At 40.9% G+C, this 243793-nt stretch overlaps 1 protein-coding gene and 1 long non-coding RNA gene across 7 annotated transcripts; one reads left to right on the forward strand and one right to left on the reverse strand.

The window, feature by feature from the left end:
* Positions 1 to 99758: 99758 nt before the first annotated feature.
* Positions 99759 to 234723, reverse strand: NR5A2 (nuclear receptor subfamily 5 group A member 2). Of its 6 annotated transcripts, XM_027074632.2 has the most exons (8): positions 234456 to 234723; positions 222830 to 222967; positions 218580 to 218698; positions 216896 to 217037; positions 213986 to 214632; positions 161715 to 161834; positions 151760 to 151907; positions 99759 to 101938 (listed from the first exon to the last, which is right to left on the reverse strand). In XM_027074632.2, the coding sequence occupies exons 1-8, from the start codon at positions 234517 to 234519 to the stop codon at positions 101691 to 101693; spliced, it is 1626 nt and encodes a 541-aa protein (XP_026930433.1). In that variant the 5' UTR covers positions 234520 to 234723; the 3' UTR covers positions 99759 to 101690. The 6 variants fall into 6 exon arrangements, with proteins under 6 accessions (XP_026930433.1, XP_014926992.2, XP_053065796.1 ...); XM_015071506.3 differs by lacking the exon at positions 222830 to 222967 and having other exon boundaries at positions 234456 to 234721; XM_053209821.1 differs by lacking the exons at positions 222830 to 222967; positions 234456 to 234723 and adding an exon at positions 226088 to 226821.
* LOC128313126 (uncharacterized) lies at positions 232579 to 241903 on the forward strand. The gene is made up of 3 exons (XR_008293387.1): positions 232579 to 232892; positions 239992 to 240068; positions 241553 to 241903. It is a non-coding gene; the product is annotated as an uncharacterized LOC128313126 (long non-coding RNA).
* The last annotated feature ends 1890 nt before the right edge of the window (positions 241904 to 243793 follow it).

A 243793-nucleotide genomic window follows, 5' to 3' on the forward strand; every position in this document is an offset into this window, starting at 1 on the left:
ATACTTTAGCAAATCCTGTCTTTGTTTACGTGCACACCGGTGTATGTTCTTTATTTTTAATGTTTATTTACTTATTTTGAGAGAGAGCGAGCATGAGTGGGGGCAGAGAGAGAGAGAGATTGAGAGACAGAGAGAGAGATTGAGAGACGGAGAGAGAGAGTATCCCAAGCAGACTGTGCTGTCAGAGAGGAGTCCGACTTGGGGCTTGAGCTCATGAACTGTGAGACCATGACCGGATCCAAAATCGAGAGCCGGATGCTTAACCAACTGAGCCACCAGACACCCCCACCAGTATATATTCTTAAGGGGAACAGCCAGGATTAATTTATTTAGTATGCAAAGAGTGATTTTATTAGATGATAATGTTTATCTCATGAAACAAAACAAAGGTCAATCAGGTCCGTTCCTAGATTCACTGGGAAGGATTACAACATTGCATCGCACCTCACTCTTTTTATCTGTAGCTTTAAGACATAATATTATCGCACTAGGAATTCTTGTGTGCTGTGACAGGCACAGTGCCTAGGGAATAAGCCTTCCCGTGATCTGCTTTGGCACCTACTTTTAGGATCTAGAAGTGTGGGACCTATTGGCCTATGGTACATTATCAAACTTTCTGATTGTGAACATTAATAATAAACATCTTAGATTTTTATTGGATAATTAAAAAATAAATAAGTACTTGAATATTGAATCTTTATCTTGGCTGTTTCTTGAGAATACTTATCTTATTGTTGGTGATTCATGTTTATTATTAACTGAGTAATAAAAAATTAAAAGCATTTATAATAATGAATACATTATTTTTAATGAATGTATAAAAGGGAATGATGTTTTCAGCAGACAGTGAATTATGGCTTGGTGTGGTGTGCAGGTGAGGGAAAATGGTCCCAGGATGAATGAAGTTAGGATGCTGGGGTGTATTCTATTTCTGTTGGGGGTTTCTTGGTGCCATTATCAAAATGGTCCTCTTCTAGCCTCTGGTCTGTCAATCACAAAACAGATTTTGAACAACTTTGGTGGATAAATAAAGCATTTACTAGCTCAGGGAGGCATGTATAAGAAACTTCATGAAAATGGTACTAAGATTCCTCGTTTAAAGCCAAGAAAAGGGTGGGGCGCCTGGGAGGCTCAGTCGGCTAAGTGTCTGACTTTGGCTCAGCTCATGATCTCATGGTTCATGAGTTCAAGCCCCACGTTTGGCTCTGTGCTGACAGCCCAGAGCCTGGAGCCTGCTTCAGAGTCTGTGTCTCCCTCTCTCTCTGCCCCTCCCCCGATCATGCTCTGTCTCTCTCTGTCTCAAAAATAAATACAAATATTTTAAAAAGTTTTTAAAGCCAAGAAAAGGGCAAGCAAGCTGGAAGTCTGCTACAAATATGGTGCCTCTGAGTGATGTAGACAAGGAGGTTCTAGGTACACACAGCTCCTCATGCCTAGGTTGGTGGACAGGCTCAGACTTTGTGCTAATTAGGAATAGAAGCCCTTTCCTCTTGACTGGCCTGACTCCCATCACGTGACACAAGAGCTCACAGAGAGCTCTGGCTGCGTTTCAGCTGCCACTCTCCTCCTGCCCAATGTACTTTGCATTTTTAGACACAGTCAAGTTGCTGAACTATTTTATAACCAAGGCTCACTATCCACAGTGAGACCTGGGCAGGGAGTGTTAAAGGTGTGCAAACCTATCGTTTTTCCTGGTAAACACACATGGCTGCTACTATAGACCTTAAATGAGAAAGCTTAGAATAATAAGGGGAAATTATGCAAAAGCTTGGACTAATTGCAATTCTTTTTCTAAACAATTAGGTGGTTATCCAAATGTCTACTCAATGCTTGAAATCACTTTTTTTTTTTTTTTTTTTTTTTTTTTAGTATAGCTGACACACAATATTACATTAGTTTCAGGTGTACAACTCAGAGATTTGACAAGTTTATACATATGTTCACTACAAGTTTTGCTACCACCTGTCCTGGTGCATTGCTATTATAATATCATTGACATTCCTTATGCTCTGCTTTTATTCCCCTGACGTAGTCATTCCATAACTGGAAGCTTCTATCTCCCTCTCCCCTTCTGTTTGGCCTCACGGAAAGCACCTTCTTGACATTAGTGGTTTATAAAGTTGTTTTAAAGCAGACATCCAGCATGGTTTCACGTATACACTTTGCCGTTAATTAAAACCCACATTTCTTAACCTGATATTCAGGTACCTTTTTCCTTTGGTCTTAACTTACCTTCCTAACCTTTTTCTCAGCTACTCCTTCATGCGATGTGTGCCACACTCCCACCAAAAGGCACTTGTTGAAGTTCTCTACATCCTGTGGTTTATGTTCAAACAGTGCGAAGTGTTTCCTCTCCGTACCTTCCTTTCCAAATGGCCCAGTGCAAGCACTACTTTCTTTCCAAAACCTCTTATGCCTTCAACCCTCTGTAATTTCTCCCCACTGAATTCAGGTAGTATTTGGCCTGTATAATATACTCTTAAAGTTATCTATATTATTTCTCTTTTTTAATGCTCAATGAGGACAATAATTTTTTCTTACTCATCTTTCTATTTCCCACAATGCTGTTTCTTTAAATTTAGGAGACAAACAATGTGTGTTGTTTAGATGAATGAGTTCATTGGATTTATCCATGTAGGAAGTAGACTTGCAATATATCTCTAGTTTCCTTCTCTCTTGGAAAAGTAATATGTTTCCAATTCCATGATTACATTAGAAATTTATAGTTTTAAGTGTATAATGGTATATATGATCATATATTTCCTTTGTTAAAATAATGTTACATTAAATAATGTATTTAAGGTAAAATAAGGGATTGAGAAATGACATGGTATAAAAATACTAGTATTTCTCATTTTAAGTTGACTATTCAATACCTGACTAACCATTCTCTGCTTCAAATTTTCTTAGCTAGAAAATCAGGAACTTGAAAAAGCTTAAAGCTCTGTTTGTCTTATGGATAAAAGATTTGCTATGGAATTTTACTTTTGTATAAAAGTATATAAAAAAGATATGCCCCTTCCCTCCCTAAGCTCCCATAAGTTGTGGCTATATGATTACTCTTTTGCAATGGAATGTAAGCAGAAATCTGTTACAAAAGACACTCTCCTCCCTTTCTTGGTCTCTTCCTTCATTCTTGACTTGAAACAGCCCTTGCTGTCATTGTGGAGCATGAGGATATAGGCCACACCACAGGCATACAGAGTGGGGATTTTGAAGAAGCCTGGGTCATGAGGACTCCATGGAGTCGAGTTGCCTTACCAGCCATGACTACCCATGAAATAGAATTTAACTTGCCTCAAATCACTATTTTGTGATCACTTTTCATTTATTTATCTTTTACTTTCAGTAGGCTCTGAGCTCCTTGAAGGGAGGTACTATACTTTACCCATGTTTCAATTCCTAGCACCTAGCACCTAGCACCGAGTGGAGACACATGCATTTCAGGGATTTCATTGGAGTTTTTAAATAAGTTGTTTTAAAAATATTTCACTTTATTGCTATGCTATAAAATTTCAGGCGGGAGGGGATTTGTCAAATGGCAAGAAATCTATACTGTGAAAAAAGTTTTTTCATTAAAATTTTTTTTCAATGTTTCTTTACTTTTGAGAGACACAGAGAGACAGAGCACGAGTAGGGGGAGGGCAGAGGGAGAGGGAGGCACAGAATCCAAAGTTGTTTGCACAGAGCCCGACATGGGGCTCGAACCCACAAACTGTGAGATCATGACCTGAGCTGAGGTCTGACACGTAATCAACTGAGCCAGCCAGGCGCCCCTGTTGTAAAAATTTTATAATGAAATTATTCATCACTATCGAGATTGCCTCTCTTTTTTTTTTCGGTCTTTCCCTGATACTGTGCCTGTGAGTCTCTCACGCTGCCCGTCTGTAGGCTCTCACGTTAATTTTCCTTTTTCCATTCTACTCTACTCTGAGGATTTCTAAGTTCTAGCCGCTGAATGTAAGTTTTGATATGTGGTGGGATTTCACAAAAGGAGACGTGCTTACTATGATACTTGGCCAATTCCTTGCCATTCCTTGTCCTAACAGAAATGGTTATGTGGATGCTATACCTATAAACTAGGTTCTACTTATTTGTAAGAATATCATTTCTAACTCTTTTTTTCTATTTCGATGGTCTGTAATTTGTCTGGGCATGCTTTTTCTCTTCCAGTTAGGATCATTTCTGTCTCTTAGCCTATATAAATAAATTGTGTCTGTTATCATTTGTTCAAATGCTAGATTTTATTCTAGAGGCACCTGTCTCTGCTTCTTTACCATCGTGTGCTTCTCATATGGATTGGCTTCTTATATTCTCTTTCTCTCTTTTAAATAGACTCTTTTAAATAGCCCCATGTGGGGCTTGAACTCACAACCCTGAGATCAAGAGTTGCATGCTTTACCGACTGAGTCAGCCAGGTGCTCCTTCTTATATTCTCTTAAATCCAAACATACTCAGTTTAAATAGGGGCAAGCATCTGACTAATTACATCTTCTAATGTAGGTGTGCTGCTCAGCATTTTAATGTTAAAATATATTTTATTTTGTTATAAACCCTTCATGATACAATTGGAACATTATATTTTTTTCTGAAATGATGTGCCTAGGTTGGTCATTTTATCTGTGAGTTACATTTATAACGGTACGGAGGCCTAAAAATGTTTGTTATCTTAAGAGATTAGGTTTGAAATGGTTGAGGATCACTGGGGAAATAATGAACAGATATCTTTTGATAAGCGTATAGCTAGCTTATCCATAGATAAAAAGAAGGAAAATGATAGCTATCACTTTTCTAGCACTTGCTCTGAACCAGGCACTGTTTTGAGCATTTTATGTGTATTAACTCATTTATATATTGTAACAACCCTATGAAGTGGGTACTATTATCATCCACATTATACAGAGGAGAAAATTGAGGCACAGAGAAATTTAACTTGCCCAGGATCACAGCTGGTAAGTGGCAGAGATAAGATGTATTGAGGGATTATTATTGATCACAGTATGATCAAGCAACTTGCCCAAAGTTACACAGTTTGGCAGATCCTGGATTCAGACCCAGGCTCTTGGCCCCAGAGTTTATGCTCCCAATTATCACACTGCCTGTTCTCTGGCCAAGCTCTGCTTTATACTTATTGTCGTCAAGGTACACTAACCCTGCAATAATAATAACAACAACAAATAATTTTAAAAAATGCTCTGGATAGATAACCAAAGAGGTATCTTTTAGAGATATCATATGATGTCATAAGAAATCTTTAACTTCCTTTTTAAACTATTGCTGCCATTGACCTATTTTTGGAGTTTCTAGACTGAGCACTTACAATAACATAAAAACTGTAGGGTCAGCTTAAAGGATCTTGCAGTAAGTTTTGAAATTTTGCAGCAAAGTTCAGAGAGAGAGAGAGAGTAAAGAAGGGATGAGACAAGAGTTCCCATGAGTAACTTGAAGCCGGGGGACCTGGACCACGGTCCCTTTGTCACTGTACTTCTGTTGGGCTGGCAGTGACATGCAGGTGGCTGGGAGCAATAGTAGAGACGGTGAGAAGCAAGGAGGAAGGGTAAGTTGCCATTTATGCCAATTCCTCCCCTTCGTTGTCATCAGTGGTACCTAATATTAAGAGGCCCATGACATTGACCTCACTCTCAGACATACGTCCCTGACATGGCAAAAAGGATGCTTTGACATTTTTCCTTCTAATTTTGAACTTAGGAAACTTCATCTTCCCACATTTTCCTTCTCCATCTTTGAAGCCATCTGGAAAGGGACCCTCTACCTCTCGTTCTCATGTGAGCTTGTGCACCTGGGCTCGGTCACGTGCCCTGTGACTCTGGGCGTTCTCATGCCCCCAGTCTGGCACCCTTCCCACCCTCCACCGCAGCCCTTCCTCACTGGCGCTCCTCTCCTCGAGTCCACAGTGCTGCTCCGCCCTCCCCACATGGCCTCACCTGGGGCTGAGCTGGTAAAAGAGCGTCAGGTGAGAAGTTCCTCAGTTTCCCTTCCTTCCACCGGCAAGTGTGTCCGTGTTCATCTGTTCATCCATCTCTGCTTCCCCTCCTGTTGCTGAGAAAGCAGTGGCCCTGGACCCTCCCGAGACCCATCACTCCTTTCTGCAGTACGTCTGTTGGCCTTGCTGTTGTAACAAACAGCCTGCAATCCCAGTGCCTACAGTCACAACCTTCGTTTCTCTTTCAAGGTCCTGGGCTTGGCTGGGCTTGGCTGGGCTTGGCTCCAGGCGGCAGGTCTGGTTGGGTCTGTGCCACTATTTTCTTTGAGGTCCCAGGCTGACGAGGCACCACCTGTCTGGCCCGCTGAGGGCAGAAGTGCAAGAGGGGAGCAGGTCCACCAGGCCTCTTAAGGCCTCTGTTTGAAGCTGGCACATATTGTCTCCACATTCCACCAGTCAGAGCAAATCATGCCCCAGAGTCACTGGGCAAGAAAATAAAGTCCACCTGTGGGAGTTTTGCTGAACAATAACACGATCTACCAGCTGCCTTCTCTAAAATCTTAACATGCCCTCCCCCCCCCATTATATTTATCCTTGTTCATTCATTGTGTTTCTTCTCATTCTGCTTGCCTGCCTTTCTATCTGTTTCTTCATTGGCTTTCCCAACCTACAAGCAAATAAATCCTTCCTTGTCCCCTAGGAAAGGTTCCTTTCTTTTAATTATGACTTGCCTCCTCCAGCCATTCTTCACTTCCTCCCCTCCACCTCCTCATAGAGTATTTCCTGTCACCTCAGTGTCTCCTACTTGTCCTTAGCAATGTCCTTGTCCCCAGTGCCCATGCTGAGCCCGCGGCAGTCTTCCATCCCCAGGAACCCACGCCTGCCTTGTTAACGTCCACGGACCACCTAATTCCCACTCGAGTGCCCCTTCCTGTTCCACTTTTGTTGCAGCATTTTATATGGCTCATTCCTCTTCCTTGGAATTTTCTCCTTTGGAATTCCCCCAAACTGCTGATTCTCTTCCTTCTTCTGACACCTCCTTCTCTGTCTTCTTCACGGACTTTTCATTCATTCATTCATTTGTTTGGCCGATAGTTATACTGTGCCTCGTATGTGCGGCACAGAGGTAATGGACACATCCCTGACCTCATACTCAATAGGATCACGCGTCGTTACAGAATTGCAGTGTGTTGTGGCCACAATTGTGCTTAGGAACCTATGGAGAATGTAACTCAGGTTGAGGGTTAGCAAACTGTCCAGGAAGAGGTGTCCTGTGAGTTGGATTTTCAGAGATCCAGGCTGAGAGAACAGGAACAGCATTGTAGGAGGAGTAGACAGTGCTTGCGATGGTCCAGAAGCTGCTCTTCCCTCAGATGGCTTCCCCAGCATTTCAGCCCCCGCTCTTACTCTGCACACCTTTTTCTCCTGGGCGGTCTCAGCCCAGAACACTCTTCTGGGTGGGTTTCTGAGTGCCTACAGGATATCTAGCTGAATGGCCAGAAGTACTTCAAGTTCAATCCTAAATTCATTTTCCTTTCTTTTTCATTTTCTTTTCTTTCTTTCTTTCTTTTTAGTAATCTCTGCACCTGACATGGGGCTCGAACTCATGACTCCGAGATCAAGAACAGGATGCTCGACCGACTGGACCAGCCAGACGCCCTCCTAAAGTCACTTTCTAAACTTCAGCTTTGTTCTTCCTCACTCTGTGGCTTCCTCATCACATCACAGGCAAAGGGAGAAACCTTAGAGTCCTCTTGGATGCCTCCCTCTTTCCTCCCTGCTGTCTGCTCACCACCAGCCCACTTTGCCAAGCACATCCTGCCGATTCTACTTCAACTGACGTCTAGCTGGCATACACTATTCTCTTAGTTTAAGGTGTACAGTGTAGTGATTTAACACCTACATAAATTGCACAGTGATCACCATGATAAATCCAGTGACCATTTTTTCCCACACAAAGTCACTACAGTATTATTGGGTATATTCCCTACGCAGTACTTTACATCTGCCAATTCTACTTTTTTTTTTTTTTTTAGTTTATTTATTTTGGGGCAGGAGGGGCGCAGAGAGAGAGAGAGAGAGAGAGAGAGAGAGAGATTGAGAGACAGAATCCCAAGCAGGCTCTGTGTTGTCAGTGAGGAGCCCAATGTGGGCCTTGACCTCACGAACCGTGAGATCATGACCTGAGCTGAAATCAAGAGTTTGACACTCAACCAACTGAGCCACCCAGGTGCACCTGCCAATTCTACTTCTAAACTGTTTCTCAAATCCTTCCCCTTGCTCAAGTCTTATTACAAGTCTTATTGTACAAGGGGTGCCTGGGGGCTCAGTCGGTTAAGCATCTGACTTCAGCTCGGGTCCTGATCTCTCGGTCCATGAGTTCGAGCCCCACATCAGGCTCTGTGCTGACAGCTCAGAGCCTGGAGCCTGCCTCCTCTCTTTCCGCCCCTCCCCTGCTCACACTCTGTGTCTTTCTCTCTCCAAAGCAAATAAACATTGGGAAAAAAAAGGAATTATCACGAAGTCTATATTGCTGGTACTAGATATTGGTATCCAATTTGATCTCATTCACTCTTCTAATCCTTTCCTGTTTTTCTCAAACACACATCAGCTTACAAACTGCTATGGCACACACAAGGGTTCATAGACACTCTGTTCCTAATAGTCAAAACGTAGAAACATCCTGATGTCCACTAACAGGTGAATGGATAAATAAATTGTGGTATATCCATACAATGGAATATTATTCAGCCTTAAAGAGGATCGAAGTGTTGATATGAGCTACAACATGAACCTTGAAAACATACTAAGTGAAAGGAGCCAGACACCAGGAGCCAGGCCATATATTGTATGAGTCTGTGATGTGGAATGTCCAGACTTCAGAAATCCATAGAAACAGAATGTGGATTGATGGTTGCCAAGGGCTGGAGGTAGGGAGGAAAAGAGAGTGACTGCTCAATAAGTAGGGCATTTTATTTGGGGATGATAGAAACGACTTGGAACTAGATAGAGGTAATGGTCACACAACATTGTGAAGGTACTAACTGCCACTGAACTGTTCACTTCATGAATTTCACCTCAATTGAGAAAAACCACCTTATGAAGACTCTTAAAGAAGAAAGATCACACTTCGGAGCTTGGCTCGCATACTCTCTATGCTTGTCTACAGTCTCTTGTTTCAGGCTTTCTGCTCCCTTCTCTCCTTACATCCCATCCAGGTGCCCTTTCTTCTTCCCCTTCTCTACTGCCCCCTAGCGGCCTTTATAGAAAGTCCAGGCAGCATTTCAAAGTCATTTTCTCTGAGTCCTCTCCCCTCACCCTTTATTTTGTAGGAAATCTGAAGGAGTGTTGGACATAGGGAAATAGAGGGAACCCAGGATTTTTGGACTAAAAAGTACGGGATTCACTTTCCTGTTCTACTACACACTTGTGACTGAGAGTGAGTTGATTAGCCTCTTTGAGCCTCATTTTTTTCATCCATAACATCTATAATATAATAACACCTATAACTGTAAGAGAATTGTGAACAGTAAATGGGACAATACACACTAAGCTGTTAGAACAGCACTGGCCACCTAGTAAGCTCATAATAGATGTTGGCTATTAGGATGACGTCTATGGGTTTCCACTCATCCTTTGAGGCCCAGATTGAACGCCGTCTCTTCTGTGAGGCCTGCCTTTACTTCCCCAGGCCCAATCAATCCCGTATTTAGTTTTGTTGTACAGCTTGGACACATCTCCACACATTGTGCAGTTTGTCATACTTGTGTTTTTCTATGGGGAACTGCGAGCTCTTTAAGACAGTTCTCCAACATGTATCAAATGATTTGAATTTCTTTTTCTTTTTCTTTTTTTGTTTATTTATTTTGAGAGAGAACAAGCTGGGGAGGGCCAGAGAGAGAGCAGCACAAAGTGGGCTATGTGGTGACAGCAGCAAGCCTGATGGAGGGCTCCAACTTACAAACCATGAGATCATGACCTGAGCCAAAGTCAAACGCTTAACTGACTGAGCCACCCAGGTGCCCCAAATGATTTGAATTTCTTGTCCCCTCTCTCCTTTAGGACTCCTCCCCAGGAACTGAAGCTGGTTTGGAGCCCCCATAGTGGTGTGGAAGGGAGCCAATCATTTCACCTGCTGCTCAATGCAGCTGATGCATGCATCTTGCTAAAGATGATGACCCAGCAACCTGAGCTGATGAGGTGGTGGGTCTCAGTCCACTCTAAACAAGTTAAGTGGTCTCAGAGCCTCTGTTTTGATTTCGGATCCCGTGATAGAGAGTTACGCAAGCAGTCAACATTCTTTCCTTCCCTTTCTGTAATCATTTCATCCTCTCGTTTTGTGCTCCATTGCCCGGGGTGCGTGCCAGTAGAGTTGACCGACTGGATTATGACAATTTCTAGATTTTTTACACACACTGACCGCAGTATGTTTCCAATTTGGTCCCATGTATTTAGGAAGAGAAAGTTCGGTGTCAGACAAGAAACCCCATGTCAGTCTCAGGATTCAGGGCGTAAATCTGCTCATTCTGGAGCACTTTACATTCCTCCATGCCCTGCAATATCCTGACAGTTTGACCCAGTTTCACACCACTCCCTGATACCTTCTCTTTGGTTAGTTAGGCCTGCCTCTTGCCTGATCCAGGAAAAGTCTGAGTTCAGCCCCAGCCATATCATTCCTACTACCCCTAGTACCTTCCCATAAAAGCTCTGTACATGTGTTAGACTTTCAGGGTTTCTTGGAAGATTATTTTTAAAACCATTAATTTTTGTTGGGAAAATGTCAATTTTCAATGTTCTTAGAATCCTTGGATCAAACTGCAGATGGAAAACGTTATGATACTTTACGTGCCTGCTCCCACTGTCCTCCATTCACTATGAGTCTAAAAAGTGAGAAAGGGGGCACCTGGGTGGCTCAGTCGGTTAAGCAGCCAACTTCAGCTCAGGTCACGATCTCGCAGTTTGTGAGTTCGAGCCCTGCATTGGGCTCTGTGCTGACAGCTCTGAGCCTGGAGCCTGCCTCAGATTCTGGGTCTCCCCCTCTCTCTGCCCTTGCCCCACTTGTGCTCTGTCTCTCTCTCAAAAAATAAACATTAAAAAAAATTTTTTTAAAGCAAACCTCAGAGAGATGAATTTTGAATCTATTTTCATTAAAGTAGATCTCTCTCTCTCTCTCTTTCTCTCTCAGACACACACACACACACACAAACAGATATATGTGTGTCCAGGAGTTTAAGGGTTTGAATGACCCTGGAGAAATGTGTGGGGATAGACCATGCCCATGCTGTTAGCAGTGATCACCTGCTGGGGGTGCAGGGAGATAAGAAAAAAAAAAAAAAGACTATCAAAGCCTAGAAAAAAAAAAGTCCCATGATAGAAATGTTAAATAAAAAATTAGAACACAAAGAATCTATCTCTGAGATCACTTCAAATGTGTAAACAGTGAAAATGCAAATGGACAAAGCCTAGACTATAACATGATAAAAGAAAATCTGGGTAAAAGGGTGATGAGCAAAACGGAAAATATATGGACACAAAACAGCAATATCCCAACATCCAAGCAAACAAAATAAACATTAAGCGCCTTAGGCTATCTGCCTGTGGGTTGGAGGACAAGAGGATAGAGGTGAGTAGGGAGATCAAAAGAGAATTTACAAAAATTAAAGAGAGGGAACAGGTGTGGACCAGGGAAAATGATGTGCCATAAACTGAGGCATAAGATGAATTCAACACTCTGCACCTAAGGTTAAAAACTCAAATAAGAACTTTCCCCTAGAGTAGCTGACGAAAAGAACAATTTTAATAGAACCTACAAGATTAGGTTCTAGTCTTGGACCTTAGGGCCAACTTTTCCACGGAGCATAATTCAAAGGTGGCTTCAGTAAGCCAAATCCCCAGAGTAACTGAAGTTCAGGAGGAGTCTGAGAAAAACCTACTAAGTGTCATTACTATTCCGGGCACGGGAAATCCCAGTCCTGTGCTCCAAGGACTCAGTCTGGTGTTACCTGTATTGACCACTGGGGGACGGAACAGTCAGCCCCTCCGTGCACTGGTTCTTGTAAACCTTCTAGGAGATCACTCTGGGGAGAATATTAGCTATTAATTAGTTCCCTTAAATAGTGGCTTTGAACTTTTGGAATTCAAATTAATTGATGGTCTAAAAGAATGCCATGTAATTTTTACGGCATTGAGTCTTTTTTCCTGGGATTAATCTAACTTTGTTCTTTCCCCCTTGCTTTCCCAGGCTTGCATCGTTTTAGCAGCCGACTGCACTTATCTTTTGAGCTTTGAACCATGCCCCAGTGGGTAAGTAATTTCATTTAGGTAAACAGTTTCCAGAAATAGATTCAAACCGCGAGCAAACAGCTTGTTTGTGATAACAGGCGCTGCCTGCAGTCCGATGTCTGAGGCTAATGATCTCACGTCTGCTCGTGCTGGTAGCTGGCTTCCCCTCTTTGTCAACTGTCCCCCAGATGTGTTGCCTTCTCTCAAGGTACAAATCAGGCCGTGGAAATAGGTTTTGCTAGGCCCGACTGGGCACCGGGAGGAGTTCCACACAACTACAGAGTGGTTGGTCCCAACATGAAGTACCTTACTTGCCTGGCATATGAGCTCTTCCGGTTGCTAAAAGACCAGTTAACACAGTTGCCAACCCTGTGCCGGAACGCGTCCTTTGCAATGGCACTCATTATAGTTAATGAGCTGTTAGCATTTCCATTATGGGATTTTTTTTAGGGTTTATAACCTGGGAATAACAATAATTTGCCTCAGCCCGAAACTCCAGTAACAGGCTATAGCCCAACCATTGCGTTTGCTCTTACTAAAGTTGCTGGGGTGGGACAAGGCAGTTCTGCCCCATGTTTGTAGCATATAGAGAGGAACACGCTTAGGAACTGTAAGTGTTTTCCTTTTCCTTTCCTTTTTTTAAAAAAAAAATCAAATTAGGGGCGCCTGGCCGGCTCAGTCAGGAGAGCATGCAACTCTCGATCTCAGGGTTGTGAGTTCCAGCCCTATGTAGGGTATAGAGATGACTTAAATAAACTTTAAAAAAATGAAATTGGGTAGTAGCTCAATTTGGTATCAATAAAATGTTAGGGCGCCGGGGTGGCTCAGTTGGTTAAGCATCTGAAATCAGCTCAGCTCAGGTCCTCATCTCACAGCTGGTGAGTTCAAGCCCCACACTGGGCTCTCTGCTGTCAGTGCAGAGCCTGCTTCAGAGCCTCTGTCCCCCTCTCTGCCCCTCCCCAGCACTCTCTCTGTCTCAAATAAAAATAAAACATTAAAAAAAAAAAAGTAAAATGTTGCCAGAGAGGATAAGATCACCAAGAACCACAGATGGGGTGGGGACAGCTGCAATGGTGAGAAGTCTGGGAATATTGGGATTGGCCGTTCTGACAAGTCAGATGTAGAGGAGACAACTAGGAAGGCCTAGAACTCATATTAACTCTGCCGTCCATTAGCCTAGCTACTGGGGGGCAAAGAGAACTCTAGACCTTCTTAACCACAGAACTCACAAAGGCCAGCTAGCTGGGCAGCTCCACAAGTTTCCAGTGGGGTCCATGAAGGACTGGAGTTCACCCAAATACATAAGAGGTCTGGGCTCTGAGAAAGGCTATCAGCATCCTACAGGCCCCAGGCAATGTTCTGTTGTCTTCCTGATTCGAAGGACTCAGCCTGAGAGGTCTCCAAACGTAGGCCAGTGCTTTCTGCTTTAAACTTTTTTTTTTAATTTTAATTTTTTTTTTTATTTGAGAAAGAGAGCATGAGCAGGGGAGAGGGGCAGAGGAAGAGAGAGAGAGAATATTAAACAGTCTCCATACTTAGAGTGGAGCCCAATGAGAGGCTCGATCCCACACTTTCTGCTTTAAAAGAATGTTACAGGGGGACTCCTGGGTGGCTCAGTCGGTTAAGCATTCAGCTCAGATCATGAATTCAGGGTTTGTAAGATCGAGCCCTGCACTGGGCTCTGCACTGACAGTGTAGAGCCTGCTTGGGATTCTCTCTCTTTCTGTCTGTCTGTCTCTCTCTCTCTGTCTCTCTGCCCCTTCCCTGCTCATGCAAGTGCACCCCCCCACCCGCCCACCCCCCCCCCCACACACTCTATGTCTTATATAAATAGATAGATAGATAGGTAGATTACAGGAGCTCCTGGCCGGCTTAGTTGGTACAGCATGTGACTCTTGATCTTGGATTGTGAATTCAACCCCACATTGGGCGTAGAGTTTGCTTCAAAGAAAACAAATAAATAAAGGGGTATCTAAAAATAAATAAATAAATAAATAAATAAATAAATAAAGGTTACAAAGCATCAGGAGAACCTTTTTGCCTAGGGCTATGAAGAATCCCTAAACTGAGTGGAAGAAGTGGTTTAAGAAGGCAGGGAGGGAGGGAACCAGACTGGGTAAGAGGATGGCAGCATCAGGGATGTGAGGAACTCTATGGAGTTCTTCTCTGAGGTTCTATAGCGGGTGAGTGGCCCGGTGTCCCATGGCGCACAGAACAATACGGGGGTGCCAACAGCACTCGCGGGGTGAGGGATCTCGGTGCCAGCCTGGGTAGGAGGGCCTGACAACGAAGTGGTGACTTCATGTGTATGCTGTGTAGACATTAAGTTACCTGCTGTGCGAGCTTCTGAGACTGTGTTCAGAAACGGAAAGGTGGTGGTGTGAAGACCTGGCAAATCCAGTGACACCTCACACCTTCTGCTGGCTCTGGGGTAAGAGCTGCTGGAGCCAAAAAGAAATTGGGAATGTCTGAGGACCCAAATTCCAGCCACAGGTGTGGAAGGACTGGTAGGTTAGATTGTTCTTTTGCCTATTCACCTGTCTTTCTGAGGAAGAGCCGGTCTGCCTCCAGGAAGACTGGCTCCTGGACCCCTGGGCTGACGATGGCATAGAAGTTGTGCTTAGCCGGCGAGTCTCAACCTGAGCAAGGGTTTACATTTTAAATCTGAACGCTGACCAATTTAGTACGGAAGAAGCATTCTAATATAGAAAGAAGAGGTACACAGTCACTTTTCAGGAGAAAAGGCTGCTATTCAGAGCCACTGTAGAGGAAATGCTTATGTTCTCAGATGTCTATTGTTATCTATGGTCTTGGTCAGTTCAGGGGGCTGTAACAAAATACCACAGACCTGTTAACAGCAAACACTTATTTCTCACAGCTCTGGAGGCTGACAAGTCCCAGATCAAGGTATTGGCAGATTCAGTGTTTGGGGAGACTCTTCTTGGTTTGCAGATGGCTCCCTTCTTATGGGCTCCTCACATGGGGAAGGGAAGGGGGATTCTGGCCTCTTCAAATAAGGCCATTAATTCCATCATGGGTGCCCCATCCTCATGACTTCAGCTTCCCCAAGGCCTCACTCCAAATACCATTACACTGGGGATTAAGGGCTTCGACATATGGCTTTCGGGAGAACACAAACATTCAGTCCATAACATGTATGTATTAATTAAATTTTTAAATAGGTTCGACTTCCCAGTTAAAAAATACATGATTTCCTATAGGAAATTTAGGAAAATACAGGTAACAATAAGAAGGAAGCAAAAAGAGCTCATTCTCTCCCCTTTCCTCTCCTTTAGCTGTAACTACTGTTAATCACTTGTTATATTCTTTTCCATATTAGGTGTCTTTTTAAATGACATTTTTTTAAATTTCTTTTTTTTCCATTTATTTATTTTTGAGAAACAGAGTGAGACAAAGTGTGAGCAGGGAAGGGGCAGAGAGAGAAGGAGACACAGAATCTGAAGCAGGCTCCAGGCTCTGAGCAAGTGGTCAGCACAGAGCCTGATGTGGGGCTCGAACCCACGAACTGTGAGATCGTGACCTGAGCCGAAGTCGGACGCTCAACCGACTGAGCCACCCAGGCGCCCCTTAAATGACATTTGATACCATTTTTTTATGGCAGTTACTTTAGGTAATTAGGAAAGTACAAAGAAAATTATCCTCACTCATAAAACCAGTGCCACTTTTAACATAGTTTTTCATTTTTTCTTGTGGAAAACTTCAAACGTATACAACCTGTTAGCATTTTGGTGTATTTCATTTCTGTCTTGTCTCTCATATGTGGGTATGTGTGTGTGTGTGTGTGTGTGTGTGTGCATATATCTACGCATATACAGACACATATAGACACACATACATATCGGCAAAACTGGGATCATATTACATATTGAAGAGTTTTGTTTATTGCTTTTGCTGCTTGATATGACCTTAAGACATATTCCTCTCTCAAAATATTCTTTGAAACATTTGAAGAAGGAAGCAGAACAGCTTCCTAGGTTGCCATCAGCTATTATGTCTCTGGCACATAAGAGACACTCAATACATATTGTTGAGTGAATGAATTATTTGTTCAAGAGAAGTAGACCTAATATGAGGGGTGAGGAATTATAAACCTTATATCTCATGAGACTTGAACTTTTAGGCAATGGGGTTTATAATTTTAAACCTAAAAAGGGGAACAGAGGAAAAAATCCCACTTTTTGGTTGGAATGTAAGTTTCTGGTGGTCAGATGCGTTCTCTTTCTAGTGTGAGAACTTTCCTCAGGGTCTGTCACTCCTATTTGTTTGTCCAAAAGGCTGCCTTTGGTCCACTGCTAAAGCAGATCATTTTGGACTCTTGGAATCCTTGGAGAATCCATTCCAGGAATGCAGGAAGGATTGCTTAGTTATCTTGGGAAGGGTGTTCTGGAGGGAGGAGTATAAAATGTTGGCATAAGGAAATTTTCTTTTGAGCAGATGTGGCCCAATAAGTGTGTTGATGGGTGGAGTGGAGCTGTCACTTTGTTGTTTCATTTTCTCATCAACATGTATTGAGCACTTACTGTGTTCTAAGGCCAAGGGCTATCAGATGGAAAAACCAAATTTCTTCCTCAAGGGTAAAAAATAAAATAAAGGTGATACAAGTAAAAACCAGTAATTGCAAAAACACTACAAGTATGTAAATGTGCATCGGGGCAGAGAGGAGAGAATGGTAAACGCTGCCTGCATCAGGCAAGCAGAGGCGACCTTGAGCTGTTGCAGGGGTTGTGCGGAGGAAGTGTATGTATCGTAGTAGCTGAGGAAATACCAAGGAAACAGCCTAGAGCTTGGTTGGTGTTGGAGATCATGAATCAATCAGAGGGGGTCAGTATCAGTCTATATCCTGAAGATTCATTTTATATCCAGGCAACCATGTCAGAAATCTGGGCATCATGCTGGATTCCCACTCCTTATCTGTGTCTGCATCCAATGAGGTATCATATCGAGTCCTGTTACTCCGGCCTTTGGAGTCCTGTTGAAGGAGATTCAGCCTCTTCCCTCCACTGCCTTTGTCCTAGTCCAGACCCTTTATCCTTTAGAACTGGAATACTGCAGTAGACTCTAAATTGGCTGTCCTGCCTCCTCTTATCCCTTTCATTAGTTACCTATTGCTGTGTAACAAATTGCCCCCAAATTTAGCAACTTAAGACAGTAGACATTTATGATCTCACATATTTGCAGAGGGTCAGGCATCTGGCAGTGACTTTGCTAAGTGGAATGCTTTTAGCTGAGCGAGTCTAGCTCAAGGTCTCTGGAGACTGCAGTCAAGCGGTTGGTGGGAACAGTTACCTGAAGACTTACTGGGCTCAAAGAATCCATTTCCAAGCTTACATGGTAGACAGCAAGAGGCTTTAGTTCCTCACCTTGTGGCCTTTCCACAGAACGATTTGTAAAACAGCAGCTGACTTTCCCTACAATGAGTAATAAAGTTGGAAGCTGTAGTCTGTTATAACCTAATCTCAGAGATGAAGGACCATCACTTCTGCCATATTCTATTGGTCACACAGACTATCCTGGTAGAGTATGGGGATGGGGTAGGAGCTCATTGGAAACCATCTTGAGGTCTTTAAAAATTAATTATTATATTTTATTGTGGTAAAGTATACATAACATGAAATTTACCACTTTGACCATTTTTAAATGTACAGAGGCATTAAGTGCATTTACATTGTTGTGCACCTGTCACCATCATCCATCTCCAGAACTTTTTTCATCTACCTAAACTGAAACTCTATACCCATTAAATAAGAATTCCCTATTCCCTCTCCCCCCAGCCCCTGACAACAGCCCCTTCTACTCTCTGTCTCTGTGAACTGGACTACTCTAGATAATCCATATAGGTGGAATCACATAGTATTTGTCCTTTTGTGACTGGCTTCTTTCACTTAGCATGTCTTCAAGGTTAATCCATGTAGCATGTGTCAGAATACAATTCCTTTTTAAGGTTGAATAATACTCCATTGTATGTATATGCCCCATTTTGTTTATCCACCCATCTGTTGATGGATACTTGGGTTGTTTCTTGGGCTATTGTGAATAATGCTGCTATGAATATAGGTGAACAAATATCTGTTCAACACCCTGCTTTCACTTCTTTTGGGTATATACCCAGAAGTAGAATTGCTGGATCCTGTGGTAATTCTCTTTCATTTTTTTGAGGAAACACCAGACTCTTTTCCACAGTGGCTGTACCATTTTACGTTCCCACCGGCAGTGCACAAGGATTCTGTTTTTCAACATGCTTGCTAAAACTTACAATTTTCTGTTTTTGTTTTTGTTTTAATAACAGCCATCCTAATGGGTGTGAGGTGGTATGTTATTTTAGTTTTGATTTACATTTCCCAAATGACCAGTGATTTTTCATGGGCTTATTGGTCATTTGTATGTCAGCTTTGGGGAAATGACTATTCAAGGCCTTTGCCCAATTTTAAATCAGATTGTTTTTTTTGTCATTTTTGAATTGTAGGCAATCCTTGTGTATTCTGGATCTCAATCCATTATCAGAGATATGATTTCCAAATATTTTCTTCTGTGTGCAAATATTTTCTTCTATTTCTCCTATTTTCTTTTCACTGTTGATAGTGTCTTTTGACGCACAAAAGTTTTAAATTTTGATGTAGCCTAATTTATCTGTTTTTTTTCCCTTAGCTGTCTTTTTTGTCCAAGGAATCATTGCCAAATCCAATGTCAGGAAACTTTCCCCCTATTGGAGGTTTTTAAATTTATCTTTTTCGTCATTTGCCCTTGCCCTCAGGATCAAGTTTAGACTCATCATGGCACCTAGGGCTCTTCATGCCTGACTGTTGATGAAAATGTACCCTCTCATTTATTCATTCAGAAACTCAGCACGTATTTATTGAATATAGCCATGTTTTAGACACTGGAAACAAAAGAGATGAAAATCTTTGTTCTTGTAGGTCTTACAATCTAGCAAGAGAACAAAGAAAGCAAAATATGTAAATTAATTATACTTTTATGTAAAGCTATGTAATAGAATAGATATTAACATTCTTGGCCATCAGTAGGTGGTAACTGCCATGTGGGAGAAAACAAGATCAAAGTGAGAATGATCAGTGGGCTGGTTTGCAATTTTGAAAAGGTAGTTAGGGTAGGCCTCTGAGTGGGAGACATTTAAAGAAAAACTTGAAGTGGTGAGGGCGTGAGTCACACGGGTGTTTGAGGAAGAGCCTCTGCAAAGGCCCTGAGGTGGAAATGTGCCCAGTGCATAGTCTGGCGGAGAGGCTGGTGCAGCTGGAGTGGAATGAGTGGGTGATGGATGGAGAAGTGGGATGTGAAATCAGAGCAGTCGTGGGGAGGGGAGAATCACACCCCGTGGGACCTCAAAGGCCACTTGAAGACAGAGTGAGGTGTGGGGCACAGCAGTGTCACGATCTGACTTGACATTTATAAAGGCTCAGTCTGGGCCCATGTTAGGAATTCTGTGTAGGGGAGCAGGGGTGGGAGCAGAGCAATCTGCGAGGTGATTAGTGCAAGAAGCGAGGACAGAGACCGCAGTGGTTGGGTCAGAAGGCTAACCAAGGAGGTGTGAGAAGGGGAAGGCGGCCTTGGTGCTAAAACCATAACGCTAAAGTCCTATTTCTTCTTAAAGTTGTGGTACTAGCTGGTGGCTTAGTGTGGCACACATGTTGTCGAGTGTCACAGCCTTAGGAAGAAAATCCATTTCTTTCTCTCTCTCTCTCTTTTTAATGTTTATTTATTTTTGAGAGAGAGAGAGGGAGAGAGAGAGAGAGAGACAGTGTGAGCAGGCAAGGGGTAGAGAGAGAGGGAGACAGAATCTGAAGCAGGCCCCAGGCTCCGAGCTATCAGCACAGAGCCCGAAGTGAGGTTGGAACTCACGAACCGCGAGATCACGACCTGAGCCGAAGTCGGACGCTTAACCTACTGAGCCACCCAGGCACCCCAAGAAAATCCATTTCTCTGTCACTAATTGATTAATAAGGTATCTCTTACACCCCAGGGTTAAATGATTTGTTAACTAAAATCTCTGCAGCCACAGGTCCCCTCTACGAAAAGTGTTAGTTACCTGAGGATGTTAAACTGCACTGTTTTGACCCCTCTCGTCCCTCCAAAACAAGAGGGAAATACAAGTGCAGTTACTTGTGTATGCGGCTGTGGTACCAGCTCTTGGAAGATGGGATGGGGGAGGCTGGGAGTGTCGATCGTAACTCATTGGCTTTGTAATTAAACTCTCTTGTTATTAAAGCAGAACTTCTTAAAGTCTCCTGCCTGTGTGGGACTGAGAATTATTTATCACAGGAATTCAGTCTGCTTTGCTATAAAAATGTTGCATGGATGGAACTAGAATATATTATGCTAAGTGAAATAAGTCAGTCAGAGAAAGACAGATATCCTATGATTTCACTCATATGTGGAATTTAAGAAACTTAACAGATGAACATAGGGGAAGGGAAGGAAAAATAAAATACAAACAGGGAGGCAAACCATAAGAGATTCTTAAATACAGAGAACAAACTGAGGGTTGCAGGAGGGGAGGTAGGTCAGGGGGTGGACTAAATGGGTAATGGGTTAAGGAATGCACTTTTCGGGATGAGCACTGGTTGTTGTATGTGAGAGATGAATTGCTGATCCTACTCCTGAAGCCAAGACTACTCTGTATGTTAACTAACTTGAATTAAAAAAAAAAAAATTAGTAAAGGTGAGAGTCTCAGACCAAAAAAAAAATGAAATACGAAAATGTTGCTATATTATTGTGTTCATGAGATCCAGAAACTGATTTTGAAACCTCTATAGGCATGGATATGCAGACATCATATCACCTTTCTTCCTAATATCAAATTTATTGAGATTTTTCTGCACTTGTGTGTGTGACTAACATCTTGACCTTTCTTTATTTAATCTTACTTTTTTGAGGCACCAAGTAGGTGTCTCAGACTCATGAGAGTAGTTAGTATGGGGGATAGAAAGAGTGTACAAGCATAGCATATCTCTTCGCTATGTTCTGTGCACATCTTTCTAGGTCCCTAGCACCCTGATGAAGGCAGCAGCCATCAGTTAAATAAAACAATCATTTCTCTTGATGGCAGCAGCCCTCATTGTGGGTGCACCTGCCATGTTACTCAAAACTGAGGGATTTTGCTGATGGAGCTGTCTGTAGATGAGTTATCCAGTGACTTTTCCTTCTATGTGGGGTTGATGATCAAGTAACACATGGGAAACTGAGACAAACACACACTAAAATATATTAACAATGATCTATTTTAAATAAAAATGCATTAGGGGCCCCTGGCTGGCTTAGTCGGAAGAGCACACGACTCTTGATCTTGGGGTCATGGGCTCGAGCCCCACGTTGAGTGGAGGGATTGCTTATATAAATAAATAAATAAACTTAGAAAAATAAATAGAAACATGTTCATGTGTCATTGTTACTTATACCTTTCTCACAAATTTTCTATCATCACCTTCATTGGAGCTTTTAATATGGTTGGATTCAAGTCTGCTCTCTTTGTTCTGTAATTGTCCCAACTGTTCTTCGTTCCTTTCTTCTCCTTTCTTGCCTTCTTTTGGCTAAGTTGAGTATTGTTTAGTATGCCATTTTATCTCCTCTATTGACTTTTAGCTATACCTAAGTGTGTGTGTGTTTGTGTGTGTGTGTGTGTGTGTTTGTGTGTGTTTGTTTTAGTGGTCGCTTTAGAAATTATAATATGCAACTTTAACTTATCATGGTCTACCTTTGAATAATATTATGCTACTTTTTACCATCACTTCAGTTAATTTTTCATATGATCATGAGGGAAAAAAATCAATGCAATACCTATTATATTTATGTGAAGATTAGCTGTATTCAGATTTGCATTTGAAAATCAATGTGGGTGCAAAGCTCTCCTCTGCCTAATCACAGAATTGATTATGCAGTTCACAGATGGGTGTCGTTGTTGGTCGCTGGCTTACCTGGCCATTTCATTTCTTCAGAGACAAATAGCTCTTTGTTTTTCTCTTTTGAAATAACCAATGTAAATTAGGAAAACAAAAGGAAACATTTAGCAGAAACCTTTCTTTAAAGAGAAGATGAAGCAGGGCTTCTGGAATCCAGGTCATGGGGTAATGACCTTCCTTTTACATTGAAATTATCATTACTTTTTTTGCTCTCAGACTCTGGAACCATTTTATTGGGGTTGAGCTGACTAACTCATAGTTTCAGAATGTGAGTGGACTTGAGAGACTCAGCTTAGGAGACAAAACTCCGTGGCATTTATCTTCATATCTTTCACAGATGAAACCCTTCCTGCCTCCCTGCATGACATGTGTGCCCCATTCCATTTGGCACTTCTGTGTCACAGAAGTTAGTGTCTTATGGACCCGGGGAATGAGTCAGCTCCTGGCACAGCGACATATGTATGGTAACTGCTTAGTATGTATTAATAATCAAAGATGGACCTTAATGAGTCCACAATTTCAGCTAGATTGATTGAGATACTCTCTGTGCAGACTAGCCATCTCTGGAAATTAGTTTTCTTGACTACCAAAGGAACATTTTTTTTTAAATGTCTTATTTATTTTTGAGAGACGGAGAGAGAAAGAGAGAGAGTGCATGTATGGGAGCGGGGGAGGGGCAGAGAGAGGGAGACAGGATCTGAAGTGGGCTCTCAGCGTAGAGCCCACTTCAGGTCTTGAACTCACGAACTGTGAGATCGTGGCCTGAGCCGAAACCAAGAGTTGGATGCTTAACCAGCTGAGGCACCCAAGTGCCCCCCCAAAGGAACAATTTTAAAAAACATTGGATGCCTTTACAAATAGTATGGTAAAATATTGCCCTTGCTTATAAAATGATTGAACTTCCAATGTTGAATCCTGTAGAATTCCATCTGTTATTATTTTACAATGAACAGGAGCTCATGTTACATGTCAGCATGTGCATTTGATTTTCAAAATTGCGTGTCATACCTTATAGTAGGTTATGCATGAGTGGTTATTTTAGCCTGATTAGCAATATTAATAAATAGAAAGAGGTGCGATTGTGATGGCTAAGAAAGGAAAAGAAGGTGTGCTTTATCACTCAGAATTACTTTCCAAAGTACTTTTACTTGTTTAATATACGCATTCAGATAACCCTCATCTGAAAATTCCTTTGCTTTTAACTGGCTACCTGAATAGCTGCTTTCCAGGTTCTTATCAGGAAATATAATCGCAGACTCACTGCCATTAATACCTTTCGAAAGCTCTGCAGAGAGAAACAATATTTATGGAGGACTGTCTGAAGTATTTGCTGTCCATCCATTTTTTAGATAAGTCATCACCAACCTGTTGTCTTACAGACCCCTGGGGGAACATGGAGTTATTGCAAGGTTGCCTGCAAATCCTCTATTGAAGGTATTATGATTGCTGTCATTGTTATCTATAAGGACACAACACTGACATTGAATAGTTTGTTTGAAAGAATAGAGCCTCTTCCAACATCCAGGTCTTTACTTAGAAGAAAATCATGTGATAAATGAAGTCAGTAATGGGATACAGAGCTAGAGTTTCTAGGCTTTGAACTTAACTACTTGTGTTTCACACGCGACTTTAGCTTCCTGGGATCCAGGACATTAGCATCGCAAAGGACCTAACCCAATCCTTGGTTTAGGTCAGTCACGCACTTCTGCGTGGCTAGTCCTAGGCAGCAGGTGACACGGGGAGGGGGTGGCATGTCCACAGCTGCTGGTGCATTTCCTGGGATGCTCTAAGCTGTTCTTTGTGGCTGACAACCTTACAGGCGGCAGAGGCATCCTCTTTCAATACCGGTTTTTTCACTTTGAGTAAAGAAAATGAGTTTTCAAAACGTCTCCCTTTGAAACGGGACAGTAAGAGGAGCGGCATCCCAGGATGGCCAGTGACCGGGGGCGGCCAGGTGAGCCCTTGCTACCTGGGCTGTCACCCACAGAGCTGACCTGCAATGGTTTCCACGGCCCCTTGCTTGTGGTCCCATATTGCATAGTGGATGCCCCGGTGTGTGTGCGCTAAGGGAGGGAAGCATCAGGAGCACTGAATTCGAAAAAAGGAAGATAACAGGAAGCACAAAAATGATAGCAATGCTGCTGAGTTACCTCTAAATGCTCTTCATTGAACCCGTAGATTGCGTTAATCTGATCTGAATTCATTAGAATTCACATCAAGATGCCTCTAGCTTTCAAAAGCCAGTGGCAAAAGAGGGAAGACGATGATATCCAGTTCAGCTCTTCATTTATAAGGAATGACGACTACCCCGTGTGGGCAATACTTGCAAATAGTAACGTGAAAACCACTGTTTTCATCTGGTCATTCAGAAGGAAAACAGATGATAAAAAATAACTATTTTTAGTGCAAAATATAAGAATTCCAAACACCCCGCCTTGGAGGCAGTTTTTAACCTATATTAGGTGTGGTCACATTTTTTAGCTATATTTAATGTACATTTTGTCCCCAAACTAAACATAAATTGATAGTTTAAAACTTGTCATCCAATCATGTTTTTTGTTATAAGTTCCTTAAAGTAAGTTAAACATGTTACTCATTAATGGGAAAATGTCAAATTTTATAGTTTTGTAATGCATATCTTTACATATAATGGTTAAATACGCTTTAATAATTCCTAACTAAAATAAAATATTTTTTTCTTACTTAAAAATTCTCCTTAATGGTATTTCTCACTAAAATGACACAATTAAAAAATTCCAGAGGGGATGTGTAAAACAGGGAAAGGGATTTGACAGTTAAGAGGTTTGAGAAATACTAATGGACATTAAATTTTAAGAAAACAAGAACAAAAGGAAAAGCAGGTAATAAAACAGTATGTATTATTTTATTTTCATTTGTTTTTTTTTTAATGTGTTTTTATTTTTGAGAGAGAGGCAGAGAGAGAGAGACAGAGAGGGAGACAGAGGGAGACACAGAATCCCAAGCCGGCTCCCTGTTGTCAGCGCAGAGCCCGATGTGGGGCTCAAACCCACAAACCGTGAGATCATGACCTGAACCAAAATCAAGAGTCAGACACTTAACCGACTGAGCCACCCAGGCACCCCAATATGTATTATTTTATAAAAGGCAAACAAACAAAAGAAATCATCCTTAATATGCAATCTTTCTGTACATATACGTTTAAATATACAAAGTATTAAAAAAAGGTGTGAAAGAATACACACCAGACTGTTAATAGTGCCAATTTTTGAGGAAGAAAACAGCTTCAGGCCAGGTGCGGAGAGATAAAGGAGATATGTGTTTATGTGCTGTGTATTACTTTTGTAATAATAATGATAATAGTAATAGTAATAATGGAAAACAAAAAGCTAAGGGGTTGCGGTGGCCAACAGAATGTGTCTGTTAGATCTCCTATTGCAGAGAGTGTTAACGGATCCAGGATCCCAGCTGCTACCCCCTGAATCCATCACTGTGAATTCTGTCTGGGCTGCACTTCCCACAGGCTGCTCCCAGCCAACGATTATGTTGGGGGCATTGGGGGTTGGGAAGGAGATACTAAGGCAGGGCTGTTCCTCTGACAGACAAAACTCTTAAAACTGCAGTTTATGATCTGCCTTCCTTCCCTCCATCCTTCCCACCCTTCCAACATCCTCCCCTCCCTCCCTCCTTTCTGTCTCCCTCCCCAACCCCCACCCAGTGCTCAGCATCTCTGTTTGACAGCAAACTTTTCCAAGTCTTTTCCTTTTCCGACTCCCTCCCCATCTTCCCTTACTGGTATCCCGGCTCCCAAACCTCTTGCACCTCTAACCCCATCTTTAGGTTTACCTTTTAGAGGACCCAGGCTCACATAAAGCTTCAAAAGAGAAAGTTAATTGCAGACAATGCCTAGCACTGTGCTGTCGGAGCACTAAACATTGCTGGGGTTCTGGTGGCAGCCGCCGTGAGGGATGGGCCTAAGCTCTCTCACGGCAGTGTGGAGGTTTATGGTATTTCTAATTATACCTAATATTTAGTCCCTTGGGGATGATTTATCAATCAAGATTCTTAATATAAATAGAAAATATTAAATGTATAAATGCAATTAAAAATTTTCTTTAAAAAAATTTTTTTAACTTTTATTTTTTGAGAGAGAGAGTGAGCACGAGCGAGGGGAGGGGAGAGAGAGGGGAACTGAGAATCTGAAGCAGGCTCTGTGCTGACAGCAAAGAGCCCGATTTGGGGCTCGAACCCACAAACCATGAGATCATGACCTGAGTCAAAGTCAGACGCTTTGACTGACTGAGCCACCCAGGTGCCCCCCAATTTTTTGTAATGTTTATTTATTTTTGAGAGAGAGTGTGTGCATGCATGAGCAGGGGAGGGGCAGAGAGAGACAGAGAGAGAGAGAGGGAGACCTGGAATCCAAAGCAGGCTCTGTGCTGACAGGAGAGAGCCTGACGTGGGGGTCCAACTCACCAACTACGAGATCATGACCTGAGCTGAATCGGATGCTTAACTGACTGAACCGCCCAGGCACACCCAATTTAAAATTTTCAAAGAAGTTTAACACCCAAAGTTTGTGAAGGGAAAGAAATATTAATCCTCACCCTTAAAGGTAATTGTAAATATTTGTAATTTTATAAGTAAAATACCAAGATATGAGGCGGTTCTTAAAACTTCAGGAAAAAAGAGCCTTTTGAATTTGAAAACTTAATCCACATTCTGTACCGATTAGGAAACAAAAAGTCAACTCAGTTGAATGGTATTTAGTTGAATTTACATTTAGGAAAGATTAAACCAGGGTGTTCACCTGGATGGTGTGCAGTAATGTGTTGGTAATATTTAATAACATGTTCTGTTGGTGGGGGCCAGGGGGCAAGGTATGCAATCGTATATTTACATCGATTTATTATAAATTTTACTGGTACAAAGGATGTGTAGCTCACAACTTACCACTAATAATATCAGTCCTCTTTTTTTGTAAATTCCAGGCAACCAGTTGATTTTCATAGAGTGCTAATCAATTAATTTTTGCAAAATTCCTGTATCGGTAGCCGGCCTATGGTTTAACAATTGGAATTATATCCCAATCCATTTACTCTTTTCCCAAAAAACTTGTCATTAAATCTGTGTGAGCTACCATAAAATATTTCTCACCATTGTGCAGATTATACTCATTAAGCTGAAACGTCTCTGTTTTTGCACTACTTTTGAGCTGAATCTGCGTTACTAACATTTTCCTCACTTTCTTAAGTCTGGACGTTCAACACAGCAATCAATAAAGCCCTGAACAGTTTCCATAGTGTGACTGCTCCCGCAGTTTCAAGCTGCTACCTTGATGTCACTGAACGCAAGGCAGGAAGACAGGAGCAGAAGCCCGCCATTACATGAGGCTGCCAAGGGGTAGATACCATAGGCCCGGAATAACCTTCAGACCAGAGACAACAGAAGATAACAGCAAAGTGTAGTAAGATAATTAAGGGCTGATGCATTTTGAATTATTATTACCTTTGCTTTATATATAATCGATTGAACGGTAAGTCTCTGTAATTTTATTTGAGTAAATAGCCAGATCTAACAGCCGGCTTACGAAATGCTTGAAAATCTATCAGCTGGTCTTCATGAGCTGGAGCAAGCCTGCTCCAACACACCGCTGAAGGTAGGGGACAGTAGGGCTTAAGTTTCAAACAAATACCAGGAGCCAAAGGCTCGCTTTGGTGAATGAGGAGTGTCCCAGAGGTCTCTTGATGAGAGAAGGGGGAGGCAGGGAGGGAGGTGTAGCCAAATGACAGGACTGAAGGAAGCAGGGTTTATCCGGTTGTCACTTCCTCCTTTTCAATATTGCTCACGTTGGCTCCTTTTGATCCTCATTGCCACCAGCCTGACCTAGATCTCAGTACACAAGTCTGGATTCCTGCCCTGCTTCCCAGTTAGTCTTCCTGCCTGCACATTCTCCCCCGACTGTCTACCCTACAGTTAGCTTCCAGAATCGTCTTCCCAAACACGTCTTTGCATGTTTTACTACCCATTGAGCACCTCCCCCAAGTATAAATTCTAAACTAAGAATGTTTCAAAATTTTTCAAAATCCCGCCCTCGCCTTTCCACTTTACCCCTACACTTCTGCTATTCATTCCCCCAGTAGGAAGAACTGGCCTCTGACCTATCTATCTGACCTTGTTGAATATGCCAGTCACATTTAGGTTTCTGAGGCTTTGTGGACACCACTGTTGTGTTCAAAATGTCTCATTCCACACAACTGTATTTGCAACCTGTTCTTTTTTTTTTAATTTTTTTAAATTTTTTTATTTATTTTTGAGACAGAGAAAGACAGAGCATGAGCAGGGGAGGGGCAGAGAGAGAGGGAGACACAGAATCTGAAGCAGGCTCCAGGCTCTGAGCTGTCAGCACAGAGCCGGGTGCGGGGCTCGAACTCACGGACTGTGAGATCATGACCTGAGCTGAAGTCGGACGCTCAACCGACTGAGCCACCCAGGCGCCCTCCTCTTTTTTTTTTTAATGAAGTACCTCAAATCCTAAATACTTCAAAAATTGTTGTGTCATGAACCTTCCTCCTCTGAACACTTACAGCACTTAAAGTTTGTACCACTTGTTACATATATGTTGTTTTGCAGTCTTACGTATTTCTCACACTCCCATTTAGGTAAATCCATGCCATGGTGTCCTAACTAGACCACAGACTTCTTGGGGGCAGAATTGATAGATACTTGGCAGATACTTCTTGTTGATGTCAAGAAATTGATGTATTCCAGGATAGAGTATTCCCCGATGGAATTCTTTGGTTTGACCCAAGTCATTTCTGATACTTTTTTTTTTTTAACTCTTTATTGCTTAATCCTTTGCTTGTTGGAAATACAGTTGGAAATGTGAAGCTTATTTGCACATGGCTTTTTTTAACTAGTCTACTTGAGCATCAGAGGGATTTAAACAATGGATATTTATTTTCTCACAGTTCTGGAGGCTGGAGGCCCAACAGGGACCTGGTGAGGTCTCTTCTTCCTAGCTTGTGATAGCTGTCCTCTCACTGTGTCCTCTGTGTGAGGAGAGGGAGAGAGATCTCTGGTGTCACCTCCTCTTCTTTTAAGGACACCAGACTTACCAGATTAAAGCCTCACACTTATGACCTCAGCCTTAATTACCTCTTTTTTTTTTTAAATGTTTATTGATTTTATGAGAGAGACAGAGAGAGAGTTGGGGAGGGACAGAGAGAGAGGCAAACAGAGAATACCAAGCAGGCTCTGCACTGTTAGCACAGAGCCCGACACTGGGCTCCAACACATGAACCCGTGAGATCATGACTTGAGCTGAAGTCAAGAGTCAGATGCTCAACTGACTGAGCCACCCAGGCGCCCCAACCTTCATAACCTCCTTAAAGCCTCATCTCCAAATAGAGTCACGTTGGGGGTAAGGGCTTCAACGTATGAATTTTAGGGTGACACAATTCAGTCCATCACACCTTTTAAATTGAATTTGTATTTTTAAAAATGGCGTTTTATTTCTCTTTGATTGTACAGTGATACTCCCTTTACACCCTTTACCCCCATGATTAAGTGAACATATTATTCAAATCAAGAGCTGAAAAGTCCTGAATGTTGAAGCTGATGCACCATGACAGTAGGAGCACGGAGGCAATGGCACAGTGGTGTAGAGCACAGACTCTAAGCCAGACTGTTATGGTTTCAACCTGACTCTGCCGTTCAGTAGCTGTATAATTTGGGTCACGTTCCTCAACCTCTCTTTGCCTCAGTTTCCTTATGTGCAACATGAGAATGATAGTAATGGTTCTACTTTATAGGAGAGTGATGATTGTGGTAGTGGAGGTTAAATGAGTTAATGTGTGAAAAACACCTGGCATATTAACTATTATGTTTATCTTGGAAATCTCATTTTAAATGCCTGTAGCAGTATATTGTGTCTCCATAGCACCCCCGTGAGGCAGGTAGTGGTATGGGAACATTGTTTAATGCTTACGTCAAGTAGAGAAGACCATATTGTCCCCCAAAAAGAGTTAGCCATAAGTCAATAGAAGCACTGGCAAAAAGGATTCTGGCAAAAGTCACACATGTATCACTTACCACTTATGTTCAATTCCCCTGAATTCAACAAATATTTACTGAGAACTTAACATGCAAAATTATGATCAGTGCTGAGATAAAGGTGTATATAGATACCACTCTGGGCACAAAAGAGGGCTCCAAGGCTTAGCTTGAAGGGGATGGTGACAACTGGGAGGACTTCTTGGAAGTGATGATGTCTGAGCCAAATTTCGAAGAATGAGTAAAGGCTGAAGGCAAAGTGCCAGTTACCAATGATATACTGAGTGATTTTATTTTTAAAAAAGATTCAACAGTATTTCTTCGGCAGTGAAAATTCTCTGGTATTAGAGTCAGCAGTTATTGAGAAGTGGAAAACTATTCCAGCAAAAATAGTGGAAATCGTGACTTCTTAGGATATCTCAGGGAATGGGTCAGGTGAGTGGGCCTTGCCTTCGTGTGTTAATGGGAACTCGAGGCACACAGAACAACAACCACAAAAGTGTGAGGACTGTTATGACAGTGGAAGTCTAGGGTACTCTGGGAGCACACAGCAGGGGGAAGTCATGGAGGCCTTCCTTGAGGAAGCAGCATTTAAACCTAAGTGATACTTAGGGATTATTCAGAGAAGAGAAGGGGAAGAATTTCTCAGGAAGAGGAACAACATGTGCAAGGGCCTAGGGATGAGACTGTGACAGTTTCTTTAAAAAAACAAGTCTCTAGTGGCTGAGAGTGGCTGAGATGAGGCTGCATAGGTAGGCTGGGGCCAGCTGAGAAGGTTGTAGGAAACCATCTCAACGGAGATTAGATTTTAACCCGAGGGCAACTGGAAGCCTTTGAAACGTTTTTAGTGGGGTGGGGACATGCTCAGATTTACATATTCAAATAATCACCACTGTGGCTGTGGGCAGAATTGATAGGATAGTTTCTGTGCAGTCGGGTGAAACTTAAAAAGAAAAAATAACCCAATGCACTAACCTTTGTCATTTGACTTGAGACACCACAAAACCATAATGAGGAAAATTTCAAAACATGATGATGAAAAAAACTACCCATAGTTCTCTTGCTTTGACTATACTTGACTTCTTCTCTGTCCCTTCTTTTTTGCACTCTTTTTCCCCCTGCTTATTCATTTCTCACACAGTCCCAGTGTGGTGTGAGACTTCCTTGGCATTCGTTAATCATGGTTAAATAAATCCCAGCTGTTACTCAACCTCCAGGTTGAGGAGTTGCCAGAATGCTAAGGAGTTGCCAGAATGAGAAGCATCTCAACTGTAAATCAATTTTCAGTGGTGGCTCTTACTTGTGACTTTGAATTGGGGGGTCATGTTTGATACCATGGTTGGCTTTCTCTGTTCACAGTAGCTTCCTCATTGCAAGTCTCCTCAAGCTGGGTGGCACTGGCTTCTCACTTTACCTTAGACCCAACTGCTCTAAAGCACGACCATCTGTCATGGTTTAAATTATCGTGGTTAGCATCTATTCCGCTCCTCTCCTACCACTTGCAGGGCATGCTTCTTGATCTCATTGATACTGGAGTTGGCCATGTGATTTGCTTCGGCCAAAAGGTTGATAGATGTGTCATGAAATGGAGCCTTCCATGCGTCTGCACACTGGACTTGTGTTCAGAGCTCCACTCTGAGAAGTACATATGCCAGGTGACCATGGATCTGGGGAGGATCAGAGACATGTGGAACAGGTATGTGACCAACCAACAGCCCAGTGCAGGTGATCTGTGCCTACAGAAGAGTCACTTGGTTGTGGCCCACCTACACCCCTCAAACTCAGTTGTCATAGGGCACTGGGGTTGTTCTATAGCATTATGGTGACAAGAGCTGACTACATTAACTGTGTCTGATGGTCTTCTCCCAGGGCTCCTTGGAGAGAATTTTGTATATGCCACAGACTCTGCATAAGAAGACTAAATTTCAAGTTAGTCTGGCCACTTTTCACAATGTAGTACTATGCATTTATATATCACATATCATTAAACCTTCATTAGGACCGGACAGCATGGAAGTAAGAGTAAGAACACAGCTCCTGAGCTTTTAAACTTTAAAGCCTGATGGACTTAGGTAACCATATAAATAAATGGCATAATTACAAGTGGAGGTAAAATCCCTTGAACACAGTTCTGTGGGCGCATAAACAAGAAAACCTGAGCTAAAGTGAGGAGTCTGAAGGTCTGCTATGAAATCATGGAACTGAGATCTAAAGAATAAGTGATAATAGTAATACTTCTGGAAATACCAATAATAAATATTTCAATAGACCTCACTTGTTACTGGATCGGGCTGTGAGGGCTTTAAAAATACGGACTTGTTTATGGGATATCTTGGTAGCTTAATTGGTTGGGCGTCTGACTTCAGGTCACATCATGATCTCACTGTTCATGGGATCCAGCCCCTCATCGGGCTCTGCACTGACAGTGCGGAGTCTGCTTGGGATTCTCTGCTCCCTCTTTCTCTGACCCTCCTCTACTCATGCACGCATACTCTCTCTCTCTCTCTCTCTCTCTCTCAAAAATAAATAAAAATAGGGACTTGTTTAGGGAGCGTCTGGGTGGCTCAGTTGGTTGAGCGTCTGACTCTCGATCTCACCTCAAGTCTTGATCTCAGGGCTGTGAGTTCAAGCCATCGAGCCTACTTAAAATATATATAATTTGTTTAGTCCTCACAGTTCCTCTCGTTAGCAATTATCCCAGCGAAAAGTGGGAGTGGTGGCTGAGGCCACATCCTCAGTCTGAGGGAACAGCATGAGGAAGGGCCTTGGAATGGGTGCAGGCACAGCACGTCGGGGCAACTGAAAAGTGTCCATGGGCAGAGAGCCCCTGGGATGAGAGGAAATGGTGAGGTGAAGGGGCAGCTGTGGAGTACAGCTATGGACCTTACTAAGGATTTTGATCTTACCATTGAGAACAATAAGTCACTGAAGGGTTTTAAGTAGGACGTGGAACAGGTGATATGATCAGGTTAGCCTTAGTATAGAGAGTTCAGGCTGTTGAAAGGAGAATGGACTGACAGGGCCCAAGGTGGAGGGTGGTGAAAGGAAAGCAGTAAGGGGGATCTTGCAATAAACCAGGTGTGAAATAATGGTAACTTAGGCTAGAGTGATGAGCATGGAAATGGAGAGAAGGGGGCATAGTTGAGTGATATTTGGAGACAAAATCTGCAGTTTAATGATTTAATGGAGACCTGTGTATTATTTCTTAGCTTCTCTGTTGAATATCAACGTGTCACACATATCTCTGCAATCCCCACGTGGGCTTCCCAGTGGAGCCACCGAGCTTGGAGGAAGGAGTGGTTTTCTGGTTCAGCAACTGCTCTTCGGAAGATGTGAGGGGCCCGCCGCCGATTAGTGAAGCATGGCACCAGAGGCATTGAAAGAAATAAATGCCTGGGTGGACCACGTTCTGGGTTTGCACCAGTGGTCACCCCCTGGAAATACGAACTTGACAAATATGAGTGCATAACAATTTACGGTTCAGGTATCGAAAGCTTTAACTGTCCTTGAAATATCATCATTTAAAATTTCCATGAAGGAATCGGTGACTCACATGGAGAATACTGAGTAGACTTGAAGCATGTCTTCGGTGCTGGGGCTTCCCACGGTGATTAAAGATGGATTTCCTATTGCTTTTCCAAGGTTTGGGAGGGCACTGGGCCCTTCTGGGAACTGAACTTCTGTTCACTTAATGTTTCCTAGTCTCAGAAGCTGATTCTCACCCAAGTGCATGTTCAACCTAGGATGGATGCAAATTTAAGAGAGCTTAACTATATTCTGTTCACCTCCTCCACTTAAAGAAAATCTGATTTGGGTTTTAAATGCCTTTTGGGATATATTAGAATATTTTAGGTGATAAACAGGTTAGGAAGAGTTCGCTTCTGGTAGGTTTTTCCTGAGCATTTCAAATATCGAATTTTCAAGTAGAATTATTTGATTGTAATTCGGGGATACCAATACTATTTAATATAGTACCTTTAAAAAAGATTTCTGGGGCGCCTGGGTGGCGCAGTCGGTTAAGCGTCCGACTTCAGCCAGGTCACGATCTCGCGGTCCGTGAGTTCGAGCCCTGCGTCAGGCTCTGGGCTGACGGCTCAGAGCCTGGAGCCTGTTTCCGATTCTGTGTCTCCCTCTCTCTCTGCCCCTCCCCCGTTCATGCTCTGTCTCTCTCTGTCCCAGAAATAAATAAACGTTGAAAAAAAAAATTTAAAAAAGATTTCTAAGATAAAAAAAAAGGGAATGTGCTTAATGTATAAGGCATTTTGTGTCAAAAATATAGCTTTACTCTTAAAATAGGTTATTAAAATGTGGGGTACAACCTTCCAGGTATAAAGGAAATAAGTCATCAGTAATGTACAGTATGGTGACAATAATAATGCTGTGTTGCCAAAAAGACATTTATTATGTAAATATATGGGCATCATACATGTACTAATTTCCTATGGCTATTATAACAAAGTACTACAAAGTTGGTGTTTTAAAAACAATGCATATTTATTCTCTTACAGTGCTGGAGATCACTGTAAGTCTAAATCAGTTTTACTGGTCCCAAACCAAGGTGCTAACAGAGCTCTGCTTTCTCCAAGACTCCAAGGCAGAGTCCATTTCCCTGCCTTTTCCAACTTCTAGAACTGCGTTCCTTGGCTCGTGTCCCCTCCTCCATCTTCAAAACCAGCAGGATAGCAGCCATTCTCTCTGACTTTGCTTCCTTCTTCTCTAGTCACATGGCTTTCTTCTCTTCTGTGTCAAATCTCCCCTTACCTCCCTCTTATAAGAATACTTGTTGGTAACACATTTTGAGCCCACACAGGCAATCCAAGACTGTCTCCCCATCTCAACATCTTTAATTTAGTCACATCTGCAAAGTCCATTTTGCCAATATACAGTCACATTCACAAGCTCCAAGGATGGGGACCTGGGTGTCTATTTCGGGTGACTATCCAGTATCCAGTACTCTAAAGGCAGTACTGTCTAATTCCGCTGAGTAGTACATTTGTGTACTGGGACACACTCAGTAACTACCCTCTCTTTTATTGTGATAAAATAGGTCTAAAATAAGATTTACCATTACAAAAAAGAGATTTACCATTTTTACCATGTTTAGGTGTGAGTTCAGTGGCATTACGTACATTCACATTGTTATGCAGTCATCACTGCCATCCATCTCCAGAACGTTTCATCATCGCAAACTGAAGCTCTGTACCCATTAAACATTAACTTCTATTCTCTCTTCCCCCCAGCCCCTGACAACCACCATTCTACTTTCTGTCTCTTTAATTTGACTCTTCTAGGAATCTCATATGAGTGAAATCATACAATATTTTAAATGCTTTTATTTTTATTTTTTTATTTGAGAGAGAGAGAGAGTGTGCATGAGCTGGGGGAGGCACAGGGAGAGGACGAGAGAGAATCTTAAGCAGGCTCCATGATCAGTGCAGAGCCCAATGTGGGACTCAGTCTCATGACCCTGGCCTCATGACCTGAGCCGAAATTGACTGTTAGATACTCTACAGACTGAGCCACCATGGTGCCCCTAAATGCTGTTATAGATGCATTTTTAAGTGACTTTTTTAAACTTGCTGATCTTAATACAAATATTTCAGATTGTTTATTTTGTGGCATACACATGGCTCTCAGGGCAGCATCTAATGTGAAAGTTAGCTACAATTAAAAACAGGCACTAACCTTCTTGGGATAATTGCTGGAAACTTTCAGAGACCTTGACTTCTATCATTCCAATAAAGAAAAGGAATATTAAAATTTCCTTAAAAAAAAAAGGATTGGGGCACCTGGGTGGCTCAATCGCTAGGGTGTCTGGCTTTGGCTCAGGTCATGATCTCACAGTTCCCCACATGATCTCTCAGAGCCCCACACCCGGCTCTGTGCTGTCAGTGCGGAGCCTGCTTTGGATCCTCTGTACCCCCTTTCTCTCTGCCCCTTCCCCACTCATTCTCCCTCTCTCTCTCTCTCTCAAATAAACATTAAAAAAAAAAAAGGATTGATGTGAATGGCAAACATTATTTGTGAAGTATTTCCAGGTTCTTCATACTCTTCTTTTGATTTCTCTGTTAAAAAAATTGGATGGGGATGGAATTGGCCTACAGTACAGGTTAGGAACCGTAGCTCTAGAATAACCCCCTAATAAACACAGTATTCTTCACACAGTAGAAGAATGGAATACAGGTATAAACATACATGTTCACAAAAACCCTGACAACTCTCCTTCTGGTGAGAGTAGTATGGAAAACTATTTGCCTAAACTATTTAAAAAAAAATTTTTTTTAACGTTTATTTATTTTTGAGACAGAGAGAGACAGAACATGAATGGGGGAGGGGCAGAGAGAGAGGGAGACACAGAATCGGAAGCAAGCTCCGAGCCATCAGCCCAGAGCCCGACGCAGGGATCGTGACCTGAGCTGAAGTCGGATGCTCAGCCGACTGAGCCACCCAGGCGCCCCAGCCTAAACTATTTTAAACAGTAAAATAGACTTGGGGCACCTGGCTGACTCAGTCGGTAAAGCATGTGACTCTCAACCTGGGAGTTGTGAGTTCAAGCCCCACATTGGGTGTAGAGATTACTTAAAGATCAGATTGTAAAAAAGTAAGATAGACTGAACATGGTCCTCCCCCCGCCTCCCAATACCCACCCTCCCCCTTCTTAAAAAACTCCTTTTAAAAAAATTATTAGTGGTAAGTTATTTGAGATGGAACATCACGTTATAGGTTATTTTAAAATAAAAAGTGCATATCTATGTATTAATTGACCAGTTGCTTATTCATTCATTAATTTGTTCATCGCATAGGTATTGAGAACCAAGATTGTGCTAATTCTGGGGAGGCAGCAGTAAACAAGACAGGCAAGGTTCCTGCTCTCAGGGAGTTTCCATCCTTTACAGGTGGGAGAGATAAATAAACAAGTAGGCAATAATTGAAGGTGTCATTCAGATTGCTTAAGAGGTGGGAAGGAATCAGCATAATACAACAGAGAGGAACCCATGCAGGGGAGAGGGGGGAGGGGCTCCATTTTTAGGCACAGCAGGCCTGAAGTAACCAAGGGAATCAGTCATGCTTGCAGGAGAGGGAGCTCCAGCAGTCATGAAGTGGGAGGAGGTCAGTGAGTTCAAGGGACAAGGTCAGTCTAGCTGGAGCAGTGAGAGAAGAGGAGAGTTAAGACAAGATCGGCTGCGGTCAGGTCCACGCATTCATCTGTCCGTCTGTCTATACCTATCCACCCGCCCATTTATTTATATACTTTCCCCATCAAAAATCATTTAGGACAGCTTACACAAATACACATCACAGTATGAAACAAATAAACGAAAGAGGGCACAACTAGGAAAATAAAATAAAGCTGGGAGATTAGCATGCAAAATGCGTGTGTCATGACACCCACACACTTGTGAGAAGTAGTTTGCAAATCTAGCTCGGAGCTTCCTAGCAGTAAGAGAGAGAAAAGTAATCACTTAAGTGATTCGTGGTGTGCATGGGATAAAAGCAAACTATTTCCTTAGAAGAAAAATACTTTAGGGGCGCCTGGGTGGCTCAGTTGGTTAAGCGTCCAGCTTCGGCTCAGGTCATGATTTCACAGTCCGTGAGTTCAAGCCCCGCGTCGGGCTCTGTGCTGACAGCACAGAGCCTGGAGCCTGCTTCGGATTCTGTGTCTCCCTCTCTCTCTGCCCCTTCCCTGCTCATGCTCTGCCTCTGTCTCAAAAATAAAATAAAAACATTAAAAAAAAAAAGAAGAAGAAAAATACTTTAATCTGTCTTGAGAGCAGAGAAAAACCTCATGGTGTCTGTGATGATTTTGTGCTGTATCATCTTGGCTAAGCTGGACCTTGGATTCCCAGAGTCCCCTTCCCTATGTGGCTCTGGGGAGAACTGGCTGAAAGAAAGTGGTGCATGTTACAAGGTGAAAACGAACCAACAGCTTTTTTGCTCAGTAGGTTGGCAGAGCTGGACGCAGTGAGGGGCAGCGGGAGCTGCCAGCAGGTTCCAGCTCGTCCTGTCCTCCCCTCCACATCTAGCTCTTATGTCCTCTGGCCGGCTGTGAAGACAAGAGCAGGCCCAGGCCCACCACAGGTGCAGTGGCAGTGGTCTTCTGGGATTCTCACCGATTCCCCTTTACTCCTGACTCTAGCCCCTAGAGGTGTCTGGCTTTCTAGAGTGCCCCGTGAGCCCCGACTGCTCACCGATGCCAGTGCATCAGGAAGGCTGGTTAGTGACACTTCCTCAATCTTTCACGCTCACCCCAGCTGTGTAATGCTTATGTCCTATAAGAAATCCCTCCATCGATAATACTCATTGTGGTTCTGCTTCCTGCTCGAACCCTGCCCGAGGCAGATACTGCTAAGGGGATGTTGTGTGGCCCATTTGGAAGTACTCCCCATAAATATCCCCACAGTAAACATGATCGCTGGGAGTTTCTTTCAGAGAGTGGAGGACATGAGCAAACCTGGATTGGATGTTAGGCTCGAAGAGCCCTAAGGTGAAGGAGAGGATTGATGTCACTGGCCTGCCAGTCTATCCCATAGTCCCCTGGAACTGCCATGTTCAGTTCAGAACCCGCTAGCCACATGGGGTCATTCAATGCTTAAAAAATAGCTGTTGTGGGGAGTCTGGTGGCTCAGTTGGTTAAGCCTCCGACTTTGGCTCAAGTCACCATCTCCCGGTTTGTGAGTTCAAGTCTCCCTTCGGGCTCTGTGCTGACAGCTCAGAGCCTGGAGCCTGCTTCAGATTCTGTGTCTCCTCTCTCTGCTCCTCTCCCTCTCTCTCTCTCTCTCTCTCTCTCACACACACACACAAATAAATAAACATTAAAAAGAAAATAAAAAATTTAAAGTAGCTGTTGTGACTAGAATACTGAATTTTTAAGTTTTAATTAATTAAAATTAAAGTTAAAATTAAAATCTGGTAACTTGAATGTGTTACTGGAAAACTTTCAAGTATGGTTCAGAACAACTTGAGTATGTGAATCTACATTTTCAACTCTAAATTTTATGAAACCTGAATACATATTCATTATTTCTGCTGAACGTTTATAGTTCAAAATCAAACTAGGCTGTGAGTGTAAAACACACAATAGATTTTTCAAGGCTTAGCACAAAAAAAATCGTAAAATACTTCTTGAAAAAAATTTTAGTAGAAATCCCATGTTGGAGTACTATTTTGGATTAAATAAAATACATTGGTAAAATTTCATCTGTTTCTTCTTAACCTTTTTTTAAATGTGGCTATAAGAAAATTTAAAATGATGTATGCAGATTATATATTTCTGTTGGACAGTGCTGCTCTAGAACTCAAGGCACCCCCATGACTGAGATGACTTATCTGTTATTTGTACATCGATTTGTTAGGGAAAGGGACTGAATTACTCCCTGGAAATGTGGCTGGAATTCATCTGATGTTTTAAAGAGGCCCGGTAACTCTGATTCTCCTGGGCCATCCAGTTTAAATCAGACATTGTCTTTACACCGTGAGGAATTAAAAAAAAATGTTTAACATTTATTCATTTTGAGAGAACGACAGAGTGCGAGAAGGGTTAGGGTCAGAGAGAGAGGGAGACACGGAATCCGAAGCAGGCTCCAGGATCTGAGCTTTCAGCACAGAGCCTGACGCAAGGCTTGAACTCATGAACTACAAGATCATTCAACCTGAGCCGAAGTCAGACACGTAACTGACTCAGCCACTGAGGGTCCCCTACGCTATGAGGAATTTTTTTGCTGAATCCATGACACGAATGAGAGACAAAAATATAAGCTAAGAAATATATTTCACAATGGAGGCAAAGATGGTTATCAGTCGGTCTCACTGTTTCCTAGGAGAAATTTTGTTGGGAGAATTTAGATCTCCATCTTCATTGCTATTTAGGACAGATTGTGTTTCGGGCAGTTTTGTAGTGGGGCCTGAGATTGATCAGGCCTCTAGGGAGTCTCAAAATTCTGGGTGTAAAAAGCCTTTCTTTGTTGAAAAGACAAAGAGGCTCAGGACATTTTTATAAATGCTGACATTAAGTAACCACAAATTATATGCAAGTAGAATTCCTCCGGGCATGCAATATTGACTAGAGTTAAAACAGCTTTGGTAATATCACTACCTTAATTGGTACTTGCGAGGGTCAAACTGAGGTACTTATGAATAAGAACACAGCTGGGGTGAACTTCTAAAACTTTCTGCAGTAATCAACAAAAATTCTTGTTTTGTCCCATCTGGCACAGAGCCCTACATGGGGTGGGAACTGGAGGGATAAGGGGTAAGGGGTGACTGGCCAGGGGTAGGCTCTACTCTCTGCTTGAGTTTTTAATACTGTCACTGGCAAATCAGTCATGAATGGGAAAAGCTCTGTTCTTATGGTCTAAGTGGAAGCACAATAAATATAAGCCAGAGGGAAAATTTAGAGGAAAGGAAATTATCACACTTAGGAGTAGGCTAGGTGTTCCCTGACATCACTAATCATCCATTTGGCCTCCTTATTCTTTTCATGAAAAGAAACTGTGAATAAGAGCGAACTAGGACTTGACCATCAGACTGAGGGAAGAGCCACTTATGATGAATGGTAGCTCTCTGCGGAAAGTGCTTTATGTTACAATTTTAAACTTACTTCGCTGAGGATTTCTAGCACACAACATACGTTTTATCCGTGTGCTTCAGCCTTTTTTGCTCCTCAATTCACCTGGCCCTTTGGGGGTAACAGAGGTCACTCTGGGAAATAGATTATTGACTCGTACTAAAATATTACTACCAGAAATGGGCAGACTGGGTCGGTTCCAGTGAGATAAAATTGGTGTGAATCCTCGTCACTAGGAAGAGTTTTCACAAACACAAAATTTAAACCATGTTAATGGGTTCCCCCATCGCTAACAAACAAATGCATTCAGCAAAGCAATTGTTTTCTTCGATCCACCATACTTCTTTGCAAGCTATGACCTTTCTTTCTTCTGGATAATAGGTAAGTCTACCAACAAAGGCACTGTGTATCCTTCAGGAGTCAGAGGCCTGGAAAGGCTGGCCGGGGCATTGGCTTTTAGCTGTAGACAATGCAAAGTTTTGGCAGAGGAAGAAGAACAGGGAACTGATTCTGTGGCCCCATGTCCTGACGCTTAGCTCCTTCCGCGTGGGGTAGTTTTCAACTGTGCACATACCTTTGTAGCCTCACTCAGCAACAGTGGGTCTGCGAACATCTCCTGGTCTCCAAAATGAAGTGTGTGCAACTCTGGGCATACAAGAGGAAAATGTGGGTTTCCTTTCTATTTTTATCTCATCCCTTTTTATCTATTTTTTTTCATATGTCTTATACCATACCTAACATAGTAGTAAAGATTTACAAGCCCTTCTCCATGCTTATGATGTCCTAAAAGCTCTGAAATCCAGAAGTTATTTTGTAATTCATTTGGTGACTCAGCCTGAACCGACCTGAATTGATATGTGGCTATTTATAGCTTTTATTTAGCACAATGAGTGTGAGTCATCTGAAAAATCAGGCATTCTCTGCTGAAGTCTTGATGTGCTCTCTTGTGGGGTGTGCCCTAGACCCTCCATCGGGAGCGTTGCATAACGTATGGTGTGTGTACTTTGTTACCTTGCCAAGATCGCAACAGTTCAGAGTCACAGTTGGTTCTGAGGATTTTGGGTGAGGATTTGGGACCCATAGTTGTGCATAATCTATAGGTGAATAAATATACTTAAGTTGAGGGTTTAGGCTCAAAAGTTTTTTCTACTTGTGATCAAAGGATCTTAGGGTCCACCGCACCAGGCCATAGTCACTCTGACATTGACCTCGTCAGGATGTGGGCCTCCTAACTTCTGGGGCAAGTCAGGACAGGTTCCACATGTGGAGATTTTTTACTGAACTCTCTTGATTGCCACCTTAGGTTAAAGACAGGTAGGGAGAAGGACAGATGTGAGGTGCAAACCAAAGACAAAAAGAGTGAAAGGTTCTATGTACCTTTGTGAGAAAAGTGTCATGGCCTGGAACCTGATTAGACATTTCTTAGGTTGGGCAACTCATGGTGCAATTCTAGAAATTAATATTTATTTTTTAGCCATGTAAAATGTTTTTTTTTTTGATAATAAAAATTTTTTAAATCATGTTTTAGGGTGCCTGGCTGGCTCAGTCGGTAGAGTATGTGACTGTTGATCTCAGGGTCCTGAGTTCGAGCCAAGTTGGGGATAGAGCTTACTTAAAGAAATTTTTTTTAAATTCTTTTTCCTTAAATTTTCTTAATGTTTATTTATTTTTGAGAGAGAGAGAGAGGGAGGGAGAGAGGGGAAGGGCCAGAGAGAGGGAGACACAGAATCTGAAGCAGGCTCCAGGCTCCGAGCTGTCAGCACAGAACCTGATGCAGGGCTCGAACTCACGAACCGTGACATCATGACCTGAGCCGAAGTCGGAGGCTTAACGGACTGAGCCACCCAGGCACCCCTAAAGAAATTTTTTTTTTTATGGGGCACCTGGGTGGCTCAGTCGGTTAAGTGTTGGCTCTTGGTTTCGGCTCAGGTCCCAATCTCATGGTTCGTGAGTTTGAGCTCCGCGTGGCTTAGGATTCCCTCTCTTTCTTTCTGTCTCTCCCCTGCTTGCATTCTCTCTCTCTCTCTCTCTCTCTCTCTCTCTCTCTCCCTCTCTCTCACAAAATAAATAAATAAACTTAAAACAAATTTTTTAATAAATAAAAATAATGTTTTAAATAATGGTTTTTGACAATTAATGGAGTTATTCATATATTGGATATGAGAAAGATGGAGACAGAAATGTAGGTCTGAAAATTATGAATTAAGGAAAGACTTCCAGTTTTTTAACTGACGTGATGTAATGATAAGATCACAATAACGAGAAGAATCAAATGATTGGAAACAGTGTGAGCAAGTGGTGCAGCATCTCCCAAACATTCTAGATTAGCTTCCCTCAGCTTTTTCATGACTCATCACAATATTTCTTTTAGACTCAGCACCCCCAAAATTAACTTGGCACAATTCAGAAGAGTTTTGCCAGGAAACTTTTGCCTTTGCCATTATACCAAAGGTGCAAAGGTATAGCGTCGTCTCTGCTACGAGTCTTGGACGCCTGTCTGCGTATTTACTCCATCGTAGCAGAACGGCAAGTGCAGCGTTTGCTCCTCGAGTTTTTCGGTCGCCTCTAGGGACACCAAGTGTCACTCTGACTCCAGTAAGTAATGCCAGTGGCACAGGTAGATGGATCTGACAGGCGCGAGGACTAACAACGTCTCGGCCGCCTTTCTCCAATGAAGGCTATACATCAGTGCTCAGAATCTGCCGGAGCCGAAGAGGGTGACAGGGGAATAACATCCCTTTCTCTTCCATCGACAGGGGTAATAACTCCTCACTCCCTAGGGACAGATTGTAAAAGCCAATAGCCAGGAGCTGTGAAGCAGGGAGGGTGGAAGAATTGAAAATTAAAGAGGGAGTGGAAATTTTGCGTAAGGCTTTAGCGAGATGGAATAAACCATCAAACGTCAGTCTTTTAATTGCCTCGCTGTTGACACGGGGGGTTGTGAATGTTCGTTTGGGTTGCTTAATTATTTTAAGGTGATGATTAAACTCATGTCCGTTACATAAATGTGGGTTTATGCTTTATGTATATATTTTACTAGCGAGGGTTATAATATGCTGATACTTTTTAATATCTGGGTATTTTGAAGTCATTGTGGAAAGCCCGTGATAATACATTTTTAAAAGTCTATTGACGATATATTTTTAAATATCTCTATGAAGAAGGATGCCCAGTGCATCAGTGCTCAAAATGTTTAATCTGATGTCTTTATTTCCACCTGCATACCTGGGTATTTATTGCAGCGGAACATGAGGGTATTCAGTTTATGGGTATCACATACAATATTTTTCAACAGTTAAGAATTTCTATTTTCGAGTAGCCTTCAAAATGACTTCAATGCCGTGTGGGCATATTCTTCTAAAGGCAACCAGTGATAAACAGATAGCTTGTAAGGTCTGTAGTTTTGACGAGAGCTTCACATTCACAGCCCCACACAAATAAATGAGTTTTGGGGGGCCCAAATGTTGCTCTGAATGAAATGTAGCACAAGAAAAGATGTAACTTTTTAGAAAATTATGCCACCTGGAAACAGATGCCTTTGAATGTCCCCTGCTTTAGAGGAAACTCCCTTATTTAGTTTTTAAACTAGGACTGGTGTTTAGTTAAATCTCCTGCGGACTCAGTTCACTGAAGGTGACAGAAGTACTCACTCGAGCTCAATGAGAACTAGACGCGACAGTAAATTTTTCAGGCAGCGACAGGAGATCTTGTTATAGGAGTCAGAACGGGGGTCAGGGCAGAGCCTGTTGATGATTGAGGAAAAGAGAAGTAAATTCATTCTGCTTCAGGCACTTTGTCAAGTGCCAGTAGCTTACCATTGAGAACTAGTCACCCGTTCTAGTCTTATGGCCCTAGAGGTCACTCATTTGATATAAATCATAGCACCGCATAGGCGCAGCAACCTATTGCCACTGGGGATGGAATAAAACAGAGGAACGCTGCTTTCGGAATGAAAATGACTGTGAATATCCCACCACATGTTGCTGTTTAATGCAATATGTGGTTAGATATTGATCTGCCGGATCAAGTCATTAAAATGTGCAGTTTTTGTTTATTGGAATGAAGCAATTAAATGGTTCAGTTATGCCAGACCTTACCTTTTCTGATGAAAACTATTGATTTCTTGCCACAGCTTTATAAGCGACAATGTTTTTGATTACTCTTGACAAACCTCCTTGGAGTGTTAATTAAAATTGTACCAGATGAGCAGGTGTGGGAGATCATTAGATCGCCCGGATCACACGTCTACACTTCATATTCTGCAGCCTTGCATAATGAATAGGGCACAAGAGGGGAAAAACAATATCTTCATCAGCAGAATTAGCATCTTCACTTTTTAAAAAACTAGGTGACATTCCATGTTATCGTACAGATGCTTTGGAATTATTGGCTCCCTCCTACCACTACATTTGATCAAAATTTGCTTTTTATGTTTTGCTTTAATTTTTTCAGTATCTAATGAGTTGCTGTTTTTGTTTCCGAGGTAGCAAATACTTACACACATATTTATACAGAAAATCGAGGAATCAAATAAGGCTCTTCCACTGCTTATGCAGATGAAGTCATGAATATTAATATGATTCTATTTAACACTTTAAAAATCCCCTCAGTAAGATATCTTCAGCATGATTTTAAGAAATATTTTACTCTTTGTTTTGGGGACCTGTATGAAATATGATTATTTAGGATAGGCTCTCTTGAAGACTACATTTTATTAATTTATAATCGTGATTTCTCTTGAAGCTATTATAAGATTGTTACATTTTAAAAATTAAAAATACTCAGTGATGATTTATAAAACAGAGGCAAATGATATGCATGTGTTTTAGAAACGAATGATCTTCACATTAAAGCTATTTGTTACAAAGCTTGATTTAATTATTATTTCATCAATTCTAGGCATTGACGTGGAGTTTTTCATTTTTGCTATAATGCACAGAATTTAAGTCATTGAAATTAGACTTAAAATACGCTGTGATCTGGTGTCTATATATAGCAAGGCAGCTTGTATGTCTCAGATTCATAGGCCCTGAAAAGAACTTTAAGAGGTCATCTAATCCAATCCCCTGCTGCCAAAGTAGCTGTTTAAAAATGCACTATTTTTCATTAGTCTGGAATTTTAAAAAGGATTAATGAATTTATAAATGTATTATTTAAAATGTTCTGATCATGTATATCTAACTGGAGCTAACTGTTAGAATTTGAAATGATGTGGGTTTTTTTTTTTTCCCTTTTCAATCTCAACTTCTATTAGTAGAATGTTTCAGGGTTTACAAAGTGCTTTGCTGTTTATATTTTTTTCATTTGATCAACAATGAAGTCTTATATCTCAGGAAAATGTTTTATATTTTTTTTCCATAAACCTTTGGCTCAGTTGGCTCAACTAATATAATAATATTTATATGCTCTAATTATTGGAAGCTAGGTTGGTATTTTACAGCCTCTGTTATGGATAGATTCTGGGAAGAATAAATAAGCCCTAAGAATTCTGGGAAGAATAATAAACCCTAAGCTATTCCTTGTATTTTATAGATGGAGGGAAATATGAAGTTCAGATAAGAGCTTCAATATAGTTTGTTAATACTAAAAATTAATCCGCTATTTCTAACAAGTCCCACAAATAGTAACTGTATTCTACCAAGCATTTAAGCAAAATATTGTAAATAATAAGCATCGAATAACTTTGAAGACTCTTGGAATTCTAATATTAGAACATATATCTGTTTATCTGCATGATAAACCACCCCCAAACTTAGTGGTCTGAAACAAAGAAATTATTTATTTTGTCCACAGATTTTCAACTTGGGTGGAGTTGGTTCAGCATTTGGGGCAACTGGCCAGAGAGTTAGAGGATCTGCTTTCAAGATGGCTTGCTCAGATGGTCTGTGAGTTGGCACTAGCTGTCATCTAGGAACTCAACTGGGACTCCATGGGCTTCTCCACGTGGGCTTCCCCATAGCCTGTTTAGATTACCTTCCAGCATGGTAGCTGGGTTCCAGGAGCAAGTGTCCTGACAGAATAAGGCAGAAGTACATTGCATTTAACAATTCTGGCCTTAGAAATCACACAGCATCACTTCTGCCGTGCTCTTGGTCATGACCAGTCATGAAGGTCTGCTTAGGTTCCAGCAGTTTGCTTTCGTTCCCTTGAAGGGAGCATCAGGGTCCGAGTGTCAAAAGGGCTTGTGGAATGAGAGATACAGTCGGTCATCTTTGGATGATACAATTTGCCACAGAAATCACTGGCTCAGTCTCTTTGTATAACATATATTGTTTTGAATGTGATTTAATTTGAGAGATAGAAGTGAATGGAAAATCAAATAAGATTCTGATAATTCATCTGTAGTTATTCTTTTGAAAAAAATGTTTTTAATTTATTTTATTTTAGAGAGAGGGAGTGCACACAAGTGGGGAAGGGGCAGAGAGAGGGAGAGAGAGACTTTTAAGCAGGCTACATGCTCGACACAGAGCCTGACACGGAGCTCAATCCCATCACCCTGGAATCATGACGTGAGCTGAAATCAAGGGTCTGATGCTCAACTAACTAAGCCACCCAGGAGCCCCTGTAGTCATTCTTTAAATATGCTTAAAGTTGCATTTTATTTCAGAAGGATATAAAGAAAGATCGTTTTTACTGAGATAATGAGCACGAAAGCACTTTGAAATCTATAAACCTGTAACATAAGACACAATGGGAAATAAAAACCATGGATTAAAAAATAATAATAATAACAAATCATAATTATTTAGTCAATATCTGACTCACCATTCTTTGAAAATCAGTTAAGTTCTGATGAAAAGGGGCCTCCTTGTTTCAGAAAATTCTGCCTATTTGGTCGGTCGTTGCTGCTGTTGGATATTGTTTCAGTAGAAACAGTGTCATTTGTTGTGGTAATCATGTTCGATGTTTGCTGAAAGCTGAGGTTGTTGTGTTGTGGAATTATGTATATGGGAACCTTTAAGTCTTTCCTGCATTCAGTGACTACTTGAAGATTTTTTCTCAGAGTTACTTTCACTATACACAATTATGCAAGTATACACTTCATTTAATGGAAGTAAGACACTTCTCTGGGATCTTTTCTTTTGAACTATGGAATAGGGTTCCTTTGTTTAATTGGTAATCATGAAAAGAATTAGGAGGTAGAGGCAATTTTTAGAAGCTATTGGAAGGTTTATCTTGCTCTTGGTGCATAATTAATCCATAAGTGGAACTTAGAATGTTTGGTATAAATTGTTCAATAGAACATAGCGATGTCTGTCCAAAAAAGAACATATTTAGCCATTTATTAATGTATTTTTAACAACACTGTTGTGGGTTCTTATTTGCAAATATAACAACCTCACGTAATCAACTATTCAGAATAGATATTTTTAAAATTTTTCCAGTGTTTATTTATTTTTGAGAGACAGACAGAGTATAAGTGGGGGAGGGGCAGAGAGAGAGAGAGAGAGAGAGAGAGAGAGAGAGACAGAATCTGAAGCAGGCTCCTGTGAGTTGGTACCAGCTCTTCAGCAAAGAGCCTGACTCAGGGCTCGAACTCAGGAACCCAAGATCAAGACCTGAGCTGAAGTCAGACGCTTAACCGACTGAGCCACCCAGGTGTCCCAGAATAGGTATTTTAATGATAATTTTCCAACCACCATGTGTTGAAACGCATTACATTGTGGTAAGTAACTTTGCATGCATTTTGTCCTTTAATTGTCCTATAATGATGTATTGTATCCCCATTTTACAGATTAGTCTATCTTGCGCCCAGCACCTCTTCTTTTCCTGCAGGCTTTTCCCTACCTATATCACACCACCCAAGATAAAGAAGGAAAGGGCAACCTCTGTGGCACTTGCTAGAACCACATGTTATCTAGATCGTGTGTCCAGGGTTATATAAATCATATACATTTCACTTATGCATAAAGCTTCTGCCCCTCATTTCTACTGTTCCTCGAGATTTGGCAGTACTCCAACATGAGAGGGCATCGTTACGTTTCCAACACGAACAATCAGAGATCAAGTCATTACAGATACATTATCTAGTTTCTATGTCATCTGCAGTGAAGTGAAATTCCACTCATTAAACCAGTTTCAAACGGACGCAGTAAAAACAACAACAAAGACGAAACAGAATTTTTATCACTAGCACCCCCAGCTCCATTGCCCCGGCACCCTCTGGTTTCACCCAGGCGGCGGTGACAGCCGTGGGAGCTCTGGGCTCCAGAAGTGCAAATTTAGCATCTCACAGATGTTCCAATAAAGCCAAACTGGCTGGTAAGTGAGCCACGGCAGATTTCTAAGCCCTTTCTTTGCTCTGCAGGGCACCAACTGTGCTTGTGTAAATTTTATACGTAGTCATGTTGACTTGTTTAGCTCTCTCTTTTCATAGTGGTGTTTCTCACTCCAGACTATTTCACCTTCCTGCAACATCAGGATGGGCGGGAGGAGGCCGCTTCGTCTGAGAAGGTAATACACGGACCGCACAGTTGCATATCACACAGTGGTTTGTGCAGGTGGAGGAGAATATGCTTTTAAGCGGTAATCTCCCCTTTTCAGAACACCAGCCGCTCTGTGTTTATTGGGGAGCTTTTCTTTGGTGGTGTTTTAATGGCTTGTTTGTCAGACATATTGCATATTAAACAAGCAAAGCCTGCATTCTCTTAGGATCGCGGTGCTCTTTATTCTCTCCTCCATATTGAAAATCATTCCTGTCAGCCTGTGGTCTCCAAGCTGCCTGGAAGAACTTTGGCATAGTTTTCCTAACCTTTCAAACAGTAAAAGCAAAACTCTCCTTTGATAAAAAAAGCCGGAGGACTTTGGCATGGAGCCATTAAGGATGCAGGCGACCCGGCTGCGATCTGACAGAATATTCCACAAAACACTCAAAAGTTCTCTTTCAGGTCCCCAGAGTGGGCCGAGGCACTTTGCTTGTACTTAACATATATCAACTGTCACCCGGCGGCAGTCAGTGTTGAACCGAACACAATGGAACATCCAGATGGTCTAAACAAAGCGAACAAATGTTCACCGCTATTAAAAGCTGTTTACATCAACTTCCAGGATTTCATGTAGTGAAGTTTATATTGTGTCACTGCAGAGGTGCTCGGCTCTGTCCTCAGCGAACACCAGCCTTTTATAAACGCCTGTTGCTTGTGCTGTCTGCATCTAGTGGAAAGTGAAGCCGGAGAGTATGATAGGAAATTGAATATTGTCAAATTAGTCATGCAATTTCAGACATTTTCAGTGACTTGCCCCCACTTCTGTTTTATTAATCTGTTGCAGCCTCGGCCCCAGACCCAATAAACACAAAGCAGACCCTCTTCTCTGGTGGGTGTGTGTCATGGGTGGACGGACGGGTGCCTGCTATCTGCCTCTGCAGACAGGGCCTCTGAGCCTTGTTGGCTTCTCAGTGGGGATGTTTACGCAGTGAATGGTTTTGTTTTCTTCCTCTGAGATGCTGTGATATCAGGTCCTGTCTTATTGGGGATTAATATACATGAGTGATAAACCTACGTTTTTCTGTCTTCTTCCTGTGACCTCTTTATGGCATCCCCTTTACAAATTCCAGACACACTGCGCACGTTGTTAACGATTTGTTGTGTTGCCGTTAATAACAGTACTAATGTGAAGCACATCCAGTTTATTTCTTGTGAAAGAAGAATCTAGAAAAAGTGTCCCTGCATTTAGGTTTGGTAATCACTACCAATTTCTGTCATAGCATGCCTAAAAAAAATGAGCAAATGCTAAAAAAAAACAGTTTATTAATTTGCCTTAAAACTCAAAGCATAGCAACAACAGAAAAGACCTTCACGAGGGGAAGCTCCATGATTAATTTACATCATTAGTTTTATAGAAGTAGATCATTTTTACCACAATTTTATATCATGTTTGGGTTCAACTTTATACATTTAGAAAATAATTAAACATCATTTGTTGTGTCATCTCTAAATCACCATGCGTTAAGTGTTCTGATGTATTTTCAAAGATGGGTGAACTCATAAATGATTAAACTCAAGTGTTTAAGAAAATATGACTTGTTGGCCTATTTCCTTCAGAAATGAAGAGCAAGATGGGTCTCCAACGATGTCATATGCCATGACACAGAACAGAATTTTACTGATGGCCTGTAACATCCTCAAAGAAGGGTTGATATGGGGCCATTATAAACACAAGAAAGATGGGTTCATCCCTGTTGTACGGCAACACTTTCATCTTCACAATTGTCCTGGTAAATCGGATCATTTCAATAAATTCGATAAGGAACAGGTTTTGATCTCTTATATTTTTACAGGGTTGTAGACCTCCTTTACACTACCCCGTGAAAGTCAAAGTTTTTGTTCCCATGTCTAAGTGGAAACAAAATACTGCCCATAAAAAAGTTAATGTGGGGCGCCTGAGTGGCTCAGTCAGTTGAGCGTCGGACATCGGCTCAGGTCACGATCTTGCAGTCTGTGAGTTCGAGCCCCCTGTCGGGCTCTGTGCTGACAGCTCAGAGCCTGGAGCCTGCTTTGGATTCTGTGTCTCCCTCTCTCTCTCTGCCCCTTCCCCGCTCATGCTCTGTCTCTCTCTCTCTCTCTCTCTCTCTGTCAAAAATAAATAAACATAAAAAAAAAATTTTTTTTTAAAGTTAATGTGGAGCAGTATATTTCACATACAAGATGACGCAAATACACAAGACACATGAAGGCCCTCCCTAGAGAGCTTGAAGAGTTTGAAACTTCTCAGGGATAACAGTTTCGTTAAATGCTATGTCAAGAAGGCAGCATGAAAACAATGAAAAACGTCATCTGGGCCTCTATAATTTGGATTATGAAGATAATTTCCTTGGCTCTGGGTATGTAATGGTATTTCTCGTAGACGTCTGGGAGGGACTGGATAGGATTTTGAAAAATATGGATCCTACAGACGTGAAAATGAAATAACAAAACAGGCGCTTCAGCTTCGCCAAGGGTCAAACACTATGCCCATGTTCAACAGGCCATTCCAGGCCTGCCTGTCCGCGCAAAGGCAAGTGGCTTCGTTTCCTGTTTATGCCTGTGCAGAGTTCCACATCCGGGAGCTCGCCTCCAGCGGCAGGTTTTTCCGCACACCCCAGGAGATCTTTTCCTTAAAATGGCTCATTATTTATCATTTAAGTAAGCCATTGGAATTCTGTTAATTCCTGTTTTACTTAGCACATGCCAAATGCTATCATTATCCAGGAGAAGGTAATGTTAACTTATAACTGTTACCAGAGTACTAATTAAGTGACCTTTGCAAAACAAACCTGGTCAGGGAGTCTATGGAACAGAGAAGAGGGATGCCAAGTTTATTACCTTCCAGGCCTTTGGGTATAAAGCCCGAGGTTAACAACACCTAGAACCTGCCTAGTTATTTGAAGACGTTCTAGCACTTCATCTTTACTAAATTGGTAAAAATTTGGAGATCTCTTTAGCTGAATTAGCTGAAGCTTAGCTCATATCATCCTCCTTGTTTTTGCTTCCTTCTACCTCCTACAAATCCAGATTCTTTACCATCCCGCCCCCCGCCCTTCTCTTATCAGCATTTCTAGTGTTTGGATAAACTAGTTCACACTCTGGTATAAACAACAGTTTGCTTAATCGCAGTCCTTTCCTAAGGCTATTTGTATTTTAAAATAAGATAAAATTCTAAGCTAAAGAATAAGACTCTGGAATTTTAGGTTTCAGGTAACTTGGTGAGAGAGATCTTTCTGGAGGCACCCAGAAACTTCCCAGTGCCCCTATAATCATATCAGTTAAAACATTGTTTCTCCAAAGCCAGATCTATATTGTATTCGCTTGTATTTATTAGATAGTGTGGTATACTTTTTAAAAAAATTCAAATTTACATACAAAGTTTAGACTTACGTACTAAGAAGTCTATTTTTTTCCTCCATAAATCTGGTGACCTTATTTCCTAATTCTGTCGCAACAAAAAGGACATCTTATTTTCATTTTCTTCTTATTCCTACTAAAATATACTATCCTTTCCAACATTTTTGAATGTCATAAAACCTTTTTTATGAATGTTGTATTGTTTTAAATTTTATTGACTTTTGAAAAAGTCCTTGTTATTAAACAAAAACCTTAAATGCCATCGAGTTTCCAATTTTCCCCTGTTCATTTATGCCTATCTGCAAGCCATAGGTATCCTGAACATCAAATGTCACTCAAATATTTGGGGAATAAAAGTGATAGCTCTCACTGAAAAGCTGACAAAAATGAACATTCTGGTTGAAGATTGTCACTTATTATTGCTTATTGTTGCTTATTTTGATTTTGTAACATTTGCAATATTTATTTGTAGCTTCGGCCTTAATTATTACACTAAGAGGAATAATTTTGCGTTATAGTAATGGATGGAGAAATCTTTCAACACATTGCACTCTGATTTATAAAAGAGCACAAGATTAAAGTTGGGAAGATTGGATTAATCTGACACTAGGTTTCCCTATAACATACCTGATATATGATGTGATAACAGTAAACATGTAATAAAAAGTCAAGGGAGTATATCCAGATGTAATTTCAAAAAAAAAAAAAAATACCAAAGACTTCGTGACTTTGTAAAGAATTAAAAATACAACACTTACTTATCTGATTTGGATGAAAACATCCAAATCTAAATACAAGATTCTATAGGATTGGGAAGCTTTTAGTTGTAATATTATCGTACTTTATCGTTGATTTTACTGGGCCTTGGGAACATAGTAATCAAAATCTTAAGATCTGGAAGGGGTCTTCTAGTTCTGACATTGTATGATTTGGTTACTTTCTCAAATTTCTTTCATCTTATCTTTACAAATACATCGTCTTTTTTCATGTGTCCTTATTGTACCAAGGTTTCCTCACTATCTGCAGCTTGGAACTTTTTATATTTAGAATACTGAACAATACTGCCTACCTATGCTCCTCTTTTTTTTTTTTTTTTTTTTGTCTTAACAAAAATTTTCATGAATTATTTTAGTTCTGTGTTATATGGCTAATTGATTAAAAGGCAGTAAAAATTCAGTCTCTAAGCAAGCACTTCACAATCAGCCATATTTATAAACATAGCTTCATAAAAATAGGGCAGGATATTCTGTTGGCCATAGAATGACTAAACACTTAAATCCTTGGAGAATCATGTTCATGTTGTGTGACGCATCAGCACACATGTTTGATCTATCACTGGAAGAACATCCCATTTAAGACTTTTCCCCATGGTAATCAAGGTTAAAGTCAGAGAAAAATTATATTCCCTTCAGTGGGTACATCAAGATGAGCCGAATAGTTTTAGAAGACTAGCCTACTGGATCAATTCTTTTCTATGATAATATCATTTTAACTAAATTTGACTTTCCTGATTCACTGCCAAGATGTTTGTTGACTCTTTTCTTGAGAAAATCTTGACTTCTAATAACTTTTGCATGGAGCCAGGAGTCTACTATTTCTTTTATCATACATTCCCTTTTTTCAAATGCTTGTGATGAAGATTGTTATAAGATTTAGTTGGTTCAGTACTCACAGTTTCAACAGACTTTTAGTAAGTTACTAATGTGTTAGAAGCCGTAACATAATTTTAGTATTCAGAGGTCAATTCTTAAGGATGGTCAATTCTCCTATTCTTGCTGATAACATTGGGCACTCTTTGTCCTTTAACAGCTACAAATATAATAAATTCATTCAGTCTACAAATGTTCATTAGACCTACAAAGTGCTATTCACTAGGGACGTGGTGGAGTAAGTCACACTGTAGGAAACTTAGTGTTTAATAGGGGAGGCAACAAACATTTACATTATAGTGTGAAAAGCAAGATGAGCAAGGAAGGGCTGGTTTTTAATATCTGGAAAAGTCGGGGAGAAAGTGAAACTTGGCTGAGTCGTAGGGTATGAAGAGGAGTTAGTCATCTGAATGTGCACAATATGGAATGAAAGCTGTGGAGGCAACAGCTTATAAAATGCTATAAAGATAAGAGGACAATTTAAGGAACTAACCACAGTGCATATGGGAGAGGAGGGAGAAAGGGGTTCAGTCAGCATGGCAGGGGTTGGACTGCGAAGGCTGTTGAGGCAAAATGCATAGTTTCTAAAGGGTTTTAGGTGATCATGTGACAAGATTAGAAAGGGGCAGTTTGACAGTTAAGGACTACACTATGTGGGTTTTAATCCTTTCCTCATCCCTTTGAATGCCTCAGTTTTCCTGTCCAGGAGTAACTCTGACTCAAAAGGTTGTCATAAGGATTAAATGAATTAATACATGTAAAGTGCTTTAATAGTTCCTAGCACACATGCTCAATAAATGTTCAGTATTTGTTATTGTGATAACTCTGGATTGGATGGTAACAATCTAGGGCAGGGAAATTAACCACTCTTTGGTGTTAGTCCAGGGAATAAAGGACAAAAGTATGAATTAAGACAGTGACAACAGGGAGGGAAGAGGTGTACATTATGGAGATCTGGAAGGTACAAGCAACAGGATATGGTGACCCACTGGCCAAAGTAGGAATAGGGCAAAAATCTACTGGAAGAGAAGGGTGGGGACAAGGATGGCCTCAGGATTCTGGATAGGTTGTTTGGATTGACAGTGGTGTTAGTCAACTGAGATAGAGAATATAGAAGGAGGAGCCGGTGTTTGCGAGAAGACTGTGAGTTCAATTTATCTTTGAAATGTTGGTGGTATAGCATGAAGTATCTAGAAATATGGGTCTAAACTTAGGAAGAAGTTTCTTGTTAAAGATATCAGTTTGAGCTTATCAGCTTATAGGTAGTAATTGAAGCCACATGCATCAATTGAAATACTTTGGGCTGCAAGTAACTCAGAAATCCAACTCAAAGTGACTCAAAAATCAAAGGAGATTTATTAACTTGGAAAAATGGAAAAGCCCAGAGGAAGGGTGGTGATCAGGCTCATATGGTGACAGGCTCCAGTCTTATTTCTCTGGCATACTCCAAACTCTGCCTGCTTCCTCATAGTCTTCTCCCCTGACTCATGGCCCATGGCTCCATCAGCTCCAGGCCTCATTCATGGGCACATCCAATGATGTCCAAAAAAAAAAGACAGAACATACTGGAAGTGTCTCTCTTAAAAGGAGAAGGCACAGAAGCCTTCCCCAGAACTCTGCAGTCCATTCACTTGAAGAGTTTGGGCCCACGCATGGAGCTTGGGGTGGAGCTGTCGCTCTAGAAGCACAGGAGGGAGGGATGGGTACTTGAATGAGAACTGGCATTCTGTTAGAAAACGAACATGACAGGGGCGCCTGGGTGGCTCAGTCGATTAAGCGTCCGACTTCAGCTCAGGTCACGATCTCACAGTCTGTGAGTTTGAGCCCCGCGTCGGGCTCTGTGCTGACAGCTCAGAGCCTGGAGCCTGCTTTGGATTCTGTGTCTCCCTCTCTCTCTGCCCTTCTCCCGCTCATGCTCTGTCTCTCCGTTGCTCTGTCTCTCTGTCTCTCTCAAAAATAAACATTATAAAAAAAAAAAAAGAAAACGACCTTGACAGTCAACAAGGCTCACTATGCTATAGAAATAGATGAGCTTCTTCAAAGAGACTAAGAAGGGCTAGGACAAAATCCTGGGGAACAGCTAGTGTTTAGAGAAAGAAGAATCTTGGATTATTTTGAAATGCATCTTAACTTCCGTTTGGCTCTGGTTAAACTGAGCAGAATAGTCTTACATGTGACAGAGTAGGTGGAGAAAATTAATCTAGGAAGTAGATCATTGAGAAAAAAGGAATATCACTGTGTACAGAGAATCATGATAACTGGCAGGAAGTCTTTTTAGGTCATGTGCTGATAATAATTAGCATTTACAAAAAAAAAAAGTGATAATTAGCATTTACTGAGCTCTTACTCTATGCTGGATTCCATGTCAAGTTCTCATGTAGTCTTTCCAGTGACCTCTGGGAGTCACGTACTCTGATGAGTATCACCATTTACAGGTAAGGAGGCTAAGCTCACTGAGATTAAGTATGTAGCAAGGCTTCATACTCAGTAAGTGGCAGAGGGGGACTTGAACCTAAGTCTGTATGCCATTAATACATGCTCCTAAGCACCACTCCTGAGGTAGGAACGAGCCCATTACTTAGTATCTCTTGCATCTTATTAACTCTGAATTCTTCAGAGATTTTGCCTTCAGCCAACTTTAGATCATTTAGTTTGATGACTACCTGTTGGTGGACTTTAGGCATTCTTTTCAGTGCAGCTGTTTCCTCCTCAGAAAGGTTGTGGCCACTCTTAAAATCAAAGGGGAGAGAGAAGCCATTGGCAAAAGAAGGACGGTGTGTGAGTTTCAGAGTCTCTTGTCACTTGTTATATTTTCAAATATAACAGAAACCAAACTCAAGTCACCAGATACCAGAATTCTTGAGGGAGACATTTTTGTAAGAGGTCTGTGAATCCATGTTTGGCCAGCATTTATTTGGAAAATAAACAAAACCCGTGGCCTTGCATATACAGAGAGCTCAAAAAATGGCAGCTGAATAAGGCCATGACTGAAGAGAAGGTTAGAGTCCTGTCATATAGAGTAGCTGGGCTTTATTCTGAAGGTGACTCATGGTGACCCAGAAGGACTTTAGTGGAGAGGACCATGTGGTCAGAGTTTTTTTTAAGGGGAGTGGGAGTAGATCATCATGTCATGAATTCCTATGGCCAAGATGGAAGGCTGAGAGAACAGTTAGGAAGCTATTTGTGATGGTCCAGAAGAGAGATTTTATGGGCTCCTGTGTTGGCTGTAAAGATGGAGCTGGGAGCTGAGGGGTGCAGATAGGGGGAGAAGTGATGAATTAAGAGGTAAGAGGATTCTAGGCTGAATCTCGGGTTTTTGGACTGAGTGACTGGGTCACTAGTGGTACACATCACCGAGACAGCTGTAGAGCAAGAGGATGGTAAGGTCAAGTTTGGGCAAACTGAGTTTGAGGACCCATAGGGCAGCCAGATGGAGGTGTCTTGTAGGTGACTGGATATACAGGCCCAGGGCTCAGGGGAGAGGGCAGGAAAAAAGCACTGTGCATGGTGATTTCTATACAGTGAGTCAGAGTGGGATGAGGAGATCTTTGCCACCAGTTCTGACTCAGTTCCTGAACTGGACTTGAGTTTTTCATTTCAACGTTTCTGGAACCAGGGCGTCTGGGTGGCTCCATGGGTTAAGGGTCCAACTCTGGATTTCGGGTCAGGTCACGATCTCACAGTTTGTGAGGTCGAGCCCTGCATTGAGCTTTGCACTGCGAGTGCTTTGGATTCTCTCTCTCCCTCTCTCTCTCTGCCCCTCCCACGCTCATGCTGACTCTGTCTCTCACAAAATAAATAAATAAACTTTACCAAAAAAAAAAAAAAATCTGGAATCTAATGTGGTGCCGTTTGCAGAGTAAGCAGAGGACAGATTGCATTGCCGGTTGGCAACGTGAAGAAAGACAAACTGGCATTTCTTCAAAACCGTGTATCATGATAACATGGTTATCATGCCCCGTGTAGGAGGTGGTGGCTGAGGACGTTAGGGACATGAGTACCTGAACTCCTAAGCAGGGCATGTCACTGCACCTGGATAGCTTCTATCTCTTCTTGTCTCTTATCTCTCAAGCTGTTCAGCTGCTTAGTCCTGTTGCCTCCCGGGCTCTCTGTGGTCCAGGGACTGATGCATCATTCTGTGGCAAAGCCAATGAGAACAACAACAAAAAAAGATAAATGATTAAAAACTCACTCTTTTGTGTTCCTTCCAGGCTTCTTTTCAAATGGTTGCAATTCTTAAAATGCCATATTTTGGAAAAATATAAGAATCTCCTATTTATTGCACCTTAGCTTATAAAATGAGAACTTGTAGCTCAAATCTCTCTCATCAGATTTGGGGATAAAGAGACTTCTCCACTCACCACTGACAGCTGTGTGAGGAACAGCCCCATGATATGATGGAGCTCCATTGATTTTTCATAAAAGTTTAATAAGATGATACAGGTCAAAAGCTTTGCAAAGTTTGCTATAAATTTTAGTGAGGAACTGAGCAAGATGTAATTGGATAAGAAAATAGGAATGAAACTTGTATCGTGCAGCAGGGGTAATGGGAGAATAATGAGAATGAGGTCCCTCTTTACTGTCACTGAGGAGTGAGTATATTCTGTTACCAGTCAGTTATTTAAATGTCATTTAAGTTGATCAGGTACATTTGCAGGAATGCAGGTAAGATAGGACAATCAGTACGCTTTGCATAGGCCTCCATTTCCAGGTAGTGTTTTGGGTTAGGTTGTTTAATACCAAAATAAAAGAGAGTGTAGATTATCTTTTTTTGAAAACCAGCTGCTCAGTTTCCCGTAATTTATGTGTTATTGATTTACTTTAAATTTTCTAAATGAATGCAAATTTATTTCATTTTTATGTGAGACAGTATCTTTTTCTTAAAAGATGACTCTGCTTTTCACTTTCATAATATATTTTAATTTAAGATTTTCAAGGTCTATTTTCTTTCAGTAGCATTGGAAATGATACCAAGTCTAACACTGCTTTATTATTATTATTATTATTATTATTATTATTAAGTGATGATCTCTTTAAAGACCTTTGGAGAGTATCCGTCATTGATTTAAATTTTCTTGCTCAACAGTGCACACTCCATGTAATCAATCTGTTTATAATCAATTGAACATCATGGAATATCACACACAAACTAATGATGTTCTTTACAACTGTGTTTCTGAAGAGGTACAGAAACAATAGACTTTAACGTTACAGTTAATTCCATGTGACTTCATTTGCCTTATTAATATCTCAATTGCCAGATGAATTTTCTCTTTCCCTTGTTGATGAAATTTAGGATATAGTTAAATGGATGGCTTTAGAATCTTTTCTCTGATATGCACAAAGCAGCTAGTTCCCATTCTGGTTTAAGAGACCCAAACCCAAATGAGACCGAGAGGGAAAAATGATGTAGGGAAAAATATTTTCAAAAAGCAGCCTTATAATTTAGGATACCAGTAAATTACTAGGAAGTTGTGCAACCGCTATTTAATGGACATGAACTAATTATAGCCCAAGAGTGGTGAGTTTCATCCTGCGGATATACAGTATAATTCCTTTTAGAGAAGCAATGACATGTTGTTAATACCATGCCATATTAGCTTATACACCCAAAATTTCAAAGAGATTTCTTAAAAGGGGGCATTGCAAAGAACCAGCATGTAGCAATCTGAGCCTTGGACTTTGAACTATTCTTTGATAGCTCTTTTGTAAATGAATCCACATAACAAAAAATCCTGAGCCGCAATTCCCTATTCTCTGACATTTGTATCTCTGTAACAACCACTTTTGTTTATTAGTGACAGTAAAAATGACAATAGCCAACAATTCTTGAACCTTCACTTGTTGCCAAGTGCTTTCTCCTTAGTTCATTTAGCCCTGCCAATAATTCTGAGATAACACGTGGAAAAAACGGTAGCTCAGAGAGGTTAAGGAACTTGCCCAAGGTCACACAGTTAATAAGTGGAGGAACCTGGTTTCAAACCTAGGGTGGCCTGTGCAGCATCACTCATCTTAGTTTGGGATGGCTAATTGTGCCATTATTAGTTTGGGGGCTCAGAGCGATGGTGATTTTCCCAGTACCTGGTAGCTCTCAAGGGTGTTGTATGCTTTTGGAAGGATAGAGGCAGCCTGCCTGTTAAGCTCTAAAGGAAATGTGTTTTGTACTTTTGATCAAAGCTTGTCCTTAGAGCAGGGGTTTTATACCAAAGGGTCTGCCGAGTGCCTCTCCCGGGGCTTAGAACCTGCAGATGGTCCTAGGGTTCCTCAAGTCTCCCGAGTGGGAGACATATTTATTCAGATGTTGGGTTTCTGCCTCATTAGATCCAGGAAATGCTTGGGCGGGGGGGGGGCGGGGGGGGAGGGGGTGCGGGCAGTGTCTGAACTTGCTTGTTGATTCTAGACGTGGTGGTAAGACTAAAATCCCTTCGGGTCTTCCAAGAACTCAGCTTCTTGTCTGTAGCCCTTTGTCTCCAGGACCTTCTTGCCTATTCTAGACACTGGTCCTCTTTAGAAGTTGGAATTTATTTCTGAATGCCAACTGGGGCAGACTGTCAGGTGTTTATGTGCTCAGGTACAGGCATGAGATCGTTTCTATAAGGAGCGCTGCCCTGAACTGTCACCTGCACCTGTGCTCAGTATCACTTAGAATTGATTTCCTCCTTTCAGAATGTGACACCCTCGTGTCCTCCACGGTGATTCAGGTGTGTAAGGAATACAAAGCGAAAGATGTTAACACCAGTAAGTAGTATATAAACCTACTGTTTTTTCTAGCTGGTTTTGAAGCATTTTCTGAATATGTACATGGTGATTTTTGACTAAAAGATAGAACTTTTAGATCTTTTAAACATTTGTTCATTCACCAATTCATTCATTTAAGCATCTACCATGTGTCATGAAGTTTTAGGCTCTGAGGTTAAGACAGATAAGGTCTCCGCTCTCACTGGGCTTATATTCTGATCCTGGTGGGGTGGCAAAATAAATATAGAAATAAAATATCAGGCTAATAATATGAGCCATGCAGAGAAATGTAACAGGTGAAATGATATTAAATGCTAGGTAGTTCATTTAGCCCGGATGACTCGGGGAGGCCACTCTGAAGGGACGACCTTCAGGCCGAGATATGAATGGCAAGTAGCATCTAACCACATGATCTAGGGAGGGAATTTTAGGCAGGAAAGAGCCAACCCTGTTCAAGGAATGGGGAGAGGGCAGTGGACGGGAATGTGGTGGACAAGAGGAAGCAAGTTTGTTTGTTTGTTTGTTTGTTTTAACTTATTTATTTGAGAGAGACAGACACAGTATGAGCAGGAGAGGGGCAGAGGGAGAGGAAGACAGAGAGAATCCCAAGCCAGCTCTGAGCTGCCATCACAGGGCCCGACATGGGGCTCAAACTCATGAAACTGTGAGATCATGACCTTAGACAAAACCAAGAGCCCGATGCTCAACCGACTGAGCCACCCAGGTGCACCAGCAAATTTTTTTTTTTAATGCTTATTTTATTTTGAGGGAGAGAGAGAGTGTGTGAGAGACGGAGAGCCAGAGAGAGAAGAGGGAGAGAGAATCCCAAGCAGGCTTCCCGCTGTCATCACAGAGCCCAACACGGGGCTCTATCCCACAGACTGTGAGATCATGACCTGAGCTGAAATCAAGCGTCTGACACTTAACCTACTAAGCCACCCAGGTGCCCTGAGAGGAAGCAGGTTTTAATCGACATTTAGTTTTCTGTGCAGGACTATAGCCTCACCACTCTTCCTTGTTAGACACTTAACGTCACTTTCACTTACTCCTTCCACAAGGATGTAGTGAGTACGTCTGCTGTGTGCCAAGCACTGTTAGTACTAGGTGTCTAATGATGAAGAAGATGGAGTCCCTGTCCCCTGGGAACCTCGGTCTTGGGAGGGGGCTTGAGAAGGAAGCGGACATTTACAACGCAGTGTGATCGGTGATGGGATCAGGAGAAGTACAGTGGGCTGCGGAGACAGACAGGAAAAGCATCTATCCTAATAAAGGGCTAGGCCATCAGAGGAGCTTCATGGGGTAAATGAAGCCTAGTGTGGGACTCCGGGCACAAGGAGTGACTGGCCAGGCAAAGGGTGGAAAGAGGGTGTTGTAGGTGGAGGGATTCACTAAGTAAGGGTTCAGAGTCGCAGGAGAACGGGGCTCATTTGGGGATTGCACAGTACAGTCTGGATAGAGCAAATGACGAGGGCGGGGAGTGAGTTTTGCAAGACCTGCCAATTGTACCCGATAAAGCAATGCATGGATACATCTTTAAAAATTGAGGTATAACTGACATATAACGTATTAGCTTCAACGGCCTGACATTTGTATATATCACAAAATGATCAATGCCGAAAGTCTAGTTACCATACATGAATGCACAAATACGTTTTTTAATTTCAGAAACACGATAATATAATGAGATGAAAGATCAAAGAACATAAAGAGGAAAGAAACAAAGTATTTGTGGTTTTCAGGGAAGAACTTTATAAAAAAAATTTTTAATGTTTATTTTTGAGAGAGAGAGAGAAAGAGAGAGAGAGAGCATGTGAACAGGGGAGGGGCAGAGAGAGGGAGACACAGAATCCAAAGCAGACTCCAGGGTCTGAGCTGTCAACGCAGAGCCCAACACAGGGCTTGAACCCACAAATTGTGAGATTATGACCTGAGCCAAAGTCAGACGCTCAACCGACTGAGCCACCCAGGCACCCCCAGAGCAAGACTTTTATTCTGAGGGCACTCTTGTATCCAAAAAACAATTTTTAGAAGTTCAAATTCTGTTTACAGTAGAACTCAAGATTCAGAAAGGAGGGTCTGCTTTAGTCTCTTGCTTGATCCTGGCATTTACTTTTGCAGACACCCCAGGTAAAGCATGTGTCACTTGTTTTCAGTAACTGATACAAGCACTTTTATAAACAAGTTATCTTGGTAACAAAGGATATAACAGCAGCAGGAAGGAAGGTCAAGAAGAGACTAGCATTACTGGGGGAAACATATAATGCCTGACCACTTTTTTTTTTTTTCCTGGGGAGAAGTGTTTTGCCTCAGAAAATTGTCACGTGGCTATTACTTTGTTCTAGCATACGCACTGAAGCTGGGATTTCGGAAGTACAGAGTTCCATTGTTTGTATCTGTCCAACACACGATCATTGGAAAGTGAGAAAGGAAAGGAATCTGTTCCTTGTATGTGAAGCAGAAATGCTACATCCTGACCCTGACGGGAAGCTTAGTTTCTGTGTTGTTCTTGTCAAGCATTTGAATGCATTTGAAAACTCCAGAGCAAGAAGGCATGCGTTCAGTGTGCTTAATAGAATTGGATTCAGGGAAACCACTTCATTGTGTGGTCCTCCTAGACTGGTAGACCATAACCTTCTAGTAATCTATGAAATATTGTCGTTGAGTAACAGGCAGAATCTTTTCCAAGGTGACATCTCATAAGGACGTGCTTTAAGCTTTTGAAAGATGAATGCTTTGAATCAAATGTGCCTTTCCTTATATCACGAAAATTTGGTAGATTCTCAAGAGCTCTCTGGAAGGTTTGGGGAAAAGTTTGAAGAATTAAGGAAGAGTATTCTTTGGATGAGCGTGAGCAAGTTGTGTATGTATGTGTTAATACATACATAATTATTAATGAGCAACTTTTGCTTACCTGAGACAATTATTAATTTGTGTATGTATGAAAAGACAAGACTTCTCAGGAGGCTGTATAATAATATCTCTTTCTTTTTTTTTTAATTTTTTGAGTGTTTATTTATTTTTGAGAGAAAGAGAGACAGAGTGTGAGTGGGTGAAGGGCAGAGAGGGAGACACAGAATCTGAAGCAGGCTCCAGGTTCTGAATTGTCAGCACAGAGCCCTATGTGAGGCTCAAGCTCACGGATTGTGAGAGAGAGAGAGAAAGAAAGAGAGAGAGACAGAAAAAGCACAAGCGGGGGGAAGGTCAGTGAGAGAGAGAGAGACACAATCCGAAGCAGGCTCCAGGCTCCAAGCTGTCAGCACAGAGCCCGACACGGGGCTCGAACTCATGAACTGTGAGATTATAACATGAGCTAAGTCGGACGCTTAACCAACTGAGCCACGCAGGCACCCCGATATCTGTTTCTCAATAAGAATTCTGATAAGGTCATCGATTTCTATATATTTTTTTGAAGAATCCAGACAAAAATTACCAAGTATTTTGTGGCTGTTATTTGTGTGTGTGTTTCAAACTATTCTTTATGGCAGAGAAACTGCATCTCTCTCTCTCTGTATATATATCTTCATATCTCTGACTATATGTAAAAATAATACTGTGCCAATTCAACTTAAAATGATTATTGCGTTATGGTGAAAGGAGGAGAGACACTAAAGTTTTATTTTGTACCCTGATTAAAGGACTTGCAACAGGGCTTCCTTCCTCTTTGCAAATAACCGACATAGATTGTCCCTAAAGTCAGGGAACAGGCAAATACTCATAATGGCATGAAAATATTTTTAATCTTTACAAAGGATCGCATAATACCATTTCCACCTTTCTGGAACTTTGTATCAGTAAGCTGCTTTGTGGAAGGTGCTTTGCAAGAGAAGCCCATAGCATGTGGCAAGGCTGATCCTCTGTCCCAAAAGCTCTGCTCTCACACCCTCCCCACCACTCCCAACCCCCCCTCCCCTCCCCCCCCAACCCCGGCCCTGCCCTGCCCAGAGCAGATTCACACATCCTCAAAGGGCACTCTTTCTGAAGTTGAAGTTATTTCCTATCTTCAAAAGGGCAAGCGACAATACAAAGTAGCAAATGACAAAAGCTCAAAAGGATAGTCAGTATCGGGAGAAATCACCACAGGCTGGGGGAAGTCAGGAAGGCTTCCTGGAGGAGGTGGGCCGTGGACTTAGCTTTTAAAGGAGCAGCAGGACTTGGGCCAAATGCACAAGATGAAGGTGGGACCTTTCTGGGCAGAAGAAGACTTCTACCCCTACCTGAGTGCCACAGAATGCAATAACAAAACTCTCCCAAAGTGCCCTGGGAAGTGCAGGCACCACTCAGCACTTCATGTGCCTGATTTGTAAAACCGGGGATCAGACTCTAACCTCGGAGGCCTCCAGTGGCTCTGTGGTTAATTGTGGTTTATAAGCATCCAGGCTCCCTTTCTCTAGAACAAACTACAAAAACATTTGTTCTAATATTTGTTCAGCACAATCTTATCACAAATCTCACATTTCTGAGTGGCGGATCTCAGTCATTCTTCCCTTTTCCGGTGTGAATCTTCTTGTCTCTCCTCCGGGCTTTTTCTTTCTCTATCTGCTGATTGAGACTAAACTGATCATTTAGCACATGGCAGGAAGCGGCGGGTGCTGAATCATCATTTCTTGCCTAATCTATTCTCACGCAGCTGGCTCCCTCGCAGTCCTTCAGCCTAGATGAAGAGAGAAAGAGGGAGAGAGAATTCAATTCCCAAGTCAGGCACTTGAAACGAGAAAAGGCCTTCCTGCCCTAAGAGGTGTTCAGAGGGGTCCAGCATGACAGATTTCAGCCAATGCTGTGAAAAAAGCAAGAGCCACCCCTGTACAGAAATGGGCACCGTGGCAGATGCTTGACTGGATGCTTCTAGATTTCACAACATGCCAAACACTGAGAGTATAGGAGTATATTCGAGAAATTTCAGAAATACGTGGCCACATCTGCCCAGAGCTGTGTTACCCTTCCCTGAATGACATTGATTCTGGAATTTCTTACAAACTGAATTTTAAAAGTTGAATTCAAAGGGCTGTGGTTATTGGAACATCAAGGTCTACTTAGGAAAGTCTGCTTTGGGGTCAGCTCTTTGGTTCCAATGTCTTGTTCTCCCACTGTGTGTGTGTGTGTGTGTGTGTGTGTGTGTGTTCACATACTAAATTCGTGTTTACTTTTCAGACCAATCCCAAGTGAGCGGAACTCTTGTTAATAACTGAGATCTGCCATGGGGCTCTGGATTAAGATTTTGTTGCCATTGTTGGGATTGTTGTGATTGTTGCAATTGGCATACTTATACGACTGTGGTTTCTTTGCCAATCTCATTGTACTAAAAACAGTGAAGACTGGTGAGGCTGCCAGGTGGAAGATTTGAGATTTAGATTTCAATCCCTCTGACATGTTGTAGCTCTACACCTTATACACACACACACACACACACACACACACACACACCCCGAGAAGGAGAAGGCAGAGACGCGGGCAGATCAGACATCGTGTTAAATAAAGGGGACTTGCCCGTAAGTTTCCTGAAGGACAACAAAGTGCCCAGGGCCGCCCAGATCCAGTCTAGGATTCTTTCGAAAATTGGGTAGAAAATGCTTGAACGACCATTGGAAAAACAACCACCCTACCAGTGTGCAATTGTAACATTAAACTGGAGCTTCTTGGAAAACTTACAGAATCATACGTTCAGCAATGACATTATTTTTCGTGAGATTTGGATAAGGCGTTTTAAAATTAACTTAGAAGCAAGGCATATAGTAAGTAGGGGAAGAAGGGTGACCCAGGAAACATCTCGAGGTTTATCAGGAGAACCTGCATCCTTGTGTTTCCTTTGAACACTTATTTTATTGTGGAAACTTAAAAAATCGTATTTACTGAGAATAAGTTTAAAAAATACAAAACTTATCTTGATCTTTCTAGCTGTTGCTATGGTTTTGAGTAATACATCATTAAAGCCATGGCACTCCAATGATGTATTAAAGTAATATATCATAACAATGCCACGGCTTTGATGATATATTAATGTAATACATCGTTAAGGCGCCATTGGCCCCATGATGTATTACTCAAAACACTACCAATTGGTTAGATCAACACACAGGGACCTGTGTGTTAGGGACAGGAGAATGGCAAATGATTTTGGACCAAAACACAATTGAACTTCTCAGAGATGTCTCACCTACAAAGGCAGTTCTGTAAGATTGGATAGGCTTCAAAGGCTCACTCAAGAGAGGTGGGGTTGAATTGCAAGTGAAGGGCAACAAAGACATCTGCTCTGACTACATAAGAAACCTGTGCCTGGGGCCAAGTTTTCACGTGGGGCAAGAGGCACATGCCTATGTTTTGCCTAGCAACAAGCCGTGTGCTTTAGTTGCATAATCTCATTTCATCCCCACCGAAATGCTATAAGATACTATTAACTTGATTTTAGAGATCAGGAAACTGAGGTTAGAGAAGTAAAGTGAGGTCACATAGCTGGTGGGTGGTTGAGCCAGGATATCTGCTTAACTCTAGGGCTGAGCTGGGTGGGTTCTTTCTCATTTTGTGCCCTCAGTTCAAGGCAGTTATTTTTTTTTTTCTATTTCTAAAGGTAAATTGGAGAATGAGCTCTCTTCCCTTCTTCCCCTTTCACCATCCTCACCTCCTCACCTCCCTCCTGCCCCCCACCAGTCTATACAATTTCAAGAGAAGGCATTTGGAAAGCAGATCTGGAAAGCTTGGGCAATGCTAGATATGCATTTGGCAGCTATCTTTATTCTCAAGGTCCTGCCAAATGTCTGATCCATGGTTGAGGGAGGAATGGCCCCTGGGAGGGCGGTGCCAGTGACCGAAAGCTTGACTGTGCCCCTTCGTTCTTCTCAACAGCTTCCTCCCAGCTTCCAGGCTTCCACTCTTGCTCCCACTACAGATCCGTCCTTTACACAGTAGCCAGAGCGATCATTTAAAAACGCAATCCTATCATGTCACCATTTTCCTTAGCTCTCTTCAGAGTCTTTCCACTACTCCTAGAATAAAATCTGACCTCATGACGCTGATCCCCAAAGCCCTGACTCTTGTGGGGCTGCACTGATTTCTCTCCTTGAATGGGGTTGGTGCTACCTTAGAGTTTGGCATGAATTGATGACCTTAACTAGCTTCTGGTTGCTGCTTCTTCCTTGTCAGGTGCCACTTTAGATGCTACCTTCTCAGAGACCCTGTCCCAGATCGCTTGGTCACCCTTTACCACATTTCCCTGCTGTTCATGTCTTATCAAACCCCAATGTTTGATTGTTTACTTATCTGTTTATTGTCTCCCTCCTAGAGACCCCCAGTGGAGAAAGTCTGGACCTTGTCTCTTGTGTTCCTGGCTGTATCCCCAGAGCTTCGGACAGAGCTTGGCACACAAGTAGTGTTCAATAACAATGACTAAAACCAAAGACTGTATGATTATTGATTGACTGACCAATAGTGAAGGCAACTATTGGGTGAGAAAGTTCAAAGATGAGTTTGCTTGCAGTGGGCAATTTTGTGAGTAGTAAGGAGTCCAGGGTGGGGATGGCTCAGGGTCTTCTAGATTTTTTCTTTTCTTTGAGACGATAAGGAACTGTTTAAATAATAAGAACATATATGCTCTTCTTGTGTTCTCACCACCTCTGCCCATCATTCTCAGCACATATTTTATCTTTTAAGGAAAATAATGCAATTGAATTTCGGCCTGCCTGATTCTAAATCCCCTGTATTCAGGTGGGTGATTGCTCAGGTAGAGGTGATGTAAGGAAAAACCGACAGCAGAGAGCAAGGGCCACTCTGCCAGTGAGGGAAAGAGCAGTGGGTTCAAGAGAAGGTATGTAGAGACTCCAGGGAAGCATGCCTTTGAACTATTGTAGCACTTTTTCAATAACCTGAATACGAAATCAAGACACAATTGCCAACAGTTCTTCCTTGCAGTCCGCCACAGACAGCATTTCATCATTACCCTTGGTTGCAAAGTTTTTCCAGCAATTATTGGTAATATACGACCAGAGTCCACGGGGTTGCCAGCAAGGCCAAGTCTGGCCTTGCATAAAGGTCATGGCGCAATAGGAACAGCTAGGTAAGGTAAGCCAGTGATATTTTTCTTTCGGGTTTTCCAATTCCTTCCTTGTGCACCTGCCTTTGAATGTATTCAGACCAAAAAGTCTAACACTGAACCACAACGCCTGCAGCTTCTGTGGTCCCCAGGAGCCCTGCAAGTCTTGACAGCCAGACACAGTCAGGGGCGTTGCTATAAGCCGTAGTTGCTACGGGTCACAGCAGCCTGTCACTCTGCGGGTGAAGTGATGGGAGGAGTGTTCAGAACTCGCAGATGCCTCTTTGCCATTCTCTTTGATCTGTGTACACTGCCTGCAAGATGCCTCGTCGTCACTGTCACTTTCTGTTTCAGGCCTTGTTGATGGGTCTGAGTCTGCGGTAGGTGGGGGCAAAGGAGAGCGGGGTCTCCTTAAGGTGGGCCCCAGGCAGAGCCCCCAAATTTCCCAAGACTTATGAGTGCTTGGAGGATTGGGGCTGGCAGAGGAAGTGCAGAGTGAGAGAGGGAATAGCTAGCGCAGGGCGCCCCGAGCCACGCTGATTCTGGTCTCCATGAACTAATGTGGTGGGCAGCATGTCACCGGGCTCCTGGCCACAAAGCCAGGCGTGTGATCTGACACCTGTAAGGAGACAAATGTGGACATCTTCCACATTGTGCACCTGCCTTTGAATGGTTAGAAAAGTCTAACCAAAAGTTAGACTGTTTGGTCTGATATTTCCTCCTCCAGCTGCGTTTCCGGCATGGCTACGTTTGCCAATGGGTTAGAAATTCACATTGAGTGATGGATATACTGAATATGCTGTTTCAGATGTGATGGGAGTGATGTGCACCTAGTTACAGAATTTCCATGTCTTGCACAGCAGACTCCTTTCTCGTAAGAGACGGGTTCGTGAGTGGTGACCACCAAAATGTATACTTGGAACCACATTTGCCGCATGTCTAAAAAAAAGATGTTAGGGGCACTTGGGTAGCTCAGTTGGTCAAGCATCTAACTTCGGCTCAGGTCATGATCTCGCGGTTCATGAGTTTGAACCCCAAATCGGGCTCTGTGCTGACAGCTCAGAGCCTGGAGCTCTGTGTCTCCCTCTCTCTTTGCCCCTCTCTTGCTCGTGCTCTGTCTCTGTCTCTCTCTCAAGAATAAATAAAACATTTAAAAAAATAAGTAAATAATTAAAAAAAGATGTTGAACAGCTCTTAGAACTAAGGGGGAAAAAAAAGAAACCTTGGGACGACAAGCCATTTTTACCTATTTAAGTTTCTGAAAATTACTGCTGACGCCATTTAAGAATTTCTTAACAATTTTTTAAAATGAAGAACATGAGAAACGAAAGGAAAAAAATAAATGGGACTGATCACTTAGAAGATTTCTTTCATCCTTAGAATGGTTGCCCTATTCTAGTAAATATAAAAAAATCAAGTGTTAGAATAACAGATTTTAGTAAGACTAAATTGATAGAGCTCAAATCAGCGCAAGGAAGAATGGAATTTCTCAGCACATGGAAAGTCTAAGATAACAGAAAAGTAATTGAAAAGGCTTCTGAATGGTTGGCCCAGGTGCTCGATGCTCACGGGAACTTGTCTCTCATCATGTAAGTTCTGATTTCCTCTGTTTTTGTTTCATTTTCAGGCAAATCTCTACCCAGGTGGTGGCAGCAATGGCCACAGCAGTTATAGACATTTGTTCCAGTATCTCTGCACTCAGACAGGGAAGGGGCACCTCTCCAGGAAATCTACCAGAAGTTCTGGCAGCTGCTGTCATTGCCCATCCTTGGCCCACTGAAGCAATCATGACAGTTCTGTGTGCTTTCGCCAGGCCAAGGTCAATGCCCACACTTGGAACTGGAGAAGAAGATTCGGTTCCCCAACGTGAAACCTGTGAACTGAGGGGTGGAGGAGAGTGGTACCCCCTCTACACCCTGCCAAATTAAGTCCTGTTACTGAAAGAAGGGGGGAAAGGATACTGGGCAGGCAAAAACAATTGTGCACCAGAGTCCTTGTGTCCATAAAGTCCTGTAATCTCTACACCTGCAGTCAAGGTCCAGATGGGACACTGGGCACCATTCCCCAGCCATCAGGCTACATACTGTCCTGTGACATTCCTTCCCCACAGTTTCTCAAGGCTGTTTCTTATTTTAGGTAGTTTTTTTTTTTTTAATGTTTATTTGTTTTGAGAGAGAGAAAAACGGAATACATGCACACAAGTGGGGATGGGACAGAGGGAGAGGGAGAGAGAGAATTACAAGCAGCCTCTATGCTGTCAGCACAGAGCCTCATGTGGGCCTTGATCTCACAAACCGTGAGATCATGATCTGAGCCAGAATCAAGAGTCGGTGGCTTAACCGACTGAGCCACCGTGGCAACCAGGTTTGTTTGTTTTTTAATTATAAATGTAAATTATCATGGTAAAAAAAATTTTAATAATAATATTATAAAATGGAAGGAAATACCTGTCCCTCACCCACTAACCACCTATCACTAGTCCCTAAGGTGATCAAAATTGTATAGCATTCTAGAAAATTTCTCTATTATACAGATACCTAATTTTCCTTTTCTTTATCTTTATTTTGTTGTTTATTTATTTATTTTAGGAGGCGAGGGAGGGGCAGAAATAGAGGGAGAGAGAGAATCCCAAGCAGGCTCTGCACTGTCAGGGCAGAGCTCTAAGCAGAGCTCAAACCCATGAACCGTGACATCATGACCTGAGCCAAAATGAAGAGTCAGACACTTAACAAACTGAGCCACCCAGGCACCCCTTCTTTTCTTTATTTTTAAAGAATTGATATATTACACATATTGTCCCCCAACTTACTTTTTTACTTAATAATATTCTTAGCATCTTTCCATTTCAGCACAGACATTTTTTTAGCAGCTGCATAATAGCCCATAAAATGGATGCACTATGATTTATTTAACCATTTTCCTGCTAATGGACATTTATGTTACATTCATGGCTGTATTTCGGCTTTGTCATGAACATTCCTGAGCACATAGTTTAGTATACTTTTGCGAGTACATCTGTAAGCTAAATTCTTAGAAGTGAAATTGTTTGCTCAACGAGTATATGCACGTAACTTTGGATGGATACTGACGAAGTGACCTCTGGGAAGGCTGTACCAATTTACACTCATATCAACAGCACCGAGAATGCCAGTTTCTCGGACACTTGGTCACCAATGGTTATTGAGACATTACATCTTGGCTCATCTGACAAATGAAAATGGTATGCCATTGTTTTTATTTGCATCTTAAAATTAAAATTGACACTGAGCATCTTTTAATATTTAGCCATTTCTATTTAATTTCTGTGAATTTAAAATCTGTTCTTTCTATACACATGAAAATATGAGTGGTTAGATTACTTCATGCCGTATTTTCCCATTTTGCGCAGCTAACATTGGTCCTGTAATATGATACAAGTAGATTTATTATTCATTGAATCCCAGAATGTTAGAGCTGACAAAACTCTTGAGATCACTCCATGATACGTTCTCATTTACAGATGGAGAAACTGACTTCTAGGGAAGCAAAATTAATGGTCCAAGATTGGAGGGCGGGTCAGCACCAGAACACATGCTGTCTGAGGTATTACTTAGGGTTTGTATTCTGCTGTGTACTATATCAAGAGGTCGATCATAGAGATTTAAACCACTCATTGTAATCTATTAATATCCTGAAGAGTTTCTTATGACTGTAACCACCAACCCAATGAGCCAGCATCTCCATCCAATTTTTCACTTAATGGTGTATTTTGCCACTGTTCAGCAATCCGGAGACTGGCTCTCTGTGCATTGTGCTAAACCTGTTTAAGCGCAGCAGTAAAACTTTCTGCATGTCAGTGGCCAGCTCACGGAATGGGAGCTCCTTATGCTCAGTCAAAGCCAACTCAAGATAAATCGAGTGAGAAAAATCAATAGTCTCACTGCCATTTCTTACAGTTTTCATGAATTGTTTAACATAATGAAATAGTCACAGGAACAAAACATTCTAACACTCCCTGATGTGTTCTTCTCATTGTAGAGCTATCCCAAATTCTTCATAAAATTATACCCACTTAATTTCCATCTTGGATTTAGAAATTCATTTTTTTTTGTATCCCTCATGAGACTTTTAAATAATGACCAAAAGCTGAGTTTATCATTAGGAGAATTTTAAGAATAAATTTGTTCTGTCACAGACTTTAACCCAAGGAACCCTAAGGACATGGGTCCCAGCCTTCATGTTCCCACTATACCACCGTAGGGTTTTTCCCAGGCTGAAGAAATAAAAATTTTGATTATCCTTATAATTTAGATACATCTTGGTCTTCTCTTCTTAAACTAAATTTAAAAAAATGTAAAGAACCTATAATCTATCAGCTATGAAGTTATTGCTATAATTTTCAAATTGATGGAAAAGACATGATCTTGAAGAAAAGAATGGAACAAGACAAAAACAACAGGCAATTTGATACTTAAGCTACATATTACCAAGTCATCCTTATCAGGAAGCAAAAAAAGTGAGGTTTTAATATAGAAAAAAGAAATAAAATATGTGTGCACTTTAAATAGTGTAATTAATAGAAAATGCTTCAGTATGTGGTCTCACTTTTTTTTTTCCAGTCAAATGTGTGCAGCTTAACCACAGTTTGGCTGGGAATCTGTGGTAAGGGGCCTACGTGCACTATTTCTGTTTTTGAGAGAGTTGTTTTATTTTTTCTCCCTTTTTCATTTCCAGGTTATGTTCAGTTAATTATTGAAATGCTGAACATTCTGTCCTAATACTTGAGATTGCTTGACTTGTGTGGGGCAAAGGGAAGCATAATGGATACAAGGGATTTTCTCCCAGTCCTGTTTTATTGACCTTCTCTCCAAGTACATTCATAAGAAATTGTGCTAAATAAATTGAAGTGTGCCTTTGGTTTCAGCTAAATGCATTTTGGAGCTAGCTTTTTAAATACTAATAAAAAGAGTCTGGCTTTCAGAAGTTAACTTTCTATGAAAATAATGGCAAATACGGGATATTTTTGAACACATATGCGAGAGAGCTGATGTCTCATGAAAAAGCTAAGGCTGATGCTGGATGAAGCAAGGGGGTCAGGCACCACTATCCAGGGGTTCTTCTTATGGATAGAACAACAAAGATTCAAGAATTGACCGGGGAGCTGTGGTGATGAAGAGTGGTTCCAACTACTAAAATATTTAAGAAAAAGTTGAAGAAATATTCCTTTTAGTTGCCCCCCCCCAAACAAACATGGGACGCTGACAACTGAAACCTATCACTGATTGAAGACAATGGGGATACTCAAAATAGTGGTAGCTTTGAACACTAAACCATGAATAAGGGGAAAGCCAGAAGGGAATTATTTACTGTCAGGTAAGTCAAGGCGAGTGAGGGGTCAAGTAGGACTGCCAGCGGAAACTCACTAAAGGAAATGTGTGTTCTTCTTGCTGTTGTAAGCTTTCTTTTCTTTTTTAAAGACAGGGACAGGGGAAGAGTACTATTATTTAGGGGGAATTGTATACAAGTTTGTTCTTAAATTTTTTTTTTTGATCAATAATTATCCACTTAAAAAGTATACTGTTGTCAAATTAAAAAACAGTGTGCTGCACATGGTGATGGTGAAATCAACCAGGCTGAGACCGACTATGGGTTGCATCACAGTGGCCCCAACTGGCAAGGTGTGGACTGGTGGGGACAGTTAAGGATGGATCAAAAGTGACAGTCAAGGGATGCTTGGTGGCTTAGTCGGTTAAGCATCTGACTCTTGATTCTTGGCTCAGGTCATGATTCCATAGTTTGTGAGGTGGATCCCTGCACTATCAGTGCAGAGTCTGCTTGGGGTTCTGTCTCTCTCTCTACCCCTCCCTTGCTTGTGTTTGCTCTCTTTCTTTCTAAAAATAAATAAACTTAAAAAAAGAAGTGACAGCCAAAAGTGATTTTTGCATTGAGAAAGCATTTGACAAAATACAGCATCCTTTCTTGGTAAAAACACTTAAGAAAGTAGGGATAGAAGGATCATACCTCGAGTTCATAAAAGCCATATATGATCCACCCAACGCTCATATCATCCTCAATGGGGAAAAACAGAGCTTTCCCCCTAAGGTCAGGAACAAGACAGGGATGTCCACTCTCGCCACTGTTATTCAACATAGTATTGGAAGTCTTACCCTCAGCAATCAGACAACACAAAGAAATAAAAGACATCCAAATTGTCCAGGAGGAGGCCAAACTTTCACTCTTCACAGATGACACGATACTCTATATGTAAAACCCAAAAGTTTCCACCAAAAAACTGCTAAAACTGATCCATGAATTCAGCAAAGTTGCAGCATGTAAAAATCAGTGCACAGAAATCGGTTGTATTCCTATACACCAACAATGAAGTGACAGAAAGAGAAATCGAGGAATTGATCCCATTTACAATTGCACCAAAACCCATGAAATACCTAGGAATAAATCTAACCAAAGAGGTGAAAAATCTATACACTGAAAACCATAGAAAGCTTATGAAAGAAACTGAAGAAGACACAAAAAAATGGAAAGATTCCATGCTCCTGGATGGGAAGAACAAATATTGTTAAAATGTCAATACTACCCAAAGCAATCTACATATTCATTTCAGTCCCTATCAAAATAACACCAACATTCTTCACAGAGCTAGAAAAAACAATCCTAAAATTTGTATGGAACCAGAAAAGACCCCAAATAGTCAAAGAAATCTTGAAAAAGAAAACCAAAGCAGGAGGCATCACAATCCCAGACTTCAAGCTGGATTACAAAGCTGTAATCATCAAGACAGTATGGTACTGGCACAAAAACAAACACTCAGATCAATGGAACAGAATAGAGAACCCAGAAATGGACCCACAAATGTATGACCAACTAATCTTTGACAAAGCAGGAAAGAATATCCACTGGAATCAAGACAGTCTCTTCGGCAAGTGGCGCTGGGAAAACTGGACAGAGACATGCAGAAGAATGAACCTGGACCACTTTCTCACACCATACACAAAAATAAACTCAAAATGGATAAAGACCTAAATGTAAGACAGAAAGTCATCAAAATCCTCAAGGAGAAAGCAGGCAAAAACCTCTTTGACCTTGCCCGCAGCAACTTCTTACTCAACACATCTCTGGAGGCAAGGGAAACAAAAGCAAAAATGAACCATTGGGACCTCATCAAAATAAAAACTTTCTGCACAGTGAAGGAAATACTAAGAAAAATTAAAAGGCAAACGATGGAATGGGAGAAGATGTTTGCAAATGACATATCAGATAAAGGGTTAGTATCCAAAATCTATAAAGAACTTATCAAATTCAACATCCAAAACCAAATAATCCAGTGAAGAAATAGGCAAAAGACATGAATAGACACTTCTCCAAAGACGATATCCAGATGGCCAATCAACACATGAAAAAATGCTTAACATCACTCATCATCAAGGAAATACAAATCAAAAAGACATTGAGATACCACCTCACGTCTGTCAGAATGGCTAACATTAACAACTCAGGCAACAACAGATGTTGACGAGGATGTGGAGAAAGAGGATCTCTTTTACTGCTGGTGAGAATGCAAACTGGTGCAGCCGCTGTGGAAAACAGTATGGAGGTTCCTCAAAAAATTAAAAATGGAGCTAACCCCACAACCCAGCAATTGCACTACTAGGTATTTATCCAAGGGATACAGGTGTGCTGTTTTGAAGGGACACATGCACCCTAATGCTTATAACAGCACTATAAACAATAGCCAAAGTATGGAAAGAGCCCAGATTTCCATCGATGGATGAACGGATAAAGAAGATGTGGTATATATATACAATGGAGTATTACTCGGCCATCAAAAAGAATGAAATCTTGCCATTTGCAACTACATGGATGGAACAGGAGGGTATTATGCTAAGTGAAATTTAGTCATAGAAAGACAAATATCATAAGACTTCATTCATATGAGAACTTTAAGAGACAAAACAGATGAACATAAGGGAAAGGAAGCAAAAATAATATAAAAACAAGGAGGGGGACAAAACACAAGAGACTCTTAAATATGGAGAACAGAGGGTTACTGGAGGGGTTGTGGGAGGGGGGATGGGCTAAGTGGGTAAGGGGCATTAAGGAATCTACTCCTGAAATCATTGTTGTACTATATGCTAACTAACTTGGATGTAAATTAAAAAAATAAATAACATCTTTTTAAAAAGTGATTTTGCATTTTTTTTTCTGATTTCAAAGCTTATGCTCTTTCTTAACCATATGACTCTGTGTGGAGGAGTGGGTGGGAGTGGGTGTATGTGTGTATGTGCAAATATACTTAGGAAGTTGAAGCAAGGGAAGTTTATATGCATTTTTTTTTTAACATTTTATCTATTTTTGAGAGACAGAATGCAAGCAGGGGAGGGGCAGAGAGAGAGGGAGAGACACACAATTCGAAGCAGGCTCCAGGCTCCGAGCTGTCAGCACAGAACCCAATCCAGGGCTCAAACCCACCGTGAGATCATGACCTGAGCCAAAGCTGGACACTTAACCGACTGAACCACCCAGGTGCCCCATGTACACACCTTTAATCATGAAGGAAAGTTTAGTAAAGAGGTTAGGTGTGAGAAGAGGCTTGAAGTATAGACAGGCTTTTTTTTTTTTTAATTAAAAAAATATTTTTTAATGTTTACTTATTTTTGAGAGTGAGCAAACGGGAAGGGGCAGAAAGAGGGAGACACAGAATCCAAAGCAGACTCCAGGCTCTGAGCTGTCAGCACAGAACCCACTGCAGAGTCAAACTCACAATCCGCAACAGCCGAAGTCAGATGCTTAACCGACTAAGCCACCCTGGCGCCCCCCTTCCTGTTTTTTTTTTTCAATTTAAATTTTAATTATTGTTTTAAAACAATTATTTTTCTTATAAAAATAGTACATGTTCTTTGCAGAAAAAAAATGGACATAATTTAATAATAAAAAGAAAAAAACCCAACCAGAACTGTGTCACTAAGAGAAATCTCCTTTTAACAACTTGGTGTATATCTTTTAAAACCTAATTTCCTTTTTCTAGATAGGTTGATGGGTAAATAAATGGAGAGAGAGAGAAAGAGAAAGACACAGAGAGAGAGAGAGAGAGAGAGAGAGAGAGACACGAATGAGCATGATTATATCAATGTACTGATGTATTCTTATTTGTTTGTTTGCTCAGCCAACATTACATTATGGAAGTAGTTCACAGATTTTATGGGTGGACAGGGCAGAGATATTTTCAGCAAAGTAATAGTTTAACAGGATCATGGATTCAGAAAAGATTGTGAGGTATAACAACTACTTGTTGTGCACTTTGGGTTCACGTTTAAGGTGAGGGAGACTTTGGAGCTAGATTTGCAGGACCTGAGAGTATCAGACTGGAGAGTATGGACTTTATTTGGTAGAAAAGGTGAAACCATTTAACCATTTTTGAACATTCTGACACTCTGCTTTAGAAAGGTTAATTTGGGGATCATATACTGGACGGGCAGGAATATGAGATGCGAAGATTAAAGCTTGTTAGAGGACTCTGTTCCAGGAGAGAAGAACTGAGAACTAAAACCTGGAGGTGACAGTAAGAAGACAAAAGAGCCACAGAAAAGGAAGAATTAATGGGGTAGCGGAGTAACCTACCTGTGTGTGTGGTGGGGACGGAAAAAAGCAAAGATGGATGAGGGCTGCCAGTGGTGAGCCGTCAATAGTCATGGGGTCATGGGAGAAAGAGCTCACTCCAGGAGCAAGATGACTACGTGTCAGCTTTGGGAGGTCAGTGAGACATCCAAAGTAGAAGTGTCTATCAGGCAATCACACACATGAATGTGGGGTAAAACGGCACATGTCTTTCAGTTACCCATTAAAAGCTCCTCAAAACCAAGGGTGGGCAATGCATTAAAACTTTAGTTGGATTCTTCCATTTTTGTTGAGCTTCTAAAAAGCCATCTCTTGAACGGTGTCGCCACCATCCGTATAATCTGCTTAATGTAGTGACCATTGGTCCTATTTAACTTAGCTCTGCAATCACACATGATTTTGGACTATAATTTCTAGATCATAATTTCATTCTGAGTTTCCTTTTTTGGAATAAGTTGATTAATTTTGTTCTTTTTGTAAATAGTGAAGTGACTGAATCCCAATTGTATACGTAAATGAGAAGGAACTGACATCTTTTGAACAAAAAAGGAGTATGAGGAATCACTTTGTCTGGTTTGAGAGCCAGATGGTCCACTTTTGGCACTGATCATGTCCACTTCTCACTCTTCCTATTATAACATACCTCAGCTGTTTATGAAAATGATAAGAATCTTATTCCAAGTTACTGAAAAGATTTCATGCTATGAACCCAATGCTCAATGAACCATTGTAAGATTTGAGACTATATTGGTATCAATCAGGAAGATTGCATTAACTCTTTGAAGGCCTTCAAATTTGAATTAGCAGATGACAAGCTGTAAAATGCATTCATGGTATCTCTGAAACATGATTCTTCTTAAAGGTCTTGTTTTCAGGGCCATTGGCTGTGTGTACTCCACTGAAAGACTGAGCCCCTAAATCTAGAGGCCAGACTTAGACCTTCTGATAATTCTTAAGACCCAACTTTATACCCCCAAAGTTTCTTGATTCTGTCCATCTTCACATTGCTACTGCTCTGAGATTCAATTCAATCCTCTTGACGCTGCTTGACCTAGACTATTGCAATAGCTCAACTGGCCTGTCTGCCTCTAGTCTCATCTCCAATCCATCCTTCTTGCTGTCAGCATGGTCTTTCTAAAACACAGCTCTGAATATGACACTTCCCTACTCAGAAATCTTTCAACATTTTTTACAATAGCTAATATATGGAAGCAACCTAAGTGTCCAGTGATAGACAGACGAATGGATAAGGAAGATGTAGTGTATCTACATAAAGGAATATGACACAGCCAAAAAAAGTCAATGAAATTTTGCCCTTCGTGACAACTGGATGGACCTAGAGTGTATTATGCTAAGTGAGATAAGTCAGAGAAAGGCAAGTACCATATGACTTATTATTGTAATAATTTTGTATGATGACACATGATAACTACACATATTATGATGAACATTTTGTAAAGTATATAATTGTTGAATCACTGTTATATACCTGAAACTAATAGAATATTGTATGGCAACTATATTTCAATTAAAGACAAACAAAAAACCCCAAAACTTGTCAACACTTGCATTGTTTATAGAGGAGAATGCAAAGTCCTTAGTATACCAGAGCAAAACCTGATACACCCCGTCTTTAGTTACCTTTGCACAACCTCATCTGTAATCACTCTCTTTAACATTGCCCACACTTGTCATACCTCCATGCCTTTGCATGCATGAATTCTGTATTGGTGTCTTCTGCTTGGTGAACTCCTATTCATTCCTCAAAGTCCAGTTTGTATGTCAGTTCTTTGAATCTCTGTTTCTTCTTTCTCTCTTTATCTCTCCATGTTGGCTGAATAAATTCCTCTCTCATTTCTATTCACTTCATTCTAATGTACATCATGTTGTGGTATACGGTTAGTTATTACATGTTTTCTTCTCTGGCTAGGATATGAACTCCCTCAAGGGTAGCAACTGTGTTATATTTACCTCTCCACCTTTTCAGGAAACATAAAATAAGGACTGTTTAAGAAAAAGTGTTCTGGGGCGCCTGGGTGGCTCAGTTGGTTAAGCGTCCAACTTTGGCTCAGCTCACGATCTCACAGTTTGTGGGTCCAAGCCCTGCGTCAGACTCTGTGCTGACAGCTCAGAGCCTGGAGTCTGCTTCAGATTCTGTGTCTCCCTGTCTCTCTGCCCCTCCCCCACTCATACTATTTCTCTTTCATGAATAAATAAATACAAATATTTTTAAAAATTAAAAAAAATTTTTTTAAAGTGTTCTGAGTCCATCTCAATCTCCAGTTTGGAGTTTGTTATTTATAAGGCAAATTGAACGGAAAAGAGAGGAGTTCTGTTTAACAGCAAGCACACATATTTATAACTCTCGCCCTTCTGTAATAAAAGTGATATTTTATAGAATTTTTAGAAAATGGGATGAAGGGAGTCCTGGGTGGCTCAGTCAGTTAAGCATCTGACTCTTGATTTCAGCTCAGTTTCATCTCATGGTTCATGAGTTTGAGCCCCTCGTCAGGCTCCACACTAACAGTACAAAGCCTACTTGGAATTCTCTCTCTCTCCCTCTCTCTCTGTCCCTTCCCTGCTTGCACGCACTTTTCTCTCACTCAAAAAAAAAAAAAAAAAAAACTTTATTTTTTTTAATTTTTATTTTTTTTTAATTTTTTAATGTTTATTTCTTTATTTTTGAGAGAGAGAGAGAGAGAGAGAGAGAGAGAGCAGGGCAGGGGCCGAGAGAGAGGGAGACATAGAATCCGAAGCAGGCTCCAGGCTCTGAGCTGTCAGCACAGAGCCTGATGTGGGTGGGGCTCGAACTCATGAACTGAGATCATGACCAGAGCAGAAGTCAGAGGCTCAACCAACTGAGCCACCCAGGCGCCCCTAAGGAATCAACTTGAAATACATGAAACATTTTTGTATTTTTGCTGAAACACGTGCAGAGTTCAAGGTGAGATCTGTGGCCGTCCTGGAGGTATGTCACATGGCTGTCCAGTCAGCTGACAGCCTCCAGCTGCTGCACCTTTGGGACCCAACACAACGTTCACGCCAAAGCCACTGTCTCCATGGACTGTTCATCCTCATGGACCCGGCTCAGGCTTCCTCAGAGCAGATGTCGGACTGCAGTTTGAGGGTACTCTCACCCGGTTTTTCCTTCCTTCTGGTCTTCCACAGTGTCGCACCCTTGTTTGTTGCTCAAAAGGCTTTTCCAGCTTATGCCTGCTTCCCTTCCCTTTATTCCTCATGGAAGTCCCCCCTGGTAAATCTCCTGTACTCCTGAATCCATCTTGGCATCTGCCTCCCAGAGGACATAAACCGGCAGACCTACAGGATGAAAGAGGTTACCTAAGCTAAGAAGGAAGACAGAGAAATTCGGGTAGAGTGGGCAGCATGGTGAGTTCAAGGGACTGGGGCAGAGTGAGTGGAGGGGAAGCATGGTGTGGCGTGACCTGGAGGCGGTGGGGGCGGGGGGGGGGGTCGGGGCTTTTCCTTGTAACAAAACCCATTAAAGGGGTTTAACCAGAGACGATGAGCAGATTTGCATTTTGAAAAGATTATTCTGGCTCCTTTGTAGCAAAAGCAACAGTTTGGAACAGTCTAAATGAGAGTTAATGGTAGGCCAAACTAAGGTGGTGGTGGGGGGGGGGGCAGGGCGATGAAAAGGTACAGCACATTTGAGAAATATTTATGGAAGACTTGGTCATGAGTCGGAAATACAGAGATGAGGGAGAAGGGGCATATGTGCTTTTTCAGTTTGGGCTGGCATGACTAGTTGGGCGGGAGAGCCATACATTGAACTTGGGAACTCGTGAAGGGAACTGAGTGTAGAGGGAGGAGTGTGTCCATTGGATGTGGACACACTGAGTGTGAGATGCTCGGGGGCTAACGCTCAAGAAGGGAGGCGGGTAGGCATTTGACATGGGGACTGGGACGGGTGAGAGACAAGCGTGCAGGTAGAGGTGATCGCAGCTGAGGCTGTCGATGCAGAGGCCTGTGATCTAGGGGCCAGAGTCGGTCTCCGTGAAGGCCACGGAGAGACTAAGACATCAGTAGTGGCCCCCAGCCCCTCTGCTAGGGGGCTGTGGCGGAGCTGGAGGACGAGTCTCAGAGGAACGGAGGTTTCGTCCTGATACCTCCCTCGTGCCTTTTCATAGTTTGACAAAGCATGGACGAGTAGAGGTCTGAACACAGCAAGGAGAAACAGCAGGATCTCCTTCCTCCCGACACTGAGGTACGCGGAGTGCGGGAAACATGAACACGCATGTGCGCGTGCACACACGCAAAGACTTATTTTAAGAAATTGTTTCAATTGTAGGGGCTTTGAGCCTGAAATTTGTCGGGCAGGGATCTCAGGCAGTAGTTGATACAACAGCCTTGAGGCAGAATTTCTTCTTTGCCCAGGAACCTTAGTTTTGGCTCTTAAGATCTTTCAATGGAGTGAATGAAGCCCACCCGTATTATTAAGGATAATCTCTTTACTTCAAGTCAACCGATTGTAGATGTTCACCACGTCTACCTCGACAGCAACACCTAGATCAGTGTTTAGTTAAGTAACTGGCGCTACAGCTGAGCCAAGTTGACACAGAAAACTGACCACCGCAAAGACTGGAAACCATGGGCAGGGTGGGGTCCTGGGACCTTGAGGTTTCCATGAAGACCAATGGAAGGAAGTAACATCCTGCTCCGCGTGAAGACTCAGGGAGCCTGCTGGTTTTGGACTGGCCTTTCCAGAAGGTCTAGAGGAAGTATTTGTGAACTCAGAGAAAACTGGGCTGAGAATGAAAAGGAGCTGCAAGAGTGGCCTATGGCTGTGAACGAACAAGGCTCCCTCTTCTTCCTCATACCTGCAGGTGAGCCAGAGTCCAGCTTGGCCCCTCCTCTGGATGTAGGAGGTCAAGTACGTGGGACATGGCGGGTGCATAAGGCCCAGTTCTGGGCCATCCTCAGCTCCCACTGTCCTGGCCATTTCCATTAGGTTGTGCTCTTATAATTCTGCAATCCTTAGTTCCCAGCACAGATGGCTGTGTTTTAATAGTGGCTTTCTAAACAGTTTAACTATTGCCAACTCTGCTATGATTCAGAAAGGAAATGGCTTTCAGGAGTGTGGAAACCAATCAGTCTAAGCAGGAACTGCCACCTGTGGGAAAACATAAGTGAAACTTTCCAATATTCTTGGCAATATGAATATGTTTATACTTTGAAAGCACAAACTGGTGTAGAAGGAGTAGCTACTTGCCCTGTGATTTCTCAAGTACTAAGTGTCACACAGAGCCACGAAGAGGGAATAAAATAGTACTACTATTGTGTGACTTGGTACATGTTTCTTGTCTTTGGACCTCAGTTTTCTTCTCTGTAAACTGGGTGGAAGATAATTCCTGCCTGCCTTATTCCGGATTGTTACGAGGAGCAGGTCAAACGAACCGATACAATTAATTTATTAGGAGGGGTTAAGATGTCTGACTGATGCAAACTGTTGTTGTGTGATTTTTTTAATTATCATTCTCCTTATTTACAGAGAATCTAAATATGCAAGTTGGAATTTTAATGTGGCCTCCACACAAGGGCAAACAGTACAGTCGGGGGCAGTGCTTGGGTCTTTCCGTATTACATTTAATATTAAATAATTAAATATTAAAAATTGCTCATTATTGACTTGCCCGTGTCTGATTACTTAATCAGTGTAATGTTTATTTAGACTTTCTCCCCACAGTCTGAGTCTCACCCGTTGGATTAAAGCCCAGGGTGGCCAGGCTCTTTGACAGAGGGCCACGCAGTGGTTTCTGATTGAGCCTCTGGGCCTCCCCCGCGCAAGCCTGCTCCTGTCTGCTGCAGACAAATTGCACTGCCTCGGGATATTGACCCTTTGCCTGCCGGCTCATTTTCTTCTCCCCTCTGCCAACAGAGGCCGAATTTGTCTCTCTTTCACTTCCAATTTGGGAGGCAGATTGCAGTCTTGGAAATTGGAATGATTTGCCCTCGTATACATGCATCCCACCGAACATTCACAGGAATTCAAACTGTGACGTGTTAATACAGTTTACGGTTTCATCAAAGCGCAGTTGGTTGAATTGTTGGCCAGCTTTAACTGGAGTTGCTAGTGCTCACACAACAGCAAAGCCCCGTGGGGCCCTCCCTGCTGGTACCTGGTGACCTGCATTGTCACATTGTGGCTACACAGTGTTATGAATCAGGTGGGCAAAAAGCTAGCATTTTACATCAGCCTGAATTTGTTTTCTCTTCTTATTGCTACTTATTTTATTTTATTTTTTCCTTTATTTATTGATTTTTTTAGCCCTGAATTTTATTTATCCATGGGGAAGTTGTGATTTTTAGGGCAGAGATTATTTTGAATTTTACCCTCCCAGTTTTGCAGGGAAAATTGATTGTGTTAGGTCAAAAATTTTTTGTCTTTGGAAATTAAGCTTTCTGCAAGCCCTAGGTAGATGACTATACTATTTGCAAGTCACTGATATGTTAATTATATTCCATAGCCTTTACTGTGTGTAGTATTCAGGCTATCAGGTTCACATAACTGTTTGCTTTAAAATGTGTATATTTCAAGTCCCGCATTAGAAAGAAGCTGCCTGGGTTTCATTGGTTCTTACGGCACCTGCTGTCCTTTCTCCCCACATCCCAAGGCTTGCGGCTAGAGGCTAGCATGGTCTCTTCAATATGCAAACCTGATTCTCTTTAAAAACCCTTCATCACCTTCAGGCTCCTCCAGCCTTCTGGTCCTCCTTGTTGCCCACCCTCTGCTTCATTTTCCACCCTCCCCCACAGGCACTTGTGTTCCAGTCACGCCGAACAACTTGCAATTACAGAGGGATTTATGAGCTATCAGGGGCTATATCTGTGCCCCTGCACTTCCCTGCATCAGAAATGTCTTTCCCTCTGTGTTCTCTTCCTTATGTGTATTTCAAGATGAAACTCACATGTCTCATTACCCACCCTGTCCTGCCCCACCCTTCCTCCGGGCCCCCAAAGATCCTATCTATCACTGCACCCATGGCTGTTGTAATTGTTTATTTATCTAGTTTCTCCCTTTCAGACTGGAAGATTCCTCACACCTGGGACCGGCTTCCATCTCTGAACCCCGGCATCTGATACACTTTGTGATCGTTTATAAGCACTCAATAAATATTTCTTGAATAAATTGTTCCTATCTATTTTCTATATTTGTTCTAAAAGAGACATCTTTAGTTAATTTACGCTTAGCCTAGTTTCTTAGTTTATAGGTCTCAGCTCCTTGAAGTGTGGTCCCAGGACAGTAGCATCTGTATCAGCTGGCAGCTTGTTAGAAATGCAGTGTCCCACCCATCCCAGACCTGCGAATCAGAATCTGCATTCTAGTGAGATCTCCAGGTGACTGTGTGCACCTTCAGGTTTGACATGCACTGCCATAGGTAACTGAAGGTAATGCAATCTTGTTTCTTTTAAAATACTTCTAGAATTTAACCATTTTTTCCCTGAAATAATAGTATACTATTCTAAGCAATTTTGTAAAAAGTTTTTAGTAAAACTCTAGTATGCTAAATTTAGGAGTAATTTTTTTATGAAAAATATAAATTATCATTGGCATTTGATACGATTGCAGATATAGGAAATTTCTGTCTGTAAAAAGGACATGAGACCACATGGATGAGTAAAGTATGACTCATAATCTGTTTCCTCGTAGGAGGGGCTTAAGGATGTCCCCTGGTTGGAAAAGGAGGCTAGACAATTAGTTTTGAAATTTTATCTGTATGACAATATACTCTTTAGATTATGTTTCCAGGTTTTGCTTAGATCAAATTACCAAGTTAATTTGTCTAATGATACATGTATCCACATTTTATATAGGTTCGAGGAAATGTCAGTTGTTCATAAAAGGAATGAGTTAACTTCCTTGCCAATCTTTTTCTGTAAGACCTCACATCCAATCCACCAGCAAATCCTCTAGGCATCACCTCTGGAAGGTACCCAGGACCTGACTGCATCTCACCACTTTTGTCAATACTGCTCTTTCTTTTTTTTTTTTTAAGTGAATTCTACAACCTATGTGGGGCTTGAACACATGAACCCCAAGATATCAAGAGTCACGGGCTCTCCCGACTAAACCAGTCAGGCACCCCTTCCCAATACTGTTCTAATCTAAGCCACCTTCATCTCTTACCGTAACTGTTCCAAGGGCCTCCTATCCATTTTCCTATTTCCACCTACCACCCAACAGTCTATTCTCCACTCAGTTGTCAGATAATGCGTCCTCTGCCCCAGATCCTCTGAAGGCTGCTAATCTCAATCTGCAGGACATTCAAGTCCTCGTTATGCCCTGCAAGAACCACCCCCCCCCCCCCATCCTCTCTAACTTCATCTTTTCTTGCTTACTTGTTCCATTTCACTTTTGTGCTCCTGCACATAGGCCCAGTCACCAAGGCTTCTGCCTCAGGGCTTTTGCACATATCCTTTCCACTGCTGAGAAACTTTCCAAATGGCTTTGTGTCTGCTTTCTTTGGGTTTTTTCTCAAATGGTAGAGTCCTTCCCTGACCACATAACCCTTCCATCTTTCCCACCCACTATCACTTTCTATCTCCTTATCCTACTTAGTTTCTTCTTGGTACTTTTCGCCATTCCTTACTATAGTACATATTTATCATTTTACCTATTTTCGTTTCTTCCCACTAAAATTCAAACTCTGTAAGGTAGAGGATTTGTTTTGTTCACTGCTACATCCTAGTCACCAGAACAGGCTAGCATATAGTAATTGCATAGAAAATACTGGTTCTATGATGGAATGAATGACAGCACAAAAAGCAGGCATCGAGGGGTGCCATTGATAAAGATTATTGGAGAGTGGCTCAAGTCCATTGTCATTACATCTGATGTTACCTACACATGCTCAACTCTTTCTTTGTAAAATTGAGTGCCAGACTTGCTAATAAACTGCAACATTGTCAGATTAATAGATCTTTCTTTCCTTACCAATGTTGGTATAATACTCAGAAGACAACATGTTAGAAGCAAGAAGAAGAGAGAGCAGAAAGTTCTTAGTCATTATTGTTTATTCTCTATTATGATTATATCCTCTTTGTTTATTCCCTTTCTCCTTTTCCTTTTTAGACTTTGAAGTCTGTGCCACTTTAAACTGATGGAATAATTGTTTCCAATGTGAAGGTTTTTTTTTTAATTTTTATTTATTTTGAGAGAGAGAGAGCATGATCAGGGTACAGGCAGAGAGAGAGAACCCTAAGCAGCCTCTGAGCTGTCAGCACAGAGCCCAACACAGGGCTCAGTACCACGAACCATGAGATCATGACACGAGCTGAAATCAAGAGTTGGACGTTTAACTGACTGAGCCACTCAGGTGCCCCAAAGTGAAGGCTTTTTAAGTGACCCAGCTATAACTCCAAGCCCTTAGCCTAAACCAGGGGGCAGCAAAGACTTTCTGAAAAAGACCAGTTGGTAAATATTTCAGGCTTTGCAGGCAATGTGTGGTCCTTGTTGTAACTGTCCAGCCATTGTCGTGTGGAAGCAGACGATATCTAAATGTGTGTGGCTGTGTTGTGACAAAAGTTTACAAAAGCAGGCCTGCTGCATATGGCACATGGGCCATGGTTAGCTGACCCCTGGCCTAACCTAAAGTCATATACTTCTAGACTGTAAGTCCTTGAGGGCAGGAATGGTGTCTAACACATGTACTAGGTACAGAAGACTATCTGTTGAATATGGAAATGAATATATAAAGCCTAAGACAAATCCATCGGTAATTTTATATGGATGCTAATCACAGGTAGAGTGCTTGGTGCTTTATCCTTCCACGGTCCAAGGATCTGGGCTTCTGACCGTGAGGAACCTGTAGCAAGGGACACTTTATACCATCACTTCTAAGACATACCTGTTTACAGTTAAGGTTCTTTCAAGTCAGGGTATGTCTTACAGAGATAGCAGAAGCACGTTTCCTTTTTAATGGTAAATAAAATAATAGTGGGTCTCGCAACTTATGTGTGATGAGCTGATATGAAATTTGAAGCCACAAGGTATTTCTCACTTGGATTCTCAGGTCAAAGAGTGGCCAAAGAACATATTCACCCAAGTAAGAATGTAAACTTATGTTGTTTCTGATGTAACACGTGCAAGGGCTCATGAAGCTAATAGTACCTGTATTTTAAGTGCAAGGCTATTGTTGGCTTTAACTTTCAAACAATGTGAACATTCATGGTGAATTAATAGACAATAAAAAACCAAGTAGCTTTTCATGTTTGGGATGATAATGGCTTTCAGAATTGTTTTCTAAGTCATATTTTCTTTATCCTGGATAATTAAGAATCTGATGATACTGAAATTATCAGTGATAGTGCAATTTTTGATGGTTAGATTCTTTTCGATGCTTTGAAAGCAGTTATATGAAAAGCAAAGAGGAAGATTTTCATACAAATCAGAGCATGTATTCCTTTTTCAAGGGGAAAGATAGACCATTAGTACTGCTTTTCAAATTATTTATGTTTTCAACTATATGTCGGTCATAAGAAAAGCAATTAAATATTTTGTTCAATCCAAGAAACATTTACTGACTATCTATTTTGAGTAGATATTGAGTTAAAAGAAGCTAAAGCGATGAGCAGGCTTAGGTCCCTGGTGGCGAGCTTGGCCACCCAAAACTTCATGGCAGAAGAAACAGGCATTCGGTAGACTTTCCATTCCTTTTTAATGCACTAGAGCCATGTGATGGCACAGTACTCCCGATGTGTGTTTTGTTTATGCTGGGAGATTTGTGACTGAAATTTTGTAAGTCCTGTTTTCTCTCTGAGAGCACAGCAATTCACTACAAAGGAAGTAAGGAGAGAGAACGGAAAGGAAAGATCACTGCCTTTGGGCATCTGGGCCGGGACCTGGATCACAGCTCCCTAAAGCTCCTGACCATGGGTGGATAAGTAGCCAATTTACTTTACTGTGATCAAGGAAGTACATGTCTGAAATTGTCCAGGCAAAGATGTAGAGCAAGATTCAGCAACCTGGAGACCAAGTACTAGCTGGTTTGGGGAGCACAGTAACCTGATTGAAGGGTAGTTGGCAACACAGTGGGGAATGTGAAGATGGGCAGTGAGGAAAAGTGAGAGCCTTCCTTGCTGCCTTCTCTCTCCTGTGACCTTCCATCTCTAGGAGCCTCAGGGTTTCTCTGGATGTACTCAGATATACAAGTGGCAGAGGTGCCCCTCACCACGTTTTGCAAAGCCACTGTCCTTTCCTTCTGCCACATCCACACTCCTAACCAAGAGCTGAAGGAAGCCCTGACCACCTGTGCCACTGAAGTCATAGACTCCTGTGTAGGCATGGATGGGATGACAGGACCTGCTTGCCATCCCCGACCTCTTGAGAAATCCCCAATGGAGAGACCGTAGGGAGACCACGTGTCTTTATTTTGCTTGGAGAGCTCTGAAGCAAACGTACATGATTAATAACAAGTATTTTACTAACTGAATACAAAAGAAGCAGGCTTTGAGTTTCCCTATTCCCCTGTAATTATAACAAATTGTGTTCAAACACATAAAAATATCTGTAGTCCCAATTTTCCCTGAAGTCCCTTCCTTAAGATTAAAACAGTGCTTACCCACCGTTGTGCTTTGGATCCTTTCTCGTATCTTCACATCTGTTAGGAGGCTTTGTTGCATATCAGATTATATTTGGGAAAGTTTTCCGCACTGCTTCAAAAACAGGAAATTGGCATCTCTGTGGATCATAAATCAAAGTTGGATGGAAACCCCCTTCTTTTGACTTGCCTAGTGCCAGCTAAGCTCTTGCTGCACCTCGTGAAAATAAACGCAGGAAGTTCTGTGGATGCTTCTGTAGAGCCAAAAAAAAAAAAAAAAATTACATATATATAAAATCACTTGATTTCAACTCCCAACACATTGATACCTTATTTGGCCATAGTTTTGCACAGAATGAGGTAATACAATGACAGCTTTAACATTAGGAAAAAGAATTACACTTCTTATTGTTACCTGGTGGGTCCTACATGACATGATTTTTCTTTTTTCAGTGTGATAGCCTAATCACACTTCCTTTTCTCTCTCTCTCTCTCTCTCTCTCTCTCTCTCTCTCTCTCTTTCTCTCTCTTTGTTTCCAAATCCCTCCGTGTTTTGAGCTCATCTGTTTGTCCCTTCTAGGCCCTTGTCTTCTCGCTGATCAGCCCTGGGAATCTCCCTTGGCTGACTAGTTCCCAGTTCTCATCTGTCAGTAGTCTCCTATTGCTCAGCCTTTTACACCTTTGTAAGCGGTATCCGCATTTAAATATTGCACCTTCCATAAAATTCTCTTCGACTAGTAACGTTTCAGGCACCAATATGGCTGGGTAAGGTGCCTGCATTTCAGGGTGGAAAATAAATCAGGTCCTCCTTTGACTTCTTTTTACATGAAAATGGAATGAAGCGAGAGTAAATGAAGAGAAAACAAGGATAAGAAGCAGAAATCACTGAGCCACTTTTATTTTGTGCTTAGTTATGCCAAAGTGATTATTTAAAAACATTTTTTAAAGTTTATTTATTTATTTATTTATTTATTTTCTGGTTTCACTATTTTCTTTATTTATTCAAGGACTTAGAGCATTTTTTTTTTCTTTTTTACAAATACAATAAATATTCATTACAGGAGTTATAGAAAATAAAAAGCTACCAAGAAAAAAAATTATGTAAATCTCACTATCTAAAGATAACTACTATTAATATTTTGGCATCTCTTTCTTTTTAATCTTTCCAGTCTTTCTTCTAAATATATCTCCCTACAAAATGTTACCTGGGGTCATGCTACACCCATTATTTCACAATCTGCGTTTTGCACTTAATAACATTTAGGAATCAACTTATAAATAGATGTCATATTTCATCTTCAAATTTTAAATATTGAAAAAAAGGTAAGGTGGGGCTTAGAGTAGTAGTTTTTCTTAACAATGCTGGTAGGAGTATAGATCCAAACATTTTGGAGAGCAAGATGACAATTTGTACCCTAAGTCTTAAAGAGGGAAGTACTTTTGAACCAGCAATTTAACTTCTAAGGAAATAATTAGGACATGCACAAAGACTAAGCAATAAAGATTGTTGTCATATGTTATTTATATAACAGACAAAAATTAATATTCATAAATAGCAAATTATTTAAATGAATCCATAGGATGTACTACTATGCAACAGTTTACAGCTAGTGTTAGAGTGAATAATGATATGTTTATTTATTTTTGAGAGAGACAGCATGAGCAGGGGAGGGGCAGAGAGAGAAGGAGATACAGAATCCAAAGCAGTCTCCAGGCTCTCAGCTGTCAGCACACAGCCCCATATGGGGCTCAAACCCACAAACTCCGAGATCATGACCTGAGCCGAAGTTGGATGCTCAACCAACTGAGCCACCCAGGCGCCCCAATAAAGGGATTATTTTTAAAGATGTGAAATAATCATGTGGCAATGGTGTGTTTCCTGCCTTTTCTGTATATATGTACTTCAACTGCAGTTGAGAAAAGGGAGATTTGTCTCAAGGGGTCAGGCAGCGTGGTGATGGAATGAAGATACAGATGTGGAGATTGACATCCTTCTCTTCCACGTGTTTTTCATAGATTCTGTAGGAATCCAAAATGAAATTCGTGGCTCCACGGTGAAAGGCCGGGGCTTTGTGTTCAGCTGGAGCTGGGTTTGAGTCACGGCCTCACCACTTACCAGCTGTGTGACCTCAGGAGATGCGCAGTATTTAACCCACAACACAACTACAATAACATCCGTGTTGTAGAGTTGTTGTGTGACTAAAAGGAGATGATTTAACTAAATAGGGGCTTGGCACTTTTAAGGATGAGATCTTTGTTCGTCCTCCTTGTCCCTGTTTTCGTGAACAACACTGGGTGCCGGGTGGGTGGAATAGTCTGGCATGTGTGTCTGGCAGCCCATGTCAAGAGACGTGAGGACTCCTCTTTCTCCCCCAGGCGGTCACCCCACTTTCAGGCTCCTTTAAGGGAGGTGGGAGGATGAGCGAGCACTGGCCGGGCATTGCCCAGGGAGCTTGGCTGCAATCCAGGCCGCACAATGGTCATAGGAACGTTTGACACTCAAATAACACAAGGCCACAAGGCAGGGGCAGAGGGGAAATAAAACCTGTTACGGCAACACTCAGGGGCAATGTAACACGTGTTTCCACACTTATTTATAGAAGCTCATTCCACCTCTATAGCAGGGAGCTTTGGCCAGTCCTAATTTGTTTCTGGGGGAAAATCCTTGGGACAAGATTTTTTTTTTTTAAATGGTGAATACTTTCATAACTGGGCCCATGGCAGTGGAGTATGAGTGGAAATGACAAGCACAAAATGTTTTCTCTTCGTAAACACAATTGCTTTGGATTCACACAGTCCTCCACAATTAATGCATATAGGATGTTTTTCAAATACTTTTGTGATAAAATAAATAGGGAAACTACTAGTCAAACCGGGGTGTAAGAGAATTAGGGTAGCTCTTAAAGTTACAACATGGTCAGCACGAATATTTGGGTGAAGGGTAGTGGTTAGGATGCTGCTTTCTGTTAAGACGGGGCAGAAATAAATGTTCACCCCAAATTCTCATTTATGCGAGACTCAAAGAATTTTTGCATTGAGGATGTTCCCATGGCATTGAGCAATTGACAACTATTTTTTTTTTTAATGTTTAGTTTTGAGAGAGAAGGAGGGAGAGACAGAGTGTGAGTGGGGGAGGGCAGAGAGAGAGGGAGACACAGAATCTGAAGCAAGCTCCAAGCTCTGAACTGTCAGCACAGAGCCCAAAGTGGGGCTTGAACCCATGAACCATGAGATCATGACCTGCACTGAAGTCGGATGCTTAACCAACCAGCCACCCAGGGTAAGTCAGACGCTTACCCAACTGATACCTATTATAGATGTCAGCGGTTATAAGTGAGCTCATTCAGGCTCTTGTTGAGGCAAAGAAAAAAATTGTGTTTTGGTGCCATAACTTTAAAAAATGTGTTGTCACCATTATGCGTTTTGAATTCTAGAGAAAATGTTCATTTAATGAAATAAATGTTGGTCTTGCAGGGTGCCTTGGTTTGTGCTTTCAGGAAGGTGCTATAGCCAAGTGGTTAAAAGTATGGGGTTTGGAATCAAACAGAAGTGTTTGAACCCTTGCTCTAACACTTACTAGCTTTAGGACTTTGGGCAAGTCATTTAACTTCTATAAGCTTCAGTTTCTTTAGTCATAAATAGGGTTTTCTTGAGGATTGAATGAAATCATTTTTGTATATTAGGGTAAATGACAAGCTTTTGAAACAAAGAGAGCCTTAAATACAGTGGCTTAAATAAGAACAGTTTGCTTCTCTCTTACCTAAGTCTGGCCAGTGGACACTATTCACCAGGTCACTGAGGGACCCAGGTACCTCCATCTTTTTGCTCCTCAGTCCCCCAGTCATCTGGATTGCTGCCACACCTGGGGTTCAACCAGGGAAGGGGATAGGAGCCAAAGCCCAGGTAAGGTGGACTGTCTCTAAAGTTGGAGAAAACTGAGAAGTTGTTCTTATCATTTCTGTTCACATTCCATTGTCATGGACCCATCTTGCTCACATGGTCACACCTACCTGTAAAAAAGGGTGGAAAATGTAGTCTTTAACTGGTAGCCCTGTGTCCAGGGAAAAAGGGGAGGGTGGATTTGGGGGAGACAATGGTCAAGTCTGTCATACTGTATAGCACATAAATAGATGCTGCTGTTTTCATGAATTATTTCCAGTATGCCTTCTACATATGCATTTCCTTAACTAGATCATTACCTAGAACACAGTAGAGGCTCAATTAATATTTTCCAGGTGAGAAAGACTGGATTAATAAACACATTGTTTTTCTTTCAGTTAAGACATTTTTTAGGGATATCCTGGGTTTCTCTAGTGAAACCTCTTTAATTTGCTCTCTTTTGTCAGATGGTAGGGAAGGCTGTAAGTACAAGATGGGACAAGGACCAGCAACCAGATGAGGATAACTCCTCTAGCCCCAGAGCATCTTGCCCCTCACAGAGGAGGTATATGTAGGGCAACCAGCTTCTCCACCACCATGAGCCACCTCCCAACACAGGCCAGATGTTGGAGAAGCAGTTGTGGATGTGTGGATAGAATTTTTCAAAAAGTAGACCCTTTCTTTCTCAGAACATTAACTACTGCCTGATGTAAGGATGCGCTGGTCTAACATGTTTGGCAGAATGTGATTTCTCTCTTGCGTCCTACATAAACACTGAAATGAGCTTTGTAAATTCATCTCTTATACATTTAAGTCTCTGGAGTTGGCTGGATCTTGCCTGTCAGTGTCTCATCATGCTAGTAGACTTCAAAGACACAAGCAAATTTTTCCTGGAGGGAAAAGATCCTTCCTGAAGTTTTGGACCAGTCTGTTTGGATGGCCATGCTGGGATCTTGGACTGTCACTCCTGGAAGGTCATTAAAGGTGACCCAGCCCTCTGCGGGGGGAATCACATGCCCAACCTTCAGCTTTAGGTGGAATAGTTTTTGGAAAATCACTAGCCTCTAATAGCATTGGTTTCATTTTTGGAAAGCTTTGATTCTATTTTTTTTTTTTTTCATATTATGCCAAACTCTCCCTGTCCATGATATCTACCTATTTTACTACCATTTTTTTACCCCCTGATGCTGCAAAGCACATTTCCTCTCCCTTTTGCAGTTCTTTCTTCAGATGGTGCACGGAGATGCTGAGAGCCTCGTATCCGTGAAATACAATGCCATTCTCACAGCCTCGGTCTTTGGATTAACAAAAGATGGGAGCTCAAATCTCAAGATGGGAGCTGAGATGCAGTCACACGTATGCACCATCCCTGAAGGAAACATGAAATTCATTTGTGGTACTACGTTTGGAGTTGGATGAGCTTGTTGGATGAGCACTAGATTATCTTGGTTTTGGCCCCCCTAAAATGTCCCACTTCAAGGAGACAAATGGGGAGCAACGTCCTTAATTATTCTGTGAAGATCACGTGTGGTGCTTGCTCTATGCCCAGCACTGGGCCAGTGGCTTAGAGCTGTTCCAAGCACTGCCCTTGCCCCATGCTTACAGTTTAGAAGGGCAGCCTTAGGAGAGAAACACAATGAGACTAGACTATGATTCACATCAGAGGTCTAGGGCCTAGAAATGGGATCTTTTGACTTTGATGGGGAGGCTTGTATGGGATGCGGCAGCTAGGAAGATTTGTCCAAGTCTTGTCTGAGTTTGCTAGGCCATTGGGGAACATGCCTGGAAGTGCAGAGGCAGGAAAGAGCAGGTGATGCTCAGGGTGGTGAGTAGCTCAGTGTGTTGGTATGTGTCGGGAGTGGACTCTGGGAAGGCCCGCAGATACTGTGCGCTAACAGGTCTGAGGTGCCATCCTAGGGGAAGGTGTGGGCTGAAACTTTTTCTTGCAGATATTAGGTACCAGAGGGCTGGAAGTGAAGGAGTGACATGGTTAGCTCTGGGGTAGGAAGTGGCACTGGCACCTGTAGGAAGGGAGGTTTGGAGCGGGTTGAGATTGATGGCAAGAGACCAGCCCAGAGGCTATTGTGTAATTTTAGTCAAGAAACGCCAAGGGCCATATCTACAGCCGCAGGGAAGAGGAAAGGGTTGATTTGAGACAGTTACGGAAAGTAACTGGTAGGACCTGGATACAGGGGCAATGTAGAAGGCAGGAGAGGTGCATGAAGAAAAGCTGGCAAGGAGCCTGAAGCAGGCGTGGCCCCAGGTCAAGGGGAATCTGGAAGGGCTTCAATTCTTGTCACTAAAAGTGCTGGAGGCCAGGGCCCTGTCAGAGGTCACTGGGCTGGGCTTCCTCCTTAGAGGTGGGGTTGACAGAGCCAGCCAAGGACAGGGGGCTGCTGTTGGATCAAGTGAAACAAGAGGGCTGTGGTCTGTGGTTCACAAAGTTCAAGAGTTAGATGCAAATCAGGTATCAACATATTGTCTCCATGGGAGGGCAACTCCAGTCTCATCTGTTGATGAGATGGTCCTGATATTGACATGGTCCTGAGAACAGTTTCAGATCTAGTGGCCCAGGGAATCTGGTCTGGGATCCATAATGCCTCCTGGGGCAACCTGGGGTGTGGAAGACACTGGCCAGAGCTCAGGTGTGGTGTGGAGGGTCCAACATGCTCAAGTCTACTGGTTTCTTGGTTTCTTAGGTGTTTAGTGTCAAATTCATATTGGGGACACTCGGTGATCAGTCTAATTACACCTCCTTTTGCCCCTTTCCCAACAATCAAATATGCAACGCTTCATAGATTGGTTCTTAAGTTTTTCTGCAAACAAGTCACAATTACTGCCTGATATCAGTCACTGAATTATTAATTCCCAACTTAAAATAAAACAAATGCTTATGTGAAACAGTTAAAGTATTTCAAGAATATATATTTTGAGTGACTAAACTATACATTTCCTGTTCAGTGTTAAGGAAAATTGGTCTTCATTATTCCAGGGAAATGTCAAGATCACTAAGTATTGTAGCATTTTGACCTGTGTTATGTTGAGCAAACTCTCCACATGTTTCTCATAAAAAATATACATCAGAGATGGTTTCAAACTGAACGTCAAACTTAGTTAAAGGTACAAACCTCTTCAAAGTTATCGTGAATATCAAATATAACAATCACATGCACGTCAACGTGAGCCACTTTTTTCTTGGGGCTCCCTCATGCTGATGGACTTAGCAACTTCGTGAGTGTTATTCTGCGGGGAGTGAGGCCTCTGCTCTCATCAGAATGACCTCTGCCGGCTGCCGGGTTGGGCTTTGTAGAAACTCCCTCTCTGCCAAATTAAAAAACAAATGTGCATAACCACTTATAAACACATTGTTTTAAAAGTTTATGTTCTATACTTTGCTGTACCTATGTGATGATTACCTGGGTGTATACATATGTAAGAATGTATCAAGCTGTACACTCTTCGGTATGCAAATTATAATTCAGTTAAATATGAATATACATTTTCAAATTCCATGGGATGTCAGCAAGGATAATTTTTTTTTATTAAGTTCTTCCTGGTAAGAGGTTGACCAGGGAGGTGTTTTATAGGCCACTATCTAGGTGCTTAAAAATCTTAGTTCTGTAATCTACCTGGCCCTACATATGGTGTAGAATCTGAGTCCTTGGTAGCTTTTAGCAGGAACCTAAGAAAAATCAGTGTCTGCTTGGCGAAGGGATGGTGACTTGTGCCAATCTCGACAGGGGTAGGGAAGGCAAAGGCAGGGCAAAAGGAGGTGGCTTTCCCTGGGTCACAATGTTTCATAAGCGTATGGCTTTGTGGCCCTTGCATTACTTTGTAGCAGGGGTAATTATTAATTACCAAAATGGATTTTGTAAACATCTCCAAAGGCTCCATGGTCCTGAAGGGGGCTACTTTCTAGGAGATAGACATGTTACTTTTCAGGGTTAAACTCCAGAAAGTGTTAAAGGCTTTTAGATTTCCAAGTTATTGATATTTGTATTCTCGGCAGTGATTTGATTTTATTTCATATCTTTTCCTTTTGAGACAAATCCTAAGTGTCACCCTGGTTTAGAGACAGTGTGGTGTAGCATTTAAGAACATGAATCCTGGAGCCAAACTGCTTGGGTTCAAATCTCTGCTCCTTCACTGGCTAGTTTCTCAGTCTGTGCAAGAAGCTTTAAGAGGTACATAATAATACCAAATGGAGCTGTTCTGAAGATCACTTGAATTAACAAGGCACTTGGTAAAGTTCTTACAGCACAGGGTAGACAAAAAATATAGACACTATGAGATTTTTCTGCCCATCAGTTATGACAGTGAATAATATGAAATGCTTTATTTCATGTGTAGAGATGTGATGAACAGATTGACTTTAATGCTTCAAGTATCCAACCAAGGACAAGACTTCTCCAGATAACATCTACAGAGGGAAAAGGATCTATTCATGTGGAATTCTTTTGACTCCATTCCTACTCAAGTATCTAAATTACTGGACGCTTTAGTATGTAATAGAAAGAGGACAGCATAAAAACTTTTAAAAATTATCAGGCTGGGCATATCAATATTTATTGAAATACTGAAAAAAAATTCCATTTTGTTGAGAAATTCCTGGCAAGAACTGACATGACAATATGTATTTCACTGATACAGTAAGAAAACGTCAACAAGTAACTGACTTCACACTCTAAACATTGCATGGATTCAGGTCCAAGGTAGCTGCAGAAGATCTGTAATACAAATATTCAGACATTACAGATTGTCTGTTTACACACATAGACCAACTATAATAAACCAGGCTAAGCCAAAAACATTTATATTTGAGTCTGCTTTTACTGATAAATCTTGTAATTGATAAGGCAGTTGCTAAGGAAATGTCTGGTTACAAAGTGGTCACTAATGAACACTAGAGAAATTTCATTTGCCAACTTTGGATGGGCCACAGACGTTGACTGGGGCGCATTCTTATTTATCAACTTCTGTTCTTCATGATATCAGAAGTGTGGATGTAACTGTCCGTGTTGCCCGTCTTTCTAAGTGTACTTAGGATGTAATTTACTAGGTTAACAACATACCAATATTTGACATTTTTTTAGGTTTAATATTCAGTGGGGAGTACTCCATTATTTAAAATAAGAAAACATGGACTTTCAGAATTAATATATTTGGGTGGGTTTTTGTTTTGTTTTGTTTTGTTTTTTGCAATGTTAAAGACCCTCCAAATAACTATCCCACAAATCTCCTAACTGCCACCACCCAAGATGCACATACATGATGGAACCATTTCAGTAACGGTTAACAGCACCCATTCCTCTCCGCATGTCTTCTAAACAACCCGGTTTTTAACTGGAGAGAATAATGATGCTGTTAATCCATTTCATGCTTTGCATATTGACTCTGGTCGGCTATTTTTCATTGCCCTTTGAGCCATGATTACAGGTGACTGAGATTTTGCATGAGGAGCTGTGGACACTCTGCTTAGTGAATGTGTACCCTTCATGTGGACGAATATTAGAGGAGATTAAGAAAAATAATAAAATAACCCTTTTTGTACACACAGAAGTAGTAACTAATATCTTTGGTATACAACTTACAATGCTTGTAAAGGAAACCAGGTAAGACTCCACCCCTGTTAAATTTACTTGAAATCAGAGGAAACTACAAGTCACATAATTTACAATAGATATTAAATAAACTACAGGAAGAATTATGAAGATTTACAGACATTTAATCAAGTGAATGATTTTAATTCATTAAGACCCTTTTCTGTCCCTGAACTATGTTCCACTAACTTGAAGACATGCTACAGTAAACACATATATTTGGTTTCTTCAGTCTTGGCTATATCTTATACAAAGGTGAAACCAAGGAACAATAAATTAGCATCATAATTGTCTACAGTTGAAACTATGATATACAATATAAATAAACTATTCAAAAGCCTGAAACATTTATGAAAAAATTAAGGGACTAGGAGATATTTATTTTTTACAGTTTCTACAAGTGATTGTGCCGCTGATAATCTCAAAAAAATTAAAGTCTAAATGAGATTCCCGTTTTTGATTTTAGTGTCTCACGACATACAATAATTAGGTACTGTGAAAAGTAATTACCAATCAGAAAAATAACATTAAGGAAATTACTGCTTTAGCTAGTTTGTGATATCATAGTTCCCTCCCCTCCCCCCACAGGACCTAAAGAATGTAAACACTATCTTTTATTTGACTTTAAAGTATTAATACTTTATTTTAAACAAATGTTGATCCACGTCTGCACAGCTACCTCTCGGAATTGTGAAATAAGGCAAGACTTCCATACCTGTGGCATCAGACGTTAATAATACTGCTATTGTCGTTGGGAGATATTGTTTTGCAATTCTTTGTACTTCAATATTTGTTCTAGAGCAGACTTTGGTCTATGACTTTGAAAGGTCAGCATCACCCTCTTCCTTTCCCTTTCGGGGAAGATTTTGAATTACTTTATCATCTTTTCCATCCACATGTAAAAATCACTGTTTCCATTCTATGTTTAGGGGATGTTCAATTGCAACAAGCATGAGACTTGAGGCCATTTATTAGCCAACCCTTTTCTTTCTTTTTGCATAGCTTAACATGCTTCGGTTTTATTTTAAACTACTTAGCACTGTGACTATTTGACATCCCAGCAAAATACGCTTCAGGTTTTATTTTTAAATGAACTACAAACTTTGATGGTTAAAAAGACGGATGTACCCTAAGAAGCCTTTTGGTGAGAAATCGTTACGAAATCCAACAACGCCAAAGCCACGGTTCAGTAACAGTAGCAGAAATAAGGGCTAGCTTGCTTTAGCTATGGAGCATTTGCTTTAAAAGTTTGTAGTCCTTTCCCTTAATATTAATGCTTATATAAGATCAGAAGAGGGATACTGCCTGCTTCTTCTTTTTTTTTTTTTTTAACATTATGAACACATGACAAAACAAACCCGAACATATTTAAAATGGCAAGCTAACATATTAATAGACTGTTCTTATTAGCTGTTTGCAGGTCTATGACACAGACATTCAAAATTATGCTTTTCATGATTTGGTGGAGCTATGAGTGGGTGTGGCTGAGCACAAGTCCGTAAGGACAGATTCCGTGATCACAGGATAGAAGGTGCTGGGTCCTTGAAGGAAGAGGGAAGGGCTATTACAGGTGTAGCTGATGGGTTTTTGAGTTGTTTTAGTTCAGCTTTAGCATGAAGGAATTCTGTAAGCTCAAATCCCCTGCTGTATAAGCCTAATTAACAACACAGATCAGTTCCTCAATTTCTTCACAGCGGAGATCAGTTTAAATATACAAGAATTGTTCTGTCCGTTTTTATTCTGATATGGTGTTGGTATCCATCCGTGAGTTCAATTCACTCCATTATAATGTCTTTTACATGGAATCCTTTGGGGATGTGAAGCCTTTGATTCACAGTTTGCAATACAAATACCCTGATACATCATTTATTTGCTATTAAGTATTTGATTATTATGCCTTTTTAAATTCAATATCTTTAAACCAAGTTTTTAATTAGTGTTGCTTGGAGCAGTTCAGAGTATTTTTTTTTTTTTTTTTTTTTTTTTACTTCTGTTCTTCTTTTCCCCCCACCAATCTCTTTTTGTTTTGAAAGCAGAGCTTCTCAGGGTTGTAACCTAAGCTCTTTTTGCATGCAACATTTCAATGAGGAGGTTATTATAGGGGACATCCCCATTCAGGTGCTTATAGTAGAGGTATTCTTCAGCCTGCATACTGATGGCCCGGATTTCGGGTAGTCGAAGAAGTAGCTGCCCAAATTTCTCTGTTTGCTGCGGGTAGTTGCACATTGTATAGTCCAGCAGGGCGGCATTGACTTGTTCCTGGACACCTTCTACCAGCTGGAAGTTCTCAAGGTTTTTGACGTCTGGATTTAAAAAAAAAAAAAAAAAAAAACCACAATATTTTAATGGCTTTTTAATTCCTATTTACTACAGCGGTGTGTTCAATTAATGGATGTATTTTCCTCCTGACATAAAGCATACTTTATATGCTGCTGAATATTCAGTAAGCCCCACTCACCAAGCTTCCTGGGAAAATGATCACAAAAGAGCTTTAGAAGAATGTCTTGTTGAAATTCTGCATATACCTCAAATCAATTAGACACCAATGGATTTTGAGCAAGGTCAACTCTTTTCATATCTTACAAAAGGAAAGGTTTGAGGATTCCTAAAGTAGAGGGATCATAATATATTGCCAGCAAATGAGTCCCTGGAGAAAGACCTATCTTAACCCAGTATATTACACAATTCATATAATTCTGTATTAATTTTTCTGACCCAAGGTGAAATCTGTGTCCAGGGTATGATGTAGTTAATTCTAATAAAAAGTGACAGGGTTCTTGTTTCTGTTTGACATTTTCTAAATGATTCTGAAAGCCTTTGACTTGTCTAGCCTATGCTAATGAACCATCTGGTACACCCCAGTGACTGCCAACAGAATATTCGCTACTGGGAACTCTCTAAAATATATATCTCAGTGACTAATGATCTTTATCAAATGAAAGCCTTGTCCTTTAGGCAGAATATGTGCCAGGATGGCCGGTGCCCTTTAACCTGAATGTGGCTTCAAAGTCTGATAAGTCTGATAACTTTTCTTTTCTTTTTTTTTTTCTTCTGGTCCTGGGTCACTCAGACACAGAACATGGACACAGGCAATTCATTCAACCTAACTCCTGGTGATGATCCAGTTGTTTTAAGGCATCTGCCCTAGAGGTCCTTATAAATATTGAATAAGGGAGAAACACAGAGTCCAAAAAAGACAGACCAACATACAAATGCATACACAGACAATGAGCACGGGAAAAATGGTTATGTTGGAATTTCTCTTCTGGAGTTTATTTACGTTAACTGCAACTTTTATACAATGTGTATATAGAAGCCTCTGGAAAAAAAATATAGATACGTGTGTTTACATACATCCATGCTAAGAAAGTAAACAGATGCGGACCCCTCCAGCCCTGTTTTATGTTCTAATTGGACAAAAATAAATAAGGATGGTTCTGAAGAAAACCACATAACACTATGATTAAAAGGTTAAATGTACTAAACTCAGTTAATAGTTACCATAGTAACTCATACCCAATATTTTTGCCACTAAACTTGGCTGTTAAACTTAGCCTGTACACGTGTGCATGTCCACTTTGGTATCTCCAAATGCTTTTTTTTTTTTAATTTTTCTAATTTTTTTAATGTTTATTCTTGAGAGAGAGAGAGACAGAGACAAAGACAGACAGAGTGTGAATGGGGGAGAGGTAGAGGGAGTGGGAGACACAAAATCTGAAACAGGCTCCAGGCTCTGAGCTGTCAGCAGAGTCCGACATGGGGCTCAAACTCACGGACCATGAGATCATGACCTGAGCTGAAGTCGAACGCTTAACCGACTGAGCCACTCGGGTGCCCCGGTATCTCTAAATGCTTTTAGAAGAAGGTTACTTACTTGCCAGAAGGAAGGGAGTGGGAGATGGGCAAAATGGGTGAAGGGGTGTGGGAGATATAGGCTGCCAGTTATGGAATGACTAAGTCATGGGAATAAAGAGCACAGGATAGGAAATATAGTCAGTGATACTGTGCTAGCACTCTATGATGACAGAGGGTAGCTACCCTTACGCAGGGCATGGCGTAATGTATAGAGAAGTTGAATCACTATGTTGTCTACCTGAATCTAATGAAACATGGTGTGTCAACTATACTCAAATAAAAAAGTTAAACAAAATCAAAAATAAACAAAAAACATTGCCTTACATTTGCTGTTTAAATAGGTCTGGGATGATTTTAGTGTTTATATTTTGAGCCATAACTTTGCATTAAACATGCTTTCCCCCTCCCTATCCCCCAAGTCTCTGTCCCAAATTAAAAATAGCGAGGAATTAGTAGCGAAACAGATACACAGTGGGAGCATTGGATACCACATCTATTTCAAAGTGAGATGGGAGAATAAAAAATATTTGCTTATTTATTAATGAGATGTACAAACAGACAAATGTTACACTTTTAGGAGCTCTGCCTCCTCTGTGGCATTTAAACTGGCAGGCAAGTTGTTGTCCACTTGACATTTAAAAAAATTTGTCTTTTAATGTTTGTTTATTTTTGCGAGAGAGACACAGAGTGTGAGTGGAGGAGGGGCAGAGAGAGAGCAAGACACAGAATCCAAAGCAGGCTCCAGGCTCCGAGCTGTCAGCACAGAGTCCGACTCGGGGCTCGAACCCACACTCCCACTGGGAGATCACGACTTGAGCAGAAGTCAGACACTTAACCAACTGCACCACCCAGGCACCCTTTTTTTTTTTTTAATGTTTATTTTTGAGAGAGAGAGAGAGAGAGGGAGAGAGAGTCAGTGGGGGAGGGGCAGAGAGACAGAGAGAGGGGGAGACACAGAATCTGAAACAGGGTCTAGGCTCTGAGCTGTCAGCACAGAGCCCGATGCGGGGCTGGAACACAGGAACAGTGAGATCATGACCTAGGCTGAAGTCGGACGTTTAACCGACTGAACCACCCAGGCAACCCCCCGACTTGACGTTTTATATCTGTAGCGCTTTACAGTTAATAAAGTATTTTCCATCTATTTTATTTAAAGTATTTTAAACATTATTTTTAAATTATTTAAAATATTTATAAATTTTCTAAATTATTTGAAAATATTTATAAATTTAGTTACATTTGGTTCAAAATTACAAAATGTCAATAATTGGAAATACCGTTGGTATGCTATAGCTGGGTCTGCCACAGAAGAATTTACATTCGTGTTAGCTTTTCCCCTGCTGCGAACCTTATGCTTTCACAGGCTCACATTCTGGTTACGGGTATAGGTCCTTCGATAAAGGATCGTGGCAGAAAGAGAACATAATTTCAAAATAGCTCATTTGAATTTTGACAAATTTCTCAGCATTTTTTTCTTTTTGCCCTTCATCCAACTTCGAAGAGACAGAATTTAGCATCCTCCTTTACATCCGACCAGAAAGTTGAAAAAGAAAACAAGCAACGTTCAGGGTTATGGTGATCTAAACACAATGATAGAAAAACAACTGAAATGGAGTATTATTTTATACTATAATGAAAGATGTTCTCACAAGCAAGGAAAACTAACAATAGTCCTAGAGATTAATAGGGAGGATGTAGGAATTTGCACAGTATAAAAATGTAAGATAAATGAATAATAGTCTTTTAAGAAAGTTGTTTTGAAACTTTCTTTTTTTGATAAATGTATTTTTTGAGAGCTAGGTTCTACCTTCTGTGATAAATAATGCCAGTCTGTTAATAATAATAATAAAAAAAAACTATTAAAAAACATAAAACAAAGGATAGATCCTAAGTCCTGGTTTATTTGTGTACTATTATCACCGAATGATCATGTAAAGTCTTCAAATCAGCATGTGCTGGATAATTTCTAGAAATACTGGTCCAAACTGGTACCTTTCTCTCAAGTCTAAAAATATGTCCAATTTTCCTTCTGAAGGAAAATATACACGTTTCCCATACTTTGGCCATATATATAATTTTTTTCTAAAAGACATTAGAGTTGAATTGGCACGACTGAGGGGCCCCTGGGTGGCTCGATCCGTTAAGCGTCCGACTTCGGCTCAGGTCATGATCTCACAGTCCGTGAGTTCGAGCCCCGCGTCGGGCTCTGCGCTGACAGCTCGGAGCCTGGAGCCTGTTTCAGATTCTGTGTCTCCCTCTCTCTCTCTGCCCCTCCCCTGTTCATGCTCTGCCTCTCTCTGTCTCAAAAATAAATAAACCTTAAAAAAAAAAAAAATTAAAAAAAAAAAGAATTGGCACGACTGAATTCATTATCTCATTAAGCTATTTCTAAGAATGTCTCATTAAATCTCACAAAAGTTCTGCTGCTAACTGTCCCAAAGGTACTTACTTATTTTGTTTCTAGGTCTATGGAGGCAATTTGCAATTTGGTATCAACGATCCTGATATTTAAACTACATAAGGTTAAAAAAAAGAAGGAAAAATATTTTTATTGAATGATTCTCATTTACTGACCCAGTAGTTCCGGGATCATTGCTCTGCTAGTGGACTCTACTTTTAGCTCTATATGCCTCTCACTTCATTTTGCACTGCTTTGTTAACTGTCCATTTCCCTAGCAGACTGACTGTAAGCATCTTGGCATGAGGACTGTATTAGTCAAAGCATCCCCAGAGAATTCTCCATTAATGTTTGCTTTATATCATTGGTGCATGTGTCCAAGGCTGATATCATTGTGACATTACCTACTACGTTAAACTGTTATCTTATAATAAGCCAATTTCCTTTCTTTTTCTAATTCGAAACTGGCTTTCAAAACTTAATTTATATGATAGATTTCTCCCTGAAATAAAATATTTGCAATGTGGTCTTGTTTTCTATCCAAAGAATCCTGGGTGAATCCTTTCGTGGTCTGAATAATCAAGTCTTAATGCTGAATAATCAGGTCTTAATTTACATGTTTTGCCAAAGAGGATTTTCACTGGTCAGTTCTGCTTTAAGGGAAACGTGCCCATATCCTCATTTGGACTTGGAATAGGGTCCCTGCGCTCCCACATTTCTTGCATCTCTGGCTTGAGGCAGACCTTGGTTTCTCTACCGTGGTTGAGATGCTTCACAAGGACCTAAAAGCAAGGGAGGACATGAATGACAGAATACAGATGACATCACCTCTCGGAAGACTTGGAATTTTCTCTTTTCTGTATTTACTTTTTAAGAGGAGTCCAGAAATTTAAGTGTGCTCCCACAACACGCATGGAATTAGTTTTTATGCTAATTCATGTCCTTTTGTGAAAATTCACACATGAAATACATTTAAAACCTGAAGCATTTTCTCTGACATATTTCTCCTACAAATCAAGCCCTATTCCACATTAAGTAATGAATGGGAGCTGGCATACTAGGGAGTCTAAATTCATCTATAGCAGGGGTCTGTAACACCAAACTTCATGAATGGATATTAAATTACATGAGAAAACAAAATCTGGAAAAATTATTACATGTTCTGGAGTCCTCAGAAATAATATGTTTCTGTGATTTGTTTATTTCCCCTATTAAATACCACTGTAGCATATTTGGGATTTTAGAAAGAGACTCAGCTGGAAGAAGAGAGATTGATAGGAGACCAGAATTCCCACCAGTTCTTCTGTGAGATCTTATGCTAGATCTCACAAGTCTCCTGCATTTGGCCCTCCATGTTCTCCTTTGAAAGTGATATAGGCTTCATTGTAATACAATTTAAAAATACAAGTTAATGAACTCTATCATTGCAAATTCGGAGTTGGAAATTGTATGTAAACAGTCAGAGGCATCCCCAACCCTTCCTCTCTAGCCTTTAAATTTTGATAACTGGCAAAAGCATTTTGGCTTCTCCTCTAAGTATCAATCTCTTATCATCTATTCTACTTTATTCACTCAGGGACTAATTACCAACTTTTTATATGAAGCAGCATTACGATAAGCTCACAGTGGCATGCTCAGATTTTTTCCATCCTTATTGGAAAGTAAACCCTTAGGTCTTCTTGAATATATTACAGTACTGGCTTCTCAGTCATACACAGCACTCAGATTCTCTCTGAAGATGAAGATCCTGATTTCTGCCTCCCTGGTTCCTGCCGCGTGGCACAGCCTGTGAATCTTCCTGTTCAGCAGTTTTTTCAGTGATGGGTCCTTTCGCTAAGCAAGGGGGCTGGGGGGCTGGGAGGCTGGAGGCTCAAAAAGAGTCTCCTATCTTTTGCTGAGAAGATAATTACCTTTGCTAATTTCTCACAGGTGGGGAGAAAATTTTATCTGGCCCTTTAAAAAATATGAAAATGGGAAAAAGAGGTAGAACGCTTCTTTTTCCTTGAGGCATCTGGAGAGATGACAATCTATAAATTGGTACACAATTTGTCCTCAGAAGACCCTTTCCTTTACTAAACCAGAAAAGGAGAAAGGAAATGAATTTTCCGTAAGGAATTAATTTTTACAATGATTTTTTAAAGGGCTATATTTAAATAATTTATGTAAATAATTTTAAGAATTTTTGGAGAGATACCTGTTATATTCTTTTCCTACGAACAAAGTTCACTTAATAAAGAGTGAAGGCTATTTAGGGGTTGGAGATGGGAGGGTAAGAGATTTTTAGTGGGGATGTCTAAAGTTAAATCATCATGTCTCCAGCAAAACTTCAAACCCAAGATTTTAAATTCATCACTGTTAAGTCCCCCACAAAAATGTGTTTGTATGCGTATGCTTATTAACCCAAGAGCTATTTTTAGCAACTAGAATATACAAGTGGGTGCCTTCCTATGCAAATTACTACCAAGAAAATGTAACTCTTTGGCAGGAGCTGTGTGTAGAAATGTGGACAAATAGCATATGCATTATTTATGTACATGGAAATAACAAGCCCTTACAAATGATTGACGCTTTGTAGCTTACAAAGCACTCTAACATGCATTATTTATTACTTCACACCTTTATGTATATGCAATATACGAATTCATTCATTCATTCATCCATCCATTCATCTGTTCATTCATTCATCCATCCATTCATTCTGACAGCCCTGTACCAGGTCACGAAGACACGGGAATAAAACAAAAGTCTCTGTGTTAAGTAGTTTATTTGATGTAATAGAGAGAAGCAGTGGGTGCCTGGGGCACACACAGGAAGAGCACCCCTGGGGAAGGTCCCATCTGAAGGGTTTTGAAAAATGGGTCGTAGTGAGTTGTGCTACCCATGGAAGGAAAGGCCGGGGACGCCCCGCAGACAGTATTCGATATACAAAGACTCAGCGACCGGGAGAAAAAAAGAGGTCCTGGGAACACCGTAAAGCAGCTTAACTTTCATGCAGAAGGAGAGCAGAGGGGCAAGATAAGGATGGACCATAAGGTTTAAGACTGAAGGACACTGAGCATCAGAAGGGGTCTGGATTCTGTTCTGAAAGCAATACAGAAGCACCAAAAGATTTTAAGAAGGAAATGGTCAGCTCTCTGACTTAGAAAGAGCACGCTACCAGAAGTATGGAGAAGGGATTGGTCTCATGAAGGGAGGACCACCCAGGAGGCTGTCACAGGAATAAAGGTGAGACGTATGGTGGGCCATGGGCTGGGATGGATTTGAAAGGCATCAAAATGGTTGACTCGACAGGGATTCTCGGCCCTGAACAGAGAGTAGGAGAGAGTGAAGGTCCTGGGTGACTTCTGGGTGTCTGACAAGGGAGGAAGGTGGTGGCTGTCCTACTGGCAAGAGGCAGAAGAGCATATTTGAGGAAGCAATATTTAATGAGTCTAGGTATAGCCACGTTGAACTTAAGGAGCATGTGGAACACTCAGTAGCTATGAAGGAAATGGCTGGAAATAAAGGTCCAGACCTCAGCAAAAAGGCCTAGATGGTGGTATAGACTGGGGACTCATCAATGGGCAGGTGATGGATGAAACCCCAGGGGTCTATGAGGATGTTTAGAGAGAGAAGAGGCCTAGTTGCAGGGTTCTGGAGAAGGCTAACTTTTAAAGGATTCTTTCTTGAGAAGGTATTATAGGTATTTTGAAATTAAGACCGAGAGATTAAATAGCTTTTCTAAGATCTCAAAGGATGCCAGACCCAGCGGGGGAGGAGCTAACATTTCCAAGCACTAGTCAATATGCGAAGGATTTTTTATATGTCCTCATTTAATACTGCTAAGGTATTATTCTCTTCATTCTCTAGATAAAGAAACAGATTTACAGGGGTTGCGTAACTCTACTTCCTCAGCTAGTAAGACACAGACCCTGCTACCTGGGTCTAGAGTTCTTGGATCCTGCCCACAAGATGTTCCACCCGCAGAGCTGGGAAATGGACCTTGCAGGGCTTGTGACTTTCAGGTGCTGGAGCCTGTTTATCCCTACTGTCACAGCCTGCAAGTTTCTGCCACCTGCTGGGGTTGGAGAAAGGGATGTCCTGGCTAATCAAATAGTTCATCTTCTAAAGGGTCTCCTAACACATGGACAGTTTTCCAAGAATTTGAGTGAAATAATATACTTTTGACATTTATACTGATATGTAGCAAACCTTAATTCATCTTTGATGAATTTAACATCTTAAATGCCACAGAGCATTATTATAAAAAGCAGTCACAATTGAGACTGAGTACAATCTAGAGTCATAGAGTGCCTTCTTGGGGACCTTTTCTGGGCAGTCCCCACCCCGGCCCTTTCCACTGCGACTCTAAGGGCTAAAAAATAAGAGTTTCTGTCTGCTTCATATATGGAGTTTAGGCAAAAGGATTCCACTGATTTAAAAAAAAAGTTTGAAGGGCACCTGGGTGGCTCAGTCAGTTGAGCATCTGACTTCAGCTCAGGTCATGATCTCACGGTCCGTGAGTTCGAGCCCCACATCAGGCTCTGTGCTGACAGCTCAGAACCTGGAGCCTGCTTTGGATTCTGTGTCTCCCTCTGTCTCTGTACCTCCCCCACTTGCACTGTCTCTCTCTCTCTCTCTCTCTCACTCTCAACAATAAAATAAACATTAAAAAAATTTTTAAAAAAAAGTTTGAAAAGCACTTGGTTTTGTGGTTACAATAACATCGTGCAAAGGGAATGTGGTCTAATATAATCTCATTGACCAGGCCGATCAAGCAAGTCATTTAATCCTCCCGAGCCTGTTTTTCTATCTGCAAAATATAGGAAATAACTCTCCTAGTCTCTTAGGATCATGGGAAAGTAAAATATATTTGAATTAAATATGAATAAACTTTAAAGATGTACAGGTATTATATACACACAGGGCACTATTTCTTAAAATTTGAATGATAAAATCTGAAAATATTACCAATAAAATATTAAAGTTTGCAGGTTAATTTGTTTGCTTCCAACACACATCCTACACAGCAGTCTGATCGTTTCCCTGCCATGAAGTTTCATGGACAAAATAGGATCTCTCATGTTACAGTTTTCCAAAATTAATGGAAGGCACCGTGAGTGCCTGAAAGTTTATCCCATCCTCAATCACCAAGAATATTCAAGAACATGAGACCAATTCTTAAGGTCGGTTAAAGACTTTTCATTCTATGATACTAATCTTGAAACCCAATTTTCCCAACTATCAATGCAGTCTGCACAAAATGCTTCTACTAAGCCAGTGCCCAGCATAGGTCCAGGAGAAACCCAGGCTCAGGAAATGTCATTGCATAGAGGATGTCACCTGGAGCAGTGTCTGCTCTTTGGTCAATCTTTTTGATCATAATATGTCATCCTCAAGAGGCAGCAGACATTGGGGGCACTTGGGTGGCTCAGTCTGTTAAGCGCCCGATTTCAGCTCAGGTCATGATCTCATGGCTCATGAGTTCGAGCCCCACATCAGGCTCTGTGCTGACAGTTAAGAGCCTGGAGCCTGCTTCAGTTTCTGTGTCTCCTTCTCTCTCTCTCTCTCAAAAATAAACAAACATTAACAACAACAACAACAACAACAACAACAAGGCAGCAGACATTTAATTCCTCACTAATTAAATGTCTTTATTTTTAGTCTTAATTCTGTTTCTAACTGTGAGATCATAAGCACGTTATCATTGTTGTCATTTTGGCCCTCAAGTTTTCCTCATCTGTGAGCTTCAAGGTTGGACTTGGTCTCTACTGTCACCCACAGCCCTAAGAGTCTACGACTATATGATTAGGAATTGAAGTATCAAAGGGAAGATTCTGGATTGTCAACAAACGGGAACAAGCATGACTCTGCAATCACTCCATTAGACTATCACCTGTTTCTCTGCTTAACTGTCTGGAAAGTACTTCAATTCTCCAAGATGGTTTTTGACCTGGATGACAAATTATTTCAAACTTTGTTTAGTATATAGCTATGATAGAACACAATGTGCCAGAGGAAAAATGGCATTAAATTCATTTAAAGTAGCTCCCTTCTTTATAGGGAACAATGTAGCTTTTGCATGCACAGAAACAAAGCTCACAGAAGTTTCAAAGCTAGCTCCTGTGTGCTGACACATATCAGGCATCTTTTCCCGGTGGGCACAGAATACAGAAATGAATACAAATGGCATCACTTAAATACTTTGAGCAAAACAATATTCCATGAGTTTGCATACATTTCTTTCTCAGAAGAAAACTGAAATCCTTTCTCATAGTCTAACCCTGAAACCACATCTGTTTGCCTCACTCCCCTCCAGACACTGGTCTTCCTGCTCTTCTTTAATACACCAAGTTTCCTTTGGCCTCAGGACCTTTGCACTTGCACCTATCCCTCATTCTGGATAGTTCTTCCCCTATTGTGTAGGACTCACTCCCTCACTTTGCTTCAGCCTCTGCTTGAATAACATCTACTCAAAAAAGCCTTTATTGACCACCTCTTCTAAAAGAGCTCTGCTTCACTATCAAATCACTCTCTGGGCCTTTACTCTGCCTTATTTTTCTTTAAAAACGTATGTACTACATTGAAGATATATTTGTACACCCATAGTTGTTCATAGCAGCATTGTTCATAATAGGCAAAAGGTAGAAGCAACCTAAGGGGCCATCGACCAATAAACGGATAAACAAAATGTGGTATCTACATACAACAGAATAGTCAACAGCTTCAAACAGGAGGGAAATTCTGACACCTACAAGGAGGGCATTGTGCTAAGTGAAACAAGCCAGTCACGAAAAGACAAATACCCTCTGATTCGACTTATATGAGGTACCTAAGAATAGTAAGTTCATAGACAGAAAATAGGATGGTGATTGCCAGGGCCTGGGACAGGAGGAAATGGGGGTTGTTTTCGATTAAGTATAGAGTTTTAGTTTTGCAAGACGAAAAGAGTTCCGGAGATTGGCTGGACAAGAATGTAAATGTACTTAACACTCCTGAACTGTCAACTTAAAAGTGGTTAAGATGATAAATTATATGTTATGTGTATTTTACCACAATTAAAAATTTAAAGATGTAATGTATGTGTAGGTTTTTAAACATAATATAACGAACACTTGTGAATCCACCACTCTGGAGCAACAAACAGCACATCAAACAGAACAACACCCTTCAGGCTACTTGTGTGTCCCTTTCGGGAACTAATTCCTGATGCCCCAGAGTGACCACTACCCGGTTTGTGTTTACTCTTTCCTTATATCCCTAAACTACATATTCTTATTGTTGCTTGTTTGACTGATCTTATGTTACACATTTATTTGTCTAATTTTTAAAATTGCCCGCCACCCTCCCAAGAAGGAAAGCCGGGATGGGAGGGACTTGGTCTAACTTGCAGCTGCACCCTTAGCACCCAGGCCAGTGCTCAGCACAGAGAAGATCTTCAGTGTGGCAGCTCCCCTTACCGTGGCTTTGCCTTCCACGGTTTCAGCTACCTGCATGCAGTCAACTGTGGTCTGGAAGCAGATGGTCCCACATCTGATGTGTCATCAGAAGCTCGGGAGCTGCTTAATGCTACATCACACCGTCCGCATCCTTCACCTCACTTCACTTCATCATGTAGGCATTTTATCACCTCACATCATCACAAAGAAGATGGGTGAGTACAATAACGTATTTTAAGAGAGAAAGACCACATTCACATAACTTTTCTTACAGTATATTGCTCGATTTCTTCCATTTCATTATTAGTTATTGCTGTTTATCTCTTACTGTGCCTAATTTAGAAATTAAACATCATCATAAGTATGCATTTATAAAAAAAACATAGTATGTACAAGGGTTCGGTATTATCCACAGTTTCAGGCATCCACTGGGGGTCTTGGAACATTTCCCCCACAGATAAGGGGTCGGAGGGGGAGGGGGACACCACAAATATGCCAGGAATGAACAAAGAAATTTCTTGATTAAATAAATGCTGCTCTGCCCCAAACCAAAACCTTTTTCTTCTTCCTTTTTTTTTCTTTTTTTGCCTTGACATACTACTATTCTTCCATATCAAATTCACGGCAGACTTTATTTTTGTTTCACGCAGAATTATTTCATAACAGTAAGCAAAAAGCATGAAGTCCATTATGTATTGTGCTTTCTTGGGAAAGAGTCAAAAGGGAATGTTGGCTGTGTGCTTTGACTGTAGTGCCAACCTTGCCTGTTCTTCTTGAATCATTTGGACTCTCCTATGTGTAGAACATTTTATTTTGCCATGTTTCACACATTTACCAGCTCACTCAGTGACCCATGCTGAAGGCTACAGAATACGACTTAAGGTTCTGCAGATACACCTCCTTATTGGACATCTCTTCCCGAATGGCTGGTGGGTATCTCAAACTCACAGTGTCCAAAACTGAGCTCAGTCTCTCCATTGTTTCTGAGCCTGTTCCTTTTCTTGTTTCCCCTGTATCAATTATTGGGCCACTATCTCCCAGGACTCAGAACAGACATCACTGCTTCAGGAAGCCTCCATCGAGCGATCTCTGTTGAATCTACAGCACCTTCCATTTGCCTATCACATAGGTCAATGGGTATCACATGGCTATCTGACTGTCAATTTTGAGAACAGGGATGTATCTACCTTCTTAATGGTTACACTTCCTTCCCCAGGCCTCGCACAATGCCTGGACAGAGCAGGAGACAACTTCACGCTGGTCGAATGAAAGAATAACATTCACGTTAACTCATCCATCATCAATCTTCCCCTTGCTTGTGTCTCAAAGATCTTCCAAATATTTCCAATCATATCTTCCCTGTCACACTTTTCTTGATCTTCCAGGCACTGAACTGTACCTTGCCTCCTCTACTAGGCTGTGTTCTCTTGGAAGGCGGGGATCCTGTCTTATGTTTATTTCCCACAGAGCACAAGCAAAGCACCACCCAATACATGTACACGCAATACATGTACCATTAAGCATGCTAATTTGAATTAAGGTCCCACGAATATAAGGCATATGCAAATCAACCCCCCTAAGAATATACTGAGCACCTTTTATGTGCCAATAGTCCTAACTATTAAACTCTTAAATAGTTTTAAAGTTCCTCACCTTGTTAAATTCATAACCAATTTCAAATACAACAGTAGAACACATTTCCTGTCATTTGTCTCTAGGTAAAGTATAGTTTGATTTAAAATTGAAGGAATTGAGTTCAGAGAATTAGGGGAAGGGAAAACATTTGGTTTGTCTGATGTTGTCAATTGGTAACCTGATATTGAGGAAAATCTATTTTGGGGCTCTACTGGGTTAAGGGGCCTCATGAGCTGACACGGGACATCCAGTTTTCCTTCTATGTATAAATTTACAATTTGTTTTCCAAAAGCCTTGGGGATAAAAATGAGGAAGGAAGGCTATCCTAAAGAGTTATTTTAAAATCATGAATTAAAATAGATCTTATGTTTCATCAACCTCTACATACCAGATGATAGCAAAAACCACATTAAAATGCTTGGAGAATGAAAGGCAAAAACAAGGTCTCTGGCTGGGATTTGACTGAATATTCTGAGCCAGGAGAACAAAATTTGAAGGGGCATGCGATGGGGCAGTTTTCTGGTTTCCCCCTCAATTTCAAATAAAGTAAAGCTGTGTGTCAAAACAGACCCAGCACTAAGGGCAAATACACACAATGCTTCTTAACAGGTAACTTCTCAAGTGCACATAACGTTTGCAGCTGCCCGGGCTGGCCAGCCTTGGAAGTCACAGTCCTTATCTTGTGTAAAGACCGTCTGTCCCCTCAGAATATGAAATGTCCACATTCATAAACAAGCAGCCCTTCCTGAGAGGAAAGCTCTTCACTCCATTCTGGTAGTCACGTCCTAAAACAGTTTTTGATTCATAAGTTTGCATTTGATTTCCATTCAGGAACTTTTGTGATTTTGTAAAGTTTTCTTATTCTCTCGGAATAAGATATGAGGTTCAGTTTGTTCAGGTGGTAAGTCAAGACTATGAATAAACCAACGTTATCATATGAAAGAGAATTAAACAGGCAGATCCAAGTGGGGATATATTAAGCCAAATTTAAGCTCCAGTTGTTGAATTTAGCCTGTACTAGATGTCTGGTTTGCCTCGGGATAAATTCAGCTTTCCAGCTAATCGAATGAGGAAAACTGCCTCAGGTATGATAAAATTTACAAGAGAACGCTGTCCAACAGTTCTTGTTAAAAATATTAGCTTAAAGGCATTCTTATCGTCTTTGGGATGAAGACTGTGTTTGCATTTAATTATTTGATTTCAAACTTTTATGAACTTGGATCAAATATTAGCTTAGCCAATTAAAATATTATTTTGTGTGAGTGTGGCTGAGAGCCCAATTCAGTTCGACTTACTCAGCTTGGGTAGTGATCTACAACTTTCTTACTGACTCTCTATGAGAGAGGATTTCCAAGAGGTAACAAAGGCAACATTTAAGAATTTACATGGACGATTGGTAAACAAGGCACTGTATTGGAAATGAAGAGTTGAAACATTTCCCCACATTATAGCATTAGTCCAGAAGAAAAAAGATGTGGTCGTCTAGATATTTCCACTCATACAATCAATCAATACTCCTTCATAATTCAGCATTTGAAATAAATCCCTTTCTTTACAACTACTCATGTTAGCCCATCGGCCACATTGCAGGTGCACTGCCAGGAGCAGCTTCCTGTGCAGCTTTGCTTCCCCACAGAAGCCCAGGTAGGGCTTGTTGTTTCTATCCTCCGGGTCTCCCAGGGTGGCGAGGGATGTAGCTCATGCAGAAATGGGACAGGGATGAGCAGAGAAGCGAATGCCATGGGGGAAAGGCTTACACGAAACTAAAGAGCAGCAGAACACTCTTTAAAAATCCTTTCAGAGTGGAATTGTTGAAAAAAGGCGTTCAACAATTTCTACAAAATAATCAGTTTATTTTATATAACTCACATGACTCAGACCTCAATGCCCATCGTGGATTGGGCAGGAAACTTCGTAAAATCTTTGGCTGAACTTAGTCCTCTGTTGCCAAGGCCAGGAAATGGGAGGACTCTCGAGTGCCAGAAGGACACAGATATGGTCCACTGTCCTGAGCTGCTAACCTCCCCCAAGTCCCTGGAGTGATGTGACCCTGAGGGGGGCGGGGGGGAGGGCCATGTGTGATGAATTGCCTGTAATACCTCCTATGGGCATACAGCTGGAATGATTAGATATGAATGAAGTCAAACCACTGGAGAACCACTGCCTCCCTGCTTCTCAGTTCTGACCTCACTCATTTCAACAGGAGTTTGAAACCAAGATAGGAATATAATATACTTGTCATTTTAAAGAGTAAGTATTGATTATTTTAAAAGAATGAAACACATTACGGTCAGGTCAATACAAGGATGTATAGAGGGTATGAAATTTGGCCTCCCAAGCCGCAAGAAGCATAGAATATGGAAAACATTACGACGAACGTCCCACAGTGTGTATTGTTGGTTCACTAATTAAGACTCAGCAACTTGAACTCCATGCTAATTCAGACACTGTATTTAGGTTTTATTTTTGATAAGAAGTTTACAGATGCCTTTCTCTTTCATACTCCTGAGCAATTCTGTCTAAACCCAGCAGCAGAAGCAGAAATTCAGGAAATGAAGGGTATTATGAATGTGTCATTTATCTTAAAATCCAAGTTTTAAATGTTAAAAGACCGGTTATAAAGTCTATGTAAATCTAGGCTTATTGTGTATTACAATTTCTGAAAACAAAATATTTGCTTAGTTCTTTGAATTTTTATCAAAACCCTATCATCTATTTTATGTAACTTCTCCCGACACTCGGGCAGATCTGCCATTAGCCTTTCTGAGAGAGACACACAATGAATTAAGATAGAGTTGGGAGCAGGGTGAGGTATTTTCATGTTACATCTGACATTCCCAACCTCCTTTAGTTGCACCACACCGTATTAACTACATTACTCTACAGAAAGCATTGGGTTGGGTTATTAAACTTGCATTTCTTTAAGTACATGTTAAATTCAGCTTTTTGTTGCCAAGTTGAATTGTTCTAAAGTAGTGAGGTTTATTGTACATTCTATGTCTGTTTCTACTTGTACCAAAAAGTAACATCACAATCATGAAAATTCTTGCAGCTTTATGCCCTTCTGAGAACTGTTGTTTACATACGCCTCTTCTAAATACCCAAGTCTTACTTTTTTAAGTTTGTAGAGTTCAAGACTAGTCTTCAAGAGCTAGATACACTTGTTATTTATTATTACATCATTTCCCTTGGCTTATCACTATTCTGGTCAGTAAGATCAGAGGTTGAAATGAAGGGGGAAAAATCATTCAGATGACCAATACTTATTCTGAATTATTTGGACTGTAAAAAGAAAAGAGAGGTCTTTGGGGTGAAGAACTAAGGCATAAGAGAAACTGATGACCTAACAAGATCATTAAAACTAAATACTTATCAATTTTGGGGACATAACTTAAATTAATAATTCATCCAATTGCTCAGGGGTATGCATTTGTATGTGAAAGACAGAAAATCTATATTTCCAATTTGTTTTGTATTTGTTTAACCATGTGGCAGAGAAAATAACAGGAAAGATTAGTCTAAGAACTTCCAAGAGCTTTAAACATTTTGCAAAGGAAGCTACCTTTTTTTTTTTAAAGCATGATTATGGATTTTACTAAGACAGTGATAGTAATGATACTAAAATATCTCCTACGTGATATTTGCTTTATAAAATGCTATGTTCAATCCTAAACCCTGTATAGCAAGGGAACTAAAATTGTGTTCACCATACCTTTTCACGCCCAGATATCATTAATTTAGGAGACAGAAAATGTTTATGCTCCTGTAGTTGCATTACAGCCAACTCTTGATTATTTAGGGGAATTATGGATATTTGCATTTTCCATAGCTGGGAAAAATGAAAAGAGGTGATTTTAGATCTGTGAACACTCCACTAATCAACTAACCTTGGAATGAGGAAAGTGCTCAAAGTCCTCTTCTCATCTTTTAAAATGTATTTTAACAGGAATTACCATGAAGTAGGACAGTGCACCTGGTTTGTCAAGTATCATTAGTTATTTCACCTTTCTGCCATGTTGACTTTGCTGACCAGGACACACCTCCACCCTGTAGCCCACCTCATGCTGTGCTAAAGGAAAGCTCAGATAGGGTTCTTCCTGAGCCCAAAGCATCTACCGGCTTATACAGACAGCGGCTCCTGAAAGACATCAGGAATACCATTAATGATACTCTTAAGCTGCTCTGAGCAATTCACTGTGCTCTCTCCCCCAGGGAGTGCTCGGGTCCACTGACATTCCTTACCGCTCAGGGTACTATTCCATTGCCTCTTAAGTAGGCCCTCTGTGGAATTTGCCCCCAGAGAACCATTACTGTCTCCTGGGGATTTTCAAACTTAAGTATATCCAGGACATAAGACAAAATACCGAATACTCTTCACATTGGCCGCATGGTGGCTCAGTGAGTAGACCCACATCCAATTTCAAGAGCAGCCCTGGACCACTTATGCGTTTGCAAGTTTAGTTGGTATTTAATAACAGCTGTCATCTTGTGAAATAGAGGATTTTTTTAAAAATGTTTAAAACTCGATTTTTGGATTATCTGTGGATTCAATGTTGGCCTTAAGCTTCCATTAACAGAGAAAATCAGGGATAATGTTTTAAGTTCCAACATGGTGAAATTAGCAAATTGGCAGTGAGCAGTTAGTGATGACTTCAGAACCACCCACTTCTATGTGGAATTCTTTTGGATGCAAACTGTGGTGTGGTTGTTTTTTGGTTGTAAAGAAACAAAGGGACTTCCATTTCCCAAATTTTAAAATAAACATTTCTTCAAAGCATTAAAACCATCTTTAAAAAAATGATTCTTGACATGCTTAGATGTCTGTCTCCCAGTCTATTGCATAATTAATAATAAGTAAAAATCATATCTTTTGAGGCTCATTTTAAACTCTACAAATGTCATCTGGATACAAAAATATTTCTTTTAAAGATGCATAAATCTGGGGTGCCTGAGTGGCTCAGTCGGATAAGCGGCCAACTTCGACTCTGGGCATGATCTCACAGTTTGTGGGTTTGAGCCCTGTGTGGGGCTCTCTGCTGACAGCTCAGAGCCTGGAGCCTGCTTTGGATTCTGTGTCTCCCTTGCTCTCTCTGCCCTTCCCCCAATTGTGCTCTCTCTCTCTCTCTCTCTCTCTCTCTCTCAAAAATAAATAACCATTAAAAATTTTTTAAATGTGTTTAAAAAAATAAAGATGCATAAATCTTAGATTTCATGAGGTGGAGAGAGCAACTGTTTACCTTTTCTAACACTATTTCAAAGCAAACAAATCCCTCATCATCCAACTGATATACAATCAAGAACAGTTCTTATTTCTGTGATTAAAACAAAAGTCATGGTGGAAAGGAAGTCAGCTGGATATACAGAAATATATATTATCTTGCAACAGCTGTCTAAGCATTTTTAGTTTGTGAACTATGTGACTTTTATATTTATTATTGGTGACCTACTAACTAATAATTATAATGTCAGCAATGAACATTTTCTTTAAAGTAAACTCTATGCCCAGTGTGGGGCTTGAACTCATGACCCAGAGATCAAGAGTTGCATGTACACTGACTGAGCCAGCCAGGCACCCAGCAATCAACATCTTTTAAGTGTCTATCTGGGTTAGTGTCATCTCATTTAATACATAAGACAATCCAGTGGGGTCAATATTGTTATTATTATTAATCCCACTTCTGTGCAGGTTGGCGGCAGAACTGGAAACTGGATTGGAATCCACTTCCTTGGATTCTAAAGTTGTACTCTCCCTGCCTATAATTACATCCTCCTTTTTGTATTCTGGAGACTACGTTTTTGTTGGGAGTGGAGGGAAGAGAGAGCGCTCACAAGGTGCATTTCTTCCAGCCTCTCAAAGCTCTGCTGAATCTTGGTTCCAGAGGTGTGAAGATACGTATTTTTCTAAAGCCATGTCTACAAACGAGGTCCCTCTGAGATGCATGGATGTGCAAAAACATTGATGGGTCAGTAAAATGAAACATCTTTTTAAACTTCTGAAAAAGCTTCCAACTACCTAGGCAGATGCCAAAACAGTAAGGGTGTGGGGCAGATTAGAGACAACCTAAACCGGGCATCAGTGTATGAACAAAGCAGCTTCCGAACTGCATGCCCATTACTGTTTCTAAGACCCTTCCTAAATGTTTTGTTGGAATTCCTAGTGTCTTTGACGATCAACTTCTTATTTCCAAGCGATAGATTGCTAAGGGGCCACCAGAGGAGAGGGGTCCCTCTGGCTCTCGAGTGTCACCCATTGCTCTGTGGTGACTCATGAGGGCCAATGTTTATTACTATTAGTTAAAACAGTGCAAGGCCAGTAGGTTCCCTCTCACACTGTCACGCTTCACTTGTTAGGGGACTAGAGGGAGCTAAGAGATGGTGTGCGGCCTCTGCCTGAGTACCGACCTGTCCCTTTCCTGAATATGTCAAGTGAGCATGTCGGCCACCAGCGAGTGGGAAGTCTTCGCACAGGAAATAACACCACCTGTGAAGCCGATCACAGAACACTCCCACACTACTTAGTACTCTTAATCATCCTTACACACGTACAGCTTCATGACTGCCGAGACAAATATGAAGGGAACATACACTGGGGAGTTGAAGGAAACAAGACAGACAGGGAATCCCTGTGGATGGAAAGATATTTCTGGAATAATGCAGTGGATGTTATAAGTATACTTGTGAAACATAAAAATACCCAAAATTATTTTTCGTAGATAATGTGCGTAAGTAATGCACCCATTTTAAGAATTCAACTGGATCATAAGATAATATTTGTGCCAGGGCAATTCTGGAATAGTTCTTTTGACACATGACCTTCCTTTATTTTTTTAAAAGTTTATTTATTTATTTTGAGAGAGAGAGAGAGAGAGCACAAGCAAGGAAGGGACAGAGAGAGAGGGAGAGAGAGAATCCCAAGTAGGCTCCACACTGTTAGTTGGAGCCAGATGTGGGGCTTGAACCCATGAACTGTGAGATCATGACCTGAGCCGAAATCAAGAGTCAGATGCTTGGGGTGCCTGGGTGGCTCAGTTGGTTGAGTGTCTTGACTTCAGCTCAGGTCATAATCTCGTAGTCCATGAGTTCAAGCCCCGTGTCAGGCTCTGTGTCTCCCTCTCTCTCTGCACCTCCCTAATCACACTCTGTCTCTCTGTCTCTCAAAAATAAGTAAATGTTAAAAAAAAAAAAAAAAGCCAGATGCTTAACCAACTGAGCCACCCAGGTGCCCCTCCTTTATTTTTTAATTAGGAAGAAAATTCAAATCTGATATGATTAGGGAATGAAATAACTATAATCAGAGTTGCCTTTGCTTAGTGTATATATGACTTTCTACAACTAGCCTCTTTTTTTCTTTCTTTCTTTTTCTTTCACTCTCCCTTTCTTTAATTTCCTCATACATTACTACTTCATTCTTATATATTCTCAGTTCCTGATTAAAATGTATTTTTTCCACTATACATATTTAAAAAATGTATTAAACACCTAGGACATGTGTAGATGTCTGACCAGCAACCTCTTTGGTGGGGAGCCATATGAGCTGATGGCAAATTTGCTGTCATTCTGGATTTCCCCATTAATTTGACCCGACAGGGCTGAGGATGGCTGGGTTGGAAAGCCCCCTACTGTGCGTAAGGTTCTGCTCTGGGTTTTCCTGCCAGAGCTCCGGCTCTCTGTCTCTGGGGTACTGTACTAGGGCAGCTCTGGACCACTGCGACATTCACAGAACGAACATTCACCCAGGCAGCTCAGGGAAAGCACCAGGTTGTTTGTTATCAGGGCTCAGTGTGTCGTGAAAGGATTTCTTTTTAACTACGCAAGACAAAGTATGTGGAAAGAATGTAGTTTTGCTGCCAGATGACAGAATTATTAAAAAGACTATAAGTGAGACATACCGGGAAGTGTTAGCTTAGTTCACAGAGATTCTGTAATCATGCCTGGTTGAAAACCACGCAAATGATATTCCGTTATTCTTAGACCTCCAATTATAGTTAGGACAACCACATCTACAGTAGGTTAAAAAAGGAAAAAAAGGAAAAAGAAGAAGAAAAAAAGGAAAAAGAAGAAGAAAAAAAGAAAAGAAATACTGTGTGTAAATAATATGTAAAACATCAACCAGGAGAGGAGCAAAAGAAATAAATGAAAGCAAGAATTTAATTAGAGATTGGTATTATATGAATTATCTTTACAGTTTTAATTGTTAGGGATATTGGCAAACAAAAAGGCTAACCTCATGGATGTTACTGCTATCTGATTAGCCGGGGAAAGATCTTTCTCGGAGGCAGTGGTGTAGAAGGAGAGAGAGCCTGTTGCTAAATTCTCAGTGTCCTCTAGCTAACTAATCTTCTCACGATCCTTGTGGAGCAAACGTTTTTGAACATCAAATACTTAATGTCGTGCTTATAGCTGAGTTACAGTTCATTCTTCTGTCAGAATATCAAAGGGAAATTAAAAATCTTTATATCTTTTCTTGGTTGCATAAAAACATGGAAGGAAAAACATTTCTTTAATTGGGAAAAATATGAAAGAAATCAGAATATTTGAAAACTGCATCACTGAATTATTCCTCCCTTTTCCCCAAAACAAAATACACCCAAAGAAATCAAACCACCTGCCCAGATTCGCCAGTATTTTTAAATGGTTTGGGGAGGTATATCTGCTGTTCAAGATTTTTGTTTGCTTAATATTGTTGTGATATTGCCGAAAATATTTTGTAGTCAGTCAAGGATATGAATGCAAAAATTATTGCGGCACAAGTTTCTACTTTCTTGCTAAATATATTATCTCTAAAGAGATTTTTTATAACTGGGGTTTGGAATTGGATCATAACAGTAAAATATGAAAAGCCTTTATATAGATCATTACTATCAGAAAGTAATGAACATATTTACTTATATACCTGGATACATTCCAGGGTACATATATTCGGAGACTGGGAATTCAACAAGATTTATGGTCTCACATGGTTCAGATTCAGCACTTGTTAGGATCTGCATTGGCAGACTCCTCTTTGCATCGTCCAAATTGATGCTGAAATGCTAGACAAGTTCTGAGGCCTTGACAGCCTCCAGACTATCAGCTCATACGTTTTGTTTTTCAGCATTCTTGATTTACATGCACTAATTGGTAGCTAATATGCTCCCAGAGGTAGATAAAGGTATTTGTTGCTTTAAAATCCTGTCTTTTTCTTCAACATGTGCTTTGAAAGAGAATTAGACTCTGTACATATGAGTGTGTAGGATTCCTGAATCTGGTTAAGACTTTGGCAGCATTACTGTGCAATTGCATGGTTTTTAGCGTCCTCGTTGCCCGGCTGGGTGGTGAGCCCATGACTGTTAGCCACTCCCTTCGGTAGTGACTTTTGCGTAGAGTCAATCTAGTAAGTATTAACCTGGTACCTACTTCTGCTGTCCAGATGACCTTAAAAAGACAATCGCAAGACAGAACACATGGAGACTGCATCTTTATGCTCCTTTGGCAACGCTGTTTTCATTCTGAAACATGATTATATGCCCCCCATCCATGCCCTGTAATGGCTTTCCTAGGCTCTGTGTTCTTCCGTTTCACATGCAGTAGTATTTTTTAAATTCCCTACTGTTGATTTGTCGACTTCCACAATTTTTCACTTAGGCTGCAAAGAGCCAGTCGCGTGTTGTGCACCTTCCGTTGGTGAGCATCTAACAAGGTGTGCTCTTGCAGTGTGGGGCTCTTTACTTGATGTACACAGTAATGAAAGCTCGCTATTGATTTTTCTGTAGCTGCTTGTAACTATTATAGTTGATACATCAATAGAAAAGGAAAGCACAATGTTTCATGGGAGGCAGAAAATCAGAGAATACATGATGCTCTGACAGTAAATCATGGCATAATCTTAGGGGTTGATAGATGGTTACTGCTAACTTGAAACCCATGGCTTTCCTTAAAAAGACTGTCCTATAATCGCCCGATATGTCCTAACAGACTGACTGCCCAGAATGGTGCTAAAGGACACAAGACAATGTTTCATCTTCTAAAGAAGGCTCTTTTTTCTCCCTGGGCGTTGAGTGGGAGACATTTCAGCTAGGTGGTTTGCAGTCAGGAGGACATTTTCCTTCTCCCCTTCTCTTTCTAGAGCTGAAATGTCATAGACTCTAAGAAAGCTCAGAGTGTAGGTCATTCCTGAGAACAGCAAACAATAGGGGAAAAATGAGCTGCCATTAATTCTTAACTCTCAAGGGCCTGGAATGAAAAACAGAACTTTAGTGGAACTTGGGCGTTGGTAGTAACAGCATTTTAGTTATTGGCTCAGAAAAGCAAACGAGGCTGGGAGGACTTGCCCCCCACCAGTTTCTACCTTCTAAAAAGTTACCAGGAGTCTATGACTCATGGGTGATGTTCTTATGAAAGGAATGCTCGAAAAATGTTTGGGGCATTAGGAATGCTTGCATTCTGCCTTTACAAAGCCTTTTTAAAAATCTTAAATCAATAAAGCCTCTAAATTATTGCAATGTCCTGTGATCACTCTCTCTCTTTTCTCCCACCCTCCACCATCTTGATTAAACATCTCCCCACATTTATATACACAGGGTTAACTCCGAAACAATTACACCGATGATGCCGTACTTTTAGTGTTTAAGCCATTTTACAAGCATCTTATAATCTGCCCATTAATTACTGGAGCTTTGAGCATTGTTTGAAGCTCACCCCCATCAAATGTATTAATTATTTAAGAAGGAGCCATATTTTTAAGTGGTGCTGATAATCATTTAGAGTTTTACTACTATAAACATAGAGGCATTAAATATAAATGATACTTACTAGTGTCCAGGATTGTTTTTGTCTTTACACCAGATTGATGCTATAAAAACAAGCTAGCAATGAATAAACTGGTTCATCTATTTACTCTTTGTATGAATAGCACAGTTTCACATTTCCTCCACTAAGTATCTACCAAGGGTGACAAAATATGGGTTAGGTTCTTAGCTTTCCATATGAATTTGGTTCCCTTTTCAGTATTATCCTCGGGATTGAATGAATTGGGACAGCAAAAAAGTATGTGAGAGAGTTCTTATTCAAATTGCTTAACATGGCTCCTAGTCAATGAATATTCATTCCATCCATCCATCCATCCATCCACCCATCCATACTGTGAGCCAAGCTTGGGGTTATGGATTTTAAACAAATGGTACAAACTCTAGTATAGACAAACACAATATGGCAATTACTACATGGAAGAAAGTATGAAAATAGCATAGAGAAGTAGAGCAGGCATCTTCAAAGAGGCAACTTTTAGATATAGGCCCTTAATGATCAATAGAAGTCCACAGGTAGAAGCAGGTTAAGCTGTATAGCAGGTTAAGTCATATATATCGTATGGTTAGTATATGCTAAATACAGTTGGGATGTAAAAGCAATGCTGAATGGGCTTCCTACCACGAGAGGCCCATGGTATGTGCACTTCTGACATCGTGGTGCACACACACTGCCAGCACCTGTGGTTTTCTGAATTTGCACCACTACCTTTCTACAAATGGGCTCAGGTGCCACCTCTGACAGCTGCCAGGGTCCTTTGAGCATGGGCCTCTCTGTCATGGAAAGGTCCGCCCTCCCTAATCTCATCCCCTCTATGGCACTCTCCAGTGTGTTGAGGGAGGGCATGCTTGGACATGAAAATATAGCTGAGAGTTGCTGGGGAATACCAGTGACTCGGTGACTCACAGACTGGCTTGATAGGTCACAATCAGAAACGAGAGGGTTCTTAGCCTCAGCACCAGTCATATAATTCCTAGAGCCAGGAAGGGTGAGCCTAGCCACAATCAGAGTCCTCACGGCCAGTCCAGAGTGGGAATCACCGTTGGCGACATAACGGTTATTGCAACCCACTCTCGTCTGCCATGGTTGCTTTCTCGAATATGAGAGTGCAGATGTTCAGCACCAAGAAGTGCAAATAAACCAGACTCTGTCGATAAGCATATTGTATACCAAGAATTGGACCAGAAGCTAAAGACAAATAGATGAAGAAGAATCATCTCCATCCTTTTTAGTATAGAAGATCCACAAAGGATCCCTTTCACATTTTCTTGTGCCTGAAGATCAATTTTTATTTCACTCCTGTAGATTATTTATTGAGGTAACAAAATGTATTAAAAAAGAGAAAAATCACTTATGCAGAAACAATAATTTTAATAATTTATTAATTATCAGAGGTTTAAAAAAATTTTTTTTCAATGACAGAGAGACAAAGCACAAGCGGGAGAGGGGCAGAGAGAGAGGGAGACACAGAATCTGAAGGAGGCTCCAGGCTCTGAGCTGTCAGCACAGAGCCCGATGTGGGGTTCAAACTTGCAAACTGTGAAATCATGACCTGAGCCAGAGTCGGATGCTTAACCAACTGAGCCACCCAGGTGCCCCTATTATCAGAAGTTTTTATTTTTTTTAAATGGTGGGTTTTTTTTTCTCTCAAATTTACAGCTACTATATTTTCTTCATTTTTGATTCAGAACTTTTCCCTTATATATGTATCAGTGCTTCCCTGTTTTTTTTTCAACTCTATAGTACTGTCTTCTCTCCCCATTTTTGAAAGGTATTTTTTTTTACTAATGTGATTAATACGTAGTAATTAACCAATTACTTCCATTAACCAAAAATTACTTCCATTTTTTTTTAACATTTAATCAAAACATACATAACTGCCAATCAGACATCTATTCAGCACAAAATGACTACTGGTGGGGGTATTGACTTGCTACTGGTAAGTAAAAACTGAAGACATTTTGTGTTATTTAGCATTTACAATCTTATTGGAGACACACGTGTAATTTTTAAATGAATTTTTGAAAGTGTTAACAATAGTCTGGGTAGTTTGATCATTAATTTTGAATTCCAGTCCCAATTTAGGAACCATGAGTCTCAGAGATCTACCAGCAATTTGCATATGGGAGCAATTTAATAACTATTCCCAATTTAATTTTTTTTTGATATCTAAAAAGCCATAAAAATCTTTTTATGACTCAAAAATGTCATCTTAAATATATCATAAGTTGCCTTTAAAAAGCTCTCGTACTCACTAGGACAGAGATAAGGAATGCCAGGTGGTTTCAAGGGTACCTACTAATGGCTATTTACAGACTGTTAAAATCATAGCTGTATCATGTTAAAACAAACAAATAAGCCAACAAACATACAGCATGGTCCTATGCCTGTCCCCACAGAATACTACTACAGTAGTCTCAGGTAAGCAATCCAGAGCAACAGTATTCATTTGGGAGGGATTCAGAAAGCCCAACTATTCTTTTTTCTTATGTATACTTGGAGTACTGCAGATAGCTCATATTGACTTTGAAGAATTCTCTATATACCAGTGCAAACCTCACAGATGTGTTTCTGCAAGTAAATTGAGAATGCAAGAAACTTATTGTTAATATCCAGAAACCTTATTAATATTTAGTTATCTAAATATTATAAACCTAACTTAAATATAAATCATTATAAGTATTATGAATCTCACTTATAATTTTATTTCACTTACATTTTTATTGTGCTGTTTATTGAAGTAAGGGGCACCTTTATTGAAGTAGGGGCACCTGGGTGGCTCAGTCGGTTAAGTGTCCAACTCTTAATTTTGGTTTAGGTCATGATCTCAGTTCATGAGTTCAGGCCCTGCGTTGGGCTCTATGCTGACAGTTCAGAGCCTGCTTGGGATTCTCATTCTCTCTCTCTCTCTCTGTGTGTCTCTGTCTCTCTCCCTCTCTGCTCCCCTGACCTGTGTGTTCTTCCTCAAAATAAAGAAACTTAAAAAAAAAAGTGAGAGCTTATATATGTGTGTGGTTACATATAGTATATTCAATAAATTTTTGAGAAATAAAATTATATTTGATAATGATCTTTAGTAAAACTTATAATCATTTATGCAGTATATTCATCCCATAAATTTGTGTGTTTTGAAAGTTCAAATTTCTGAAAGCAGGGGAGACATCCATGTCTGTATGGTAAACTGCATTTCTCTTGTATATGAATTTTTCCTTTATGTTCAGGTCTTTCTAGCAGTCATTTCTAAAGCTTTTTTTTTTTTAGAGAGAGCGAGAGAGAGTGAGTTGGGAAGAGGGGCAGAGGGAGAGAAAGAGAGAATATTAAACAGGCTGCATGCTCAGTGCAGGCCTCACGAAAAGCTTAATCCCATGACCCTGAGATCATGATCTGAGCCGAAACCAATAGTTAGATGCTTAACCAACAAAACATCCGGGTGCCCCACTGCAGTCACTTTAGTTATTTGGGGCATCAAGTCACTCAGAGTCCTGTAATGGGAGGACCTAGTGTGGTAAGACCTTCTGAGTTTTCAGAGGGAAACTGAAATCCACATTTTATACTGGTTCTCTTAATTTTAAAAGTTAGATCATCTTCTAAAAAAAAAAAAAAAAAGAGGTCCAAATTTTATGAATCAGCCACCAGTTTAAGACATCTACCTAGGTTAGAATTTTTTAGACACAAGGTTGGTGGGATATCTGTTTGAGACTCACCTGAGAATTCATTAATATAGTGACATTCATTATTCAGGAAATTCTGGGCATTATTAACCTCCCCTCCCTGATGATTTTAACGAGCAATCTAACTTTAGAAATTACTGCTGAAACCTAACATGCTTGAGAATCACCTAAGGAGATGGTTAAAATACAGATTCTTGGGCCTTATCCTTAGATATTCCTTCTTAGTAGGTCTAAAAGAGGTTCCCTCGAATCTGTTCTTTTCAGAAGGACCCAGGTGATGCTGACACAGGTGGTCCTTGAACAGGGGCCTAAAGGGCTCACGCCATAGTAGCACAAACAGCATTTCCACAGGTCGTAGGTATGGGACCCATGTGGAGCAAAGTGGGGTAGTGGCTAGAGCATGGGCAATGAAGTGAGCCAGGCTGCACAGTCCCTTTCTCCATTGCACACCAGCTGACCCTATGAAGCCTCCTCTAGCTGGGTTTCCTCGTCTGTAAAATGAGCACATTTTACCTCATAGCAGATTTAGTGACAGAATTACATGAGACAGCAATGTACCTAAAGTGTCTCAGGCAACATCTGGCACATAGTAGTTTCTTAAGAAATATTACTTTTATTAACATCTTCAACATAACACTACTCTAAGTCTTTGAGGCTGGGTAAGATGTTTTATAATAGTATGTTAGATGATGACAAATGCTTAGTAGAGACTGAAAACCACAAAGGGTTAAGAGGAGAGAAAAACTATTTCCCAAATAGGGGGGTTGGGAAAGTCTCTCAGAGAGAAAGGGAAGGGTTTGTGGAGCTTGAAAGATTGGGGAAAGCTCTGAACGGCATTTCCAGAAAGGGGGTTGAGTAAGATAGTAAGGTGCAACACAGGTTCTAGGAACATCAAAGTGTTCAGTTTGCTGGGGAAAAAACAGCATGCTGAGGAGGGGTAGATGACAGTGGGACATGACTGGAAAGGCAGGCTAGAGTCTCACCGTATAGGGCTTCAACATGAGATCTTGCCTATTCTGGGTGTGCGTGTGAGCATGTGCAGATGTGCATGCGCACATAGTTGTGGTCGCAGTAGTAGGACTAAGGGCTTCCAGGATCTTTGGAAAGAGAGATCTGCTGGACTTTGATCAAGATGTCTCAGTGAATTCACATTTGGACATACCCTTTCTGTTTCAAACATATCAATGACAGAAAAATATAAAGAGAGAAAATGACAATAGTTAGGTCCCCAAACAGTATCAACAACTCTGTCAGAAGCAGAAGAGAAATGCAGAGCTGTGGCCAGTGCTGAAATGGTGAACAGTAGCTAGAGTCCATCTTCTGGAGGCTGATGGGAAATAAAGGACTGTGCATCAGGCAACCAGAGGCAGGACTTACTTGAAGTCCGGGCATGGGGCAGGGCTCAGGCAGGCATGCTACTGCTCTGCTCCTTTTATAAAAGGAGGCTGCAAAAAGAGAGAGAGAAACTATTCCTAATATACTGCCTGAGTTACATATTTTGGCAGGCTGTGGAACTAGGGAAGGGGTTCCTGGATTAGAACGGTTTTTGACTGGATCTGATCTAGGTCCAGTATCACTGCAGTGCAAAGCCCTAAATGCCATTATAAGGCTGGCTTTTTGAACTTGGGACGTTGTAGTGTTAGATAGAAGCAAATACAGAAATTATGACTCAAGAAGAGAGCAAAAGAAACTTAAGAGAAAGACATAGAAACAATAAGAGGCACCAAAAATCTCACTCAAAACAAGTCTGCAAGTCATAATGTGAAAAAACCATCAAGATATATATTGCTAAGGAAGAAGCCAACAAAACAATTAAAACATCAATTTATGCCACAAGAAATTGTTTCTATGGAAGAGTCAGAAGCAAACTTCAAAATTAGTATGCTCAGGATGTTCAAGAAATAAACAGAGGTGTGCCTGGCAGGCTGAGTCAGTAGAGCATGAGACTTTTGATCTTTGGGTTTTAAGTTTGAGCCCCAGGTTAGGTATAGAGATAACTGAAAAATAAAATCTTAAAAAAAATAATGCTGAAGAGATAAATAAAAGGACACTATTGATTTTAAAAAATTTTTTAAACTTATTTATTTATTTGAGAGAGAGACAGCACAGGCAGCAGAAAGGCAGAGAGAGAGAGAGAGAGAGAGAGAGAGAGAGAGGAGGGAGAGAGAATCCCAAGCAGGCTCCACGCTGCCACGTGGAGTTAGATATGGGACTTCATCTCATGAACTGTGAGATCATGACCTGAGCTGAAACCAAGAGATGGACGCTCAATCAATGGAGACACCTAGGTGCCCCAGGACACTGTTTATTAAAAAAGAGGGGTACCTGGGTGGCTCAGTCGGTTAAGCGGCTGACTTCAGCTCAGGTCATGATCTCGCAGTCCGTGAGTTCGAGCCCTGCGTCAGGCTCTGTGCTGACACAGAGCCTGGAGCCTGTTTCAGATTCTGTGTCTCCCTCTCTCTGACCCTCCCCCGTTCATGCTCTGTCTTTCTCTGTCTCAAAAATAAATTAAAAAACGTTAAAAAAATAAAAAGAAAAAAAAAGAAAAATAGGGTCATGTGGATGGCTCCATCAGTTGAGTGTCCAACTTTGGCTCAGGTCATGATCTCGTGGTTCATGAGTTTGAGCCCCACACCCGGTTTGCAGCTGTCAGCCTGTCAGCACAGAGTTTGCTTCAGATCCTCTGTCCTCCTTTCTCTGTCCCTTTCCAACTTGTGCTTTCCCAAATATAAATAATTTTTTTTAAAAAAAGAAAGAAAAAAAATTATGTAATGACATAGGCAAAAATTAAAAACAGTACATATGTTTAAAACAAAACAATAATTATTTATATAAAAAAATTTGATTGATGGGATACATGCTAGGCCAGATATAGTTGGAGAGAGAATTTGAATTTTTTTTAAGGTAGGCTCCACACCCAATGTAAGTCATATGCTATACCTACTGAGACAACCAAGCACCCCTAGAAGATGATAGTAACACAAAAAACAGCACAGTAAGATGGGGGCAAGGGGTTGGGGAGGAGGAGGGTATAAAAAAGTGCAACACAGAAGATAGATTGAGAGGCTCCAACATGTCTAACAGGAGTTAGCAGAGGGGATTCCATAGAATATATGAAAAGAGAATAACAGAATTTTCCAGTATCTTCCAATAAGATGTGCACTTCTGGAATAAATTTTTACTTAGTTTGTAGTGAAAGTATATTAGCAATAAGAGAAAGCCCTAAAAGTCATGAGGAAGAAATGGCAGTAGACATCCAATAGATTTTTCAAGTGTTCAGAGAAGATACCATCAACATGAAATTTTATATCCAACTAAACTATCATTCACGATGAGGCAAAATTTTAATTATTTTCATACAAATAAAGGATGGTTTAGCAATAAACAGATCAAACTCACCTCTTAAAAAAACAGATTATTAACATGCGATTGTCAAACCACCAAACAAATGCATTCTTGGGCATTTACTCCAGAGAAATGAAAAACTTATGCTCCTACAAAACTTGTTCATGATCTTCATAGAACTTTTATCTGTAACAGTCCAAAACTAGAAACAACCCAAATGTCCTTCAACAGGCAAAACGTTAGACAAACTGTAGGACATCTGTACCATGGAATACAACACAACCATAGAAGTAGCAAACAATTGATACACTCATGGATGGATCTCAAGGGAATATTGTTGAGTGAAAAAGGCCAGTTACAAAAGGTTACAAACTGTATAATTATCTTGAAATATCAAAATTCCCAACACAGAGAACAGATTAGTTATTGTCAGGGTTTAAGAAAGGAGAAAAAGGCAGATGTGGCTATAAAGGGATAGTGCCAAAGAGTCTGGTGGTGATGGAAAAATTCTGTATCATAATTCCATTGGTAGCTATAACAAATTTATACATGTGATAAAATTGCAAGAACTACACACAAACGAGTGTATATAAAAAAACTGGTGATCTAAGCAAACTGTATAACTGAATAATCTCAATGGACTATACCCATGTCATTTCCTGGCTTTTATATTGATTATAGTTATATAAGACGTTACTGTGAGGGAAACTGGATGAAAGGAATGTGGGACCTCCCTGTACAATTTTTCTTCCTTTGCAACTTCCTCTAAATCTATAATGATGCCAAATTAGAAGCTAAAAAGGGATTATAGACTGGATTAACACACACACACACACACACACACACACACACACACACAGTCTAGTCACAAGCTGCTTATAAGAAACCCACCTAAATCATAGAAATCCTATTGAATCAAGTGAGAAGCTGAAAATAAAGAGATCAGAAAAAATATTGCCAATGTTAATTTTAAAAAGCTGTTAAAACTTTATTACTATCAGACAGAGCAGATTTTAAGATAAAAGAATTAAAAGGAAAAAAAGACACTGTAGTAATATTAGAAATAGTCCACCAAGATAGAACATTGTCAAGAATAACATAAATAAATAAAACTTGGAATCTAACAGAGATTGTATTTTTTAGTACAGATGCCACATTTACGAAAACTAATTAAGGGTAACATCACAAAAGAAGTTCTAACACAATTATTTCAAGGAATCAATAATATGCACAGCCTTATAATGCAATCAACATAGAATCCAAAAATGAAGATAATCAAACTATCCATTTGTTTGGAAATTTTAAAATATTAAGTGAATCATGGGTTTAAAAAAAAAAAAAAAACAAAAAACAGATCATAGGGGTGCCTGGGAGGCTCAGGCAGTTAAGCATCAGAATTTGGGTCAGGTCATGATCTCATGGTTTGTGAGTTTGAGCCCCAGGTCAGGCTCTCTGATCTCAGTGCAGAGGCCACTTTGGATCCTGTCTCCTCTCTCTGCTTCTCCCTGGCTCGTGCATGCACATTCTCTCTCAAAAAAAAATAAACATTAAAAAAAAGATCACAATAGAGATCACAAAATATTTAGAACTGGAAAAAGGGTCACCAGATAAGGCTGCTCAGGTTGTGTACCACACAACTGTAAAGGATGCACTGACATAAGACTATGATGTTAGTGGTGCCCCCTAGAGTTTTGTAGAGTGATATGCATAACTCTGCAGCAGCATTTCCCACATCAAAACTTCTGCAGATACAATTATGGATGGGCAAAGTGGGAACTTTCAAACACTAAATGCTTTCATGAAAATATACTAACAGAATTTTTAACTCAAGAAGGTAGAATGAGAAGAGCAAAGTAATAAAGATGAGAGCAGCATTTATTGAAATTGGAGTTGAAATAAAGGATCACCAAAACCAAAACCTTTTTACTTAAAAAGAAGGCTAATAAAATGGACAAAACTTTCCATAGTAAGTTGTGAGATTTTAGAAGAATTCCCATTAAAGACTGGAATAAGGCAAGAGTGCTTGTTATCACTGCTTCAAGTCAATACTGCCTAGTCAGTAAAATAAGACAGGGAAAGGAAATCAGAAAGGCAAAGGAAATCAGAAAGGCAAAAGATAAATCTGTATTTCCAGACTATGATGGTCTATATGGAAGGCCCAAGATAAACCACAGAAAACCCATTTCATATGAGACAATTCAGCAAGTTTGTTAAACACAAATTTTATATATGAATCAGTTACATGTATATTAACCAATGAGAAAAACGTAATAGAAAAAAAAATTTGCATTCACAATAAATTCTAAGAGCGGCTCTGAATAAATCAATAAAAAATGATACTTCTGGGGAGAAAATTACACGGCATTATTGAAGAAGCTGTACCAAAGCACACATGACTAAAGGAAAGATAAACTATGTTCATGGATGGGAAGAACTCAGTTCTATGAAGATAATAGTGCTCCCCAAACTAATCTCTAAATATGATGCAATTCTATTCAAATTCCCATTTGTGTCATCTCTGGAATTACAGCAAGCCAATCATAAAGTTCATATGGGAAAGCAAGACCATAAAAATAATTAAGACTATTTGGAAATATAAAGTAGAGCAACTACTCAACCAGATATCAAGTATATCAAGAATACTTAAAACATGTGGAATTAGCACAGTGATAATCAAATAGACCAATGGAAGAAAACAGTCCAAGAAGAGACCCACACATACATAGATCTTGAGTATATAAAAAAATGTGACCTTAAAAATAGTGGGAAAGACAAGCTATCCAATAAACTGTGTTGGGACAACTGACTACTAGGGAGGACAGTAAGACAAAATAAAATAAAAACTAGATCTCTACCTCATATTTTACACAAAGTTAATTCTGGGCACATTAAAGACCTAAATTTGAAAAGCAAGGTTTTCATATGTTTGGGAAAAAGCTAAAGGAAGATATATTTTATGATATATAGAACAGATAAGAAAGGATTCCTTTTATGATATATAGAATAGATAAGGAAGGATTCCTTAAAGAAGCTACAAATAAATACAATGTACAGCATGATACCTATAGTTATTAATACTGTATTGAATATTTGAAAGTTGTTTAAGAGAGTAGATCTTAAAAGTTCTCATTATAAGAAAAAGATTGTAACTATGTATGATGATGGATATTAACTGGACTTTTATTGTGATCATTTTGCAATATATACATATCAGATCCTTATGCTGCACACTTGAAACTAATCCAATATGTCGATTATATCTCAATTTAAAAAGGCTACAAAAAGCAAAAACAAATGGTAAAATATTAATGAATGTGGCTACCTCTGTGATAGAAAAGATACGTAAGTGAAACAAAAACCCAATTATCTTTTCTTTTTTTCTATCTTTTCTATCTATCTACCTATCTATTGAAGAGAACGCTTCAAATCAAGAAGGAAAGACATACATCCCAATGGGCAAAGGACATGAATAGGTACTTTAGAGAAACAAAAAATTCTTAATCTCATTGGTAATCAGAATGCAAATTAAATCAGAATAATGACAGAAATTTAATTATAGTATTGATGATGATATTGGGAACCCTCAGTTACTGTGGATAGGAATGTAATTTGGCACAGCCACTTGGAAGAACAATTCGGCTACTTCTAGAATTGAAAAGTATTATTCAGAAATATATGTATAAGAAGACATGTAGAAAAAAATGTTCCCTCAGCATTGCTTATAACAAATATCCATCAAGTGGAGAATGGAGCAATAATTGTGGAGTTCGTTATATAATGAAATACTACAGATCAGTAAAAATGATGATCTGGGCTCTGGATTCCTTAAGGATTCCAGAGGTACATGAATCAAAATAGAAATCTGGAAAACATAATATGGAGCAAAGAAAAGGTAAATTAAGGTGTCTTCTAATACTAAAAAGCCTTATTCTTTTCTAAGATAAGTTTCTGCAACTACCTCTTTCAAAGAGGAAGTTCCTGGAAGTTATAATTAGAAATGATACTGTTACAGTATTCAGGGACCCCGATCCTTTTTGACATGGGTTGTCCTGGACAAATGCCAGCACATGTGGTTATCCAATTTGGCCTACAATTTCTTGTAGCTAGGACTAACAAAAACTTTTTTATGATTTTAAAAGAAGTTGCTCATTACAAAAACCCTATCCTGACCATGACTATCAAGAACATACTAAAGACTACATGCTGAAACTTTTACTTTGGTATTCTTAAAACACTTAAAAACATGCGCGAATTCATTTTTAAATGTCCATTTCCTGTTCTTTTACTCTACTTAGTCTAGTCCTCTGAGTTTGAAGCTAGCCATATTAAACAAAAGGGAGAATCTGTTAATAATCCAGGCTAAGAATCTCTGATAAATTATCAGCTTCTGTTCACAATAAAGATTTGTAAGAAGATAGGAATTTGGGCACCAGATGCTTCTTCACATTAAAAAGAAAATCTGCATAGAGTCAGCATGAAAGATAAATACCCTATAATTTCAACAGTGCTTCTGACTTTGCAGTGATAAAACTTGCAATCCCATTCCTAAAACTGGTAAATAGGAACCAGCCCTGGATGAAACCACTCTTGGCAATCTTGAGAGGGATGTTGGTGAGAAGGCATTGCTAACCATTAAGAGGGGACTTTCAAGAAATATCCAGAAGGATCAGATTTCCTCCAAATTCATAATGGGTCTACTTAGAAGGGGTTATCTTGATAATAAATGACAAGCATTTGTATAGTGCTTTATGGTGTACAGATGCAATCATTTCACCAAAAAAAGCAGCAGTGAGTAGTGGAAAAAATCTGGACTTTGGAATCTGAGGTGTGTTTAGGTCTCTGTTCTATTAGTTTCTAGCTGGGTGATTTCGTGTAGTTGTTTGACTTCTGTTCTCAAAGAAGAGTAGTAAAACAGGAACAGCTCGCTTCTTGTCTAAGATTTGCTGTGAGGATTAGAAACAACATGTGTAAGGTGCTCTGCTCATAGAAGACAAAAGAGGCAGCTATTATACTAAGAAAACCAAAGAGGTAGCTATTATAATTGAACAATTGAACTAATTGTTCAATTGAACTAATTATAATTGAACAATTGAACTAATTAAGCAAGTATCACATTTGTTTGTTTATTGTTTGTTTATTTATTTTTAAGTATTGCTTTTAATACAAACTATATTCCAGGCATGATGCTAAGTGCTAGGAATATAGAATGAAAACAGACCTGGCACTCTGGTTGTGGGGCATCCAAAACAATTACAAAATAGAGTGAATGGAGATCTGTGTAATAAGCGACAGGAATTCAAAGGAAGAAGTGTAAGTCTGTCTGTGCAGACTTCTCAGAGAAGGTTATCTTGAACCAAGACATGATGCACTCATCTGACACAAGAACCTGCAAGATAGTCACTGGTGTCCACGTTTTAGAGCCAAGGAAGCAAAGATCCTAGTAGACTTGCACGTTGTTATTAACTAGGGATTCTGCCAACATGCCTGTTATTCTGCTTCTAGGTGGTAGAACCCAGAAGACTGGATTTCAAAGTTCCACATCTTTGAACTGTGAAAACGTTTTAAACCATGCACAAGTTCATGTTTCAATCCTCACTCATTCTTCCACCCCCTTAGTCCCTTGAATTTGAAGCTAGTAATATGAGGGGAGAATCTGCTAATATTCATTTTATTATACAATTACTATTACTAGTTTTTATTAATAAGGCATCATATTATTTTGCCAAACGTGTCTTAAGTAAAGAACAAAGTTCATTGCTCTAAAGTTTTCATTTCTTCAATTCCAACAATGTCCTTGGAAGGATTAAATTACCCAGGACTTTAGTTCCAAAAGAGGTAGTAGGGCTCCTCTAAGTGAAATCTTCTGTTTTGTATGGTTGAAGTCAATTTTTGTTTACCCATCAGATTTAGAGACTATGTATAAGTCTGAGAGAAGAATTTCAAACTTTTTAGGTAAAGTTAACTATAAACACTTCCAATTCTAGAAAATCAGACGAAAAACGTTTAAGAATTTCCTGGCATAAGCATTCTCCAGGGAGCAGGTGTCCACCTGGTCACTCCACTTTGTCAGATCATCATTATGTAAGGCCTCACTGGCCTAGACAGAGGACTAATTGTTTACTATTTGACTTTGGTTTGATCTTGGGATTTGCAGTAGATAAAATAAAGGGAGTGACTTGAGTTTGCTTCCTCTGACATCTCTCAAGATACCAAAGGTCATAATGGCTCCTTTTGTTAGTAGATCAAAGATTTTAAACTGTGGCTTGGTACTGAATTCACATAGCAGTTATTGCTGACATGAGGAAGGCCTTTTTCATATAATCTGTAGATCCAAGAAGATCATATCTGAGAAGAGGTATGTCCCAATAAGGAACCTTCACTTAGATGACTTTTGCTGATGTAAACACAGATGCTTTAAATGATAATAATTTATTGATACCGTGTGTCAGACGTGCTAAGTTCTCCACAATAACTACTGCATTTAACCTCTCCCAACAATCTTTAGGTAGACCATCATTATTTCAATATTACCAATGGGGAAATTGAGGTGATGTAAGTTGGCTAAGGATGCAAATAGAAAAGAAAAAACTGACCTCAAGTCTGCAGTCTTTACCACTAGGCCACACCACCTCCGTAGTAGAGAGCTAGTTTTGAACGCCTCCCGTTTTTCTCTGTTGCTATTTCATGCATTACTCTTCCAGACCCACACCCTAAGACTTCCTTTCCTGTGTGGTACAGAGTGACAAGTCTGGAATCAAGAAACCTGGCTTGCAGCATGGGGTCAGACTCCTTGCCACTCCTTAGGCACGTTAGCCACGTTGTGCATCTAGTCATGTTCCGTAAAATTACTGTAACTTTTAATATTACAGGCAAAAATACTTCCTAAATAAAGTTCTGCATGTAAATCAGAATGGTGGTCGTGGGGGGGATAGGGGAGACAGGAAGTCATTATTTAATGGGTGCAGAGTTTTAATGCTGGACGATCAAAGATCTTCCAAAACAATACGAATGTACTTCATGCCACTGAATGGTACACTTAAAAATGGCTAAAATGGCATATTTCGTGTTGTATATATTTGACTACAATTTGTGAAAATAAAAGAAAAACTCGGTACTTTACAAAAAGAAGTCCTACGTAGACAGTAATACTGACGTAATAGTTATTTTCTCTTAGGCCAAACAGTAGACAGAAAGGAGTATTTCAGGTGTGCTATCAATGACTATTTATTACCAAGGCAGACAAAATGATACACAGCTAGAATGTGGCCATGCTCCATAGGGATTAGGCAGAACTGTCCAAGTTGAGGTCAGCATTGTCACTCAGGTCACACTGACCTTTATGCATGGCACAGAGCTCCGTGTCCCCCCAGCGAAGCTGGGAGAATCAAAGTATGAGCTACTGTGGGCCAGCTGTCTTCCTCCAAAGTTCAGGGCACCCAGACACAGCATGCGTAACACAGCCCTGATGCAATAAAAGGTAATGCGCATGCTTTACTCTTCTAGGAAATTATTTTTATGCATCACAATGATGACATTTTTAGATTCAGTTGAAAAGGATGCTTCCCCCCGCCCCCACCGCAAAAAAAAAAAAGAGAAAAAAAAGATACCTAATTTTGAAACTAATGTAAAAGTGGTATTTCAAGAATTACTGAAATCCGTGGCTGTGTTCTTTTCCTGTGTGTAGTATCCAAAAATTTCAGTGCGAGCCCTGACTCCGCACGATTATGCACAAGTCACTTAACCCCTTGAGTCTCAATCTTCTTATCCAGAAGGGAGAGGTGGACACGTTGCAGGTTCATTTCTATGGTAAAATTCTAGGATTTGGTTTCCTTTCAGGACTGAGGCCAAAGTTTCTGTCAGAAACCTGGGTAGCAGAGGATGTGGGGGGTTAGGCATGGTGTTCCCTGCTGGAGCTCTTGGTGACCACATGCACGGCGTCCCAACTCTTTTCATGCCTCTGATCACTGTCAGATTTGTGTAACATGAGGATTGAGAAAGGCTTTTTTTTTTTTTTAAGTGTTTTTTTTTTTCCTTTATGTTTATGTAATCTCTACTCCAACATGGAACTCAAACTTACATCCCAGAGATCAAGTCGCACACTCTACTGACTGAGCCGGCCAGGCGCCCTGAGAAAGGTATTTTCTTTGACAAAATAGGCTAGACGAGACTAACGTGTGTGTGGAGCATGCATTGGTTCAGTGGGAAGAGGAAAAGGAATGGAAGAGAAGCTGTGGCCAATGCATCATGCAGTGTTGGGGATGATGTGTTGTGCATTAGACTTTCCACTCGATGCATTCCACCTTTTTCATTAGTGTCCCCTGGGTCCTAAGTGCGGTTCTGCATCATATTGAGGACTTTCTTTGGAAAGACTGTATGTTGCCAGTTCATATGCTGCCTAGGACACTGGCTTTGCACATAGTAGACACTCAACATATATTGTGGGATTCACTCTTTCTCACTGACGAAAGACCTTTAAACTTCACGTTTGTTCTTGGTTCCTGTCATGAATTGTTCTATTTGGAATTTAACCCTCTTAACCAAACATGGCCAGAACTCAAGATTGGACTCACTGGATCTTAGCAGTAAACTAGAAAGAAGGTTTGGGGCACCTGGGTGGCTCACTCAGTTGGGCGTCCGACTTTGGCTCAGGTCATGGTATCAGTTTGTGCGTTCTAGCCCCGTGTCAGGCTCTGTGCTGACAGCTCGGAGCCTGGAGCCTGCTTCAGATTCTGTGTGTCCCTCTCTGTCACTGCCCCTCCCCTGCTCGTGCTCTGTCTCTCTATCTCTCAAAAATAAATAAATATTAAAAAAAAAAACGAACAAAAAGGAAGTTTAATGAATTCCTCAGAAGTGAGTCACTGAGTGACTCCATTCTAGAAAACACATCCCAGGAGTTCACTAGAATGTCAGATCTACACTGACCACGTTAACCATGTAGCCTCTTTGGAGTCTGGACTAGCACAGCCACTGCATTCTGAGATTTTAACAGTGCGGCGGGTACCGCTGAAGCGGAGAGAAATACCGACCAGAGCAGTCAGGGTTGACATCTTTTTCCTTGCTGGTGAGTCCCAGTTTGCCAGGCCAATACAGCTCTGAAAAATCATCTCACTAAACAGCAGTAGTTAGCAAAATGACAATATTAGTATTAACAACTAAAAAATAATAAATATTTTTTAAGCATAAGCTACTCAGAAATATGCCTAAACAAATGCTATTTAGGCAATTATATTCTCGTGCCAGTAGATAACAAATGATAATCACTTCTTCCATGGCTGTAAATACGTATTGATTAAGTTCAAACTTAGAACTCCAAAATGAATTATATTTGGTCATTGCTAAACTGCTTTGCTCACTGAAAGAAAAAAAAATCTACACAACACCTATTATACTGCATTTAATTAAGACAAGCATCAACTTTATGTGCCATCATTTGCTTCTGCCAAATCTCTATGGTGTAAATATTGAACGGTGGCATCCCTTGAATGCTAATCAATCTTTTCTGAATTTCAAATGATTACATAAATTTTGGGAAATGCTTATTTGCCAGCATTACCCTCAGCTGCATATATATCAGTGAGGCATTAGTATGAAGATATGCATAGTTATTTGACAAGTGTCTAGTGAGTGTTTTTCTAAATTACAATATCATATATGAAAAGGTAAAAGCAGAGACTGAATGCTAATTACAAGAAGAACCCTGGGATCTCTCCTCTGCTTATTTGACTTCAGGAGGCACAATTTAACCAATGCACTTGGGTGACGATGTGAGATGCACACTGCATCGCTAGACAGGCCAGTAAGTGCGAGCGTGTGTGTGAGCGGATGTAGGAGTGTGGCACATGCACGTCTGTGTACATGTACAAACAGAAGCGTTTGCACAGGGGAGTGTATGGTCATACTTAGAGGAAGGCTGTAACAAAGCAGATACTGTGACCAGCCTCAGAAAGGACTATTACCACATAACGGGAAGGCTGTTTTCTGCCGTGTTAAGACCATCTTTTATGCAGATACCAGGTAAACAGAAGTTGGCGATATGCCGACTGTTGTGCTGGTTTCAAAACTGAATGTTTACAGACATACGCTGGCAAGCGCAGATAGAAATTTGTACTGTTTTTCCACCTTTCTGAAGTTTTTCTGACACTTCTGGAGGGAGGCAGTCAACTAAGGAATGGGTCCAGGCACTCCTATTTCACTTTCTAGGTTAGCTGGAGATTTGCTTTACAGCAAACTATACCTGCGCTATCATTCTCTGATATAAAGTGAATGGTCCATTTTGCTTTAGGCACTGCAAACACAGAGCTTAACCACTGTGATCAAATCTCTCTGTTGGATTTGGAAACCTCTTTTGTTAACTGGATTTAATGTTGCAAAAAAGTGAAAGGTAAATTCATGTTTCCCTTTATTCCTGTTGCTTTGTTCTTTCTTGGGGCTCCTGGGTGGATCAGTCGCTTAAACGCCCGATTTTGGCTCAGGTCATGATCTCACAGTTCGTGAGTTCAAACCGTGCATTGGGCTCTGTGCTGACAGCTCAGAGCCTGGAGCCTGCTTCAGATTCTGTGTCTCCCAATTAGGGGCCAAGATGGCAGAGCAGCATGGAAGTTCTCTACTTCTCAGCACGGATTCTATGTCTCCCTCTCTCTCTGCCTGTCCCCCATTCATGCTCTGTCTCTCTCTGTCTCTCTCTGTCTCTCTCTCTCTCTCTCTCTCTCTCTCAAAAACAAATTAACATTAAGAAAATTAAAAAAAAAATTGTGCTTTCTTATCACACCCTTATACCCAACCTCTCTTCGAACAGGGACACTTATGATGGTAGAAAGTCTCAGACCCAACAAGCTGCTGGGCCTCTGGAGAGCTGGGCAAAAAAAGAAAGGGTATCCTCTTTCTTTTTGTAACACCTTACATTTCCTTCTCCAACAGTGTACTCCAGGACATTTGCAGGTGACTCTGGAAGTGCTGAGGGAGCTCCGGACACCAACTGTGCCCCCATGCACACACCCTCTAGGGGTGTGGAGCTCAGGAAAGGCAGGTGCAGGAATCCTGACACAGCCCAGGCCACAACAACTTTTCTTTCTCAAGACCACTCCATAACTGGCCAATCATCAGGTGACCCTGCAAAACTATTTCCTCTGCACAGGAGGTGGGATTTTGAAAAGTATCGTCACGATTTACACTGCAAAGCCATGCTACCGTCCGGACTTGGGTTCACAGGTGGAACTACAATTTAATCAACCAGTTTTCACCCTCCTCTGCACGATTAGGCTATGCTGCCCAAGGGGAGCCAACAACCAAGCAGGTGGCATGAGGGGAGTATGCATGGTGAAGTCTTTTCTCAGCACAGGACAGGACAGGACAGACCAACCTTGGTGGTCACTTCGTAATAGTCTTTCTTACTGAGCAAAACAGCAAGGAGTCTTCCCTTCAGGGGCCCTGACTGAACCGCCATGCTTTCTGGGCTATGTTAACACAGAAGCCTCTACAAGTCTCTTAATGACTCCATGTTTAATATTCATACAGGTCCTTATAGTCTCTTATCAAGTGAGATGTGAGATCACTAGTTGCTCTGCAATTCTTTGCCCATTTATAAAGCCTTCATTTTTCAAATGAAGTGTATATATATGCCAGTCTTCACAGTGATGAGAGAGTTCCCATTATGTGATTGCTTGTGATCAAGTCTTAAGCTCTGCACAGAGGTGCTGACTTGAGCTTGGGTCACATGAAACCTGTCTCCCTGTTGGCATTGTTGCTTGACCAACTGCTTTGCAGGGAGCTTTGACAGTGCATCTTGGCTGGGTTCTGATATTGAAAATCAGGAGGAGAAATGATATTCTTAGGAAAGGAAAACAAAGGATAGATCTTTATTTAAATAGTAAAGCAGAATTACTACACATAATTCAAATAAAGAAAAAAATACCTATTACATCAAAAACTAAGCCTACTGGAAAGCTAATTGCTGAAATTAAATTTTCCCACCTAAAAGACTGAACTCATCCACACTTTCCAGCTCGTAAACGCAGTGCAATTTTATTTACTATTAACAATGTCCACATCATAATGCACAAACAGAGTTATGGCGGGCCCCTTCAGCAGAGTGGAAGGTTCTACCTGAAGGTAGAATTTACCAATTCTCCCCACCAAGGAGCTTCATCTCCTGAACTTTAAAGACACATTTGGCTCCTCTCTTTTCTGAGGGTTTTTAATGTTGACGACCACCAAAGGGAAAGAGTATGATCACCAAGTTACTTTTGTTCATTTTCTCCTTTTAACATTACAAGGAGCGAGCTCAAGTAGATAAGAAGAGAGACAAACAAACAATGAAGGCTTATGATCATTTAGCTTTCCTAAAGTTCAGTACATAATCCAGAGAAAATGCTAAACCTCTAGACAACAGTAACTATAAGAAGGAATTCTTTGGTGAGGGAGGTACCAAGGTTATGAGGCAAGTGCTTTCTACAAGCTTCCTGAAGCTGAAACCCAGAGCTCACCTCATCATGAAACAAACAAACAAAAAACAACCTATGATATATTTAGAAGCCAAGGGAAGTAAAAAGCTTTATTATTAGTTAGCATTTTCATTCAATAAAGATGGGAAATTCACATAAAACAGTCCCCTGTTTACACATGAGAGTTTGGTTTTCTTTTTGGTCTATATTCCTTAGAGAATTTTCTATTTTGTCTGTATAGATGGCGCCTTAGTACGTATGTAGTATTTTTAAAATATTGGTTGATGAGTTCAAATGACTGTGAAGAAGATACTGTGCCGTTGCAGAGAAAACACAGCCTAGCATTTGGGGTTGTTAGTTCTAGACCTGGCTCTGGTCCTATAATGTTGAATAAATCGCCTAGTTTTTACAACTCCAAAATGGGAGGGAGACGATGTCTTAGGTCCCTTCCTTCTGTAAGAGGGAAACTGAGTGACTTCCCACCTGAAGATGTTTTATTATTAACACTACCAAAGAAAAACACTCCTGCCACTTCCTTCTCTGGCTCATTTTGGTATCAGACACTCTCAGTGTCTCAGTTTCAAACAGAACCGAAATACTGATCATCAGTACTTAATTCCATTCATTATTTTACTCACAAAGGAAGACTCTGTTCAGTCTCTAATTTCCTTATAAAAACCCCTTTCATAATGTGAAGACTTACAGCTTTACTTTCTAAACTAAAAAAATATGTCACATTCTCTAATATTTATCCATAGGATCTATTTTCTAACCTCTCTCTTAAAATTTTGTGTCTGCATTTTTATTATTGTTCTTGCTAATTTTTCTAGTTCCCATGGCTTGTTTTTTTTTTTAACTTAGAAGTTGGAAGGTAAAGCCTTCTTTCATTCACGAATGCAATAAATATTTATTAAAAACCTATATTATGTCAAGTGGTATGCTAGGAGCAAAACAAATATACTTCCTGTGTTCATGGACATTCTAGTTTATTAACCTGATAGATAAGAGGTCTTTGCTTCACTAAAAATACTAGAACAACCGTAGAGCACTCTTTGTTTAGTTTAAGTCTCAGACATTTCACCAACAGCTTGGATGGTAATTTCTATTAGAGGTAATACGTTTAACTCTTCTAAAGTAAAGGAGTTGGGGCGCCTGGGTGGCTCAGTCAGTTAAGCGTCCAACTTCATGAAGCTCAGGTCACAATCTTTATGGTTCATGAGTTTGAGCCCCACATTGGGCTCTCTGCTGTCAGCACGGAGCCTGCTTGGGATCCTCTGCCCCTTCCTCACTCCCATGCGCGCGTGCTCTCTTTCAAAAATAAACATTAAAAAAAAAGGAATAAAGTAAAGGATTTGTGATCTGACACTAGAGAATGCCTGAACCAAACCTGGAGATGAGGCAAACAGCCCTGCAGCCAGCTTTGTTCTTGAATTAAGCACGTTCAGCACTTCTTACCAAGAAGGCTCAGGTGGCAGTTTCGTGAAGGGCATCTGATGGGCAGTAGCTTTCCCTGTTGAGCCTCCCCCAAGGCAACCACAATGTATCTTCCCTGGGGCAAATGCCTCCATGTGGATGACTCTTGCCTGGGATGTGGGGTGGTAGAATCAATGCCTCATTCAAAATTTAGAAATTTGGTGTGAAGCAAAGAGCTACCACGATGAACAAAGAATATGACTTTGTCCATCCATTTCAGTTGTAGACAAGATTCCATCAATGTCAAGGAGTTGTACAACATTCCTCAACTACTGTTAGTTAACATGGGCTGAAAGCCTATGATTTTGCATTTGCTTGGAACAGACATGCATTTATCACCTGGTTTTAGTCATTACTATTCTTTTTAGATTTTCTGCAAACTTGCTTTCCCAAGGAGCTAATAAATGAACATTTCCCCTCATACGCTGGGAGAATGCAAACTGGTAATAGAAATAACTTAATTTTGAGGAGGTGTCAGTTAGAGAGTTCTCTGAAAAAAACTAGTCTCAGAAAACTAACCTGCACCTGAGGTATGAATTTTAACTAAACTACCTCCTACTACATGGTACAACCCACTTTGGTAAAGGCTTTGTTTTCAATTTAAAATTAAAAAAATCCATTTATGCATCTATTTCATCAGTAACATTTGTTAAGTCTCTACTGTGTACCAGGCAATGTGCTTGAAACCGGGGATACCGAGAAAAAGTAAAGGACAATTTCTAACCTCAAGTGAGACCCAGTCTAGAGCATGTCTCCACAGAAACACTGCAGGGCAGAGCAGAATCTTCCACCATTTCAGTGCACTTAGCCTACACGTGGGGTAGATATTAGCTACGTTTTAGGCTGGGAAAATCCCTTCAAAGAGAATAACAATCTCTTTAACTCAGCTGAATATAAAAGAGTGCTTTGAGAAATACTGGCTAGCCAGAGAAGAGAATAATTGACAACAAATCAAGGGCATTTATTAGGGAAAATAAGAGGCAACAGGTCTCTAGTACTTTCTCTTGCCACCTGGGAGGTAACAAGAGTCCAGCAGCATCTAGCCATTGAGTCTTGAGGCTAAGAAAATCCAAAGGCCAGAGAGTAACCTCTTAGTTGGCACATTCTGGTGACTCGTTCCTTTGAGCACTTAACCCATACTAATATTCCTGATGGGCTTGGACATATAATGACACCATTCAGGATGCTGTAGTTAAAAACCAGGTCAGCTTCCCAGTTCTGCATTTGTTTTCAGGAGATCAAGTTTGTGGGAATTCATGTCTTTGGAATGCATGCAGTAATGACGTTATTTGAGGGTCATGATTCCACACACATCTTCTACGAGATTTACTTCTGCATTGTTGGTGAAAGACAGAAAATTCCCTTTCATCAGTCACTTTCATTCCCTTTTAGAAGGTGGGACTACAAACCGATATATAAACATCAAAAATTTTATTTTATCTTCTCTTGAGTCATCAGTTGGAAATGGCCAACTTAGAATATCTCCTTTTCTGCCAAATTATCAATGGGTTCAAATTATGTTACTTCATGGAGGAAGATATATTTTAATTTAACAGCGTTTTAAGAAAACATTACAACTAACTAGCAGACTGGGCTCCCAGAGTCTACTACATTATATATACAAAAATATCCTGAGAGAAAGGGCATTTTTTACTTTTACTTTTATTCAATCAGCTTAACCAATTGATATCTGCTCCTGGATATAACTTGAGGAAGAGAAAAAAATAATCAGGCAGCAGAATGGAGAATTTTTAGCCAACTATACTTTTAAGTTTAGTCCTGTCATTAGCTTCTTGTAGAATCAGGAATCAGCTTTAGTGAAGAATGACTTTTGGGAGGAGGATGGTTGCTACTGGAACTTGATTTGGCTCAACTAAGCGACTATTGCTCCTCTAGATTTTTCTTTTACAAATTGTTTTTTTAATGATTATTTATTGTTGAGGAAGAGAGAGAGGCAGAGGGTGAGCAGGGGAGGGGCAGAGAGAAAGGGAGACACAGAATCTGAAGCAGGGTCCAGGTTCTGAGCTGTCAGCACAGAGCCCAACAAGGGGCTCAAACTCATGAGCCATGAGATCATGACCTGAGCCAAAGTCAGACGCTTAACCAACTGAGCCACCCAGGCACCCCCTCCTCTAGAGTCTTCTATTCTGGTTCAAGCACCCTGAAACCTGGAACTCATGTGGGACTTCTTCCTCCTAACTGTCATTATCCCATGGTTTGCATCCTATGGACTGTTAAAACCACCCCCAAATATACTTTCCATCCTTGTTCCTCTCCAGTCCACTTTCCGTATCACTTCCAGAAAAGCAAATCAACTTACATTACCCACCTAACTCCTTTTTTAAAGAATTTGGCTATACTTCCTAAATGCCCAGAGAATGAAGACCATGGCACCTATTTTTGTTAACCACTGCATCCCCAATGCCTATCTTAACACCAGAAACATAGCAATGCTCAGTACACATTTGTTGAATGCCTTAAGACATTCCATGACTGGGCTCTTGCCCACCACTCTGGCCATAACTGAGGCTCCCCTCAAGCCATACTGATCTCCTACTAGCTCTTGAACTCATCTTGCTCTCACTTGCCTTCACACTTTTGCATCAGCCAATCTTCTGGCTTAAAATGTTGTGCCTACTTGGGCTCATACCCTACTTGCCCTCACCAAATCTAGGTGGGAAACACTGTTTCATCTCCCAAGAGAATACTACTATAATCCTCTTTCAGCGCCGCCCCTGACCACTGATCAGTCCACAAAGTCCTCATTTTCCTCCAGGATCAGAGAGGCTCAAGGCTGGGCTGGGATCAAAACATCCGTTTTCAGAGTTGATGGGGCTGGGGTGGGCTGGGGTGGGCTGGGGCTTGCAAGGCTCATGAGGGTTTGAGATAGCAGGTACTGACTCTGGACGCTGCTGTGCCTTTTAAAGGTGGCTCTGCTAGGATTTCATTCCCAGTACAGGAGTAACAGGTGTTCGGGGTTAGTCCAGGTACTTAAAGGTTAACTGTCCCCATACCTCAATAAAACTGCCCAAAAAAGCTTATTTATTGTTTCTCTGGAGGAAAATGTTTTCCATATGCAAATTGGAAACTACCTGCACTTTATTGCCAGTTACTGTTTCTTGCTTCTTCAAAAATAAACTCTAAGCCAAAACTCTATGTACCTCTGACATGAAAGCCATGCTTTCCTTTTTTCCCCTTAAGCAACAAACAGGTATAGTTTTAAGGCACACTGAGCTCGTTATTCAGTGGCATCCAGGTTCAGTACACATTTGTTGAATGCCTTAAGACATTCCATGACTGGGCTCTTGCCCACCACTCTGGCCATAACTGAGGCTTCCCTCAGGCCACACTGATCTCCTACTAGCTCTTGAACACAATCAAATAAGAGAGTGTGCAGCTGAGGTTCTGGTAAATATAGGGCCCAATGGTTCAGGATGGTAATTTGTAAGGTTCAGAGGTTACAAGCGCTTCAGGACCACCATCCCACCCCCTACTTCCATTGTACTGGCAGAGAACATAAGAATTTTGAAAAACGATGAAGGAAAGACTAAAAGGGAGGAAAACGAAACACGGTTCATGGTTAATCTCTCCATCTTCAAATGCAATGCAGTTATTCACCTAACTTAAAATACGATTGAAGTGACAGAACTCTCTTTAAATATTTTGTCCCTAAGATGCTGTTAGATTTCTTACACATACATTACCACGTTTTCCATTTAATTACTGATCAAAAGGCGCTAGTCGAAAAGACGAAGATCTTGCCATAAACCAGAATGATTTGTGAGATTACAGCATGTAGGCCTGTGCGATCTTCCTCTTGATTTTCTAAACACCGTTCATGGGTAAAAGATGTAGACTTACTTGAGTAGAACTTTCCTATTTATAGTGGTTAATACAGAAACCACACAGGATCCAGTCCTGGCGTTGCAAACCTTTGAACACCACATCTATGAAATTCTGTTGTCTTTTTAAATTTTCAGGAACATTTCTCTTTGCTATATTTATCACATTTTCCAAAATATAAAAACGTTCTTTTTATTTTAAATGTTGACTACATGTGAAAAATTAACTCTGGTTCTATTACTTCAAACTATCCCTTTATTAGCAACAGTTGTGCAGTGCTGTCACGAAGAATTTTAAAATGAAAGTACCAAATTTGGAGAGTAGACACATCTGTTTTACTTTGCAGTTTGTTTTATTGTTTTATTTCTTCGGCTATGAATTCACAACTATCTTATAACTGAAGACTAAAGAAAAAACATATGTTGGTAAATCTGATTTCTGCAGTGTTTTCACTCGGGGGAAGTTGCCTCCCTCAGCTGTCTGCCAATAAGTAATAAATGGACTTGGCAAAAAGTTTATTTAAGTTGGCTTTATTAAGCCAACAAAATACAGAAATCTAGTATGGGACAGGCAGAAAAATCTGTTCCTTTGAAGTCAATAAAAATCCATCTCCTTAATCCTTTTTTTATTCCAAGCAGTGGTGATTTTTCTCAACTGACTCACTGAGAACCTTGATTTAGCCAATCTGTCTTGCTTAGTTATCTTTCTTCTCCAAAGCTTTCCTAAAGAAGCATCCTTTCCCCTTGACAACCATCATCTTTTATACTTGCATAGTGATGCATCTGGTTATAAACATTCTCTGGTTAATCCTGATAGAGATTTAAGAAACAGGCTTTTAATTACTATCCATCATTTACAGTAAAAACAGCAGTAGCTTGCAAGCTGCAACAAAAGGCGCATAGAAATCATCAATAGCAGAAGGATGGCTCCAATTCGATACCATACGTCCTTCCTAAGCAATCTCCATTCAACCTTCTGACACAGTTTTATATAACTGCTGCTTACTCATTATGTCCATTATGAGAGAAAATTCAGGACTCCAGTCTAATAACTCCTTTCCCACCCCTAACCCACCTACTAACAAGCTATGAATCATGCAGAAGGATATACATAAAAATATATTCACGCTTGAAGATTTCGTGATTTGAAAAGAAGGGCATTACCTTGGTAGAACAAAAACATGCATTGACTTCAAGACACTCCGAGACTGGCATCATATAGTAACATTTGGCTGTATGTAGTATGAGAAAGGATTCCTTACCTAAACTAAAGAGCACCAAGAATTTCAGACACACAAACTCTCGTTGATCGAACTGTAGAGAGCGAAGCTTTGCCACTAACTCCTGTGCGTGACTCATGAGATTGTTGAGGGTGGCCCCGGCTTGTGATGCTATTATGGAATAGTCCACCTGCAACACAGAATGACAGTTTTAGTGACTACCAGAATCAGAAACATGTATTTTAATTGAAACTTTTAAGAATTGTGGGTAAAATCAGATTCCACTATAGATTTACAACAGAGAAGACATTACCTGTGAAAACAGTTGGACACATGCTATTATTTTGCAATGTATCATAATTACTCTGAAAAAAACCTAATCACTTTGATAAGTTTTGTAGGGAACAGATTTTTTGCCTACCTAAATTTTATAGGTATATACCTTCGTCTTTTTTCTATTGTGACACAACATTACCAGGTAGGCTAAAATTTTTAACTCTCACAAGTAAGTTTAAAGAAAAATGTACGATCCATACAAGGTGAATCCAGAATAGCATTCTGTGAGCACGTGATGATATTAACCCGTGCATGAGGAAAGTGAAGGCAGAGATAGGTTTCTATTTTCATTTTATTAAGAGACTATATTTTAAAGTAGTCATTGTTCAAGAATGCATGCTTGTGGATGATGAAGGAATCACATTGAGATTATTCTTAAGCTTGTTGCTTCCTACAAAGCAACAACTCTTTTCATATGATTATTAATACATTTTTCTCTAAAGACGACAATGATCGTATTAAGAAAAATAACTGCTTGGGGTGCCTGGGTGGCTCAGTCGGTTGAGCATCTGACTCTTGCTCTTGGCTCAGGTCATGATCTCACGGGTTCTCGAGTTCAAGCCCCACATTGGGCTCTGTGCTGACAGAGCAGAGCTTGTTTGGGATTCTCTCTCTTCCTCTCTCTCTCAAAAATAATAAACATTTAAAAAGAAAAAAGAATTTCTTGATTTGGAAAACAAAACAAAAAAGGCTTATTTTCTTCTTCATTAAAAAAAAAAAGGTGCTGTAATGCACCAATCTTAGATTATTCATGGGGACATGAAAAGTTCAGCTTAGAATAATAAGTTAAGATGTTGGGATGGCTGTCAATGATGGTACTGGCTTTGCTGCTGCAATTATAGCATAATGGGAAAGCCCAGTTGGTACCTGATACTGCCATCCTTTTTGTACTGGAGAGCTCTCAGGCAACCAGATACTCTTTTAGGTGCATTTAATATTTGCAGCAGCAGCAAATTTGTCTGGGAGGCAAGTCCTCATCTGCCACTCACCCGGAGCAGACTGTATTAAATTTTTATATTTATTGACATTTCATTACCATAATTGACTGCACTTGCTTCTCCAGGAGAAGGCACAGGGCTGCCTCCTAAGCAGGAGAACGAGTCCCTAGAGTAGAATTTGCAATTAAAAACAAGGCAGAATGGATTTTTTTTTTATTGTGTAAATATGATGAGTTGAATTTTCAGCTTTAACTAGAGAATACTGGGTGTACAGAAACCTTTTTCAAGAGTGGGAAAAATTATGAGTCAGTGGAAAGATGACCCCCAAAGGTGCCAATCAGTTTATAAAGAGTCAACTATGCATGAAAAAGCCACAGTTAATGTGTGTTCTAGGTATGCTCTCGTATCAGGCACAGCACTGTCCTACCAGCTTTGTCCATGTGCTGGCACCTGTCTGCTACATTTAAACATCAGGTGTTCTAAGAACTCTTTCGTTTCTGAGAATGTGTGAAGGCAAAGGCCAGTACAGAGGCAACCTGAACCGTGAGCTGGAGGCAGAGAGGACAAGCAGAAGAACACGGTGGAGCACTCTGTGCGGATCTGTGTAGCACCTGAAGGCATGTCTCAACTATCATTTTGCCAGTTCTCTTACAAGGGAACTTTCTACTCCGGAGAAGTTTTCTTTTACTTAAAAGTGGTGCCTGAGCCTTAAATTCTTCAAAACTTATACACATCGTCTAACTACCCCAGATAATAATAATATAAATCCTACAGAGACATACGGGACAAGTGAGGGAATGACAGCGGGAAGGTCCTGTAGGGTCGCGAAGGCCAAAGAAAACTGGGACAAGATAGGCAGAGATCTGGGCCGACATGGCCATGTACAAACAAAGCATCTTAGGGAGGTCTTATGAGAACTCCATCCCTTAGGGCCCTGAACGTTAAATAATACAGTGAAGGTAGATGATAATAAGGTGCCTCCCCCACTTCTAGGATCATCAGGAAATGAGAGTACCTGGGGTAATACTACCAATTCAAGCTCGGCATCAATTGTTGAACGCGCCGCAGCTGAGTAGCATACTATGTACAGAGCACATTTTAATCAAAATCACCAGTTAAGCCTTAGGCGAGGAAGGTGCACTAAAATAAACCACAAATCTGTCACTATGAATTAACTTTTCTCATTATTAGGATAAAGTTAACTAAGTGTCGATATGTATATAGTTCCGACAAGTATGCAATAGGTTCAAATAGGAGAACCTCCTACTTGAAAATGTAGTACATTGTAACAAGAACCTAAAATCATTTTTTTAAAAGACAGGTTAATTAAAAGTTGATATATGTGCAGTTCTTTTTTTTTTTTTTTTTTAGTTTTTTTAATGTTTATTTGTTTGTTTTTGAGAAAGAAAGAGAGAGAGCAGGGGAGGGGCAGAGAGAGAGAGGGAGACAGAATCCCAAGCAAGCTTCAGGCTCTGAGCCGTCAGCACAGAGCCTGACACGGGGCTCGAACTCACGAACCATGAGATCATGACCTGAGCCCAAACCAAGAGTCTGACGCTTAACCAACTGAGCCACCCAGGCGCCCTGATATATGTGCAGTTCTAACAGGGATGTGATAATAAGTTCAACTCCTAGAACCTTACACTTCAAGACATAGTACACTAAACCGATAGAAACTGAAATTGTTCCACAAGATTCTATAGTTAGATGAACTTCAGGAAATCAATCGGCATACCAACAACTTTCCAGCTATACATTTATTTACATGCTAATTTGAAAGCTCAAACATGCTTATTAAATGGGAGCTCCAATAACATTTCCTTCAAGGATAATTTATCAAATTGCATGGCTCTGAAGGAGGATAGGTGATTTATTCCTGAAACAGCACACACATCTGCAACTTCCTTACATTTTATTACGCACATAATTATGTCTTCATTGTTGAGGGCAGAGTTTGTGCCCATTTCAGGAGCAGCTGGCCTTGTCTTTTATGTACTTAGTAAAATTAATTTATTGCTCTCTTACATGTAATCTTCGTGCCATTAAATTCAAGGCAGATATTGAAGAAATACTATAAGCTGATGTCCCCTATGGATAAATTTCAATCATCATGAAGGTAGAAACAGTTTTAGCTAAATTGCTTTTAGTTTTTTAGTTCTAACAGCCGAAATTTTTGATGACTTATATACACTGTAAGATGCCTGTCATTTTAATATGACACAATGATAGAAGATAATGAAGAAGTTGCCAGTGGATCTTTCCCTTGGGATGATATTACAGTGGCTGTTAATTAGTTACAATATGCAAATACGAAAAGCGATCCCACCTTAAACTACTCTATTGTTAATACACACACACACACACACACACACACATAAGTATTATGTACACACAGATATGTCTTATGTGCATGTATTTCTTTTATTTTAAAAAAAGAGAATGCGGGGCGCCTGGGTGGCGCAGTCGGTTAAGTGTCTGACTTCAGCCAGGTCACGATCTCGCGGTCCGTGAGTTCGAGCCCTGCGTCAGGCTCTGGGCTGATGGCTCAGAGCCTGGAGCCTGCTTCTGATTCTGTGTCTCCTTCTCTCTCTGCCCCTCCCCCCTTCATGCTCTGTCTCTCTCTGTCTCAAAAATAAAGTTAAAAAAAAAAATTAAAAAAAAAAAGAATTAAAAAAAAAAAGAATGCAAGCAGGAAGAGGGGTAGAGGGGAGGGAAGAGAAGAGAGGGAGAGACAGAGAGACAGAGAGAACCTTGGGCTCCAGGCTCAGCGCACAGCCCGACGCAGGGCTCTATCCCCTCGACCTGAACCAAAATCAGGAGTCAGTCACTCAAACAACTGAGGCTCCCAGGCACCTTATGTGCATGTACTTTTAAAACACTGAATAGAAATGAATTTTTGTCATAGTTTTAAAAGGATAAAAGTATAGAATCGATCTGATAATACTAATAACATTAATTATTAGTAATACTACTGATCATTGTTATTTCCTTTTTGCTTAACAAGATTTTTAATATATGCTTACATAGATGGCTGATTAAGAGATATAATGAAAGCTTAACAGCTGACCTTAGGTTTAAGCAAGAAATTTGGTGTGAATCACCAAATCCTCATTTTAATACTAGGTAGTGGAGCCCGGGGCTGCTGTCTGCAGTGGGATTGTTTCAGTTCCTCTAGTTCTCAATGAACCATGAAGGGACTCAATTGTCCAGACATTTATGTAGCAAACATAATGTGCCAGCCATGGGACTTAGGAGAAAAGTGGCGCTGTTTTATCTAACTTTTCTTCTCTCTCTTCAAGCTCCAAGAAGCAGTTCCCTGGAACTGTTTCTTAAAACTAAGTCTAATCTTGGGGCGCCTGGGTGGCTCAGTCAGTTAAGTGGCCAACTTCAGCTCAGGTCATGATCTCGTGGTTCATGGGTTTAAGCCCCGCATCGTGCTGGAGCCTGCTTCAGATTCTGTGTCTCCTTCTCTCTCTGCCCTTCCACTGCTTGTGCTCTCTCTCTCAAAAAGTAAACAAACATTAAAAAAAAAAAAAAGCTAACTAAGTCTAGTCTTTTTCTTCCTCCTCTGTTGCAATAAATGCACCTTATTTACCATGAGCTGAGTTCAGTAGGAAAATGCCAGAACACGGGATCAAGGAGCACCTGGGGCCTCACATTCCTCAGCTTGTCTAGCAGAGCTGCTATCAAGCATTGCATGGACCCGACATGCAGTCTCAAGGTGACAAAAAATTTCTTCCTGGGTTTCCTTTGTGTCAGGATGATAGCCCTGATATTATGGACTGAGGCATATTTAATATGACTGTTCATCTTAAAATACTCAGCATAAACATTTTCATTTGTTCCAGAAGAAATCATCACAGGGAAGTTGAGAAAATTCTGTAAGTAAACCTCAAAATTTCTTTTTGTTGTTGTTATACATAAATGCTAATTTATTTATTTTTGAGAGAGAGGGCAGGAGAGGGGAAGAGAGAGGGAGAGAGAGAATCCCAAGCGGGCTCTGTGCTGCCAGCACAGAGCCCGACACAAGCTCATGGCCTCACACACCATGAGCCAAAACCAAGAGTCAGACGCTCAACTGACTGAGCCACCCAGGCACCGCAAACCTGGAAATTTCTAATGAGTGATTTGGGAGTCCTGTTATTTCTTCCGGTTGAAGCTCTAAAAGGTGGTGGAGTTTAGGTAAAGTTCTATCCAGAAATTCTTTGTCACTGCTCCTCTAACCCCGGCAGGATTTAAGCAGTAGTGTCTGCCTCAACCTGCAAAGGAGTTTGGTCAAACACCTTCACTTTGGAAAGAAGGCACTTCCTTCTAGAAGTGGAATCTGGACAGCTTCAAATGCCCATGTGATTCCCTTTGCACTTCTTCCACTGAACCTTCCTCCCATCTTATCTGAACCTGTGTCACGCGGCTTTCCTGTGAAAGTGCACAGTACAAAGCACTCTGCAAGGGTCAGTCATCACAATCGTTAGATGATAAATTACACCTCTTATCACCACTGAGTGCAGGACTGTGTCTAATTTTCCCCCTCACATCTTTGATAGGCCCTCAGGAATATTTTTAGCTAAATGAATAAAGCTGTTCCTCTCCCCTAGGTGAGTGTTAAGCTGCTCATACGGGTATTTTGCTTTATTGAAATAATTCTGTGGAATTTTTTCACCACGATATCAACATCATAACTCTATACGACGCATCGTGGAAACAGGCTTCTATCATTGTTTCAAAGTTCACATTCTGCACAAATCTGTGGTAGTAGGTCAATGTGTTTCAGTGGCAGATGAATTATTTGATTTAGGAAAGTAAGAAAAACCCACATTTAAAACACTTTTCTCCAAAGACTGGAAGAAAACTCAACAAAGACAGCTGATTCAGGGTGGTGGCATTAGGAATGACCCTTTTTCTTTTTTTCTAGCATTTTCTTCATGCTGAAGTAACTTCATAACAGTAAGTAATAAACAGGTGAAAATACTCCTGGGAAAATTTATATTTGTTTTTACAATGTGTTTACAAGGCCACACCAAAAAGTATATATACAACAAAAACATTTATTTATTCAGGCTCAATGAAAAAGAAATGAATGTTTTGCTTGGAAGTTCCATAGAAGGGGTCAGGCACTGACATGATACACAAAGACCAAATTGAGCACCTATGGTGAAGCAAGCTCTGTACATCTAAAACCATACAGAAAAGCAGTCTGGTATGTTAGTTAAGAACACAAAGTTTGGCACGAGGCTGCCTCAATCTGAATATCCTACCACTATTTATAGTTGTGTTTTGGCCTTGAATCAAATACGTCACCTCTTTTTGCCTCAGTTCCTCATCTGCAAAATGGGGATAATAATAATAATGATAATAATAGTACTTTCTTCATACGGTTGTTGACTTCATAACTGTCAGCTACATGTCAGCTTAGTTTTGATAGTTTCTAATTTTCACATCTGCACTTTACAGAACTATTTCTTGTAATTCCTACTATAGTCCTGTGAGGTGGTTTCCACTACAGTCCCCACTAGATACGCAAGGACACTCAACCTTGGAGAGAAAGGGGAGCTGCTCAAGATGACACAGCTAGTAAGTTTTGGAATGGGGACTTGAACACAGGTCAGTTCACCTCTGAACTAGACCACATGTGTACAACACACACACAGACACACACACACACAACATTTTCATACTAGAGAAAAAGGAGTCTGCACTGGTAATGAAGATATACTCTACCCATAGTTCAATTGTTGTTAGTCTATAAACGAAGGAAATTCTCTCTCTCTCTCTTTTTTTTTTTTTTTTTTGCTTTCTTCAGCCATCTCCATGCCTTTTCCTTTTAAAAATCATTCCCCCCACCCTGCATATTGCTCTACTCTTGCACTTCCTTTCATCCTTTCATCACTGCTTTCCTGATCTTCCTAAAATTAGCATACTCCAAATCCTGTATTATTGTCATTGTTGCTTTAACAACAACAACAACAACAACAAATCCAGGTTTCCCCACGTAATCAGGGAAGTGTTTTATCATTCTAAGAAAATTATACTTCACATTCTCAGTATCTCCCTGCATCTCGGGGTGGGAAGCAGTGCATGTCTCCTACAGTAAAAAAGTGACTTAGTAATGTAGGACCCGTGCTGGTGTCTCAGCCCCACGACAGAAAATGGGAAGTTGTAAGACTGTGTAGATGAGATGTGGGAACATGGAGGGGATTAATACTCTGGGTGTTGAGTGCAAGTTAACTTGTTTTAATTAAGCATTTAGGTTACACATAGAATGGTTCTAATTTAGTACCATCAGCTAATATTTATCACGCACCTCACATATTCAGCACTAAATAGGTACTGTGGAGATGTAAAAATAAGTCTATGACCCCACATTAAAATATCTTTCTCATTCTGTTGGAACGGTCACATGCTTTGGAAAAGTCTTCCTTTATAGCACTTCTTTTGCTTTTACTTAAGAAATTCTAGGAGATGAAATATTGCTGGATTCATGAATCGCTTAATAAAGCCAATTAGATCTTTAAAAAAAAAAAAAAGGTGTAAATTCCAAGAAGGCCGGAGATACATTCAAAATGTTTTGTCTACTCTGTTCCACACCAGAATAGAAGATTTGTTTCAAAATTTTCGTAAGTAAGAATGTCTGATTATAATGAATCATTACTATACTATACTATACTATACTATACTATACTATACTATACTATAATGAATCATTACAATTCATTGGATTGGATAGAAAGGGGAAGGGGAGGGGTTTGATGCAAATGTTACTCACTTTAGAAGGGCGGAGGAGAGAGCTAGAAGAATTTGGGTGGCAGGAAAGGTGTGAGGTAAGAACTAGTTCTCCACCAGGGAGTTCTCTATTCTGTTGTGATGGCAAAACATGAAGTAGCAATAATTGATACTAAAGACTATAAATACCATCTATTCCTGAGTGTTCTTGGTTTTGAAAATCAGAGAGAAGAAATGCACTTTCTCTACTTTGTAAATGGTAATTACTTTTACCCAGGGACAGCACTTAAGGCAAAATGAAATGTGAAATAAGGAGTATTTCTAAAGAGCAAGAATGGAAGTGCTTTGAGAAAGAACTGCACAAACCCATTTGATTTCTGAAACTCGGAAGGAAATGAAATCAAATTAATCTGTGGGCTGAGTCTTCTTCTAATGCAGTTTCTACTTGGGCAGGGATGGGGGAATATAAGGGGGAGAGGGGGCTAGGAGTCATACCCAGTGATTAAACTCTAGAAATGGGTACGTTTCTCCAAAGACTTGGGTCACTGGACGAAAATGTTAAACAGAAATTTCAAAGTGCAAGACGTCAAGCCCATGAGACTTTATTTTCTCGTCTAGAAGGCTTTTCTCAAGAGATGTACAGAAAGCAGGGACCAGACAGTGATGGAGATGGTTGAATTGATCCAATTTGCAAAAACTCTGAAATAGTGCTTGCCTTTAATTTGATTGGGAAAATGTGATTTATTAATAATACAGCAAATGGTGTGGAGACAGCCTCTCATTTTCAAATATGCACTACTGTGGTTTCACAGCACATAAACATTTATGGCTGGATGTAAAAGATCACGGTGCCTGAGTCCTGAAGTACTGAGGCATTGCTGAACACGGCAGTGATGCTTGAATAGGAATGACCCAATGGACTTAGGGAAGCCCTATGCTCCATGCATTTATTTTAATAACACATCGGTTATTGAATGAAGGCTATGAAATGGGAGGGACATGCCAAAATCCTGTAAAGTTGGACTTAGGTCCATGAAGCCAATAACTATCTCTCCTCCTCCAAGTCTTTGCTAAAATATCACCTTCTCAATAAGACCGAATCAACCACTCCTATTTAACACTGCAATCCTTGGGTCACAATGCAACATATGCCCATGGATGTGTGCTGATTCTCTTTTGCACAGAACTTCCTGTTTCTTTTTTCCATTTCTTCCTTTATTCAACAGCACTTGGACCTCTAATACAGTATATGTTCCTTATATATAGGTTTCTTATAGGATTATTCTTTATTGTCAGCTTCTCCCTACTATAATGTTAAGTTTCACGAGGGTAGCAGCCTTTTTCTGTGTTGTTCACTAGTATCTGCCAAAACCTTAGAATAGTGACTAGCACACCGTCAGACGTTCAGTAAATATTTGTTGACTGACAAACATCAATTCAGAAAGGTGTAGGACCTAACAGTAATTTTTTCTGCCTTTGTTTTGAATGATGGCTGGCTCTTGAAAACTCGAACCCCTGTCTCCTTTCACGTGCTTGCCTTTATGCCAAACATTTAGTTTATATACGATATTTGAATCAGTCTTTTCCACCACTATGACTTCAAGACAGTAAAGATTCCACAACGTATAAGCTTTTTTAATAGCTGATAAACAAGTGTGATAGATTGATGCAGAAGCTCGTGGAAAAAATGCTGGGTACTAATCGTGAATTTTGATTTAGCAATTGTTTGGACCCTTCAAAGCACAACTTTCAATCCCAGCAGACTGAAAGCAGCAGAATGTTTGTGATTATGTTTGCTTTTACAAGTTTAACCGTAATCATCAGTGTAGGAACAGAGTGCACCAGGCCAGCTTTTCTAAATTATGTACAGCCAATCTCTCCCTTTCAAAGCACCAGAGTGCTTCTGACCTAGTTAAATTCCTGCCATTCTGAACATGCTTAATAAAAAGACTTTTTTTCTTTTTTTTTCTTTTTTTTTTTTTGATTCTATTCTCTATACTCACTTGTTGCCCAGTAACCAGGAAGATTGATCCTTCCTTTCCGTGTACCACTTGTCGGTAAATGTGGTCGAGAATTAAGAGCTCACTCCAGCAATTCTGAAGCAGTTTCATTTGGTCATCAACCTATAAAAGAAATAGAAAAAAAAAAATGGCACTGTTATTCACCACATTTTTTATCTTTGCATAATTTTCTGCATAAGAGAACTCGCTATAAGCCAAGAACTCTCTGCCGACGGTTGCCACAGCATAGATGCTTGGGGTTTACATCGCTGCTCCTGAAAATCATTATTTTCATTTGGACAAATACGTTTTAAGCCATGTATGAATACTTAAGAGTAGTATTTATAATCAATGAGCTGCTAGGAAAAGGTCCTCCATTAGAACAGTCTGTCCAACGTTAACAGAGCTATTAGAGTTTGCTTATGGGAGGTACAGGCGCCTCACTCTGTCCTCAGTAGACCCCACTGGAATGACCCCAAATAGCCTGTGCTTATGTATCTAGAGTTTAATACATTGACCCAAAGCTGAAATAGTATATAGATATTTGCAAGCTGACAAACTGAGAAGATTTATATAAGAGACAACTAGCATGCCAGCACAAATGACTTTTGGAACACTGCCATACTTTGTCATCAGTGTTGATCGGAAGTCCAAACCTTGCTAGACTTTGAACCAAACAATCACCAGCCATAGTCTTGATGCTACCCTGCATTTGCTTTACGATTTGGACGATTTTCCCACAAACTCTCTAAACTTCAGTTTCCAGAACTGAAAAATGAACCAAGAACATTACCTCCCTCAGAGGACTCCATGAAGAAAATGAAATGTGCTGTGTCCCAGTGGGCATTTTATTCTTATTTCGTCTTGTCCTCCAGGAAACTGGATTCTTCAATGACAAACCCATACCTACTTCATGTACAGCTCACATATCCACAGTCTAAATGTGACGAGCATATTCACCCAGTCATATGGCTACTTGTAATAGTTTGTTCTTCATTTCGTAACATATACCAGCCAAAGACCCTGGTTTTTCCAAATGTGGTGGCCACATCTAGACATACACTGTGTATTTATAAAAATAACATCTGACATTGAGGTGTTGTTTCATAGTTTTTAGCGTTTTTTGTGCATTGGTTTAGACTTGACTGACAGAACATGCCTTTGAAGTTAGCCAAGTTGGTATCATTCTATTCAATTTATTCTATTCAATTTAAAAATAGGGTCTCAGAGAGGTTAAGTGGTATGCCTAAAAAATTTTCTCTCTCTCTCAAGTTCTAGGTTGTCTCCAAATTACATCAGGAGGTGCTAAAAATTTTTAATTTTTTAAAAAATTTTTATCTTATTTTAGAGAGAGAGAGTGTGTGAGCAGGGGAGAGAGAGAGAAAAAGAAAGAGAGAGAGAGACAGAGAGAGCAAGAGAGAATCCCAGGCAGGATCCATGCTCAGTACAGAGCCTGACTCAGGGCTTGATCCCACAATCCTGGGATCATGATCTGAGCTGAAATCAAAAGTCAGACTGAACTTCCTAGGTGCCCCAGTGCTAACATTTTCTAAGTGAAATTAATTTGACTTACTTTTAACAAATTCATTTAAAAATTTTTTATTTTAGCATTTATTTTTTGAGAGACAGAGTGTGAGTGGGGGAGTGTCAGAGAGAAAGGGAGTCACAGATTCTGAAACAGGCTCCAGGCTCTGAGCTGTCAGCAGAGACCCCAAGCAGGGCTCGAACTCATGAACTGTGAGATCATGACCTAAGCCAAAGTCAGATGCTTAACCAACTAAGCCACCCAGGCACCCCATTAACAAACTCATTTTCGAGTGGCCATTCAATGGAACTCTGGAGAGCTTGTTGATTCTTGGGAAATTTCCACTCATACATTCATTAGTAGTGAGTTTGTGACTAACTTTATTTCCATGAGTCTAGGACATTGTGAATATGTTCAAGAGAGCACTGAACTCATAGTACAAAGAAGGATTCAAGGCATAGTTCTATACTTCCCAGCTATAAGAACTTGGTCAAGTCACTTAATTCTTTTGGACTTATTTCCTCACTTAAAAATATGAGATAGGGGGCGCCTGGGTGGCTCAGTCGGTTGAGCGGCCGACTTCGGCTCAGGTCATGATCTCGCGGTCCGTGAGTTCGAGCCCCGCGTCGGGCTCTGTGCTGACAGCTCAGAGCCTGGAGCCTGCTTCAGATTCTGTGTCTCCCTCTCTCTCTGACCCTCCCCCGTTCATGCTCTGTCTCTCTCTGTCTCAAAAATAAAATAAACGTTAAAAAAAAATTTTTTTTTAAAAATATGAGATAGTTTTTGTGAGGATGAATTAAGACTGTGGGTGGGAAATTCCCTTCATAAAACGTAAAATAATACACAAATGAAGAAATAACAGAGGGCTCCTGCTTGGTAGACCACATTGATTCTGTGGAGGAGAAAAGTGGTAGTAGAAATTGAAACTACACAAAACTACAATCAGGCTCTATGATCAGGAAAATGCTCCCAAAACACCTCCATCAGAAATACTTTGAACCAGGGACGCCTAGGTGGCTCAATCGGTTAAGCGTCCAATGCTTGATTTTGGCTCAGGTCATGACCCCAAGGTTCATGAGTTTGAGCCCAGCATTCAGCTCTGCGTTGACAGTAAGGAGCCTGCCTGGCATTCTGTCTCTCTCCCTTTCCTTCTGCCCCTCCTCTGCTCACTCTCTCTCTCTCAAAATAAACTTAAAAAAAAAAAACAAACATACTTTGAACCAGTTAGTCTGTTCTGACAAGAAGAATTTCATTCAATTAGCAAATAAGATGTTTTTAAGAGATGATTATGTGGTGGGTATGAGTGCCAGACCGGGGATAGAATGGTGAACTAATGTGGTCTCTACCTTGTGAAAATGACTCTCGTGGGGGACGATGCTCACTCAACTACTACTTAGGGGTTTAGTGGCCATAGGAGGTCATGTTCTTCTCTCCAGGAAAATCCCCAGAGTGACATGTGGTGTAACAGGTCAGGCTTTGGGCAGCAGTTAATTAGATCCACCTACATGTTCTCCACAAACTGTTGTCACAAGGAGCTGGGGCCAAATGTACCAGCAACATACATGTTGTAGCATCCAGGGCAGAGTCCCAGAATTCTCTCATCTCATATGCTTGGGGTGATTTCAAAACAAATCTTACTTTGCTCTACTGGGTCTTATTATAGTCTCATTCCAGCAAAAACAAGATCAGCATCTTATTTCGAATTTATCAGTCTGTGAGGGCAATTTGGCTCCCCTGTATGTTTCTTTGTTTTGTTGTGTGGGTGTCTGTGTGTGTCTGAAGGTTTAGTTATTTATTTAGTACTCTTTTCAGGGAAACCTAAAATACTCCACCCTGAGATTGTCTCCCCAGAAACAATTATTATATGTGTTCATGTTGCAGATAATTTCAGCATGGGTGGGGGAATACAGACACGTCAAAGTGTATTTGTTATTCCCATTTTAGAAAAATGAAAGAGCCAGGAGATTATCTGCGGGCCACACAGAAAAGGAGAAAAGGTGAGTGAAAATTAAAAGCAGCATAGTTTTGGAAGCCATCTCATTAAGGGGTTCTTCCTCTTCATTTGCATTTTATGGTCCCTTATTTTCATATAGAACATGACACAAATACTGCCGTAATAGTTTTCCAGCATCAAACCATGTTCCAGTTGTAAAACAGAATCAGACTTCTGGCCTTCTTTTCTTTGGGGATGTTGAAGATACACTTCCAAACAATGATATATTTTTGTCCCGTGTTCGGAAAAAGAATGGGGTGTACCATTTTCAGACTTTATGCCTCTGTGTGTGTGTGTGTGTGTGTGTGTGTGTGTGTGTGTGACAGAGAGAGAGAGAGAGAGAGAGAGAGAGAGAGAGAGGGAGGGAGGGAGAAAGAAAAGGACAGAGAGAGGGAGAGAGAGAGAGAAGAGTGCCAGCCAATTGCCAAGGAAGATACCAAAGTTCTGCTTTCCTGTATCCTCTGTTAAGTTTTTTTTTAATGTTTATTTATTTTTTATTTATTTATTTTTTGTGACAGAGGACAAGCACATGGGGGAGGGGCAGAGGGAGACACAGAACCCAAAGCAAGCTCCAGGCTCTGTGCTAACAACATAGAGCCTGATGTGGGGTTCAGACTCACAAACGGTGAGATCATGACTGAAGCTGAAGTCGGTCGCTGAACCGGCTGAGTCACCCAGGTGCCCAATCCTCTGTAAGTTTCTTACTAAAGGGCTGGATATCTCTTCATCCCCATTTCTGCCCGCAGCTGCCTAGGTCCAGAGGCAGTAAGAAAATAGGTAGGCTTTTAAAATCTGCATATTTCCTGGTTCCTCAGCTTCTTCAGAAATTGCAAGAATAGGTGAACATGTCTGTTTCTCAACATGAGCACTTGATTTTTGGTTTTATATTTTGTACTACTCATGTCACCATTTTTTCCTTCGTGTCTAAGATAGGATCTCTGTTGTAATGCCCCTGTTTTCACAAAGTACTGTAATTGCTTGTTCACGTGTGTGTGTCTGCCCTCCGTGAGGACGGGGCGGAACGTCAGGCCACAGATCCTACAGTGCCTACCACAGCACCCGGCAAAAAAAAAATGTACTTCATAAATGGTTGTTAAGAGGGAAAACCTTCCCTTCTGCAAGTTTCTGCTATTCACCTGTGAATCTCTGGTACCTAGCCCACAAGATAAGCAAGCAACTCCTTCAGTGTTTGTGGAATAAATAATAGTCTTTCCCCAGCAATGAACACACGAGTAACTTATATCCGACCCTTCCCACGTGGGCTGGCAGGTCTGGACCCTCGGCTGCCCCTTCATAAAGACTTCTTGACTGATTGTAATTTTAACACTCTTCCTGAGCAATTGATTCCTTGTTTTAACACTCTCTGAGGGGGTTTTCCATGCCAACATTCCATTTCATTATTTTCCATAATTGATTATGCAGTATTTCATGTTATCTTGAAATTGGTGAGTATGCAGCTTCACAGTGCTCTGGGTGGCACAGGTTTTATGTAGCTCTATGAATAAAAGGGCAGGGTAAATTTGATGACCCACTTGCTCTCTATCTCTAGATAAGAAAAGCTGGCAATTTTGAAGATATTTTTCCTTTAGAAAGCAGAGTTATAGTGACACGGGATGGGAGGGGGAAGAGGAGAAAAATAATCCACTACTTTGAGTAAATTCTCCACGTATCAATGCTGTCAATAAATATTTAGGGTGGCATCTGGGGAGCCTAGAAGGGGAACCAATGGAGTATAATTTCCATTATATATCAAAACCTCTCACTAGTTAGCCATACCAGCCTCATACAATGCTGTGTTATCAGCTGCAATAAAAGGAAACACTTCTCTCAGAAACCTAGTTACTCATCACAGAAACTATTTATATTGACATTACAGGTGAGTGTGTAAAAGAACACAATCCACATATTGTTAATGAAGCACACCTCCCACAACCCAGAATGTTAATCATTAGAAACTCATGCTTTCTCATAAGAACAGTGAATCTGGGCAAACAATTAGAGAAAGAAAAATGTGTAGAACTTTCTCAAGCCCTCATTTAATTTATCAAAACCCTTCTGTTGCCCCCTCCCCTTTATCTTTTAACAGTCTGGCAACGAAACTGATTTCACTTTTCCTCTGGCAGGGGGATTTGGAAATTGACATCATGAATCACTGTGGTTAAATTTTAAGAAGGATATTTTTAGGAGCACATTCTACTGACGTGGATTGGTAATTGAAAAGTGGACATGGACCCGTCTATTTCTGATCATTAGGTCTGGTGTTCTGGGCCGCGGTTACAAACTTGGCCGAGGTGAATGCATCAGACACGATCCCTGCCTTCAAGAGACTCACAGTCCAGGGAGCGGAGACAGAAGAGTAAATCTGCTATTCTAACCACACATGCAGAGGAAAGCTGAGGAAGTCTTTACCCTGCTTTGCATCCCAGGGGGTCAGGGAAGCTTCTGAAAAGAGGGCACTTAAATACAGGACTTAATGTTGTAGAATCACTTAATGAACTTTCTTTTTTTCTTTTTCTCTCAGTAACTCCTGCTAGAATAATTCTTAGAATAAAGTATTTAAAAACAATGTGAAGATTCTTCACAATCATGACAAATAAATCCAGCTATTATTTCATTTTTTTTTCTTCCTGGCAGAAAGGGAAAAAAAAAACCCTCAAAATGAACCTCCATTTTTTTATACTTCCTTTTGTGACAACAGTGACATTTATAAAGGCATATTCAAAAGCAAGGACAGAAAATTCAAAACAAATCAAAATCAACTTCACAAATCTTAACGGGAACGTGCTCTGGGCAAGGCAGGCACACAAGTTGCTTTAATCTTTTACTGTTTTTATAAAGAACACTGCTGATTATCTGCCTCTGTAATAAACTGCTACAAAGTCCAAGAAAAAAAATGATTTCACATTAACAATGATTAAACAAGCACTAAAAACAATACTGTACAAGAGAAATAACAGCCAGTAAAACTCCCCTGTCAATTGTTACAATGCCCCATAGATTTATGGCCAGAAGTTCTTCTCTGCCCTGAGATTACTGAAGTGGCTCCAGTATACTGTCTAACTGGATTTCTCCTGGTTCAGAACACAAAGACGGACCTGTCAATGCTTGGGCAGCACACTGTACTACTCTGGCCCTATTCTATGTTTCTTGAGTGGAACAACAAAGGATTCCTCCCCCTCACCCCCCTTGATGTAACTTCTCAGGTCACGGAAGCAGGAGGTAGAGGGGTTTCACTATGATATCTGTCCTTTGTCTCCATTCCACCAACCCCTTCCAATCTACACTCATTTCACCTTCCATTGAGGCCCAACAGCCCACAGAATCCAGGATCTCTAAGTCTACCTGCTTCTCCTTTTGTTCTCATTCATCATATACAGAGTCACCAGCATTATTTCTCTCAAAAAGGGAGAAACTTATAAACACAAACTTCTGGACATGAACCTCTTCCAAATTCCCTAGATTTCCATTCTGAGATGTCTACCAAACCAGACTTCCCTGAGCAGTGTATGCTGGGAACAGTTACTGACCAGCATGCCTGCTGATCCTTCAGCCTAGGGGGGCCTCGAGTGGCCAGAAGCTAGGGGAGTAAAGAGAAGTAAGTGGTTTTCATGCAGCTGATAGCCTTAATCTCCAGAGAAGTGGGGCCACCTCAGTCCTGTCCCATCCTCCACATAATTGGGTGTCAAGTTAAAGAGTGGAGTGTGGTTGGGAAATGAATAAGATAGCTGTCAGCACAGAGAGAAGACAGGAAATAAAACAGACCAGCCTCTACTTCTATAACACTCAATCCAGAGTCACTCAGCAAAGGCAGTCAGAGGCCCCAGGCCAAGGAACCCCAAAGGGAACCACCCTGTCACCCAGGGTACAATAGCAAGGAATGGTGTGATTTGTGGTAAAGGTCTTCCATCAAAAATTATTAAATTTCTCTCAAAGTCTAATGCATCCAAGGGGAAGTTTCATTTATCCAGAACACTCATATGGCTGGTATACCTTATTTCCTAGGGATGTCACATGCAGGACTTTTTTTTTTTAAGTTTATTTATTTATTGAGAGAGAGCAACCATGTGAGATGAGCAGAGAGAGAGGGAAGAGAGGGACAGAATCCCAAGCAGGCTCCACACTGTCAGCATGGAGCCCCATCTGGGGCTCGAACTCACAAACTGTGAGATCATGACCTGAGCCAAAATCAAGAGTCAGATGCTTAATCAGCTGAGCCACCCAGGTGCCCCACATGCAGGATTATTTTATTCAAAGATGTGCTAATGCCAGATAATCAATGTCAGGTTTTTGTGTTTTTTTTTTCATTTAAATAAATGTGAGATAATTACATAAGTGGGAGACATCTTTGAGGTTTGGAGAGAATACTGCACAGTGTACGTACCTGTTAAATACCACTTGAATTGTGTATCATCAGAGACAGCATAACGGAATTCAGCCAATTTCTTTCACATAGCACAGTAGCTATGGTCTCAGATTTTGTCAAACCAAAGGACAAATTTTTCCCAGCTTTTACCCCTCCTCTTATCCACATTTCAAAAAGCTTCTTGTTGAAAGATCAATTACTTATAAGCTAATAGTAAGCTCATCATTTTGGGGGGGGGGGGTAAAATAAAAATGTGCACGCAACGGTGCTGGTAGTCTTTCCTGTTTAATTCTACATATACATCCACATATAATTTATGTGATCTGATTAAGGTGGACACAAAACACTAAAGAGACTATTCTTCCTTGTGGCTTATAAAATGCATTGCATTCCACTGCTTTAAAGCCAAAGCATGTACGTATGTAAAGAGATGGGGGAAAGAGAGTTTCTGCCACTCGTAGAAAGTTAGCTATGTTGATACTTTCTCTGAGAGTTACTTTGACATGACAATTCAGTTAGCATGATGGGGTGATTCTTCCATGTGGTTGTGGACTTTTGCAAAGTAAAGAAGACAGGAATTAGAGTAGCAATGAACTTCACGGCCAGCCTAGCCCCAGATTTCTGCCACTGGTATTAAAAAGGCTGGTCTGTATGACAGCATGGTTAATCTAGGAGTCACTTACCTTGTCAGATTATGAACATATCCCAATCAACAATAAATCAAACAAAATATAGCTGGGTTTTACTGAGACTTGAATGAATGTAAGACATTATCCTCAAGGAACTTATAAATGAATTGAACAAATAAGACATATCTATGCCAAGTAATTAGTGTATAAGGCAGCATACACAGTGTTAAACTATGGAATCAATAACTTGAAAATGAATATATAATACTGTGTGTATGTCTGAGTTATGTGTATAACTGAGTTATATATGTAATAACTCAACTTACTATATTTATTTACTATAACTGAGTTATTATATGTATGTATCAAATGCCATATCCTTACAATATTTAAAGCAGTTTATATGTACATATAATAAAAGATGAATAATGGAATAAATGAGAAAGTGAAGATAAAAGGAAAATAAAGGTACAATGACAAGTGGAAGCCAAGGCTAGGATCAGTCCCTAAAATCAGTTTCATAAGGGTGGTTTCAGTTATTGGAAATGGGCCACAGTTTTGGTTCCTTATAGCCAGAGCACCATTACTAACATGATTTGCAGTGTGCATGAGATAAAATCTGGTGACCTGCAAAACAGCCTATCTTAGTACTGGACACCTGTGAGAAATTTCTCTGTGAGTTTTCCAAGGAGGGCTCTGGATAATGCAGTAAACTAAGCTCAAACAACATCCTTAAGTGCACACAATATTTAGCTTCACAGGGAGTGTTCCTTCTAAATTTTTTTTTTAATGTTTATTTATTTTTGAGAGAGAAAGACAGAGCGTGAGCGGGTGAGAAGCAGAGAGAGAGGGAGACACAGAATCTGAAGCAGGCTCCAGGCTCTGAGCTGTCAGCACGGAGTCCGATGCGGGGCTCGAACTCACAAACTGTGTGATCATGACCTGAGTGAAGTCGGGCGCTTAACCATCTGAGCCACCCAGGTGCCCTGGGAGTGTTCCTTTTAAAGCCAATGACAATGTTAAGAGGGCACAAGATAATTTGGTCCTGCAGCACAAATTTCTGATGGTCTGTTTTCCAAAGATAAACTAGGACAATCCGGAAATGGAGAGAATGCATGTATTTCAGGCCCCTTCATTAATAGCATAGTTCAGGACCATTAAACACTGTAAAGGAAATATATGAGCTTTGCAGCTCGGAAACATGGATTCCTATCTCGGCACTCCTGACATGTAACTTTGGGCAAAGAATTCAAACTCTTCAAACCTCAGCTGCTCTCACAGCTTATACTTAAATGACATAAATGTAAATGTGCCTAGCTCAGTAACAGGCACATACAGGCACCTTAATAATGCTAGTGAAACTTAAATCTAAATAATTAAAAGCAGGCAACGCACCGGAGATGCGAAATGAAGTACAAAGGAAAAAATTTCAGGTGATGGAAAAGGCTGATGAACGATTAAAGAAAAATATTTTAAGGCAGATTAATGTGAAATATTTTCCAGTGCTTTCTCTTGCTGGGTGTTGTTTCATTTATGACCACTACCTGTTTCCTGTTCTCTAGTTTAAAAATCTCCTCTGTATAATTAAAGCAATGTTCCTCACATGTCCAACCAGGCAGATATTATTCAAGCAATGAAGACAAAGCCCTTTAAGGATGAATATATTTTCTTTTAGCTTGGTTGGAATGTCCAGAAAGCGTTTGTGAATATGGTGACCATTTTCAGAATGTCTGTATTCTTCATTATTGCCTGAAGGCAATAATACCACCAGCCACAGAATTCCAGGTATGTAGCAAGCCCATTATCTGGACATCAATGATTGAGGCATAATTAAGGAGCATTTTAGCTGCCCTACACCTTGTGAAATGGGCACGCTCTTGAAGTCCTTGGGATACCAGCGTAGAGAAGAAAGGGAGAAGCTGAGGATATTCCGGTGAGTGTGCTCTGTGACTCCCTGAGGTCTTAATGTAACTTCTTCCTTTGTAGACTACATTTCAAAACCAGAAAAAGAGTTTTCAGAAGCTAAAATGTCCTTGGGTCCTTCTTGGCTGGCCGTTTCAATCAGGCAATTGGCCAAAGAAAGGAGGAAAGAACCCAAGTGGCCTAAATATCACTCACCAAAAATACAACTGAAATTAGGGCAGAGGCAAAGGAGAGGTCCTTAAGGACCATCCAATGATGGGAATTCACTGGGTACGAAGGCTCCTGGGAGAATTCCTCTACCCAGCTCCCCAGCGACACATGGATGACTTAGTCTCTTCACACAATTTACATTCTCCCTTCAGGTCACAGAGCTAAGTACATGGTCAATCCAAGCCTTTAGAGATACTCAGAAATGGATTCACAGAAAGTGGTGGCATCTGAGGAAAGAGCTCCAGGAGTCAAAGGGTCAGCCCCCAAGGACAGGATAACCGCCAATTTCTGCTTTGTGAAAAACCTCTCAATAGCGTATATTCAGAAATATACATGCTCCAAACTCAGCATGTTAACAACACTAATAGCTTCTATCTAATGTCCCATCTGGGACACTATGAATGGCATCCCTTCACGCTGTCTGAATTGAGGGCATCCCCATATGGATATATTATGAACTACACCCTGGTCCTGGGCACACAGTAGGTGCTTGGTTAATATTTGCTTGATCAACACTGAAAGGACCTAGTAACCCCTGTAGTTTAATTCCTTCATTTTAAAAAAGAGGAAACTCAGGCCAGGTGGGGTGTGATTTATATAAGGTTACTCAGGTGCCAGAAATGGAATGGGAATACAGGTATTCTGAATCCTAGTCCAGTGCCCTGTCACTACGCTTTTGTCATACAGGAATAAAGAATAATCTTATTTTTTCTCTGGAAGTTTATTTTTTTATTTTTTATTTTTTATTTTTTTGTAAGTTTATTTAGAGAGCACCCATAAACACGAGCAGTGGAGGGGCAGAGATACAGGGAGAGAATCCCAGCAGGCTCCATGCTTAGCACGGAGCCCAACGTGAGGCTTGATCTCACAACGGTAAGATCATGACCTGGGCTGAAATCAAGAGTCGGACACTTAACTGACTGAGCCACCCAGGTGCCTCCAGAAGTTTAGTTTTTTAATAACACCGTCTCAATTTCTTTCTTGCAGGGAAAGAAAGTAACAGTAATTTAGTTTCTGTATTTCAAACGTAAAGAAGTTTGTGATTTGAAAATTAAAGGCTTTTGGAAATGTAAAAACATAGACACCAAATGATAGAACTTTGGAATTATTTGAATGTCAAATGTAGAGAGATGATCTCTCCTATTTGAGGGGAAAGACTATGCAGGTGACTTGGATGGAAGATGAACTAAGACTGGGCATTTACTTAATCCCAAGGGCGTCTGTTTTACGCCCCAATTTAGGTAAGAATGAGATTTTTCTGGGTCAACTAGAATCAAGAAGGAGAAGAATCCTAGAGAAATAAGATTGCACTCATTTCATATTTTCTTTTAAGGTATTCAGGCAAAATAACAACCTCATTTGATTCTGAGGCCTTTTTCCTAGTAGCCCACATACAACTTTGTCAGGATGTGTCTATTTGGTCACAACAGAACACGTGTGGCACTCCGCCAGTAGTCCATGGGAACCACCTGCCACCAGCTGTGTCCACTGGAACAGCATTTGGGACCACCTCCTCTCAAATCTTTTGGCCCTGGACCTCTGCACAGTGGTGCACCTAACTTCTTGGTGCTCCTGTGTGTCATCACTGAAAAGGATGGGTAGCCCCTTGCTGGACTAGCCCCAGTTCCAGAAGACCCAAAGGTGAACTAAATCATCACATAACTCCTGGTTGCCTATGCCCTTTCCTACAACTCTCTGCAGCTTGGGATGGTGGAGTTCAGGACTCCTGAGCCCAACGAAGGGCCCAGATCTAAAAACAAGTGACATTTATTATCACGGAAACATAATTCACCAAAACTGTACAGCACTAATTTTGATCAATTTTTTTTAGTTCCCCAGTTCTGGCCATTTAAAAGGGGTAAACATTCTACCCCAGCTGCAAACGAAGTGATTCTGGAATCAAAATCCCATGACCTAGATTTTTAGTAACATTATACCTTGCTCTATTGCACCTGTGCATGAGGTGGATGTGCCTTCTAGTATTATTTCCCTTTATTGCTACTTTCATAGTTTCTATTCTAGATTCAGGGAGGGAAACATGTAGGCTATGACGCTGCACTACCTCCTCCCTACCCATCCAACACAACCCTCCTATACACTCCCTAAGACTGAGGAATTGCCTGTTGATTCTGTTCCCAGGAGGCCATGACTCTGTAAGTCAATCTGAGGCCAATCTCTTTACGTCTTCCTTATTGCTAGGTGGTCTTCCTTTATTCACTCTTAGTAAACTCCACAGCTCTGGTGTTCCTATCTGAATAGAAAGATGAAAAGTAGCAAACTGATTTCTGAGAGAACTTACAGCTAGCACAGCCATCCTTTCACACAGGTTAGAAGTTCCTACAAAGATGACTGAGAAGGGAAATGCAAAGTATTGAATTCCATGTCCCTCATTATTCTCATCGTAAAATGAGAGAAAAACCTTTTAGATTGAAGGATGGCTTCTCTAATGGAGGTAAGTGAGGGTGGGGACATAAGCATCTTCAAAAAAGAAGAGAGAATGAGAACCCTATTCAACCCCATTACCTCCGGGCTTCACACAAAATAAGTTAGTACCAAATTTAAGTAATTAATTCTGCTGTGTTTTAGTCTAAGTATGGATCACACAGCAAATGGACATAATATTTATAATATATATTATATATCCTGTAATATTTATAGGATGAAATGGCTTACATTTTCCACATACAGCACTGTTTTTTGAGAGAAAGTACTCTTTGGAGAAAGAACTGTATCTGTTCAGAGATACCACATTCTTGACAGTTCAAGGACATGCTGTGCCTACAGAGTGACTGCGTTGACTATTTTCTTGTAGTAGGCTGGCTGATTCATATCAAATAAAGTAATTCAGCCAACTCATGAAGTCAATTAATTTTTTAATTGAACAGGCCAACAGTTTCCAGATTGTGTAGATAGATAATAGGCCTAGAGATGGGATATTACAACACATACAACGTGTCAATCATACAGCAGTTCTGTTTTCACACAGCTGGTCGTACAATTAGTGCCGTATCGTATCTAGTATTAAGAAAGCAGCATTATGGTGTGGGTGGAGTCCTGATAATTGGAATAATAAAAATGCAGCGACATGAGCATATGTTTTTTAGATTAGTCTGTCACAAGTCCTTCTCTTACTGATGTTGGCCATCACACACAAGTTAGAAAGCAAAGGGTTTCCAGGTCCAACATGTGCTGTTTTCCTATTATTTCTTCGTGACCAATTAGGAATTTCTCCTGCCAAAATAATATTTTTGCAATCCTTGTTGACTATAATTCAGAACTTGTAAGATACCAAATAACAATCATAACTCACTCACAGGACGTTCCTAAAATATTCCACCAATGGAGGACCTAGCCAGGTGCTCAAGGTTAGCCGGATTTGTGCAGCACTGTCCTATCCCCGTTCTCTGAGGCCCCATTCAACTTTGTCTGAACTGCCAGCCTAAGTATTGACCTAAGTATTCTTGCTTCAGACTCAAGCTTCTTTCTTGCAAAGCAAAATTTGGTTTGAAGATGAGGAAAATGAAGTCTAGGGGAAGTCTACAGAGTGCAAGGCCAACTGCTCATTGCTGTGCATAAGCACTGTGCTGGGCCTGGAAGGGATTCAAAGATGAAAAGGAAACACTTCCCAATGAGCTTAGAACCAAGTGCAATGAAAATAATGAGGTTGGGAGCTGTGGGGGCTGTGGTTTTCCCAATATCCACAGTTTCTCTTGGAAACCATGTCTGAGAGTTGGAGGACTCTGACTGTGTTTCTGTCCAGTCTCAGTCTGGAATCTACACACCTTAAAAAAAAAAAAAAAAACAAAAAAAAACAGGGAATGTTGCTTGTTGGCTTACTTCTACCTGGTTTCTAGAATTCACATGGCCTATTACTTCAAAGAGGAAGTACACAAAGGTCACATAAATGTTTTACGAGCTAGATGCACCAAGTCACTACTTCCTCAGTGTTTCTGCAATTAAAGGATAGCATAGAAAGAAATGGCAGCAAGTTGGGGCGCCTGGGTGGCTCAAGTTGGTTAAGCGTCCGACTTCGGCTCAGGTCATGATCTCCCGGTTCGTGAGTTCGAGCCCCACATTGGGCTCCGTACTGACAGAGCCTGAAGCCTGCTTTGGATTCTGTGTCTCCCTCTCTCTCTGCCCCTACCCCGCTCATGCTCTGTCTCTCTCTCAAAAATAAATAAACATTTAAAAAAAAGAAAAAAAGAAATGGCAGCGAGTTTGACAAAGAGGAACACAGGGGTGACTCCCGGGTGGCAGGCAGGTGTCTTTTAATTAAGAAATGAACTTGGCAATGTTACATTTTAAAATCAAATCTTCGGGGCTCCTGGGTGGCGCAGTCGGTTAAGCGTCCGACTTCAGCCAGGTCACGATCTCGTGGTCCGTGAGTTCGAGCCCCGCGTCAGGCTCTGGGCTGATGGCTCAGAGCCTGGAGCCTGTTTCCCATTCTGTGTCTCCCTCTCTCTCTCTGCCCCTCCCCCGTTCATGCTCTGTCTCTCTCTGTCCCAAAAAAAATAAATAAACATTGAAAAAAAAATTTTTTAAAGCAAATCTTCTGCCTACATTCAAACACATTGAATTCCTACACTGGTCACACATGATTTATAAAAACTACAGGAGGAAAACAACACTGCTCATAGTAGGAATGCAATCCCTTTCTCTTAAAATCCTTTTGTCAGAGTAACTGATAAACAAGTGGGAGATCTAACTCGAGGAACCAAAACCACGCATAACTGAGGATTGTCAAAACCTCCACCTTCTGCCACGGGTGGCGGCCCTGCTAGAATCCTCTGGGTCAGAAAGCTATCCATCTCCATTCACACATGAGCTAATCAGTTCAAGGGGGGAAGCGCCAATGAGCTCTCAGATCAATATGGTGAAGTATGGAGATTGATCTCCTCCCAGAGTGAGTGCATTAACGAGCTCCTCTGTGTGACCTTTGCCCGGTGGTACAAATTAGACTTCGCCACAAACCACATTCTTGAATGGGGACCTTCAGTGTTTGCTCGTTTTAATAAAGCACACTGTAGGGAGACCTCAAAGACGACTACCAAAAATTATAGGGCATATTGTGTACAAAGTAGGTCTTGCAGAATTAGTATATTATGTTTGAAATTATGGACAAGACAGCCTAAATGCATACTTTGAAAACAAAGCATATTCTTTTAAAAAGCACCTCCCTTTCTTTCTTTCATTCTTTCTTTCCTCTCTCCTTCCTTTCTTTCTTTCTCTCCCTTCCTTCCTTCCTTCCTTTCTCTTTCTTTCTTTCTCCCTTCCTTCCTTCCTTTCTTTCTCTCTCTTCCTTCCTTTCTTTCTTTCTTTTCTTTCTCCCTTTCTTTCTTCTTTCTTTCTCCCTCCCTTCCTTCCTTTCTCTTTCTTTTCTTCCTTCCTTCCTTCCTTTCTTTCTTTCTTTCTTTCTTTCTTTCTTTCTTTCTTTCTTTCTTTCTTTCTTTCACTAATGGTACTGGATATCTTTCCAAGCAGGATGTCCTACTAATGGCTTCACTTCATCTGCTCTTAAGAGTTCAGGGAAATACAACTGTGCTCAAGGTCTGGGCTTCTCAAACTTGAAGACGCCTACAATTCACCTGGGAATCTTGTTAAAATGGAGGTTCTGATTCAGCAGGTCTGGGACTAGGATTCTATACATCTAACAGGCTGAGCAGTGAGGCCAATTCTGATTGAATATACCATATACCACCCTTCAAATAAAAAGCTCTAGAAAATCCTAGCAAATAAATACCACTCCTTCGCCACATGTGCCTGTGTGAGCACACACACTGTCTCACTCACACACCCATTTTAGGCATAGGAATACGGTTATGGGAATAATATACTCTGATGGCAAAAAGTAAGAGCTTTGGGATCAGACTAACCCGATACAAACCCAGGCCCCACCAGTGGCTAACAGATGAATGTAACCTGGGCAAATGACTTAAATCCTTGAACCTTACTTTATTCCAGCTTAGTCAAATTCTAATTAATATCGACATGTCCTCTTCCTGTACCTTTTTGTGAGGCTTCATTGAGCTAATGCACACACAGAACTTGAAACAAGGCTTAGGTTTAAGAAATAACAGCTATTATTAGAGTATGTCAGTGTTCTTCCATGAAAAGTCAGATCTAGTCCTTGACCCTTAGCTTGGTCCAGTGTTACAAAACAAATTATACTTCAATGAAATTGTAGCTACAGAACTGTAAGATACTAAGTTTGTGTTTGGTTTTATTTATTTTATTTCTGAGGGATCTGGACCTCAGGAGAATGAGCACAATGGTAACAAGCTGCCCTTTAGTGGCATCTCAAAGCGGTCAAGGCCCAGGATGTCACCAGTGTGAGTGTGGATGTATGGCCACACTCACACTGTGAGTGTGAGAGGGCCAATAGTGACATACAGGGAAAATATGTACCTGTTTGTCAGTGACCTACATACACATACATCTGGGCCGCCCCCAGGGCTACCCCCTCCCCCTTGAAGATTCTACACCTCTGCCCAGGGGAGACTTCACAACCACTGGTAGTCAGAGAGGGTTTCTTTTTCCCTATCTCTCTTGACACTCCACTTACTTGCTGGTTTGAAAATTCCAGTTTGGGAACTGCATTCAGTTGGCATTCAAGCCTTAATCCCTATGAATGAGTAAATACCACAAAGGTATCAATATTTAAATCAGTGGTTTTACAAGTGTGGTCAGAGGGTCCAAGAGGTTAAAACTACTTTCCCAATTATACTAACTTGCCATTTGCCCTTTTGACCCTCTACCTCTCATGACTATACAGAAGCTCCAGGATGTAATGACATCATCACTTTGGTGGCAAATGAATTGCATGCTTGTGAACTCTTGTGTTTTACCCATTTCTCCTTTTTAACTCCTAATACGTTAATATTGGTAGTTAAAATGCACATAAACTAAAGGTCTTCAGAGTCCTCAATCATTTAAGAGAGTCCTGAGATCAAAAAGTTTGAGAACCACTGCTTTAAATCAATATCAATCATTTCACATCAAGATAAATAAATTTCTGACAAGTTAACAATTTTATGGAGTATCTACTGAGTTCAAAACTCTGTTCTAGGGTTTGTGAGAGAAAACACTGATAAGTAAGAGACAGGGATGAGTTGGGGAGACAGACATAAGCAAGTAACACTGGGGGAAAAGGGAGTAATAAGAACCGAGATTTTGTCAGACCGTCCTAATTTCAAGTAGTTCCATGACTACATTTAGACTTGCCAAATCAATGGCTTTGAGTTTGGTGGTGGTGGAATAGATCTATCTATATCTATATATCTATATCTATATCTATATCTATATCTATATCTATATCTATCTATAAGCTAAAATAGAATAATGAACAAAATACTGTAGTAATATAGGGAAGAGAGTAATTGATTCCAGCTCAAGCACCCAAGGAAGTTTCTTGGAATTCATATTTGAACTCAACCGTGTATGATAAATGCTGGGAGGGGAATCTAAGCAAAGAGAACAAGGTGAGCCAAAGCACAGAGGTGTAAAGACGGCTAAAGACGTGGGGACAAAGATGAGCACTTGTGTGTGTCGAGAGTCAGGGAGTGAGCTGTGGGGTGAGAGATGAAACAATAATGGTAATGGGATACCATCTGAAGAGTTTTACCTTTTTCTGTAGATGCAGTGAAAAGCTGAGAGTGCCTTGATCAAATCAGAAAGCCTAGGGTAACAGCTGGAAGAAATGTGTTTAAGGAGAATACAGGGAAGGAAAGGAGGCCTCTGGGAGGTAATGTTGATCATGCTGGTAGCAGACATTCATTTGTTCAGCCAGCAGTTCGGAATGTTACGGTGGAGTCTGGAGAGACGGTTCAGCATAACTGTGTGTGGGGGTGAAATCACAAAGAAGAATGTGTAGTGTGCGAAGAAAAGGAGATTAGCAGCAGCCGAATTAGAGAAAAGTACCACTTAAAAGTTGGGTAGAAGGAGAGGAGCCAGTGAGGGAGACTCGCGTGGAAAAATCAGCAACACTGAGTAGTGACCAAAAGTCTGTTTCAGAAGGAATGTCAGGGATGCAAAATGGAGAGAGAAAGTGTGGCTGAGGCCACTGATAATGTTTGAGATTCATGAGAGACATTTCCCTTGGAGAAGTGGAAGTGCAGCCTCCCTGCTGGCCCAGCTTGAGAACTCCCCATGCCCCCTACACCCCCTTACACCCTCCACCACCACTCCCAGCAAGATTGGCTGTGGAGACACCAGGAAGAGATGGCATGGCCACCATGTTGGGAAAAGGCAGGATGGTGAGATGGAGAGGACTGGTTACAGAGGTGGTTTGTTTTGGGCCTTTTAGGAGAGGGGCCTTGCACATCCCTGTAACTGATGGGACCCAGTGGAAAAGGAAGATTGAAATGCTCGCACAGCATGAAAAAACTGATAGAATTGAGAGAACACGAGAGGGACCGTTCAAGTGGGAAAATTAGAAAAGAAGGAAACCTTCAGACTCCATAAAAAGAAACAGCATTTTTTTAAGTCAGCACCACACCCAACATGGGGCTTGAACTCACAACCCTGAGGTCAAGAGTTACATGCTCTACCGACTGAGCCAGCCAGGTGCCCCAGAAAGGACACCGAACTCAGCACAAATCTGAACCTTTCTTGAAATAGGGCTTGAGAGGGTTGTGCACCTGTGTGTTGCTGCAGGAGAGTTGTTGGAGGAGCGGGGTGTGTGTGTGTGTGTGTGTGTGTGTATGTGTGTGTTGGTGCAAGAGGGAGCATATTGATGAAGGGAGGATGCATGTGTGTTGGTGCATGGAGTGTGTTGATGGAGGAGGGGTGTGTGTGTGTGTGTGTGTGTTGGTGAGGGAGGGAGTATGTTGAGGGAGAAGGAGTGTGTGTGCCCATGTGTTGGTGCAAGAGGGAGCATATTGATGGAGGGGGGGATGTGTGTGTGTGTTGGTGCAGGAGGAAGTGTGTATTGATGGAGTAGGGATGTATGGGGGGGTGTGTGTTGGTAGAGGAAGAGTTTGTATGTGGTGAAAACAAGGCAAACAAAAGTCAGAGCTCAAAGGCAGAAATCACCGGAATAAAGCCCTTTCCCCTTCATCTACTTCAGAAACTAAAATTTGCCTAAAATTTGTTTCTTTCTCCCCAGTTTTAACCCAGGTCAGGGTTAGAGAGAAGGGGACTCACACTGTTGAGCTTTTCTTCTCCTTTGGGGACCTCTATTATTGTATTCACCATACTGTGATGTAATTATCTGAGGTTTTTTATATCTAAAAAAGCTTCCAGAACTCATTCTCTCTCCACCCTCACATCTTTCCATTAATAACAGACATAATTATTTGGCATAAATAAACCTTAGTTGACATACTAATAAAAGAAATACAGAAAGTTACTGAACAACAGTGAATGAATCGTATTTGACTCTTATAATTCTTTTCCTTCTCTCCACCCTGACTCCACCCAGCATTTCAGTATACTTACCACAGAATTAGATTAGATACCTGGTCACCTCACAAACTACTCTCTCCTTTTTCCATCTTCAGTGGTGACTAGGCACTAAGGGGGACTTACATCAGACCCAGGAGAAATGGGAAATAGAGACTCAAAACTGTCTCATAAAATGCCATTTAACTATAAAGCAAATATCAAATGCACATGAATAAACATAAGTGTTCTTTGAACAATAAATTGTGTTAGTCTTTAGCAGGGGTTTCTTTATAGTAAAATTTCCAAAATGTATTCTCGCTTTGATGATGTTGAGGTACAAGTTCATGAACAGCATTCAAGCATCTCCACGCTGCGCCCACCCCCCATAGCATATTCACACATAATTTCACATGCGTGTATCCTCCTTTCTAGGATAGAGACCATTTCTCATTCATCTCTGACTAGGTCCTAGGACCATGAGCTCTGCAAACACTATTTAGTTTAAAAAGATACCATGTAAACTGTACATTATCTCTATTTTATGGATAAGGACACTACAGTTAAGTCACATTCCTAACAGCATATGACCAGCAAGCGGCAGAGGTAGGATTTGAGGCTGAGTTTGTTTGACCCCAGATCCCATCTAATTTCTGTATCAGGAGGCCTCTGTTGTGGTAAGAGGGAAGTAACTACCCTGTGCCTTACACCATGCCAAAGTATTTGCCAAATGAATCTAATTTAGCATCAGAGACTTTCAAGCATTGATTAAGGAAAGATGACATTGGTATTACTTAAACATACACTCCCAGCAACTTGATTTGGGTTAAATCCTTTTATCCCACATAAAACCTCTGAAAGAACTAACACTGTGTTTTACATATGAGAAGACTGAGCCTTAAACAAGTTAAGTAAATAACCCACAACCAGGAAGCTCTGACCCTCCCTCTCCTGTCTCTAAGAGAAGGAGGGTTGCTCCTAGATTAGCAATAGCTCCAAAGAGGTAGAAACATGAGCTCACACTAGAACCTCCTCTGGGGAAGAACCTGGATACTTTTGCCTATTCATCATCTTCAAGTCATTTGACCTGGTGTAAAACTTTTCACCATGGGGCCCTGCGACAGAATTCTCAATATATTAGCTTTTAGCTGTGTTAAACCATAGCATTGTTTTGTAGGTAGAAAACTGGACCCCTTTTGGTAAGTAGATTTGTTTTCCTGTTACATTTTGTATTCAGGGGTATAGTACACTTTGATACTTCATTTTGTTATGCCAAAAATGTTCGTTGTTATGTATTATCAAATCGATGAATTAGAGAGGTTACTATAAGATTAATGCATTTTTTAATGAAGCTGCACAATATAACTCATTATTCTCTAAGAATGATGGCAGGTCTATGAAATTCACACAGATAGGAGCTTTGTGAGTGGAAAACAAAGTCTACAAATGGGTATCATTTAGCTGTAACAGGAAAAAATATTCCTAAAGATTCTATCAAGCTTTAAAATCATTGTTTATTCATATGCTTATTCGTATGATTTCCTGTATCTGTGATTAATTTACCTACATAAAGTTACTAACTCTAAGTTTATGAAAAAAATATTATTCTTCTTAGTCATTTTCTTTTTTCTTTGACCCTGTGCTTCAGAAAGGAACACTATTATCCTTGAACATACCAAGAGAATGTACTTGAACACACGATGTATACAGGCTAGAACTGGTGAGGTCTTCTGGAGGCTCCAACAGAGAAGAAACCTTCCATTACCCGCAGTTTTCATCTTTGATTAGGCTACTTTGCTGAATTACAAATGCTTTTTATATGTTAATGTAATTATTCTAAAAACATTCATAATGCCGGGGCGCCTGAGTGGCTCAGTCGGTTGAGAGTCTGACTTTGGCTCAGGTCATGATCTCACAGTTCATGGGTTCGAGCCCCATGTCAGGCTCCATGCTGACAGCTCAGAGCCTGGAGCCACTTCAGATTCTGTGTCTCCTTCTCTCTCTGCCCCTCCCCTGTTTGCTTGTAAGCTCTCTCTCTCTCTCTCTCTCTCTCTCTCTCTCTCAAAAATAAATAAAACTATTAAAAATTTTTTTTAAATCTTCATAATCCCTAAAATATATATAAAGTAAAATATGTTCCTCGAGAGAAGGGATTCTGTCTATACTCTTTGCATGCAATCTCCAAGTCCTAAAATGTTAACTGCACACAACTGGCACTTGGTAAGTATGTACTGAATAAAAAAAGTAATCTTAAAAATACCCAACCAGGGGCACCTGAGTGGCTCAGTCCATTAAGTGTCCAACTCTTGATTTTGGCTTAGGTCATGATCTCACAGTTTGTGGGAGTGAGCCCCACATTCGACTCTGTGCTGACAGTGCAGAGCCTGCTTGGGATTCTGTCTCCCTCTCTCTCTCAAAATAAACATATTTTTAAAAAACTTGACCGGGATGCCTGGGCGGTCCAGTTGGTTAAGCATCCTACTCTTGATTTGGGCTCAGGTCACAGATCTCACAGTTCATGGGTTCCAGCCCCATATGGGCTCTGCACTATATCATCATGGAGCCTGCTTGAAATTCTCTCTCCCACTCTCTCTGCCCCAGCCCCACTCATGCACTCACTCTCACTCATTCTCTCTCTCAAAATAAAGAAACGTAAAACAAAACAAAACAAAAAAAACACCTGACCAATCCTACATACAGTATAAACTGTACATTAATAACTTCAACTGTAAAAATGTGAGGAAATCTTGAGGTCATGTTGGTTCAGTAGGTACTTGTGATCACACACATGACCTAGTCTTTCATTATCCAGGAACAATTAAGAGACTATACAGGAATCCACAGAATGCATAAAAAAACTTATCACTTGAAACAGTTTAAAAAAAAACCATGTATACTCACATATTTAAATTTTAAATTACTTAAAAGTGATAAGAAAACTTAAAAGAAACATCAAATAAGAATTGCACTGAGAATTACTTGGTTAACAAATAAGAATATTTATTACTTAAGAAGAGAGGCAGCTGGACCCAAACCGAATGGTAATGTTATATGTCAATTATAGCTCAATAAAAAAAAAGTTAACAAAAAGAAGAAGGAGACGGAGACAGAGAAGGAGAGATAGCTGGAATTAATGCTTTAGGATGAAATGAAATGATATGAGTTTCAGAAATATAGTAAGTTGAACTATTGTATCTCTTTCTTTTAAAACTCCTTTTGGGGCGCCTGGGTGGCTCAGTCGGTTAAGCGTCCGACTTCGGCTCAGGTCACGATCTCACTGTCCGTGCGTGAGTTTGAGCCCCGCGTCGGGCTCTGTGCTGACTGCTCAGAGCCTGGAGCCTGTTTCAGATTCTGTGTCTCCCTCTCTCTCTGACCCTCCCCCATTCATGCTCTGTCTCTCTCTGTCTCAAAAATAAATAAACGTTAAAATTCCTTCTGACTCTGGGCTGCCATATTTGTAGGTGAACCAGTAAAAATTAAATTGTTCATGTAATGACAAAAGACAATAAAGTCACAATACTGTTATATGTTGTTGATAGTCTGATATCTGTTGCCTATTGCCTCACTTAAAAGTTACCATTAGAAATCTGGGTTCTGAAAAACATTTTAACTGGTAGAAAAATTGTGGCTTTTTGCCTTTACACGAAAATAAATGTCATTTTAAATATCAGGATTTCACAGTCCAAAACTTTCTAGACTGAAAAATGAAGAGACATATAGTCTGAGTTTAGTTTCTTAGGGCTTATGTTAGAAGGGCCATCCTAATTCCAGAAAAAAAATATAAATGCTTTTCAAGTAGTTTGAATACATTTTTAGATTAAAAACTGATTAATAAATGTAAAAGTTTTGTAGATTCACAGCAGGTGTTTTGAGGGCTTATGTTGAAAAGCTGACAACTAATTATAAAAGCCTTACTGTACTAATCAATTACTCAGATCAACATTAGGTGCCTATTATGTACATGAACATGGGAATTATATCTCCCTTAAGTAATGTACTAAAATCATGAGTCTAAAACATTCTAATGTGAAATGTGAAGGTATAGCAGTCTTAATATATTACTAAAACCCCTTCCAAATGAATTGACTTTTATGCTGTACATTAGACTCTTAAACACATTTTTTTCAGCTTGATTCCTTTTTTTGTAATTTGTTTTATATTTTTTACAGTGACAAATGTGAACCAAATCATTAACTAATACAAGTACCCTGGTACAAAACATCTTATGTGATACTCTTATAACAACCAAAAAAAATTTTTCATTCTTTAAAAAACTTTAAAATTATATACTTAGATCTTATCACAACTTTTAAAAATGTAAACATGTTGATCTTTTTAAAAGTACATCTGTTGTACCCAACTCTGTTTTCAACATCTTTCCCCTAACCCAGAGATTTTCCGACACTAATAACAAAAATGTCCTCTTCCAAACAAGCTTTTGAGGAGTTCTGTCAAATATGCGCTATTCGTTCTCTCCAGTGAGAACTCTCCTTCTCTGGCATTTAGGGAAAAAGCCAGCTCTTAAATAGATTCAAACCATAGGAAACCCAGAAATAGATGCAACCAGACACCTGCTGACGAACAGTGACAAATCCCACTGACACTGCAGTGACCCCCAGTTAGTCGAGATTTAATTAAGGGCATAATTAAGTCAGTGGAACAGAACACTAATGAGTGTTTTTTTTAATACGGGTAATTACACGTAAAAATACAAAGTGTGATGGAGATCTAAATATATCATTAAAATGAACAGTATAGAATAGCAAACGGTACCATGTATGCCTCTTCTGTCGCAGTTAAAAAAAAAAAAGTGGAATAAGTCTCAGGTTGAATAATACTCAGGCAAGTTTATGTTGGCTTCATGCTGGGAACATTTGTTATTCTAATTTTGCAACAATAAGCGACTATGTGTATTGAGATCCTGTTTTCAATGCAGATTCCATTGGCTTTGAAGTCTTTCTGCATTTAGCATTTTGTCCAACTGCAAATGAGCAATTAAGAGACTGTTTGCAAGTATTTGGCTTCCTATGGATCAGCTTATGGAGGTGTCCATCTGAGCTGGGGGACTTTGACAGATGCAGAAGACTAGTGTTATTTACTAATTCAGACTGAGCTTCCATTATGTCAGATCCTTTGATTTGATCTTTGCTTTAGGCATTGACATAACCCACAGGATTGTGGTCTACTGACTGGGAAATACCACAGAGGAAGGGTAAATATGACTGAAATAAAGTTGGTAACTTTTCAAACATTAAAATGAGGTATTCAGGTCACAAGCAAAAAGGAGTAAAACAACCACATTAAATTCTGTGATTGAAAAGCATGCCTGCGTGGTTTGGGACCTGCCCTTCTGCCGCGATTATTTTATCTATGGTACCCCCAACTGGGGGCTTGAAGTCCTTGGCGGCCTTTTATCCATTTACCCAAGCAACAAGTGGAAAAGCAGATTCTCTTAACTGCTAACACTCATCATCCAACTCTGTATAATTAGTGATTCTGAAACTTTCCTTTACAAGAGCTAGTACATTTCCTTCCTGCACATACTAAACACATCTCTCCAGTCTCCCCACTTCTGGTCTAAACTGTGCTTTATAATATTCCAAAGAAAAAGAAAAGAACATGTTTATAACCCCACTTTTACAGAGCCAATGGCCAGATACTACATCTTTCTGCAAGTATCTACTAAGGGCTGGGGGCTTTTGTCTGAAAAGGATTATGATACAGGTGCCTTGAAAAATACATATGAAAGTATCTATAATCAGTGTTTCTCATTCAAAAATCAAATCCTATTGGTATTCATTTATCAGACTGGATGCCCAATATTAACTTCTTATAAATACCAGTATATCTATAATGATAATGCAAAGTTTCTTCAAGGGAAGAATTTGCTTTTGACAAAGCTATTTGGGTTTAAAATGTCCACAAATAGAATTTTGACACTTAATAAGGTGATGTGAGTATTCACCACACACAAGGGCAGTGGAACACAAAAGAACTGGAAACTCACCTTTTGTTTAGACAGTGAGTGACAGAGATCATTTTTACTTAATACCTTATCAAAAACTAAGCACTCTCTTTCTGTCAAGGCTAGTACAACAATTACCAGGAATTATAAAGTCAAAGGTTTCACATGTACACACCCCAAACCACAGTCAATAACTGATTCTAGAATACTTATAAATTAAGGCATATTAGAATTCCTAAGATTTTAATGAATATTTAATCCATGAACATTTGGAGGCAGGGGCTAAGTGACTTTTGCAGTCTTAGACGCTGGAGGACAACTTTTTAAAGGCCACACAAGGTTAATTCGAGAGACTGGTTCCATTAATCTAGTGACCAATTCATTTGTAACATTTGAGCCATTAGACATATTTTTGGTAGCGTTGCCCAGCAGTTCTTGTTGGGCAAATCGATCATCAGCCTCTGTGTAAAGCATCTTTTTCTAACTAGTGGCTCACCCCCGTATCCCAAATCACCTCAAATTTTCTGAACACAGTAATAAAATAGAGTAAGCCATTTATTAAAAGCTTAAGGAGAGTGCAAAACAGTTACAAAGTCCAAAGCTGTTTGGTGGGGCCGATCTTTTATGGAAGTCACTTTTGAAACCCAAATGACTGTTGCACTGAGCCCATCTTCCCAGACTGACACACATGTCTGATTCCCAACATCGTTTTTGTCCCCCTTTTTTTGGGGGGGGGGCAAGGCCACTCTTATCAAGTTATGTATGAATGAACAGAAGTGCCTTTCATCCCCCACTTGCCTCATGGTTCAAAAGGAACTACTAAAATAGCAGCAACAAAAATCCAACAGCCTGCCAAACGGGCTTGCACACGTCCCATTCTTAAAGGCATGTGAAAGGTTGGAGAGCTCAGCAAAATTTTTATGTACGGGAGCAGACCCAAGGAAAACTCACACGCCATAACCAATTGTGGACAGAGGATCATCTATCAGCAGACAAATGCAGGAACTCCAGAATGTCTCTCCTCAAATGAAATAATATATCTTTGAAAGCCAATGCCCGTTTTAGGCCCGAGGCCCATATATCAAGCCGGAGAGGCTTGTGGAATCGCTCCAGGGCCATTAACCTTCCACCTGTTTCCCCTTGTCCTTCAGGATGAGACCCTGCCCTTGATTTTACTCCCTTCCCCTGTTCATCTTCCGACACAGTGTAAATGTAAAGCAGCGGGCCTGTGAAATAATTCAAAGGCAATGGACCAGGGGCATGGTTACAAATCTCTGCCACTGGCACTGTGACTTATGCAGGCAGTTTGTCACACATGAGCCAGGTGACCTCTGTGACATAACAGAGAAAAATATCGCCAGAGATCAAAGATGGGATTCGGAGAGCTCTAAGTAACTCTGTTCCACAGAGTGTGCGGGTTATCTGGTATCCAAGGATTTCCCCTTATACCAATAACATTTGTTCTGGTGAAATAGAAAAGGTAGGCCAGGGACTCCCTAATTGAAATCATTTCTGTCAGGTCGAATTGGGGGCTTTCCTGTAACATCAGGATTAGAATTTCTGTTTTCTTGGTAATCCTTATGGTTTCTATGAATGCCAGAATGGGCAACATGAATCTATCTAATTTGACCTTAATACAGAGAAATGAATAGAATTTGAAAAATATAAAAGAGGGGACATGAAAAATTTTCAGTCTGAGAATTTAAAAGCTCTAGTTGTGAAGGCAAAAAGAAATTTCCCTGAAGCGTCTACATTTTCTAGGTGAAATAAGTGGTTTAGTAAATTTTTGAGACTTAACGCTATTCATTAAAATGAAATCACATAGGTTTAGTTATGTATTACGCATAAAAAAATGATAGTAACTAAAGGATCAAATGAGATTCCGTCTATGAAAGCACTTTTAAAAGTCCAAAGTTTTCTCCAAATGACAATTTAGGAAAATGTATAATTACCCATGAATGGTTTAAGAAACAGAGATGTATACTGGAAGGAAATTAGCAGTTTATAATATTCTCTCTTTTTTTAATTACTTAATGTTTTTATTTATTTTTGAGAGAGAGAGAGAGACAGAGCATGAGCAGGGGAGGGGCAGAGAGAGGGGGAGACACAGAATCTGAAGCAGGCTCTAGGCTCTGAGCTGTCAGCACAGAGCCCGACGCGAAGCTCGAACTCACGGACCGCGAGATCATGACCTGAGCTGAAGTCGGACGCTCAACCGACTGAGCCACCCAGGTACCCCTATAATATTCTCAAATGTGAATTAGAACTAATTTCTGGTTCGCATTTACTACTTAAATGATGGCTTTCTCCAGTCACTCTGCATATTCCAGTATTCCGTAAGCACATTATTTTCTCAGTGGGAGTATTTAATTTTGAATTTTCCACCAATTAAGAACAATAATAACCAGTTTGGGGTTACTGGTGGAGAGATGCAAGCATGCCTTAGTTCATTCATTTCCTGTTCTAAAGCAGAGACTCTGGCCGGATACAGTGGCATCCTCTGTAACCCTATACTCTAGTTGTGCACACACAGTACTTCTCTCAAGTACAACACAGGTCCTTGGTTGGTCGACTAACGTGTGTTTCCCTGCTGACACCAACGTCGAATTTCTAACTTAGAAATGTCAGAAGGTAAAAACTCTCAACCTTAACAAAATAATTGGAAGGCCTGGATGCTGAAGTTTAGAGCAATTTAAAAATATCTCTTAAATCTTCACATAAGCATGGGGATACCAACCTTCTTTAGAGAGTCACAGGGTTCTTAACCTGGGACCTCCCTGAGGCTCCCAGGGGTCTGTGAAGTCCTAGGATGGCATGCAAAAATTTTGTTTCTGCATTTTCGGGGAAGATTAAGAAGAGCTCTCATCACATACTCCAAGGTGTCTGTGGTCCAAAGAAGTCACTGACAGTGAATGGTAGAAAGTAAAATTTGAGGTCTTGAAAGGTTTTATTACCGAACTAGAAGCAAAAATGGTGAGAGCCTGAAAGAATCCTAGAAGTCATCTAGCCCCAGCCATCATCTTGCAGGCAAGACAAAGAAGGCTGAGCAAGAGAGGGGTACACAACCCTAGTTTATTAACGTGACCAGTTAGAGCAGCTGGGACTCCAGACTCTCGCTTCCTAGTCTAGGACCCTTCAACTACCTATGATCCCAATCTTTCCTTTGGCTGTTGTTTAAAAGTCAGATTTTGTTTCATGTCTCTTAAAATAATTTTTCTGTGATGTAGAAACCTAATTATAAGAGATACCTACTATTTGAAAGAACATAAAACATTTTATAATTATGGCCTTAGGCATCTGTTGTTATGAATAAACATTAAAAGACTTTCATTTGTGGATTAAAATTTGTTTTTATAAAAACGGCACTCGAATGATGGATATTATGCTTTGAATTCTTGTTAGGTTTTCTTCCTGAAAAAGATGGTTTGTGTATGTGCCATAGCACATGCTCACATGGTGAGTATAATTTTTAAGTAGCTTTGTTGTGTCTATTCCATTGTGAGCACATTTTAAGCTTCTCTATAAGTTAGTATTTCATTTGCACAGATAAATTCATTGTCTCTTATAGTAACTACGAGTTAGTGGATGCTCCTTTGTAATAGTCATGAAAATTTCAAACCAAGATCATGTAATGCCAAATATTACCAAATAAATATGTTTCTACTTAATGTCTGATTATTTTGAATTCTGTCTTTCCAAATTATCAACAAAAATACTGCTGAAAGCATGGCATTCATTTATCTGAATTCTCAGATAAAAGTAAGGCATTTAATATTTTCAGTAAACCACCTAAAATAGTCACTCCTTTTAGAAGGAAATGCTGAACCAAAAAAAAAAAGATATTCTAATAGTAAGTTATCCTAAAACGTTTAATCCACTAATGTTCTATGATTTAAAACAAATAAAATATGGTTAGCCTGCAGCCAAAAAAAAAAAAAAAAAATTCCTGGGCATGAATCACTGCTTACATTCTTTTCCATCCACAAACAATTTCGTTTGGGAAAGTTGCCACATAGTATCGACAGTGACAACAAATGGCATTGTCCCGTGAACATCTGTTTCCGACTCCCACACTGATACTGCAGGCTGAGTACTTAGGAGTTAGTTGGTCTTCACAAGTTGCTGAGCCACAAAGGAACTGGAAATCACTGGTACGTTGAGGTTTTATTATTGGAACACAGGAAAACTTTATCATCATGCTGGGAAGTTCTGTATCTTTTGAAATATTGGAACCGGGGTTATGTTAGCACATTAAACCATGCGGAAGACTACTTCTGAAGAAAAGGGAGAAAAAAAATTGTTTCTTGTCTATTATGTCCTTGGGTTGAGGCTCCCACTCAATCTTCATATAACTTCCTCACCCACCCACCCTCAACTGGAAACTACTTTGTTTCTGAAAGATGTTATTGAGTTTAGTTTCTTTTTTAAAATTAAAAGAACTGAATACCAAAGAAATTGTAAGCCAAACATGATAAATAAACACTATTGTTTCTTAACCAAAAAAAAAAAAAAAATCAAATGAAACCAGAAGAGCTTTTATATACACTTGTATTTATTCTAAATTCAAACTACCATGCTTACATTTTCCAGGAACCTGGCTGCAGAGGGCTCAAAAAGACTCCTGGCTAGTCTATCCGCGCCTTGGTTCAAACTGTTAAAAAGAGGAGGGGAAACACCAGCAGGGAGAAAAGCCAGCATGAATGGGATAAATGGAGAGGTGGACACAGGACACAGACATGGGACTTTTGCAGTTGAGCCCGTAAAGGTAATGGTTTATGCTAGCCCATCAATAACCATTCAAGTGCACAGGACAGATATCTGTTCTGTTTTACACTTTTTCCGATTGGCATTTACTTTTAGCAAAAGTAATACTGGAAGTGAAGATTATTCGCAATGGTAATTCTAAATCAATGTGTGCTCAAATTATTTGCATAGTCAAAATTAATTTGCATACTGCTGAAGCAAAGAGGCTTCCCTTCTTTTCTGTTGTTGAAAATGGGATCACATATTACAAAAGTGGATGGGACATGGAGTCAAGATGGGTGGGTGGGACATGTAGTCAACATCCAACTTGCATGTACTTTTTAAAGGTTTCATTCTAAAAAGACATTGGAACATATTCTGTAAGATATTGTTTATCTAGTTTGACATTGCATATAGCAGGCACACAAAAATATCTGTTGAATGAATTGCTAAATGAAATAATCACAGAGTTGTCCGGTCACAGGAAAATAATAAATTTCTACTGGAGAGAGGTAATTCTAATACTACCTATTTTGCCTAGAAGATAATCTCTTTGGGGGCACCTGGGTGGCTCAGTCGACTGGTTAAGCGTCCAACTTTGGCTCATAGTTCATGGGTTCGAGCCCCCTATCAGGCTCTGGGCTGACAGCTCAGAGCCTGGAGCCTGCTTCAGATTCTGTCTCTCTCTCTCTTTCTCTCTGCTCCTACCCCATTCATGCTGTCTCTCTCTCTTGCTCAAGAATGAATAAACATTAAAAAATATTTTAAAAAAGAAAATGATGTCTTTCATCAGAATATACCTATAGTTTGTGAATAAGTGATTGATTTTTTTTTTTTTAATCTTATTGGGGGTGCCTAGGTGGTTCAGTCAGCTAAGTGTCCAACTCCTAATCTCAGCTCACGTCATAATCTTGTGGTTTGTGGGTTTGAGCCCCATGTCTGGCTCTGAGCTCAGAGTGAGATGCCTGCTTAGGATTCTGTCTCTCCCTTTCTCTGCCCCTTCCCCATGCACATGTTCTTGCTCTCTCTCTCTCTATCCTTCAAAATAAACAAATAAATAAAATCTCTTAAAAAATAATCTTATTACTTCATATCCTGAAAATCACCAAAAACATAACTATTTAAAAAATAATTACTATCATTACTATTTATGGCAAAACATGTTCAAATTTGGAGAAGTTAATCTTTATTTAATTCTGGTCTATACCAATTAAAAAATAAATAAATAAAACAGGGCTAAGCATCTGACTCTTGATTTCACCTCAGGTCAAGATCTCACAGTTCGTGAGTTCAAGCCCAGGTCCAGCTCTGCACTGACAATGCGGAACCTGTTTGGGATCCTGTCTCTGTCTGTCTCTCTCTCTCTCTCTATCAAAAATAAATAAATTTTTAAAAAACTTAAAAAAATAAAACAAAAGTACTTGAAATTTGTGTTTCTGTCACTTTCAATTACAATTTCACAGTCGGCTCTTAAATAATTGTACTCACAATTTAGTTATCAAAAAGAAACAAATTAATAAACAATCAGAAATGAGAAGTAGATTCGTTCACGTGAGTCCTTTTGTTATAAAAAATAAGATAAAATAGAAATGTTTTCCGAGGGCTCCTTAAGTAGACCGAGTTCCTCTGCCCTGTGTTCTCACACATATCAACTCTGTAATATGTTCTTTGTGAATTCTGATTATGTGTTCACAAGTCCGCTCCTTCAGCCATAGGGACCAGGTATTTTTATTTACTTTGTATCCCTATTGGCTTAGCACAATGCCTGGAATATTGGGGCTCAATATATGTTTGCTACATTAATCAATCAGGAAACTGTGGGCCAGGGATAAATGCTTTGACCAAAGTCATAGAGCTCACTGGTGGCCCCGGTAAAACTGAGACCTGGCTCCTTTCCAGGGCTGCCCACCCTGCAGCAACTTCGAGGCATCGACAGATCGTCCATAGATGTAATCTGATAATAGTAACCAAATAAGTTGAGAAAAAGGCAAGCAATCAGTGCTGATTTTAGTAAGGAAGTAAAGATAAAATTCTTCATCACACCTTGTGTCACCCAGAGGAAACATCAGCCTGCCAATTTTACAAACATGCCAGTAAAAGAATTTCCTTGGCAAACAGACAGCATGGAAATGTCCTTTTTAAAAATCAATTAACCCCCTAAATTCATGAGCTTGCTAGAAACATTTCCTATGCCATGGAATATAAGGCTCAGCTAGATGCTCTTCCCCTTTCTATTTCTGGAATCTTCTTTTGTTCATACAAGCTAATAATAGTGGCAGAGTTGGGGGGGTTATTTATAGTCCAGAAAGCAGCATGACGCTGTGAACACTTTATTCATTTATATTTCCTGTGTTTATTGTTACCTTACCTTTTTGGTAATTTAAAGTGTTCCTCCAAGATTTTATTTAGCAACAAATTACCTGTAAATAGCTTTTCTTTTAATATATGAAAGCCTATATTTAGGCTCAATAAAATATTTTACTCCCATTTCCGTATTAACTAAAAACAGGTTTCTATGGGGGGAGGGGTATAAAACATTTTTCCCGCAAGTTTTATATGAAACCTTATTATTTGACCTTTAGATGTTTTGCTTAAAATATTTTCACGTATGTTATAGATCATGCATTCTCAAATCACTCAAGTTTTGTCTTGCTATCAAAGCAAAATTGCTATTATAGCTAACCCGCCATTAATTTACTAATCAGCAGACTATAATTGCAAAAGATATCTGATTGCTACATAATAGGGTTAGAAAATATATTACTAAAAAAAGTGCCTCCTTCTGCTCCCCTCCTCCTCAAAATGCTTTCTTGAATACAGGGTCTCTATAAGTGGTCATACCTAGAAATCTGCTTTGAAGCCAATAGGTTTCCTAGTGTAAGAAGCATCCAAAAGTGGAAAGACTTATTTTTCCAGATTCCTTCTATTCCTTCACCTTGAGTTTTGATAAGTAAGTTACATCCTATCCCTTTATAAGTACTTCCTTATCAAAACGGTTATATCAACAATGGATCAAATCTTTCCTCTAAGACAACAAGAATGTATATTCTGTCAACCTAACTAACATCCCATATCCATTGAGTCCTTTATTCCACAGCATAGACTGTTTGAATCACAAATTCAAACGGCAGATCATCTGTATACATCTCTTTTTAAATTGATCAACTTAAGATCTTCTGGGAAAAAGAAAATCCATTAAATATTATAATTGGCTCTACCTCCAAGTAGTGAGATGCTGAGCAACACAGGTGGTCCAGGCTCTTGTGGTCTCACTGAATATCAGCTCTGCTTTTCAGCACAACCTTAAAATCCACTAGAATGGAGACAATTAGTTTTTTTTTTTATCTGAAATAGTCTATTTAGAAAAACAATTGGCATTTAATTATAGCATTCAATCTTAAAAGCTCTCTTTGAATAAAAATACTTTTTACTCCCCTGCTCTAAAACTGATGGAACTGAAAGAGTCAGGAAAAGTGAGGGCAATTATGGAGACATTCATTCACCGATTCTCAATATGGGATAATTTAACAACTGGATTTGCCCTACACTCAAATGTACTAGAATAATAGAGTTTGGGCACCGATGTTAGTTTAAGTGCCATTTCATTGTGTTTTTACCGAATGTTTTGTTTTGGCACGTTAAACTAAAATAAATACTCTTTACTTCAGAAACCTTGCTAAAATATTACATCTGTGCAGCAAAGTGCTTTCAGATCTAAGCTAATTATTGATATATTAGAGTTTTTTCTACCTCCTCAGGTGAAGTGGGATAGGGCTCAAAGCTGTAGAAAAACCAAACCTTCAAACGCAGGTGAAATAGTATTTGGTGGATATTAACTCCTCTCTCTGAAAGCATCCTGTAGGATACATTTAGTTTAGCAATCAAAGAACATGAATCAAAGTGGTTCTACATGGGATGTGACTGATCTCTAAATTCTTACCAGTTAGTGATCTGGGTAAGTAATTCTTTCTTTCTTTCTTTCTTTCTTTCTTTTTTTTTTTAAGTTTATTTAGTTTGGTAGAGACAGAGACGGGGGGGGGGGGGAGGGGTAGAGAGAGACAGAATCTCAAGCAGGCTCCTCGTTGCCTGTGCAGAGCAACGCTCGAACTCACAGAACTGTGAGATCATGACCTGAGCTGAAACCAAGAGTCAGATGCTTAATGGACTGAGCCACCTCCCAGGTGCCCTGGGGTAAGTAACTCTTAACCAAAGAAGATGACTCAAAAAGACCACCTCATAAAAGGATATGTACTGAACATCTAGGAAAAGTAGGGAGTTTTGTTCTCATTTCAAAAAACAAATTTGTTTTTCACTTGCTCTTACAAAGTACGCCAACGTGTTTCGACTATTCCCTACAAATTCTTCCAGAATTCTCCCCTTCACTTGAGAGCCTACATGCAAAGACTGACACTCTGGTGAATGAACATTGTCACTGCTCATGTCCATACATCATCAGGTATGGTGCCTTTTCAGAGAGCAAAAGCCAGCAACCTAAACCAGCTCTAATTCAGACTTATTTATATATCCAATTCTTAGAACAGACTTTCTATTAAATGTTATTATGCACAAAACAGTCTATGAAATCTCCTAATTGATCACTGTATTGAAAGGATATTCTTGACTTGTAGACTATTTAAAAATAAAAATCAAAAGACACTCCAAAATATGTCTTGGTTCATAGAAGTCATTAGACTGCTTTCTCACTCCCATTACTTTTCAAACTACTTCCATCCTTTCATTCAATTAACATATACTCCTTCGGTCCCAGCTACTATTTTATTTATTTATTTATTGCTTTATTGAAGTGTGGCTGACATTGAGTTATAAAATATTTTACGTGTCTATCGTGGTGATTTCACATATGTATATTGTATGAAAGAAGTACAAATGAATGCGACACGTGCAAATCAGAAGACTTTTACCTGCAACTAATGAGTTTAAGCTTCAGAAACTATCCCATGTCCAGGCACTTCTAGGCTCTCCAGGGATCCAAGCGATTGTACACACAGGTCTGTTTTTCGTAAACACAATGTCTGTTTTTGTAAAATGCGCAAAAGAGGAGATATTTTTACATTTTTTTTTTTCATCAAGAGCTTCCTAAACTGCGTAAGCTCCAGGATCCACAAAGCTGGGTTCCATCTCTGCAAGTGACCACTGACGGGCTAATATGTGAACTGGCTAGAGGTTTTTTCAACTGCAAACATATCAGACAAAATTATACCACTCTTTTTCAATGCCTAGAAGTAAAGTAAGTAAGGTGCTAAGTAGTGGAAAACCAAGACCTTTTGGAATATCAGGAGACTGAAGAATTCTAATAGATGAAACACTCATTATTATTAACAGGGTTATTAATTCTGGTAGGACATATTTATGTTCATTTGCAATTTTGTAGGTGAATCCCTGGATTTGTTTTATAAACCAAACCCTGCCCCTGCTCTGCACTGGGAGGAGAGAAGCACTGGTAAGAGCATAGCTTGGATATTCTGTGCTACTATAGAAAAGAAAGTTGTAAAAGTTTTTAAAAGAACAAAGAGAACTAAAGGATTGGAGATAAAGCTTAGAAAGAATTTTATTCTTATTAAAAAGGACTATGGAGGAAAACAAACTGGGCCTATGTCCAGGCACTGACCTCAAACTTTGGGTCAAATTCTTCTATAGAATCCACATTGAAGTAAGAAAAATATTTTTTTGAGTGTTCATTTATTTTTGAGAGAGACAGAGTGCAAGTCGGGGAGGGGAAGAGAGAGAAGGAGACACAGAATCCAAAGCAGACTCCAGGCTCTGAGCAGTCAGCACAGAGCCTGATGCGGGGCTCCAGCTCACCAACTGCGAGATCATGACCTGAGCCCAAGTTGGCCACTTAACCCACTGAGCCACCCAGGTGCCCCGAAAAATACTTTTTAAAGGTAGTATTCTACACCTTTAAATCAAGGGGCCTGGGGTGCCTGGGTGGCTCAGTGGGTTAAGCATCAGAATCTTGGTTTCTGCTATCAGTGCAGAGCCTGCTTAGGGTTCTGTCTCCCCCTCCCTCCCACTTCACCCCCCCCCCCATGCTCACCCTGGCAAGCTCTTTCTCTCTCTCTCTCAAAATAAATAAACTTAAATCAAACAAACAAGGGGTCCAAAGTTCCCCTCTTCCTTCAGAAGTGCTCAGAGCCAATCTTACAATAAAAAAAAGTCATGTGGGGCAAACACTGTATATTCTTGGCCGTTAATTTCCTGCGCCGCTTAGATTGAATTTGCAACCTGGTCAGTTTGGTCAGCATAGGGATCCAGCCTCAACGAGACTCTTCAGCCTTAATTACTGAAACAAGTTTGGATCCCTTTAATGACAGAATATGTTTAGGTTTTCACGAAGCAGCTAAAATAAAAGATTAGGATCAAGTGGAGGGTAACCTCATGTTTTGACTATATTGACAGACCCAAAGGGAGTGACATATACCTGCACAAAGGATTTAAGGTGTGTATAAAAAATGTCATGGCTGCTGTTAAACTCTGACATAGACTGTGTAGGATTGTAGAGAGGAGCTTGAATTCTTATCTAAATGGGGTGGTTCAGCTGTGTTCTCTTGAACAAAAACAGGGATCAGAATAAATCAGTAGTTCTCAAAGGAGACATCAAAAGACCAAGGCTGGCATCTGAAACTATGTGTTCAGAAGCTTTTTAGAAAATGTGCAGTCCTGGCTACTGGAGATTCTATGTTCCCCTTCTCAATAAATGGCTCGCAATGGCTTATGCCAAAAACCTAAGTCTTCTTGTGTCATCTTTTTCTCTCAAAGCCCTTTTTAGCACACTGTCAGCTTTATTTCAATCCACTTCTTCCCATCTCCACTGTCGTGCCCTGATCTCAGCTACCATAATATCCCTCCTGGTTTGCTGCATCTCCTACTTCCATTCGACCCATTTCCCGCCAGTAGCCACAGCAACATTTTTATAATGAGGATTTGATGGAGTCCAAGCCCTACATGAGCTGGACCATGTCAAATTCTTTCACTTATCAAGAACCACTTCACCCCCCCCCCCGCCCCCGCCATCGCTGATTTCTACCCCCATTAGCTTTCCTCATGTTTCTTGAAAACACCAAGCTAGTTTCTACCTCAGGGCTTTTGCACTTGCTGTTCCTATACCTGCACTTCTGTATCTCCCTCCAGATTTAGCAAGCCTAATTCCTTCTTGCTATTGCACTATTAGCTCAAGTATCAGCTCTTCATACCACTTCTCCGATTTGAAGAGCTCCCTCCCTCCCCACACCCTACTACTCTTTTATGCTATCAGTTCTCAGTATTTTTATTGGCTTATCATCTGCTTCCCTCCCATGAGCGCTAATAAAAGTGATACCCTCGTGGATCTCATTTACTACGGTATCCCCTGGTCTAGAATAAGACTTGGCACATAGTGGGCATTTAATGAACATATGCTGAATGGAAGAAGGAGTAATTCATCAGGTTGGAGGTGGGACCTAGGCACAAGTAATTTGCTCATGTGTGATCACTTTAGGTACACTGGGCAGACTGCCCCCCTTCAATATGTATATAAACTGAAAGGCTGATTTGGTGCCATTAAATAAATGACTAAGACATAAATAGCAATAGACATTTTGAGGTTAAAAAATTCTTTTAACCATCCTGGTCAAAAAATATGTTATACTGGGGCACCTGGGTGGCTTAGCCGATAAATAAGCATCCGACTCGATTTAGGATCAAGTCATGATCTCACGGTTTGTGGGTTTAGGCCACGTGCTGGGCTCCGTGCTGATAGTGCAGAACCTGTTTGGGATTCTGTCTCCCTCTCTCTCTGCCTCTCCCCCAGTTGCTCTCTATCACTCTCTCAAAAAATATTAAAACATCCTGTTTATTTAAATTTCACACAAAACAAGGACCAACACCTCAAATATATACATATCACCAGTAAGTGAAATTTACCTAGAGGGAAAAGGCTTGCTTGAAAGAATAACAAACGTAATTATGTCAAAGATATCAACCACATACCTTCTTTACAACAACAAAATTTAAGCTATACATAAAAAGACCATGTTGGAATGCACTATCAACTAAATGCTGGGATGCAAAGGAAAATCTATACCAAAGCCAAAATCATGAAATAACACAGTATACGCATTGTCCAACAGTTACCATGGTAGATTTCCCATACCTCTGGGTCTCCTGTACTTAAGTTCCTCTGGAGGCTTCCCTTTCATTTGAATAAAATCCATACATAAGGACTTTATATAAGTGCCCCTGCTCACCTGTCTAACTGTACTCCTTGGCACGTCCCTGCACACTCAACCCTCGGCTATAGGAATATTCACAGTTCCCCAGAAGCACGATGCCAGCACTTCTGATTTTGTACGTGTTCTCTGCTAGCAATGCCTCCCTGACTCCCCTCACTCCCACTGGCTCACCTGGTTCACAATTCCTGCTCATCCTCCAAGACTCTCCTCAGATATTACCTCCCCCCTCCCCCACGCTGGGTTAGGTGCCCTCCAAAGAGCTTGCACTATATTCTGGGCAAGTTTCCCTCCTTTTCAGTCAATATTGGACTAAGGCCATGTTTCTCAAGGGTTGGCTTGTTGTCTATGAGAATTAAATTACATTTTTCAGTTCAAATATAATCTTAAACATTGGTATAAGCAAAGTCAGGATCATCTGCATGCCTTGCACAAGATTTCCACGTTAGGGTTTGCCATTGTATTTTAGTGCTGCATCAATGCCAAGGAGTTCTACTTTAATTGAGAAAAGTGCCCTGGAGAGCTTAATGTGTAGGAAGACTGCTTTTGTTTTTATCTCTAGCAAGTTAGCATAGAGATAGACACACAGTAGGAGCTCACTAAATGTTTGATGAATGAGCTAGTGAACAAGTGAATTGCTAAATGTATAAAAACTGAATCTGACCCTGGGGTGCATGGGTGGCGCAGTGGGTCGAGCGCCAGACCTCAGCTCAGGTCATGATCTCACGGTTCGTGAGTTCAAGCCCCGAGTCAGGCTCTGTGCTGACAGCTGAGAGCCTGGAGCCTGCTTTGGATCCTGTGTCTCCTGCTTTGCCCCACCCCTGCTCACGCACACTCTGTCTCTCTCTCAAAAATAAAATAAAACATTAAAAAATAAATAAAAACAAACCAAAATTGAATCTAACCTAATCCTAAATCATAACAAATTATTCATGCCAGGAATGTTTTAGGGTCAGCTTGAGAGTGTGACGCAACCCTAAAGAAAAATGCTATATCCATGTGAAATGCAGACATAGTGTGTGGATGGTTTCGAAAGCTACACCTTCAGCTGCACCCATCCAAATATATGACTGCAATGAGGTTACGTTTTCAGGATTGCAACATTTCATTGATAAAAATCATAAAAGTAATTCTCAATGGTCAAATAAGACTCCTTCAAAACACTCATAACTATGAATCCCAATACAGGAGTGCAAAATATTTAAAGCAAGTTATTCCCCATAAAAGTGAACCAGAGCTATTATTTCCACTGTAAATATCTGACAGGATTTGAACCTAATGTTTTTGTGCCCAAGCATTTCCACCACCACCACCCTCCGCCCCCCTGACCCCTGCCCCCTGCCCAATTTACTTGCCAATGGATCCAGAATATTTTTTTCTCCAAAGCTGGAGCAAGAATCAATTAAAATATCTAATAACGTGTTAACTAGCTAATACAGCAGTTAACATTAAGGGGCGTTTCAGGCTTCCGAGTTTTTAGCAGCAGACCTGTTCTTTCATTCACTCTGTAAGATCTATAATTGAAAGAATACCATGAGAGACGCCTTTCATCAGCTCCCCGAGTTACATTTCCCACTTTGATAACTGCACAAGGAAAATCTAAGGCACTTCAAGCTACCCAATTACATTTGATTAGCTAGTCAAAATAACATAACAGCTTTTCATCACCCAAAGGAAAACTTTTGAAGAATTCTATTGCCAACACTTCTGCAAAAACACTAATCCATATCATTATTTTACAAGGGGAAATGTAGTAAAAAGTTGTGGTTTTTGTTTTGCTTTGTTTTGTTTTTAAATTAGGCAACAAGCAAAGCCTCTTATTCATTGCAACTTTGGATCAAAAAAATCGCAACTGTGATGATCAGATATGTGTGGTAAAGAAGCATTTGTAGTGATTTTAGAGTAGGCAGGATACAGTGGTCAAAATAAAACAACGAACCTTAGAATGAGCCAACATTTCAGAGAACATGCCTGAAAACAGGATATGCCCTCAAACCCTTGATATATACACACAAGTTCTGCCAGAGAGAACTACTTGGGTGCATGTCATTATTTTCTAGCAAATGAATGTGGGTGTGCCTGTATAAAATCAGTAACATGAATTAAGAAATCATTTAAAACATCATTTTGAGAACTGTCAGATTACCAAGAATGTATATTTAATGTTGCTTAAAAGACAGGAGGTATATGTGTTGCCTTTACCACTGAGGAGTCTGTCTCCCTCTAAGTCTTGAGTGCATTAATTCAACATGTATCCTGTGTTTTTACTGTGTTTCATTCCCATAAAAATGTTTTTAATTTAAATGAAATAATTATACTGCTCTCCCAGGTAAAATATTCTGTAAACAGGGTATTTAGAAATGTGATAGTCAATTCATAGAAGGTGGTCTTACTGTAGACTTTAAAAACCAACACTATGAACCATTGATGAAAGGCCAGTTACGCCCATGCTCCCAAAATGAAAGACAGAGGCCTGGTGCCTTTAAAGGCACCGGTGTGAGGTTACATTCTGCCTTTGCAATGCTCTCCTTGCACAATGAAGGACAGACTTTGGACCTATTGGCCAATTATTCTATCTGTCATGTAAAGAAAAAGCTTTCTTACAGAATTAGAAGTCGGATCAAGTTTGGTTGTAAAGTTAATCCTGAACGTTGTGTAACCCTAGTGACATTTCTAAATATTCAAGATAATGTGGTTTTCTTTTAGTTTTCTAAGAGAAAAGTGAACAGCAGCTGTGCCCTATAGTTCTGTCTACTTCAGACTGCACATATTTTTCCTCAAAGTTTTTGGCTATTCCTTCAGAGTACACCGTACACGAAAAATTCATAGACTTGGTCATGGTAGGTCAACAGCATGGCATTTGAAGTTGATTTCCAAGGAGGAAGTTAAACGTGAGGGAAACATTGGTAACCATCTGTGGGACTATGTGGAGATGTGGCTAAAACACCTGAAACAGAAGTGCCTTGCCATGCACAGAAACTCTCTTCACTATCTGAAAGCTGGAAGACTATGAGAGATACAGAGGACTCATACATACTCCCTTTGCTGAACCTGTAGCCATAATATTCCCTTTTGACCTTTAAAGCTGACCTGCTACCCGCAATAGAAAATGCCACGGTGCGGAAGTCACCTTGCACCATGGAACAACTACATAGAAGTTCTATCTACTATCATTGAATACACTCCATTCCTAGGGCCTAGCTACCCAACTATTTTTCTTGCTTTCTCTATCCCTCCTTGCACCTACAGAGCTCTGGTCCCCTCACTGCTCCACATTTCACTTGAGGGGAAAATGCACATACAGCCAAGGGGGCAACTATGTGGTCCCTGAACCACTATGCTCTACAAAGTACAGTAGTTCCCCCTTCACGATGGTTTCACTTTCCCCAGTGTCAGCCATGGCACAGTGCCTCCATCATTCTCCTCACTTCATGTGATCACATAGGCATTTTATCATGCACATCATCACAGGAATGGGGAGTATAGTACAGTAAGAGATAATGAGAGAGAGAACACGTGCACATAAGTTTTATGACAGTATATTGTTATAATTGTTCTGTTATGATTAGTTGTTGTTAATCTCTTACTGTGCTTAATCTATAAATTGAACTTTAGCATAGGTATGTATATGTAGGAAAAAATAGTATATTTGGGGTTCAGTACTATGTGCAATTACAGGCATCCACTGGAGGTCTTATCCTCTGCAGAGGAGGGGCAGGGTGGATGGGGGGAGGGGGACTACAGTAATGTAGTCAAATGCCTTTGAGAAGCCGGAGGCTTAAAAAGGGAAGGCAGAAAAGTGGGGTGGAAAAAAAAAAAAAAGAAAGGCAGTCTGGACAGAAAAGAAAAGGAAAGGTGGACGTGGAAGGCAGTGGAGAATGAAGAAATTGACACAGAAGATAAGAGTGTCTCCAGAGATGGTGGCCGGGGCCCCAGGCCGCTGGGGGGCTGAGCTTGGCCTGGTGCACGGAGAACACAGAAGTGCAGCCGGAAGTAGGTTTTAAGTATCAGTCATGTAAGAAAGACTCAGCTGCTGGAATCAGTGATGCAGTGTGGGTCGCTGTTCTTGAGTGTGGGTGGTGTTCTTGGGTTAGAGATTAATGTCTTTAAAGTGAAGAATAGCTTAAAGGCCCAATGTCTATGCAGCCATTCTGCAAATGGATGTTGAGCCCTCAAAGATTTGTATGATCTACTTCCCAAGCTGTAGAAGAATAAGTCAGAACAAAGTCATTCTTCACTTATCTTGGAAAATAAAAAGACCTATTTTACCTCAGAAGTTCAGAGGGCAAATCCCTTCAAAGTGTGTTAAGGGGTGTCACACATGAGTCATGTTCTCAGAGTTTTTTACCTGTTAGCTGACTTTTGTAGGACAGAGGATATGGCGTTCAGAGGGGGACCCCAGGGGACATAAGGACTGAAGGAGCTCCACCTCCCCAACACCAAGGAGCTAACCTGGACAGACTTTCCATAAGATCTGTGAGCAGTTGGTGTGCCCTGATGGGTAAGTTCAAGTAATGCAGTAAGCAGGGACCATAATTATTCTCTGAAAACAGGTAGGCAACTGCTTCTAAGCAGACAAACTAGCCAAACAGCTTCTAGTAATTATGCAGCAGGAGCTGGGACAATGGAGGCACTGGGGGGGGGGCTACCAGGTGTTCCTAAACTGGGAGCATGAGTGGGCTCTAGCTTGTCACTGCTTCATTCTACGCCGCCTCCAGTTACAGTCAGGTTTCACACATGATGGTTTAGAGGCTCTGGAGTGGGACTCTTCAACCAATGGCAACCATGACCCCCTTCTGATGCTAACTTACTGAACTGTTCAGTACTTTCCATTCCTACAATGTCCTCATCTAATTAAAAAAAAGACAGAATTTGCACATCCTTGGGCCAATTTAATATAAAGCAGGTTGAGGGTAACAGAGGTCCTTTAAGACCTATTGTAATGTATACAGATATGGGCACAGTGATAATGGCTACGATTATAAAGTACTTTACAGTTTACATTTTTTGTTTTAATGACAGCATTACCACTACTATTAATTATGTGACTCGGGGCAAGTCAGTAGATGTCTCTAGGTCTTAGTATCATCTACACACAAGGAATAATAAAGCCTACTGCACAGGGATCAATTAGTGTTAAATGAGATAACACATGTAAAGTGTTATCACTCTTTACACATGTAAAGTGTAACAATTGTCTGACTCATAATAAAGCTCAACAAATGGCAGCTATTATTATCAACCATTGTCCAAACTCTGTAGTCAAGGAAAACTGGAAGTGTTTGTCTGTGACCTTGAGTCTTCTCTAAACTCTCACCTGTTAATGTTATCCCACGCCTTACATGTAAACTACCTCTCAAGGTTTTTTCCATGTCTTTGTTTTTTTTCCCCATCTTTCTCATTCCTGCCCCCTGGAAACCAAACTGATTCAAGTATCTTGGTTAATTTTGCTGGTACTATCAGATTAGTAGACTGAAAGGACTGGTTGGTTAAAAAAGAAGGTAGCAAATTTTTAGTAATCAAGTAACTCAGTGTCTCTATGGGCTATTATGATCCCTAGCATGAGAAGGGGTGGATGGATAGATATATCCTCTGGAAAGAACATGTTATGTGATGGCAATGGTCCAAGTCTTTACTCAGACTCTCTCACCAAAGGGAGACCTTATACTATGCTCACTTCAGAGGGCTTTCTAAGGGATCAAACCAGAAAATGGCCTGAAAGCACCCAGTACTATAGCAAGCAAATAACGAGCACCTAATAAAAGGGACTTCTCTTCCCCTTCACCATCTGACCTTGAGCACAGCAAGGAAAATGTTGATTTTCTTCCTATTCTCATTGTTCATTTTTAGACACCTGACAATGGCCAAGCCAGTTAAACATGGATTTCTTGGGTGTGGCTGGCTATTCTCATGCTCTCCCCATGATTCTAGTAGATAACAAAAAGATTAATAGGAACAGGAAGCTTATCGGTGTGTGAACAAGCAAACCCAGTATGAAGCTATGATCATCACTACTAACACTCCTACCAAATATCCTGGCTTCCCATGGAGGATATGTTTGCATGGAAACCACCACACTGAAACCAAGCTTCAGGAAGTTAGGGTCCAAACTGAGTCTGTATTTCTAAATGCATACTCACAGAATAAAGCAAAGTTAATACTTCTAAAAAGTAAGGAAGTGCAGGGTGCCTCGGTGGCTCAGTCAGTTAAGCATCTGACTTTGGCTCAGGTCATGATCTTGTGGTTTGTGAGTTCGAGCCTGACATCGGGCTGTCTGCTGTCAGCAGACAGCCCGATTCAGATCCTCTGTCCCCCACCCCCCACCCCGCCCCTCCCTGGTTCATTCTCTCTCTCTCTCTCTCTCTCTCCCTGTTTCTCAAAATAAATTAATAAATAAACGTTAAGAAGTAACTACAAACTGAGGTGCCCGGCTGGCTCGGTCAATAGAACATGCAACTCTTGATCTCAAGGTTGTGAGTTTGAGCCCCACGTTGGGTGTAGACCTTACTTAAAAAAAAAAAAAGTAACTGCAAACTATGAGGACAAAAACAAGGGTTGACAGGAGCTGGGTAGAGAGAGGCCTTGACTATGAGAAAGAGCACAGGAGAATTTGGGGAAGTGATTTATATTTGACTGTCCACTAAAGAGCGAGTTTAGGGAATATAAATTATACCTTAATAAAAAGAACTAGCACATAGCAGTTTCAGGGTGCCTGGTGTACTTTCTTGACATCCTTGTCAAGAACAGAGAAGGTAAAGACTACATGTTTTCACAGTCAGGTGGGCATTGTCAGCTGCCCACCAAAGAACTAGCCATAGGAATAACAGGTATTGACTGAGAAGAGTGGTTTCATCCAGTGGGTAGTGAAGAAGAAAGATTAAAATACTGGATTCCTTAACTGATAATAGACATGTATACAGTTGCACGGGCATAAGCAAGTAAGCTTAGAATAATACAAATCTTAATACCATCAGCCAAACCAGAGGCTTCCCTTCTAAGTCTACCTGGAAGAAATCATGGAAGCAGATGTCTGACACCTGAAGAGACCTGACAGACCATCGAGTCAAACCTGCCAATTCCAATATTCTCTCCAAATTCACAAGTTCAGAAGAAAACTTCCATGCCCACCTCTGGTGGAAGAAAAGTTAGTTTTCCCATTTCTACCTACGCAGGACAGATTTCTTTCATTCCGACATCTTTTGAAGAGTAAGTAAGATGGTGATAAATGTTTTCATTCTCCTTCAGTTAGAAAAATCTCTCTCCTCTTGAGTGGGAATCACTTTGAAGTTTGTTTCCTGCATATCATCTCCTCCCAGGAGTAACCACTTGGCATCCAGAGGAATGAAAAGACAGTGCATGTGAAGTGACTAACTGTAACTCTGGGAAGCCACAAGAGCAAGTGAGGAGGTGGGAAGGGATGCTGGGATTGGACAGTAGGTGAATGTGGAAAGACCCTATGCAGGGGCTTTGTCTATGCTCCCCACCACTACCCTACATGCATATAGAAAAGGGCTAAGTAAGCTTACTAAAGAATATAGCTTAAAATTGGGGCAGATCCAATGAAATCTCAGAGTATAAACCTGTAGGTTAGGAAAGGTGAACGAAGGCTTGGGAAAAAGGACCCAGAATGTTCAAAAGAAATAAGTAAAACTTTGCTCAGAAAGCTTCTGTCATAGACCAGAGAAAAGAGAAGGTTTAATCCTACTCTAGCCTTTGGACAAAACTGCGCTTAGAAACTGGCTTCGGCGTGGCTGAATTCCTTTGGCACAAACTCCCTGAGTCTCTGAGACCTATTTTCCACAGAAACGCCAGTTATGTGTTTCAGTCAGGATTAATTTAGAATTTTTTTTTTTACTCCTACTTGTATCAGAATCATTCATCGAGGGGAAGTTCTTATATATCCATTCCCAGAATCCTCTTAAGACATCTGGTCTCATTAGAAGATCAAATAGATCCTCCAGATTCATTAGTTGTTCAACAAAGTGGGAATTATTTTCTCACTGCTCTTGTGTTTGTGAGATGTTTAAGACCCAGATGAGAGAAAAATAACAAAGAAAACATACAGTCTTCTTGACTCACAAAGACAGATCTTTCAGCAGTGTGAGGAGATCTTGAATTTGCTCTTAATTTTGAAAAACACAAGGAAAAAAGTCAAGATTATCGGCCATTGTAAGATAGATTCGGTTTAAAAATTAGAAAGTGAGCAGGATTTAAGATATTACCTCAGAAAACACTGCTTACACTTTTATAATTACTGGCTCATCTATCACTTGATTACAACCATGTATTCTCTTTCTGCATATTTTCACAAACATGCATAAAAAGTAACCCATGCTGAATATGCCTGGCATTGAGTAGAACACAAGATATGACTGTAGTTAACCATTTAACTGCTGAGCACCACCCGTATGTGGTTGCTGACCCAGATTCTCCCAGATGGTATACTATGTGTAGAGGGTAAGGTATTAAAGGATGCTCCGGACACGCTTTCAAGGCTCAGAAGTGCAGGCTGGTAGATCTACTCTACTGAACGATACCCCCGTGGCCTGAAAGAATTATTGTAGCTTTCTAAAGTGACTCATTCACTCCCAGGGGGTTGGTTGTCTGGTCTCAGAGAAAATCTGTCTCACTGATTATTAGCGATTTAGTAATTGGACGGTAGTGATGGACTTCTGATAACCTAGAGATTTGCTTTAGCTTCACTGGCAAAGGCCTGTGTTTTCAGGGTCAAAGGTTACACCGTCTATGTGTGTGTGTGCGTGTGTGTGTGTGTTGGGGGTGGAGAGGGGGACTGTACAAAGTACTGCTTTTCTGAATCTGCCAGTCCCAGTTCTGACTGTATCATCCTGAGCAAGTCACAATTCCACTCCTGCCTCAGTTTCTTCATATGTAAAAGCAGGAGGGGGGTCAAATGATCACCATGTCTTCAAACTCTGGAAAATCTGGTTTCTAGGCATGGCAACTCTTTTGATGCACATGTGCTGTTTTGAAAGCTGCTAGTTTTGTTTGTTTGCTTTTTACTTTTGTTTTTTAATGTTGACTTATTTTTGAGAGACACAGAGACAGAATGCGAGTGGGTTGGGGCAGAGAGAGAGGGAGACGCAGAATCCGAAGGCAGGCTCCAGACTCTGAGCTGTCAGCACAGAGCCCGACGCGGGGCTCGAACTCACAAACCGTGAGATCATGACCTGAGCTGAAGTCAGACGCCCAACCGACTGAGCCACCCAGGCGCCCTGAAAGCTGCTAGTTTTGTAATAATGATTTTGTCTTTCTCACACCAGTATCTTGGATTAGAATTAGAATTGTCCCTTACAGGTGTAGAGAAAACAAACAGCTCACTTACGTTTCCTCTATCTCCTCTTCCCTAATCACCTTCCAGCTGTGAAACTGCACACTTTCTATGAGTATACTGTCCTTTCTTTCTTTCTTTCTTTCTTTCTTTTGCTGTTTGTGTCCTGTTTCATTAACTGTGATGCTGGGAGTTGTAATTTCCTCTTTCTCATGACGATATTTTGAATAGGACCTAGAATATCTTTTTTGCACCTTGTAGACATGTAGAAAAGCAGAACAACCCACCAAATCTCCTCTGGCCCCTCTGTTCTCTTAAATAGTAAACAAATGAAATCTGTATTCCTTCCTTTTATACATGGTGGAGAGTGTAACTTGTCCTGGGAGACTGAGCCAGGGGTCATTTGCAAAATTGCCTTATTATGCTATTACTTTCTGGGAACAAATAAGTGACTTTTCGTCTTGGGATTGTAGAGATACAAGCAATCTGCCCTATTAGTATATCACTTGATGGGTAATTTGCTGTGTTAACAAGAAAAAAAAAAAAGACAAAGGTTTAAAGGGGAGCATTCATCTTCCCAAATGATATTTAAAAATCACAACTTTTGCAGGAAGATAGGGATTTGCAAACTATAACTTCAGTGGCCTTTCTTTTTTAATAGATATTTTTGAAACTGTCTTATCATAAAATCTTTGAGAGGAAATTATAAGTTTCAGAGATGTCTTGGAGGCCATGCCAGGGGAAAGAGGCTTTTTTCTGCACTTGTTCTTAGCAATGCCAGGTAGGCAATGCCCAGTGGATGGTCCACAAAACCTTCCCCAGAGCAACATTTCTTGAACTGCAGACCATGCCTCATTAGTGGGTCATGCAATCAATTCAGTGGGTGATGACCGGAAATTTTTGAAAACATGAAGCAAATTAGACTAAAGCAGAATAGAATAGAAAACATCAGAGCGCACGGCATGGAGAAGTTCGTGTAATGTCTAGTGAAAACTTTAGTTTGGTGTGTGTGTGTGTGTGTGTGTGTGTGTGTGTGTGTGCGTGTGTGTATGAGAGAGAAAGAGAGAGAGGGAGAGAGAGATCTGTTTTGGTACACCAAGTTCCAGTGTAAAATACATTCTTACTACAGGTCACAGTTTAAAAACTTGTATTTCTAGGGGCACCAGGGTGGCTCAGTCGGTTAAGTGTCCAACTCCTGATCTTAGCTCAGGTCAGGATCTCACAGTTTGAGGGTTCAGGCCCCGCATCGGGCTCTGTGCTGATGGTACAAAGTCTGCTTGGGATTCTGTCTCTCCTCCTCTACCCCTACCCCACTTGTGCTCACTCTCTCTCTATCTCAAAGTGAAGACATTACCACAATACACATGTTTCAATGTGGGCTCCCAACAACTTACTTATTTGTGACAAGGTAAATTTATAAATGAAAAGAATACAAATTCTTCCAGATGTGAATAGTTACCTTCCAACTCTATATTTAAATTGCCCCTAAGTTATTCTGAATTCTACTTTTTTGTCTCTGAAAAATACTTCTATTGAATCACTTTTCCACATCAGCCCAAGGCAAACTGGAAAGTGGGTCAAATATGTCTTCCTCTCATGGGGGTGCTTCCTACTTCTTTTCCTGGGGCGCCCCCACCAATGTTTGTACTTTCTTTCCCTTTCCTTTTTTCAAAGCATCTTCTCATGAAAGACTGATAAATGCATTAAACAGTATAAATGACTGATGATGCTTTACTATAACTCCATTCCCAAAGGTATTTATATTTTAGCCAAATATGAGACCTCACACCCTATAAAAGAATCTTGTAGAATTTAGCTGCAGGGCAAGGAAAAGAGAAATGTGGAGAGGCAGAGTGCTTTCATAGCACCCTTCAGGTCCTAACTGTGGCTGGCGTTATTCCCTTCCAATGTCTCCTTTTTGACACGTAAATGATATGCATGATTTCTTTCCCTGGGGATTTGGGAACTACAACTTCAGCTGCTTTTCTTTTTTTAATAGATATTTGAAACTGCTTATCATAAAATCTTTGAGAGGAACTATTTTATGTTACTCAACTTTGTATTCATCTTACACCCACCTTACTGCCTGGCAAATTTTACATCTTTAATTAGTAGTAGTTACGACTGTGTATTATGTAATGACACTACTTTCTAACACATGTGGTAACATTGTTTCCCAATGTCAAATTAGGAAGAAAGCACAAATGCATGTTTTTATGCTGAATATGAGATGGTGTTATGTAAAACTGACACACACTTACCACAAAACCACAATAATAACAATTTTTAAATTACACTAATAATTTATTGAGTATAAAATATATGCCAGGCTCCCAGTACTAAGTATTTTGCCCACATAGTCTCACTTATTCCTTGTAAAACCTCTTCAATGAAAATACTGTCATACCCCCTGCACCATAAACAGCACATGTACAATTTTACAGATGAGAAAACTAAGGCTCGGCGATTGACATCCTGCCTATCAAGACACAGTTACTGAGTAGCAAAGAAAGCCATGACCCAAAGCTAGTCCACCTGCCTGCAAGGTCAGTTTTCCTTTCCTCGCTTTTACATTCACCTAAAATTGTCATTTTCATTTTCATTTCAAATACCTTACCTGCCGACTGAAGGACAAAGCTGTGAATGTAAAAACACCAGGAAGTTTCCTTTGTTTGTTTTTGTTTTTAATGAAAAACACTTTGATTATCACAAGGTGGTTACATACTCGGAAAACATCTGGCCTGACGAGCTAACTCAATACTTTCTGCTTGTCATCTCTGCAGTCTAGTATCTATCTCCACATTCAAGTCATCTTTAAATGGAAAGATAAAGGACAAGAGAGTAAAGAGCTGGACAGGTGGACAGTCTCAACAGCATTGTGGTAGCATTCTACCAACTTGTTTGGATCTGTTCAGATAACTTTTGTTTCCCTGTACAAATCACAGTGCTTAAGGACATCTGCTATGAAAAGCACCATCTTCCATTTGCACTCAGCTTCCATATTCCCTAGTCCGTCTACACAGACAGTTTTTAATGGCCACCCTTTACATTAAAGGTCTGCTTTGTACTGTCCTCCTCAAGAGTTTTAAATCTCCTCCAAAAGTCCTAGGTGATCAGAAGCCACAGATGTCTAGCAGCCTCATCTACTCCCGTGACAGGGGAAGGAAGAAATAGGTTTTGTAACAGATACACTGAGAAATCAAATCCAGGATTCACTTCTGTTCTTAGAACAGAGAATGAAACCACTGACGACCATGTGTGCTATGGGAGGTACTCTTAGATTCCAAACTTCTATAGCACTTTCCCATATTAATTCAGTCTTAAGTTTCAGGAAATAAAATAATTATGTAGTTAAACAGAGATCCTTATACAAACAAGTACCGTGTTTACAATGTAGCAATCCATTAAAATCAAAGAGAGGCATAGATTATGAGAACTAAAACCTGAGCCAAGTAGACTAGCACTCACCATTTGCCCAATCCCCATCCAATGACAGTAAACATCCTATTGGAATCTGCTCAGAAAACAAAGGCTTTACCCACCTAATGTCAAGGTAAACAGGTAGTAAAAACCCATTTTACACTACTAACTGGTGGTATCATTTTCACTCTTTAGGGTCTAAACACAACTAAATTTTGGTATTTTTTTCTTTTAAATTGGCACCAATATACTACAGCTTTTTTACTTGATAATTTTTAAGAAGTTCACTAGGTACTGGTTCACGTTGACTTAAATTTTATAGCCATAAACCATCTGAGTTAGAGGGAATAAAGACATTCTACTATTCAAGAAAAAAAAAATTTCCTATAGTTTACATGAAATGCCATCCCCCTAGACTAAGAGCTACATAGAATAAAAGCCCCATAAACTTAAGCTGTGATCGTCCTGAAATCAAGGTCATAAGATTCTTCTACTCTGTAAAGAAGAAAAGTAAGGAAAAAGTATGTTCAGCACCACGAATATATTAATTAGGAACAGAGTTAGGTCTCTCTTGAAAGGGCTGTAAGCTGTAATAGCTGATGACATACCTTAAGTTCTCTGAAGAAGATACTACTCCTGGCCCACTCAACAATGGAGAAGAGGGTTTGATCAGCCATTTTGCACATAAGCCCAAACGTGCTCAGCTTTTCATGCTTGCTTCGATTAGCTTGCTCTTGCTGCAAATAGGCCATGATTTTGGCCTGGACTTGAGGCTCATCTGGCTCACACTTCAGAAGTTCCAGTATCAGATGTGGGATGCTTGCTGGGGAGCTTGTCTGGTAACTATCCATATAGGAATAGCCCATGATCGACTCCGGTGAGCTGGTGTAGGGGTCTGGATACTCAGACTTGATGGCCCGGCTAGGAAAGTGACTGTATGTTTGGTAACCTTGCAGGCTGCCATGAGGTGGCATTGTCATGCTAATGGGGGAGGTTACAAAGGGACTTCTGTCATAGTCTGTGGGAGGCAAGGCAGCGTGGTTCAGAGGTAGGCCTTTGGAGGCAGAATGGATGTTCTGAATTGCAGAAGAGATGGTGAGCTCAGAGGGCATTGCTTGGATCACCTGAGACATGGCTTCTAGCTTAAGTCCATTGGCTCGGATGAGGGCTTTTTTCTGTTGCTTTAGGGCCCTGTCTCTCTTGTACATTGGCCCAAATTTATTCCTTCCCCCGCGCATTCGGTCAGCCCTTACCGCTGTAGGGAAATAAAAAAAAAAAAGGAGTAAGGGTATAAATAAGATGGAAATTATTATCATTCTCTGGATCTCGAGATATCTAGAAATGTTGAAAATTGTCCAGAAGTGTTATGTGTGTGGTTGTTTCACACCATACCTCTCAAAGGTTCCCACCCAAAACCATGTCTTTCTTATTAAGGAATTCTCTCCTCTAAGTGTTTGTCATCAAAAAAAAATATTTTGGATACATAGGAACCTATTACTATTAACCCTTTGGTAGACTGAAAAGATTTCATAATTTTTGCTACACACAGGGGATCCTTCAGATTGCTAAGAAAGAGTATTATGCCTGTTGTGTCAGAATTCTCTTTACAGAAACCCAAACTGCTAAGAGGAAAAACTAAAAAATCAAATAACCCATTTCTGCATTAAATTGTGAATGTTTTCCCTTAGACTATCTTCCTCCCTCAAAGCCATTTTGACTAATTTGCTGCAAAAGATTGGGTACATGCTCTTCCTGGAAAATCATTTTCACCTGGACTTGATGAGCACACATCAGATAACCACCAGTTATTGTTTTTAATTTAGGCAGAACTGGACATAATTAAAGCAAATTCATTTCAGAAGCTGTCAAGACAGTCCACCATCACAGTGCTGTGCGGAGTCTGGGACCACGTCTAATCAGTGAGTTAGCAGTTCTGTCCAAGCCCATAGTGGCCAATGGCAATTAGACAGAAACCAGCGACCTCTGACAGCTTCTGACATGTTGAAATTGCTGGAGGTTAAGTTTTTGAGCTTTTTATCTTAGGATTAGTATGGCATTAAAAATTTATTGTGAATGCAAGGTATCCAGAATATTGCACAAGATAACAGAGAGTTTCTCATCTGGGTGATAATTTATTGAAGATTCAGCTATTTCACATCACTGTTAAGGAAGTAGACCTCAGCCCCACAAGTGACTTACAGTTAATAAAGCACACTTTTTAAGGTAAAGAAATGCAACTTTTTCCTTTCATTAAAAAAAGAAGAAATCAAATGATATCATATGAAATCACAACATTTGATTTTTGACATTTTATCCTTTGAGTCTCATACTAGAGTAAACATCTCCCACAGTATTTTGCTGTGTGGAAAATAATAACGTGATCGGTAATAAAGAAATGAGTGAGCATTTCTTTCTCGATCTCTTTCCCAATCTCTTCTTAAAACCAGTACAGAGTTAACAGTTCTCATGATAACCAAAGTGGCTACTTCTATTGGGAAGGAATCTGTTAGCGATTCAGAAGATTTATTCGAAATCTTCTGAATATTTCTATCAAGTGTGAGTGCCACATAACAGAAAAGCTCCAAACAAAAGTAGCCTGTGCCTCGCTGATCAAATAAAATGCATTCTTGTATCTGGCACTGAACAGTGACCGGCATGCCTTATTATTACTTTCTTTGCACTGCAGTTAATCTGTGGACCGTCAGTAGGCTGGAGGCTGAAAAGCAGCAACGCACCATGAGAGTCCATGCACCAAATTATTTACAGTGGTCACACATTAACTTTGCTCCCTGCCAATCTGTACATTGTAAGTGCCAGGTTCTACTCTTTCGACATAGTTTAACATGGCTTTGGGGGAACCACTCTCTTGTTCCTGTCAAACCAATGCTACTGATTTAATAGTTCATCATTTTTCACGTTTCCTACTTTCCACCTTCATTTTGCAGACTTGATCGTTATCTTACAAAAAAGAAAAAAGAAAAAGGAACGTGTTTTCTTACACCATCAAAACTTGCACTCCCTATGAGCAACTCCATTTCACAGTTAAATTAGCTTTGACTCTTGCTCAGGAGTCACGAAGTTAATAGTAACAATTATGACAATTAAACAATTTAAAAGATTAAAATCAGGCTTTTACTAAGTTATCCTGACTTGAAAACTGACAATACATTTTTTTTAATTTTTGCAAATTTTAAAATTTGTTCTCATTTCAATCTCAGTCCTGTTTTCATCTCACCTGGCCTCTTTAGTGTCAGGTGCATCTGCTCCCCAAACTAAAAATTAAAAGAAAAGGGGGAGGGGGGACTCCAAGACTGAAATTTTTTCCTGGTAGATTTCACCAGTATTTAAATGAGACTTGGACTGTTCTGCTGATGAAACATAAAAAGATCTTACATTATTGTCCATGGCGTTAGAAGACTAGGAGAATAATGTTACCATATTATAAGTACAATGTTATTTTAAATCTTATGTCCTTGGAGAGTTTTAACAGGCAATAGTAGTCTTTAGAAGAAACTTACCTTCTAGCTTCATTCCAACACTTAGACATTTTTGAAATCGACAGTAAGGACAACGCTTTCTCTGTGTTTTATCAATTTGGCAGTTCTGGTTTTCTATACATGTGTACCTTTTATTATTTTGGACTGTTCGCTTAAAAAACCCCTATAAGACAGAGAAAATAGTGAGGCACAGTATAAATCTAACACCCGTCTCGTCCATTGTTTCATTTAAGGAAATCACCAATAAATCTTTTCATTGAACCAGTGAGCCTTTCCGTGGTTCTGTGGTTTGTTCTACATTTTAACAAGATCAACCCTCCAAAACAGTGCTGGGCCAAAGTGGAGATTTTTCTGGCACTAAAGTTATATTCCTAGAATAACATCAAATCTTGGGGAGATTTGGATATACACCATTTCATCTCAACAGACGGAGAAAAATACATTCCATATTGACCAGTAATTTCAAAAAAAATCTGTTTTCTTATTAACCTCATATTCCAGATAAGGTACTCATGGAGCTCTGCACCGTTTGTAAGCAGCCTGATAGATTTTAGTGGCAAATTATTATAAAATACCATTGGAAAAACTGAACAGCAAAACACCCCAGATTTTTTTTTTTTTTTTTACAAATGTCAGCACTAGACTGTCAAGAACAAGAGGATTTAAAGAGTAAAATGGGAAAATGTTCATAATTCCATTGAAATACATTCAAGTTGGGGAACTCTGTAATAAAAAAAAAGTGAAACTGATGGAAAAGAAAAAATGTATAGCAGAGAGCTGAATTTTAGCACAGTGTGTTTTTCTTCTATTTCACCCAAAAGAATTCATCAAAACAAATTTTGTAGCTTTATAATATAATAACAGCTTTACCAGGATGGTATACTCTTTATGTTTATCTTACTAGCTATAAAGTGGAACAATCTTACTTTGTTATAGAGAATGAAGGGATTTTCCAGGCAGTGGTTTAAAGTATTTGTACTAAGCTTTCTACTTTAAAACATGTTGAGAAATAGCAAATAGTATCAAATGGACTGGGACTATATCAAAAAGGTCTGGGAGAAATTCTTGATGTATGGTTGATAGTAATAGGAAAAATTTAGTACATTTTAGATATTAAAACTTCTTGCATTTAAATAGGTCATATGACTTATTTATGAATGCCATTCTACTATAAACTGAGATGTGCTTTCTTATCCTTTATGATATAAATTTTTTAAAAAATCTTCAAAATTGTTTTTGGAATAAATCAGGATGAAATCATGCAGTTGAGAATTTAGACTTTTATCTGTGGATAAAAAATGTTTAGACTTGCAGCACAGAATACTCTGAAGTTAAAATATATTTGGGAAATACTTTGTCATGTTCCCTCTCAAGAACAACGATGCTTTAAATATATATAAGTCAAGCAAAATCAATATTTAGGACTGTTAGAAATAGAAGTCTTTCTACAGATACATCACTTTACTACAATAAAATATTTTAAAGCCATGAGACGGGCAAAGTTTTCTAAACAGCATAAATTTTTTTAGCCCTTGGAATTAAATCAAACACATATTTCAAAGAATCATCTCCCCAGGACTAACTCTGTCTCTCATTTTTAATTGAGTCTATAAAAGACAGCCTCCATTTAGCTTTAAAAAGTAATCCAATGGTTTATTTTGGATTTAAACATTATTATTTATCAGGTAGCAACGTGGAGGCAAACCTTGCAGCTTTCACAGGTGAGGAGCCCATAATGGTATCCAGACACTTTGTCTCCACACACGGGACAGAGTTCTTCAAGATCTTCATCGTAAGAGTAATTCACCATTTTAAACTGAGACACTGAAACAAGAAAAAGAAATGTGTATACATATCTAATTAATTTACTATGTAGGTTTTAATCCTGCAGTGAAAAGCATTTTGGTGATCAGTGGGCAAATATCACAGGTAAAATATTATATATATATATAATATATATAATGTGTATATATAATATATATAATGTATATATATAATATATACAATATTTTATCTTGCTATACTTAAAAAATAGTTTTATACAATGAAAGCAAAACATCTTTAGGACTCAACGAGCATGCACTTCCTATTTTTTTAACTTAAAAAGATTTCCAACTTCTTTTGTTAAGAATTTTAAACTGACCGCTGTGGAACACATAGGTCATAACTGCAAGACAGCAAATCAGAAAAGAAACATGAATTGCAGAAAGTAACCATTTAGAACTTCTTTTCAACCTTCTAAAGTTAAGATCCAAAATGTCACCTTTGCCTAAGGAAGAGAAGCAAGCTCTCGCATTCTCGCACTCTTGGAGTAAGTTTGCTGCAAGTACACAGCGCTTATCAGGATAGCAACTGCCGATTTGCAAACACTTGACCGAGAACCTGAAGCCCCAGTAACAGCTTTCCAGCAGCAGCCCCCACTTTTAACAGCCTGCGGCTGTACGTTCGAATCTGTTAGACTAATTGAAACATTCAGTTACTTATCGACAGGGCTCCTGTTCTGGATACTTTAGTCTCTTCACATTCGAAAACGTCCTGTTAAAATAAAGAAGGAGGAGAGGGAGGACGCCCGGATGTGAGGGGGGGGGAAAAAGAAAAGAAAAGATACACAGGAGGGTTTGGTTTCGTCCCCAAGTATTAAAGTCCTGCGATAAAACTTCACATGTTTCCGATAATCATTGCAAAATATAAACACCTTGAGATTGCCCGGTTAAAGTTAAACAGAAATCAGGCCGCGGCTACAAGCGGCTCACTGCGGGGATCGAGTAACCGCCTTCCGCCGGACTTAGCCCCTGCGAAGGCGTCATCGCAGCTAAAAGATGGATAAACTATGCACAGGAAGGACAGTGGCCAGGAGACCCCAGATGATACCTGATCTAGTCCCTTCCTGAGACTCACTCGGGGGCAGGTCTCGGAGGGCGACGCGGCGGGTATCGATGCTAAGGGGCAGGTCCGCGCAGCCCAGCCACCAGCTGTACCCCTCCCGGGCACCTTCCTGTGAAACCCCGGGGCGCGCTGTCCTTTTCGCCCCTTGCCCAACTCCTGCTCGGCGACACACAGGCGCACAAATGCAGATTCGAGTTTAAGTTAATCAGTGGCGTTTGCAGGGGGCGGGGCGGGGGGGGGGAGGAGATGGGGGAACCGACGGCCGGACAAAAGTTTCCTTTGATTTGTTTACCAAAACGGAAAGAGAAATAGCTCCCACTGCATCCCCAAAGTTCCCGGCCACTCCATCACGATCATGTGGCCTCTTCGCCAAGGACTCGTTCTTTTCCTTTTTATCTTTTTAAAATAAAGTGGGTTTTTTTGTTTTGTTTTGTTTTTTGTTTCTTTACGGATTCTGCAGGCCTCCGGAGAGGGCCGTGGGGAGGTGAGGTCATTTGCACCACTTCGAGGCTGAGGGCCGAGGACCGACCGGCTGAGTTGAGACGTCTCTTCCCGAGACACAGAGCCCTGGCCTGGGGCTTAAACCGGAGTGAGTTAGCCAGAGTTTGGGGGTGGGGGTGGGGTCCCGGGAAAAGATGTTCGCGTAGAAGCAGGCGCCTTGAGCTCCGTGAAGTAAAAGTAGAGACGCTAAGCGCAGTCCTCCTAGTGGCGCCAACCCTAAGAGGTCCGCGCTCGGGCTTTGGGAAGCTGGGGGTTTGGGGAAACTGAGGGTTTAAGTTTGTTTATAGCCCCATCTCTTCCAAAACTCGTAACTATTGTCCTGCGGCGTGTTTTCGGGACGGGAAAAACTGTACTTTACCAAGTGTGTTCTTCTCTATCTCCCTTTCTCCCAAAAAAGTAAACTCTAATTTCGCACCTAAGAGGCACAGCGAGGCAACCGTTTGCAGGAGGATTCGGTGCCCACCTCGGGGATCCAACGCCAAAAGACCAGGGCTGGGAATGGGGACCCTCTTGGACAAAGACAGAGGCCTTGTGGGTAGCCAGTCGCTGCTGTGCGGGACCCGGTCATCTTTCAGAGTGTCCCAGGTGCCGTACCCAAGTAGGCTTTCGGAGAACGGAATCCGTTGGGGGCAAAGAAGTCCCTGTCTTTAGAAAGTAGAGAGGGCCGTGGGGCCTTGGAAAGCTAGGGCCGAAGAGTGGCACGCGGATAAATCCCTCCATAGTAAGCTGTCCCGAAACCTAGTGGCGAGTCTTTCTAGGACCAGGGCGCGTCCCCGTCTGAGCCCAGAGCAAGCAAGGGAAAGGGGTCCCCATCCCCAGGGACTTCCCTCGAGGTGCAGGCCGAGTGGCATAGAGGAAGTCGTGCCCTGACCCTTCCCACGATGTTTTCGAACCCAAAGCTGAGCGAGCGGCCGGCGGCTTCTCCTGAGACCTGTGCACAATGGAAGTCTAACTTTCTGCTTTGGGACAGTAGGTCGTGTCAAGAACGCCCCTCCCGAACTTTAAAAGGAATACTACAGTGGCATTTCCCTCGCATCTCCCCCGCCCCCTAAACCCTTATTCTTGCCTCCCCTGCTTCTTGATCCAGCGTTTCCCTCAGGGTCTTTTCCCTAGTCTTTCAGAAACGCGCGCGCCTGAACGAGGGGCAGAAACTTTCCTTTTGGACCTAAGATCGCGGTGGCCTCACGGGCGCCCAAAGGGCACTCCCTCTCCGCAGCTAGAGGCGGAGGGTTCCGGGATCCCGCTCACGGCGCCGCGTCCCCCACGCCCTGACTTCGCGGGACTCCCAGGTACGAGCGCCAATGCCTCTTTGGGCCAACCGGGTTCCTCCAGCACCCAACCCTCAAGTTAGTCTCAGGGGCCGCAGCCCCCAGGGGACGTCCACAGCCCTTCCTGGAGGCTTGGAGAGACCCCAGCATCACCGAGAGGTAACCGACCCACAGGCACAACGCACGCGTAGCCGCCACCCTCTTTCCCCAGTCCCGGAGGGAGACGTCAGGGGCCCTGGGCCCGAGCGCGGCAGGCGCGCCGCCGATCCCGCACCGCGGCGTGCACCAACCCCAAACTCTGCTCCAACTCTGCTCCCAACACTTCCCCGGCGCTTTCAAGTTCGCTCAAGGGGATGGCAGGAAGCGTTCCGGGATCACAGGCCCGCCTGCCCGCACATCCTGCGCGCGGGAAGGGGCGAGGATGGAAGAGCACCGGTGACTTTTCCTAGCATTGTTCCCTCCCCGGCCCAGGGCAACTGCGATAAACTTCTGAAGGGCTTAATACAACCACATCTAGAGTCGCTATTTGGAATGCGGCGAAAATATAGCCAGCAGGGTTTGCTTTTTTTTGTTGTTAGCAATCAAGAGGTAAGAAAACAAGCCGGGCTTCCACATTCCCAGCTCTGGGACTGTAGAAGAGGCATTAAGCTAAACCGGTGCCCCGTTCCCTCAACTAACTCGGCAATACCCGCGCAGAGGATGGGGGTGGGATAATTTTGGATTTCTTCAGTTGTCTGCGGTTCTGAAGTTGTCCAAATTAGAGCCAGTTCGCAGTGTCCCCCTGGGCTTTTGGGGGTGCCCAACATACATTCTAACGCCGCTAAGACCAGCTTTCCCGGAGCCTCCTCTCTTTGTAGCTGACTTTGCTAAGCAGGGTGTTCTTCCTCCACACACGAGCATTGATTAAAGTTCCCACCGATTCCAATGAGCGAGAACCCGCTCCGGTTTCCAGTGAGGCGTTTCATTTCTTAGAATGATCTTATTATTCTGAAGTATCTTTAGCCTGAAGCTGCCCCCCTCGGGTTGCCAGAGAGCTTGAAACCTCTCTTTTCTTAATTAGAAGCGGCCAATTAGGCATTGCTTGGAAAACCTCCGCCCCGCATTGTTCAAGAGCCATAAACTTTTATGCCTGCCCCTCGGGAGGGGGCCTGCCGCCCGCGCGCGGCCCCACAGCCCGGCAGCGGCGAGCGCCCCGCAGGGCTGCTCCGGCACCCGCGAGGGGTGGGCGGCTGAAGCCCTCAGGGCGAGCCCGGGGGCGGTGTGGCCGCGGGAACCCGAGCGCCGCGCAGCGCCTCCTTACCTTGCATGTTTTCCGGCATCTGCCCCTGTTCCCCATGCGATCGAGCCAGTCCCAGGGCTTCCGTCTCCACTTTGGGCAGCATGACAAGGCGGCCGCGGGCGGGGAGAGGGGGTCCGCGTCCGTCCGGAAGCCCAGCACCTGGACACGGGCAGCACAGATTCAACTCCGGCGGAAAGGAGGGAGGGGCGGCTGGGGTGCTGGCTCACCCACCCGCTCGCCGGAGCGTGCCTCCGCCTCCTCCGGGGCCGCGGGTCAGGACCCCTGAGCCCCGTCCAGTCTCTCAACTCCGGAGCCGACCCCAAGCTGCTGGGAGGAGATGGCGGGCTACGAGACGCGGCGAAGACTGCGTCCGCGCGCCTGGCTTTGGCTCGGCTAGGGCGGCGGCGGCGGCGGCGGTGAGGGCGCAGCTGCCCGGGGCGCGGATCCGTGCGCGGCCGAGCTCCGGGCGGGCAGCGGAGGCGGCCGCCGAGCTGCTGCTGCCGCCGCGGCGGTGCCGCTGCCGCTGCTCCCAGACGGCTCGGGCGACTTCTACCCCTCCCTCCACCCGCCCTCTGGCTCAAGATCGGCAGGGGTCTCTCTCTCTCTCTCTCTCTCTCTCTCTCTCTCTCTCCCTCTCCCTCGCCTCACTTCTCTCTCCCCTCCTCTCCGCCCCTTCCCCTGTCTCTGCTTCACTCTCGCTGACTATCACAAGTGTGGAGTTGTGAAGTTACAACCCCCCTCTCCTGCCTCGTTTACTCCTCTCGCGTGTCCGAGAGCAGCCCTTCCAGCCCGGAGGGTGACGGTGCTGGGAAGGAAAGGGGGAAGATGAGGAGGAGAGGGGAGGTAAGTAGGACGGGGGTAAGGGGAAGGCTGGGATGAGGGGTGATGACAGTGAATGGGGACGCGGGTTCCGGACTTGGTCGGACACCAGCCGCCAGCCAATGAGGATGAGGCGCGAGCTCCAGTCCCCTCGCCTGCCCCAACCTCACCACCCCGCCTTAACCCCCTCCCACCCCACCCTGACCTGGGGCGGGGGATGTGAATGCTGCCGGGTCTTACAGCTAGTGGGAAGCGATCTCTGTCTGAGCGCAGCGGCGAAGGACGGGAGGCTAGGGCGGCGATTTATTTCTGCGAGCTGAGGGGAAACCAGAAGGGACGCGGGAGTGTGTGAGTGTGCGTGTGTGTCCCCGCGCGAATATCGGGTCGGGGGCTGGAGGGGGAGTTAAACACCCATTTAAACAACTTAAAGGAGAAAAGAGATGTTGAATTCAGTTGACCGCTCTTCTCAGAAGAGCTGGCCTGCTCTCAAGGGTCTCCCGGCTTCATTGCCCATCGGTATTCAGTCCGAAAAGGCCCCACAATGGGCCCCAGGAGTCCTGCCGTGGCCGAGCGTCCCGGCTCACCGAGGAGACCCATCTCGCCGAGAGTTCGCCCACTCGCCGGCAATGGAGGAATAGCTATCCCTGTTTCCCCCGCTCTTTACCGGGTCCTTCACTCATTTATAAACACCCCACCCCCTCCAGACTAAGATTACATTGGCGGCAGACTTCCTAAATTTTAGGGCACTGTGTTTCCAAGCAGAAAGCAACGATCGGACTGGGCTTTCCTTTTTCATTCTGGTGTCTCTGGTAGGACAATCCACATGAGGCCCAGAGGCCCAGCACTTTAATAAAGTTTTAAAGAACCATCTGTTATGTAAGCTCTTCGGCCACCAGCCCAGCCACATCTTCAAAGTTTTCAGATCTCATCCCAACAAGATGAAAAAACATTTTTTCCAGCCTCGTGACTGCATATGAAATGCCTCATATTCAGTGTCTGCTGTGAGACTGGGTAATTATCAGAGTCCTCCCGCAAGGGGGTGAATTTGAATCTCAAAAGATCTGAATTTATTCTATTTGAATGGCATAGAGATCACACACTCAAACTGCCCAGGCCAGTATTTGATGAATTGAATAACACTCCAATCATCCCCATGATTAATCTACACTTTTATATGAAGCGGGTTGTTCATCACCCACCCACTCCTGGTAATTCAGGTACTGTTGGCTCTCTAATTCTTTTTTTTTTTTTTTGGTCATTTTGTTCTTCTTCAATGTATATTCAGAATCTAGCTTATTTAAATCTCAGTTTTGTAGCACCAAATTTCATTAAAATGTTTAAACTTGGGGGGGAGGGGGACCAGCCACTAGTTTGTAAAGGGCAGTGGGATGTAGTTGCCAAAATGAGTGACCCTTAAGATGATCAGATTTCCAGGGTAGCATCAACTAACACTGTCAATTCATTTTCAATATTACTAGTTGTTTTTAAATATCATTGTAAATTAAATAAGTTTTGTGGCTTAAGTATATATATTATATATAGAATATATACACACACATACACACAGTTCAGAAAAGGAAAGGAGTTGTCTCAGGGCTCAACTCAGTTCTTGCTGTGCTTTGTGGATTTGGATGAACTTTGAAAATCAGTTTATTCCAAAGTCTTAATCTAGGAACAGCCTCCTCTCACTACAAAGAGCTCATGGGGGTACTTATGTAGCACTTTGCAAATACCAGGCTGGCAGCTTTGGGGGGACTCCAGACTCTTGGTCCTCAGAGGGAGCTTCCAGGGTGAGGGAAGGTCCTCTGATTGGTAGAGCTGGAGGAAGAGGTTGGGAGAGTTTGAAAGAAGTAGAAAGGGGGTCTGACAGGACCATATATTTGTAGCATGGCAAAAGTGCTTGCCTGCACTTGAGGCAGAGCCTTGACCTAGCCAAGGAAAACTTTGTGATCACATTCATAACCCAGCTTCAGCCCCAGAAGGGGCTTGCCTAGACCACCCTAGCGCCTTTTCAGTCCAGGCCAGTCTGCCCTTGCCTCACACCCCAAACCAGGAATGATGGTGACAAAGGAGCAGTTGGCATTCATTTCTCTCCTCCCAAAATCAGAGGGGGCAATGGTGGGGAAATAGGGGCTGCAGACAAGATTTCAAAAAACCACCCTTAAAAAAAAATCCGCAGTTGTATCACAGAAGAAAGATCCAAGGTGCTTCGCCTTGCTTTGAAGTTCTTGTCCAGGCTCACGGCTTTTCCCCCCGAACGGAAGGGGCACCTAAGTAGCAGGTCTCAAGCAGAGAGAAAACTTCGGCGTCCCAGGCCTCCTGCTCCAGGAAGAGAAGAGTTCCCTAGGGTCAACCATATCCAGATCCCCGTCCGGGACGTCGAAACCCCTGCCGGCGGTGGACAAGGGGGAAATCTTCCATTGGAATTGGTTCATGTCAGAGACCCGAGGGCACACTCACCTTTTCCCGGGTCGCTTCATAAGGGCTTTAGGGGAGTGGCAGAGCCCCCAGCCCTGGGGCAGACGCAGAGGGTGGGGCGGCGGCACCAGGCTTCCCACATCACACTCATTTCCGCCCTGCAAGTGCATCCTTTCCAAACCCCCTGAGTTCCCTGGTTCCGAACGATCTGGTCCCTTGACCCTTCAATTCCGCTGGGCAGGGGCCCACACTGGAGCCCCGGACCCGCTTGCCCTGTGACCTGGGATCGGCCTGGGCGTCTCCCAGAACACCCTCTCGGAAGGATAGCTGGAAGAGGAGGAGCCCGGGCCGCCCACGGTGCCTCGGATCGGTTACCTGAAGATGGTTCTAGGTTGCAGAGGCAGCAGTGAGGAAGGAGAGCCAAGTGGACGCGGGAAGGGGAGGCAGTTGTGATGGGAGTAGGGCAACAGGGCCTGTGTGGTCTAAACGTTGATGCTGGTGGTGGTCTGGACTGACGGACAGACACATCGATCGACTTGGAATGCTAAAATGCCCGCAGGCGGGCAGACGCATCCCATCCTCCGCCAGGAACATCTAACCTACTGCCCCCCTGCCTCTCAGTGGATGCACACTCAAGAATCCACCCCGTCTGGCGGGAAACAAGTGGTGGCGGAGACCACAAACCAGAGGCCGGGAGACCGGGGGAGACAGTTCCGGCTTTAGCTACGGTGCGGATTCACAATTTCTCCCCTCCATTCCTTTGCCAACTTCTGACAAACTCCTCTCCCCTTTCCCCTCACTTCCCCCACGCCTCCACCTTCTTTCCGACGAGACTGGTCTCCAGGGCTCGTCCTTCCCGGTTCTGACTTTGTCTTAAAGCGTTGATTGACGGTTGCAATTACAAAGGATGATGGCTCGGGGAGGCTCCCGCGCAGCCTTGATGAGCCCGAGGAGCGCAGTCCTGGCATATTTTATCCAGGCTCAGCGTTACGGGGCCGTGCGCCCCATTCACCCGGCGGGCTGCAGCTGAGGAGGTCTCGCACTCCCCACCCGCGAGGATGTAACTGCCTCGCTCTCCTCCCCCGCCTCCACTTGTGCGCTGTTCCGCGCTGCATTTCAGAGAGCGCGCCGGGAACAGCCTGCCCTTGACCTGACCTGAGAATTGTATGCCAGCCCTGCGCGCTTAACGCTTGCAGGCCGCAAAGGGAGTGAAAATGTCATGATTTTTTAGAACTGGTTCAACTTTCCTGGGCTCTTCCAAGCGGAAGACCCACCCCTCCCGCGCGCCTAGGTGGGAGAAGCCTCTCATGACCTACCGAGTCTCGCACGAAACTTTCAAATCTGCATTCTTGGAAACAATTTCTGATGTCTCCTCCATTTCTACTTCTTGGTGTTTTTAAGGAACCAGAATCATTACTTTTTTTGTAGCACGTGTCTGCTTTTCAGCCTCAGAAGCAGCCTAGATATTTTTCGGGAAGTCTCCACCAAGTGGCCGGGATAGCCCGAGGGGAAAGAGAAGGAAGCTTATCAGCCTACTGAAAACCCGGGCTCTGCCTAACTTTCCGCCCCTCCCACTCAACAAGCCCATCAGAAGCCACTTTTGCCTTTCTCCGAAAATTAAGTTTCGCAAAGAATTCCAGAGTTCTGCTCCAGAGCTCTGGAGGCTGGGCTATTCGCCCCGCCTCTAGTCTCCAGTCCCCCCCGCCGGCGTCCGGAGCGCTTTGTTTTAAGATAAGAAGGGTTAAATTTCAGTATAGACACACAAATTACCGGGGAGCACCGTATTGGCCGGAACTTTGAAAAAACTAACTTAAATAGGTGAGAAGTCCTGCCTCATTTAAAAAAAAAAAAAAAAGATCCCTTTCTGCTACGAGTGTAAGTAACTACTTAAGACATCATCTACCACAGCCCTGGAGCAGGAGGAAAAGCTGCCATCAGTTGAGACCTTCTACCCCTGCAAAGACTTGTGTGTTTGGGGTAACCCGCAAATGGGGATTGACTCCCAATCACTATGGGAGTATCTTAATATACCATGGCCCCATCTTTACTGAGGAGGAAAATATAAGGTGAAGCAATTATCCAGGTAATCCAGGTTCCTGCAGCCCCTCCTCCAAACAACATCCCACCCTTGTCCTGAAGTAAAGGTGAGCTTTTTGGAGAGTTTGGCCTGGATTATCGGTATCCGCATCTCTCTGGAAAAAGGCTAATCTAGAACGTTTTGGCTTCATTTTCTTGGGCGACTGTTGCCCCAACCCAGGGGTCCGGGCGCATCCCGCCTTGGGTAAAGCCCTCGCCCTTCTCCAAGTGGGCGGGGAGATCCGGTCTTGAGAAAGGAGCTGGCTAGGGAAATAATCTTGGGTAGGTGGTCCAATCTAATCGATCTCTTCCTCTGTAATTGAAATGCAAATGTGAGTCAGCTCCAACTCAAAACAGTGGGAGTCCCCTCTCGGAACCACGCCGTCCCTCCTCGGGACAAACCAGAACTCGGAGTGACGTTCTCGAGGGCGATCCTGGCGCCAGCAGGCCACCGAGCGCTTAGTGAAACCAGCTGAGAACTTGCGTCGCAATTCCACTCCCCATGTCCCCTCCCCCCCTCCTCAACCTGGACCAGGAACTAAATCCTTAGCACGAGATCATTCAGGGCTACCATTCAGGTGAATACGACCAGACTGGAAGTGTCCTGAGGGAAGGGATTGCACTCCGCGGAGCTCGCGAATTCCCCTGCTCTAGCAGCGCCGCGGGGATGGCCAGTCTCGAGGTTCTTGCCTTAGGGAAGCCCCCACCTAGAGGTTTCCGTTCTAAGATCAAAGCGTACCGGGCCGCGCAGAGCTCTGTCTACCAACTTGGGCCCCTCTGGGACAGAACACAAAGCGAGGGGCTAGAAAGGCGGGACTGGCGGTGATAGCTTCACCGTCTGGCTCACGGTCCCCAAGGATGGGAAGAGCTCGGGTCTAGGAGGTTCCGTCGTTCTCTCGTTTGGGAGGATGTCGGCTCCTCCAACCTAAAGGCAACTTTGGCGATGAAGAGGTGGTGGCTAGCCAAGCGCAAAGGTTTGGGGCAAATTCTTTCTCCTTCCCTCCAAGGTTTCTTGTCTAGAAACTGGGAAGATGCATCGGGGACCTGATGGCGGGTTCCGACCTATTTTCTTTTCAATCATGTATAGACCGCTGGTGGAACAGGTGGAGCTTGGTGGGGGTGAGGCCGCGGATGTCCAGATCATGGGGAAGGAATCAGCATTTACTGTGAAGCATGATAGCGCCGGTTGTGGGACCAGCGTCTCACTAGGGACACCCTGGGGTTTGTCAAAAGTGGTTTTTCAAAAGGGTGTGTGCGTGCCTGTCTGTGCTTAAACTATCTTGTTCTCTATTTCCTCCCTTTATAAGAAAACAGATGCTGGTTTCTCAGGGTGGAAAAAAAAGGTCCCTTTCTCTGAAAACTCAGTCCCTCATGTTAAGTGATTTCTCTGCCCTCCTCATACCCACTAACTAACAAATAGATGCTCTGAATTGTCTCTCAATTCCCTTACACCCTGTCAGTAGCCCTGCCAGCATACACCCCAAACTGCAAGCAAAACTCCATCCAAACTCCAGAGATCCTTTCCAAGAAATCCCAGAATACAGGATCCAAAGTGCCTTCCCACCCTGATTTGCTCTGCCCTCAAGGGTACTGGGCTGCTGTTTCCACCCTGCCTGCTACACCTCTTCCCATCCCACGCTTCTGAATTCTGCTGGAATCTAAATCTGGTTTCCACTGTGGAATGAAAAGGAAGATAAATAACCATTTACAAATGTCTTCTTAATCCCAGAATGCCTTTGGAAAGAAAGTCTGAGTAGATTAACATTTTCAACCATCATTCCATTATATCAACAAAGGCAAATAGTCACTACTTGGAGGAAAGAGCATGGATTTCAGAATCACATCCATGGGTTCTGTTTATGGTTCACTCTCCTGACAAAGCCGAGTGGTCTTGGGTGACTCACAAGACCTTTCTGATTCAATGTTGTCATCAGTAAAATAGGGTTAACAAAGTAAACTTTACACCTGGATGAGACAGTCCCAGCAGGGCAGCATATCCTGCTGTTAATAAATACCAGTTCTCCTTTGTATTTATCTCTTTTCTTCTAAACTCACCCACACTCATCTTTCTGTAAGGAAAAACACTAGGAAGGGAATCACTAACCATTTTAGAACCATTAAAAATAAGGGCCTTCCAGGGGCGCCCAATTCTTGGTTTTGTGAGCTCGAGCCCCACGTTGGACTCTGCACTGATAGTTCAGAGCCTGCTTGGGATTCTCTCTCTCCTTCCCACTTTCTCTCTACCCCTCTCCTGCTCATGCTGTCTCTGTCTTTCTCAGAATAAAGAAATAAACTTAAAAAAATTTTTAAATAAAATAAAATAAAAAACAAGATCCTTTCAGTAAGAGGTACTCGCTAAACTTGACTGTCGTGCACTGCTTGACACAGTCCTCAGGGACTTAATTACACTCCCAGAAAAAAACTCACCAAACTGCTTATGTTCCTCTGTATTCAGATTATTTGGAGTTTAAACTTGTGTCTTTTCTTACTTATTACACAAAAAAACATATATCAGAGTTTCCCAAAAGACTAAAAAAAGAGGCAGCCTTTGCTCATTTGTCTGCTCAAGTTCAGTCCACATGGTTCTTCTCCCAGGCTTAATCTCTCAAAGCCACTCTGGCCATGTTTCAATTTTTCCCTAGGACATCCCCAGACCTCAAAGCCCCCAAAATCCCAAAGTTCCTTAAAACCAACTGGATTTCTCAGAGAATTTTTGTTCTAATAAGGTGAAGAGTGAGGAAGTATAACCCAAAGAAATAGCTTTATCCTGAGGTAGGTTCTGGTCTCGGGGACCGGAAGATGTCTGACTGTCTCCCTGTGTCAAACTTCCCCGTAAGTACTTGGGGGAAGCTGGGCCTCCAGGTGGGAGTCTGTCCCAGAGCCCTTCAGCTAGCTCATCTCAAGTTCAAGGCTGAAGCCAAGATAACCTTAGACATTGTGTCTGGGTGGAGGCATTAAGTAAAGGAAAAAAGCACTACCAAGCCTCTGTTCTCCCTTTCTCCATAAATCTCTCTTGGTTTATTAAAAGAGGTTGACTTTAGCTCCAGTCACAACTTGTCGATCAAGGCCAGTAAAAAGAGTTTGGGAAAGCACTGTTTTGGAGTTGGGCTGAGGCAGGGAAGGAGAAGAGGCACCAGGGTTTAGCTTCCTTGAGGGAACTGGCTAAGTCCAGCAAGAATCAGAACATGGGTTTGAGTGACTGACATTCTAAACTGCACTGCAAATGAACTGGCTAGACTTTAGGGTGGCATAATGGGCTATCTCATTTTCCACTCCATGACCCCTACTTGGAGAGACCCTTATGGGCACAGAGATAACTGGAGGTTATTGCTGGAAAAAAATCAGACTCCAAGAGTGCTAAGGGGACTAGATAACAAACTATATCATTTCTTAATATTGTTTGCACTGTGTGTTATGTACCCCTCACTATGAAGACATAGTTTCCTGTGGCTAATATACAATAATAAATGTGTATAATATATTCCATAAATGCACTTAATTTGAAGCATTACATAAATTTAATACAAACCAAAGCATAATGTTGAGCACATTGCAGAAGAGTCAATAAATACTTGTTATATGACATGTTTCCCACCATGCAAATTTGGCTCTTTCGTTGATATAGACAAGTACTTTTTTCTTTCTCCATTCCTCTTTCTCTCTCAAATTAGTACTGCATATCATCAGTAAAATTGCCCCATTTTGGAGAATGAAGAAGTACCTAAGTCAGAAACCAAGAATCCAGAGAGTGTCCCAAAGCTAGTTAACTTAAAAGGAACAATCTGGTTATATTCCCAAGTCTGCTGCTCTTACACCACACTGAATGATTATCTCGCAGGTAGGCAGAAGGAACAACGTTCTCTTATATCTACTTTTCTATACAAGTACTGACATCTATGCACAATTTTCATGTAGCCATCAGCGTGCATAGAAGGAAAATGTCATGCCCAGCTAGGACCCCCAGAGACAGCTTTTTTAATGAACAGAGGCACATTTTCTAGTCCAACACAACCGAATCAATGTAAAGTTGGAAATCTTGACAGATCTCTACATGCTTTGGCCTCAGTTTTGTGAACCACTTCTCATCCCTACCCTAACTTGCAATTTGCCACCTCAAAGCTACTCCAGGACCTGACACTCTCTAGAGCTTCACCTGTGGGTTCTTCTCAATGGGCCTGCCCTGGGCAGACAGAATCCAACCCAAGAGGCACTCACCTTCGTGGTTGCGGTCAGCCCTAACTGTTTAGTCTGATGGCTCACGCTGTCCCCCTTTCCTGTCAGCCCTTTGGGTGACCTGTCTAGCCAAGAACCCCAGGAATGACCCTCAGTATTCCTTGGAGGCTACCCCATGAACACATGGGATTCTCAGTGCCAGGAGCCGCCTCTGAGTGTCTAGGATGTTGCACACAGGGACATCTGACAGCCACCTGGGAATACCAGGGAATTGAGGAGGGACAGTGGGTGGTCCGGGATGGGGCGGCGGCTTCCAACGAGATCCGGAAAGAGGTTTCTTTTACCGGAAAATTGACTGGAATTTTGTCATCCCGGGATCTGGCGCCCGGAAGTGCCTTGGAGAGGGTTAGGGTGTTGGGATAGACTCGCTGAGCGACTTCATCTGTACTTTTTTTTTTTTTTTTTTTGAGGCTGTCTTTAGCAGTCCCTCCCGGACCAGACATTCCGCAGGTTCTGGCTCTCTGGAACCCGGCTGATCCCGACTTGCGGGTGTTCTCTACGCGCAGGATGGACCTGCCTCTGCTCCATAGCATAGCCGGTGCGGTGTGAGTCCCCGTGCGGTGGGTAAAAACACAGTTCCCCGGTAGCAGAGAGACATGCAAGGCGTCTCCTTCTACCACGTTACCCTCTTTAATTCACCCCAGGGGTGTGAAGGACGCCGTGGAGGGGGGACGGGGAGGGGGAGGGGGAGAACAGAACGTGTCCTCGCGACCCCACGCCCTCTCAACTCGCTGCCTACCAGTCCCGGCTGCGCGCGCCCCGAGCTGCGGCCGGAGCGCGGGCCCGCCCAGCACGCGCGCCGCCCTCGTCCCCGCTGGAGCGCGCTCTCGCCGCGAGCCCCCGGCCCAGAGCCCCCGGAACGCCCAGCCCGCCGCTGCCTGCGAGGGCTCATTAGCGCGTCGCGGCGGCTTTGCCGGGCGAAAAAGATTTGAAACCGTTTGTGCTTCTCTTTCACCTCCTTCCTTGCGCTCGTATTTTGTTTTTATCTGCAGGGCAATTGATTCTCTGTTGCGCTCTGCTTGTCTCCCTCGTGTTTTCTTTTTCGCAAGTAGAGAACTTTTTTTTTTTTTTGTAACCATTTCCTCAACTGATATACTATAGGGTGTAGTTGGCCCATAAAAAAAGCAATCACTGCAGTCAGGGGAGTCAGCTGGTTATCAAGGGAGAAAGAGGAAAAGCCCAAGCAAGCCTTGATTTGCCTCCTACAGCGGAGCTGGAACTCAGAGCTCATGACAGGCCTCTGCGAATTCGCAGGGAAATTCCGGTGCGAAAGCCTAAGAAAGTGCTACAAGAAAAGGAACGGGTCCTTCAAAAACTAAGGGAAAGGAAGAAAGACATGATTGCCAACAGACTAATAATTACACACCACTGGAAATCACTTCCCTTTAGTCCTTTACTTTTAGGATTAAGTGAATGTATTCTTGCTGTAACAACAGTATTTTTTGTTCTTTTTTAAAATGAAAATTAGCTTTATTTACTTCTGTTTGTAAAAACAAGCCATGCTCATTATTTTGGAAAACAGACAGTAACCCTTAAATTCGAATCTTTAACTAATGATGGTATATGTGTGTATATATACATATATTGATTAAATATATTAAAATATGTATCTATTTACATGGCTTTTATTCGTCAGAGAAACAAAAGATTCTCTATAGTATCTGCAATGAATGAGACACCATACTGTGGTGTGGCTTGAAACTTTACAGTATTTGAAAGCTTTTTTTAAAGTTTGATCAGTGATGATTCCATATGGTTAACTTGTTTCAAGTTGTTAAAATTTTAGCTTATTATCTCTGATTAGAAATTATCAGAAAATATTAGTGACGAAATACATATATTATACATTTTTGTTTCTGACTGTTTCAGAATAATGGATGGGCATCCAAAACCAGTGGGTATAATAAAAAATACTGAAATATCCATTTGCTTTTTTTGAATTTCACGAAAGATAAATGTGTGATACATGGGCTAATGTGCTTTTAATAGACAATAGGAGGAGCAATGACTTATAATACTAAATACATCAATAAGATTAAATTACATGAATTAATATAGTAGCAAAATAATAAATGGATGATATAAAGCAACTCCTACTTACCAACAGGTGTAAGTCCGTGCTTTAGAGAATCCTGTAAATTTCCAGTATCCGAATTAGAAGACATTCTTAGTAAAATTACAGGTGGTCCTTTGGTTTAAAGCAGAAATCATTGAGCATAAGAAAAAGTATAGCTTTTGTAGCCTTGAGGAGGACACATCAGACTACAGTAACCCTTAGTGAAAGTTAAAAAAAAAATAGCAAAAAAAAAAAAAAAAGTCCAAGAATTCAGAAAGTTACAAGCAAGTCTTTCTTGCTGGACTCTGTACTTTTTCCAGCATTAGTTGCCTGCTGTAAACCATGTATCCAGTTACATGATGGTTTCTAATCAGAAGAATGGAAACTTTTGATAGGCTTGGATGGATCACATGACTCTATGCAGGTTGATAAGAGGACCCTGTTATAAAGTGACAGCAAAAGAGATAAGAACTCCTGGCAGATAATGGCAAAGAAATGATTAACTCAGAAGTGGAGAGGTGCTATGCAGCACAGAGAGTGGAAAGTTGTAAAACTGAGGGGTCAGAAGATCATACTTAGTGGATAAAACGCCAAACCAACTTAAATCTACTAACTGAACTTAGGCTTGTGACATACCCCCTTGATGTCATCACCTCTTTGCATAGAGGAGGACAGACGTAGCTCTTCTGACCTCTGTAAATACATTTTAGATGATAACATTGGCACACATTAATTCTTTAAATGATGACTAGAGATATGATTGACACTTTAAAATACTACAGGTAGTATTTCCAAGCTTATGGCTATTTATTCATTCATGCATCGTCAACCAACTTTTTAATCATGCCTATTCATTAGCCGAGTTGTTAATCTTAGCTTGTTTGGACACTGGTCAGTTGATTAAAAGGGCAGCCTATCTATTTACCCCCAATAAAGTAAAATTTATACTTTGGGGTTGGTGCTGGCAAAATGGTGAATGTGTAATATATTTTCCATAATTTTAAGTAATTATTCTTTGCTTGAATCCATAGGAAAAATCTGGATCACTCTTTGCCATGAAAGAATTATTATGCAAATGACCAAGGGTAGTTTTAGGCTCTTGTTAAATATCCCTATTGTTCTTCAAAGTAATAAACAATGGATTGTATAACAATGCGTATCTTTTCCCATGTTGTGGAGCAGTTCATTGTTTTCTTATTTGTTTTGATTTCTCTAATGAAGCAAACTTTTTTTTTTTTGCCTGAGATTCTATTTAGAAAACTCAAAATGTTTATGTACAGAATTTTTTAAAAAAATTTTAATGTTTATTTTTGAGAGAGAGAGAGAGAGAGACAGAGTGAGCAGAGGAGGGGCAGAGAGAGAGGGAGACACAAAATTCGAAGCAGGCTCCAGGCTCTGAGCTGTCAGCACAGAGCCCGATGTGGGGCTTGAACTCATGAACCGTGAGATCATGACCTGAGCCAAAGTCAGACGCTTAGTCAACTGAGCCACCTGGGCACCCCTGTTCAAAATTATATTTTCTTGGGTTAGATTTCACTGCATATAATAGAAAAGTCATAATAACAGTGGTTTAAATAAAACCTTTATTTTCCTCTTAGAAGTTCAGATGTAGACAATCCAGGGATGGTACAATAGCTCTACAAAGTTGTCGGGGACCTGGTTCCTTCCGTTTTTACTATCCTTGATCTCTTATCTTCATGTTCTAAAATGGCTGCTAGAATTCCAGTTCTCATTCCAGGAAGCAGTATGGAGGAAAGAGAGAGAACGCCATACTTGTTTTTTTTTTTTTAACGTTTATTCATTTTTGAGAGACAGAGAGAGACAGCATGAGCGGGGAAGGGGGAGGGAGAGGGAGACACACAATGTGAAACAAGCTCCAGTCTCTGAGCTGTCAGCACAGAGCCTGATGCAGGGCTTAGGCTCACAAACTGCGAGATCCTGACCTGAGCCAAAGTTGGATGTTCAACCCACTGAGTCACCCAGGTGCCCTGAATGCATACTTGTTTTTAAGTACATTACCTGTAAGTACCACATAAACATGTTACTTACATTTCATTATGCAGAAATTAGATACATACTTACCCTTAGCTGCAAGGGAAGCTAGGAAGTGAAGTATTTTAATGAGCAAGTATTTCAAACTAAAAAGGATTGGGTGATTATAATTATCCATGTCAGTTCTTTACTGTTCTTTCTTTTGTTTTTTAAACTTTATTTATTTTAAGAGAGAGAGAGAGAATGAGTGAGGGAGGAGCAGAGAGAGAGAGAGAGAGAGAGAGAGAGAGAATCCCAAGCAGGCTCTGTGCTGTCATCATAGAGCACAAGCGGGGCATGATCTCATGAACCCATGAGATCGTGACCTGAGCCAAAATCAAGAGTTGGTTGCTTAACTGAGTGAGCCATCCAACTTCCCCTGTTATTTTTTAAAATAATCAAACGATAGGGGCATCTGGCTGACTCAGTCAGTAGAGCATGTGATCCTGGATCTCCTTGGGTGTGTAGAGCTTACTTAAAAAACAACAACAACAAAAACAACAAAAAACCCAACTTTATTAAAAAAAATGAATAATCAAACAATAACATGCCACAATACTAGAAATGTACCTATGCATGTGTTAAAGGACATATGCCTCTGCTATTCTCTCTTTTTTCTTAAGATTATTTATTTGAGTCATCTCTACACCCAACATAGGGCCCAAGATGAAGAGTCACATGCTCCTCTGACTGAGCCAGCCAGGTGGCCCAAAGCAGCTGTTCTCGTAAAAATTATTAGGACCCCCAAAAGTTTTTGCTTCTGTGAATTATACCTATGAGTATTTGTTGTATTCAAGATTAAAATTGAGAAAATAAGTTATTAATTATTTAGAAATATACTAATTTATTTTTATTAAAAAATATTAATATGTGCAGTGTATTTTAAATTAAAATAACTCTTTTTCAAAACAAAATAATTCATAAAAAAGCGGCATTTCCAGAAGTTTTTTTAATATCCACCTTAATGGAAAGCTGGAGTCTCATATCTGCTTCTACATTCAATCTGTAGCAATATATTGTTTTTGTTAAAGTATATATAAGAAAATATGGTCTTCAATATATGAAGATAGAAAAAGGAGGAATATTATAATAACTTCTTCAAATAATTTTGGATTTTTTGCTTTGACACTGCATCAAAACTCCACAAGTAATATCTTCTTAAAGACTAGTTGTAATGTGGAATCTGAAACCATATCTGTGAACTTTTTGCACCCTATTATACTAAAATTCATTGGCTTATTTTAGACTTAAAATACACCTTTCACCTATGCATGATTTTGTTACATCTTACGTTGGTAATTTGGAAGATAGAAGTTCATCAAATTTGGCAAATTTTCTAAATGTTGACGTGTTTTGTTACAGAATATCAAAAATTCTATTTATTGGTATGCCTGGTCCGACTCTTGATCCCGGCTCAGGTCGTGATCTTACAATTTGTGAGATCCAGCCCTGCACTGACACTACTTGTGCACTCTCTCTCTTTCTCGAAACAAACATTAAAAAAATTCTATTTATTAATATTACCACTGATCTCATCAGATGTCTTTAAATACTGGGAAGCTGTCAAACTCACCGTGGAATATACACATTTTCTTAAATCCAAATTTTCACTCGGAAGCCTGAATTTTACCAATGGAAAGAAGTACCATCAGTTTTTTCTGTGCAGTAACAGGTTCACTTCATATTTGAGAATTTCCTCCAAAATACCCACGTCTAAATAACCACAGTTTATCTATAGGTCATTCTTAAAATGTAGAAATAACGTTCTATTTTAAAAAGCAGCTAGATCAGCTCCCCACTTGAACAGTCACATCAGTGTTTTTCCTAGAATCAGCCTTCATGGTTTGACTTAAGCACTTAATGACACTTGAAGAACTTAAAGAACTATGGGCAGTACATTCAGGGGGAAATTTAAGTTTTACTTTGTGAAGTAGCTGTGTTCTTAGAGTATCGTGTTAATTACTTTTTACAACCCACATCATATATTCAACACGGTAGTTGTTCCGCTCAGAATACAACATATGGAATTTTTTATAAAACAAAATGATCTGTTAATTTCATCTATTTTAAAAACATACTTTCATATTTGTATTTCTGTGAAATTGGGGGCATAGAAGAAATCCAAATTGAATTAAAATAGATTATTTCTTCTTTTGTCAAATACTATAAGCCATTTCCCACCCCCCACCCCCATGTTGAAAAGGAGGCAAGTTGAGATTTCATCTGTGAATAGAAATTTTCCTGGTCTCATAGGCTTCCATATCCTAACCTGGGGCTGCATGTCTCCAGTGTGTTGTGAGGGATTTTCAGAACAAGGAGGAGTTTATTACAGAATTTTATGTGCTAGCCTATGATCCTATGTATCCTATGATTTTAGCTATTCTTTTTAATTTTTTTTTAATGTTTATTTTTGAGAGGGAGAGAGAGACAGAGTGTGAGGGGGGGAGAGGCAGAGAGACAGGGAGACACAGAATCTGAAGCAGGCTCCAGGCTCTGAGCTGTCAGCACAGAGCCCGACGTGGGGCTCAAACTCGTGAACCACGAGATCGTGACCTGTGCTGAAGTCAGACATCTAACCAACTAAGCCACCCAGGCGGCCCCAATTTTAGCTATTCTTATGGCTTTTCATCTCTTTGAAACAAATGTCAAGATTATTTAAAATGTACCTCTCTGTGTCTTGGGATACATTGTCCGTGATTAGAAGACTGGTTTCTGGAGAAATGGTTTGTGTTTATGGCATTGAAGTTAGAAAATTCAAGCATATTTCCCTGAGCCTTTGAAGCTCTTTAAATAGAAAAGACTTGGTGTTTGTGAGGGGCAGTGCCCAAATAATTGTACCTCTGGCTCAGGACCTAAGAAGAAAAGTTAAATGAATAGAAAGGTGTCTACATACATATATATAAAAGGGACTATATGTTCCCTTAATGATCACATTATAATCTAATTGGATTAGTTGTTTAAATCAGAGTGTTAATGAGGCTAAAGTCTAAATTTTAATTCCTGTGGAAGAAAAGTTTCATAAAGGGAAAAGCTATTTGCAAGATCATATGGACACCTATTATCTCTAGCTAACACTCAGAGTTGTGCCTTGATTAGAAAGGGCTCAACACAATATACTCATTGTGCAGTTAATAAAGAGGGACGGGACCTTTTCTGAAATCTCAGTTGGATAAGGATACTGAGTCAATTAGAATATAAATTTATGCCTCTAGCTAGTTTCACTGCTAAATTTTAAATTTTACTTTATTATTTTAGGTTTCTCATAGAAAATCTGCCTCTATAAGTGACTAAAGCCCATGTAAATATATTTTCAAGCATTCATGTGGTTTTAAACAATATTAACATTGACATTTCTTTTAAACTAAGTAAATGAGGTATGTATGTATGCAGGTAATTTATAACTTAATATATGGGTGTTTCTTGAAACATAATTTCACATATCATAGAACAGATTTAGCAGTCATTGTCTGAAGATTCACATTATGGAATTTATGATCTTTTTTTCTTTGTTGTTTATTTATTTATTTTTATCATTATTATTTTTAAGTAGGCTCCACACTCAACATGGGGCTTGAACTCATGACCCTGAGATCAAGAGTCGCACTCTCTACCAACTGAGCCAGCCAGGTGCCCCCGTTTGTTGTTTATTCTGATTACTGTTATGTTTTTATTTCCCCCTCTCACCTTACTTTATTTCAGTTGAAGTGTTGGAATATAGTCTGAGAATGATAAACATGCTTTATGGAGAGAGACCAGATAGAAGGGAAAGAAGAACAAAGAAAGGTTTTACCCTCTGTCCCTGTCCCCTGCCTTTTAAATGTTCTGCTGACTCCCAACCCCACCCAGTGCAGACTCACATCTGTATTGGATTGGGTGATTTGAGGTCTGGGTGACTCCTGGAAGTCAGGGTGAGAACTGGCCATGGCCATGACTGTGGTCCTCATGGGTGTTGGAAATGTCCCCAGTTAAATATTCACATAGCCTCATCAAGGTGAGATTTTGTTGAGGAGACCTGCTCATGGAATGTAGGTAGTTTAAAATTTTGCTGATTCACACAAAGTGAGGGGACTGGTAATTCTGGCTGCCAGCGGAGAGAGCATTTGGTAAACATTATGTCTGTCTGAGTTTTAAGTTCTTTTGTACACATAACCAACCCAATCTACTCTGCATTAACACCATATTAGGTATTATTTGTTTAGATTCATTTTTTTCTTTCAAATATATGTGGATTTCAAAATATGATTTTTTTAAGTTTATTTATTTATTTTGAGAAAGAGCGGGAAAGCATGAGCGCGGGAGGGGCAGAGAGCAAGGGAGAAAGTGAGAATCATAAGCAAGCTCCAGGCCCTCAGCGCAGAGGGAAACTCGGGGGCTCAACTCATGAACCAGTGAGATCATGACCTCATGAGCCAAAATCAAGAGCTGTATGCTTAATCAACTGAGCCACCCTGGCACCCCTGAAAATACAATTTTTAGTGAAACTAGTGATAAGTTGAAAAGTCAGAAAGGGCATATATTTTTAGGCATATTTTATACCTATGACTACTTTGAAATACATGGGTCTTCTTTTATATATGACAAAATGTTGGAGACACATTTGTTAGGGTTTTACATATTATTCAGTTCATAAAACATTGTCCATCAACTCAACATTCTGGCTATAGACATAAGTGTGTTTCCCTGAGAAACCATGCAGTTGTGCTTGGTGAATACAACCTATCTGAGCATGACAACACATCACGAAATCGTGGTACAAATGAAAACAGTAGCTAAGATTTGGAATCACAAAGTTCACAACTTTTGTCCTTGCTTTGCCCCTTACTCAGGGGCCAAGTAATGCTTACTTCTTTGATTAAGCCTTATGAATTCTTCATAAGTAAAAATGACAAAAGTGATGGAATCCAGTGGTGGTGTTGTGAGAAATAAAATGATATAATATAGAAATGCTCAGTTTCTAAGAGAGACAAAGTGCTCAATACATATTTAAATGGCATTAAAAACCAATATAGACCATGTGACTTGGGTCTTAGGTGAGAGACACCTTTCATTATGGAATTTTATTATTTATTTATTTATTTAATTTATTTATTTTTAACGTTTATTTTTGACAGTGTGCAAGAGAAGGAGTGGAGGGGACAGAGGATCCAAAGCAGACTCCATGCTGACCCCAGAGAACCTGATGAGGGGCTTGAAATCACGAACCGTGAGATCATGACCTGAGCCGAAGTCAGATGCTTAACTGACTGAGCCACCCAGGTGCACCTCATTATGGAAGTTTAAAAGACATCTGCAAGTTTCTTCTTTCGTGTTTTGTCTTTGACACCAGCTCTTAGTCACAGATACTATTTGACATTCTATAGAAGATCTCATATGACTCATTTAATTTAAAAACATTATGTAGTGATTTGCTTTGATTCTCTTCCTTTTTATATGTGGCTAATAAAACATGCAACAACAAAAAAGACTGAATTTCATTCTTTGTTATATGCCTCTGATTAGACAGAATTATATTACCAAATGTACCCAAAAAGTTGAAGGATGATAGCATCACTAAGTTCCTAATAACTCCTACAAGAACCTTTAAAGAAAATACTATTTACTATTTGCTGCTCTCTTACTTTTCTGTAGAACTTACTGGCATGCAGAGGAAACATTACATTAATGAGTTACTTTGGTCTTTTGAAGCTTATCTACCTGGTTAATTTAATAGAAATAAATACTCAGTACTTTGTGAGAAATGAACATATTTTTGTGAAAGAGGGAGTGAAGTAACATTCACATGTGATGCAAATAACAGGTGCTCAGAACTCAGCCCCTGTGACAGTTAATAAGCAATTTACATTCCAACTATGGTGGGGAAAACCACAAAACAAATGACAACCTCAGTTTTGAGTAATTCTTTTTCTCAATCAAGGCACAGTCTAACCCATTTCCTTTTGGCATATGTGGGCATTTTCCATTATGGCATTCTGTGGCATCTTACTGAACTCATTAGATACCACCACATGGCATACTTATAATGACTCACATTTACAAAAATACATGTTTATGATGATAAAACATTATTTGCTAACTGATTTCAGAACGGGTTTGTAAATGATTGACAGCTCACTAATGATTCCCAAGGCATCTTTGCCAAAATCCAAAAGGCATTCAACAATGTCATCTGAACCCGTATTGCACGATGATGTTAAAAGTTCAGTTAATGAATTACAGTCACTGTAAACTTCCTGAATATACTCTTCCAAGGCATTATAACACATCTGTTAGGAACTGATATTCTTGTAAAATTGGATTTCTGGTGAGCACTGTACATGAACATATACCAGAAAGGCCCTTCAAGTTTGTTTATAATTTGGATTTACTAAGAACCACCACCCTAAATTAGTCATCATTCAAATGGACTGAGGAACCAGATGTTAGGGAGTTTACGGAAGGCATAAATATCGAACTGGGTAGTTTCTGCCGAACCATTGCTTACTGGTCCATTGTTGTTGGACTCTTCACTGACAAAGGCATTTGCCACTGATTGCATTTAGAACCTGGGGCTAAGGTTGGCACTTTTTTTTTATCAGCTTCCTTAGCAACCCGCGAACCCCCAAATTATATGAGACGATGGGATGGCAGGTTTGGAAAAGAAGTAAAGATTTCTTCCCATTCTTTTTAATAGCTGTGAGAAATGTGGCACCTGGCAGGAAGATAAGTGACTTTTATGCAGCACTATTATGGCCCAGGTAAATATTACCCACTTTTTATAGCACTAACAATTAAACAGAGCCTGAGTCAATCTTTCGGCAATTGAAATGTTTAAGACTTTACTCTTCTGTAGGCTTATGTTGAGTTCCCCACGTTTATCACGATCTATGATCTATGTCTAGTGGCTTATGGTCCATATCTTTATTTAGGGTAAATGAAGTAAACTCAGTACCATTTTGTTTCCATTTAAAAGCTTTTAAAATATTTAGTCAGGAGTGTCTCAGTCAGCTGAGCGTCTGACTTGCGCTCATGATCTCATGGTTCGGTTCATGGGTTCAAGCCCTGTGTCGGGCTCTGTGCTCACAGCTCAGAGCCTGAAGCCTGCTTCGGATTCTAATGTTTCCGTCTCTGTCTCTGCCCCTTTCCCAGTTGTGTGCACACACCTGCACTCTCTCTCAAAAATAAATAAATAAACATTAAAAAAAATAAATAAAAATAAAATGTTTATTTATGTTGACAGAGAGAGAAGGAGAGGCAGAGAGAGAGGGAAAGAGAGCATCGTATGGAGGGCTCAATCTCACAAACCATGAGAGCATGACCTGAACTGAAATCAAGAGTCAGATGCTTAAATGACTGAGCCACCCAGGGACCCCAAC

Source organism: Acinonyx jubatus, chromosome E4 (assembly GCF_027475565.1).
Source record: "Acinonyx jubatus isolate Ajub_Pintada_27869175 chromosome E4, VMU_Ajub_asm_v1.0, whole genome shotgun sequence".
NCBI classification, from domain to species: Eukaryota; Metazoa; Chordata; class Mammalia; order Carnivora; family Felidae; genus Acinonyx; species Acinonyx jubatus.

Coding starts and splice junctions, on each gene's coding strand:
- NR5A2 (XM_027074632.2), bottom strand. CDS start 234,519: ATGTCTTCTAATTCGGATACTGGAAATTTACAGGATTCTCTAAAGCAC. Junction 218,699..222,829: donor GATGCCGGAAAACATGCAAG/GTAAGGAGGCGC, acceptor TTCTTGTTTCAG/TGTCTCAGTTTAAAATGGTG. Junction 214,633..216,895: donor TGTTGGAATGAAGCTAGAAG/GTAAGTTTCTTC, acceptor ATTTCCCTACAG/CGGTAAGGGCTGACCGAATG.